Raw genomic sequence first — 288,358 nt, 5'->3', positions numbered from 1 at the left:
TAGACCCAGGAATACAGAGAGAATTCTCTACAGCCAAATCTAGCATATCCTGTGGTACAATATTAGAAGAAAAAGTACATATTGTTCTCAAGATCAGATTCTTTAAAGCTGATACACGATGATAATCTGATAATAAATATCAAAATGAAGCTGTACATTTTTTTGCATTATACAGATCATACAGCTATATTGTGCATTTTGAGATTAACATAACCAAATATATAATGATGTCAGCAACACTACAATATTAAACATACAAAAAATATTCTGGTTGCATTTACTCTCTATTTGGATATACAATGCTAGCATCAATTTTAAGACGCTATATTCTTTGTTACCAGAATACATCTCCACAAGCAGCCAGTGTTTAGACAATAAAGCATCATATCAGTGTGTGTGTGTATCATTATCTAAGTTAAACTCATATTTACTGATTTTGCAAAGGATTTTAAAATTATAATGACAATTTCTTAGATTATATGCATGCTGATTTTCCCCCTAGTATTCTTGTTCTCTAATCATATAAGTAGAGTTTTATGTGATGTACAATAAAATATGTGCTATAAAATCAGCAACAATTCTTACATCTTAATAATACCATAGTTTAACACAAAAATAATGCTTTCTTCCTTCTCCATTCCCTGAAAGCCAGAAAACTCTATTAGTTCTCTGAGCACATCTGCAGGAAGCAAGATAGGTAATTTTTAGAGGTATTCCAAATTGTAATGGCACAATTGGAGAGATTCTGTTTGAAAAACAGTAAGAAACTTAATTTCTGCAGGTAACTCTCTTGGACTCTCATTAAGCCAAAGCCTACACAGATTTGAAAATAAATAAATGAGTAAATGACCAGAGTAGCCGAGAAGTTTATAACTATCAACTTGGAGTCAGATAACCTGAATATGAGTTCTAGATGAAGAAGGGGTTCTGTACATTGATTGTGCTTGGCTCTATCCCAGGTGTTTGGTTTATCCTCACATCCTTATAGAATATGCATTACATGTTCCATTTAACAACTGTGCAAACAGAGACCCTGTGGTTTGATGTAACTTACTCCTAGTGACTGTGCTAGAACGAGCACCTGAATTTGCAAGCAAGGTCCATCCTCGATCCATTACAACATACATTCTCTGGCTCCATCACTTGCATTGAACTTCTTGCCTATTAGTTTCCTCATGTGTGGAAGGGAGAAAAGAATGCTCAATTACACATTTCCTAAGGTTTTCAAAGAATCAATTGCAATGTAAAACAATCTTTAAAACTATGTGGCCCTCTACAAACTTAAGGATTAAGAGTATAAAAAGCTAGGAGTTATTAGCAAGAAAAGCCAGAACCCACATTTCATCACAGTTCCTTTTTCCTTTTCTCCCTTTCCATTTATTCCTCTAACCCCTCTCTTCTGATTAATGTCTTCCTGCCACACTGAAAATTCTTGTTTCTGGCTGTTTAAAGTCGCCCAACAGGAGAACTGAGCTTAGATCCTAGGATATGTCCTCTTGTTTTCCTTCTATTTCATCTTCAACTCTCTGTAACAGGAGTTTGATTCAATTAGGAAAAGTGCATCTCTTCCTCTAAAGATGGCTACATGAGTGAAAATAGGTTGGTGTCTTTGTTCAGTCAACAGCTTGTACAACTATATTTGGCCAGTGAACAATGCGTTGGCAAAGTCACCAATGACCTTTTATTGGCAAAATCCAATGGACACTTTAAAACTTCATCTTGTTTAAATTCCTTGTGACATTTGACAATGCTGAGAATTCCTTCACAGAACAAATCTCCCCTCCTTAGTGAAGCTGATACCAATATCTCCTGATTCTCTTCCTAAAGTTCTGACAGTTTCTCTTAGTTTTCTTCACAGGCTCTTCTTCCTCTAGCTTCTTCTAGGGTCTATCTGTGTCGAGCGCTCTTTTTTCTCACTACATACCAATAATGAGCAACCCATAAATGACACTACATGAGGCTTGGGCTAAGACCTATAGCAGACTGAAATCTCTGGATGTGAGGAAAAACTCAAACCCAGCCCTTGGTGGAAGAGGTAGGATGCTCTGGGAGTGAGGCATTAGTGCTGCACTTGTTTTCTTGGTTCACCCGACTATGCACTACTCTATCCATACTGTCTGTCCTAGAGAAGCCATAGGGCTATAGTATGGAGACAGTTGGTGGTGACAAGGGGCATCTCATCCATGTTCATAACTAACACTTGTCACAAGGCCTGGTACACAATAGGTATTGGGGGACTATTTCATTGAATTGAATGAATGATGTTAACCATACCACTTTGAGGTGCTGAGTGACCTCAGAAAAGTTACTTCACACTCTCGGGACCTCAGATTCTCCATGTGTAAAACAGAGAAAATAATAATAACAATGCTTTCCTGGAAATTTAATTTTAAGGCTGAACAAATATTTTTGAACCCTGAGGTGTTATGCAGATGTCAAGGTTAAAAGATTAGGGAATTACCTCCATGTTACTAATAAATGTGCCTAGATATTACTAATTTGATGACTGAAAGAAAATGTTTGATTTTTTCATTTATAATTTTTTTATTCAATAAAGCAGATAACCTAAATGTAGAAATTCACTTTTTTTCCTAAAGAATTTAATTAAATTAGTTTAATCTTGAATTGAAAATTACACCCAATTAATAGTTCTCTGTTTCTGGAATTTAATCAGAAGTTGAAAAATGTGCCCACCTCTGTTTCATTGTTTCCCTGAGTGATACATGGAGCTCATGGCTTCAGCTCCTACTTCTTTGCAAATGACTATGAAACTATTGCAGTCTGACTTTTGTTCCCATAAATTCTCTGAACTATTCTTATCAAGATGACCAAAACCTCCTTTTTGCTAAATCCAGTAGACACTTTTAGCCCTCTCTTCCTTGACCATCTTAGCAGGATTTGACACAGTCAACCATCTCTCCTCATTGAAATGTTTGTGTAGCTTGGCATCTGTGACACTCTACTCTCCTGATTTTCCTTAACATTTAAAATTTTTCCCTCTCAGTTCTTTTTCTGCATTAATTGTTCTTTGGAGTTATGTTCTTGGCTTTTTCCCCATCTACATTTACTACTCAGGTAATCTCATGCACTCTTAGGCTTTTACTCATGATCTACATGTGGGTTATTCCCAAGTCTTTTCTCCAATTCAGGCCACTCTTCGAAGTTTCACACCCAAATATTGAGATGTCTTTTTTTTTGTTTTTGAAGAAAACAGCCAGATGTTCACAGACAATTTCAACTCAATGTGTTCAGCATTGAACCATCATCTTTCCCTTCCTCAGATATTCTTCCTGTTGTGTTGCTGGTTTAATGAACGAGTCCATGTAAAAGGGCTCATCCATGAAAGGTTGATGCATGAAAAAGAGAGCAGTCTAAGTGTCTTAAGTAGAAGGAATATAATTTAGGGCCTCTGCACATGATGTTCCTTCCATCTGAAGTCCTTCCCCCACTCCCCAACTCCTGCCATGCTGCTATCTTTGTTCAGTTAATTGTTACTAATCCTAAGGTTTCTGATTTAGGTGTAACCTAATCCTGGAAAATTCCTTGACCCTCAAAGTCTGAATAAAGGGCCCTTCTTATACATTTTGTCAGAAATCAGTCATAGATACTTTTCTATCACAGATGCTCATCATACATCATATTGTATTGTAATTGTAAGTTTGTCTGTCTCACACACTAGGCTTTAAGCTACATGAAGGCAGGAACCATATCTGTTGTACCTGTCTTTGTACTCACAACCCTTAATACAATGGCAGGCATAAGCCATTTCATGCGTCTACCTGCATGCTTGCTGTTTGAACTGTATCCCTTACCTTCCCAGTGGCATGCATTTTCTCAACATTCCTGAGTCAGCTCAGGTGTTACTTGCACTATACTTTTTTTCTTGACCTGAAAGGTAGAATGCATTCCTTTCTCCTTTAAAATCCATGCCCTTCTTGAAGATTGTTTACAAGTAGCAGAAATGGATTTCAACTATTTTCAGTGAAAGTGAGGCTTTATAATGCAGATATAAGCAGGTATGCTCAGATACAGCCATAGCATTGGCTAAAATCTTGAAACTTTTCCATAATAGTTGCTAAATAGCCACGACCTGTGTTCCTACAAGAGCCAGCCCAGCCACTGCAGCCACTCTCCCTGGATCTCTCTGTACAAACAGAAACTAACTACCAGGAGATCCCCAGTATCTGCTCCAGCACCATGGATAGTGGTCATGAGGCCCTGGAGCATGGAAATATCTCTATTAATCCAGAAATACATGGTCTCAGACCTCTTCTTCTCTCTGCATATCTGCTCATATTTTTTATTCTTTGCCCATAGACTTTTATGTATCTTTAAGTACAAGAAGGCAAATGTAGCTACCCCAACTTCCTATTCCTTCCCAACACCTACAGAGACTGACTAGCATCTGTGATTGTTAATTTTTTAAACATTTTTATTATATAATTTATTTTTTCCTTCCTTTATGACACGTTATTGAATTTTATCATACAGAGGCACAATATGAACTCCTAAGCCAGTGAGGGAAACTGTCTCGTAAACAGATCATTGCAGTTCAGTCTAAGTGGTACATGAAAATATGGACACAGTATCATGGGAACACAAATGAGGAATTAACTTTGCATGGAGGATTGAGTCCTGGATTAAAGATCTAGGCAGCATAGGGTTAGATTCAGGCCTGTTAGTGTAGGCCTGAACCCAAAACGCAATGACCAAGAGGGAAAGAGAGATCTAGTCAGTCTAAATCTCACGTATTCTGTGCCTCACTCTGTTATAGAAAGAACTTTTACTTTTCCGTGCTAGCCCATCTCTATAGGGGTGAAAGCAGTTACTAAGGTGTTTCGAATTTCTTTTAAGGTTAAAAGTCCTTCGATGTTAGCTTTGCCAACTGAGCAATGAGAACACATGGCAACACTCACTCATTCATTCCACAAACACATAATGAAGTCTCCTACGTGCCAGTCATGATGCCGGGAATTAGTGGTTTATGAACAAGTTAAAATTCAATGTGACTGCTAATTTAAATTCCTGGGAGAAAAAGTCTGGCTTAAAATGGGTGTCAATCCTGGACTATTCACCGGTGACCACAGAGCAGGGTCACACATTGCAGAAATAATTGCATGTGTCCAACTCTGTACCTGGAGTGGATAGTTCCCAGAGAAAGGGACATGGGCTAAGCTCCCACCAAAAGGCATCTTCTTTACTCCCCTGAACCCAGCCCAGGATGCTAAAGCAGCCTAAAGTACTCTTTTACACTTACTGCTATATATATATATATATATATGTGTGTGCGTATATATATATATTTGCATATATATATTTGTGTGCGTATATATATATTTGCATATATATATATTTGCATATATATATTTGGAGACAGAGTCTCATTCTGTTACCCAGGCTGGAGTGCAGTTGTGTGATCTCGGCTCACTGCAACCTCAGCTTCCCAGGCTCCAGCCATCCTCCCACCTTAGCCTCCCAAGTAGTGGGACTACAGGTGTGTGCCACCATGCTTGGCTAATTTTTGTATCCTTTTGTAGAGACCAGGTGTTTCCATGTTGCCCAGACTGATCTGGAACTCCTGAGCTCAAGTGATCTTCCTGCCTCGACCCCTCGAAGTATTGGTATTACATGTGTGAGCCATTGCTCCCGGCCATAGATTATTTTTCTAATAGACTGTAAGTAGCTTGAAGCGGGGACTATGACTTATACTTTAATATCCCCAGTGGCTAGAACAGCACCTCACACAAATAGGTGATCAGTAACTGTTCATTTAACACATAAATGAAAATGATAGAGGGGGAAAGCAACTAGAAACAATCATCTAGTCTATTTTTCTTGTATCTGTGTTCCAAACAGCACTAATACTGTAAGACACTCTACATCAGGAATAAGCAAATTTTTTCCATAAAGAGCCAGATAGTAAATATTTTTAGGTATTTCAGGCCACATATGGTCTTTGTTGCATATTCTTCTTTGTGTTATTTTTTACCCTTTTAAAATGTAGAAGTTATTTTTAGCTCATGGACTAGATAAAAACAGGCAACAGGTGGAATCTGGCTCATGGGCCATAGTTTACTGCAGGCTGCTTTACATCATAAAATAAGTTTGATGTGGTAGACAGAATAATGGCTCCCAAAGATGTCCATACCCTAATCCTGGGGACCAGAGAATATGTTACCTTTCATGGCAAAGGGGAGTTTACAAATCTTATTAAATTAAAGATCTTGAGGTTGCGGGGTGAGCCAGATGGCCCCAATGTAATCACAAGGGTTCTTATGAGAGGGAGACAGAAGGACTAGAGGCAGTCAGAGACAGATTTGAAGATGCTCCACTGCTGGCTTTGAAGATGAAACAAGGGCCCACTAGCCCAGGAATGCAGGCAGCTTCCATAAGCTGAAAAAAGCAAGGAAACAGATTCTCTCCCAAAGCCTCTAAAAGGGTTGTAGCCACGAATACCCATTGTGTACTTGTGAATTCCAAAACTGTAAGATAATAAATTTGTATGGTTTTAAGCCAGTAAATGTGTGGCAATTTGTTACAGCAGTAATTGAAAACTAATATATTTGGGAAGTATAGAAGAGTATATTCCTCTTCTTGGATATTCATTATGTATATTACAGGCTCTAAGAAATCCTGATAGAGAAAATTGTTTCTATTTATTTCACAGAGAATTTTTCAAAGTCATTCTCAGTGGATACTTGTTTTGGCTGTCCAGCGTAAGTTCTATCTGTATTCCAGTTATTTTTTATGGAACTCCTTCCTCCCCAATCTCACTGCATGTGGTTGGGAAGGAGCTGACCTCAGGTCTAGAAATAGGCATGTGATTTATATCAATAGCATGTGGTGGACACATGATCCATTTCTAGTGAATGGAAAGCAGGCCAAGAACGTTTCCAGGATTTACTAGGGAAGAAGCCTTTTCTTTCCAAAAATGCTATTAAGACAATGGGAAGGAGATTGAAACTGTTGGAAGCACCTGGCTTGTGAAAGGGGCTGACAAAGATGCAGAATCCGGAGATGAAAAGCACCAACTTGTATTAGTTTTCTGTTGCTGCTGTAACAAATTACCACAGACATAGTGGCTTAAAGCAACACAAATTTGTGATCCTACAGTTCTGGAAGTCAAAGTATGTTATAGGTCACTAGAGTAAAATCAAGGAGTGGGCAGGGCTGTGTTTCTTTCTGGAAGCACTAAAGGAGAATCTAATTTCTGCTTCTTCGGGTTGCTACTGTAGGACCAAGGCCCCATTTACTTTCTGCCTGTTCAATTGAGGGTTGTTCCCAAGTTTTAAAGGACACCACATTCCTTGGCTTGTGTCTCCTTTCCTTCATTTTCAAAGCCATCAACAGTGGCCTGAGGCCTTATCATGTCCATTTCTCTGACCAACCCTTATGTATTCCTCTTTCACTTTTAAGCACTTGTGTGATTAGATTGGGCCCAGGATAATCTCCTTAACCCTTAATCACATCTGCAAAGTCCCTTTTGCCATATAAGGTAGGATTTCACAGTTTCTAGTGTCAGGGCGTGAACACCTGTAGGGGAACATTATTCTTCCTGTGATACAGGTACCAATGATATTCAAGCCACAGAGTCACCTAGGCCAATGGCCCCCTCTACCCCTATACTTTTCAGCTATCTGAGAGGATAATCCCCATTTTTTGGTTAAGCTAGCTTGAGATAGGTATTTTATAATGTGTAGCTTTAGGAAACCCTAACTAAAACATAATTGGACTAGAAACTCTTGCATTAAAAAAAAAAAAGTCGGGCATGGTAGTTCATACGTATAATCCCAACAGTTTGGGAGGTTGAGGTGGGAGAACTGCTTGAGATCAGGAGTCTGAGACCTGCCTGGGCAACATGGTGAGACCCTGTCTTTACAAAAAATAAAAATAAAAAATTAGCTGGGCATGGTGCCATACACCTGTAGTCCCAGCTACTTGGGAAGCCAAGGCAGGAAGATCACTTAAACACAGGAGGTCAAGGCTTCAGTGAGCCATGTTCATGTCCCTGCACTCTAGATTGGGTGATAGAGTAAGATCTTCTCTCAAAACCAAACAAACAAAAAATTGTGTGTATTTCTCTCAAAGAGCTGGTGTTCCAAAGCATACTCTGGGGAGTACTTATTCCCCAGCTTTCTAATTTTATAAAAGAAGCCAAAACCTAAAAAAAGAAAAATAGTTTTCCTAAAGTCACAAAACTAGTTCATTTCAGAATCAGTCGTGAATATCCAAATTCCAAACTCCCACTACAATGTTTGTCAGTACATGAAAAGTTCTTATTTATTTATTTTTTTTGAGATGGAGTTTCACTCTTGTTGCCCAGGCTGGAGTGCAATGGCACTATCTCGGCTGACTCCAACCTCCACCTCCTGGGTTTAAGCTATTCTCCTGCCTCAGCCTCCCGAGTAGATGGGATTACAGGCATGCACCACCATGCCCAGCTAATTTTGTATTTTCAGTAGAGACAGGTTTCACCATGTTGGTCAAGCTGGTCTCGAACTCCTAACCTCAGGTCATCCACCCTCCTTGGCCTCCCAAAGTGCTGGGATTACAGGCGTGAGCCACCATGCCCAGCAAGTTTTTCTTTTATTATAAATGTCTAGTTTTTCCTACAGTAGCCAACATCAGCACCTCCTTCTATAAAGACATGCACAGTCCCCACTTGTGCCCAACAGGCTAACATCTGGATTTTATTTGCTATCAAAACTACTGCCTTTCTGCCTATCTAGAGTAAGTCAACTGACTACTTGTTTGGTGGACTAATCATTTATTTACTCATTCATTCATTAACAGAATTACTTAGCTGCACTAATAAACCAAATATCTCATAGTTGTTAAACATTCATTAAACTTTTACAAATTAGTATATCTTTTCTTTTTAAAGAAATGTTAGAAATGTTTAATAGAAATATTGCGTTCTTTATGCAGACAACTGTTTGTTACTGTTTTAGTTCCTGACAACCTGGGCCAAGGTGACCTTGTTCAGTTCCTAGTGGGAAAATGCATCCTTTTTCCTGGCAAGGGTGAAAGAATGTACATTGGAGAAGGATTTCTAATTTCTGGGACTGAGAACAGCTTAGTCTCATAAGTCACTCATGACTAGCTCAAGAGGTGTCTGTGGTGTTTGATTCTGTTCCCAGCTATCAGCAATGGATTAAAGAAATGAAGTAGCATTAGCATTAAATGACTTAAGATTTTTCAGTGTTAACTTTTGTGTAAAACAGTACGCTTACAAATTTCACTTTATATATTTGTTTAATCAGTTTTTGAAATGGCAGAAGTAAATATATGCTACTTTGTGTTTTTCTCTCCTCCTACCTTCTTTGCTCGGCACCATGTGAGCCTAACTGTATCCCTATGCTGGGCTCCTTTCCCACCTGGCAAACTCAGTACCCCAAGGCCTCCTTTTCATCTTCTCCAGTGTTGGTTGAAGTCTGGTCCAGGGTAAGGTCTGTGGGACCATCTGGTATGGAGAGAAAGAAGGGTTGCTCCCTTCAGATCTCTTCAAGAAATTGCTGTGATTTCCCCACTCAGGCCAGAATCCATTGTCAGAGTGCATTCACTTCTTTCCTTGTCTATTCAGAGCTACTGCCTCAATTATAGAAAGTATTTTTTTTAAATATTTCTAGATTTTTTCCATGAAATGGAGATGAAATGCACATGCTATTGCTGATATATGAGGCTTTGCTTTTCCCACTGTGGCTAAATTTTTTAAATAAGATAGGTGTAGTTTTATTTCCATTTTCATGTTAGTAGGGGTAAAATTGTGTGTGTGTGTGTGTGTGTAATCTATCTATCTACCAACTATCAAACATCTATTTGTCTATTTTCTCATGGTTAACAAAAACTAGGCTCCAGAGTCAAACTACCCAAATTTAAATATTTTAAATTCTTATTCTACTACCCACTAGCATCATAATTTTTGCCAGGTTATTCAACTTCTATATTCCTTATCTCTCTCATCTGTGTAATAGGGCTAACATAAAATGATTTACTCCTAGTAATGAAATGAAATAATGCACATGGAATGCTTCGACCAGCATCTGATATACAGTAAGCACTTTAAAAAGTGTTAGCTACTATTATTATTGAAGTACACTGTGTGTCTATGTGAACCAAGGAAAGAGAGAAATTCTAGGCAGAACCAAAGGGAAGGGTAAAGCGAAGAAAAGTAGATATATCTAGGTTACTAGGAAGAAAAGGAAGAAGCTTAAGAGTTCAATTTTTTCCCTCAATCAAACCACAAGAAGCTATAGCACATCCTTGCAGTAAGCCTCATCTTTAGGCTTTTCCATACAAGGGGATTATATTCCGTAGCTTGAAAATACTAGATTGAGGAATTCTCCTGGTTAAGAAGTTTTCCAAGGACTAATTTGGTTACTTTGCTATTATTTTTACCATTATTTCTATGGAGAAAAATATATTACAGATTACAAACAAACAAAAGTAGAATAACTTTTGAAATGAGCGCCGTCAGTAAACTTGGATAGCCTAGACAGCATATTTTTGGTTGATGAAAAGAAAGGAATGTAGGTGTCCCATTGATGATCATGTTCTTGTTACCATCAAGCTGTATGCTTTCTGAAAAAAAGAAAAATAAAAATGAATTTTACTTTAATCTTTAAACCTTTTTTTAGAGACAGAGTTTTGCTCTGTTGCCAGGCTGGAGTACAGTCATGCAACCATAGCTCACTGTAATCGCAAACTCCTGGCCTCAAGTGATCCTCCTGCCTCAGCCTCCAAAGTAGCTAGGACTACAGGCAAGTACCATCATGCCTGGTTATTTTTTTTTATTTTTGTAGAGATGGGGTCTCACTATGTTGTCCAAGGTTGATTGGTCTCAAACTCCTGGCCTCAAGAGATCCTCCTGTCTCAGCTTCCCAAAGTGCTGAGATTACAGGTTTGAGCCACTGTGCCTGGCCAAAAACGATTTTTAAATGTTAATTTAATTTCAAACATGGGTAGAAGTAATATCTTTACTAACAAATTGTAAATTAAATATTTCATTGTATTTGTCTTTCTTGTGGAATAATAAAAAACAAACTTTTCTTCAAATGAGAATTCTTACAAGTTTATAGTGAATCTGGCAAGAAATGTTTCAAATTTTAAACACATGAGAAATCCAGGGGGTGTTTATCAATCATGATACAAATATCTGAGGAAATAATTATTCCAAAAGTGTACAGTTACAGCTGATAGTAATTGCTACACAATGTAAATTGTTGTTTCCTTAAATTTTTAAAAAAGATTTTGCTTTCAGAAAAAATATAATTTAATTTTTTGGTTAATATATCTTGATATTTACACAATAGACAATAGTATCTTTAACAAAGAAGAACTTAATTGAAATGCCAAAAAGTTCAACCATTTAAATTATTTTCAATTTTATGCAAATAATAATGAAACTGTACAGAAAGTTAAAGTAGAAAATGTTTTTAATACAGTACCTCATAAAAAGTCTCAGTCATATTTTATACTATTGAACAGTGTTTATTTATTTTATCTCATTGGATAGATGCAGATGAGATGGGATGGATTGTGTTTCTAAAACAAGAACACTAAATCAGCAAACAGCAAAGCCATCATCGCGGTATCCCTTTGGAGTTGCAATCCCTGAGTTTCATCTTGACTAAGACTGTTCCACTGTGGTAGCCAGCCCCTGAGATGGCCTCCAGTGATCCTTGTCTCTTGGTATCCTATGTTGATTCTTTTCACATTGAATAGGGCTGACTTGTGCAACAAATAAGGTATTGTGGAAATGACAGAGTGTGACTTCTGAAGCTAGGTCATAAAAATCATTGAAACTTCTATCCTTTTCTCTTGTATCATTTGCTTTGGGAGGAAATAGCTATTGTGAGGACACTCAAGCACCCTATGGTGAGATCGATGTGGCAAGGAATCCTTTCAGACTTGAAAGACCCTGAGCCAGAACCACCCATCCAAGCCACTTCTGAATTCCTGACCATAAAATCACTAAGATAAAAAAAGTTTGTTTGTTTTAAGCTGTCAAGTTGGAGAAAGTTATTACATAGCAAGAGATAACTAACATCCTTATCTTCAAACACCTGGATTATGGCTCATCTTTGGCCATGGTTTCTTCCAGCTACTATTCATATAATTGTTGGTAACATCTCCCAGATTGCAGTGATGCTTGCCCTTCATAATGCCAAATGTCTTCCACCAATCTCTAATTTTTTATTAGCCTTCAGCCTGTATTTCCTCCTTCTTTTCTTGAAGTCTCACATTTTAATAACGTCTAGCCTGATATAAAATTTAGGTGAAACTTCCAGGACAGCCAGTTGTACATTCGGTCTCTTATTATTGCTCAAAATTACTGACCAGAGCAAAATTAATGAAAAAATCAAACAAACAACATAGCAAAGTGCCACTGAAGAAAACAAGAATGATACCTGAATGCTCACTGGCTGAAAGCTTAAAATGGTACTAATCGTATGTATTGGATGACTGGCTGTGAGAAAAAGCCATATTTATTTATATTATATTTGAAACAGTCAGGATAGGTTAGGTTGTGCTATAATATAAACAATCCCAAAATCTTAGAGATTTTATAGAACAAAGATTATTTCTTGCTCACACTACTTCTCCATGGCCTGACTTGGTATTTTGCTTCGTATCATTCTCATTTCACATCATCCTAACTTCAGTCTAACTGAGTAGCAGTTGGAGCATCTCCAGTTACCACCACAGAAGGGAAAGGTTATAACAATTTGTACTCAATTTTGCCCAAAATCCATTGACCAAACTAGTCACACTGCCATACCTAATTTCAAAAAAGGGGAGGAAATATAATACTATTGTGTGCACAAGGAGGAGAATATCTGGTGAACAACACATATGCCACAGTATGTATACAAATTTATCCAAAATATTTCTGAGTTGAATAGCACTACATAGGTGATACTATATAAGAAATGCTTATAGGGTGACTTTTTTTCAGGCATAGGTGGGATGGGGTGAGATGAAGATGAAATGAGGTGGAGAGAGTATAGAAGGACCAAAAATGTTGCAAGGACAATTAACTGCGCTTATTTGTTATTTTTGTGTGTTAAAGATCTAATGTCTCATGGCATGGGGAAGAGGAAATAATGAGAGTAACTAGATGTTTGAAGAATCAATAAGTTAATGGATAAACTAATGAAGCCTACACTTTTGAGTATCTCATTAGTGGTCTCAGGTGGCTCCAGGACTCTCAAAGTTAAACCAGTCCCTCTAGTAGTCTTTTTGATTAACTGATTGCCTTCCCTGGAATGCTCAGTACCTGTGCTAGGAGTGACCTAGGCTAGTCTGGAATAATTGAACCCATGGGAGATTGTGTTTTTTCAAATCTGGACCACAATGAACTTGAGGTCTTTCTTTGTAAGTTGTGGCATTTTCTTCCGTTACAGAATTTATGAATGTCCTAACATCACCCATGTGAGATATCTGTCATTAATTCATAAAGATAATTATAAGCATCAAGGTAATCAGAACTTTTCCTAAGAGACTTTGATCCTTAAATTCCCTTTCTCCCACATTTTGCAAAGTAAAAAACAAATTTACTGCTTTGACCAAATAACATGGTGAAAATTTTAAATAAATACAGTCATGCATTGCGTAATACTACATAACAACATTTCAGTCAACAGCAGTCAATGTGTAATATTATAATGGAGCTGAAAAATTCCTGTCACCTAGTGACATTGTAGCCATCCTAATGCCTAATGAAATGTTTGCATGTTTGTAGTGATGCTGGCATAAACAAACCTACTACATTGTCAGCCATATGAAGTATATCACATGCAACTATGTATAGTGCATAATATTCGATAATGATAATACTCTGTTGCTCATTTATGTATTTACCATAATATACTTTTAATCACTATTTTGTGTACTCGTTCTGCTTATAAAAAAGAGTTAACTTTAAAACAGCCTCAGGCAGGTGCTTCAGGAGGTATTCCAGAAGAAGGTGCTGCTATCATAGGAGATAGCAGCTCCACACATGTTATTGCTTCTGAAGAACTTCCAGTGGGACAAAATGTGGAGGTGGAAGACAGTGATATTGATGATCCTGACTCTGTGTAGGTCCAGGTTAATATATTCATCTGAGTCTTCATTTTTAACAAAAACGTTTAAAAAGTATATATATATAGAGAGAGAGAGAGAGGGAGAGAGAGAGAGAGAAAATTTATAGACTAGGATATGAGGAACATTTTTGTACAGCTGAACAATGTGTTTGTGTTTTAAGCTGTTATTACGAAAGTGTAAAAAGTTGTAAATAATTAAAAATCTGTAAAGCTACAGTAAGCTAAGGTAAATTTATTATTGAAGAGAGAAATTTTTAAAAACAAATTTAGTGTAATACAAATATATGTTGTTTATAAAATATACAGTAGTTTACAGTAATATCCTTGACCTTCACATTGCATTCACCAAGCTCCCTTCATGGTAGTGCCCTATATGGAGGTACCATTTTAAAAAATTTTTTTAAATTTTTGATTATTTTTGGTTTTTAAGGAGTGGAAAGTTTAATAGGCAAGAAAGAAGAAAGAAGAAAATGGCTCCCCCGTACAGAGGGAGGGGGGCTCCGAATGGACAAATCCCCATTTAAAAAATCTTTTGTACAATATTTTCACTGTACCTCTTCTATGTTTAGATATGTTTAGATACAAAAATACCATTGTGTTACAATTGCCTACAGTATTCAGCACAGTAACATACTGTACAGGCTTGTAGTCTAGAAGCAACAACCTATACCACATAGCCTAGGTGTGTAGTAGGCTATAACCTCTAGGTTTGTGTAAATACATTCTATGATATCTGCATGATAAAATTATCTAAAGACACATTTCTCAGAAACTGTTCATCATTAGGTGGCACAAGATTCTCATTGCCCACTATAAAATATTTTCCTCTTCAGCTGTTTAATAAACCTGTGTATAACCTTTGCAGTATTACTACTTAATAAGGTGTTTTGAGATTTTTAAATGAAGTGTAAAATATCAAATAGGTTTAAAATACGATTACCCTCTGAATAAATGTTATACTGTGTCAAACTATTTGGACCACCAAAAGGTAAAAATAGAAAGAAATGTGTAAGTACCTTGATTTTTTTCTTCCCAATATTTTCAAATCTCTCTGGGACCATTTAAAATAATTACTATTTCAAGATCTCAAATTTCAGCATTTCTTACCTATATCATATTTTCATTTAGTAACTGCTCTGCTAATGTCTTTGCTTGTCATCTTGCTTTGTACCCAAGATTAAAGTATTGCATGTATGTAAATACTGACTGCTCTATCACTTATTTTGTTACAAAAAGGCATTTCAATAGAATATTTAGAAACATTCTTAAGGTGTTTGTAAATTTAAACTGCTTTCTGATCACAGCTACCAGACTGAGACACTTTCAAAAGTAAGTTATTTATCTATAATTTAAGTTTCAAATAGAAGCAGTCTCACAGTTTTTAGCATTTTATAGTTATTAATATCGTTATGAAATATTTTGAGAACATATTCTAGAAATAAGCAAGTTTTCAGCTTAGGGAAATTATAACTTAAAGCATGACAGACAAGTAAGTACAGAACAATCTAAGGAATTACTAAGATGAGGAAGGGATGTTCCCAGAAGGAGAAAGCAATGGAAAGGCATCAAGTGAGGATATGAGAAAGATTTGCTAAGCTAGTTGCCACTGCTCTTTCAGGTGAAGACGTCATTTGAGTTTCACCAAGAAAAGCTGAGTCTCCCATATCAATAGTTGATCATTTTCCCTTATTCTTTGTCTGACTCAGGAAAGCAAACGAAAGCTGACTGGAAATGAAAAGGTACAGGTTCTAATGTTAAGTTTACCTTACTTGGTCAAGGCCCCTAAGTAAACTGTCACTCATTATTTTTTCATCTCTGAAAAAGAGATGAGACTAGTGGAATTATATAATTTTATAGTTTTAGCACATCACTACCACAATTAGTATTAAATGAGTCAAACAAAAGGAAAACTTAACCAAAATGAAATGAAGCCACTTTGAGATGAATAATGGCTTTCCATTTCTAATTAACCTAAGGCACTGCAAAATAACCAGATAATATTATCAGCACATAGCTAGTTCACCTGCTGTTCTAGAGTCTAGATTAAGCAAATCAAAATAGTCTCCGGGCTCTTAGGTCAGATTGCTTTAGATTTAACAACAAAGAGGAGTTTCAAATTTCAAGATGCTAAAGAAAGTGTTTGATATAATAAATGGCTGATTATGAGATTGGGGAAAAGAAAAGGCTTGCTCTGATGAGTAACTATTTCCACGCTTTGTATTTAATTTGTATCATAAATGTTGGTATTTTACAATCTTTTATTTATTTATATTTATTTATTTATTTTACTTTTTCAAGCTAGGAGTAAGACTTCAGTATTTTATAATCTTTTACCTAAAGTTTTGTTCCAAAGTTGTGATAAAAGACCAAAAAAGGTAAAGTCAGATAAGTATGTAAAAAAAGGGAAAAAAGAAGGTGACAAAAGATAAAAATACAGTCAATTTGAAAGGCAGTATTTCATCCATATGTTAATATGGTATGAGTTCAGGACTTAGGAAGCAAGATAACTAAATGGTGAGGTTCTACTCCAATTGCTCCAGAATATACAGACACAGTTACAATGAAGTGCAGAACTGAGATTTGGATACAGAGAGTTCTCAATCTTTTTCTCAGCATAGTATTAAGTGACTACCGGCTTGGGGATGCCCTCCCCTTCACCACTCACGTAGACACACACAAAGGAATACTTGGAAACAGAGCAGGGCTTCCAGTATCTCATAAATACAACGACAGATTTCCCAAGAATTATACTCTGGATTAGAGGAAACCAAGGATGGAAAATGTTCTTAAAAAGAAAATCCATAAAGAGATATCTGACCCTAACCTCAGCTACCAGAGCTACAGAGAAGAAAAACAAAGACTTTGTTATAAAGAAGACATTAAAACAAACACATGTACAACATTGATAAGCATTTTACTCAAAGGGAGAAAAGAACAGGAAGGGCTGAAAGTCTCCACACAAACCAATCTTTTTGATGAAAACATATTTCCTTTTTTCTTCTGGTCTCCTCTATAAGACAGTGCACAAAGTGCTCATTTATGTTTTCTTTGTTTTCATCCCAAAGCTAGAAGATCAAAGAGTTAATAAAACCTCCTAGCTATAGAAGGTCATTACAAAACTAAATGCAGCAATTCAAAGTGGAAAATAGAATGAATGCCAAGGAGATGTTTAACGAAGTAACAGTCTAGATGTATTCTTTGAAGAACATTTGCAGACTCGTTTGATTGCTTTAGAGCACACAGGGAGCAATGCGGCTGCATGGAGCTAACATTGACTGATGGTTGCATTCTGCCGAACCAAAGCCAGGCCGCTTAGAATCACAAGTATATTTGATATAGAACTACCTAATATAGTGGAAATATTCATGTGTATTTTGCATAGCAAAATAGTATTAAAAACTTCTACCTTTTTCCCCCTTGGGCCTAATTAAATGCCCAAACATAAGACACGAGTCTATTCATTGGAAAAATAATTTGAAGCACTATTTTTCCAAAATCTGACAAAGTTGGGTGGCAAGATAAGGGATTAGCTTAATGCTTCCCATTAGCTATTGAGATCCTCCTTCTTTTTCTTTTTTCTTCTTTTTTTGTTCTTTAGTGCTGACATCCTTATAATGGTAGCAAATACAGAATACAAAAGGGAGGCTTTGGAAATCATCAATATTGCCACATTGATTTATTCAAAAGAGACAGGCTGGTACACTGGTCTTGCATTACAATGTGACATGCTAGAGTTTGCCATTCACTGTATGCTGTCATCTAAATGTTTGTGTTCCCTCAAAATTCTTATGTTGAAACCTAATCCTCAATGCAATAGTATTGAGAGATAGGGCCTTTAAGAGGTGATTAGGTCATAAGGGCAGAGACCTCATGAATGAGATTAGCACCCTCATAAAAGAGGCCAAAAGAAGTTTGTTTGCCCCTTCCTCCGTGTGAGGACCCACCTAGAAGTCACCATCTATGAAGCAGAAAGCAGGCCCTCAGCAGACATGAAATCTGGTGCTTTGATTTGGACTTCCCAGCCTCTAGAACTGTGAGAAATAAATTTCTACTGTTTATTAATTGCCCAGTTGAAGGTATTTTTTTATAGCAGCTCAAATGGACTAAAACACTGTAGCCCTGGGATCTCAGCATTAGGACCCATGAAACAGGTTACTTCCTGGAAAAGAAACAGCAGAACATTGGAGAACATCAGAAGTGCCCATCCTGTTGGTAGGGCCATGGCTATGTGGCAACATGAAGGCCAAATGATAGAGGGTATTTAAGGTCTCCTACTGAAGTCTAATCAGATGATGTTTTTCCCACTATTTGAAAACTTGGGAAAAAATTGTTTTCATGTTGAGGTAAAAGGAGATCTTTCCTAGGGTAATTTGAGGGTGGATTGAAGACTGGCATAGCTAGTGATGATTTTATTCAGGCGAGTGTAATTTAAAAAAGCATAGAAATATTTAAATAGCTGAGATTAAGCTTTAATCAATTAAACTTTTTAATTATTTGGGGCAAATAATTAACGTTTCACTATCAAATGAATCTGTTTTGAAGTACCATTGAAAGTTGTGCTGATGCCAATAACAGTCTTTTTGTGTGTCTTTTTGCATCAGTGGTGCATGTCACCTTCCTGCAAGGCAACTAGTTTGCAGATATGGCCAGAGGGGAAATTACTGGACAACAAAATGAAAAGGGGGCATAAGTCAGCCAGCTCTCTCAATCCTAGGAAAGGAAACTTCCCTCCTGCTTATGAAAGAGGACGATTGTGCTCAGTACCACTTATCCAGTGCCAACAATCTGGTAAGCCCTCTATTCAGTGCTACACCAGGGCTACAGAAAGGTGACCTGGAGTTTGGGGCTGAGGTCAGGGAAAGGTCACTGCCTGAAAAATGAAACTAGTCAAAAGAAAAGAATCCTAGGAATGGGTGAGGTTACTCATCCACCAAAGTAACCCAATCTAAAAGATGGCATAGAAAGTATTTTTTTTTCTGGTAGTCTAGTGGTTGGGGAAAAAATAAAACAGAAAGAAAAGGGTTTTAAAAATATATATATTCAAAATTCCAAGCCTTTTAAATAATCCTGCTGGACCTTGCAAGCTTGTCCTAGCATGCTTTGAAGTGCAGCCATAAGAATCAGCATGTTGTCACTAACATGCCTACAGACTTTATTTTTTTACTTCTGCTTTTTAGGTTCATCAATTCCCCCCTCCCCTTGCTGATTTTCCTCCCCATCACCACCACTGCAATTTCAAAACTAAAAATCAGATGTTAGATATGAAGACACCATTACCCTGTCGTTTGAAACTTGCTCTGAACTAGCTGGTTGACCTTCCCCTCCTCAACATCTTCCTGGTACCTTTCTATAAAGGCAGCGTATCCAACACATGCCAGTATATGGACCTTAGTTGGTCATGGTATACCAGGAGTGCCTGTTTTAAATAACCCCTTTTAAGGTTAGAGGAACTTTAATTCTTGGCATATTTATTTGCCCTTTCATAGCTTTTATCTTTGAGATGTAGATGAGTGCTTACAGGGTGCCTGGAATGGAAAGAGGCTATAGGATGAAGGAGCATGGTCTCAGGGTTGCATATTTTCAGGCTTCCCCACCTCAAAAAAAAAAAAAAAATTCCGTGACATTTCTTTTCCTGGATGGCAAAATGAAAACATTTCATGAATAAATCTACAAATAAAATGATATCACTTTAAAGATGTGAAAAAAACTAGGTGTACTTTGAAAAAGATTTTCATTTTAAATAGGTAGCCAGAAGCAGATATGTGCAATTGAAATGTTTACTATTCATCTGATTTCTTTTTCTAAGAAACACAAAAATCGTGACATTAGAAAGAATTCAATTAACTCTCCTCAGTGTGTAGAAGGATGTAGAAGGAGTTTCAACTTCCTTTTGTTTTATATTTGTTGTCAAGAATTCATACAAGAAAGTCAATTTTATACAAAATAATTTTACAAAATTACTTTTAAGATAGTCAATTTCCGTAGATCAACTTCAGTAGGTCATATAACGTCTTTTAATATGAACTCCTTAGTTTTATTAGTGCATTAAAAATTATTTACCTTGCAAAACAATAAATTAAAAACAGAATTAGGATGTCTTTGGTTTATATAGCCACAGTATTAAGTTAAAATAGTATAATGCATGTTATACAAAGAGAAATGTAAATGCGGCCTAAAAGAACATTTTTAAGTCAGTTTCACATTAAACATTGAATAGAAAAGTTGACTTATCTTAAGTAAAGCAAGTCACTACATCACTCTGCTACAGCAAATGTTTCCTTGTAAATGAGGATGAACTGACAATGCTTGAAAGTATAGTTCATCAAAATCACAAGAAACCAAATATTATGAATGTGTAAAATTCCATGTTTATTTAATATCAGTCACACAGCCAGTTTATCGAAACCAATCTTTGTAAAGACAAATAACATGTCTGATGAACATAAACAATATCATACAGTTGAAATTCATCCTGTATTTTCACCTGAATAAAGATGTCATTACGCAAGAGTTTCAACAATAAAGACCCTGCCTTGAATTGGCATGGCATCTCTCAGAGCTTCAAGGCAGCACAGTCTTCCATCCAACTCTAGAGAGATTATCAGCTCTGCATCAGGGAACTTCAGTGATTAGTTTGTCCACACTTAGCTACCATGGAACCTTCCCCCAGTATCTGCATTGGCCTCCAGTGTGGTCGGTGACATGGGCATCTTCTCAGAGCACATATCCAGAACTCGAGATGGGTATTCCTAGGACAAAAAATATGCAGATAATGTAAAAAGGCTCATTCTAGTCACGGAGAAGTATGAGTGTTATACTACTTAATAATGATACCAATGAATATTAATTTTATTGTTATAGTTGCCCATATATATTAAAGTTTACTATGTACCAGGCACAGTGTTAAGCACTTTACACTCACTAGCTCATGAAATGGACATAAGAACCCTATAACTACTAAAATTATCTCTGCTCCAGAGGCCAAGAAACTTGAAAAAGTGATAGAAGCAGGGTACCTTTTGCATCATCAAACACAGCTCAGGTAAGACTAGTAGCTTCCTTCACTCAACATTGTAATGAACTAATAGTTTCTTCAAAGCCACTCACACCTTTTTTTCTGCCCTGCCTTTCTCTCTTTCTTTCAAATTTATTTTTTAAATTTATATATAAAATGTTATATATTTACTGTGTACATCGTGATGTTTGGAAGTATATATACATTGTGGAATAGTTAAACTTAGCTAATTAACAAATTTATTACCTCATGTATTTACCATTTTTGTGGTGAGAACACTTAACATCTACTCTCTTAGAATTTTCCAAGATACAATCTATCATCATTAACTATAGTTACCAGGCTGTACAATAGACCTCTTGAATTTATTCCTCCAATCTAACTATAAATATGTAGCCTTTAACTAACAACTTCCCCCCACCCTCAACCACCTAACCACTTAGCCTCTGGTAACTATCATTATACTCTCCACTTTTCTTTCTTTTTTTCTTTCTCTCTCTCCCTCCCTCCCTCCCTTCTTCCTTCCTTTCTTTCTTCCTTCCTTCCTTCTCTCTCTCTCTTTCTTTCTTTTCTTTTTCTTTTTTTTGTTTTGAGACAGAGATTCACTATTATTGCTCAGGCTGGAGTACCAAATGGCATGATCTCAGCTCACTGCAACCTTTGCCTTCTGGGCTCAAGCGATTCTCTCGCCTCAGCCTCCTAAGTAACTGGGATTACAGGCACCTGCCACCACTCCCAGCTAATTTTTTTTTGTATTTTTAGTAGAGACAGGGTTTCACCACATTGGCCAGGCTGGTCTCAAATTCCTGATCTCAGGTGATCCACACGCCACGGCCTCCCAAAGTGCTGGGATTACAGGTGTGAGCCACCATGCCCAGCCTTATACTCTCCACTTCTATGAAATCATCTTTTTTAGATTCCACGTGTAAAAGATCATGTAGTACTTGTCTTTCTGTGCCTGGCTTATTTTACTTAACGTAATGCCCTCCAAGTTAATCCATGTTGTCAGAAATGACAGGATTTCCTTTTTTTTTTAATGGCTGAATAGCATTCCACTGTTTGTATATATACCACATTTTCTTTATTCATTCCACTGTTGATGGACATTTAGATTGATTCCATATCTTGGCTATTGTGAATAGTGCTGCAATAAACATGGGAATGCAGCTGTATCGTCAACATATCAGTTTCCTTTTTCTTCGGATATATATTCAGTAGTGAGATTGCTGGATCATATTTTGAGGTTTTCGAGGAACTTCCTTATTGACTCTGTAATTGCTGTACTAATTTTAAATTCCATCAAAAGTGTGCAAGGGTTCTCTTGTCTCCACATCCTCACTAATATTTGTTATCTTGTTTTTTTTTTTTGATAATAGTCACCCTGAGAGGTGTGAGGTGATATCTGGTGGTTTTTTTCATTTGTGTTTCCTGTGTGATTAGTGATGTTGAATGTTTTTTTCATATGCAGTACCTGTTGGCCATTTGTATGTCTTCTACTAAAAAATGTCTATTCAGGCCTTTTGCCCACTTTTTAATCAGGTTATTTGTTTTCATGCTATTGAGTTGCTTTTATAGAGGCTGGAAAACTAAATTTCTTGATATTCTAGAAAGACTTCTTTCTGCCTTTCTGATAATATTTTTCTTTTTCTTACAATTTTTATATTCCAAACCACAACACAGCTCTCCTTGCAGCCAGGAGTGGCCATATGATGGATTCTGACCAACGAGATGCAAGCTGAAGTTGCTAACTGGGACTCCTAAAAACACTTTTAAAAAGTGATGGACTCATGATCTCTTCACCCTTCTTCTGCCTGTCTTGAATTGTCCATCCTCAGACTTCGTGATACACAAAAAATTTATTTTCGGCTAGGCCATGTTAATTTGGCTTTCCGCTACTTGCAGCTGACTGTATTGATTATCTAAAACTGCTTTATAAAGTTTTGTGACTAGGGGGTGGGAGCAATGATCACTAATATTCATTAAGTGAAAGGATAAATGATTGAATTGTGTATCTTAATTGTGGTATATTCTGTACAACATTTTTACAATAAATTAATGTTGAATGAGTTTATTTCTATTTGATACTAAACACTAGCACATCTGAAATAGTTGTCAGTTTTTCCCCTTGCTAAAAGTACAAAGATTAAAAAATAAGATAAGCCATCTGGGCCATGTGCACTGAAAGAATGGCTATAGCTCTTGCCCTGATTAGAGGGTTTCACAAACTAGCATTGAACTTACTGGGGGTTCAACAGAGAAGAAAAGGAGGAAATCCAGGAGATAAATTAAGGAATTTTTGGAGAAGGTGAGATACTTAAATTTTATAAATATTTTTCAATTAAATTGAATAAAACCCACTTTCTAATCTCCCCGTTAATGATTGAAATCCCATTTCCAACATTTATTGGGTATGTGATCTTAGACAAGGTTGTTTCACCTCTCTGAGGTTACTATATTTTTTTAGCCATAAAGTCAATATTCTACAATCCATCTCATAGTATTATTTTTAGGATTAACTAAAACAATGGATGTGAATTGCCTAGTACTGCACTTGACACAAAATATAAAGTTAGCAGACTTTCATTCCCTCTGCCTCCCTGCTACCTGATTCCCCATGGCTCATCTCCATTGACAGAAGAAGGATTTTAAAGACATCTGTCTAATCTCCGAAAGCATTTTTCCTTTTCTTACCTCACAGCCCAGTCACTATATAAAGACATCATTTCGTTGGACACAGATATTAGTGAAAACAATGCCTCCAACCAGGGTGTAAGTTTCTTGAAGGCAGTAACCATGACTTAAAATGTCTATGTCCCTTACAGAACTTGAGTTTCTAAAGAATTTCCAACTACACTATCTGAAAAGAAAAGAATTTTGAGCTATTTAATTTTTAAATAATTTTTATCAATCCAAATGACTCCTGTTTTTCAAGGTACAATCTTGTCAGCATTTATCACCCAATAAGCACAATGCTTGAGGACCTACAAAGTAGTTCTAAACATAGACAAACCCATATTTTTGATAATATGAAGGCATACCAAAAAGAAAAGAATCCCAATATAACTTATAATGGTTGTTTACTATGAACTATTCACTATGCTAAGCACCTTCATACTTTACCAATCATCCTTTCTAAAACTCTGCAAAGTAGGTGTTGCTAGCTCCATATTATGGAAAGGATAACCAAGGATACAAGACTTGACTAGCACTAACTGCTAAGTGAATCCAGAACACCTTAGCCAGAGTGTGAATTCAGATCTTTTATGTTCCAACGTTTGAGTTCTTTGTACTTCACACACTGCAGAGCAGAAGACATGCAGATTATGAATTTCTGGGGAAGAAAAGTCAAAAATGTCCACATAGTTTGATAGAAAGCAACATTTTGGGATCTTAATTATTCAGATCCATAGCATCAAAATTAATTGTTGTTTATAAAATAAACAATAAAATAACAAATATTTTTAAAGCAACATGCAAAGTTCTTATTTAATCTTTACAACATTTCTGTAAGGTAGATATTATTACCTCTTCATATGAATAGATGTTGAAATTCAGAGAAATAAATGACTTTTCTAGATAACAAACCTTGAACCCACACCCTGGCCTCAGGATAAGAGTTCTTTCCACCACACCACAATATTATACTTCCTGTGTTATTTTGCTTGAGTTTCAACGAAAAAAGGATAAAGAAATGGATGAAGGGTGTTATGGTTTGGCTCTGTGTCCCCACCCAAATCTCATCTCAAATTGTAATCCCCATGTGTCAAGGGAGGGACCTGGTAGGAGGTGATTGGATCACAGGGATGGTTTCCTCCATGCTGTTCTCATGATAGTGAGTGAGTTCTCAGAAGATCTGATGGTTTAAAACTGTGGCACCTCCTTCTTTGTTCTCTCTCTCCTGCCATCATGTAAGATATGCCTTGCTTCCCCTTCACCTTCTGCCATGATTGTAAGTTTCTTGAGGCCTCCCCCTCCCCAGCCATGCAGAACTGTGAGTCAATTAAATCTCTTTCATTTATAAATTACCCAGTCTCAGGTAGTTTTTTATAGTAGTATGAAAACAGACTAATACAGAAAATTGGTACCAGGAGAGAGGTATTGTCATAAAAATAACCTGAAAATGTGAAAGTGACTTTGGAACTGGGTAACAGAGGTTGGAACAGCTTAGAGGGCCCAGAAGAAGACAGGAAGATGTGCGAAAGTTTGGAACTTCCTAGAGACTTGTTGAATGGTTGTGACCAAAATGCTGATAGTGATATGGACATTGAAGTACAGGTTGAGGTGGTCTCCGATGGAGATGAGGAACTTATTGGGAACTGGAGCAAAGGCCACTCTTGTTGTGCTTTCACAAAGAGACTGGCAGAATTTTGTCCAGAGATCTGTGGAACTTTAAATTTGAGAAAGATGATTTAGGGTATCTGACAGAATAAATTTCTAAACATCAAAGCATGAAGATGTGACCTGGCTTTTTCTGAAAGCATACAGTCATATGTGCTCACAAAGAGATGGTTTGAAATTGGAACTTATGTTTAAAAGGGAAACAAAGCATAAAAGTTTGGAAAATTTGCAGCCTGACCACGTGGTAGAAAAGAAAATCCCATTTTCTGGGGAGAAATTCAAGCTGGCTGCAGAAATTTGCATAAGTAATGAGAAACCAAATGTTAATAGCTAAGACAATGGAGAAAATGTCTCCAGGCCATTTCAGAGAACTTCATGGCTTGGGAGGGAAAAATGGTTTCGTGGGCTGGTCCCAGGGCCCCGCTGCTCTGCGCAGCCTCGAGACATGGCACTCTGCATCCCAGTTGCTCCAGCTTCAGCTGTGGCTAAAAGAGGCCAATATATAGCTCAGGCCATTGCTTCAGAGGGTGCAAGTCCCAAGCCTTGGTGGCTTCCACATGGTGTTGGGCCTGTGTGTGTCCAGAAGACAAGAGTTGAGCTTTGGGATCCTCTGCCTAGATTTCATAGGATGTATGAAAATGCCTGGATGCCCAGGCAGAAATCTGCTGCAAGGGCAGAGCCCTCATGGAGCACCTCTGTACTAGGGCAGTGCAAAGGGGAAATGTGGGGTTGGAGCCCCCACACAGAGTCCCCACTAGGGCACTGCCTACTAGAGCTGTGAGAAGAGGGCCACCATCCTCCATACCCAAGAATGGTACATCCACCAACATGTTGCACTGTGTGCCTGGCAAAGCCACAGGCACTCAACATCAGCCTGTAAAAGCAGCTGCGGGGCCTGTACCATGCAGAGCCACAAGGGAAGAGCTACCCAAGGTTTTAGGAGCCCACCTCCTGCATCAGCATTACCTGAATTTGTCATGGAGTCAAAGGAGTTTATTTTGGAGCATTACAATTTAATGGCTGCCTTGCTGGATTTCACACTTGCATGGGGCCTGTGGCCCCTTTGTTTTGAACAATTTCTTCCTTTTGGAATGGGAACATTGCCTGTACCCCCATTGTATTGGAAGTAACTAACTTGTTTCTTTTTTTTATTTTACAGGCCCATAGGTGGAAGAGACTTGCCTTGCCTCAGATGGGACTTGCCTTGTCTCAGATGAGATTTGGACTTGGACTTTTAAGTTAATGCTGGAATGAGTTAAGACTTTGGGGGACTGTTAGAAGGCATGATTGATTTTGAAATGTGAAAAGGACATGAGATTTTGGAAGGACCAGGGGTAGAATTATACGTTTAGGCTCTGTACCCCACCCAAATCTTATCTTGAACTTTAATCCCCATATGTGGAAGGAGGGACTTGGTGAGAGGTGATTGGATCATGGGGGCAGTTTTCCCCAAGCAGTTCTCATGACAGTGTGTGAGTTCTCACAAGATCTGATGGTTTAAAAGTGTGGCACTTCCTTCTTTGCTCTCTCCTGCCACGATGTAAGATGTGCTCACTTCCTCTTTGCCTTCTGCCATGATTCTAAGTTTCCTGAGGTCTCCCCAACCATGCAGAACTGGGAGTCAATTAAGCCTCTTTCCTTTACAATTTGCCCAATCTCAGGTAATTCTTTATAGCAGTGTGAAAACAGACTAATACAAAGGCATGGACTAATCACCGTCTTTAGCCCTTCTTACTTCCATTATCTAAATTACTCTCTTCTGAACAAATACTTTTTTTCAACAGGTGTCTTCTGAGAAGTCATTTTGATACAGTATGAATTCAATAAGACAAGTCTTCCATTGAGCATGCTTGGGCAAGTAAATATTAAAGAGATTTTCTAAAGGTCTTCAGTTCATGCTTGGTGTTCAGCATGCCCTTTTTCTCCTCCTTAATGTTAGTTTTCAAATGAGCAGCAAAGAATAGCTTTAAGGGCTAGAATAGCTCTGGGGTATTTAACAGGTGCTGAAACTTATGTTTAGGTCACCAGTTCAGATCCCAAGATATATGGTTCTCTCTTCTGCCACTCATTATTTTAAGCAGGAAGACCAGACCAATACCTTTAAACTGGCATGACCTACCATAAAACTGTTCCTCCCTACCTTCATTGAAGGTACTGGTGAGGAATCACCTGGGGTTGTTACCATTGAGAACTAGCAGAACAGTAACCATCATTTGCTCCAATGACACACGGTGCATCTCTTATGATATTAGAAGCAGGACAGCATGATATAAGCAACCAGGTGAGGTGGGATAGCATATATTCCTTGAAAAAACTCTTCTTGAGTTTGGGAAAGGTGGGATTATGGTGAGCAGCAGAAAGAACAGAAAGGAGTAGGTGACAAAGAAGAAAGATGATGATCCAAGTTTGGACTAAATTAGGACAGAAAGAATGATCAAACGAGTCAATAGCTAAACATGTGAGAGAAAAGGGGTCAAATGATGTGTCAACTTTAAAGACCAGAGAACCCTAGATAATAAAGATGAAAGTCAAAGCAGTTTACTCCATTATTCTTAATTCGTCTTAGTTATCTTTTTATTATCTCTAACTGTTATAAACATTGTCTTCAGGTATTATTAAGAAATGATGCTGAATTAGGAAGACCCAATAATATTTGTAGTTAATATCCTGGTTCCTGCAGTGGATGTAACAATGTATGTCATAATTTAGGACCTGTAAGGCTCTTTTCCATTTGGCTGTGCCAGATAGTGCATATTTTTTATTTTTTTCCTTCTCAGACCTTCGTTGACTGTTGTGCAATACCTTACTACCAAGAGTGAACACTTTTATTTTACTGTTCTCTGTAACAAATCTTTACTAATTTAATCGTCAAAGCAAACTTGTGAGATCAAATTTATTATTATCCCCATTTTACAAATATGGAAATGAAGCAAGAGAAAGCCCTGGTGACTTTCCCAAGGTTGTGTAGTTAGTTAGTAAAGTTAGGGTTTAAACTCAGTTAGTCTTCTCCTCCAAATCCTTCTTCCTAAGCATCACACAATAATGTCTTGCTTAGATATTTCACGGAGTTAAAATATTTTAGTCTTCTAAGGATAAGAGTTCAGTACAAACAAAGTTATAGTTATGTTTCTAAGAATTTAGTGAACCCATCACTGACCTAAAAAGCCAAAATTGTTTTGTATTATAAATCTATGATTTAATTCCTAATCCATTTAGGTATGCAAATTATATTTTTTAGAAATAAAAGATTATAATATTCTTTTATCTACCTAATGACAATTATTATAGAAACATGAAAATTTCATGAAGAACTTAAAAATTATGATATTTAAATGGTTTTGTTCAAAAAGCTAAGCCAGAACTAAATAGGGCACCTCTTTGAGGAACGTCTAGTTGACAAATAATGAAAGAATCCTATATTCCTAACACCATTTCTGGGCACTATAAACATTGCTTGTATTGGTGAAAATGGTACTGCTGTTGGTGGCATTTCAAAAAAGGAAGCAGAAGCTGTACTTGGGAGCTGAACATAAATATAATCAGAAAAGATGATGAACTAAATCATATTTACAAAAGGATTTAAAATAATGGTTCATGAGTCCTGTAAAATATTTTCCCCTTTTTAACATAGAATCACATATAGTACCCTATTGGTTCATTTTTTTGGTGTCATTTATGCTATAAATCTCCTTGCTAGATAGGAAATCTAGGCCATACCACCATTCTTTAAATTAAGCTTACTGCTCTTGCTTGGTGATTGGATGAAATAAAACCTAAAGATTACTTAATTTGTTTCATTTCATTTTGAAATCAATTTAGATCAGTGGCAATTAAATAGGCAAACTCCTAAAATTTATGGCATGGTCAGGGAGCATATGCATGGGAGTCTGCGTGTGTGTGTATGTCTGTGTGTGTATGTGTCTGTGTGTAGTTTATGCATGTGCCCAACTGGAGACTATTGCAGTGATGACAAATATTTGGTAGTAGAAACTGGTTAAAAAGGGGAAAAATGAAAATTTAAAATGAGGTGAACTTTTTCTGTATTGCCTGTTTATCTACCAAAGTCATAGAAAACCCAGACTCATTTTAGGCTTCTTGAAAAGTAATCCAAAAACTGATTTAGCATCTCTTATAAGATGTGCACATATAGCTGGAATGCTAACATCACATTGAAAAAAAAAGCAACTTTCTACACTTTCCCCCTCAAAACCCTATTCTGATTGTATTCGTCTGCTTGGGCTGCCATAACGAAATACTATAGAGTGGGTGGCTTTAATAACAGAAATTTATTTTCTCACAGTTCTGGAGGCTGGGAAGTCTGAGATTTAAGTGTTGGCCCATTTGGTTTCTGCTGAGGGCTCTCTTCCTGGCTTGCAGACTGCCACCTTCTTGCTATGGCCTCACAGAGGGACAAAAACATTCAGTTCATAGCACTGACCAAAAATTATTTCCAGGCAATCCAGTGAGTAAAGTCTGACTATATTAGCCTGAGGCTTTTCTGAAGTATTCCTGTATCCACACAGCTCAAGTTTCCATCTCTGCTCTTACTAGAAGCATAAACTTTCTGTCTATATAACCCAGATATACACTATCTAAGAAAACACCAGAATAAAGTACAATAGAAAAGTGGTTCTCAAAATGAGATTCAAGAATTTCTGAAGTTCCGTGAAAATCCTATGTAGTCTATGGGTGATCCCTGTGTTATGTAAAATAATCAATTTTGAGTGGCAATGTCCATCCTTTTTGTTCTGGCATGAGCTAAGAATTTACTTATCAGATATAGTAGAATTATGTGTCAGCTCACTATTACATCATCAAGAAGAACACTAATTCTGATAAATTACTTTGACAGGTACAGCTGGAATAGAAAAGATAGACAGTGGATTCTTTGGCTTCATCCAAGTGGGCTGAGGATTGAAGTATTTTTCCAGTCATGTTCTTGAACACCTACTTTCATGGCATGCTGACATTTCCAGACTACTGAAGATGTGATGATTAACTGATCCTGCATTTGATGAAAAAAAAGTTTGCACATTCCAAAGGAGATAGGTTTCAAATGACTATATAGGGTACAATTTCCACTGAAGTGATTTCTCTTAATCTTAATCCTTAACCACTCTCATTGCTACAGTACCTTCCAAAAGTAAGCATAGTTCATAAAGTCTTCAGACTGCCTTTTAGCACATTAACATACTCTTCACAATCCCACAATAAAAGTACCTTAAGTGTAGGGATATTTTTCTTTATTTTCTTTCTTTCCTTCCCTCCCTCTTTCCTTCGTTTCTTCTTTCTTTCTTTCCTTCCTCCCTCCCTTCTCCCCTACCTCCCTCTCTCTCTCTTTCTTTTCTTTCTTATCCTCGGTGCCTAAGAATTTGTTCTATAGAAGTCTATTTGAATGAATGCATGGAGATACCTAAAGTGAGTGATTTTGAGGTACAGTGATACTTGATCACCTATATGTAAAATTACTATCATAAGGAAAGTGAGGCTGGGCATGGTGGCTCACACCTGTAATCCCAGCACTTTGGGAGGCCGAGGCGGGTGGATCACCTGAGGTCAGGTGTTCGAGACCAGCCTGGTCAACATGGTGAAACCCCGTCTCTACTAAAAATACAAAAATTAGCCGGGCGTGGTGGCACGCGCCTATAGTCCCAGCTACTCGGGAGGCTGAGGCAGGAGAATCACTTGAACCCGGGAGATGGAGGTTGCAGTGAGCCAAGACTGTGCCACTGCACTCCAGCCTGGGTGACAGAGTAAGACTCCATCTAAAAAAAATAATAATAAATTAAAAAAAAAGAAAATAAAAATAGGCTGTGGATATGGATGGGTAGTTCAAAAAAATAAAAATAAAAAAAGGGCTCATAAGGAAAGTGAAAAAACATTAAAATGTACAACCATGTCAAACCATGCCAAAATGTCTGCTGATATAAAAAGCCCTTCTCACTATCATATATAATCATTTACAACAGAACAATGGCCTCCAGTTTCATATCATCGCACCCCTGCCTAACATCTATGATTTCATGTGAATTTAAAAAGCTGCTTTCAATCCCAAGGTTTAGACTCACTAACTTTAGGCTTCAGTGCCCAATTCTATGAAATTTTAGAATAGCATCTACATTACAGTGCTCATGCATCTTACAACATGCTCTTTGATGAGAGTGTTTGGGGAAAAAGTGACCAGTCTCTGTCACCATTCAGATCTCCTAATTTCAGCTCACTTCTCTACTGGCATCTCTTTGGCCCACCAGAAATTTAAGAGAAAAAATATTGTGAAAAGACTATTTAAGTCTGGTCATTGAAGCAATTAGACAGTGCATCAGATTAAAATGACATCACTGTTATAACAAAGTAGATTTCTTACAGCACTGGAGAAAAGAAAATTTACTGATGAACTTTGGCTTCAAATTTTGTAAAACTCTAAGACCAGTTGTCATTTATCTTGAAATACTTTGAGATATTTACCTCCTGAACTTAAAATGTCCAACTTTCTTACTTCTGCCCTTCTCCATAATTCTTCCCTCTTTCAAGCAATAAACGGCAACTCAGTCTTCTGGGACCATATCCAATATGGTCTCTTCCATGAAATCTTTCCTAACTTCTTCACTAAAACATGTGCTTTGATTAATTTTTCTCAACATATTTCTCCTTGGTCCAAGTCCAAGGCCTGTGTCTTACTCATTTGCCTGTCCCTAACATTTAGTAGAGTATCTGATTAGTACATGTCAGGTACTCAGCAAATATATGTTAAATGTAAATAGTTAATGAGTGCAACCACCTTCCAGAGATTTCAACTTCTCCCTAAAGTGGAAGATAAACTGAAGTCATGGTAGAGGAAGCCATCTTAAAATTTGATATTCGTTATTATTATTAAAGGAGCCACTATTTAGGAAGGAGTAGAAGATAGACAATTTTCTCATTCGAACTTTCTCAGGGAGGGCATGTCCTTATATTGTCAGAGTGGGCAAAAATCAAACACATTATTATTAAGGCCAATTTAATTCTCATTGTCCTGGAGCCATTTAACATTCAACATAATTATCTGCTTGTACCATTAATAAGGAAGAGAAAAATATACACAACGTAAAGGTATCTACCTTGACAAAACCAGGTTTTAAACAATTCCACACTCTTCACTCTTTCCATGTTTATTATGTCTCTAAGGGGTCAATGTTATAACAGATTTTAAGTTTTTGGTCATTTCCTCAAGCAAATATTCTGAAACAAAGGATCCAATAACATTTTCCATTTATAATATCTCACTACAAATTTTTAATTTTTTTACAAATGAATTATTCAAGTTGCAATTGATAGAGGCTTCCTTTGAACATTATTTAAAGCTCTTTTTAAGTACCTAAAGGATAATAGAGAATAAGAAAATTCTTCTGTGATTGGTTAAAGAGCAGAGGTATGTGTGCTATTGACAATATGGAAAAATCTGCCAAGTGATTTTAATTAAGCCTAATAATGTGAACCCATACTTGATGAGTAGGAGAACTAAGCAGGAAGCCAGTTATAGAGGATGACATGAAAGATGGAAGATCATTGGGTCTGAAACTCTGGAAGCAAAGATAAATGACTTTTTTTTTTTTTTTAACCAAAAGGAATCAATACCTTTATGGCTAACTTATTTGGCTTTTCTTCCATCAACTAGGGTATATTCTTTCCTCTCCTTAAGACTGTTTCCTTTTCTGTAAAATGTGACCATTGTAATACCCTTCATAAATGACCAGGATAGGCAGACCTGAAATAACAGTCCTTCCTGATCTCAGTCAGATAGGGTAAAAGTTGAGATAGAGAATGCTACCGGGAATTACATTGCAAAAGAAACATCTGGTTGGACGCAGATGTAATCCTAACACTTCGGGAGGCCAAGGCGGATGGATGGCTTGAGCCTAGGAGTTTGAGACCAGCCTGGGCAATGTGGTGAAACCCCATCTCTACAAAAATTAGCCAGGTGTGTTGTGTATGTCTGTAGTCCCAGCCACTTGGGAGGCTGAGGTGGGAGGATCACCTGAGCCCTGGAAGGTTGAGGCTGCAGTGAGCTGAGATGGAGACACTGCACTCCAACCTGGGTGGTAGAGTGAGATCCTGTCCCAAAATAATAATAATGATGATGATGATAATAATAATAATAATAATAAATAAATAAATAAAAAGAAAGAAAAAGAAACATCCAAATGGGAGGCTGAGTATCAGGGTGTATTCCAATTATGACACAACTATGTGTGACTTGATGTTGATAAATAAGTAAATAGCTCTTTGTGTCAGATTCCTCCCTGATGAAACAAGGGAGATTTGCAATACACATAAAGCAGTTGACCCTGGGCAAAGTCCTGAAAATAATTTGTGGGTTACATAAATCAAATTAACTCACACTGACATGGATTCTTAAAGAAGCATTGTGGAATCCACACACAAACAGTGTTGCCTCTAGTCTACCCCACCATCCTCTTTTCAGAGGAGATTACAGGAGAGACATTTCTAAAGGTTGGACACTTAAACTCTCAAATCACCTTGGCCGGGCTACATGACATGATGCTACTAGATGAATGGCAGTCTCATGAGTAAATCAAGGAACTGTAAAGATGAATTTCAGGCCTTTGTGAAAATGGCTTACAAGTGATCCCCAATTTCAAATGATTGTCATTTCTGTTTCTGCTCAGACATTCTGCATCCGAAATAGATCTGCTCATGAATCCTTGCAAGAAAATCTAACAGAGTACAGCAGAGTGTTCCCTTTCCTGGTGAGCTAATGCCCAGGAATATCCATTCTAGAGTCCATGGTGTGCATGGAATGATATTTCTTGGAATTTCCCAGGGACTGAAACTTCTCCAATGACTATTCAGTTGGGCTCTCAGAATTAGGAATAAACATGTCAGAGCCGGAGGGTGGGGTCTGAAAATGGAAATCCTCAAGATGAGACAATATTAGTTAGTTGGAAAGGGTGATAACTTTTCTCTGTCCCTAGTTCACAACCTGGGAGTGATTTAGACATTAGGATACGCAGTGTAATTTCCCATTTCAACCCTTGGTTTTATACTTCACTAATTGCTGTTAGTTATTTCTTTAGATAACCCAATAACACAGAGGTCTATTGGTGTCATTATTTGAATAAAGAAAACTGAGGCAGAGAAAGGATAAAAAATTAGTTCCCATCTGGCTGGGATTTTAAAATGTGTTAAATGTCTTACTCTATTTTACCTCTTTCCATATACATTGATTTTAACATCCAATCAATGCATGAACCAGCTTGACTTTGCTGCCCACCTTTTCATTCCCTCCACTCCAACAAGAGACAGGCTTCAATAAATAGATAATAAGTAGACAAGGTGATAAGAGAAAAGTTTTCAATCTAATTTAATTTAATTTAATTTTTGAGGCAGGATCTCGCTTCATTGCCCAGGCTGGAGTGCAGTGGAACAATTATGGCTCATGGCAGCCTCAATCTCTTGGGCTTAAGAGATCCTCCTGCCTCAGCCTCTGGAGTATCTGGGACTACAGGCATCTGCCACCATGCTCAGCTAAATTTTTTTAATGTTTTGGCCAGACGCGGTGGCTCATGCCTGTAATCCCAGCACTTTGGGAGGCCAAGGCGGGCAGATCACTTGAGGTCAGGAGTTTGAGACCAACCTGACCAACATGGTGAAACCCTGTCTCTAATAAAAATACAAAAATTAGCTGGGTGTGCTGGTGCCTGCCTGTAATCCCAGCTACTCAGGAGGCTGAGCCAGGAGAATAGCTTGAACCCAGGAGGCGGAGGTTGCAGTGAGCCAAGATTGTACCACTGCCCTCCAGCCTGGGTGACACAGCAAGGTTCCAGCTCAAAAAAAAAAAAAAAAAGTAAAATGTTTTATGGAGACAGGGTCTCACTATGATGCCCAGGCTGGTCTTGAACCTCTGGCCTCAAGCGATCCTCCCACCTCAGCCTTCCAAAGTGCTGGGATTACAGGCGTGAACCACCACACCCAGCCAAATATGAAAGTTTTTAATTTTTTAAGTCAATTAAAGATTGACTTTAAAAAGTCCATTTTAATTCAGAAGTGACCATTCTGTCATTCTGAAATTTTGTTCTTTGTCCTTCGGAATGTTTGTTTACTTGGCTGGAGCATCAGTGTGGTTGGAGTCCCTGCACAGTAGGAGGAAATTGCTCCTGCATCCTTCTCAAACCTCACAGAAACACAAGGATTTCACAAAAATCTGTTGATTTCTTTCCTCAACTGCATTTAATTATGATATTTTTAAGACACAGAATTTCCTCTTAATTTAAAGCTTTCTTTTTCTAGGAGCATTTCAGTTTTTCATTTCTGTAAAAGCCTGTACTTTTAAAAAAAAAAAGATTCAAAGTTTGTCTTGCTATGTTTTCAAGAATTCGAGACTTGTAAACTTAAAACAAAACCCACTTTTACCTTTGCAAACCAGCCTCAAAAGAGAAAATAACCCTACTTTAGCTTTGAATTTAAAGTTAAATTTTATATTGAAGGAATTCTTTTCCATTCACCTTCTCACTAAGTCATGTCTCACAATTCTGGCTTCATTTTTCTAATATTTACAGTTTCTCTTCAATAACCTTGCCAAGTCAATCTTGTCATAATGTGGGGATGAAGAAATCAAGTTTTATTGTTTTTCAACTTCAAACTTAATGTATATTGTTCACAAAGTGATGGAAAAAAGGCCATTTTGAAAAAATGATTCAAGCTGTCAAATAAAGTGGTAACATCCATTTGGTAGGTGGCCTACGGATAGCAGTCCTGATTTTATGATTTTCTGACCTCTCTGGGATTTGGGTTTCACATCTGTCCAGTGAGGGAGTGTTGGTTGCCAACTCCCCAAGATATAGTCATTACCACAGCAGCCTCGTGCTTTTTACCGTGTCACTGACTACAGCCATTATGTAATATTTCCACTGCTATATTCACTGCACTAATTTTCACTTAATGTTTGTCTTTAAACTAACTCTATTTTTATTTTTAACTTTAAGCATGTTTTAAAAGGAAGCTTTGTGCATCTGCCATTTAAAAAAGTGTCATCCATATAGTTGGTAACCCAAAAAATTATATTTTTAATGAAAACCATACAGTATTATTAAATTCTGGCTCTACATAGTTATCTGCTAAAGACGCTGAGCCTGAGGCTTGTCTTCTGTTTCTCAAAAAGGAAGATAAAAGTGTTAGAGACTTCTTTGTTAGCACCAGACTGAGACTTTCTTCTTGATATAATTAGAAGTCTCAAAAAACCTGAAAGAGGCTAATTTTCTCATTGCATTATTCACTATCCATACGCCTCCTAAAACTATCCTGTACACATTAGAGATCCATATTCCTCATCCCAGAAAAAAACTGGGCTGAATGTTGCTCTTAACAGTTTATTATATTGCAGATCTGTAATTTCAGTTTACAGACACACAAAAGACACAGAGGAGAGGTACATTCCTCTTCTGGTGCTTCAAAAAGCTGAAACACAAGCATCTTGTAAAAAGAGCTGACTCCTCTCTATACTCCATGACTCTGGGTAACTTGTTCGGACACGAATAGGTAATAAGGAAGTGTGAATAAGAGCAGGAATTAGAATCTAACTGGTCAACTTGATTTGGTTGTTGTAAAATACCTTTATCTAACAATCAGATTGAAAAATGTCATTAAATAAATCAAAACTATTTTTGTCAGAGCTGAAAGGCAAATGCTGGGATCAACTTGACAAAGTCGTTGTATTTTAATAGAGAATTGGTGCAGTTTTGGTAATACTGCAAAATTACTCGACCATCTTTAACTTGTGATAACTACCAGTAGCCACTCATATAGTAAAAGTAAGTGTTTTAAAAGTAGAAATGAATAACTATGTCTGCTATATTTGTTCATAGTTTTGTTTGTATGTGGTTTTTTGTCGTAAGCTTGTATAGTTACACACAAAGTAAAACTTCAGTTCAAAAACTTTACTTTCCCCTTTGTTTCCCCTTTGCTGCTAGAGTTACACAAATGACCAAAGTTTATAATCTTTTCATTATCCAACACGAAGTAAAAATAGTAATTAAAGCAGACTCATATTGAAAATAACAATAGAAAATTAGTGGGATAATTCACTGCTTTTTTTTTTTTGGTTTTTACTTCTACTGCCAACATAAAACAGCATAATGGCAATTGAAATATCAATATTCTTAATACTCCATTTTACTTGGCAGTAACTGCAAGGAAACCTATCCATCTTGAGTCTTAAAGACAATTCCTAAGATTAAAGCTAGTGCTAGCCATTTCTGACACTCACTTCTGAGTAGGAGATGGGTGGTTCACCTTCACCAGAAGCAGTCTCAAAAAATCCCCATGGCATCTGCCACTGTGAGAGAATTTCAAGTTCATGTAAGCTTCAGTTGCTCCTTTATGCCTTCATCTACTTAATTCCTACTTTACCTTGTCTAGAAAAAAAATAAATGAACACAGTCTGGGTCCACAGACTGCAAGGCAAGTTCCTCACAGGATCTGCAAAATCAGACTCTGGGTGGGATCTTGAAATTCTGTGACTTGGTGTTGTGGAGAGCAGTGGCCTGGGAATCAGGAGCCCTGGGCTCCAGGCCCAGCTCTACCACTAATTGTGTGACACTGAGCAACTCTCCTGTATTTACTGGTCTTCAGTATTCCCATCTCTAAGGGAAAAGGCGAGAAGGGATCTAGATAGTCATTTGTTGCTCTAACGTTCCATGATTCTGTCTACTTCCTATAGTGTTACAGTAGTCGTCTAGTGTTAAAAAATAATGTTAAATAATCTCAGACTTCAGAGTAGCAACTCAGTCTGACTAAAAGTTTTTAAAAGACCAGGAAGCATGAACTCTCATCCAGCCATGCATTTTATTAAAGAATTAATAATAGACTCACACGAGATAGATATTGTGATTTTGATTGGCTGGTTAACTCATTGCCTCTGCTATGTATTGACTTTCAGGAAGTCAGAGAATAATATAGACCTAACCATTAGGCAGTTGATCTTCAAATCCACTTGCATTAATATTTTGTTAATTGCATTTTATTTTCATTGTAATGTGGCTAAAATTCCAGAGATAAATATCTTCCTTTATGTGAAGTCCTCAGGGAACAGTAGCACTGATACATTTATCATTAAAATAAATGCAGGCTATCTGCCCAACAATTATGTATAAAAATACGTTTGAGTGACTAGGCCAATAGAGGCCTTCATATTTTGTTAATTTTCTTTTGTTTTGTTTTTTAAAGAGACAAGTTCTTGCTCTGTCTCCCAGGCCAGAGTGCAGCGGAGTGATCATATTTCGCTGCAGCCTCAAACTCCTAGGCTCAAGGAATCCTCCTGCCTCAGCCCCCACATGCCACCACACCTGGCTAATCCTTAAACATTTTTTGCAGAGACAATGTTTTACTATGTTGCCTAGGCTGGTCTCAAACTCCTGGCTTCAAGTGATGTTTCCACCTTAGCAACCCGAGTAGCTGGGGTTACAAGCACAAGCCACTGCACCCAGCTTAATACAGGCCTTCATGTAAAATCAATGGCTGACATCAAGCTTCACAGGAAGGGCATGTTTCCACAGACAGGTGGAATATTCCCAAGCTGGAGGACTAGCTGAAAAAAGGCACCCAAACTTTATTCACTTAAAGTCTTTACTTTTCCATAACAACTCCATCAACAGTGCAAAACTGAAAACCAAAGACTATGTTTCCCAAATATTTTTTTCAAAAACAAAAGACTATCTTTATTTATTTTAAATTTCAGCGAAAATGTGATAACTTCTAATCACACAATGTTATTGTAATATTATTTTCTTTTTTTTTTTTTCAAGAGCAGTATTCTGACATTAAGAAATGTAGGCCGGACATGGTGGCTCACGCCTGTAATCCCAGCACTTTGGGAGGCTGAGGCAGGTGGATCACCTTTGGTCGGAAGTTAGAGACCAACCTGACCAACATGGAGAAACCCCGTCTCTACTAAAAATACAAAATTAGCTGGGCGTGGTAGCGCATGCCTGTAATCCCAGCTACTTGGGAGGCTGAGACAGGAGAATTGCTTGAACCCGGGAGGTGGAGGTTGCAGTGAGCCAAGATCGTGCCATTGCACTGTAGCCTGGGCAAACAAAAGTGAAACTCCATCTCAAAAAATAAAAATAAAAGAAAAAAAAGAAATGTAGCAGATAATATTAAGTTCCTAAGAGAGTCAGTCAACATCTGTTAAAATTCAGCCATTCTAAATAGGTAGCTGGTAAACTTTAGTGGGATTTTGTGCCTCAGCTTGTTATTAAAGTTACTCCTGAGAAATGATCTTCAGTTTGGTGAAGTTCCCTCCCTTTGTGCATTCAGCAAACTAATATTAAGGGCCTACTGTGTGTCAGACACACAGTAATTGCATATGTGTTCTTTAGCATACTCCTTTCTGAAGAAGATAGATAAAAACCATCCCATGGCTCAAGCTTGGAACCACATACTGGATGCCAAATGTCCACCCACTCCTACAAAAGAACAGAAAAGAGAGTCTGAGGCTAAAAACCATGAGAATGTGTTCTGTACCAGAGATCCCAAGATCTCTTTCAGCTCTTCTCTGACTCACTTTCCTGAATTATATACTTCACACCTGATTTCTTCATCAAGAGGAGGCAGCATAGCAAAGAATAATACTGCCTCCGTAGCCACACAAATTTGTTTCTGAATCCTCACTTCCCCACTTACTAGATGTGGAACTTGGGTGTGTTCTTAAAAACCTCTTTAAGCCTAAGTTTCTTCTTCTCTAAGTTGGAAATATGCTGCAGGGATAAAATGAGATAATGTGAGTAAAGCTCTTAGTACTGCGCCTGGCAAATGATAAGCACTCAGGAAAGTGTAGCTTCAATTTAATCTTGTCATTAGCTGAGCATAGAGATGACAAATGAACTAAGATTTATTAAGTTCCTAGTGATCCTTGGGCAAAAAGAGATTCTAGAAATTACCCTCTCCCCATTCTCTCTCCCCACCCCCACCCAAGTTTCTTCTTTATGGATTTGAGAGCTAATTCTCTAGCTTGTGTACCATGCTTTTCCTTAATATCCTCTTTCTAATTCCTCATGATTTACTTTGGAAATATCACCGTATATCAAGAAAACCATCAATAGAGAAAAAAAGAAAAAGAAAAATGGTAAAAATTTATATCATGACCTAAGAGATATTTATTAGTAGCTATTTCTATGTGGTAGAATTAATGATGATTATTATTCTTTTGTGCTTTTTTGTGTTTTCCAAATTTCTACATTAACAAGTATGGCTTTTCAAAGAACAAAAAAGGTATTTAAAAAGTGTGTGTGTGTATGAGAGTGTACGGCTAGAGGAAGTGACGTAATAAAATCAATAAAGATGTGGTTGTAGGAGACTGTGTGAAAGTAACTGAAACAGACATGACTACTGAAAGAAAATTATTTTAGTAAAAAGCCCAGGACTTAGAGCTAGAAGACACTGGGTTAAAGTCTAGTTCACTGATTTGGTAGTTGTAGGACCTTGGTCATTTAACCTTGCTAAGCCTCAGTCTTCTTATCAATAAAATGGGAGTAGTAAGATCATTCTCCTTGTAATTCCAAGTAATTCCTTGAAATTTAAGGGAGATTGCATGTAAAAAATGTATGACACATTGTGCAGAGTTAGTGCTCAGATTACAAGTTAGTTGAAAAACTCCTGTACTAATTAACATTATTTCATGCACTTGGATGTCTCATCCATACCTGATGTGTAACAAGGTAAAAACTGAATGTAATATATTTTTTCTCGTTTTCCCCACCAAAACCAGCTCCCTTTCTTGTATTTATTATACTGTTCATGAAAAGTTCCACTGTAGCGTATTTCCCTATGTTAATAATATAGATTTATTCCAACCCTTGATTTTGCAATATTCAATCTGTTCCTTATTCCAATTGAGGTTTTCTCTGAAATACTGGTTTAGTTCCACCCTTTGTCTATATTTCCATTGACAGTCCTGGCATATGCTGCTCTTTTCCCACTCCAAATGGATTTAAAAATTTTTTTTTTTTGAGATGGAGTCTCGCGCTGTCGCCCAGGTTGGAGTGCAGTGGCACGATCTCGGCTCACTGCAACCTCTACCTCCCGGGTTTAAGTCATTCTCCTGCCTCAGCCTCCCGTGCAGCTGGGATTACAGGTGTGCGCCGCAATGCCTGGCTAATTTTGGTATTTTTAGTACAGACAGGTTTTCACCATGTTGGCCAGGCTGGTGTTAAACTCCTGATGTCAGGTGATCCACCCGCCTCAGCCTACCACACCTGCTGGGATTACAGGCGTGAGCCACTGCGCCCGGCCCCACATGGATTTTTATGATGCCAGTGTCTCTTCTCCTGAACATATTCAAGTGGCCTACAAATCTTCAAACTTCATTCTCATCACATCACTCTTTTTCACTGAAGCCTTCAATCTCGTCTGAGTGTGGTGGCTCATGCCTGTAATCCCAGCACTTTCGGAGGCCAAGGTGGAAGGATCACTTGAGAACAGGAGCTTGAGACCAGCCTGGGCAACATAGTGAGATCCTGTCTCTACAAAAAAATTGAAAAATTAGCTGGGTGTGGTGGCAAGCCTGTATTCCCAGCTTCTCAGGAGGCTAAGGCAGGAGGATTGCTTGAGCCTAGGAGTTGGAGACTACTGTGAGCTGTGACTGCAACACCCACTCCAGCTGCCCTCCAGCCTGGGTGACACAGTCAGACCCTGTCTCTTAAAATAAATAAATAATACATAAAATAAAAATAAAGCCTTCAATCTAAATTCTTCATGTTACATTCAGGACTCTGCATGAAATTGTAACCAACTGCACCTCCATTCAACACTTTATTTCTCCAACATCAGTTCTGAATATCCTAAAGGCCCTAGCTTGGCCCTGTCCTGTATACAAATTTACTTCATCATTGTTCTCTACACAGAAAATGGCTTTGAACGTTATTCTCTTTCAGAGTTTGTGAGCCTCAGGACTATCAATATTTGGGCAGCATTATTCTTTGTTGTGAGGGACTGTCCTGTGCATTGTAGGATGTTCAGCAGCAGCCCTGACCTCTATTTTGTGACAACCAAAAATGTCCCCAAACATTGCCCACTCTCCCAGGGCAGGGGGCAAAATCATCCCGAATTTAGAACCACTCCTCTGCTATGTTTTTGCCCATATCCCATAACAACTGCACTCTCAGATTACACTATAGGTGCACATTATAGTACTAGGGACTTTTTAGAACATTTATCCCAAATTTAGCATTTGAATCTAAATCTGTTATAAGGATTCTCCATGTAATTTCCAGAGAGTTGTACAAGAGAATGCTGAACACATTGCATTCATTTTTCAAAAATCATCTGGATAGGGTGGTGCTTCATGTTTTCCTTCTTTAAAGGCGGCACGTATTATTAAATGAAACGATCTCCTTCACCATTAATCCTCAGGAAAGTAACAATTTTTTTAAAAAGTCCTCTTTTATTTTGTTATGTAAATTACATCAATATGTATTTTTTACATATTATATTATCTTCTTGTTTGTCTATACTAGAACACATGTTCTAATTGCAGTATAGGTGGAAAATGCAGTTCATATCTGAAGCTGTCTATAATTTACACAAATGTATCCAATAATGTGTTCATTAAATGTTAAATAATTAAGTATTAGGTGCTTTTTATAATGCATAAATTCTTAGTAGATTATTACATAAATGTTTAAGAGAGTTTTATTGATTATTGGAGAAATTGGGTTTTTACATGTACTAAGAATGCATTATTATTTTTCCCATTTACAATATAAATATTTGCTTCTGTTACACAAAAATTTGCCTTCTCGCATGTTTTCAGGAGTGGATTAGATTTAGATAATTAGAAATGGCTATAGTTACATTATTTGAGCACTTATGTAAAGCTTTGTGCTAAACATTTTGTATAGGTTTTTTCTTTAAAATAAACACCAGCAGACATACTTCGACAGGAAAAATAGAGAATAGATGTGGAAGAGAGGTAGAAGATCTCTCATTTTAAATTTTTTAGAAAATATGTAAGTAATTCTGGCTCTTAACTCTGACAGGAGACAAAAATCTGCTTGTTATCGTAAGGTAGGACATTTTGTTCCCTTACTTTCCAATTTATTTCTCCATCCACTGAATTCTAGCTTCTGCCCCCACCATATCACTAAAACTCCATTTGCCATATTCATCAATAGCCTCTTGTGGTGAATCCAATAGGTTTTATTCCTTATTGTATGTGATTCCTTGACTTTCTTTAACACTTTTAACCATTAGGTCCTTTTAAAAATACTCTATTCTCAAATGTTTATCCCAAGCCAAAATTCTTGCCTGATCTGCAGACGCAATGTTCAATTAAACACCAGGCATCACAACTTAGATGTCTTACAGACACACCTATGATTCAATTATGTGACTGAATTCATCACATCTTCCTCATCCCAAATCTGCTTTTCCTCCTCTGTTCACCACTTCAATAAATGGCTTCATATCACCTCAATGTTTTGAGCCAGAAATAAAGCATGATCCGTGAATTTCCCTGTCCTTTGCTCCTTTACCCAACCAGTCATCAAATCTGTTGATATTCTGTCTTTAACAGCTCTTAAACCTTTTATTTCTCCAGCCTCGCTGCTACCACCTTAGTTCTGAATCTCACAGTCTTTGACTACTTTATGCAGCAGTTTCCTAATTGGCCTCCCAGGTGGTCAGCTAAGTATAAAAATAAAGTGCTTATTTTCCTGAACTGACCAATCATGTATGCTAAAATAGATAAGACACCTGACACAGCTGTCAGACAATGCACAATGTGGAACTAGGTACAACAAGACTGCAGGAAGAAGGCAATGAGAGTACTACCAAAGAGCCAGGGGACCTTAGTTCAGGTGGGATATAAAAGGCAGCTAAATGTGACTACCGAGTGTCATAAGGAAAAAGCCAAATTCTAAGGCAAGGACAAGAACCAAGGATCAGCATCTACTGAAACCAACCAGAATTACAGACAGAAACCAGGGAGCAGCAGTAGAGGGATTTATAAGATTCTGCAGAATATCTTATTTTTATCCAGACCATTTTTAATAAACCAGGTGTACACTTGCAGGTTCTTATACAATGGCATTTTAGAAGATGTCATGTAGCATCTTCCTTGAGATACATGGTCTTAAGAAGTGGGGTAAAATATTTTAACTGTATCCACAGTTAGAGATGACTGTATTGAGTCACAAGTGGTCAGTAGGAGGGAATAATTGAGTAAACTATTCTGGAAAAAGATAAAATATATGTCTAATTATATGTCAATTTTAGCGCCTCTACTTCAACTTCATTCTAGGAGATCTTAAGGCAAAGAACTTTGCCTTTATGTCATATATAACTCTCTGTTTCTGCTTTGATATCTGCTTAGGCTACATTGGTCTCCCCCTTAGCATAATTTTGCTTATTTTGAAACAGGATTTTGTACAATTTGTTCTTGCTGCTTGCCATTGTATTAGACAAAGTGTTGACATGATACATTGTTCTTTAGGTAGTAAACAGTCTGTAAAAATAATTAGTTACAGATAAATAATGCGTATAGCAAAGGATGTCATTTTAGCTAAAGTAAATACATGGAAATTGGTAGATTCTGAACAATAAGTTTCTTTAGGCATAAATTAAAATAATGTTTTGAGATATATATACCTACTAGGTATCCACAAAAATAAAAAATAAAATAATAATAAAATAAAATAATGTTTTGTTTTCCAATCAATATCAAGTTCTTACAAATAATTCTTAGGCTTTGAAAACTACCTTCTCTTAGTTTTTGGTGAAAATGTTAATGAAAGTAGATAAAATTGTTCTTTGCCTATCCAAATGTTACAAACTTGTATAGATAAAAATGTCAAGTCACCACATCCCTTGCTTAGTTGATAAATACAAGAAATGTACACAATAGAATATGAAGATTGTATTCTGTTTTTTTCAATTTTTTTGTTGTTGTTGATGTTGGTTTTTGTTTTGTTTTGTTTTTATTTTTATTTATTTTTTTTTTTTGAGTCTTGCTCTTATGGCCCAGGCTGGAGTGTAATGGCTTGATCTTGGCTCACTACAATCTCTGCCTCCCAGGTTCAAGTGACTCTCCTGCCTCAGCTTCTCAAGTAGCTGGGATAACAGGCATGTGCCGCCACATCCGGCTAATTTTGTATTTTTAGTAGAGGCAGGGTTTCTCCATGTTGGTCAGGCTGGTCTTGAACTCCCGACCTCAGGTGATCTGCCTGCCTCAGCCTCCCAAAGTGCTGGGATTACAGGCGTGAGCCACCACGCTGGGCCTGCTTTTTTCAGTTTTAAGAAATTTAATCTGATACGGGCAAAATACACATAAAGATACGCAAGAATTATGGAACAGATTATATGAAATGCTGTACAGTTAAGAGTAATTAATAATGATTATGATAGCTATTAATTAATAAATTCATTGTTTGTAACTATTTATAATAGTGAAATAGAAAGTGACTTTATGTTAATGGATCATGAGAGAAAAAGAAAAGTTGTTTTTTTTTTTTTTTTTTGAGACAAGGTCTCATTCTGCCACCCAGGCTGGAGAGCAGTGGCATGATGATAGCTTACTGCAGCCTTGAACTCCTGAGCTCAAGGGATCTTCCTGCCTCAGCCCCCTAAGTAGCTGGGACTACAGGTATGCCACCACACCCAGATTTTTTTTTTTTTTTTTTTTTTTTTGAGACAGAGTTTTGCTCTTGTTACCGAGGCTGGAGTGCAATGGCGAAATCTCGGCTAACTGCAACCTCCGCCTCCTGGGTTCAAGCAATTCTCCTGCCTCAGCCTCTCGAGTAGCTGGGATTACAGGCATGTGCCACCATGCCCAGCTAATCTTGTATTTTTAGCAGAGACAGGGTTTCTTCATGTTGGTCAGGCTGGTCTCAAACCCCTGACCTCAGGTGATCCACCCGCCTCAGCTTCCCAAAGTGCTAGGATTACAGGTGTGAGCCACTGCGCCCAGCCAATTAATTTTTTAATTTTTTTGTAGAGACAGGGTATCTCTCTGTTGCCCAGGCTGGTCTCCGATCCCTATCCTCAAGCAATCCTTCTACCTCAGCCTCCCAAATTGCTGGAATTACAGGCAAGGGCAATTGCACCTAGCCAGAAAGTCTAGGTTTTGGGGAGAGTGGGTATGTGGAAATGTAGTAGAGGATAAAACCTGTTCAAGATATCATCTAAATGTCTTGACCATAGATACTTTTTTCACATTTCTTCTGAGAAGACAAGATTTTTAAAATTATAATATTCTCTACGTCCAAATGGTTCGGTGCTGACAATTATCCCAACATCACCTCCATATTAACATGGTGAAATGCCACAAGGAGCAACTCACTGATGCTACCTAATGATCTGATTCTCTGAGCTAAAAAAAAAAAAAAAAAAAAGTGTATTTGCACAAACAAGGTGATGTCAGGATCTATTAATAAAAGTATGAAGGGCCTGAATCAACAAATATGTACCTGGTTGATATTGCCACGTCACATCAGCTTCTAGTCTTCTGTTGTTTCCAGTGAAACTACCTTATATTTTTATCATACTGTATAGTTTGCAGAAAGATTTCACATAAATTATCACATTGGATCTGAAAGAGAATCCAGTGAGTTGAGTAGGGCAGATTTTTGTCAATGATATACTAATAAGAAATATAGACATCTAGAATGTGGCCATAACATATAATAAATACGATGCTGATTTATATCTCCCTTCAGATTAGGAGCCGGGGAGGGATGAGAAGTTAACTGAGCTGAGCATCTCAGGAACAGGAAGTCACAGCTGAACAGCGAGAGTTGATTCCACCAAGAAAAGAAATCAGCTTGGACAGAAATCTTCATCTCAATACCAAAAGGCCCTTTTGAGTTTTTCTAGCAAGAGTCCCCAGTTCCAGGAAGCCAAGCACAGGACAAACTCTCTGTGTAATGGCTTCCAGACTGCTTGGTTTTGGATCCCTTCTCACATAGTCTGAAGGGAAAGGAGGCATACTTATTTCATTAGATTATATGGAACATCAGAAATCAGGTGGGGTGGCAGTGGTGGAATCTCTTAAAAGTCTTTTGAATTCCTTAGTCACTGAACTGGTTCTAGTTAAAACTAAAATCCTGAGCAAAGAGATTAAACAAAAGAAAACAATATCACCGATACTGAACAAAAGGAAATAGTTCATGTATCTGAAGAGCTCTTTAATCCTAAGCATAGTCAAGAAATAGTTGAGGGGACTTGCCTAAATCAATTTCACTTCAGAATGAAGACAATATCTGGGTCACTGACCAACATTAATAGAAGAAAAAAAATCATTAGCTAAATAATGAAGTGACAGAAGTGAAGGAAGGTGAGAGGAAAGAACACACTAAAAAGGAAAACAGAAGACATGAGCAAAGTACAAAGGAAAAGTAAAAGAAGTTGAATTTTTCTCATTTTTTCCCACTTTGATAAAACATTCAAAACAAAGAGTATAACCATACCTACTGTATAAAGGTTTAACATGCAGGAATTAGTTACACATCAACATAAGACCAGTTAGAAGTTCATGTCCAAGGTCAATGATACATTTTTCTTATTGCAAATCTTATATTTGGAAACCTAACTATGAGGTATGAGGACTGACCCTGACAAAAAGACAAACATTTTACAAAACAAAAATACAACTAATTCTCTAAATAAAAATGTTTTCATCAACACATTTTAAATATTATATCTCTAAAATCAGGATAAGTTTAAGTCATAATATGATAATATGGAAAAATTTGCTTTTCAGGGAATGTAAAATACATGTATTTCTGCATTCACAAATACATTCCACTTGCTAAATAGATTTTGGTTTCGATTTTACTGACATATGCTTAATAAACCCAAAGTTCTAAGCATGTTCTTTTAGTAAAATGTCAATTTGCACATATATTCAATTTGCTTCCAGTCTTTTTTCCCATATGTTTATTGACTTTTAGCTTAGTCCCTGAGGTTCTTACAAATTATTTTCTCCTCCCTTAAGATGGTGACTGATGTAGCTCAAGCTATGCACCTAAAAACTTAGTTGTAAGTAAAAAATAGAACAATAAAAATAACAACCTGGAGTTATCTCAGTTATGTGCTCTGTACCAAACAAGACACTTTGTTAGGTAAATCAGTTATTAGTGCTTCATTTCAGAATAGTCTCAATAAGATGTTTTTGCACCTTATTGTGGATTTTAATAAATTTTTGGCTGAAACAAATTGAAATTTATCAGCCTACATAGTGATATCCACCATAGGCAAATACATTCAGGGAATTTCTGTTTGGCTAACAACATCCTCCAGTGAACACCCCCACTCCGTTTTTGTCACACATGTGGTGGTAAAGAAAGGGAAGAGAAAAATCTTTGGAGATATTGTGATAAAACACACAATTGTAAAGTCAAAATGCTTGGTGGAGAGATTCTATTTTCTCTAGAAAAAGGTATATTTCAATTTACCTCTGCCTCGAACAATTGTCTGGTCATATTCTGATAGTAGTTTAGTCGCTTGCCGTAAGTCACACAGTTTGCAGCATTGCTAGAGAAAGAATCTAAAACGTGATGCTCACCTCATTCAAGACTGTATTTTTTTTAACAGGAAAAAATGGAAAAAGTTTTAAGTTAAAACAGAGTTCATAAACATCAATGAGGGGTTGAAGAGGGCAGTCTGAATCCCACAATTTATTATTATTATTATTATACTTTAAGTTTTAGGGTACATGTGCTCAACGTGCAGGTTTGTTACATATGTATACATGTGCCATGTTGGTGTGCTGTACCCCTTAACTTTACACTCAACTATGCATGGTCCCAGATGCCCAGATAACTCAAACTTATGGTTTGAAGTTTTTGGTTACTGGCTAGCATCCATTCTGATTGGTTGCTATGATCCATTTTAAGTGGTCTATTTATATTTAACAGCTTTATTTACTTATTTTAGAAACAAAGTCTCACTCTGTCACCCAGGCTGGAGTGCAGTGACACAAACGTGGCTCACTGTAACCTTTGACTCCTGGGCTCAAGTGATCCTCCCACCTTAGCCTCCTAAGTAGGTAGGACTACAGGCATGTGTCACCATGCTTGGCTTTTTTTTTTTTTCCGAGATGGGGTCTTGCTATGTTGCCCAGGCTGGTCCCAAACTCTGGCCCTTAAGCAATTCTACCACCCTGGCTTCCCAAAATTCTGAGATTATGGATGTGCGCCACCATGCTGGGCCTTAACAGCTTTATTGAGGTAAAAATTGATATGTAACAAACTGCTCATATTTAACTATATAATTTAAATGTATCTCTATGTATTCACCTGTGAAGCCATTATCACAATCAAGATAACGAACACATCCATCACCCCCCACAAAGTTTCCTCATGCCTCTTTGTAATTCCTGCCTCCTAACCCTCCCCAATGATAACTGCTGATGTGCTTTTGTCCCTATATGTTAGTTTGAATTTCCTAGAATGTTACATAAATGATTTGTATTTATTTTTGTCTAGCACCTTTCACTCAGAATAATTATGTTGATTCTTCCATGTTGTAAAATGTATCAGTGGTTTATTCTTTTGTATTGTTGGGTAATATTTCATTGTTGGACTATACTATGATTTGTTTATCTATTCACTTGTCCATGGACTATTGTCTAAATTTTTAGGGTTATTAAGCTGTGCAGTATTGAGCTTTAGATGAGTGTACAACTATTATTCCATTTAGCCTATTTTTCTAACCCTACCTAGCAGTTCCTCATTATGTAATTCTTCGAAGGAATATTTCTATTTCACAAGACGTCAACATCTTAGGGTTTGCAAGCTATTGCACTTTTTCCCCTTTAATTTAGGCTGGATTGGTCCGCTTAGTCAGTCAACAGTGTTTGAGAGACCTGAATAGCCAAATTAGGAAAAAGTATTGAAAGTTTATCTTAGATCCTTGGGAATGAAGATAGTTTTCCACTGAGTTTCATTGATTCTTTTCTTACTTAATCTTTTGTTTCTGTTTGTTTGAAGAAACTATGTAAAACTTAGGTGTTACTAATTTTTTTAAACAAAAATTAATTACAGTCATATTTATAACTAAGCTAAGTGTAAAAGATATAGTTAGGGGGTAAACTCATTTTTATTTTCTAATTTCGAGAGGCATTTTTAAAACTAAGAGTTTTTTTTTTTGGAATTGAAAAAATCTATTGATGTTCTTCTTTTAACTGAAGGATATAAGACCAAGATGGGGCAGATTTCTAATTTTACTGATTGGCACTGTAGGAAAATGCTCATATTTCACAGGTATACCATTATTAATGCCCAATCCCGTAGTCCTTTTTCATGCAGAACTCCCACTGGGAGTACCACATGAGAAAGAAATGCAGGATGAGACCCGATTATTATAACTCACAAGACTAATTATGACTTTGAGTTTTCCTGGATAAGCTAATTCTTTCTGCACCCTGGGATCAGTAAGCACAAAAGTAGTCTCACTGCATTTAACATTATGTATATTTACAAATAAATTCGAGACACTAAACAGTATTTCAATTCTCCTCAATTTTCTTTGTAGTTTGTTTTTAAAATTAAAATTTTAATTTAAAAATCATGTTTTTAAAATTTAACATTTAAGACAATGTCACAGGTGTAGTTTTACTTTAAAAATAATAATAAAGCACACACCAGTCATTTATTTTTTGGCTTTGACTCATCTGTTTTAAATAGACTGTTTATTTTTATCAGCATCACTGGTGAGTTAAGACTAAGGAGGGACATGGGAAAGCAAGGATTAAAGAGAACTTGAAAGAAAAAAGAACGATAGACAAATAGGAGTTGGAAGGAAAAGACAGAAAGAGAACGACTGTTGTAGATAAAAGAAGACTGTGGCAGGAGGGGCTTAATTTTCATTTTTATTTGTGGAGAGCTTTGTGAATGACATAAAATGATTAGATATTCTTGAATGATTTAAAATCTGTGTCTGATTTTCTGGCTTGACAAATCTCACAATCAATGATTCCAGAGTTTTCTATGATGCCGCTATCAACAAATCCCTCCAACAGCCTTTTTTATTCAGTTACCCATTGTATCTCTATATGAGAGAAAGTCTTTTTGTGTACTAAGTAATTTCCATGTTGTGAGGTTTCTTGTCTTCAGATACCTCCAATTTTATGCTTTAGTCAGAAAACTCACATAGCATTCAAAAAGGAAAACTCAAAGCAATATAGACTTTTGTGCCCTTTACAAAGAATTAGAGCTGTGTGCCCCTACCAATATAGCAATATATTATATAAAGTCAATACTCCTTTTCACATGCCTCTAATACAGATACACTTTATGAGGTAGAACAGCAAACACTGAATCACTCTAGTAGAGATGCACAAAACAAGTAATTACAGTTAGTTGCAGAAAAATAATTATCCAGTTGTGTGATGAAAACCAGTTTTTAACTGGGAGGGGAAATTCTACCAAAAAAGCATTTGGAAAAGCTAAATGTTGTGATCTGGGAAACTTCCAAATGCAGCTGTATCACCAAAGAGAGGTACCACGCTTTTTTTTTCATAATAGCACATTGTACAATGGTACACTGAATGTAATACAGTATGCTCGTGTGCAAGGCACATATAATTACTGCTATTTTCTGTTGACTTTTCTGTCTAAATGACCATTTTCTCTATTACCAATTCATCTAATATTTTAGCTAGAATACCCTTTATTGTCACTTAATGCTTACCAGGTAGTCCTTGATTATGATTAAATAGACACCAAGGATCACTAACAGTTCTTATTTGGTGTCATCTATTACTATCATAAATGTTACCGCATATTACATGTGTTCAAGATATATAAGATAGCATTTAATATAGGAAAAAAAGCAAATGGGGCTTTATTCATAATGTGGCATATTTTTCTATACATTAGAGAGGACATCAATGAAATGTGTACATTTCCACAGAAGGTATTTATCTCAAATATCTAGTGTTCATTCTGCTTTTACATACTCCTAACCCTCATTGAAGCCAAGAGGATTTTGCTTCCTTACTGTTAAGCATGGCTGTTCTGGGCCTTTTAACTAAATCCACTACCATGAATGAAGTTACAGCAGAAACAGCAAGTACAGCTACATTTAGGCTTATATCAGCATTTCCGTTTAACACATTTTAAAACTACATTTAAGGAATGTGGAGGTTATGACATGAAATGACAAAACCCAAGCGTGTGAGCTGGATGAGACTATCTTTAGCCAGGCTTCCTGGGCCAACGGGAGTGAAGTATATGGCCTAAAGAAAGAGGCTCAGCTTTGCCTCAGAATTTTCAGGAGTGTGGAGGCTCTTTTTAAAGTCTTAATATTAAGCATATCTTATCTATATACCATAACGGCATCTGTGGCCAGCAAACAAGCCCGTGAAGCTCGAGGAAGTTTCCATCCTAATCCTTTCAATTGCTTCTTGCTACTTCCTCCTCCCTACAGCCATATACTGGACTCCATACCACTACAAAATGAAAAGAGCAAACAAATGAGACTACCTTTGGGGCAATTTCCATGGTTGCTTTCAAATGAAATGCAACTTTTCTGCGTTTCGTAATTTGAGTTACTAAACTCTAAAACTGGTTTAGTAATTTGGGTGTAGAAAAGAATTTGTCAAGATAGAACCTTTAAAAATCCATTTTATTATATGATGATCAATGTTAAAATAATGACAAATCTATCTATATTGCACATACCTGTATACATATATCTGTATACTCTTGTGAAATATAGAAACCTTGGTGTGCATACCAAAGGCTCTGTATTCATTTTTGCTTAGTTATTATCATTAACATCTTTGGGACATTTATCCATTGTAAATCTATCTTTATCTCCTCATTTTCTAATCAATTGTAGAGCTTGATAGTAAATACACATGTTAGTGTGACATATTACATTGCCATTAATAACAAATTATTATATACCATATTCTAAATGTTTTAGCAGACTAACATTTTCTCTTGGCAATTTTAATGATACAGCATAACTAAACATAAATTCTGAAATTGTATCTATTGAGATTTTGAATGGAAAAATATTATTAAATCTGTTGCTACTTTCCAAGCTATTTTATTTTTAAAAAGGTAATGTTTTCTTTTAAAACATGGAAAGATAAATATTTGTTGCTAATTTCATACATTTATTTTGGCATACAGCATAGTGATTATTAATAATTGTTCTCTTTAAAAAGTCGACTACTCATTAGGGGGATTGGGTTTTTAAATATAATGTTAAGATTAGTGTAATTAAGTACTTTGAATTCTTAAATACTCATTTAACCACTCCTAAAAAAAATCTAAGTTGAATGCTTTTAAAAGTTCTTCAAAAACCATTGTCAGTTTTATTTTGTAAAATCCTTTTCAAAAATTAGTCTACTACTGTGGAAGAAATGCTTTTAATAGAGAGATGAAAAAAAGCGGGGAGGAGGGATTCAGGAGGAGAAAAATGTCAAGTGAATCAATATGATTAATTAAATTAAATGTGGATTCATAAAGCTCATATTCACAGATTTATACAATATATTCACAGTGACATTTAAAATATGTTTGGAAATCCCTAAATAAAGTCCCACGTACATGAAGACATTTTTCATCTTTAAAAAATAAAAAAAGTATCTACGTAATAAAATCATATATCTTTACTGCTAACTACTATATATGTTAATAGTTCTTTGACAGAAAAACAGGAACAATTTTAAGATGTAAAACTTTTAAAGGAAAATATATCCAGTTTTGCTACTTTCTGAGAGGTTTATCCTTAAGCCTATCGATAATCTTGGCTACAAATATAACATAAATGCTTTTTCTTGTTTTTAATTCATATCAAGGTCGTTTTGGTGTTAAGCCATTAAATTTACAGCTCTATGCTGTTCTTCTACTGGGTCACTAAACTGTTAAAACTTAGCAGGTCAAAATTTATAAGAATAAATGTTAATTTTTACAAGTTGTGAAATATGATGTAGAGGAAAAGAACTGGTTCTTAAGTTTCTGAAATATATTTAAAAAAAGAACTCAGGCAACAACACAAAGACAAAAGTGATACCTTAAACCTACTTGTAGAATTAATATCTCTGAATGATAAAAATGACAACAGGGTCTTTAACACAACATAACACCTAAAATAAGAGATTTGGAGAGAATATCCAGGTTCTGACAGTACTTACTGGTGTGATTTTTATGTAAGTCAATTTAACTTAAGAAAATTAATAGTCTTTAGGTATTAATTCTGAGTTGTTTATGATTACTCTGTCACAAAAGTCTATTAATGTTAGTGGGTTTCTCCTCCAATCCTGTGTATTTCATATTAGTATAAAGCCTTTTATTCCTGCTTTCATGAAGAGTATATTATATTGCTTTCACAACAACTCAGTCATAGCTCAAGCTATTTTAACAAATGACAATTTTTCCCTGTAAAAAAGGTTCCAAGATAAAGATTTTACATCACAGAGAAAATGGAGGAAAATTGAGAGAATACTTTATTTCCTTTAGTAGCTTGCTATTGATGATGAAAAACAAGGAAACAAATATAATTGGTAAAACAAACTCCAAAGGAAGTTTCAAGTATCTCAAATAGGGGAATATTCTTAGTTGTAAATAGCTCAATTTTATTTCTAGAACCTAAAATATGTATCACTCTCCCCCCCAACCCCAATCCTGCTTCCAATTTCAATACTTCAGCCTTATCAAATAAACAAGCTATTGTTAGAATAGAAAACCCAGCTAAGGTTTGAGGGCTGCTGCCACGTCCCTCTCTTCCTAGCACAATTCGGTGCCAATAGCTTTTGGAAAAGGGAAGAAAGAAAGGTCTGCCACTGTGGTGTGTGGAAGTAAAGGGGCAGAGGGGCATCGCTTCAATCTCTTGGCTCTGGTTCTTTCTCACTCTCGCATCTCCAGGGAAAAGAGATGCTCTTCATTCACAAAACAAAACAAGAAAATCTCTATAATTATTTTTGGCTCAGCTCCATTGAAATTCATTCTCCTGGAAGCGTCTCTGTTTTAGATTAAAACAATGCTTAGAATATTCATTCTCTGCTCCCCTTTTCTTTCTTTCTCTCTCACTACCCCTGCATGCCACCCACCCCCAACCCACCCACCCACCACCATTTTCCTCTTGCTTTCTCTGTTTCTCAGTCTTGGTTTCTTTTGCCCTCTGCCCCTGCCTTTGGTTATATTTTTTCTTAATAGTACCAAAGTTAGGCCTCAGAGATTGCTAACACCAATGCCTACAAGTGCCTACTCAAGGTCTCCATGTTTAATGTCATTTGTTCAATCTCCTCCCCTCTTCCAGACAGTGAATTTCCCCAATCCTGTGTCACTGGTCATATTTTATGATTGTGGATTTGCTGATATAATGTTTCAAACCAAAAAATAGATCACTTCTTGTCTTACCCTGTTCAGTAAAATTGGGAATACAATTTACTTTATCTTTCCTACAGACCTCTCTTCAATATCCAGTCCTCAAAAGATGAATAAAATCTTCGTTGTCCATAGTAGATGGTAGTTATTAAATTTCAGCAGCAAAGCATACAAAATTATTATTTTAAAAATCTAAATTCCACCATTTAGTCAGACAAAATTTAATGCATGAAACAAGGATGTAACTGTACAAATTTTTTCTTATCACTTTTAACCTTGATTTTTTTTCTTTATGGTAAAACTTTTGCCTCTTCTCTTTACTAAGGGAAAACAATTTCAGCAAATGGAAAGTAGAATTCCTTTTCCAAACAAAGTTTGTGTGTACATATTAAGAAAACTTATTTGTGCTATGAAATGTGGGATCCAGTTTCCTGAAACAGTGGATTCATTTTGGATCCTACTACAAGACAATAATTTTATTTATAATGACTTACATCCTGTGGAATTCCAATTTCTCATACCTTTCAATTTTTGGTGACTGTAGACAAAAGTTGCTGATAAACTTTTACAGAAAGAGGCGGATCTGATACCTACATTCATTAACATTAATGCATTATTCTATTTCTCACTTTCTAATTGGAATAATGAATTTGAGTTCGTTTCAAATTCTTGGTTGTTAGCAAAGGCATCCAACCTTAGTACCCATCACCCGTGGAGTGCGCTTCCTATTTAGGGGTGCATTTCTGCTCCTTTGAACAACGAATGTTTTATGTGGATACTGTATTCATATATAAGTAAGCCCTACCCTTCCTGCACATCTTGACAAACAAAACAAAATCCTGACAGTTGCCCAGATCTGAGATGTCTCTAGGATTTCCTATATGCTGAACAACACAAAAGCAATTGTGTAAGTGTGTATTTAAAAGAGCTTGAAAATCCATTTCTAAGACTTCACAAGAACTGATTACTGAACTCCATTTGGTTTACCAAATAAAAAAGGGAAAGAAAAAAAAAGAAAACCACACACACTGCCATTAATTACACTGTAAACATTAAATAAATATTCTTTCTTTCTATCCTTTGCCCTTTTCAAAAGGAAAGGTGGTAATTTACATGTAGTGTGCTTCTTTCTTCTCATTGTTTTAATTCCTTTCTTTCTGGCTTCTTTTTACTTGTATAGAAAAGAGGTGGACATGTTTAAGAAGATAGAAATGTTTACCTAGTATATTTGTACATTTTTTTCATATAAAGAAAGAGCCTAGGCACCTTCTACTTTGTCTTATGACCTTTGTTAAGCCACTAATCTGGAAGCTGCATTTTAATTACAAAATATTATAAAGGGAATATAGTAGGAATACACAACCTTTGATTCCTAGCCAAATGAGAGGAAGTTTAATAGCAGTGTGTGGTTGCAGGAATGGTTATGCTTGGGATCCATATGCATGTTCAACTCACACATTCAGGCAGTGCAATAAAGCAGGGAAAAAACAGCTGATACACAAAAGGGACCGTCTAGACAGTACCCCATCAGTCTGGCTAAATTTGGTGCTGGCATTCCCAACGGGATTGTAATATAATTGTTCTGGTGTCTGCGTTCATTCTCCCTGTCAAACACCATTCCAAATATACATCCTTCTCCCCCCAACCCTTCTTGTTCCACAAATATGAAGCCCAAACTGTGCCATGTTGGAGAGGGTGTTAGATGGCTCAAGCCAAAGAAAATGTTATAATTTAGCAAAATCACATTGTTTAATTCCTTGGGAAAAAAAAAACCCTGTTACATCTTAGCTTCAAATAGAATTAGTTTCAGTCAAATTTTAATAATTTAAATTAAGAACATGGAAAAGATTTCAATGCAAATAAAAATAACCTGAAAATATTGAGCACCTTAGATGAAACCAAATAGGCCTTTTTACTCTTTTATATTTATTAGCCTCTGTCAGAAAATTTAACAGAAATCAGAAATGTGAAAGTGTAATGATCGACATGGATCATAAATTCTAATGAGGAAAAAACCTAATGAAAAAAATGTTAAGCAAAAGCATTGAAAAAATGCAAATTGTGTATTTTTTCTTTCTTGGGCTTAAAGCCATGATTTTTTTACTCTAAGCACCTTCTGAAAGTTGAATTTGTGATATTTATATATGAACAACTTCATATTTTTGGCTTTTAATAAAAGAAACCAGCCATATTTACCCATCAATTTATAATAACTATCAATTAATATTTTTAAAATATTTTGGTTTAAAACACTGAGAAAATGAAAATCACTACTTACAAAATACAATAAACCAAAAAGCACATCATTAACATGAATAATACACAGATTATTGGCAAAAACATTTATAATCTAAAAACTTCCACGACGTTGAAATTAAAACTGTCAGATTCCTTTTTTTTTTTTTTAAAGGAAAATGCAGTCTTTAGGATTACCATATAATATAACCACCAGATACATTTATTTTATTTTCTGTTTTAACATGTCAACTCTGGGCATTGTTTAGATATTAAAATTGGGCAGTAAACCTATTTCTTAATCTTTTTTTAATTCCAAAAAAAAATTATTTTGGGAAAGAAGCTAGGCTGTTTGTTTTGTCTTGTTTTATTAAGTGTAAATCTATGTTTGTACTTCTGATTTTGGAGGTTTAATAATCCTTTCCTTGATGCTGTAAATAGAAATTGGTCTCCCACCTCCCAGCAGTTTTCAGATTCTAGATTAGGAACCCAAGTGAGTGAAGAAATCTCCCAACCCCCATCAGGGACTACTCTAACTAGAGAAAAATCAAAGAAAATACTTCAGGCACTACATCCTGCCTTTATCCAACTTCAGGAGGCTGAGAGACAAACACACTAACCAAAACGGGGCACAAGCGAGAAATGGCTGTTCCAGAAAGAAGCAACACACAGAGCCTCAACTCGCACAAAGACAGAGCACCAATTACACAGACAACCACCACCAAAGGAACCCAGAAACACTCAGACATGCTTTAGAGATGCCTTAAAATGCTCACGTGGAAAAGAAAGAGAAAATAAGTTTAAGAGATTGTATCCTTTTATTTTTAATTTTTAAAAATGTAATTAGTGACTTCATACTTTTTCCTTCTTTGTATAAAATTGCTATTCTGATGTGCACATGGGTACTAGAAACAGTCATTAAAAAGATAATAATATTTGAGCATAGTGCCTGCCTGAAGCTGGGTATTTTGCCTGTGATTGTTTTTTTTATTCGGTTTTATTTTACTTTTTTAGAATACATACATGGTATAAAGTGAAAGAAAGGCATACTGTAGGCCTCTGTGAGATGAAACAGCGTAGCAAAATCTGAATTTTATACTTAGTTTTCAAACTATTGAATAATATCCTATGAGACCTCTTAGGTCTTAACTGGATTAAAATGAATATATTTGTGCTCCGGCTCTTTTCAGCTAACTAATGTGCATGTGAATTGATAGTGTGCGAGGGAGCAGGCGAGAGCAAGTGTATATGACACCGGGAGTTGATGCAGGGGCCAGGCCGAGTGTGACTGTGTGAAGGAGCGTGCAGGACGGTGTGGGCTGCCTGGACAGAGTGAGAAATGAAAATTAACAGGCCTTGGGGTCTGGTGCGTTTTGTCCAGAAACACAAGAGAAGCTTAGTTGGGATAAGGGGGGAGGGGAAGGGTGTTGGTGAAGGGAGGGTGGAGAAGGAGGTGTGGCGTGTGTGCGTGTGTGTGCGTGTGTGTGTGTGTGTGTGTGTGTGTGTGTGTGTGACTCTGAGGTTTCAGTTATGGCTGAGCCTTGGGTTTTTGTTTTGGCGGTTCCCAGCATAAATAGGCTGAAGTTTCAGGTTCCGGGTGGAGTGCATGCCAGGGGATGGGATCGTCGTTCTGAGTTTCTCTTTCTGGCCCTTCTCTATGGTTGCTGCTCAGAACATTGCTGCTGTGAAGGAGTGGGGGGAGAAGCAAGGGATGGGGGTCTGTCTGCAGCTGCCCCTCTCACACTTGAATAAAAGAACTTTTTTTTTCAGGGGTAGGGAAGCTGTGAATACCTTTCCCAATAAGAGATGAGGCATATTGAAAACTATATTAAATTACCCTGATTAACAATTTAGCCACGAACAGGGGAGCTTTGGGAGATCTCTATAGGCAGGACTGGGGGCTATTCATGCCAGCAGCTAAGAGGTCGAAAGGTTTCTGAAGTTCACAGGCTCAGAGCCTTTGTTATGCTAACAGACAATCTCAAATCAGCTGCCTAGTGGAGTGTGAAATATAAATGATTCCTTGAGAACTTCCAATAAGTTGTCACTCTTGCTCTCCAAATACCAGGACAGGCTGCTAATTTCTAGCGGGCCCTTTTGCAACATTGCTAGCCCTAAATGAATGCCTTTGTAGTTCAAATAATCTTTTCAAGGGAGCTGTCCTATCATCATAGCCCAAATGCATCTTGGTTTTGACTATTAAATGAAAATCAGGGCTCAACTGTGCTTGACTTTTCCAAGCGCCCGATGTTTGGGAAGGATGGTGGCAGCTCTCATGCACAACAAGTTAGCACCCACCGCAGGAGGGCCAGGGCATTAATAACAGCCCACAGCCCCGAGCTACCCCAACTCTCACCCCCACTCCCTACTGGGAACAAAGCTCCAGGAGAGATTTACGTGACTTCCCTTGGGCTGGACTACCTTCCTCCTTCAACCACACCAACATTTCTTTAATTTATGGACCCTCTATCCAAGAGGATAGCCAGCTGACCTGCTAGCATCTGACTGGTCACTTCGAAGCATCAACTTTGGGGATGGATCTATTCATTCTTCAAGGCAGACAAGGCCAAGGGGAAGAGGGCAAGGTGTGTGTCCAGGCCATGCCCCTAGTATCAGATGCCTGTGGATATTATTTTATCATTTTCCCATAAGAAGGATGTGAACATGGCTTATGATCTTGAGTGTGACCTTTGAGCAGGTCCCGATGGATAGAAAACCAGTCCTGGCTCTCGGAGTCTAAATTGCAAAGCTTTTAAAATAAGGAAAAGCACCCCCATTCTAAACCTCAAACAAGCTGAGGGGAGTGAGAATGAGAATCTATCAGGGAGAGTGTGCTCAAACATTCTTATAGAAAGGACAATGCAATTTATACAAATAAAGAAAACACACAGACAAGAGGACAGAAATCAAAGGAAATTAGAAATCCATCTGCATCAGCCTTCACAAAGGAAAGGATAAAACCTTACAGCTTGGGTCCTGAAAATTTTGATATTTATGACTCCATGACCTCCACTTCCTTGCTGAAATATAAAAAGGTCCATGATATCACAGAAGCCTCAGCTTTTTCCAAACAGAGCAGGTTTGATTTTTGAGGCCAGGAATGGGAAGAAATCAAATGGACTACATTTCTTAGTATATAATTAGGGTAAGTTTACATTCATATAAACAATATTTTAAAATACATCGTTAAGTAACTTTATGAAGCTGGATGATACAGCCATACAAAAAACCCAAGGGCCTTGATTTCTTATCATCTTATTGTTCTTCTAATTACAATGATTTTAAATAATTACATCAAAAATATTCTGGGGGAGTTAGTTTCTACTGGTATAGAAACTGGTTTAAGTAAACACTTCTTTGTACTCTAGGTATACTAAAACTTATGACTATTAAAACATGAATTAGATATAAGTAAGAATGGTGGCATAACTTTCATCAGTTTTGAAATCATCTAGCTTACATTTTAAAATCTTTTTTAAAAAGCCAGGGTACACAGTACAATTGTAAAGGACTCTGGGATTCAACTCAGAGAATTTGATCCTTAGATAGGAGCCAGTGTTTAAGAACCAGGTCATCTTTGTCTTTCAAATTCTTATTTGTTTCACTCAGTAAAACAATCTGCAAATAATATTGCCTAGGAAAATTCGTTCAGATTACTGACATTACAGGAGTAAAAGTTTATGGTTTCTTCTGCCAAATGTCAAAATTAGACAATAATGTATTATTGATCCACTCACACCCTTCTCAGGGGGACTTAGCATCCTTGTTATCCTTATTTTATAGATAATAAAGTGACTGGCTTTGGATGCACTTCTAATTATACAAAACAGAAGGCAACATTGATAGCTAAAAGTTCGGCATATGAGAGACAATGTGCCTAAATTTAACTTTTCATCTCTTTTCCATTTTTAAAAATTTAATTAATATTAAATGGTAGAGTATCAACACGTTATTGACATATTCTGGACATTCAAAAGAGAAATACATTCCCTGTGCTTTCCAAATACTTATTTTACCACTTCGAAGTGTCCTCTCTCTTTCCGTCTTTAACACATCAAAACAGGGAAGAAAGCGCTTTTGTGTTATAACTACAGAGAAAACATTTGAGAATGTGTCAATGCACTGAATACCAGCACCAGTTTGGGGGTTGGTTTGTTTTTTCCCCCTGCCGTGGTATTTCTTTTCCCTCTGCTTTTGCAGTCTTTAAACTCTGACCACTTTGAGAAAAGCAATGGTTGAAATGAAAAGTTAGGACAAATTGCATCAAACCTGTGTGTTGCCAGAATATGAGCATGATGAAAGCAGGGTTGGGACATTATGGAGCCATAGCAGCTCTCCACACACAGAAAATTAAAATAAAATAAAACGTAAAAGCTGTTTTTGTTTCTCTCTCTCTCTTTCTTAAATACCTATGACCTAAGAGAAAGGGAATTCCTGTTTAAAAAAAAGTTTCCAGGGTTGCCATTTCTCCATAGTGGGGGTGTCTGAATGCGCGTGTTTATGTGCGTGCATGGGAGTGTGTGTTTGGGGAGAAAAGAAAGAATGGGGAGGAGGAAGGGCAGATAACTTTACTGACATATTAATTCTTTAGATAGCAGTAAATGAATGGTCCAAATAGACATTTGTTTCCCTTAATAAGTTTTGTACAGGTCTCTTACAAGCTGTGGCATATGCTTCATTTTTATGTATATTTATTTAGAAGGTTAGAGAATAATAGGTGTAGCTTGGCTATAGTAGCAGTTATTATTTAAAGTCCAAGAGGTTACAACTTTCCTTCTATTCTAAACGTGAATACAAAGGTCTCTTGTATATGCCTCTTGCTTTATGTTGAGGGCCAATTAAAAATAAAGATAATATTCTAACTGTCGAGCCTTAGGAGGCGAAAGAATGAGGCTAAAAGGCAAAACGACTCCAAGATGGCTGCCTCTTCCTTCTTCCCCCTCCTTACTGCCTGTTTTCCACATGAAAATTAATGTAATATTTTGTTTAGAAATCACATTGTAGGTCATTTGCAAATGAGGCAGGCTCTGAGGCACCCACATCTGCCCAGAATACCCTCATGATGCCATCGAGGTATGGAAAGAGATTAAAATGCAAACATTCAAATGTATTTAGGTTTGTACATAGTGACTAGACTCACACACATACACACTTGAATGTGTGAACAACACACACAGCTGTAAATGGAATAAAAGGCCAAAATCCTTCTTAATTCTTAGAACAGAAGGGCAAAGGAAGGCGCCAGGCCACCACCTTTCTCCCCAAAGGTTAGAAAATGCACTGTTCATGGTCTGGATTCGATGTTTTAAAAAAGATATATCTTACTGATGACTCTCTCATTAGCCAGCCTTCTGAAGTCTGGGGAGACAAGATTTCCATAAATTATCTCTCTAACTCATCTCATGCTGGTGCAAAATGCAGAGCTAAATTTTTTTTAAATTTTTAATATTTTTTTTAAAAAGAGAAAATACTAAGCTAACCAGCTTCCTGACAAACATGTTAAAAGATTAAGCTCACCAGTAATTAATACTATTAATTATAATAAATATATTTTTATCATAAAATTCCATCCATAAAGCTAAACTAAAAATAATGTAGGAAATAAATAAAAGCATATTTGGCTCTTTCTAATAGATTTATAGCAGGTTACTGAGCAGATTTGACTGCACTAGGCAAAGAACAAAGCAAATGGTTTAGTTCCTATAGGAAATATATTAAAAAGAAAAAAAAGGAAAAACCCCACAACTCTTTATCTAAAAGCCATCAGGGACAAGCACTCAATACAAGTTAACAAGCAGGAATTGATAAGATAACATTTATATGAGGTCAGAAGTCAAATGCCAGTCAAAGGCTTTTAACCTCTTGGGTCATAAACAGGAATAGTTAAAAGTGAGAGGTAGTTATTTATCGGACTTTAAGGGTACCTGATCATTGCCAGAGAATCACCGATGATGAAACTAATTGGGATTTACAGAAAAAGAACTTTGTAGCTGTTCAAAGAAAATTAACCTACAAACCCACAATTCTTCAATTGGTAGGGAGAAAAACAAACAAAAAACCCCTCTTTTGGGAGAGAAATAAATCTGGCAATTTAAACAGTAACAAAATCTCTCTCAAAATCAATAATTTATGACTAATGTACATATCGATTAATATATAGTAAATGATTTTAAAAATAAATTCTGTATTAACAATGAAACAACAAAAATAAGCATTACATAAGGTATTTCCAAGTTTTGTTCTTTTTCTTTGTTCCTTTTCAGACCCTCTAAATTAGACAGAATATAACTCCATATCAGAATATTTCTTGCCCTCAGAATGCCATCATTTATAAATTTAAATATATATATTCTAATAGCAATTATTTTTAAACATTGGAATATTGAAACTGCTTAATTAAATTTGTATCTTAATCTATCCAGAGAAACAGATGTTTCTTTTATTTGCTGTCAGAATATTTTTTCTTTGTTTTGATTTTTGTCCTTTTTGTCTCTTTTTAGGTTTATATTCCAAACTCCCAAACGTTCCTGGTCTCTGCATCCATGCTGGTTCATATTTTCAAAGCATACCCACCCCTCTTTTTTCTTTTGTAATAAAAGAAAGCAGATCTAGATATTTCTTTCTAGAGAGAGGTAGAGGGATTGTTGTTAGGCCTGCTAAGGCCCACTGTTTCTTTAAACAGAGTCCATAATACCCTAGGCGAACATTGTGGATTTAAAATGCTTTTAAATATTTATCACTAGTATTTTATCATCATATTCAAATGACACCTGGAGTGCACTCACCTTTATTGACAATCTCTGTTCTGAAAGTCCATTTGCTTCCTTAAAGCCCCCCAAGCAGAACAAGGACTACCCGTTTTCATTCAGTTAATGTTTAGTAAAAAACCAAGCAACCTTAATCAGCATGCTGATTGCATCGTCAACTAACAAATAATTTACTACTCTGAGCATTGCATTCCATTAAAAGCTCATTAAATTTTCTGTTCTCCAATGGGAGGTTTAGCTTTTGAACTGCATGCTTTTGCTTCGAATGATCATTTATTCAATCTTTGCAAAATGTTGTGGTTTGTTTTTTCCTAAAGTATAGGTGAGCATTTCAATACCTATAGATTGCAAACATATGGAAACACCGCCCAGAGTTGGAGAATGTTCAATTTGATTTATAAACTCTGTTTAATAAAAATTCAACACAATCTCTTGTACTTTTAGTAAATTCTGAAACATTTGAGTATATCTGTGGTTATGTGTGACCCAAACATAATCTCAGAAATATTAGTATATAATCTAAAATATCAGATCCTTTCTTTAATGCTTAAATTTTTCTTTTCTGCCTATTATAGCTATAATTATTTTTATCTTTGTAAATAGTTGTTTTCTACTGATTGAAAAAGGGGCATGATACCACAAAGCTCTTACCCTATTTGATGCCAGACTTAATACTTCAGCGGGGGGCGGGGGGGGGGGGTGGGCAGTGGCTAGTTGCCCAAAGAAATCCACATTTTCTGGGGTTTGCACGTTTTTTTACAAACTCATAATCCCCTGAATTGTTTTCATGCCCAGACTTGTCTAGGAAAGAGTGTATTTATTATTTTTAATTTAGAGAAATGTAAGAAAATATCAGGCACCCAAATTAACATGCATCTTTGGATTGCTAATTGTGCTCATTGCAAATTTGGGTCATTTTGCATGAGTGACTCTAATGTAGGGCTGAGATTGCCACGCAGCCAGCGCAGTGGATTCCTGATTCCCCGTGCTAATCCTGAACTCGGTGATTGTGTCAGGTGCAGTTCTGTATGCTCTAGCAGCTGGCTCATCCTCATCAATGCAAATAAGGCAACTCCTACAATCAGAGCCTCGCGAGTGTGAGGCCTGATTGCTGAGGGCAGGCTAAAACACTACACAGACTCTCACTTTCAAATCCCGCTAAGTGAGAAGACAACTGCAATGTCCCTCCAGTTCAAAATCAACCTTTCGAAAACAAAACAAGAAGAAAGGGATGGCTACAAAGAGGAGGAAAACCCCAATGTTTGGGAAGTGGACTTGTTTAGATGGGTTTTATTTAGATACAGAGATAATGTAAAGTGCATTTCAACAAATAATTATTTAGCTCCTATTCTGTGCAAGATACTTTGCTTTAAGAGCTGCAGGGGATACAAAGTTGAGGAAGAACACACTTCCGGCTTCCAAGGAACCCTATCACTTGATTGCAGAAGATGGTAAACATTAAGATAATAGTGGAACTGTTATTAAGGAGCAGTCACCAAAATCATAAATGAAAACCAAAAAACATACTTTTAAGGGAAGCATTTAGAGATGGCATATTTGTGGCATAGACGTTAAGAGCAAGGCTTTGGAAGCTTGGGGTTCAAATCCCAGCTTTGCCACTTACTTGCTCAAGTTACTTTGCCTTTCTAAACTGTAATGTCATCATCTGCAAAATGGTGGCAACACAAGCACCTAGCTCAGAGATCTTGAAGAATGAAATGAGATTATGTAAATAACAACTTACCACAGTGCTTGGCACATAGTAAGTGCTCAATGTCAGCTATGATTATTATTATTCCCTTCTTAACACACAAAGAAGGAGGGGATCCAAAAATAACAGTGTGCCACAGTTTGAAAGGCATTTATTTGATCTTGTCTCTAAATTTCCATTTTACATGTAGCACTTACCCGGTGGAAGTGAAAATACAGTGAACGCTAAAAAGCCCTGTGTCTCTCGGTGGTGTCTGGACAACCCTGGCAACTCGGAACATGAAGGAGAGAACAAGAATTCCCTGTGCTTTTCCTTTTCTTCTTTTCCAAACACGTGTGCAGACTTCCCCTGCATTTCAGCCCCACCCTCTTTATTTTACTGCCTAATCTATAAAGGAGGATTAACAGCAGCACGCTGCTTTGGCATAGAGCAGATTCTGGGTGAGGACCTGTAGGTAGAGTTTAATGAATACAATTTTCTAGGACTGTGAGTGCATATTTTTAGCTCCATGCTGGGCTTCAGCGTTGGCTCTTGAGACAGATGAACAGACTCTTTGATCAGACTTGGGTGTTGCTCCAAGAAGAACCTTTTCTCAGAAAGTCGTTAGGAAAAAAAATTGTCTTCTGTTGCCCTTATTCCTAATGTGCACTCTATAGATTCAGATTCCAGATAACTTGTCCTGATCTCAGTAAATTAATTGCATTGCAACATTGAGTTACACCATTGTGGAAAGAAAAAGTACTTCTGGGCAGGAACAGATCCACTTTCTCACGAAAGAGAATGGCTGGTGTTCAAGTGTGTGGTTGCCATCCGTTCCCTTTTGAGAGTAGGGTAGAGGTAGTTAACCTTCCTGGGGGAGGTTTGGCCTAGACAACATCATAGACACTATATCCCCCCTGGAGTTACCAAACAATAAAACTGCTTCCTTTGCCAAACACAAAGAATGGTCTGGAGTTGGATATTAGCAAACAGCAAACCACATAAAGAAGACAAAAAAAAAAAAAAAAAGGGAGAGAGGGAGAAGGAAGAAAAGAATAGGAAGAAGGATGGAAGAAAGGAAGCAAAATTACATGAAGAGGAAAGCATAAAATAAGATCGCTTTTCTGCTTTAGCTTGCCAGAGAAAGAGGGCAGCCATCCACTTTTGTCATGATTTTAGCTAGTGCCAGGCAAGGATGGGAAGGTGGAGAAGAATGGATTTTGATGTAATGCCAAGCAGGTCAGGGATGAGGCACCGGGTCTTTGGAAATAGCTGAAACTTTAATACCTTGGCACTGGGAGAGTGTGCACAAGATGGGGAAGGATTTGATCTTTTGCATTCCTGCTCAGGACCCTCTCCTACTCTATCTAATAGGATTAACAGATATTTTCCTAAGCAGAAATCAAAATGTGTCAAATCATCTGAGGCAGTCAATTTGTTCACAATGCCCACGTTCTTACAGTACAGATGCAGCACTATTCAAAAACAGTTTCATTTCAAGAGATACAATGCAGCAGAGATGTAAACATTTATCTTCATAATCTTACCCTCCTTTCAGACTGCTTAATTTTTCCCAGTGATTTTCCCCTCCTCTTTCACTCTCCCCGCCTCACCCCCCGCCCCAGCTCAAGCTTCAAAACATCTAAAAAAGACATGACTTCCCCAGAGGATTCGGGTCTCAGTGATCCTGATGATGCAATGTGTGCTCTCCATTATCCTGGGAGCTCACTGGATATGTTCCTGTATCCCGCCTCACAGCTTCAGTTGTCCTTATTTTTGCATCCCTTACAAATCCTCCTTAAACACCTGCAAAGGTTACCTCCACCTCTTCCTCCCACCTCATTCCAAGTTATCAGGACTCCTTCCCCACCCTTGCCACCCCACCTCTACACTCTTTTTTATTTTTATTATTGCTATTATTATCCTCTCCACCAGCACAGCCCATGTGGTTTCTCCTTAGGGAGGCATTAAGTTGCCGTCCCTTGGGCTATCTTAAAACTGCTTTTCCTCTTCCAGCTCCTTTTGAACACAACAGACCACCGTCACCTTTGGAAGAATGAATGAAAGTAGTTAGAGTAGGATTCCAACTTCACATTGTTGGCATTCCTGAAAATCTCATGCATTTTCATTGCCTCCTCCCCACTTCCCTTCTTTCTCATTGAGACCCCATAGCAGCAATTAGAAGCTCTGAAATGAATAGAAACAATAGCTACCAGTGTGTGTAATTCTTAAAACTTGAATAGTAGACATTTAGCAAGCAGAATAAAGGCCGATTTTATTCCTCTTTCTTATCACTTGTATATTCAGTATACATGTATAGTTTTTTTTAAAAGTAGATTACTCGCTGGGTGCGGTGGCTCACGCCTGTAATACCAGCACTTTGGGAGGCTGAGGCGGGTGGATCATGCGGTCAAGAGATCAAGACCATGCTGGCCAACATGGTAAAGCACCGTCTCTACTAAAAATACAAAAATTAGCTGGGCATGGTGGTGCACGCCTGTAGTCCCAGCTACTCGGGAGGCTGAAGCAGGAGAATGGCTTGAATCCAGGAGGCGGAGGTTGCAGTGAGCAGAGATCATGCCGCTGCTCTCCAGCCTGGGCGACAGAGCGAGACTCCATCTCAAAAAAAAAAAAAAAAAAATGGATTACTGACTATAATCTCCATAACAACATATTTTTCACTGATATATTTTGGGTGTCTATTTCACCATAATTCTCTATGTGATTGTGGTGTCAAAATATGATGAATTGGTCCATTCGCCTTAGAAAGTCCTCTCCACCATTTTTCCTTCCCACCTGTTAAAACCCTACCCATTCTGTGGGATCCAACTTACACCACATCTCTTCTAGGAAATTTTCCCAGATCCTCCCAGAAGAGTTATTCTCTCTCCCGCAGGGATCCTAGTGAGGATGTTTATGTCTTTCCTCTCTCACCCACTGGAGTTAGTTTTGTATTCTAGCCACTGTTGACGTCTGTCTGCACCCAGACCAGGAGGCCTGGAGCACAAAGAACTTATCTGTCCTTTCTGATTTCTCTATCACTCCTACAAGAGGACCTGGCACAGCAGAGCGACTCTATCAACTGAAGATGACATACGTATGGATGATAGCTCAGCCTTCTGAGCCTGAGAAAAGGCCACCAGTACCTGTTTTGAGCATGTCTGGATGAGGGAGATGTCAAGCCACTCCTGGCCTGCTTCTCCCACCTCATTCCCACTTATACATGACAATGATTTTGAGGCTTCCTCACATTAGAATTTTTAATATTTTTTTCATCTAAATGCTCATCTTTAGTAAATATGTAACTAGATGAATTGTGAAGTGAGAGAATTAAAAAGTGCTATCTTACATCTGAATGAATAAATCATTTATATTAGCTCTTCTGTTTCCTGGCTAGTCTGGAATTGGCAACAAATACCTAAGCATCAGTACTCTTTGACATAGTGTATTCATTTATTTTTATTTTTTAAGCAGTCTGACAAGTTATTTACTGTGTCAATTAGCATTGGCCTGAAAAGGAGTTGTTGTGCTATGTGTGTTTATGTTCAGCTTTTGAGTTGTCCTGATAGTTTTGGCTTTTATTTGTACAGGTATTTATCTTGAAAGGATCACCACCACCACCACAAAAACCTTACCTCATAGTTTAACATTTTCTTAAAACCATACCTTGTTTGCAACCCCATCATTTCAGTATTAAATTTTTTCTCCCAATAAGGCAAATGACACTTTAGCCTTAGTTAATGTAAAAACAGGAAGGTGTTAATCTCATTTCCAACATGTCAGCTCTTCCAGGTAGGGTATTAATACGCAAGATCCCCTGCTGGCAGCCTCAACAGAATCTTTCCAGCTGTGAAGTGAAGTCCAAACCTGGTAATTTTTGCTTTCTTTTATTGTGTGTGCTCAGGTCTGCTTCATTCATTGAAAAAGGTATAGCAGTAGCTAAATGCATATAAAGAAACAAAGGGATGTTTCCAAACTATTGACTTAACTCTGTACTCAGACACTATGCTAGGTTTGTTTTAAAATATTCACACACTACAAACATTTGGGTATGTTTGATGATAAATAGCAACTAGGTAAGACATATTTGAAATATCTCCTGAGATCTATAATTTTGCATCAGAGAACTCCAGTCCATTGTCACCAATAGCTTTGTTTAATTTGCTTTCTTTAAAACAATAGTCTGGACTAAACAAAGAACAGTAGGGGCTATGTTGTAGGAAGTATTTTGGGATCCTTATCTAACAGAAAAAATTATATTCTTGAAGTAATGTGGGAACCAAACTTTTAATTTTTATTTTTTCTTCACATTGTAGAGATGAAAGGAAAAAAAATGTTTTCATAGTACTGAGTTGGTGTGGACAGTGTGAACGAAATACGTTTCCTACAGAAATTTTTAGGAGTTTGGGCAACTGGTTCTACTTATCCTACTCTATGTCTATAAACACTAAAGGTGTTTTTTTAGGGGCAATTTCAAAAGAGGGCAGTTAGAGCAAAGAGGAAATCAGTAACTATAGTGAATATATAAGAACATTAAAATCAAGTTTTCCTATTTGTAAATGTGATTAGTAAGAAAGCTTAATTTTAAAAAATATGATGTAAATATGATTAATAGGTTTTAAAGAAAATTTCACATAGTTCCAATTTAAGAAAGAATTAGAATAGCCATTTTAATTTCACACAGGAATGGAATTATACGTGGCTTTAAAAAATTATTGATAAATAGACTGTAAATACTGATAAGCTATTAGTTCATTTGAACTAAAAACAGGAGAGAAATAGAAAAAATAAAATGGGATGGCAGCACAGACAAAATAATATTTACGGGTGGGCAAGTAAGAGGATGTGGCCTAGAAAAGTATGAAAAGACATGGGCCCTGGAGGCATGCAACTAGTCTTATACCTAGTTGAGGAGAGATTTGAGAGGAGAGATAGTGATGACGCCACTGAAGAGGTTAATTTTTGCACATGTCCTCCCACTTGCTAGCCACATGTTCTTGTTTCATAGTTGAGACAGGTATTATTATGCCCACTATACAGATAAAGAGACACAAATGCAGAGAAGTTGAGGATCCTCTGACAAAGAGTTACATGCCAGCTCCAGCCCTGTGATTCTTTTTTATTTTTAATTTTTATTTTTTAAGTTAGGATGAGAGCTTAAAAACTGCGAAAGGGAGGGAAAAAAGATGAACTAAAAATACGTGAAATTTTTAAAAAGAGTCACTGAGGAATTCTGAGCTGTCAAGTATATCCAGAAAAATAAAGCAGGGAAAAAGTGAGATGATAGGGTTTTTAAAAATTCCTGTTCAAGTTCGTAACAGGCACAGTGCCTCTTTGTATTCATCTCCTGCCTGTACATATTTTCCCACACACCATTCTGTAGTGATAGAATTCATTCCCTTGCCCACTGGGTCAGTATTTTATTACTTTACCGGTTTCTTTTTGTAATAGCTTTTTATACTCCTTGCCAGTAAAAGTATACCCCCAGAAGAAGAAGATGACCAAAGGAAGGAGAACGTGGGCAGGAAAGGCCTGGCAAGCAAGGTCACTGTTAGAGCCACGTCTCGATTGTTCCATTTCCCCAGTGGGCACTATTACACATTTCCCCTTAAGCATGAGGCCATGTTATTTTCTGTGTTTAGCTTTTACCTAGAACATGGATGAGCTCATCAGAAAATATAACAAAATTAAATTCTATCATTGCTCATTGCAACCACGTAGCTGATATTTTATGTATTGCATCTTAAATCTCCTTCTGGAAGTGTAACAGTTATAGCCTGTATAATTTGTACCATTGTTGACATTTTTATCTTCTTGAAAAACAATTTAGTACTACTTTAATTGAAGATCTTAAGCCTCACAGGTTAGTGGGCTTGGAGCAGGATGCGGAAATAATGGGAGAAAACCACTCATCAAAGTAGTTAAATGACTTGAACTCGATCACACAATTGGCTGAGTCTGGATTGAGAACATGGAGTTTTATTTTAGGCTCTGGATCTTACCACATTGCCTTTCAAATTCATTTCAGCTGGACGCGGTGTCTCATGACTGTAATCTCAGCACTTTGGGAGGCCAAGCTGCGAGGATTACCTGAGGTCAGGAGTTCTAGACCAGCCTGGCCAACATGGTGAAACCCCGTCTCTACTTACAATACAAAAATTAGCTGAGCATGGTGGCAGGTGCCTGTAATCCCATCTACTCAGGAGACTGAGGCAGGAGAATCACCTGAACCTGGGAGGTGGAGGTTGCAGTGAGCCAAGATCACACCACTGCACTCCAGCCTGGGCAAAAGAGTGAGACTCTCACAAAAAAAAAAAAAAAAAAAATCATTTCAGCCAGTGTTTATTGATCACTTGCCATGTGTTAAATGCTATAGAGAATTGCATTAGAATTCTCCACTCGTGAGCTTATTCTTTTATTAGGGTATGTCCAAACAGGTCTAGAAGAAAAATTTTAAAACATCTTTTGCAGGAAGAGAAATTTCTAAGTCAAAACATTCATTCCCCCAAAAAGCAAAACCCTAACATATATTTATAATTATGCAACAACATAGATGAGGGAAATCTTTAGCTATAAGTAGTGAAAACAATCAACACTACAAAACTATTGGCCTTATTTGTATGTCTGCCAAAATAAGTAAAAACATAGGCAGTGAAAGAAAAACTTGACTACTAAGATACCTTCCTTACTCAAAGCTACCATCTCCAAATATTCTCCGAGTCAACCAACAAATATCAAGTATTCATTTCCTGTCAGGCACTGGATTAGAGATCTGAGAAGGAACAAAACAGATGTAATTCCTACCATATTGAATGAAATAATTTGAATATCTTTTCTACTTTCAAAATATAAGCTAATATACTTTCTGGCCATTCATATTTTAGTAAGAATTACTTTAAATGAATAATCAATTTTCTTGGCTCTCTGTTATGGGAGGATATTAGTTAGTGACAGCTCAGTTTTATTGTTCATGGTGAGGTTGCAGGGCAGAAAACAGAGAAAGAACAATAAAAAAGCGAGAGGTCATTTTAGAACATGAAGAATGTGGGGAGGGTGTCCCAGAATGCAATGCCAACAAATATCGAGTACTCATTTACTGTCAGGCACTAGATTAGAGACCTGAGAATTCCATGGAATGATGCCACCATGAAAAGCTCATGGTTACCTTAGGGGTTTGGGTGTCTAGAGAAAGGTAGGAGAGGAGTGACCAAGGAAACATTGCTTTCTTATTGCATAAGGATCTTGGTGTCAAATTCATTGACTCAGGAATCTGTGAACTTAGAAACCTTATTAAAGAATTTGGATTTTTTTTCCCCACAAATAGAACTCTTTTTTTTATGGATAGGATTTATTGGTTGGCATTAGGAGATGGCCACACAGTGGAAGCCTTCATGAGTACAGAGCTTGTCATTTGTCCAGAGGGTCACAATTGGGGATGTATTTGACTCCACAGTCATCTGGGATGAGCTACTTCTCAGCCACCATGTCTCCAACTTCATTCAAATTGAACTTGATAAAGCACCACTTCTTTGAGATGTGGATCTTCTGGCAGCCAGGAACTTGAACTTGGCACTGTGTAGGGCCTCAATCACATGCTCCTTGTTCTGCTTGGTGCAGATGGACCTGATGACTTGGCCAATATGAACCCAGGCTATGATACTCTGAAACTTTCCAAAGGTACCTTGCACACCTGTCTACAGCCTACACTGGGACAGCATAAGGTCAGAGACACGAACATACACTGGAAAGGGCTGCCTTCAAGGTCCCTTAGAGGCAACCCATACAAGAAGCAGGCTGCATACACTACCAAGGAATCTGCTGTTTGCAGCCATTGCACACCAAGCCCCCATGAGGAAAAGAGCTCTGTCAACTTAATTGGCTGCAGACAAATAGGCTTTTTTATTTGCCACTATTAAAACCAAACTTTAAACAGATTCTTGGACTTGTGGCTCATATCCATCAGCTCATTCAACGTTAGCACCTGTCTTGTCCCCAGTAGCTTTTCCAGAACAACTAACTTCATCATGAAACTCTATTAGTTTTCCCAATTCAAACTTGGGCTTCTTCAGCATTTTTACTTTTCTAATGAATACATCATGAAGAGGATAAATAGATTGGCAAGCATTTTCTATGTCTTTTCCAATGTTGTCTGGAATCAATTTATTCAACACTTTTTTGAAGTCGTTTGTCTGCATTTCTGTGTTTATGATTTCCATCATCTCCTTCTGAATTTGACAGACCTGTTGGTGCTGAGCATAAGAGGTCTTCTGTATCTGATTGTTGCATTTTCTATAAAATTAATACAGAACTGACCAAGCAAATAACCATCGGTAGTCTTGACATTCACATGAGCTTCAGTCATGGTCTACCATTTTTTGACCATGGAACACATTTTGTCATGGGTAAGATCCATGCCATGGAAGTTAGTCAGGCAGTTTTTGCCCTGAACATCTTCAGTAATCAGCTAGTTTATTCTAAATGCAACTTCATTATTCTGCAGATCAGCAAGACCCACTTCAAACACATGACCCTTAAGGTCATCAGGTGCAATTCTTGTTCCTTGAATCCTAGTGTCTTTCCAATATTCCTTATATTGAACATAGCAGGTGCTTTCACGTGATACCAATCTTTCTTAGAAAATGGATCAACCCCTTTCTTCTTGGCTTCCTTTTAGCCACCTTTCATAAGACGCTTATTCTTGCCAGCCACCATGGTGCTGTTCAGAGACCCAAAAGGCAAGAATTTGGATTTTATCAACCTTGAATAAGGTCTGCAAAATATCACTTCTTAGTAATCTTTCATGAGTGATCATTCTAGCCCCAGAAAGATAGAAAGACTGTTATATGTTCCTATATGTACTGGCTCATGATATGGTCTGACATAGGACAGTCTTTCTGTCTGTTCTATGTCAGACCATATCATGAGCCAGATAGCTGATATTTTAGGTAGGTTTAGAACAGTTTTTTTAAAAAACATTTTCTACCAAAGCATCCCTAACTGGTAGTACAGGAGAAAGTTTTGAGTGGCAAAACTCCAACAACAGAATTATACCAGTGATGGTAGGGAACAAGAGAACTGTTGAGGGTAAGTCAAGGCAGGAAGTTTGAAATGCCTTTAAAATCTTGTGGTTGTTTTCCTTAAAAATTTAAGCAATTATTATATACTACCCCATAACAGGTTCATGTTTTTTATTGTTTTCATTTTTGTTTTCAGACAGGGTCTCGCTCTGTCGCCCAGGCTGGAGTGCAGTGGTGCCATTAGGAATCACTGCAGCCTCAACCTCCCAGCTCAAGCATCCTCCCACCTCAGCCTCCCAAGTAGCTGGGACTACAGGCACTCACCACCATGCCAGGTTAATTTTTTTTTTTGTATTTATTGTACAGACAAGGTTTCTCCATGTTGTCCAGGCTGGTCTTGAACTCCTGGCCTTGAGTGATCCATAAACCTCAGCCTCCCCAGGTGCTAGGATTACAGATATGAGCCACTGCACCTGACCTCATGTTTGTCTTACATTTAAGCAATGCCCTTTAAAATACTTGCTAGTATTCAAATTGAATTTCTGGGAAGAGATGCCATGATAACTGTGTGGTCTCAGTCCACCCACACACTTCGGCACATGCACGAGGATGTTTTACAGGGTTTTGTTGGGGAATATACTGAATACACATGTTCAGTTGTCTGAGCAGTCACAGTGCCATGGTTTAGTTGAATTGAGAGTACCTTGAATTGGTTTGTAAGAGTGTGATTGGTCTGTCTCAGATTCCCATTCATTACTGGGACCCCCAAGTTTCCAAGGATTTTTCTATGATCTACATCTGCCTGCCAATGATATGGGCTTGGATGGCCAGGACAAGTAGAAAATATGAGACCCAGCATTCCAGGTCAAAATGATCCTGGGTGAAGCATCCCTGCCAGCCATTCCCCATATGGGCTGTTGTTGGGGTGATCAGACCCAACACCAGGTCATGGGGGTGAAGAAGTCCAGCAGAATCAAAGGATTGAGAAAAACACAGTTTGAGAGAGAAAGTGGGACCAGGGGGCCATGGCAAGTGGGAAGGCTGCAAAGGCCTCAAGCTCTGGGAGCCCACGCTATTTATTGGTGCTCAAACAAACAGGTGGTCAGGATGTGGGGGTTGAAAGGAAACAGTGTATCAAGTGAATGAGAAACATATGGCTGCTTGAGATAACAGGAGTGCTAGAAGCAAGGAACCAGCAAGTCTAGCAGACATGCAAGCCCTGCCTCAGCTTCTCTCCCAACACTCATCTTTTCTCCCAACAAGCTGTTAATAGAATTTTGCCTTTTAAACATCCCCCTCTACTACCAGACTTGGCCCCAGAGAAGTCCGACTGAGTGTAAGGCACAGAGAGCACAGAGAAGCTGATGCAACTTTGCTATTATCTAGGTTCCTTCATCCCATCAGTATTTATTGAGTGTGTGGCAGGCATCATTTGAGAATGGGGATAAAACAGTGAAGACAGAAAAGGTTACAGTGGTAGGCAGAATCCTGACTCCCGAAGATGTCTGTGCACTATTCTCTCAGAACCTGAGAATAGTCACCTTAAATGGCCAGAGTCTTTAGCTGGCCACAGTGGCACACACTTGTAGTCCCAGTTGAGGTGAAAGGATCACTTGAGTTCAGGAGTTTGAGACAAACCTGGACAACATAGAAAGACCCCTGTCTTTAAAAATAAAAGTAGGCTGGGCGTGGTGGCTCACACCTGTAATCCTAGTATTTTCGGAGGTTGAGGTTGGCGGATCACTCGAGGCCAGGAGTTTGAAACCAGCATGACCAATATGGCAAAATCCCATCTCTAATAAAAATACTAAAATTAGCCGTCCATGGTGGGGCATGCCTGTAATTCTAGCTACTCACAAGGCTGAGTCACAAGAATTGCTTGAACCCAGGACAGGGAGCTTGCAGGGAGCCTAGATTGCGCCACTGCACTCCAGCCTGAGGAAAAGAGTGAGACTCTGTCTCAAAAAATAAAATAAAATAAAATAAAATAAAATAAAATAAAATAAAATAAAATAAAATAAAGGCTTTGCAGATGTGAGGGTATGGACTTTCAGACGGGAAAATTATCGTGGATTAGGTGGGCCTAATCTAATCGTATGAGTCCTTAAAATCTGAACCTTTTTCATGCTGGGAGAAAGATGAAATAAAAGAAAGATAGATTCAAAATGTGAGGCCAGGCATGGTGGCTCACACCTGTAATCCCAGCACTTTGGGAGGCCGAGGCATGTGGATCACCTGAGCTCAGGAGTTCAAGACCAGCCTGGTCAACATGGTGGAACCCCATCTCTACTAAAAATACAAAAATAAGCTGGGTGTGGTGGCGTATGCCTGTAATCCCAGCTACTTGGGAGGCTGAGGCTAGAAGATTGCTTGAACCCAGGAGGTGGAGGTTGCAGTGAGCTGAGATCACGCCACTGCACTCCAGCCTGGGTGACAGAGTGAGACTCTGTCTACATTTAAAAAAAAAAAATGTGAGGGATTCAACCCGCTGTTGCTGGCTTTGAAGTGGAAGGAGCGGCAATAAGACAAGGAACACAGCCTTGACAACATCTTGCTTTTGTCCCAGTGAGACCTGTGTCAAATTTCTGATCTCCAGAACTATAAGATGATAGGTTTTGTGTTATTTCAAGGTACTCAATTTGTGGTAACTTATCACAACAGCCAATAGGAAACTAATAAAATTCCCATCCTCTTTGTGCTTGTATTCTAGTGAAAATAAAAATAAATATAAATAACAGGGCATTTAAATATTCTAATAAGAGGTAGGAAGGAAATGAATGAAGTGATGTGAATGGGACTATAACGGACTCATCTGTCAACTTTTTAATGCTTTAAGAATGCTCCAATGCACGAATTTTGGTGTTAGGCAAAGATTAGCTCCCCCATAGGAGTTATTTATGTATCTCTTTTCCAGCTAGAGACAGGCATTTTACTTAGGCTCCACTAATAATACAGCCATGCTAGAATTTAAATTAGAGGCTACTGATGCAAAAGGGAAGGATAGTTCAGGTAATTTCTCTTTCTCCCTCCCTCCCTTCCTCTTTCTTTCCCTTCCTCCAGCACTCTTTCCCACTATCTCCTTCTCACTCTCTATCTCCCTCCCTCCTGTAATAGTAGCTGGGGCTACAAGATAATATAGGGCACAAAACAGCCAACCTGCCTTTGGTAGCCAGAATTACTCCTTCATCAGATAAGTTCTGCTTCTGCAATATAGCTTTAGATGCTGTTCTGGAAGCTGAGCCCAAGCCTAGCTCTCCAGCCCTCTCAACAATTCTGTAAACCACAAAACATCTTTTTATCACTCTCTTTCTGCTTAATCAACTGAAGTCACCTTTGATCTCTTGCAACTGAAGGTCCTGAAGGAAATAGATAGTCATTAGACTTTGGACACTGTGGTTAAAGAGGTCTCTCTGAGAAGGTAAACTGGGGCAGGAAGAATGTGAAGGAGCAAGTAATATGAACAGCTGGGGAAGCAGTCAGGCTGAAGAAATGTAAAGACTACGGTACTGGAGCTGGGGTGCAGAGAAAGCAGGACAAACAACGCCCTTGCCTTTGTGGAGTTTACCTCTGGTAGGGGGTATCTAGACAGTTAAAGGGAGGCAAATGATAGGCAACATAATTTCAGATACGTGTTATAAAGGAAGCGAAAGAGAGAACTGTAGGCTTCAGGCCAGGAAATATTTTGGATAGGATGGGCAGGAAAGGCCTCTCGGAAGGAAGTGACATTACACAGAGACATAGGAGATTTATGACTTGGAGCATGTCCCTCAAATATAATATTGGGACTCTTTGCTCAGGGAGGTGAATTTCCTAAGAGTTCTTCAAGCAAAAACATAAACAAATATTGCAGAGTCATCTCTACCAAGGTTAGGAATATTGGGAAAATTCAACAGATGTTTAAAATGCTCCTAGAGACATACATTTTTCAATAGCAGTTGTGATCATCTTTTTGATGATGTTCTCAACTTTGAACTTGCCAAATACAATTATAACATTTTTAGGGAATAATGCCTTACATTATGAACATTTGTTCACATCTACAAATTAGCTTGAATTTTGTCTTGGATACTTTCTATGTGAATAAGTACTAAAAAAAAAATAAGACAGACGCAATGTTGGTTCTTCATCACTTTTGTCAGAGGCTCTTCTAGTTTGACGGACTAGGCTGTCAACATTGGAATGAAGCCAGTGCTAACAGAAAGAAATGTCAGCTTCAGGCAACAGTCTTCCAAAATAATCTGTTTTCAGGTGGAAGTTGCTGGTTTTATGTGAGCACGAAAAATTAATTATCAATGAAAGGGTATTTACTTCTTTCAAAGTCCATATATTTACTGACAATTTTTTAAAAATCTTCCCAGAGAAAAGAACTGTTTTCTAAAATTGATTAATCAACTTACTGTCCTGAGTCAAAGCTTTGATGAAAAACAAAATGAATGTACTTTCTTATATAAATCCCAGAAAACATAGGGCAGGTGGGTTTTTGTTTTTATCTAAAGCAGTTATCTGAAGTATCTTTTCCTCTGAAAAATCAGAAAATTATTCAAGTAAAACATTAACAGATTTACTGGTAAATATGGCAAATTGAACATACACATCTACTTTTACTTTCTTCTGAAACCCCACATCTTAGATGGTGCAGGGGCGAGGCAGAGGCGCTCCTCACTTCCCAGACAGGGCGGCCGGGCAGAGGTGCTTCTCTCTTCCTAGTCAGTTGGGCGGCCGGGCAGAGGCGCTCCACACTTCCCAGACGGTGGCCTTTGCCCACTTTTTGATGGAGTTGTTTGTTTTTTTCTTGTAAATTAAGTTATTTGTAGATTCTGGATATTAGCCCTTTGTCAGATGGGTAGATTGCAAAAATTTTCTCCCATTCTGTAGGTTGCCTGTTCACTCTGATGATAGTTTCTTTTGCTGTGCAGAAGCTCTTTAGTTTAGTTAGATCCCATTTGTCAAACTTGGCTTTTGTTGCCATTGCTTTTGGTGTTTTAGTCATGAAGTCTTTGCCCATGCCTACGTCCTGAATGGTATTGCCTAGGTTTTCTTCTAGGGTTTTTATGGTTTTAGGTCTTACGCTTAAGTTTTTAATCCATCTTGAATTAATTTTTGTATAAAGTGTAAGGAAGGGGTCCAGTTTCAGTTTTCTGCATAAGGCTAGCCAGTTTTCCAACCTCCAGTGATGATACCTTTGCCATATTCTATTGGTTAGAAGTTCAAACTTCCACTTATACTCAAGGAGAGGAGTTTCTATAAAGGCAGAAATCATGGGGGTAATCTTAGAATTCTGCTATCAGAGGAGGGGAGGGGATCATTAAACAAACAGTACAAGACAACTATTCAGACCTGAAACATAAGATTTTCCAGATTGAAATAACTCATTAAAATGCCAGCATACATGATGAAAATAGATCCACACCAGACTTTGAGAAAACTGTTGGCTACAGGAAACTCTGATGAGAGGGTTCATGTCACAAAACAGATTAGAGATGGAAATGACATTATATTTTTAAATAGCAATACTTCAATGTCAAGGGCAATGGAACAATGTGTTTAAAATTATAAAGCAAAAATGATGTCTACCCTTGAATTCTATACTTAGAAAACTTACCTATCTAATTTCAGGATAAATAAAGACATTTTCAGACATGTACAATCTCAATTATTGCCCATGTACCTTTTCTCAGAAGAATGCCTGAGGATTTGCTCCATTAAAAAGATGAGAAAACAAAACCAAAGAATAGTACAAAGTTTTGTCATCCATTAAAAAGATGAGAAAACAAAACCAAAGAATAAACCAAAGGATAATCAGCATAAGAATAAGGCAAAGGGAATCCCAAGATGATGGTAAAGGAGGATCCCAAACTATCATCGTGCAGGGTTGACAAAGCAACACACCCGGAAAGATTTCTTCCATAAGATGAAATTGAGAATAAGAGAAGAAATTGATAGAATATGTACTGCATCTTAATATACTTGAGAGAAAGTTAGACAGTTGACAGAGTGTGGGCTTGCATTAGTGATAAACAAGTCAGGGAAAACCAAGAAAACAAACAATAATATAAAATAATTAATCCAAAAAGTTGTGCAGGAAAGGAAAAGAAATACTTGTTGACTACATGGCACAGCTATTTACTAGATGACATAGGCAGAAACGTGGCACATGAATAATATTTACTGTGGTCATAATAATGTAAACACTAAATTGGGGTATAAATATACGTACAGAATGAAGAAATGGAAAAGTTGTGTATGTGTTGTAGGGACATAGGGAGGGGAAGTAAGCTAGATCTTCAACTTCTATTGTAATAGATCTGTAGATAACACCTAAAGCTGTGAAAAAAAAAACCAAGAGGCTATGCAAGCATCCTATTTGGAGACATGAAGGTAAATATCAAAATATCAGTCAAAAATGATAGAAGTGCTTCTGGGGAAGAGAAAATAGAACAGGGAAAGAGAAGGCAGGAACCTCCATTTTTCTATAGCAAGGTTTATAAATGTATTTTACATTTTACATTGTGCATATATAACTCTGTTGCAAAATACAAAAGAAACAAGTCCAAGCAGAAGTGATCAAATAAAGCAATTATTTAGATAACTGCTTCACTTTTTTATGCTAGGTACATTGACTAATTACTCACATAAGTTCACTGTAATGTTCATTTTGTTATGTTTAAAATAAAGTTTACCAAAACTTAAACATCAAATGAATGTTTTCCTTCAGAGCTTTTACCTTAAGAAGTAAGGCACTTAGCTCAAAGTTGTTGCAACTACTCAAAATATTTTTGGAGCTGTCTTTATAATTTCAAAGCCTATGACAAATTTCTTTAAATAACTTCAGAAGTGTCAATTCATGGATTTAATATTTTATAAGAACCAGAAATCACATGGCAGGAACATGTGATACGCCTGCTCCTGCTTTGCCTCCCTCCATGATTGTAAGCTTCTTTTGGCCTACACAGAAGCCAAGCAGATGCCAGCTCTGTGCTTCCTGTAAAGCCTGCAGAAGCCTCTCTAACTAGTTCCTATGTCTCTTTGACATATGCCCATTGTGGTTTTCTGTTTTTGTTTCTTGAGCACTTCCTTACTTTCTGGAACTACCAGATACTCCACACTTATCTTGTATATTTTCTACCTCAATTCTAGAATCAGCCATCTCCCCAAGGAGCCCTAGTTCCCTTCATTGGAGAATGGTATTACAAAACACAATCTGGGTACTAGGTGTGCTAGTTTCTTCTGGGGCTTCCTTGCCTCTAGGCTGTTTGATAAAAGGGAAGGTGAAATGAGGAAATATGTGTGTGTATACTAACTCACATATATATGCACATACCTCTAATTTTTTTCCTTTATTCATCTGTGTCTATGTTAAGCTAAACATGATTTCATATTGAAATCTCCAACTCTAATTCATTACCATATGGATCATTCTAGCCTGTTACACTTGCTGATGTGTAAGCTCCCACTCCAATGGGTGAGAAACCTGGCTTCCACCATCCATCATTGTCTTAGTCCCATTTTGTGTTACTATAACAAAATACCACCAACTGGGTAATTTACAAACAATGGAAGTTTATTTGCCTCATTGTTCTGGAGGCTGGGAAGTCCAGGATCAAAGGGCCACATCTGGTGAGGGCTTTCTTACTATGTTGTATGATAGAAGTCACCACATGGCCAGGAAGCATGTGTGGGAGAAGGCAAGAGGGGGCCAAACTCACTTTTTTAAGGAACCCACGCCCATGGCAACTAACCCACTCACATGATAACAGGATTAATCCATTTATGAAGACAGAGCTCTCACGATCTAATCACCTCTTGAAGGTCCCATATCTCAACACTGTTGCGTTTGGGGTTAAATTTCCAACACATGAACTTTAGGGGACATATTCAAACCATAGCGATCATCCATTTACTTAACTGTTCAATTCCAGTATACATGTATGCTGTGTATATGTATTCATACCCCCATGGGAAAATTTACTTGATCAACTATAATAAGGTGCTTATGTACAGTTGCTTTTGCCATTAGTCTTACAGATTCCACTCATTTTCAAATTCCTTAGGTCAGCAACTGATTCTTCAACTACGTTTAGTGAGACTATTTCATATAATTGCAGTACAATTAGATTCTTATGTCACTGTTGCATTTCATTCTGGGATCCTCCAATTTCTGAAATATCTTTAAATTTGCATATATTGTTTTATTCTTTTTGCCATAACATTAGTTCTATGGGTTTTAACAAAGGCATGGCATTATGTAGCCACCATTATAGTAACATATAAAAGAAGCTCACCACTTTAAAACATTCCCCTGTGCTTCTCCTAATCAACATCCCAAACCATTACCACCCAAAGCCCTTGGCAACAACTAATCTTTTTTTAATGTCTCTATAGTTTTGCCTTTTCTAGAATGTTATATAAATGGAATCATAGCTTTCTAGAATGATCTCTTTCACTTTGCAATATGCATTTAAGATTCTTCCTTGTCTTTGCATAGCTTAATGGTTTATTCCTTTTTATTACTAAATAGTTTTCCATTGTATGGATGTACAACAGTTTGTTTATCCACTTGTCTTTTAAAGGACATCTTGATTGCTTCCAATTTTTTGGAATTATGAATAAACATTCATATACAAGTGTTTGTGTGGACATAAGTTTTCAAATCAGTTGAAATACCTAGGAGCATGGTTGCTGGATTGTATGGTAAGACTATGCTAACTTTATAAGAAACTATTAAACTGTTTTCCAAAGTAGCTATGCCATTTTGCATCCCATCAGCAATGAATGAGAGTTCCTGTTGTTTGGTATCCTTGCCAGCAATTGGTATTAACAGTTTTTTGGATTTTAGCCATTTTAATAGATGTATAGTGGTATCTCATTGCTATTTTAATTTCTATTTCTCTAATGACAAATGATGTTGAACATCTTTTTAAATGCTTATTTGCCATCTATATATCTTCTTAGGCATATTTCTTTTTATATTTTTATATATATTATATAATAGATATAGATATATATCTATATATATATTATATAATAGATATAGATATACATATCTATATATATCTACAGATACATATCTATATATATCTACAGATATAGATATACATATCTATATATATCTACAGATATAGATATACATATCTATATATATCTACAGATATAGATATAATATGCCTATATATCTTCTTAGGCATATTTCACCCTAAGTTTTTCCTTAAGGGTGAAATGTGGTCGGCTGGATTTCACACTTTTTAATTGGTCATATTCTTGTCCTAATTTATCCTGATTGGTGTTTTAATAATTCTCCAAATCTCTGCCTCACTTTTAGACTCAGTATCTTGGATTACTTCCAAGGGCCTAATCTCTTTCTTTAACTGTAAATTTTTATTAGTTTAAAGCTCAGAAGGATTCCAAATTCTTAATGTGAGGAAGAAGGACATGACTTCATTATTGCTTCATTAAGTTCTATACTAAGTATTTTTTCTCTTTAAAAAAAATCATCGTATTTAACTGTAGCCATACCTCAAATATTTTCAAACTGCTTAACCTACTTCATAGGTTTCTTTTTATTATCCCAATATTTTCCTTTAAGCTTTTGTTTAGTGTAGTGGTTCCCCAACTTACGTGTATATCAGAATCTGAGAGAGCCAGAAAAGAAAACTGACCTGGGCTCATTAAATTAGGATGGGGCATGGACTTTTGTATTTTTATCAAGATCCCCAGGTGTTTTTGATATCAACCAAAGTTTGAGAACCACTGGTTTGGTGTTTGGAGAAAAGTGAAAGTGAGGCAGTCCTCTCCAGCTGAGGGCCAATCTAACCCTGAATAGAGAACTCAGCCTGTCTAGACACCAATAATAGCTTCAGAAGCCAGTGCTGTTATCTCACTAAGTTCTCAACCTAATACTTTACTGAGGTTTGTGTGCAAGATTTTTGTCTAGAGTTGAAATTGAACATCAGTAGAATATTTTTACAGAATAAGATACTATAAAAAACTGGGTTTATTCTGCAGAGTTCACCAAAGGAACATTTTAAGTCATCTGGACACATCGTACTAGGTTAAATTAAAACTGTTAAAAGATGTGCCTCCAGAATTTGCATTTTAAGAGCTACAGGGCAACATACAGGGCAGACAATCCATACTTCTTTTCATATTACTGGTTCACTACTCTTCTATGCAATAAAAATTAAATGGCATTTTTTTATAACAAAGTATTAAGCTAAATTGAGAAGACCAGATTCAACAACACAGCATGTTTTATAACTAGAAAGCAACTATTTCTCAGATATTTTTTCTTTAAAAACTCAGTCTTCATGTGCTTTGTGTCCTAAGCTATGGCTAATATTCAGTATAACCTAAGAGGGAACAGTTCCATTCCAAAGAAAAACTTCATCTCATCAAAACATTATTTGCATATTCATAAGATTTCACCTTCAGGCAGAGACATGAGCTCTTTTTCTTGCAAGCTATTACATCAATAGAAATATACAAATAAGCATCAAGAAAAATGCGAATAAGGATATTAAATGAAAAAATGTTCACTCACCAGTGCACAGTTTAATATTAGGTAAAGAGTATGCTTGCTTGATTACAAGTAAATTTTAAAGGTAAATAATTGCACTCATTGTTCATATAAATATTTAGTTGCCATTATTACTAATAATTGCTAATACTGATGAGTGTACTTCTAAGCAATTGTTTGAATTTGCTAGAAAATATGCTGACATGACTTTCTTGGAAAAATATCTAAATTTTACTTGAGGGGCTATTTTTTAAATCAAAATGACACACCAAGGCATGGATGAAAGCACTTTGCTTTTTCAAAAATCTCTCCAAACTCAATTGTAATCCAGAAATGAGTATTTTCCCATGAAAATACAAAATATCAAATGCTTGAGCATCTCTTGCCAGAAACTGGATTATGCTATTCATTTTACCAGTAGCTAATGATCACTCTTATGAGTTATTATATTTCCTCAAATTTTTGCTGTGAGGGTAACTTTGAAATCATTATCAGGCAAACATAAATGCTTTCGTTTTTTAAGAAACTTAAAACTCTTCCTCTTAATCTCATTTTCAGCATATTTGGATGTGTCTAAACCGTGTCTTTAGTTTGTCCATATCAGATCATTTCAGTCTTTCCTCCAAGTTAAAAGGGATCTTATTTATTTCATTTAATACTAATCCTAGAAAGCAAGAAATACACGAAAACCACAGATCCTTAATGGCTTTGATTTATTAATCACTGACAAATACTTCTGTTTGACCATCACAGTGTTGCATAAGCAAAGCATTTTGAACAGCAGTGGGACACAAATCCTATTAGTGAGGGAGACCCTTCCTAAATAACTTTTTATCAATACTTAGAATTATTAATTTACTGATTAGAAACAAAAGATGTCCCCCATAGTTAAACAAAAAAGTTGACTTCCTTAAACATAATCATGCTATTCCAGTTTAACAACTCTAAAAAGTAGTCTGAGGTGAGGTGATCACAGTTTCCATGAACTAAGCCTGCCTCAAGTTTTAGCTGGCTTAAGAAACCAAAGACAGCCTGCTGCAGTTGGCAAAAATGCTGATTTATGAGGCTCAGGTCATTATTTATTGGTGTCTAGACTTAGAACTTCTTTAACCTTACACTTTAACCTCGGGGGCCCCAAACCAGTTTCAGGGTCAGCAAAGTCCTTTGGTTGTATTTTCGTGAGAATTGAGGATCAGTAGGTGGAGAAGCCATGCTCTAGCCTTGGAATACATTAGAGAGTGGGCTGAGAGCACTTCTGCACAGCTTTTGAAGGTGGTTGCCTTCAGGTTGTTAGCTCACTCCCCAGCCTCAGAGCACATCTGATGACTTTATTCTTTATATGGTTTTCTTCTGAAGCAGTGGAGTGGTTTTAAAATTCCATTTCTGACCCACAAGACCCTCAGTGATCCTGTTCTTGCACCCCACATAAGCTACTTTCCTTCATTCATGCACTGCAGGTACAAGTCTATTGTTCACATCTATTAACTAGACATATTGAAAAGGCCTTTACATTTTCTTCAGTGCAAATCTAGAACACTTTTCTCAATTTTAAGTTCTAATAATCATGCTAAGACTTTGATACATGCAGGCCACAAGTGAGAAAATAGACTACATTTAACTTAATTAAATCCTTCTTGTCATTCTGAAACACCGATTTTTAAGGAATTGAAATGTACCTGAACTGTAAATATTTTTTAAATAAGTCACTCAAATATATGTGAAGAAGAAAATATCGAAATCTCTCATATGTATTTCAAAAGAAATAAAATCCTCTAATGAGAGTTATTGTTGAAACTGAATTAGTGTTTAGTAGTTAAACCAAGTCATAATACACTGCAGGTCTTTCCTGAATGTCCTACATTTCTCAGCAAGAATCCACTTTTTGCTCAACAACTTTATTCTTAATTCACAAAAGAAAAATAGTTTCACCACTGATAAGTAAATTAAAAGTTAGTGTTAGAGGAATAGTAATCATTTTATAAATGAAATAGACAGAGTAATTTTCATACTTGGATGTCAAAAGAGAAATCCCAAGTCTGCCATTTGCTTGCCTAAAATGCATGACATGACTTTATGAATATTCATATATGACCTTATTACAATACTAGAAACTGGGTTTATTACCCACTAGATTTGAAAAAACAACAACTTGTTTGGGATCACATAAGAGGGTTTTTGGTGTTTTGGTGCCCAAAGAAGAATGATATATTGAAGAAAGAAGATGATTTCTGAAAAAAATTTAAATGTATGTTTACGTTTGTGTGTGTGTGTGTATGTGTGTGTGTGTATGAATGCACATATGTAATTATCTGTTACAAAAAAAATTCTGCTGACATTGATTACTATCCTCACATGCAGATGTGGCTGAAAAGACTATTTCGTAACAAATAACATATGTAGAAGTATAGATGAATGAAGTTTGGTTTGGGGCTACAGGTCTGTTGTAGGTCCCGCTGCGGTCTTCCCCTCCTAGACCCTGTCTAGACACTAAGAACAGCGAGTCTTGACCACCAACACTAACATCCATGCATCATCTCTAGGGTGGACAGACTGTCAGAGATCCAGATATATTCTTCATTGTAATTAATCTGCTGTATAGACAAACTGAGCTAATTAGTTTGGTCAAAAGTTTTGGTCCAAACTGTTCTTAGAATGTTCTCTGACATTATACATGATGAAGCTATTTGTAATTTGTAAATTAAAGAACTAGATGACTAAATCAGTTAATTTTGCCAGGAATAAAAGAATTTCAGAGCATTAGTCACTGAAAATATATTCCTAGGCTTCCTGGGAGACAGTAGAGCAGGGAAGAATGTATGGGATTTGATTTGACTAATCTAACATGGTTAGCCATTACCTGCCATGTTCCAACTTAAGCAAATATGCAAACCAATGAAAAACCTTTATGCTGTGAATGAAGAAGGAAGAGCTGAACCAGAAAATGATGAGATATCTGAAAAGTTCTTTGGAAACACATCTTCTACTTAGGACCCTTTATTGATGTACTGTGTTTAATTTCTGAAATTGTCTAATTCCAAACGGGAAACAAAATATATGGGTATGTTTTACACAGTTTTACTCTCTAATCTTTAAAGATGTTATTTGTTTTTTTTAAATAATAATGTAATAAGCATCTGCAAAAGCACCACACAAGACAAAAGTCAGGACCATGGCGGAAACCTGTAACTAACCTTGTGGTTTGTATCAACTGGAAAGAGCCATCATTCAGCATCCTATTTCATAATTCCAGTGCTTTTCTTTGTATGTAGTCTTTGGGAATTTATAAACAGTAGTTGAAGAATTGTGTTTTTAACTTTATATAAAGAGCATCATACTATATGTACTCCCCTCTATTTTTCACACCAAATTGTGTTAGGCAATGAGCTCTCTTGCGCCTTTTTGTGAAGTTAAGTGGTGTAAGGAATGTTTAAAATATCGTTGCGTCTTGGGACTTCGGTTGTACTACCATGGTTCCTTCAGATGCCATGATCTTTTCCAGCACAGTCAACAATTGTGAGTAAATACACATATGACCGCACACACAGTCACAAACATAGACAATTAGGGAAGAAATTTGCACATGGGTTGCAGCTTGCCTAGTCGGTTTACAGATTTTTGATTGGAGCAGTTGATCTGGATGTCTATCAATAACAATGCCTGATAGGAACATTCAAGAGGATGATAAAACTACGCAGTTACCTTTAATATGATTATATATCATTTAGAATGCTTTATATTGCAAGCACTGAAAATCCAACTGAAACTAGCTTAAACAATAAAGAGGATTTACTGGTTCAACAGATTGTTAAGTAGTACAGTATAAGCTTCAGGACAAATTTGATTCAATGACTTAAAGACATCAAAATAAAATTGATTTATTTTGTTTTTTCTTGTTTTGTTGGTCTCTCTTCTCTGCCTTGTACATCATCATCTTCATTCTAAAATTGGTTTCTCTTGTCCTGGTAAAACGACTGTAGAGAGGTCTAGCCTAGGCAATGAAGCAAGACTGTGTCTCTAGAAAATTAAATTAAATTAAAGGGAAAAAAAGAAAGAGAGGACTAGCTTTTGAAAGATACCACAGAAAATGGAGGAATCTGCTTTCCTAGAAGCCCCCAGAAAAGTTAATCTCATGCTGCACTAGTTTGAATTAGTAAAAAGTCTCTATAATACTTGACTTCCTCCAATATGCTCTTCAAAACGCTGTTATTAATTACTTATTATCCCTAAATAGCTTCACTGATTTACGTAACTCTGGAATTTGTTGTCTCTAAAAAGTGTACCCAATGATGTATCAATATTGGTCCATTGGTAGTAATAAGGGTACTACACCAATGCAAGATGTTAATAAGAGGAAAACAGTTTGGGGGTGGGGAGAGCATGGGGGGAAGGAGTGTAATTCATTTACAATCTTTCTGTAAACTTCATATAGCTCTAAAAATAGTCTATTTTTTCTTCTTTTTCTTTCTTTCTTTTTTTTTTTTAAATAAAGCAATCCTCTGGCCAGCTACCTTCTTTTTCTGCACACAATGACATTCCAGAATTGTCTTTCCACTGTGTCCTTTGACATTGTTACCAGAAAAGGGGGTATTGATCCAGACCCCAAGAGAGGGTTCTTGGATCTTACACAGAAAGGAATTCAAGGAGTCCCAGAGTTTAGCGGGAAGAGATAGTTTATTGAGAGCTAGTCTGTTACAGAGGAGGGCATCTTTAGAAAGCAAGGGGAGGAATGCACTGCCTTTGTTTTAAGTTGTTCTTATATAAAAAAGAAAAATGTAAAGACTAAACTAAGCTGTGCCTACGTGCGGGTGGGCTGACAGCATGACAAAATTTATTATTCTATTGATTTAAAGAAAACTATATCCTTGACATTTTAGTGTGTAAGGACATCAAAGCATAACTATAATTATCTTGAAAGCATATATTGTCATGGGTATTGGAACATCTGGACTTTCTGTTGTAGGAGCTTATCCTTGCAAGCATTACTAAGCTGCTTCCTCAGCTATAAACATCTTAGTACCATGGGTTGTAACTGGCAAGGAATGTGCCTTGCTAGTTTTAAGATGGGGTTTTACTTAAAATGGCATTACTTCAGCTTTCCTAAGCTCCTGCTTCCCTAAAAGCATGCAACTCCAAATTTATTCCTAGATGATTCCTCCACCCATCTTTGGACAGAAACATGAATATCATGACACTTCCTATGCAGCAACATCAAATATCTTCCCAAGATATGCCAATACAGGGAAAAATATGTTATTCCTTCAATCCCGCCATCAATAATATCCAAATTTACTTTTAAGTGAAACTGGACAAATATACAATCTAATAAGGAATGTGTTCAAGTTTTATCGCCTCTTACATCTTCTGAATATAATGATTGGTCAAAAATTAAAGACTTTTGGAAAAAATGAAGAATATATTCAAAATGTTTATAAATAATTCTTTGATTGTTATTTTTCCTTTGTTTTCTCTTTGCATACTCAAAAGAATGTGACATTTATATTTATTTTTAGTTGTACTTTTTGATTAAGTAGCAGAATATCAATATCCTGGGGTATAAATAGCTCTAGCTGAGAGCAAACAAAGGCTTCTGGGTGCTGTGTAGTACAGAGCCAACACAGTTATCATAAATTTCACTTCTAACAAAAGACATCAGGGTTAACAAAATTGTTTAATTTGCTTAGGCAGGATGAACCTTGTGCCTCTGCAAATTATTTCATGAGCTTTATGTTGAATAATGCTCTGGAGAGATACTTTTTTCTCCATTTATACCTGAGTAGGAGTTAGCGTCTAGTTTATTTCAAGTACATAATATATGTGAAAAAGCGCTTGCAAATTAGAGGAATTATTGTAACACAAGTCTGCCTTAAGACATACAGGCTCTCAAGTTAAACAGGAATTACATTCTTTAGCTAACAGATTTATGGAATGTAATGAAATTTTGCTACCGGGTAGTAAGAATAGACTGTAGTCTTTTTCAATGGAGAATCAGATAAAGTAAGTTGGAGACAGTGTCAAGAAAGAACAATGGAGTCGGTGTTAGAAGCTCCATATGACCTTGAGCTGCTTGACTTCTCTGAACTTTAGTTTCTTTATCTGTAAGGTAGTAATTCTAGGACCTATTATTATTAGGATCAAATTATGTAACAGATATGAATGTTTTATGCCTTTCAAAGAGCTAACTATATTAATTTACCATGTTATTATAAAAGAGGTAAGGGGACTATCCTAAGGCACATGAAATAGGGTGAGAGGAATATTCTGTGATATACAGGGTAAGCTGTATTAATGAAGAAAGTCTTTGCTAAAAGTCTCTATAAACCCAGGTAAGTGTTCTGAGAACTAAGGGAAAGTGTGTAAAGCAGAGCTTCCCAACCACAGTACCCATGAGAAGCACCCAAATCTGGCACAAAAACAAAAACAAAAACAAAAAAAACTCCAGGATCTCACCTAGCATGTGTATTTAAAATAACAAATGAAGTGAACAAATGATTTTGAGGGACACACTCATTTAAGAATTACTGGTCTAGTCCAGGAATAAGCAAATTTTTTCTGAAAGAAGCAGCTGGTAAATATCTTCTTTTCTGCAGGCCACATAAGGTGTCTGTCTTACCTTCTTTGTTGTTTTTTTAAAAAGCCCTTAAAAATGCAATGAACATTCTTAGCTCCCCAGCTGTGCAAAAACAAGCCACAGTGGAATCTGACTTTAGATAATGAAAGGGCTCACATCATGGTTTTTAATTTAGTGCATAATACATACACAATATATTACAACTATGTGGATGCTTCTCTTTTTCATTTTTGTGAAATATTTGAATATAGAGTCTCAACTTACTCATTTTTATATTCCTGAAACCTAGCACATTTCCTGGCACATCACAGTTACTCAATAACTTTTGGATAGATGGATGGAAGAGAGAAAGTCTATTAAGAAAGTTTAATCTTAGCAGCCATAACATTTGCAAAACCTATTCAATGGTAAGAGAGATGACGGTTTCCCAGTTAATTTCATTATTGTAAACAGTAAAAAAAAAAAAAAAAAACTACTGGTTTAATATTAATACTTGTTGACATTAACTATGTTAAACAGATATTGACAAAAATCTATTTTACTTGTTGTTTTGAAAAAACATAGTATTGATTTTGTGGTACTTTAAGGAAGATGGAAGCTCATATCTTGGATGCAATATTTAGAAAAATTTCTCTAAAAACTGTGTCTGAGGATGAGAATGGCGGTATTGAGAAAACTATCAAATTGTATGTAAAGAAGAAATTTGTCAGGGAGATATTTGATCTCTACCAGTTATGTACTTAAAGCTCTGGATTAGTGCTGAGTATACTTTGTTAATTCTTTAAATGTGACTGGTTATAAGAATGCGTTCCCTAATTTAAAGCTATTGATAGTAACAGTATGAACATGATTGTGAAGTATGACATCACAGTGCAGTCATAGTCCTCTAATTGGCTTAAAATATGTCTGCTTCATGTGGTCTCGCTTCTTGGCCTTTTGGATATCAAGATCTGATATCTGGTCACAGATCAAACTGAGTGCCCAATTTCTTGATCTGATTACTGCTTTCACTGCTTTCTCAACTGAAGTAAGCCTCTTCAGTAGTTTTATGGCTCACTTTTTGCCTAGGTTTCTCTTTAAGACAGCTTGACTCCATCTCACAGGACAACACTGAGCTGGGTGTTTGACTACCACTCCTTGATTCAAGTGAACGTTTCTTTCGAAATTGCTGCATTAGCCTGCTAACAGTCTCCTACTTCTGAGATCAACTGCACCAATTCCTCATGTTTCTCGATTTTGCCCTGTTTATCCTACCTCATGGATATTTGTCCTATCCCATGGCTGTTTATCTTATCCCTGATTTGCCTAATAACATTTTAGATATTAACAATATGGAACTTTCCCTATCTCTGAGCTATTGGGAAATAGCTGCAACAGATAATTAATACTCCCTCACCCCCTGAGCATACTTTTGTGTTCCAGGACAAGGCTTACTGCAAAGAAACAGCCTAACATGCTCATCATCACTGGCCATCAGAGAAATGCAAATCAAAACCACAATGAGGGATCTAGAACTAGAAATACCATTTGACCCAGCCATCCTATTACTGGGTATATACTCAAAGGATTATAAATCATGCTGCTATAAAGACACATGCACACGTATGTTTACTGCGGCACTATTCACAATAGCAAAGACTTGGAACCAACCCAAATGTCCATCAATGGTAGACTGGATTAAGAAAATGTGGCACATATACACCATGGAATACTATGCAGCCATAAAAGAGGATGAGTTCATGTCCTTTGTAGGGACATGGATGAAGCTGGAAACCAGCATTCTCAGCAAACTATCACAAAGACAAAAAACCAAACACCGCATGTTCTCACTCATAGGTGGGAATTGAACAATGAGAACACTTGGACACAGGAAGGAGAACATCACACACCAGGGCCTGTCATGGGGTGGGGGGGGGGAGGGGGGAGGGATAGCATTAGGAGATATACCTAATGTAAATGACGAGTTAATGGGTGCAGCACACCAACATGGTGCATGTATACATATGTAACAAACCTGCACGTTGTGCACATGTACCCTAGAACTTGAAGTATAAAAAAAAACAACTCACTGAGGTCCTTCTTGTTTACCTTTGACAAGACCTGCCACAGACCCTCCAATTCTCATTTTTTGCCTCATAATAATTACCTAAGCTGTCTACATTGACCAATCTGGACAAAATACTGAACTTGACCAAAATGTCAGGCTTCTCTCTCACCCCCAAACTCCTGAACTTTGCCCCATTTTTGAGTATTGGAACACAGAACAGTCCCTCCTGAGCAGCCTTTCCAGATAATCAGCAGATATAAGAAAAGACATTCCCCGATCAACTGTCTGATTATGCCACCTGCTCATCCCACTCCCCCATACCTGATTCCTTCTAGCCTTTTTCTACCTCCCTGTAAAAGAAAAATTCCTTTCTGCATGACCTTTTAGGTGTTTGCAGATCTTACAGTCAAAGCACTCTTCCTATTGCAATAGTCCCCTTTCCCATATTGCAATAACTCTTTTGAATAAAATCTCTTCTTATCTAAGCAGATTTGTGTTTCTTTCACAATATCATTACTCCAGCAAGTCTTGGGTTAGATAACTCTTCTAGGAGTATCTATTGCGTTAGATACTCCTCTGAGGGATTTCATAATGTCATGTGATTATCCCAATCAGAGGACTGAGAGGGCTGATCACATTGGGGAACAGGGTTGTGCTCCTGCCTGAATTCCTCATTAGAATGTGAACTTCTGAGGGCAGGCTCTGGGCTCTCTTTACCTCATAACCCTGATCCCTCATAGAGTTCTGAGACAATTGAGAGTCTAATTAAGGGTAACTATTTAATTTTTTAATTAAATTAACAGCCAACCTTTTCCCCTGTGAAGATGGACAACTGGCCTGAGAAACCGTTTCTGACTTCTGTGAGTAAATGGACTAGGGGTGAGGAAGGGGACATCACATGGGGATTATTTCTTTCCTTCTGCATAGGAATGACATTTGAGCACAGAAGGGGCAATTTTGATTAGACAAAGGTCTGGCAGCAAGCACTGCCACCCTTCACTGTCCCTTATCAAACTATGTAGGAAAGCAATTTTGATTATTGTTGTAGAGGCCATCAGTTCTAGAAAAATATCCCAGAAGAAAATAGGATTTTTTATTCCTTCTGGCTCAAAATAGTGGCTTATACACTTCTGGAGATGGAAGGAATACCAGCTTCAATTTATCAAACACATAAAATGTTAACTGTGTCATTTTATTGAACCTTTATGACATACATCACCAAAATATGATTTATACTGCATCAGGAATGCTGCTTCCACACTCTCTACTCCAGCCAAGGGATCCAGTCTCACCTCAAGGACTCCAGCTGAAAGCCTCAGTGTAGGTAATACAGGAGACTGGTTTCTATGTTCAGAAATAGTTTCTGACCTGAGTCAAAGTCTTTAGAATAGTAACTTTTTTTTTTTCCCTCAGGAGTGTTCTAATCTTATTATTCAGATTCTTGCCTAAATTCTTGACTCACTATTAATCTCCTTATCTAGTTAGATCTCCAACTTTCTTATACTCAAACCTTTTGCCTAGGAACTATCTCTGCCCAATCTAATTTGGTGTTTTGTGGCATCTTGGTCTATCTCACTTCTCTGTCTGGGCCCTTGGACACAACCCATCAATGTCTAATCCACCCAAGCACCTCTAATCCATAGCTACTCTTGAGCCTGATGATGGTTTGCATCCAGCTCATACTGACATCCCATTGGCTGCTCTGCTTCTCCCTGGGTACATGCCCCACCATGCTCACTACGACTCTTTGTTGGCTACTTGTCTTACACTTTTGCATGCTGCTGTCCACAGTTCTAGGAGTATACCATGTAGTTCAGAAATAAAGCATCTGAAAAACTCCAACATATTTTCATTAGTTTTAATGAAAGTAATACATTTATATAATTTAAAAGTCAATGGAGAGTACAGTCTGGAAAAGGTGGGTGTGGGTGTAGGAGACAGTAACTTTACAGTGCAGAAATCTGTCAAACACTACCACAGACAGATTATCAAGTCCAGTATTAACAGTGATAAACCATGTTGACAGTATGTACCCTTGATATAATATGATGAAAATGACACTTTACCTCTAAGGTCTTCCTCTCAGAAACCTATAACCCCAACATAATCATGAGAAAAACATCAGACAAACTCCAATAGAGAGCCATCTTACAAAATACCTGACGAGTATTTCTTACAACAATAATGTTAAGATTATTAAAAACAAAAATGTCTGGGCAGCTGTCCCAGCCACGAGGAGCCTAAAGAGACAAGACAAATAAATATAATGTGGTGTCTTGGATAGGATTCTATAACACAAAAGGAACACTGGGTAAAAACTTAAAATTTCAGCCAGCTGCAATGGCTCACGCCTGTAATTCCAGCATTTTGGGATGCCAAAGCAGGCGGATTACCTGAGGTCAGGAGTTTAAGATTAGCCAGGTCAACATGGCAAAACCCCATCTCTACTAAAAATACAAAAATTAGCCAGAGGTGGTGGCATGTCCTGTAAGTCCAGCTACTCAGGAGGCTGAGACATGAGAATCACTTGAACCTAGGAGGTGGAGGCTGCAGTGAGCTGAGATTGAGCCACTGCACTCCAGCCTAGGTGATGGAGTGAGATTCTGTCAAAAAAAAAAAAAATAACCTTTAAAAATTTGAATAAAGTATGGACTCTGGTTGATAATAACTTACTAATGTTTGTTCATTAATTGTAAGGAATGTATCATTCCTGAAGTAAGATGTCAATAGTAAGGGAAATTGTTACGGGCTATATGGAAACTTTGTATTATCTTCTCAAGTTTCCTGTGAATTTAAACTGTTCTAAAAAATAGTATTTTTTAAGAAAGAAAAATGGTATAAATAAATTAGATGACTGGGAAAAAATCAGTCTAACTATAATACTTAAAATGATAAGCAGCAGGTCCATGATTACCATAAGTCCTTTGTCCTAGTGGCAACTATTTTCAATTCATTGAATTGTTTCTTATGGCTTTAATGTATATTTCTAAATAATAGCTTTTGTGGCAGTTTTTTTCATTTATTCATACTAGACATTATCCATTGACTTCCTGTGACGGCAGATGAGGACTTAGCTCTCTTCCATCATGTCCCTTCTGCTCATTGCCCATTATATTTTCACAACTTTTGGTTAATCCACATTCAGTGTTCAATTTACTGTAATTATGTAATCTTATGTACTGTTAAGCTACATTGTGTTCTGATTACTTTTCCTTTATGAACACCATTTGCTTTTACTGAAATTAATAACTGCTTCTTTTCAACATTTGTTTGGTTCTCTATGTACATATAGCTAATTCTTCCCAAACATTCTAAAAACTACATGGTTAAACCCTCTGGACTTTATTTTTCAAAATAACAGACATCAGAAAATTTATCCATTTCATTTTGTCCTGGCCCTTTTTCATGCAAGCCTTCTCTCTCTCTCTCTCTCTCTCTCTCTCTCTCTCTCCTCTAGATTATGCCTTAGGTATCATTCCAAAACTTCTCTTTGTCACCCTTCTGATGAATCCTATGTTTTTTTGGATTAGATTTCTTCTTTCTCAGCATACTTTCTCATTTAGATGTAGGACATTCTTTAGTATCTTTTTTTACTCCTTTCCATCTTTTTTAAAAAACCCATCTTTTATTTTTATCAACATTATTCATGTACTCAGTTGAAAAGAAAAATCGTTTTATAGGTATGTGCAGAAAAATCACAATATCCTTGTTTGGGGTCCCTAGAAAACTGGGTTCAAAGCAGAAGTTTATGTTTTACATATATTTTTTGTGGTGCAATCCCAGGAACACAGTAGTGAGGGAAAAATAAAGTAAGAAAGGAAAAGAAGGGGAAGAAATAACAGGGTATGCATTGATTATCTAGTCTCAACTTTGCAGTAAGTGTAGCAGATTGGTCTTGTGAGATGTCTTCAACAAGGTCATTTAAAATAGAGAAAAAATTATCTAACAGTTCATGTCTCCCTTTTGTCGAAGTCTGCTCCACTAAACATCAACTTCCCAATGTTTCCAGACTGTCTAACATATCCAGGCAGGTGCTGAGGAAGCCTTAGTCCAGGAATGCAGTGGTGACATCTGAGGTTTAAGCCACAGTGCACACAGACAGTGAGTGGGTCTATGTTAATGGCAACCTCTACCTGTTCACCAGCAAACTGCATCCATGTGAGCCCTGCCAAAGAGTAACTTCTGAGGGAACATGGGTGCTAAATAGATCCAGTGGCCTTTTGTACTTCATTGGTTACAGAGATGAGTTGAGGGGAAGGAGAAGAGAGGCTCCTTTCCTATGACATGAGTCAAGGAACTTTTAGGTTGCTCCTATGAGCAACATAAGGAACCAGGAGGAGATACTGCATCAGCCCTGACCAGCACAGAAGGCAGAATGCCGTAATGACACAATCCTTGCCATGGAGTTCAACAAACCTTCCACCCACCATGGTAAAAATCTTTTCTCTGTGGCCTGTGAGAATGCAATTCATGTCAGGTGATCTAACTGAAGAGTCATCAGAAGCATTAAGCAGATTGCTGGTTGTGATGGTTAATATTATGTGTCACTTGGACTGGACTAAGGGATGCCCAGATAGCTGGTAAAACATTATTTCTGGGTGTCTCTATGAGGATGTTTCTGGAAGAGATTAGCATTTAAATCCATAGACTGAGTAAAGAAGATTGCTCTCACCAATGTGGTTGGGTATCACCCAATCAATTGAGGCCTGAATTGAACAAAAAGGCAGAGGATGGATGAATTTTATCTCTCTGCTTGAGCTGACACCATCTTTTTCTGCCCTGGTTCTCAGACCTTCAGACTTGAATCTAGACTTACACCATCTCCATCCTCCTTCCTGTACCCCCCAGTTTTCAGGCCTTCAGAGTTAAACTCGGTTGTACAGTGTTGACTCCTCTGATTCTCAGGGCTTTGGGTTCAGATTGGGACGCGATTACCGACTTTCCTGTGCCTCTAGCCTATAAATGCCAAGGGTTTTAAGGGCTCAGGCCTTTGTCCCTGGCTTTGGGCCTGAGCTCTTAAAACTCTTGGAATTTCCTGAGTGATAGAAATGCCTTTTATCATTAATGAGCCCCTTTTTAACACATGTGAGTTTATGCTATGAGGTGGGGCACCTAGAGAGTCTCAGGATAGAGCTGGTCACCAGAAAGACCAAGTGATTTCAGAGTTCGAGTTCCTAGAAGATAACATAGGAGGAAAGCTAGATGACCTTGTTTTAGTGATGACTTTTTAAATACAAAATCAAAGGCATGGTTCATGAAAGAAAGAATTGATAAGCTGGGTTTTATTAAAATTAAACATCCTTGCTCTGCAACAGACACTGTCAAAAGAGTTAAAAGATAAGCTATAGACTGAAAGAAAATATTTGCAAAAGACAGTCTGATGAAGGATTGTTATCTGAAACACACAAACAACTCTTAAAACTCAACAATAAGAGAATAAAAAAATCTGATTAAAAAATGGACCAAAGATCTTAACAGTCATTTTCCTGAAGGAGATATACAGATAGCAGATAAGCATATGAAAAGGTGCTCCATGTCATATGTCAGGAAGGATGTGCAAATTAAAACAATGAGATACCACTACACATCTATAAGAATGGTCAGAATCCAGAAGAATGACAATGCCAAATGCTGGTGAGGATGTGAAGCAACAAGAAGTCTCATTCATAGCTGGTAGGGATGTAAAATGATAGAACCACTTTGGAAGACAGTCTAGCTGTGTCTTACCAAACTAAGCATGTCTTTATTATATGATCCACCAATATTACTCCTTGGTATTTACCGAAATGAGTTGAAAACTTAGGTCTACACAAAAAACCTGCACATAGACATTTAGAGCAGATTTATTCAGGATTGCCAAAACTTAGAAACAACCAGTATGTTCTTCAGCAGGTGAATTATTAAATAAACTGGTACATCAGGCAACGGAATATTACTCAGAGCAAAAAAGAATAAACTATCAAGCCATAAAAAGGCATGGAGGAAGGCCAGGCATGGTGACACATGCCTGTAATCCCAGCACTTTAGGAGGTTGAGGCAGTTGGATTGCTTGAGGCCAGGACTTTGAGATCAGCCTGGCCAACATGGTGAAATCCCATCTCTACTAAAAACACAAAAATTAGCCAAGGGTGGTGGTGCATGCCTGTAGTCGCAGCTACTTGGGAGGCTGAGATGTATGAATCACTTGAACCCGGGATGCTCTGGGAGGTGGAGGTTGCAGTGAGCCCAGATCATGCCGCTGCACTCCAGCCTGGGCAACAGAGGAAGACTCTGTCTCAAACAAAAACAAAAACAAAAAAGGCATGGAGGCTTAAATGCATATTACAGTGTGAAAAATCCAATCTGAAAAGCCTATACACTATATAATTCCAATTATTGCCATTCTAGAAAAGGCAAAACTATGGAGACAGTAAAAAGATCAGTGGCTGACAGGAGTTGGGGAGATAAAAGGGATGAATAGAGAGAGAACAGAGGATAATTTTAAGGCAGTAAAAATACTGTATGATATAATAATGGTGGATAGACGTCATTACAAACTTCTTCAAATCTATAGAATATAGAATACAAAGAAGGAATACTAATGTAAACTGAGGACTCTGGGTAATAATCATGTGTCAGTGTAGGTCCATCAACTGTGAGAAATTTTTTACTCTGGTGGGAGATGTTGACGATGAGGAAGGCTGTGCATGTGTGGGGCAGGGAGACTATGGGAAATCTCTGTACCTTCCACTAAAATTTGCTGTGAACCTAAAACTGCTCTAAAAACATTACCTATTGAAAAAATTCCATCCCCAGAGAATTGTCACTTTCTGACATATCTGGAAATTCCTGGAAAATCTTTATTGGCAGGGCTTGTCATTATTTGACTTGTCTCAGATCTTGCTCAGTGAAAAAAGCCCTATCCCCAGAGTGTTTTTCAAAAACAATCAGAGGAAATTGTTTCGCATTGCAGTTTCCTGAGCTAGTGATACCAGTAGTGGCAAACAGAGGAAGACCAAAAGACTTAAAAAGAATATGTAGAAAATAAAATCTCCATGAGGGATTTGAAAAATCCAACATATTCCTGAGAATCCAGAAGGCAGAACAATGTGCTTGTCCAGAAAAAACACCTGAGAACACCCTTATATTTCAACTGTGGCTGATGCTGAGGCCCTGTGAAATCAGGACGTGAGGCTAAAGCAAGGATATAAACTACTGGAGCCCCACTATACATATGGAGACCTTAGGTGAAGAGTAGAAGACTTATTGTTTTAAGGCGCTTAAGGAAATCTATGTCCAATCATTACCTGACTACAAAGTTAATCAAGGATAAACATCAGCAGCTAAATACAAGGAATACAGACTTCACAGAATCAATCCAGACAAGTCACTGAACAAAACAAGTAGTGAAAAAGAACAATAACAAACAGCAACAACAATAAACTCTGGGGAGTAGATACCTGATTTCCAGAATTGCCACAATCCATCTTTTACAATGTCTACCTTTCAATTAAAATTATGAGACATGGGAAAAACCCAGAAAAGTATGGTCCATACAGAAGGGAAAAATAATAGTTCACAGAAACTGTCCTTAAGGAAGCCCAAATATTGGACTAGTAGACAGAAACTTTAAATCAGCTTTTATAAATATGCTGAAAGAACTAAAATCACATCTAAAGCATTAAAAGAAGGTCTGAGAATGTTTTGTCAAATAGAAAATAACAATGAAGAGATAGAAATTATAAAATAATTTGAATAGAAATTTTAGAGTTCAGAAGTATAATAACTAGAATGAGAAATTTATTAGAGAGGCTCAACAACAGGTAAGAGTTAGCAGAAGACAAAAAGCACTGAACTTGAAGATAAATTGGCCAGGCATGGTGGCCCATGCCTGTAATCTCAGCACTTTGGGAGGCTGAGGTGGGTGAATTACCTGAGGTCAGGAGTTCAAGACCAGCCTGGCTAACATGGCGAAACCCTGTCTCTACTAAAAATAAAAAATTAGCCAGTCATGGTGGCACATGCCTGTAGTCCTGGCTACTCAGGAGGCTGAGGCAGGAGAATAATTTGAACCCAAGAGGTACAGGTTGCAGTGAGGCAAGATCATGCCACTGCACTCCAGCCTGGGTGACAGAGTGAGACTCCCTCTCAAAAAAAAAAAAAAAAAAAAAAAAGAAGATGAATTAATTGAAATTATTCAGTCTGAGGAACAGAAAGAAAAAAAAATAAAGAAGAAAAAGGAATAGAGCCTAAGATATCTGTGGGACACCATCAAACATCTAACATATGCATAATGGAAGGCCCAGAAGGAGAGGAGGGAGATAAAGAGGTGGAGAGAATATCTGTAGAAGTAATGACCAAAAATATTCCCAATTTGATGAAAATCATTAATCTACACATCCCAAAAGCTCAACAAATTCCAAGTAAAATAATTGAAATTATTGCACACTTAGACATATCATAGTCCAAATTGTCAAAAGCCAAAGAAAAAAAGATAATCTTTTTTATTTATTTATTTATTTTGAGACCCAGTCTCGCTCTGTCACCCAGGCTGTAGTGCAGTGATGCGATCTCGGCTCACTGCAAGCTCGGCCTCCTGGTTCACGCCATTCTCCTGCCTCAGATTCCCGAGTAGCTGGGACTACAGGCACCTGCCACCACGCCCGGCTAATTTTTTGTATTTTTAGTAGAGATGGGGTTTCACTGTGTTAGCCAGGATGGTCTCGATCTCCTGACCTCGTGATCCGCCCGCCTCGGCCTCCCAAAGTGCTGGGATAGCAGGCGTGAGTCACTGTGCCTGGTCCAAAAAAGATAATCTTGAAATAAAAATGACTCATCATTTCAAGGGATTGTCATCCAAGAATTCTATGTTCATCAAAACTATCCTTAAAAATCAAAGGGAAACTAAGATGTTCTCAGATAAACAACTGCAAGAGTTTATGACTGAAAGACATGTACTACAAGAAATATAAAGAGAGTACTTCAGGCTGAAGTGAAACAACACTAGATAGTAACTTGAAACCACACAAATAAATAAAGAACTCACATAAAGGTAACTATATAAGTAAATATGAAAGACCAGTATAAATTTATATTTGTTGCTATCTCTTTTTGTCTCCTATCTGACTTAAAAGACAACTGCATAAAGCAATAATTATAAAACTGCTTATGGGTTAAAGTTGCAGTTTATATGATAATAACAGCATAAAGGAGGGGAAGGAAACAGAGCTAAACTGAAGAAAAGTTTTGGCATTAATCCAAACTAAGAAATAACTCGAAAAAAGTAAAAGAAATGACAAGTGAATTAAAATGGTATACTAGAAAATATCTATTAACATACAAAAAGGCAGTAATGGAGGAATAGCAGAACAAATAAAGACATAAAAACAAATATTCAAATGACAGCAATAAATTCTATTAAATGTAAATAGATTAAACACTCTAATCAAAAGGCAGACATTGACAGAATGGATTTGAAAAACATAATCCAACTATGAGCTGTATACAAGAGATACACTTCACAAAGACAAATAAGTTGAAAGTAAAAAGATGGAAAAAAAGATACACTGTGGAAATAGTTACCAAAAGAGAGCTGGGGTGCCTATACTAATATAAACACTAGTCTCAACTGGGCCAGGAAGGAAATCATTGCTCTTCCTTTATGACTTAACTTCTATCTGTCTAGAATTTAATAATTATCTTTTCTTATTTGCTTAGTTTTCCAAGTATTTATTTGATTCCATGCAAATTCCTCACAATCATCTAAATCTCCTTTCAAAATGTTCAAACAAATCAGGTATTCCAATTTTATGTTCCTAATGGTGTTTCTCATAGTGTCTTCTGCCATGCTACAATATGTATGGGTTACCCTCTATGCCTGCATTTTTCATCCTAGTATCTCCTTTCATAACATCATGGTTATTACTTTCATCTCGTCTTGGATTGAAAATACTGCTTCTGGTTTGCCAGGCCTTCCTCTTTCTTGGTTTGTTCCCTCATTTTGGTAGAACTCAGCCTCCAAGAGCTTCCTGAGAGAAGGAATAAGGAAAAAATTTTTTTACAAATTTCCTGCCAACAACGTATTTATTGTATTCTGAAACTTGCTTAAAATTTGGCTTGGTATAAAATGTTTGGTTGCAAGTCATTTTCTCTCAGAATTTTAAAGGCATGTTTCCAATGACCTTGAACTTCCTGTACTCCAGTGTGAAATATTCAACAATTTTGATTTTTAATTCTTTTTATGTGACCTATTTTTTCTCTCTGAAACACTATCTCCACTGTACTAAAATTTTACAATGACGTGTCTTGGTATGAGTCTATTTCATCTGTTTTCTGGGACACTCTGTGGGTTCTTTTTTCTTCCTTCCTATGGATATTTAAAGATCTAGCTTACATATAAAATTTGGTGATCAGTGAAAGGCATACAGGTATAAAATACAATCAGAAAAAGCCAAGAGGCTCCTAATCACAGATCTAGAGACACCCTAATACAGGTGAGTTCTGGCTAACTCAAGGAAGAGGAGGGAAATATGTTTAAAGAGAAAGAATGGATTAGTTGTTTTAACAAGTATTCAACCTCAATTGTAGTGACTAGGGCAGAAAAACAGAGAGACTGGCAAAATAAAGTTTTTCTGTGGAAGGTTAGTAGTTCTGGGTCATTCTGAGGACAGTTTTCCTCTCAATAAAATATAATATACATTATAGTCTTAATCAAATGTTTTAATGTAAGGTAGTCTTTCAGACTCAGAATGCCTTTTATTTTTTATCATGTCTACAAACCTCTGGGCTTTTAAATATTTTTTAAATTTTTATACTTTAAGTTCTAGGCTACACGTGCACAACGTGCAGGTTTGATACATAGGTATACATGTACCATGTTGGTTTGCTGCACCCATCAACTCATCATTTACACTAGGCATTTCTCCTAATACTATCTCTCCCCCAGACCCCCACCCCTCAACAGGCTCCGGTGTGTGATGTTCCCCTCCCTGTGTCCAAGTGAACTTATTGTTCAATTCCCACCTATAAGTGAGAAAATGCAGTGTTTGGTTTTCTGTCCCTGTGATAGTTTGCTGAGAATGATGGTTTCCAGCTTCATCCATGTCCCTACAAAGGACATGAACTCATCCTTTTTTATGGCTGCATAGTATTCCATGGTGTATATGTGCCACATTTTCTTAATCCAGTCTACCATTGATGGACATTTGGGTTGGTTCCAAGTCTTTGCTATTGTGAATAGTGCCACAATAAACATATGTGTGCATGTGTCTTTATAGTAGCATGATTTACAATCCTTTGGGTATAAATCCAGTAACGGGATGGCTGGGTTAAATGGTAATTCTAGTTCAAGATCCTTGAGGAATCACCATACTGTCTTCCACAATGGTTGAACCAATTTACACTCCCACCAAAAGTGTAAAAGTGTTCCTATTTTATCACATCCTCTCCAGCATCTGTTTTTTCCTGACTTTTTAATGATTGCCATTCTAACTGGTGTGAGATGGTATCTCATTGTGGTTTTGATTTGCATTTCTCTGATGACCGATGATGAGCATTTTTTCAGGTGTCTGTTGGCTGCATAGATGTCTTCTTTTGAGAAGTGTCTGTTCATATTCTTTGCCCACTTTTTGATGGGGTTGTTTGTTTTTTTTCTTGTAAATTTGTTTGAGTTCTTTGTAGATTCTGGATATTAGCCCTTTGACAGATGAGTAGATTGCAAAAATTTTCTCCCATTCTGTAGGTTGCCTGTTCATTCTGATGGTAGTTTCTTTTGCTGCGCAGAAGCTCTTTAGTTTAATTAGATCCCATTTGTCTATTTTGACTTTTGTTGCCATTGCTTTTGGTGTTTTAGTCATGAAGTCCTTGCCCATGCCTATGTCCTCAATGGTATTGCCTAGGTTTTCTTCTAGGGTTTTTATGGTTTTAGGTCTAACATTTAAGTCTTTAATCCATCTTGAATTAATTTTTGTATAAGGTGTAAGGAAGGGATCCGATTTCAGCTTTCTACATATGGCTAGCCAGTTTTCCTAGCACCATTTATTAAATAGGGAATCCTTTCCCCATTCCTTGTTTTTGTGAGGTTTGTCAAGGCTCAGATGGTTGTAGCTATGTGGCATTTTTTCTGAGGCCTCTGTTCTGTTCCATTGGTCTATCTCTCTGTTTTGGTACCGGTACCATGCTGTTTTGGTACTGGTACCATGCTGTTTTGGTTATTATAGCCTTGTAGTATAGTTTGAAGTCAGGTAGCATGATGCCTCCAGCTTTCTTCTTTTGGCTTAGGATTGTCTTGGCAATGTGGGCTCTTTTTTGGTTCCATATTAACTTTAAAGCAGTTTTTTCCAATTCTGTGAAGAAAGTCATTGGTAGCTTGATGGGGGTGGCACTGGATATTATCCAGGAGAACTCCCCCAACCTCGCAAGGTAGGCCAACATTCAAATTCAGGAAATACAGAGAACGCCACAAAGATACTCCTTGAGAAGAGCAACCCTAAGACACATAATTGTCAGATTCACCAAAGTTGAAATGAAGGAAAAAGTGTTAAGGGCAGCCAGAGAGAAAGGTCAAGTTACCCACAAAGGGAAGCCCAACAGACTAACAGCAGATCTCTCAGCAGAAACCCTACAAGCCAGAAGACAGTGGGTGCTGAAATTCAACATTCTTAAAGAAAATAATTTTCAACCCAGAATTTCATATCCAGTCAAACTAAGCTTCTTAAGTGAAGGAGAAATAAAATCCTTTACAGACAAGGAAATGCTGAGAGTGAGAGACTTTGTCACCACCAGGCCTGCCTTACAAGAGCTCCTGAAGGAAGCACTAAATGTGAAGAAACAACCGGTACCAGTCACTGCAAAAACATGCCAATTAGTAAAGACCATTGATGCTATGAAGAAACCGCATCAATTAATGGGCAAAATAACCAGTGAACATCATAATGACAGGATCAAATTCACACATAACAATATTAACCTTAAATGTAAATGGGATAAATGCCCCTGCTAAGAGACACAGACTGGCAAATTGGATAAAGAGTCAAGACCCACCAGTGTGCTGTATTCAGGAGACCCATCTCATGTGCAAAGACACACATCGGCTCAAAATAAAGGGATGGAGGAAGATCTACCAAGCAAATGGAAAGAAAAGAAAGCAGAGGTTGCAATCCTAGTCTCTGATGAAACAGACTTTAAACCAACAAAGATCAAAAGAGACAAAGAAGGCCAGTACATAATGGTAAAGGGATCAATGCAACAAGAAGAGCTAACTATCCTAAATATATATGCACCCAATATAGGAGCACCCAGATTCATAAAGCAAGTCCTTAGAGGCCTATTAGACTCCCACACAATAATAATGGGAGATTATTAGACACATCAACGAGACAGAAGGTTAACAAGGATATCCAGGACTTGAACTCAGCTCTGCAACAAGCAGACCTAATAGACATCTACAGAACTCTCCACTCCAAATCAACAGAATATACATTCTTCTCAGCACCACATCACACTTATTCTAAAATTGACCACATAATTGGAAGTAAAGCACTCCTTAGCAAATGTAAAAGAATAGAAATCACAACAAATTGTCTCTCAGACCACAGTACAATCAAATTAGAACTCAGGATTAAGAACCTCTGCCATTTTTTGCCTGAAACATATATTTTTTGAAGTGTAAGTCTTTTATAAAATGTTGTTAATTCTAAATAGGATTGGAATGAAATTTAAGAAAATATGTTCTACTATCAAAATTCTAGTGCTCAATTCTTTTCTTTTCTTTTTTTCCTTTGAAGCTGAAATCAAAACATTTAACTTAAGGTGTACTACCATGAGTACATAAAACAGTATTCTTTAGATGATATACTGTTAAAGCAGAAAAGGAGTTTAGGAAGGATGGGAAGGGATAGGGTTAACTAGAAAATGTGGCAAATATTTTGATTGGATATTATTTTATTTGCAGTATCTTATCTCTATTTAAATCCTGTGACATAAAGATAAATAAATTATATGTGGTCCGTACAATATTTAATATCAGCTTTTCCAACGTACACTTTTCTTTTTTTCCAATCTGTGAAGACTGACAAAGGGAATTTAACAAAGAACTTTTATTCTTTCTTTCTTATCTCATCTTGGGAGATGAACTTAGTAGACACACCAATACTTAACTATTCTATTCCCAAGTTATTTTAATTATTAGGATAAAAAATTTTTGTTCCAATGAGAACACTTGGACATAGGAAGGGGAACATCACACACTGGGGCCTGTCATGGGGTAGGGGGAGGTGAGAGGGATAGCATTAGGAGATATACCTAATGTAAATGATGAGTTAATGGATGCAGCACACCAAGATGGCACATGTATACATATGTAACAAACCTGTACATTGTGCACATGTGCCCTGGAACTTAAAGTATAATTTAAAAAAAATTTGTTCCTCGAGGCAGTAATACTGCAACAGTTCATTGGACTTTACCAGAGGGAAAACACTTCTAAGGATGTGATTCATTAGGTCTGAGCTCTTAAACATTGAATGTAGACATTTATCTAAAAACTAGACGAATGACACCAAGCAAAAAATAAAACTTAGAAGTGAGAAATTTAACCTGTCCATGGATCAACTTTTATTATCTGGACATTATTAGTTAAAGCAATGACTAATAAAAGCTGAATGAGCCTTGTAAACCTAATTTTTAAAATTATATACCCTGAGAATAATTTTTGGTTGCAAGATTTAAGATGATCATGTTTCTAGATTCTCAAAAGATATTCTTGATCCCTCTCTTATTCAACCACGTAAAAACTGTTAATTGTACAGTGAGGCTTATTGGTCAAAACAGAAAGGAAAAAAATGCAAGATTTTAAAAAATGTGGTAAATACCACAGAAATTTGAGGAGAAGGAGGCAGAAACTATCAAAAATTTGAGAAGTGCATTTTAACAATGACAAAGTAAAGGAACACATATGAAACTAGAAGTCCAACTGGAAAATATGTATTTACCTGAATCACTACTAGTAACAATGTGTTATTTTGAATTGAGAGGGTGCTCACCTGTTAATATTTCTCCATAGCATTACTGTTTATTCTCATATCTAAAATTTTTAAAAAGTCAAGTTGCCCTGTTCTTTTGGGTTTAGCACTAAAATCCTGAATTACCACCAAAGGGTACATATTATTCTGAGCAGGATAGTCCTACAGATTGAAGATTTTAATTATATCTAAAAGTAGAGCTCTGGCACTTTTCTTCCCACTTGTCCCCAACAACAGTATACCGTAGTTTGCAAAGACTAGCTGAGTGATGAATCAGACAGAACCTAAATTAACTCTGTGAGCCTTTTAATGTTGACTTCTGACTCACAAAAGTACACTATCATATGAGAGGATTATACCACCAGGCTTCAAATAACCACATGAATAACTTCTATTATAGAGATTGTATTAAAGTGTGTAAGTGGTTTGAATGGACACATGCTCTTGAAGTCCAGACCCCATGAGCATAAATTAGTTAAAAAATAAGTCTCCAAGGTGCCGCCAGGAGTGATGTTCCAAACCATTAAAAAGCACACAATTCTTCCGGTTAGTATTCACCATGGAAGTTGTTCTCATTATGATGAATGCCAAAGTCATCCATGAAATGCCTTCCCTTCACAAATGCAGAGCAAAGACAGCAGAATGAGATAGTATTCAAATTAATGAAATTCTCACAGTGTAATTTTTGAAACTTCTTATGAAAGTCTTTAAACCTGCAGAAAAATTTAAAAACAGCATATTTATGTTTGTTTTAAAACAGCACTTTTGATATCATTTTAATTCAATGATTATGAGATTTCATGTATCCAAGTATTTGAGTGCTTGTTTTTGCTTAATCTTCTGTTATTAATTTTAAATTGTATTGTTTTATAGTGAAGAATAAGGTCTCCTTAATTTTTATTTTTAAAAATGATCAGGGTTTTCTTTGTAGTCTATTTATGATCACCTTGTCCATGGATTCCTGAACAACAATTTGTCCTTTGTTCACGGGGCACATATATACAGTGCGTGTGTATAAAAAATTTTCTGCTGGGTGCGGTGGCTCACGCCAGTGATCCCAGCACTTTGGCAGGCCAAGGCAGGTGGATCACAAGGACAGGAGTTCAAGACCAGCCTGGCCAAGATGGTGAAATCCCGTCTCTACTAAAAATACAAAAATTAGCTGGGCATGATGGTGGGCACCTGTAATCCCATCTACTCGGGAGCTGAGGCAGAGAATTGCTTGAACCCGTGAGGCGGAGGTTGCAGTGAGCTGAGATGGTGCCACTGCACTCCAGCCTGGGCGACAGAGCGAGACTCCATCTCAAAAAATAAAAAATAAAATGAAAAACTTTCCAAGTTGATCCAGACTTTCATTTAGTTAGGACCTTGTTTTAAAATTTCCAATTGAAACTTTAATCTAATAGAATACTAGTTTCCAAATTGGTACAAAACAAACCTATGGGGCTTTGGTAAAGTGTGAAAATGACAAATTATAATATTGCCATATAAAAATAGCTACAATAATGCCATATAAAAAATAGGCAGGAGATTTCTACTTCTTGGAAAATGGAGTGGAAATACTTTCCCCTATTTCTCCTAATAAGTACAAATAAAATCCATAAATATGACAGATGAGAAAAATATAAGAGGATTTTGGAAGGTGGAGAGAAGAAGGCAGACTGACTAGAAATGACAGGACCTGAGGAATGCCACAGTGGTTAAGTCCCTGGGTTTTCTTCTTGCCTCATATATTCCATTCTTAGAGCTGAAGAACCTGAAAACTTGAAAATGTTAATAGGCACAGACAAAAAAAAATTATCCAACAAAACTTGCTATCTCTAACCAAAGAACCAGAAAAGGAATAACTTAGCAAGACTAAAAACTTACATAAGTAATAATCACTCTACTCTAGCTGAACCCCACAAAAAACTGTGGTCCCGCCCCCCACCTCCATCAGTAAAGGCCAAGTGGGGAGCCTAGATTTTCACTCTTGTAAGGTTGTAATAAGGATCCCTAACATTCCCACCTGGATGATACTAGAAAAGGAAAGGAAGGAGCTAGCTATTATCCCACCAGTTAGGTGATGAGCATATCCATCCCCATCCTGTCAGTAGAGACAAAATGGAGAGCCTGGATTTTCACCCCCACCTGCCAGTAGTGACTTATTCCTTCCCCTCTATGCTGGGACTACACCAGAGGAAATCTAATGGAGAGCCAAACTTTCATTATTATCCCCGGTAATGAAACTATCACCATAAGGGTGTCAGTGGAGGCCACCTTGGGGAGCTGGAACTCCCACCTTTGCCCATCAGTGACAAGGAGTCTCTCCTGCTCAGGTGTCAACAGAGGTTGGGTGGAGGACTTTTCTTTTCTTTCTTTCTTTTTCTTTTCTTTTCTTTCTTTCTTTTTTTTTCTTTCTTTTTTTTTTTTTGAGAGGGTCTTGCTCTGTTGCCCAAGCCAAAGTGCAATGGTACAATCATAGCTCACTGCAGCCTCCCACTCTTGGGCTCAAGCTTTCCACCTACCTAAGCCTCCCAAGTAGCTGAGACTACAGGCATGAATGACCATGCCCAGCTAATTAAAAAAGATTTTATGTAGAGTTAGGGGTCTCATTACATTGCCCAAGTTGGTCTCAATCTTTTGGGCTCAAGTGATTCTCCTACCTTGGCCTCATAAAGTGCTAGGATTACAGGCGTGAGCTACTATGCCCAGCTTGAGTGGAGAACTTGACCTTTTACCTCCAGCTGGAAGTAGTGAGGTGATGCCCTCACTTTCCCTGCCAGAGTACTATAAAAAAATTAAGCCAGCTAAAACAAAAAGTTTACAGAATATCCAGAGTTTCATAACATAATATATAAATGTTCAGGCTGCAATTAAAAATTATTCATGCTAAGAGCAAGGAAGATCTCAAACAGAATAAAAAAGACAACCAGTAAATGCCAATACCAAGATGACAGAAATGTTAGAATTTTCTTACAAAGATTTAAAAAATGCATTGAATGAAAATGAAATTATAACACATCAGATTTGTGGAACACAGCTAAAGCAGGACTTAGAGGGAAATTTATGCAGTAAATGTATAACTTAAAAAAGGAGGCCAGGTGCCGTGGCTCATGCCTGTAATCCCAACACTTTGGGAGGCCTAGGCAGGTGGATCACTTGAGGTCAGGAGTTTGAAACCAGCCTGGCCAACACAATGAAACCCCATCTCTAATAAAAACACAAAAAATTAGCCAGGCATGGTGGCAGGCACCTGTAATCCCATCTACTCAGGAGGCTGAGGCAGGAGAATCCCTTGAACCCGGGGGGCGAAGGTTGCAGTGAGCCGAGATCACGCCACTGTATTCCAGCCTGGGTGACAACAGCGAAATTCCATCTCAAAAAAAAGAAAAAGGAAATGGCAAATCAACAGTGGAAGCTCTCACTTCAATAACTAAAAAGCCAAGAGCAAAATAATTTCAAAGCAAGCAGAAAGAAGTAAAGAATAAGGATAATAGCAGAAACCAATGAAGTTGAAAACAGAAAAACAACAGAGAAAATCAATGAAGCAAATCACTGGTTCTGTGAAAAGATCAATAAAATATACAAATGTCTAGCAAGACTGACAAAGAAAAAAGAAGAGAAGACACAAATGACAAATATCAGAAATGAAACAGGGGATATCACTACAGAAGAAGATATCAAAATGATAATAAGGGAACACAACACACATAAATTTGACAATTCCTTGATAAACACAAACTATCACAACTCACCCAATATTAAATAAATGTGAATAGGCCTGTAACTATTCAGGACATTGATAACTTAGAACTCCTGAAAAAGTATCCTCCAGGCTCAAATGGTTTTACTAGAGAATAGTACCAAACATTTAAAGAAGAATTAACACTAATTTTATATAATCTGTTCCAGGAAAATAGAAAAGAATATTTCCCAATTCATTTTATGATATCAAAACTAGACAAAGATAGTACAAACAATAACAGCAACAACAAACTACAGACCAAAATTGTTGATGAATATTGATGAAAAAAACCTTAACAAAATATTAGTAAATAAATTTTAACAACATACAAAATACATTATCCACCATGATCTAACAGAGTTTATTAATGGATGCAAAGATGGTTCAATTTTTATTTTATTTTACTTTTTTAATTTTTTGACTGGGTCTTACTCTGTCTCCCAGGTCGGAGTGCAGTCGTGCAATTCGGCTAACCACAACCTCCACCTGCCGGGTTCAAGCAATTCTCCTGTCTCAGCCTCCCAAGTAGCTGGGATTATAGGCGCTTGCCACCATGCCCAGCTAATTTTTTGTATTTTTAGTAGTGACATGGTTTCACCATGTTGGCCAGGCTGGTCTTAAACTCTTGACCTCAAGTAATCCACCCACCTTGGCCTCCCAAAGTGCTGGGATTACAGGCATGAGCCACCATGCCCAGGTGATGGTTCAATATTTAAAAATCAATATTCAAAATCAGTCAAATCAATGCTATTAAACAGACTAAAGAAGAAAATCACAAGATCATATCAATTGACAAAGAAAAGGCTTTTGGCAAAATTCAACTCCCATTCACATTCACAGAGAGAGAGAAAAAAATATCAGAAAAGTAGGAATAGAAGGGAATCTCCTTAACTTGATAAAGAGCAACTACCAAAAACTTACAATAATATACTTAATGATGAAAGAATGACTGCTTCCCCTCTAAGATTAGGAAAAAGGCAAGGATGTCCACTCTTACCATTCTTATTCAACCTGGAACTTAAAGCTCTAGCCTGTGCAATAAAAAAAGTAAAGGAAATTAAATTATACAGATTGAAAAGGAAGAAATAAACTGTCCATATTTGCAGATGGCATGATGATCCACATAGGAAATCCCAAATAATTTATAAAATACTCTTAGAACTAATAAGTGAGTTCAGCAAGTTTGCAGAATATATGATAAACATACAAAAATCAATTGCATTTATTTTTCTTTTTCCTGTCTTTTTAAAATATAAAATATTTTTACTTTTAATTTTTGTGGGTACATGGTAGGTGTATATATTTATGGGATACATGAGATACTTTGATATAGGCATACAATGCATAATAATCACATCAGGGTAAATGGGATACGAATTACCTCAGGCGTTTATTTCTTATTTGTGTTAAAAACAATCCAATTATTTTCTTTTAGTTACATTTAAAATGTACAATAAATTATTATTGACTGTAGTCACTCTGTTGTACTATCAAATACTAGATCTTATTCATTCTAACTGTTGTTTTGTATCCATTAGCCGTCCTCCCTTTCCTCTATCCCCTAACTACCCTTCTCAACTTATGGTAACTATTATTCTACTTTCCATCTCCACGAGTTCCATTGTTTTAATTTTTAGCTCCCACAAATAAGTAAGAACAATTAAAGTTTTTCTTTCTTTGACTGTCATATTTCACTTAACAGGATGTATTACAGTTCCATCCATGTTGTTACAAATGATAGCAACTCATTCTTTTTTATGGTTGAACAGTACTCCATTGTGTATATATACCACATTTGCTTTATTCATTCATCTATTGATGGACACAGGTTGATTCCAAATCTTGGCTATTGTAAATACTGCTACAACAAACAGGGGAATGAAGAAATCTTTTTGACACACTGATTTTCTTTCTTTTGGATATACACCAAGTAGTGCAATTGCTGGATCATATGGTAGCTCCATTTTCAGTTCTTTAAAGAATCTCCAAACTGTTCTCCTTAGAGGTTGTACTAATACATTAATACATTCCCACCAACAGTGTACAGGAGTTTCCTTTTCTCCATTTCCTCACCAACATTTGTTATTGCATGCCTTTTGGATAAAAGTCATTCTAACTGGGATGAGATAACATCTCATTGTAGTTTTGATTTGTATTTCTTTGATGATCAATGACGTTAACCATCTTTTTATATACTTGTTTGTCATTTTTATGTCTTCTTTTGTGAAATGTCTACTCAGATGCTTTGCCCATTTTTAAATATGATTCTTGGATTTTTTTCCTGTAGAATTGTTTGAGATACTTATATAATCTGGTTATTAATCCCTTATCAGATGGATAGTTTGGGTCCCATTCTGTGGGACGTCATTTGGGTCCCAAATATTCTCTCCCATTCTGTGGGATGTCTCTTCACTTTTTCTTTTATTGTTTCCTTTGCTGGGAAGAAGCTTTTTAACTCAATGTGATACCATTTAACTACTTTTGCTTTAGTTGCTTGTGCTTGAGGGGCATTAATCAAGAAATTTTTGCCTACTCCAATTTCCTGAAGAATTTTGCCAATGTTTTCTTTTAGTAGTTTCATAGTTTGACATCTTAGATTTAAGTCTTTAATCTGTTATGATTTGATTTTTGCGCATGATGAGAAGTAGGGGTCTAGCTCCATTCTTCTGCCTATAGATATGTAGTTTTCCAGTACAATTTATTGAAGGTACTGTTCTTTCCCCAATGTATGTTCTTGGCACCTTTGTCAAAAATGAATTCACTGTAGAAGTATGGATTTGTTTCTGGGTTCTGTATTCTGTTCCACTGGTCTATTTGTTTTTATGCTAGTACTATGTTGTTCTGATTACTATCACTCTGTAGTATAATTTGAAGTCAGGTAATGTGATTCCTCCAGTTTTATTCTTTTTGCTGAAGATAGCTTTGTCTATTCTGGGTCTTTTGTGGCTCCATACAAATTTTAGGATTTTTTTTCTATTTTTGTGAAGAATGTCCTTGGTATTTTTATAAGGATTGCATTGAATCTGTAGATTGCTTTGGGAAGTATGGACATTTTAACAATAATGTTTATTCCAATCCATGAACATGGAATATCTTTCCATTTTTTGGTGTCATCTTCAATTAGTTTCATCGGTGTTTTATAGTTTTTATTGTAGAGATTGCTCACTTTTTTCGTTAATTGCTAGGTATTTAATTTTATTTGTAGCTATTGTAAATGGGATTACTTTTTAAATTTCGTTTTTCAGATTATTCACTGTTGGCATATAAAAATGCTACAGATTTTTGTATGTTGATTTTTTTATCATGCGATTTTACTGAATTTGTTTTTCAGTTATAACAGTTTTCTTATGGAGTCTTTGGTTTTTTCCAGATACAAGATCATATCATCTGCAATCAAGGATAATTTGACTTCCTCCTTTCCAATTTAGATGTCCATTATTTTTTCTCTTGTCTGATTGCTCTAGCTAGGATTTCCAGTACTATGTAGAATAACAGTGTTGAAAGTGGGCATCCTTGTCATATTCCAGGTCTTGGAGGAAAGGCTTTCAGCTTTTCCCCATTAAGTATGATACTAGCTGTGGGTCTGTCATATATGGCTTTTATTATGTTGAGGTATGTTTCTTCTATACTCAGCTTTTTGAGGAGTTTTATCATCAAGAGTTGTTGAATTTTACCAAATGCTTTTTCAGTATCATTGAAATAATCATATGGTTTTTGTCCTCCATTCTGTTGATAAAATGTATCACACAGATCGATTTGCATAAGTAAACCAACCTTGCATCCCTGGGATAAATCCCAATTGATCATGATGAATGATCTTTTTAATATGTTGTTGAATTTGGTTTGCTAGTAGTTTGTTGAGGATTTTTGCATTAATGTTCGTCAGAGATATTGGCCTGTAGTTTTCTCTTTTGATGTCTCTTTGTCTAGTTTTGGTATCAGGGTATTATCCTGACTTTTAATGGCAAAAACCTCAATTACTTTTTAATAATACTGGCCTTGTAGAATAAGTTTGGAACTATTCCCCCTTCCTCTATTTTATAACATTTTTTGAGTAGGATTGGTATTAGGTATTCTTTAAATGTTTGGTAAAATTCCAGTGAAGCCATTGAGTACTGGACTTTTCTTTGCTGGGAGACATTTTATTATAGCTTCAATTTTGTTGCTTATTATTGGTCTCTTCAGGTTTTGGATTTCTTCATGGTTTAATCTTGGTTGTATGTGTCTAGGAATGTATCCATTTCTTCTAGGTTTTCCAGTTTATTGGCATGTAGTTGCCCATGGTAGCCTCTAATGATCATTTGAATTGCTGCAGTATTGGTTGTAATGTGTGCTTTTTCATCTCTAATTTTATTTATTTGAGACTTCTCTTTTTTCTTAGTTTGGCTAAAGGCTAGTCAATTTCATTTATCTTTACAAAGAACCAACTTTTCATTGTCTTGATCTTTCTTTGTTTTCTTTATTTCACTTTCATTTATTTTTACTCTAGTCTATTTTTTTCTATTAATTTGGGGTTTGATTTGCTCTTGCTTTTCTAGTTATTTAAGATGCATTATTAGGTTGTTTATTTGAAGTTTCTCTATGTTTTTATGTAGGCTCCTATAGCTATAGACTTCCCTCTTGGTAGTGCTTTTGCTATATCCCATAGGTTTTGATATGTTGCGTTTCCATTATCATTTGCTTCAAGAAATTTTTCAATTTCCTTCTTAATTCTTAATTCATTGACCCACTGGTCATTCAGAAACATGTTATTTAATTTCCATGTGTTTGTATAGTTTCCAAAATTCCTCTTGTTATTAATTTTTAGTTTTATTACACTGCGATTAGAGAAGATACTTGATATTATTTCCTTTTTTTATGTTTTAAACTTGTTTTGTGCTGAGAATAATAATAATGTGTATTCTGCAGCCATTGGATAAAATGTTCTATAATTATCTATTAGGTCCATTTGGTCTATAGTGCACATTCAGCCCAGTGTTCCTTTGTTGGTCTTCTGTCTGGTTGATCTGCTTAATGCTGAAAGTGAGGTGTATAATTCACCAGCTATGATTATATTGAGGTCTATCTCTCACTTTAGCTTTAATAACATTTGCTTTATATATCTGGGTGCTCCAGTGTTGGATGTATATATATTTATAGTTGTTATATCCTTTTGCTGAATTGACCCATTTTCATTACATAATGACCATTTTCATCTGTTTTTATAGTTTTTGTCTTGAAATCTATTTTGTCTGATATAAATATAGCTACTCCTGCTTTTGTTTTGTTTCCATTTGCACAGAATACCTTTTTTCATCCCTTTATTTTTGGTCTGTGTGTGTCTTTGTAGGTGAGGTGTGTTTCTTGTAGGCAACAGATCCCAGGTCTTTTTTTTTTTAAATCTATTCAGCCACTCTATGTCTTCTGATAGGAGAGTTTAGTCTGTTTAAATTCAATGTTACTATTAATAAGTAAGGACTTACTCTTGCCATTTTGTAATTTGTATTCTGGTGTTTTGTGGTCCTCTCTTCCTTCTTCCTTCCTGTCTTCGTTTTAGTTAAAGTGATTTTCTCTGGTGGTATCTTTTAATTTCCTGCTTTTTATTTTTTGTGTATCTATTGGATGTGTTTTTATTTGAGGCTACCATGAGGCTTGCAAACAATTTGTTATAATCCATGACTTTAAACCGATGACAGCTTAATACTGATTGCATAAACAAACAAGGAAAGAAAAAACTAATAAAAACTCCACACTTTAAGTTTGTCCTATCACTTTTTAACTTTCTGTTGTTTCTATCTATATCTTATTGTATTATCTGTGTCTTGAAAAGTTGGTGTAGTCATTATTTTGATTGGTTCCTCTTTTAATCTTTGTACTAAACATATGAGTAGTTTATACACCACAATTGTTGTTATAAGATTCTGTGTTTTTCTGTGTATTTACTATTACCGGTGAGTTCTGTACCTTCAGAAGATTTATTATTACCAATTAATGTCCTTTTTTTTTCAGATTGAAAACCTCCCCTTAGCATTTCTTCTAGGACAGATCTAGTATTGACGAAATCCTTCAGCTTTTGTTTAGAAAATCTTTATTTCTCCTTCATGTTTGAAGGATATTTTCACTGGATATACTATTCTGGGGTAAAAGTTTTTTTCTTAGAACTTTAAGTATGTCATGCCACTCTCTCCTGGCCTGTAAAGCTTTCACTGAAAAGTCTGCTGCCAGAAATACTAGAGCTCCACTGTATGCTATTTGTTTCTTTTCTCTTGATACTTTTAGGATCCTTCCTTTATTCTTGACCTTTGGAAGTGTGAATATTAAATGTTTTGAGGTGTCTTCTTTGGGCTAAATCTGCTTGGTCTTCCACAGCGTTCTTGTACTTGAATATTGATATCTTTCTCTAGGTTTGGAACGTTCTCTACTATTATCCTTTTGAGTGAACTTTCCAGCCTTATCTCTCTCTACCTCCTCTTTAAGGCCAATAACTGTTAGATTTGTCCACTTAAGACTATTTTCTAGATCTTGTAGGCATGTGTTATTGTTTTTTATTCTTTTTTCTTTTGTCTCCTCTGACTGCATATTTTCAAATAGCCTGTCTTAAAGCTCACGAATTCTTTCTTCTGCTTGATCAGTTCTACTGTTAAGAGATTCTGATGCTGGATATTAGCCCTTTGTCAGATGAGTAGGTTGCGAAAATTTTCTCCCATTCTGTAGGTTGCCTGTTCACTCTGATGGTAGTTTCTTTTGCTGTGCAGAAGCTCTTTAGTTTAATTAGATCCCATTTGTCAATTTTGGCTTTTGTTGCCATTGCTTTTGGTGTTTTAGACATGAAGTCCTTGCCCATGCCTATGTCCTGAATGGTAATGCCTAGGTTTTCTTCTAGGGTTTTTATGGTTTTAGGTCTAACGTTTAAGTCTTTAATCCATCTTGAATTGATTTTTGTATAAGGTGTAAGGAAGGGATGCAGTTTCAGCTTTCTACATATGGCTAGCCAGTTTCCCAGCACCATTTATTAAATATGGAATCCTTTACCCATTGCTTGTTTTTCTCAGGTTTGTCAAAGATCAGATAACTCAAACAAATTTACAAGAAAAAAACAAACAACCCCATCAAAAAGTGGGCGAAGGACATGAACAGACACTTTTCGAAAGAAGACATTTATGCAGCCAAAAAACACATGAAAAAATGCTCATCATCACTGGCCATCAGAGAAATGCAAATCAAAACCACAATGAGATACCATCTCACACCAGTTAGAATGGCAATCATTAAAAAGTCAGGAAACAACAGGTGCTGGAGAGGATGTGGAGAAATAGGAACACTTTTACACTGTTGGTGGGACTGTAAACTAGTTCAACCATTGTGGAAGTCAGTGTGGCGATTCCTCAGGGATCTAGAACTAGAAATGCCATTTGACCCAGCCATCCCATTACTGGGTATGTACGCAAAGGCCTATAAATCATGCTGCTATAAAGACACATGCACATGTATGTTTATTGCCGCATTATTCACAATAGCAAAGACTTGGAACCAACCCAAATGTCCAACAATGATAGACTGGATTAAGAAAATGTGGCACATATACACCATGGAATACTATGCAGCCATAAAAAATGATGAGTTCATGTCCTTTGTAGGGACATGGATGAAATTGGAAATCATCATTCTCAGTAAACTATCGCAAGAACAAAAAACCAAACACTGCATATTCTCACTCATAGGTGGGAATTGAACAATGAGATCACATGGACACAGGAAGGGGAATATCACACTCTGGGGACTGTTGTGGGGTCGGGGGAGGGGGGAGGTATAGCATTGGGAGATATACCTAATGCTAGATGACGAGTTAGTGGGTGCAGCGCACCAGCATGGCACATGTATACGTATGTAACTAACCTGCACAATGTGCACATGTACCCTAAAACTTAAAGTATAATAAAAAAAAAGAAAGAAAAAAAAGACTTAAAAAAAAAAAAGAGATTCTGATGTATGCTTCAGTATGTGAATTGCATTTTTCAACTCTAGAATTTCTGCTTGATTCTTTTTAATTATTTCAATCTCTTTGTTAAATTTATCTGATAGGATTCTGAATTCATTCTCTGTGTTATCTTGAATTTCACTGAGTCTCCTGAAAACAGCTATCTGTCAGACAAATAGCTGTTTTAAGGAGACTCAGTGAAATTCAAGATAACACATGAATTATCTGTCTGAATGGTCACATATCTTTGTCTCTCTGGGATTGTTTATCAAAATCCCAGCAAGGTTTTCTGTGGCTATAGATGAGATTATTCTAAAATGTATATACAAACTAACAAAACAAAACAAAACAAAAAAACGCAAAAGAAACTAGAAAGCTAAAATGATTTTGAAAGAAAGTAATGTGGGAAGAATCAAATAAGCTTTGATTTCCAAGCTTATTATATAGCTACAGAAATTAAGACTATGTGGTATTGGTGGAGAGACAGTCTTATAGATCAATGAAGCAGAACCTGAAACCCAGAAATAGACCCATACAAATACGCCCAACTGATTTTTGTCAAAGGTGCAAAATAAATTAAATGAAGGAAAAAAAGCCCTTAAGGCTGGAGCAATTGAAAACCCATAGGCAACCCCCTCCTCCCAAAAAGAACAAATTTTAAAAACCAACCTGAATTTATGTCTCATATATTATACAAAAAGTAATTCAAAATGGATCACAAAATTAAATGTAAAACATAAGACTATAAAGCTTTTAGAAAAAAAAAAAAACATAGGAGAAAGTCTCTGGAACCTAAGGGCAAGGCAAAGGATTCTTAGACTCAACACCAAAGCATGATCCGTAAAAGAAAAAAGTTGCTAAATCAATTTGATTAAAATTTAAAACTTTGGTGAGCAAAATACCCTATTTAGAAAATATTTGAAACCATGTACCTGACAAAATGTGGATCTAGAATGTATAAAACCCTTAAAATTCAATGGTAAAAAAGCCAAGAATCTGGCCAGGTATGGTGGAACACACCTGTAAACCCAGATCTTTGGAAGAATGAGGTGGAAGGATTTCTTTTTTTATTTTATTTTATTTTATTATTATTATACTTTAAGTTTTAGGGTACATGTGCACAATGTGCAGGTTAGTTACATATGTATACATGTGCCATGCTGGTGTGCTGCACACATTAACTCGTCATTTGGCATTAGGTATATCTCCCAGTGCTATCCCTCCCCCTCCCCCCACCCCACAACAGTCCCTGGTGTGTGATGTTCCCCTTCCTGTGTCCATGAGTTCTCATTGTTCAATTCCCACCTATGAGTGAGAATATGCAGTGCTTGGTTTTTTGTCCTTGCGATAGTTTACTGAGAATGATGGTTTCCAGCTTCATCCATGTCCCTACAAAGGACATGAACTCATCCTTTTTTATGGCTGCATAGTATTCCATGGTGTATATGTGCCACATTTTCTTAATCCAGTCTATCATTGTTGGACATTTGGGTTGGTTCCAAGTCTTTGCTATTGTGAATAGTGCCACAATAAACATACGTGTGCATGTGTCTTTATAGCAGCAATGATTTATAGTCCTTTGGGTATATACCCAGTAATGGGATGGCTGGGTCAAATGGTATTTCTAGTTCTAGACCCCTGAGGAATCGCCACACTGACTTCCACAATGGTTGAACTAGTTTACAGTCCCACCAACAGTGTAAAAGTGTTCCTATTTCTCCACATCCTCTCCAGCACCTGTTGTTTCCTGACTTTTTAATGATCGCCATTCTAACTGGTGTGAGATAGTATCTCATTGTGGTTTTGATTTGCACTTCTCTGATGGCCACTGATGGTGAGCATCTTTTCATGTGTTTTTTGGCTGCATAAATGTCTTCTTTTGAGAAGTGCCTGTTCATGTCCTTCGCCCACTTTTTGATGGGGTTGTTTGTTTTTTTCTTGTAAATTTGTTTGAGTTCATTGTAGATTCTGGATATTAGCCCTTTGTCAGATGAGTAGGTTGTGAAAATTTTCTCCCATTTTGTAGGTTGCCTGTTCACTCTGATGGTACGCAAATCAATAAATGTAATCCAGCATATAAACAGAACCAAAGACAAAAACCACATGATTATCTCAATAGATGCAGAAAAGGCCTTTGACAAAATTCAACAACCCTTCAGGCTAAAAACTCTCAATGAATTAGGTATTGATGGGATGTATCTCAAAATAATAAGAGCTATCTATGACAAACCCACAGCCAATATCATACTGAATGGGCAAAAACTGGAAGCATTCCCTTTGAAAACTGGCACAAGACAGGGACACCCTCTCTCACCACTCCTATTCAACATAGTGTTGGAAGTTCTGGCCAGGGCAATTAGGTAGGAGAAGGAAATAAAGGGTATTCAATTAGGAAAAGAGGAAGTCAAACTGTCCCTGTTTGCAGATGACATGATTGTATATCTAGAAAACTCCATTGTCTCAGCCCAAAATCTCCTTAAGCTGATAAGCAACTTCAGCAAAGTCTCAGGATACAAAATCAGTGTACAAAAATCACAAGCATTCTTATACACCAATAACAGACAAACAGAGAGCCAAATCATGAGTGAACTCCCATTCACAATTGCTTCAAAGAGAATAAAATACCTAGGAATCCAACTTACAAGGGACGTGAAGGACCTCTTCAAGGAGAACTACAAACCACTGCTCAATGAAATAAAAGAGGATACAAACAAATGGAAGAACATTCCATGCTCATGGGTAGGAAGAATCAATATTGTGAAAATGGCCATACTGCCCAAGGTAATTTATAGATTCAATGCCATCCCCATCAAGCTACCAATGACTTTCTTCACAGAATTGGAAAAAACTACTTTAAAGTTCATATGGAACCAAAAAAGAGCCCACATCGCCGAGTCAATCCTAAGCCAAAAGAACAAAGCTGGAGGCATCATGCTACCTGACTTCAAACTATACTACAAGGCTACAGTAACCAAAACAGCATGGTACTGGTACCAAAACAGAGATATAGATCAATGGAACAGAACAGAGCCCTCAGAAATAACACCGCATATCTACAACTATCTGATTTTTGACAAACCTGACAAAAACAAGAAATGAGGAAAGGATTCCCTATTTAATAAATGGTGCTGGGAAAACTGGCTAGCCATATGTAGAAAGCTGAAACTGGATCCCTTCCTTACACCTTATACAAAAATTAATTCAAGATGGATTAAAGACTTAAATGTTAGACCTAAAACCATAAAAACCCTAGAAGAAAACCTAGACATTACCATTCAGGACATAGGCATGGGCAAGGGCTTCATGTCTAAAACACCAAAAGCAATGGCAACAAAAGCCAAAATTGACAAATGGGATCTAATTAAACTAAAGAGCTTCTGCACAGCAAAAGAGGTGGAAGGATTTCTTAACCCCTGGAGTTTGAGACCAGCCTGGGCAACATGACAAGACCCCATCTCTATTTTAAAAATAAAAATGTTAAAAAAATTTTTAAAGCAAGGAATCCAATTAAAATATGGGATAGGCAAAAATTATGAAGAGACATTTCACCAAAGAAGATATACAGATGGGCAGATAAAAATAAGATGCTCAACATCATTAGTCATTAGAGAAATGCCAAAAATCACAATGAGCTAACACTAAGCACCTAACAGAATGACTTAAGAGAAAATAGTGACAACACCAAATGTTGGCAAGAATGAGGAGGAATTGTATCACTCATACATCATTGGTGGGAATTAAAAATGGTACAGCTACTCTGGAAATAGTTTAACAGTTTCTTTAAAAACTAAACATGCAAACACTTTCCAGCCCAACAATTTCACTCTTGGGCATTTATTCTAGAGAAATGAAGACATGAGTTTACACAAAAACTTGTACTTTGATATTTTTGGTAGCTTTGTTTCTAATAGCCAAAAACTGGAAATAACCCAGATATCCTTCAACAGGTCTATGTGGTAAAAACAAACTGGTACATCCATACCATGAAATATTACTCAGAAATAAAAAGAAAGTATTGATACACACAACCTACTGTAATCACCACAGAATTGTACTGAGTGGAAAAAAATGCCAAAAATTTACACATTGTTTATTACATTTATATAACTTTTTTTTTTTTATTGAGACAGAGTTTCACTCTGTCACCCAGGGTGGAGTGTTGGGGTGCAGTGGCACAATCTCAGCGCACTGCAACCTCCACCTCCCAGGTTCAAGCGATTCTCCTGCATCAGTCTCTCCAGTAGCAGGGACTACAGGTGCTTGCCACTACATCCAGCTAGTTTTTGTATTTTTAGTAGAGATGGGGTTTTGCCATGTAGGCCAGGTTGGTCTCAAACTCCTGACTTCAGGTAATCCACCTGCCTCGGTCTCCTAAACTGTTGGGATTACAGGCGTGAGCCACGGCGCCCGGCCATTTATATAACATTCTTAAAAAGACAAAATTATAAAACTAGAGAAGAGATTAGTGGTTGCCAGGGCTTGAGGAAGGGGTTAATGGGAGAGAAGTAAGGGTGGCTATAAAAGGGCAAACAGAGGGATCTTTGTGTTTATGGAAGTGTTCTGTATCTTGATTGTATCAATGTCTATATCCTGGTTATGATATTGTTCTATATTGTATTCCTAAGATGCTACCACTGAGGGGAACTGGGTAGGTAAAGGGTATACTGGAATCTCTTTAATATTTCTTACTCCATGTGAATCTACAGCCATGTCACAACAAAAGGTTTAATTTTAAGACACAATTTTTAAAAACAGGCAAGATATTTGGACATTTACCAAGAAACCGTGAGAGTGACGGAACAGAAATATTATATGGCAGACCTGGGGAGGGAGCAATAAAATATAAGGAAGAAAGTGAAGCTTCCAAAAATCAAGAAACCCCTATGGGCAATATTGATGTTTACATTAATGTATATATGAACTACAGCCAACTACTTGCTGAGGTAAAATTAACTGACTGAGATCCACTAGTTGTGACCTACTAAAAGATTTCATCTTGAGAGAAGGAAGGATAGAAAGTGAATCTTAAATTGATAAGCACTCTTTCTCCACAATATGGTTTACATACTTCAATATAAGACATTTAGAGTAAGACCCTATCTGAACCTTCTTGTTTAACTTGACTGCAATATCCTGTGATTTTTCTCAAAGATCATTTATTCTGCAGTTCTAAATATGTGAACTGAAAATTGATGGTAGTTGGGAATCCTGCCTTTTTGTCTCTTATTTGGGTGGTGTTAACTGCAACAAAGCAGAATTTTCTGCAGTTGTTCATGTAACTTAATGGACAAATTGATGACTTTTTCTCTAGTCACTACTATTGACTCTCTACATTTCACATTATTTAATGCTTACTCCACCATTAAATTGCTACAGTCCTAATGTGATACTGATGGCTAATTTTTACTGAGTACTTACTGCATGCCAGACACATACTAGGCACTATTATTTATAAACTATTTATACATTTATTAATTCCTTAATAAGTATCATTTAATATTTATTAACATTTATTAACTTCCTAACAACCCTATGGGTTAGATTTTGTTATTATCATAATTTTACAAATGAGATACAGAAAGGTGCATTAGTTTACTCTAGGTAATCCCAGTGCTACTAAATATTATAGTGAAGCCAGTACACAAATTTCAGTGATTTTAACTCTAGAGCGCATGCTGTTAGCCACTGTGCTTTTTAATTTTGTTATTATTTTTTATTGCTCTATAGGCCTGCTCTATTGCCCAGGCTGGTGTGCAGTGATGCAATCATGGTTCACTGCAACCTCAACTTCCTTGGCTCAAGAGATCCTCCCACCTCAGCTTCCTGAGTAGTTGGGACTACAGGTGCACACCACCAGGCCCAGCTAATTTTTAACTTGTTTTAAGGAGAGGAAGTCTCGCTATGTTGCCCAGGTTGATCTTGAGCTGCTGGCCTCAAGCAATTCTCCTGCCTTGGCCTCCCAAAGCACTGGCATCACAGGTGTGAGCCACCATGCCTTGCCTTAACCACTGTGCTTTATGGCCTTTCATGAAATTGCATTATGTAGTAACATATATGAGAGGTCTCTAAAAGCTGTGTGATACAAATATAAGACATGATGGATTCTAACTAGTTTTGCCTTGCATTTTGGTACAGCCAGGTGACTGAATTTGGGTTAATGGTAGGTGGGCAAAATGATACACGTCACTTTCAGGGCTAACCCATAAAGCCTTCCTACCATGATCTCCCATTTGCTTCTGTATCCTTTAACTGAATAGAAAGAACTTCAAGGACGTAGAGGAGGGCAGAACTACAAGGTAGAAGGAATCTGAATCCCTGCATTGCTGCTGAGAGAAGAGCTACCTAGCCAGGAACATCCACATTGGACTGTTGCTTGAATAAGAAATATACTTTCATTATTTTAAACCATTTAAATTTGGCATTGTTTATCATTAGCCAACCTTGAGTAAACACAAGATGTTAGTAGTATTATTGTTGTCTGAGTTATCTTCTGTCTTTTGCTCTTTTTCTTTTCTCATATAAAGCCAAGTCCTTAATTCTCCAAGATTTTGTTTACAGCCCTCTTTATTTCCTTTACTCAATCATCTGCTAAGCAATTTTATGTTCGGTGATCTGTTCCATGTGAGTAAATCCGAAGTTTCTTCTCTCTTCCTCTCTCTTATTTATTTTTAATTTTAAAATACTGTTATTGTGTATATTTGAGGTTTGCAACATGATGTTGTGGAACACATATAGATAACTATAGAAACATAGATAATGCAATGGCTATTACAGTGAAGCAGATTAACGTATCTATAATCTCACATAGTTACTTCTTTTTGTGACAAGAACAGCTAAAATCTAGTTATTTAACAAAAATCCCTAACACAATACAATTTTATTAACTTGGTCCTTAGGTTGTACCTTAGATCTCTTATTCCTCTTTCAGAGGGATAGTATTTTCCTGTCATTTGGTCACCTCTATCTAGGTGTCCTTTTCCTCACCCTTCAGACCAGTTATGAGTAAATCTACCTTGTCTTTACTAATCTGGACCCTGACATCTCTACTTCTGTGCGCCCAGACTGGAAACGTAACCTTGAATTTATCTTTGATTCTTTTCTGTCCTCCCTTTCTCTCCTCACAATTCAATCAACTGTCGTAATATTCTCCCTCTACAGCCCTTCTCTTTTCTGTCCTCTCTTTTTCTTTTCTATTGTCATCGTTATTTCCACATTGCATAACCCCTCCTGAACTCTGTAACATCTTCCTAACTGGAATTTGAATTCAGATCGGCTTCACTTCAGTCTCTTTCTTTCCCCCATAATCAAAGCTCTAATCAAGTCAAGCTAGTCACTGATGGCTAGGCTATTAACTGCTGTAATAATTTTAAATGTCACAATTTAACATCCAATATCATCAAACAACAATAATAAAAATAATTCTTAGCTCCATTTCATTCTCCTATACCTCAATAGATGCTTTATGTGCCAGCTAAGCATCACAGCATTAAACATGACCTAGGCCTAGGCCGTTTTCAACTACACATCTACCTGGACTTTTTTTTTCTTGCTTTCTTTCTTTTTAAGAGACAAAATCTCGCTGTGTTGGCCAAGTTGTTCTTGAACTCCTGGCCTCAAGCAATCCTCTTACCTTGGCCTCCCAAAGTGCTAGGATTGCAGACATGAGCCACCATGCCTGGCCTCTTTTTTTCTTTTCCTTTCTTAAAGTGTTGAACATTTTATTAACATTACATTTTAAAAGCTTTACATTTGTGATACGTAAGATATAGGACTACTGCTTGTTATAGAAGTTACCTCGGCTTATCAAAAGAGTGCTCTTTTGTCAAGGTCTATCTCAAATGCCACTTCTTTCATGAAGCCCCTTTTAAGAAACATTTTCTATTATGAAAAAATTAAATATATAAAGACATGAACAAAATTGCACAATGAACCCCCATGTGCCCATTATATAACTTCAGTAATGATGAACTCATATCAAGTCTTGATTCACCCCTACTCACTGCCTTCTCCTTTATCAGGTGCCAAGGTGAACACAACCACTCCCTTCTCTTTGCACCTCTCTTGCAGCACTAGCATTGCTATATGCATTTTATACCTATTTCCATACATTTTGTACTCTCTCCTAGATGTAAAGTCCCTTGAAGGTAAAGTCTCTATGTTATTGCCTTCAGCACCTATCCAGCACTGAGTCTAATAGACAAAAAACAACACATTTTTTGAATTTGAATTGAAATACCTAATGCTATTTTAAAAGGAGTTATTTTTCCTAAAGTTAATAATCAGATCTTTTGAAAAAAATTATCTCTATGCAAAGCCAACATGAGCACCAATCATATTTTTAAATTTTCTGAGAAGGAGATCCATGTGCTTCTTTAGTAATCCAATGCCCTGTTTGGATTATCTCAATAATCACTCAATTCTATGCTGAGCGTTAGCTCGGGGTGACATTGGATAAATCATGTGGAATTAGCATAGTGAATATATTCTCTTTGCCTGTTTCCTTATTAGCAAACTACATATTCCCATTCTAGCTCACAAAAGAATTATGAGATTAAATAGCACAGTCACCTATTGATTACACAGGTTATGAACCATTGAGAGTTTATTTTGTGCCCTATCTAGATCTGTTGTCCAATTTTGTGTTTTTATTATTTACTAATTGTCCTCTCAGAAGATGATGCAAAGGGATGAAGAGGACACAAAGCTTAAATTATGTAGCAGTGAGGGTCAGCAAAAAATTTGGCTGTGTAGAAAATTAAATCAATTAACTAAAATGAAGATCATCTGTCCTTGATTAATATGAATGATAAAGAATCATCTGTGAAGCATGTTGAGTTCCTTAGAGAAAATCTTTATTTGTGGTTGTTAGTGTCTGCATATCTGCATGTCTGTTTTTGTGTGTATGTGTGTGTGTGTGCATGCGTGCGTGCATGTGCTCGCTTTATCATGGACAGCCTTTTTCTTCAAATTTAATATTTTATTGATTCAAGAATTTCATCAAAAATTAAGAATTTATCAAACCTTAAAAGAACATAAAGAATTGAAAATATGAACTTTGTGAAACCATTTACCATGTTTCCATGATAATTTCTACTGTTGGGAATAAAATTGTGGATTGTTTGGTTTCTATTATGCTTATGTGCACTTTGAAGTGAAATACTAAATCCAGCATTAAACCAAAAATGAGATTACAGAAAAGACTATGCAAAAGACTCTGTCTAATATATGGTCAACTAATCTTTGACAAAGACTCCAAGAATACACAATGATGAGAAAGAATAGTCTCGTTAATAAATGGTATTAGGAAAACTGGATATGCTGATGCAAAAACAAGAAAATCAATCAATCAGATCCTTATCTTACACCATACACAAAATCAACTCAAGATGGATTAAAGATTTAAATATAAGATCTGAAACTATTAAGACTCCTAGAAGAAAACACAGGGGAAAAGCTCCATGACATTGGACTTAACAATGATTTCTTGGATATGCCACCTGAAGCACAGGCAACAAAAGCAAAAATAAATGAATGGGATTACATCAAACTAGAGAGTTTCTGCACAGCATAGGAAACAATCAACAAAATGAAAAAGGAACCTATGGAATGGGAGAAAATATTTGCAAGCCACATAGCCATAAAAAGAATTAATATCCAAAACATATGAGGAACTCACACAACTTAATAGCAGAAAAAACAAAGAACATGAGTTAAAAATGGGCAGAGTGTCTCATGCCCATAATGCAACACTTTAGGGGGCTGAGGAGGGAGGATTGCTTGAGGCTAAGAGTTCAAAACCAGCCTGGGCAACATAGTGGGATCCTGTATCTACCAAAAGTTAAAAAAATTATCTGGGCATGGTGCTATGTGCCTGTAGTCTTAGCTACTCAGGAGGCTGAGGCAGGCAGATTGCTTGAGCCCAGGCATTTGAAGTTGCAGTGACACACCACAACACTAAAGCCTGGCTGACAGACAAGACCCTCTCAAAAAAAAAAAAACAAACAAGCTAAAAATTAAAAATAAAATTAAAATGGGCAAAAGATCTGAATGTACATTTTTCCAAAGAAGACATAAAAATGACCAAGAGGTATATGAAAAGGTGCTCAATATCTTAAATTATCAGGCAAATGCAAATCAAAACCACAATGAGATACCACCTCGCACCTGTTATGATGACTATTAGCAAAAAATTGAAAGATAACAAGTGTTGGTTAGGGTGTAGAGAAAAGAAAAGTCTCATACACAGTTAGTGGAAATGTAATTAGTACAGCTATTATGGAAAACAGTATGGAGGTTTTTCAAAAAATTAAAAATAGAACTATTGTATGATCCAGCAATCTCACTACTGAATATATATATCCAAAGAAAAATAAAATTGATATGTTGAAGATATAGCTGCACTACCACATTCACTGCAGAACTATTCACAATAGCAAGGATATGGAATCAATCTAAGTGTCCATCAACTGATCAATTAATAAAGAAAATGTGATCCACACACACACACACAAAACACACACACACACAATGGATATTATTTACCCTTTAAAAAAAGGAAATTCTGACATTTATGACAGCATTGAGGAACCTGGAAGACATTATGGTAAGCCACACACGGAAAGACAAGCACTGCATGATCTCACTTATATGTGAAATCTAAAAAAGTCACATTCATGGAAACAGAGAGTAGAAGGGTGGTTACCAGTGGTTAGGGGAAAGGAGAAATGGGAAGATGTTGGTTAAAGAGTATAAACTTGCAGCTATAAGATTAGCAAGTTCTGGAGCCCTAATGTATGGCACGGTGACTATAATTAATAATAATGCATTGTATACTTAAAATTTGCTAAGAGAGAAGATCTCAAGTATTTGCATCGTACACACAAAGAGATAACGGTGACGCAATAGATATTTTTATTAGGTTGATTATGGTAACCTTTTTACAATATATACATATATCACAACATCATATTATACACCCTTAATATATGCAATTTCTACTTGCCAACTATACCTCAGTAAAGCTGGGAAAAATTTATTTATTGAACCAAAAAAATCCGTGAATTAAAAAAAGACTATCTAAACAGTTACATTATTATGCAAGGTTGATGTGAAGGTAAAAGTATTGTAGGTAACAAGTGAGCCTAAAGAATTACCTAGCATTACCATTTCATGATGTTTTTGTAGTATTTGACTAATAGTATGTGTAGTTGCTCTGATAAAATTATAATATGCTATATTAGAGTAGTGGAGAATAATTATATACTTAGGTGGTATTGAGTAATTTGGAAATTTGCAAAGACCTAAGGATGCATCTTTGAAAAGGCCAGCCTGGTTTATCATTGACAAGGGAATATGGAGTACCGGGAGAAGTCATCTTTTTAGCCCTCATTACTTGAGTTGGGCAGTGCCCTAAAGTTATGCAGAGAAATTAGCCGGGTGTGATGGCACATGCCTATAGTCCCAGCTACTCGGGAGTCTGAGGCGGGAGAATTGCTTGAGCCCATGAGTTCCAGGTTGCAGTGAGCTATGATCATGTCTCTGCACTCCAGCCTTGGTGACAGATTGAGGCCTGGTCTCCTTAAAAAAACACAAACAAACAAACAAACAAAAATGCAGAGAAGCCAAAGCTGTGGGGCCATACTGAAACTTGTTGGGTGCCCTTGTCTCTATGAGAAGCACCCAGTGAGATGTTTCTCACTGGTCTTAACAAGATATTGCATATATTCATTTCTTTTTTATTGTTATTTTTTAATTTAAATACTTACTATTAAAATAAAAATGTTTGAAAACTACTGACCAGGTTTCCCGCAACCTCAGCTTTCCTCTACGTAAGATTTTACTTGCATCTAAAAAATCTCTGACATACCTGTTAGGATCCCATTTGTGAGGTCCTTTATCGATTACATGATTATTAGTCCATGTCTGAGTTAGACGCTGTCTTTCAAAGCCTTCATTTCAAATTCATTTAGTTACCAGTTTTTCACACTAGATAAATTATTTGGATTCTTTCATTAGAATTTATTTTCCTAAGCATAAGCCCCTCTTTTCCCTATAATTTTCATTTGTTCTTCACTGCTTACCAAATTATGGGCAATCTCTGTATCCTGGCATTTTAAATCTTCGATCACATGGCACCAGAACTGTCTACCACTGCATGCCTACATGTGCCTTAGAGTGCAGTAGAGCTGAGGGCCAGGACAATATCTCACACATGCTGTGTTAACTCTTACAGAAACAACATCAAACAACTAAATCTGCCATTGTCGCTGTTATGCTTCCCATTGTCAGCCCCAAGTCACTAATTATTTTATTTTATTTTTTTTTGAGACGGAGTCTCACTCTATCGCCAAGTTGGAGTGCAGTGGTGCGATCTCAGCTCACTGCAGCCTCCACCTCCCGGGTTCAAGCGTTTCTCCTGCCTCAGCCTCCCAAGTAGGGATTACAAGCACGCACCACCATGAACAGCTAATTTTTGTATTTTTAGTAGAGACAGGGTTTCACCATGTTGGCCAGGATGGTCTTGATCTCCTGACCTCGTGATCCACCCGCCTCGGCCTCCCAAAGTGCTGGGATTACAGGCGTGAACCACCACACCCGGCCACTAATTTTTTTTTTTTTTAACTCTGATTGAAGGAGAAAAATGTTTTGTTCTGTTTTGTTTTGTTTTCTCTCCCTCTCTGAAAAAAAATGCTTACATTTTATGGCAAGTTGTCTCAGTTTGTTTTGTGTTGCTATGACAGAGTCCCACACCTCCCATAACACCTCCCATTAGGTCCCATCTCCCAACACTGTTGCATCAGGTACTAAGTTTCCACCACATGCTTTTTGGGGTATATATTAAAATCCTAGTAGAACTGAACATTTATATTTTTTAGTTTTGTATTTCTTCTGTTTTTCAAGAAATAGCCTATTTCTTTCCATTTAGAATATATTTTTCAAATTTTCACAACACATAAGCAATATATTTAATATTAAATCTGTAACATGACAATAAGGTTAATAAATGCTTAATAAAACCACCAGTTTGTTTACTTTCTGAAAGTATATAAGAAAATAAAAATGATTGATTACTTTATTTGGTAAATTTAGTGCTTCTAAAAGATGTCAAATGAAAGACTGAAATCCCTCATTTATTGCCAGACAAATATAACAATGAAACACAGCTTTATCACAGTTATTTATGTAATTAAGCATTCTGTTTTATTTTAGGAATTCTTCGGAGGAGGTACTCTTCACATTTAAAACAAAAATTTTGTTTAATATCTTAAATCAAAGGTTTGAAAACCACATGGTACATTTTTAATTTAATATTAACTAAAAATATGCAAGCAACTAATCTTAGTTGTTTTCTGTTTACTTCTATTCCTGGAAGATTTCTAACATAGTCTCAAGCCCAATTTTCTAGAGATAGCTTGCAGCTTATCAGCTTGCTTCCATTTAGTAATAATTAGGGTATTTGGATGCACTAAATAAAATATGATATATCGCAGATTTTGGCAATGCATATAAGTTACCTTAAATATTTTCTGCTGATTGCCCAGTGACTATATTTATGCATATTATATTTATATATCTTATATATAAAAACACATACATGAATTCCTGAAAATGCGTTATAGATTGAGTGACGTTTGTCTTCAATTATAGTACGTGTTTTTCTTTTTCCTTGAATGGCTCTTTCCAGTTTATTCTGTGACTCAGCTACACTAACCACAGTTCAACTTAAACACTGAAATTGCTTTTACGTTGCTTATCCAGGTTGGGGGAGAGGATGGAAGAGGAGGGTGCAGAGGTTTGGGGACCATGGAGAATGATGAGAAAGCTCAGTGGCTGGGTCCGACAGTTTCTTTAGAAAATGTAATTCAATCTACTTCTCCTTGGCTTTGTATTTGCAACTATTTGAAGTTATGTAAATATTTTCATCTGTTTAACATCTTAGCTTTTCTTTCCCATGCTCATGTCCTCATAATGAATACATTGTTATCAAAAGAAATTTATATTAAAAAAGAATGAATTTCCTGCTACTAATTCCTCTGGAGTATATACCTAGAGTTACCCAAGTGGGAAGCAGTCAATTCAAATTAACTGCCACTTGGAGTCCCTGACCCTCAGAAACCACTGCTTGTTTATTCCCTTCCATTGTGTCTTGTAACTTATGGCACGCCTCTTCTAAGAGTAGTCATACATGTTGTGCTTTAGTTTCAGCTGCCCTGAGGGATTATTTGCATTTTGGAATCTTTAGTTTCAGTCAGACCATAATAAACATAACGTCAAATTTTGTTAAAATTAGTCCTGAACTTTTCACATGATGTGATAATAAAAAAATAGAATACACTCTACACAATATGCATTCTACAATGGAGTTAAAGGCACATATAGGCTGGGTGCAGTGGTAATGCCTATAATCCCAGAGCTTTGGGAGGCTGAGTTGGGTTGATCGTTTGAGCTCAGGAGTTCGAGACCAGCCTGGGCAACATGGTGAAACTCCATCTCTACCAAAAATACAAAAAATTAGCTGGGTGTGGTGGTGGGCACCTGTGGTCCCAGCTACTTGTGAAGCTGAGGTGGAAGGATGGCTTGAGCCAGGGTGGCGGAGGTTGCAGTAAGCCAAGAATGTGCCACTGCACTCCAGCCTGGGTGACAGAGCGAGACCCTGTCTCAAAAAAAAAAAAAAAAAAGGTGCACATATGATAGGAGAAAATAAGGTAGACAAGCCTTTATCAGCAAACTTAAATGCTGTGCTGTTTATCACAAACTGGAAATATTTTACTTATGTTACATTATTTTATTCATTTTACATTATTTATTCCTTGGCACAACCCTATGAGAAAGATATTCTTATTATTCCCATTTTATACACAAGGAAACTGAAACTTAGATTAGTAATTAGGTCAAGGCCACACAGATAAGAGAGGCTAAGAATTACACTCAGCTCTAATAGCCTTCAGAGTTGAGGCCTGTAAGCATTGCATATGCGTACAACCTTGGAGGTACTGAAGATAAAATTAAGAGAGAAAAAACAAAAATGAGAGAATATGGAACAATTAGTAAATAATTATATCACATTGCATAAAACAGTTACATGGTAATAACTAGACTTTTCAGCTCATAATCCAGACTATTATTTTAAAAAATTATATATACAGGGGGAGTAGGACACATCTAATAACACTTTTAAGAAAAGAAAATCCTTGTAACCTCAAAATGGGGGTTTTCTCTGTAACTGAAGAATTAAAAGTTACCTACAGGCTAATAATAAATTTTAAATGCTATTTTTGAGTTTACTCCCCTATATTCATTGACCCTTGCTCTCTATCTCCCCCAGGGGATCTTCTTTCTCCTCTTAGCCTCACCTCTTTAGGTACCGCCCATCACTGAGATCTTAGCACTTGATCTCTTTTAATTCTTCAGAGTTCGTTCATTCAGCTCTCATTACTATTCAGAGAAATCCTACAGTAGACCCAATGTGAATGACTTCAAGAGAGATAAGAGTTCCTTCTTTATTAAACAAGATGTTGAGGTTACTACCCTTTCTACGTTTCTTAGTTTTTTCTCTTTTCTTTTATTTTTCATCTTAAACTAACCCTGGATAAACTCGTTGAACTTTGCCATTCTAAAATCCAGAGATTATATAATCTAGAGAAGGTTATCTGGAGAGAATCCAGGTCCAATACAAGAGTCCATACCCTTATGCCTTCAGACAGCATCTGGCAATTGCCCAGTCCACTTTTCTTGATTGCATTCAGTCAGTTCTGGAACTAGACTTTGAATGCCTTTCCTTGACCATTCTTCAAGGTGCCATCTCAGACTACTGCAAGGCCATCAGGCTCTCTGTCACTTATCTTTCCCCTAACTCTACCAGCTTAGTTTCCTCTGTACTCTTGTGTTCTTTGCTTAGTTACATTTTAAGTCAAGGAATCATGCTCTATTTTACTTCTGTTCAGAATCTAACACTATGTTGCAGAGAGTTGCACCTGGATTCTATCTAATGAGACCCTCCAAGGGAACTGCAGTTCTAACTTTAGAGAGAACTGCTTGTTTTCAATTTTGATTATCAACTTTATAGCTTTGTATGGATTTAGCCACTGAAGGGGAAAAGAGAGATATTTTGAAGCAATGGTCCTATTTTTACAAAAGACATTATTTTATAATTTTCAGGGTAGGCAAAGTTACTCAAATAAAATTAAGAACTAAAGAGTATACACCAAGTGTCCTGCTTCTTTTTTACTTTTAGGCAAATATCCCAATTGTTAGTTTTTATTCATTCTGACATCATATCTGGAGAATAAGTTTTTATTTGTGCATACTGAACATGACGTAGTGACATATGATTAAAGCAAGCTTTTATACATAGAACTGTAAAATTTGCAGCAAAAATAAGGCATCAGGCTTTGCTACTTTAAATATATACCCACTTAAAACTACTATTTTAGGAAAGACGATTAAAGTAAGGAACAATCAAAAATGAAAAGATAGCAGCACCTCCCTTTGAAGTGGAAAAAGTCCCTTGGTCTAACTAGGGAATGCTGACTTGGAAAAATTGGTAGTTTGACACCGTGGAAGAAATAAAATTGTCATGAACAAAGGTGAAGAGGGACTATATTTGTCAAGAAGAGACTCCTTCTGGATGAACTGTCTGAGGGCTGTGGCATGTCACATCTTGTCTTGGAAAGTTAATGACTGGTAATGTTGGAGGAATAGGTCTTTTGTCAGATCATTATAGCAGCCTAGTTCCAACTGCCTTAAGATGTAATGACTGGTTCAGATAAGGGGCCAAAATACTTCAGGTGAAACATGACTCTATCCAATCACCTTTTCCCTGATTAGCGGAGGGAAGCCAAGGCAGTTTTACCTAGAAGGCACTAAGGGTGAGCCCTAGGGCAAGAACACAGAAGCTGCTTTTGGTCCCCAGAAAATGAGGGCTGAAGAGTTTGCTTGGCCCCTGACACTGTGCACGTAGTCAGCAATGCTTTGCTCAGCCTTGCTCTAGTACGAACAGAGCGGGTTTTGGAATTTACTCTTCTTATTTTAAGCATCCTGGAAGAATGGAAAGCAAAAATTAACCTAGAAAATTGAATGAGGCTGGATGAAAGGTGTTCTTGTATTAAATGAAATATTTTATTGCTCTTTACAAAAAAGGATGAGATCCCATGCAGTTTAGGTACATATCAGGAAGTCAGTAGGAAAACTGTCCCTTTCCAGGAGTGCTAGGGATCAAATTTAATGCCTGGGTACAGTGAAAGAGCATTGGTTTTTCCTCACCTATTACTGCATCCCAGTTTTGATGTGTGTTTAGATCTCATCTAATGTGAAAAATGAGATGACAAGAAAGGCTCCTATTGAAGAAAAACACCAAGAAGCATTATTAGGATGGCAAATACTCTTTTAAACTTCACCTTAACTGTTAATTTTAAAGATAATTTTCTCTTGTTTAAAAAAAAAATTCATGCCAGGTGCAGTGGCTTGTGTCTATAATCCCAGCACTTTGGGAGGCCGAGGATCACTTGAGCCCAGTTGAGACCAGCCTGGGCAACATGGTGAAACCCCATCTCTACTAAAAATACAAAAATTGGCCAGGCATGGTGGTGCATGCCTGTAGTTCTAGCTACTTGGGAGGCTGAGGAGGGAGGATGGCTTGAGCCTAGGAGGTGGAGTTTGCAGTGAGCTGAGGTCATGCCATTGCACTCCAGCTTAGGCAACAGAGTGAGACAGACTCCATCACAGGAAAAAAAAAAAAAAAGAATAAAAAAGAAAAACATTAGCCAGGTGTGGTGATGTGTGCCTATAGTCCCAGCTACTCAGGAGGCTGAGGTTGGAGGACGTTTGAACCCAGGAGGTCAAGACTGCACTGAGCTCAGATCATGCTGCTGCACTCCAGCCTGGGTGACAAAGTGAGACCCTGTCTCAGAAAAACAAAAAAACAGACAAAAAGGTACATACTTAACATGCTGCTTATTACTACCCCAAGTGATCTACGGATTTAATATCAAAATGCCAATGATGTTCTTCACAGGATTAGAAGAAATTCTTTTTCTTTTTTTTCTTTCTTCCTTCTTCTCCTTCTATTCCTCCTCCTCCTCCTTCTTCTTCTTTTTGTAGAGACAGGGTCTCACTATGTTGCTCAAGCTGGTATTGAATTCCAGGACTCAACCGATCCTCCCACGCTGGCCTCCTAAAGTGCTGGGATTGATTACAGGTGTGAGCAGCTATGCCTGGCTGAACAAATAAGCCTTAAAATTTGTATGGAACCACAAAAGACTCTGAAGAGCCAAAGCAATCCTGAGCAAAAAGAATAAAAATATACTACAAAGCTGTAGTAGCAAAACAGCATGGTACTGGCATAAAAACAGACACATAGACCAATGTAACAGAATAGAGAACCCAGATATTAATCCTCACATTTACAGCCAACTGATTTTTGACAAAGACACCAAGAACATACATTAGGGGAAGGATAGTCTCTATAATAAATGGTGCTGGGGAAACTGGATGTCCATATGCAGAAGAATGAAACTAAACCCCCACCTCTCACTCTATTAAAAAAATCAATTCAAAATGGACCCAAGACCTAAATGTAAGATCCAAAACTATAAACTACTAGAAAAAAAAAAAAGGAAACACTTTAGGACGTTGGTGTGGGAAAAGATTTTGTGAATAAGACCTCAAAAACATAGGCCACGAAAGCAAAAATAAACAAATGGGGTTATATCAAACCAAAGAGCTTCTGCACAGCCAAGGAAGCAATCAACAGATTGAAAAGATAACCTACAGAATGAGAGAAAATATTTGCAAACTATTCATCTGACAGGGGATTAATATCCAGGATATACAATGAACTCAAATATCTCAACCGTAGGAAGCAATCTCATTATAAAATGGATAGGTGATCTGAACAGACATTTCTCACTTGATCTCAGCCAAAAGGCCTACAAGCAATGAACAAACATTTTTCAAAAGAAGACATACAAATCTCCAATAAATGTATGAAAAAAAACTCAACATCATTAATCACTAGGGAAATGCAAATCAAAACGACAATGAGGTATTATCTCATCCCAGTAAGGATGGTGATTATCAAAAAGGTGAAAAATAGCAAATGCTGATGAAGATGTGGAGAAAAGGAAACTCTTATACACTGCTTATGGGAATGTAAACTAGTACAGCTACTATGGGAACGGTATGTAGATTCCTAAAAACACTCCAAATAGAACTGCCATTTGATCTAGCATTCCCACTACTGGGCACCTACCCAAAGGAAAGGGAATTGGTATATCAAAGAGACATCTGCACCCTCATGTTTATTGCAACACTATTTGCAATAACCAAAACATAAAATCAACCTAGGTGTCCAACAACAGGTGAATGCATAAAGAAAATATGTTATATAAACACAATAGAATACTATTCTACCATAAAAAAAGAATGAAATACTGTTATTTGCGGCAATATGGATGAACGAAAGGACATTATGTTACATGAAATAAGCCAGTAACAGAAAATTAAATAAACATCGCATGCTCTCATTCATATGTGGAAGTGTAAAATAGTTGATTTTGGGTTGGTGCAAACCTAATAAAACAGGTTTTGCACCAACCTAATAGAATGGAGGCTGTTAGAGGCTGGGAAAGATGGGAAGGAGGAGATAGGGAGAGATTTATTAAAGGATACAAAATTACAGTTAGATAGGAGGAATAACTTCTAGCGTTCTATACTACTCCTGAGCCCAAAATATCTGAGACAGGTCTCAGTCAATTTAGAAAGTTTATTTTGCCATGGTTAAGAATGTAGCCTCAGGAGATCCTGGTGACATGTGCCCAAGGTGGTCAGGGTACAGCATGCTTTTTTTTTTTCTTTGAGATGGAATCTTGCTCTGTCTCCCAGGCTGGAGTGCAGTGGCGCGATCTCAGCTCACTGCAGCCTTTGCTTCCAGGTTCAAGTGATTCTCCTGCCTCAGCCTCCTGAGTAGCTGGGTTTATAGGTGTGCACAACCACGCCCAGCTAATTTTTGTGTTTTTAGTAGAGACGGGGTTTCACTGTGTTGGCCAGGCTGGTCTCAAATTCCTGACCTCAGGTGATCCACCTGCCTCAGCCTCCTAAAGTGCTGGGATTACAGGTGTGACCCACTACGCCTGGCCACAGCTTGCTTTTATATATATTTAGGGATACATAATACATTAATTAATACATGTAAGATTTACATTGGTTCAATAGGGAAGAGCAGGACAACTGGAGGTAGCAAGGGGTGGGATGGGAGGGCTTCCAGGTCATAGATAGATTTAAACATATTTTTATTGGTTGAAAGAGCGATTATCACTAGAAAGGAATCTCTGGGTTAACATAAGCTCCTGATTCGATCATGATTGAACTGTGTAACCCTTGCCAACCCCTCATTCAGGGCCCAAATCTTGTCTCTTGAATCACTAATTCCTCATCACGTGGTAGATTTCCCAGAACCAAGATTCTTCCCCCTGTCCTGATGAAAAATGACCACACTGGAGATTTCCATTGCTGCAATTCACCTATCAACTGATTGAGGTCTCTTGAGGCAAAACATCACCTTGAGTTTGCTAAGCCCTATGATTCAAATGGTGCCACCGCCTTTGAGGCCAGTCCTTACAGCTAAGATTATTTCTGAGATCCTTCTGCCATTTCCGAGCTTTCTTTCTGACAGTTGTTGAGTTTCCTGCATGCCTCGCAAGTGAGCCTGCACAATATTTTGCAGAGGCACAGAATTAGTATTTATTTAGAGCTGTGTTTTGTAGGGGGATTTGGGTAAACTGAATCACTTCTCTGAGTCTCATTTTAAAATCTGTAACATGAGGAAGTTAAAGAGTCTCTGAGCCCTAAAGTTTAACATGTTAAAAATTATCCTAACCAATGATTTAAATATGCTGACAAAGATCAAGATGAGCTCATCAATCTGCTTATCTCTTCAGAAAAAAATATTCCTCAGAAAAAATTAAAAACAAAATGAATCTCATAACTTTACTTAAATCAGAATAGGTACTATTGGCAGACTAGAATTTTAAGGAATCTATAAAAGCACAAAAGATAGAAGCCAGACAGGATCAGACTGATACTCGAAAAAGAATTCCTGCAAAGTTCAGAGTAGACTTGGAGTTTTTCATTCACTCATTCATTCATTCATTCACTCATTCATATATGTATTGATTTAGATATTAAGTAAAAAGTGCCTACTAGGTGCCAGGCACTGTTTTTAGCACTAAGGATAACATAGTGAACAAAACAGAGTCCCTACCTTCATGAAGATTTCAATCTTGTAAGGAAAACAGACGAGAAGTAAGCAAATAAACAATAAGTGATACATACTTGATAATGATGATAAGTACTATGAAGAATAAAATAAAGCAGTGTAAGGAATTAGAGTGTAAAGTGGGGCCAGAGGATGCAATTTTGAACAGGTTGTCAGCAAAAGCCTCTCTGAGGAGGTGACATTTGAACAAAGACCTGAAAGAAGTATGTGAGCATGCCAAGTGCTCATCTGAGGGAAGAACATTTCAGGCAGAGTGAACAGTAAGTATAAAGACCCTAATCCAGGAGTGTGTTTGGTGAATTGAGGACTGAGAAGGTCCCAGTGGCCAAAGCAGAGTGAACACCAAAGGCAGAGGGGACAGATCATTAAAGCCTTCTAGGAAGGCAGGGTAAGGACTTAGGAACACAGGATTTTGTTCTAAATGCGATGACATGCCAAAAGAGAGTTTTAAGGCACAATATGACTTGTAGGTTTTTTTTTTTTTTGTTATAAGAGACAGGGTCTCGATGTGTTGCCCAGGCTAGAGTGCAGTGGATTATCTACAGGGGTGATCATAGTACACTACAGCCTCCAACTCTTGAGTTCAAACAATGCTCTTGCTTCAGCCTCCAGAGTAGCTGGGGTTACAGGGCTGTGCTACCACAATTTGCATTTTTTAAAAAAGGATAACTCTTGCTTTTATGTGGCAAATAACATGAGGGAGGGGGTACAGAAGGAAAGAACTGAAGTAGGCAAGCCAGTCAGAGGTTACAGGGAAGGGCCAAGCAGAGATGGTGATGATTTGTTCTAGGGCAGTAGCCGCAGAGGTTATGTGGAAAAAAAAAAAAAAAATCAGAAATACCTACAACTAATTCTAAACAATGATTTGAACTGGAAATAAAATTAATAAAGTAAATTCCAGATTATTATCACCTGGAATGATACAATATGGCAGTAGTAGGAGAAAGAGGACCAATGGGAGTGAAATTGATCAAGGGCAAGACACAGATGCTGCTTAATTATAGGAGGTGAAGAATAATACATGTAAAATGGTGGTTAAAATTGAAATATTTGTGAGCAGAAGAAAAATCAGAGGTATAATTTCTATGCTACTAAAATAAAGAAGAAAGCAACTTAATTTCACAAATGGCAAAAAAGAAAAAAGTTGTAAATCATATAAAATGGCAGGAATAAATAAAATCACAATTAATATAAATAAATTAAATCCTTCTAATGAAATAAAGCCCATATATAATTGGGCTTTAAAAATCCAGCTATAGGGTGGAGCCAAGATGGCCGAATAGGAACAGCTCCAGTCTACAACTCCCAGTGTGAGCAATGCAGAAGACGGGTGATTTTGGCATTTCCAACTGAGGTACCCGGGTTCATCTCACTAGGGAGTGCTGGACAGTGGGTGCAGGACAGTGGGTGCAGTGCACCATGCATGAGCCGAAGCAGGGTGAGGCATTGCCTCACCTGGGAAGTGCAAGGGGTCAGGGAATTCTCTTTCCTAGTCAAACAAAGGGGTGACAGACGGCACCTGGAAAATTGGGTCACTCCCACCCTAATACTGCACTTTTCCAACAGGCTTAACAAACGGCACACCAGGAGATTATATTCCACACATGGCTTGGAGGGTCCTATGCCCCCGGAGCCTCTCTCATTGCTAGCACAGCAGTCTGAGATCAAACTGCAAGGTGGCAGCGAGGCTGGGGGAGGGGCGCCCACCATTGCCAAGGCTTGAGTAGGTAAACAAAGCGGCCGGGAAGCTCGAACTGGGTGGAGCCCACCACAGCTCAAGGAGGCCTGCCTGCCTCTGTAGGCTCCACCTCTGGGGGCAGGGCACAGACAAACAAAAAGACCATAGTAACCTCTGCAGACTTAAATGTCCCTGTCTGACAGCTTTGAAGAGAGTAGTGGTTCTCCCCGCACGCAGCTTGAGATCTGAGAACGGGCAGACTGCCTCCTCAAGTGGGTACCTGACCCCCGAGTAGCCTAACTGGGAGGCACCCCCCAGTAGGGGCGGACTGACACCTCACACACCCGGGTACTCCTCTGAGACAAAACTTCCAGAGGAACGATCAGGCAGCAACATTTGCGGTTCACCAATATCCGCTGTTCTGCACCCACCGCTGCTGATACCCAGGCAAACAGGGTCTGGAGTGGACCTCCAGAAAACTCCAACAGACCTGCATCTGAGGGTCCTAACTCTTAGAAGAAAAACTAACACACAGAAAGGACATCCACACCAAAAACCCATCTGTACGTCACCATCATCAAAGACCAAAGGTAGATAAAACCACAAAGATGGGGAAAAAACAGAGCAGAAATACCAGAAACTCTAAAAATCAGAGTGCCTCTCCTCCTCCAAAGGAATGCAGCTCCTCACCAGCAACAGAACAAAGCTGGAATGACTTTGACGATTTGAGAGAAGAAGGCTTCAGAAGATCAAACTACTCCAAGCTAAAGGAGGAAGTTCGAACCAATGGCAAAGAAGTTAAAAACTTGAAAAAAAAATTAGATGAATGGATAACTAGAATAACCAATGCAGACAAGTCCTTAAAGGACCTGATGGACCTGAAAACCATGCCAGGAGAACTACGTGACGAATGCATAAGCCTCAGTAGCTGATGTAATCAACTGGAAGAAAGGGTATCAGTGAAGGAAGACGAAATGAATGAAATGAAGCAAGAAGAGAAGTTTAGAGAAAAAACAATAAAAAGAAATGAACAAAGCTTCCAAGAAATATGGGACTATGTGAAAAGACCAAATCTACATTTGATTGGTGTACCTGAAAGTGATGGGGAGAATGGAACCAAGTTGGAAAACCCTCTGCAGGATATTATCCAGGAGAACTTCCCCAACCTAGCAAGGCAGGTCAACATTCAAATTCAGGAAATACAGAGAACACCACAAAGATACTCCTCGAGAAGAGCAACCCGAAGACACATAATTGTCAGATTCAACAAAGTTGAAATGAAGGAAAAAATGTTAAGGGCAGCCAGAGAGAAAGGTCGGGTTATCCTCAAAGGGAAGCCCATCAGACTAAGAGCTGATCTCTCGGCAGAAACCCTACAAGCCAGAAGACAGTGGGGGCCAATATTCAACATTCTTAAAGAAATGAATTTTTGACCCAGAATCTCAAATCCAGCCAAACTAAGCTTCATTAGTGAAGGAGAAATAAAATCCTTTACAGACAAGCAAATGCTGAGAGATTTTGTCACCACCAGGCCTGCCCTGCAAGAGCTCCTGAAGGAAGCACTAAACATGGAAAGGAACAACTGGTACCAGCCACTGCAAAAACATGCCAAATTTTAAAGACCATCAAGGCTAGGAAGAAACTGCAACAACTAAGGAGCAAAATAACCAGCTAACATCATAATGACAGGATCAAATTCACACATAACAATATTAACCTTAAATGTAAATGGGATAAATATTCCAATTAAAAGACACAGACTGGCAAATTGGATAAAGAGTCAAGACCCATCAGTTTGCTGTATTCAGGAAACCCATCTCACATGCAGAGACACACATAGGCTCAAAATAAAGGGATGGAGGAAGATCTACCAAGCAAATGGAAAACAAAAAAAGGCAGGAGTTGCAATCCTAGTCTCTGATAAAACAGACTTTAAACCAACAAAGATCAAAAGAGACAAAGAAGGCCATTACATAATGGTAAAGGGATCAATTCAACAAGAAGAGCTAACTATCCTAAATATATATGCACCCAATACAGGAGCACCCAGATTCATAAAGCAAGTCCTCAGTGACCTACAAAGAGACTTAGACTCCCACACAATAATAATGGGAGACTTTAACACCCCACTGTCAACATTAGACAGATCAACGAGACAGAAAGTTAACAAGGATATCCAAGAATTGAACTCAGCTCTGCACCAAGCGGACCTGATAGACATCTACAGAACTCCCCACCCAAAATCAACAGAATATACATTCTTTTCTGCACCACACCACACCTATTCCAAAATTGACCACATAGTTGGAAGTAAAGCACTCCTCAGCAAATGTAAAAGAACAGAAATTATAACAAACTGTCTCTCAGACCACAGTGCAGTCAAACTAGAACTCAGAATTAAGAAACTCACTCAAAACTGCTCAACTACATGGAAACTGAACAACCTGCTCCTGAATGAATACTGGGTACATAATGAAATGAAGGCAGAAATAAAGATGTTCTTTGAAACCAGTGAGAACAAAGACACAACATACCAGAATCTCTGGGACACATTCAAAGCAGTGTGTAGAGGGAAATTTACAGCACTAAATGCCCACAAGAGAAGGCAGGAAAGATCTAAAATTGACACCCTAACATCACAATTAAAAGAACTAGAGAAGCAAGAGCAAACACATTCAAAAGCTAGCAGAAGGCAAGAAATAACTAAAATCAGAGCAGAACTGAAGGAAATAGAGACACAAAAAACCCTTCAAAAAATCAATGAATCCAGGAGCTGGTTTTTTGAAAATATCCACAAAATTGATAGACTGCTAGCAAGACTAATAAGGAAGAAAAGAGAGAAGAATCAAATAGACACAATAAAAAATGACAAAGGGGATATCACCAACGATGTCACAGAAATACAAACTACCATCAGAAAATACTATAAACTCCTCTACGCAAATAAACTAGAAAATCTAGAAGAAATGGATAAATTCCTCAACATATACACCCTCCCAAGACTAAACCAGGAAGAAGTTGAATCTCTGAATAGACCAATAACAGGCTCTGAAATTGAGGCAATAATTAATAGCTTACCAATGAAAAAATGTCCAGGACCAGATGGATTCACAGTCGAATTCTACCAGAGGTACAAGGAGGAGCTGGTACCATTCCTTCTGAAACTATTCCAATCAATAGAAAAAGAAGGAATCCTCCCGAATTCATTTTATGAGGCCAGCATCATCCTGATACCAAAGCCTGGCAGAGACACAACAAAAAAGAGAATTTTAGACCAACATCCTTGATGAACATTGATTTAGGATTGTCTTGGCAATGTGGGCTCTTTTTTTGGTTCCATATGAACTTGAAAGTAGTTTTTTCCAATTCTGTGAAGAAAGTCATTGGTAACTTGGTGGGGATGGCATTGAATCTATAAATTACTTTGGGCAGTATGGCCATTTTCATGATATTGATTCTTCCTATCCATGAGCACGGAATATTCTTCTATTTGTTTGTGTCCTCTTTTATTTCGTTGGGGAGTGGTTCGTAGTTCTCCTTGAAGAGGTCCTTCACATCCCTTGTAAGTTGGATTCCTAGGTATTTTATTCTCTTTGTAGCAATTGTGAATGGGAGTTCACTCATGATTTGGCTCTGTTTGCCTGTTAATGGTGTATAGGAATGCTTGTGATTTTTGCACATTGATTTTGTATCCTGAGATTTTGCTGAAGTTGCTTATTAGCTTAAGGAGATTTTGAGCCGAGATGACGGGGTTTTCAAAATACACAATCATGTCATCTGCAAACAGGGACAATTTGACTTTCTTATTTCCTAGTTGAATACCCTTTATTTCTTTTACCTGATTGCCCTGGCCAGAACTTCCAACACTACGTTGAACAGGAGTGGTGAGAGAGGACACCCTTGTCTTGTGCTGGTTTTCAAAGGGAATGCTTCCAGTTTTTGCCCATTCAGTATGATATTGGCTGTGGGTTTGTCATAAATAGCTCTTATTATTTTGAGATACATGCCATCAAAACCTAGTTTATTGAGAGTTTTTAGTATGACGGGCTGTTGAATTTTGTCAAAGGCCTTTTCTGCATCTATTGAGATAATCATGTGGTTTTTGTCATTGGTTCTGTGTATGTGATGGATTACATTTATTGATTTGCATATGTTGAACCAGTCTTGCATCCCAGTGATGAAGCGGACTTGATCGTGATGGATAAGCTTTTTGATGTGCTGCTGGATTCAGTTTGCCAATATTTTATTGAGAATTTTTGCATCGATGTTCATCAGGGATATTGGTCAAAAATTCTCTTTTTTTGTTGTTTCTCTGCCAGGCTTTGGTATTAGAATAATGTTGGTGTCATAAAATGAGCTAGGGAGCATTCCCTTCTTTACTATTGATTGGAATAGCTGCAGAAGTAATGGTACCAGATCCTCTTTGTACCTCGGGTAGAATTCAGTTGTGAATCCTTCTGGTCCTGGACTTCTTTTGGTTGGTAGGCTATTAATTATTGCCTCAATTTCAGAGCCTGTTATTGGTCTATTCAGAGATTGAACTTCTTCCTGGTTTAGTCTTGGGAGAGTGTATGTGTCCAGGAATTTATCCATTTCTTCTAGGTTTTCTAGTTTATTTTCATAGAGGTGTTTATAGTATTCTCTGATGGTAGTTTTCATTTCTGTGGGATCAGTGGTGATATCCCCTTTATCATTTTTTATTGCATCTATTTGATTCTTCTCTCTTTTCTTCTTTACCAGTCTTGCTAGTGGTCTATCAATTTTGTTGATCTTTTCAAAAAAACAGCTCCTGGATTCATTAATTTTTTGAAGGGTTTTTTGTGTCTCTATCTCTTTCAGTTCTGCTCTGATTTTAGTTATTTCTTGCCTTCTGCTAGCTTTTGAATTTGTTTGCTCTTGCTTCTCTAGTTTTTTCAATTGACATGTTAGTGTGTCGATTTTAGATCTTTCTTGCTTTCTCTTGTGGGCATTTAGTGCTATAAATTTCCCTCTACACACTGCTTTAAATGTGTCCCAGAGATTCTGGTATGTTGTGTCTTTGTTCTCATTGGTTTCCAAGAACATCTTTATATCTGCCTTCATTTCATTATTTACCTAGTAGTCATTCAGGAGCAAGTTGTTCAGTTTCCATGTAGTTGTGTGGTTTTGAGTGTGTTTCTTAATCCGGAGTTCTAATTTGATTGCACTGTCGTCTGACAGTTTGTTGTGATTTCTGTTCTTTTACATTTGTTGAGGAGTGCTTTACTTCCAATTATGTGGTCAATTTTAGGATAAGTGCAATGTGGTGCTGAGAAGAATGTAAATTCTGTTGATTTGGGATGGAGAGTTCTGTAGATGTCTATTAGGTCCACTTGCTGCAGAGCTGAGTTCAAGTCCTGGATATCCTTGCTAACCTTCTGTCTCATTGATCTGTCTAATATTGACAGGGGGATGTTAAAGTCTACCATTATTATTGTATGAGAGTCTAGGTCTCTTTGTAGGTCTCTAAGGACTTGTTTTATGAAGGTGGGTGCTCCTGTATTGGGTGCCTATATATTTAGGATAGTTAGCTCTTCTTGTTGAATTGTCCCTTTACCATTGTGTAATGGCCTTCTTTGTCACTTTTGATCTTTGTTGGTTGAAAGTCTGTTTTATCAGAGACTAGAATTGCAACCCCTGCTTTCTTTTTCTTTCCATTTGCTTGGTAGATCTTCCTCTGTCCCTTTATTTTGAGCCTACGTGTGTTTTCGCACATGAGATGTGTCTCCTGAATACAGCACACTGATGGGTCTTGACTCTTTATCCAATTTGCCAGTCTGTGTCTTCTAATTGGGTCATTTAGCCCATTTACATTTAAGGTTAATATTGTTATGTGTGAATTTGATCCTGTCATGATGATGTTCACTGGTTGTTTTGCCCATTAATTGATGCAGTTTCTTCATAGCATCGATGGTCTTTACAAATTGGCATGTTTTTGCAGTGGCTGGTACTGGTTGTTCCTTTCCATGTTTAGTGCCTTCCTTCACGAGCTCTTGCAGGGCAGGCCTGGTGGTGACAAAATCTCTCAGCATTTGCTTGTCTGTAAAGGATTTTATTTCTCCTTCACTGATGGAGCTTAGTTTGGCTGGATATGAAATCTGGGTTGAAAATTATTTTCTTTAAGAATGTTGATTATTGGCCCCCACTCTCTTCTGGCTTGTAGGGTTTCTGCCAAGAGATCTGCTGTTAGTCTGATGGGCTTCCCTTTGTGGGTAACTCAACCTTTCTCTCTGGCTGCCCTTAACGTTTTTTCCTTCATTTCAACCTTGGTGAATCTGACAATTATGTGTCTCAGAGTTGCTCTTCTCGAGGAGTATCTTTGTGGTGTTCTCTGTATTTCCTGAGTTTGAATGTTGGCCTGCCTTGCAAGGTTGGGGAAGTTCTCCTGGATAATATCCTGCAGAGGGTTTTCCAACTTGGTTCCATTCTCCCTGTCACTTTCAGGTACACCAATCAAATGTAGATTTGGTCTTTTCACATAGTCCCATATTTCTTGGAGGCTTTGTTTGTTTCTTTTTACTGTTTTTTCTCTAATCTTTTCTTCTCACTTTTTTTCATGAATTTGATCTTCAATCACTGATACCCTTTCTTCCACTTGATGAAATCAGCTATTGAAGCTTGTGCATGTATCACGAAGTTCTCATGCCATGATTTTCAGCTCCATCAGGTCATTTAAGGTCTTCTCTACACTGTTTATTCTAGTTAGCCATTCATCTAATGTTTTTTCAAGGTTTTTAGCTTCCTTGTGATGGTTTCAAACATCCTCCTTTAGCTCAGAGTGTGTTACTATCAACCTTCTGAAGCCTACTTCTGTCAACTTGTCAAAATCATTGTGTCCAGCTTTGTTCTGTTGGTGGCGAGGAGCTGTGACCCTTTGAAGGAGAAGACGTGCTCTGATTTTTAGAATTTTCAGCTTTTCTGCTCTGGTTTCTCCCCATCTTTGTGGTTTTATCTACCTTTGGTCTTTGATGTTGGTGACCTACAGATGGAGTTTTGGTGTAGATGACCTTTTTGTTGATGTTGATGCTATTCCTTTCTGTTTGTTAGTTTTCATTCTAACAGTCAGGTCCCTCAGCAGCAGGTCTGCTGGAGTTTGTTGGAGTTCCACTCCAGACCCTGTTTGCCTGGTTATCACCAGCGGAGGATGCAGAATAGCAAATACTGCAGAACAGCAAATATTGCTGCCTAATCCTTCCTCTGGAAGCTTCATCCCAGAGGGGCAGCTGCCTATATGAGGTAAGCCCCTACTGGGAGGTGTCTCCCAGTTAGGCTACACAGGGGTCAGGGATCCACTTGAGGAAGCAGTCTGTCGGTTCTCAGAGCTCATATGCCGTGCTGGAAGAACCACTGCTCTCTTCAGGGCTGTCAGACAGGGACATTTAAGCCTACAGAAGTTGTCTGCTGCCTTTTGTTCAGCTATGCCCTGCCCACAGAGGTGGAGTCTAGAGGCAGTAGGCCTTGCTGCGGTGGGTTCCAACCAGTTCGAGCTTCCCAGCCACTTTGTTTACCTACTCAAGCCTCAGCAATGGCAGGCGCCCCTCCCCCAGCCAGGCTGCTACCTCACAGATTGATCTCAGACTGCTGCGCTAGCAGTGAGCAAGACTCCATGGGCATGGGACCCACTGAGCCAGGCACAGGAGAGAATCACCTTGTCTGCTGGTTGCTAAGACCTTGGGAAAAGTGCAGTATTTGGGCGGAGAGTATCCCATTTTTCCAGGTAGTCTGTCATGGCTTCCCTTGGCTAGGAAAGAGAAATTCCCCGACCCCTTGCACTTCCCAGGTGAGGTGATGCCCTGTCCTGCTTCAGCTCACTCTCCATGGGCTGCACCCACTGTCCAACCAGTCCCAATGAGATGAACCAGATACCTCAGTATAGAAATGCAGAAATCACTTGTCTTCTGCGTCAATCACGCTGGGAGCTGCAGACTAGAGCTGTTCCTATTTGGCCATCTTGGAATACCCCCTGGCAATGTTTTCTTAAATACAAAAAGCACTAACCATGAAAGAAGAGTTTGATCAAATAGACTTCATTAAAATTAAAAACTTCTGTTCATTGAAACATATCATTAAGAGAGTGAGCAATAATCTACAGATTAGGAGAAGAAAAATGTGATTTGTATATACTAATCACTTTATAAATAGGAATGAATTTGGCATAATAATAATCAGACAAAAACTAAAGACCAGAATATTTAGGGAAGTGAAGTTGTTCTCACATTCTAGGTATGAAAAGATAATGACCCTCCAATCTTGTCTGAGTGTCCCTTCACTTTATCTCAGCAGAGGTAACATGTTTCCTTTCTTCTATTACAGACGTCCAGAACAGCAAATTAAAAAAAAATCCACTTCTTTTTCTCTTTTTCCTCATAGTCTTTACACATTGAAATCACTGTTTTCCATGGCCAGAGATTTCCTGCTAGCCTCTCTTCAAAAGCAGTCTGTGCTCTTCCAACCTTTTCTCTCCACAGCACCCCTACAGTCAAATCCGAACTTCAGGAGCCAGTGTTACCTCTTAGTCTTAGTGCTTTCAGGAAATTCACTTTCAGGAAAAGGATTTGATAGAGAATTCACTTTTTTCCACAGGTGACTGCTTTAAGGAATTATCTTTTAAAATCTTTTAAATTATGTTTTAAAATGAATTTCTGATGGTGGAATATTAAAGTCTGACAAACTAGTAGAGGGATGGTGGTTGGATTTTTAGGTTAGTAACCTTCCCTCTAACCTTCCCTCTGCCCCTTATAGCTACAACAGTAGATCTCTTTTCCAGTAAAGCTAGTTCTGTTTTCAACAGACTACAAAGTATAGCTATGTGATCTGCCCTTAGTCCCATGTAACTTTGATCTATTTTCTTTCAGAGGTATCTCCTTCTCAAAAAGCCAGGAGGAACTGGCAAAGAGTTGAAAAGAGTTCTTTTTTTTCACCCAGACTGAAATGACCTAAGTTGCAAGGACTGGGTGATCTCAGTTTCTTTGCAAAGTACAAAGTGTTGTTTTGCGTGGTTAGTAGTAAACAAAGAACAGAATGCATCACTGGTAACACTTAACCAAAACCAACTCTTCAGTTTATGACCTATTGCCTAAATCAATGGCAGCTTACAATGGACATGTCTGTAAGTGGAGACCCTGAATATAATAAAATGCTAACATTCACGACTTCTGTAAAAAGCATTAGTAACTAAATAAATCCAACCATTGCTGCCTTTGCACTGAGCATGAAGAACATTTCTACTGTTTAATAAGAAGGAACATCATCTCAATAGTTTCTAACATATAATATTCAAAAGTTATAAACCTATTGCTTTAGCATTTTAAAGTCAGGGCCTTAGTGTGGAAGGTCTATAGCCCAAAGAGAGCAATAGCATTTTATATGATGTTAATATTTTACCATTGTTTGAGGCTCAAATAAAGATTAATAAGGGAATCCCAAAAATTAATAGCCAAAGCAAAAACTTATGGAGAGATGGCGGACTCAACTCTTTGCAATGCATTACTAAAAGGTAGGTATAGAACTCTTTGAGGCTCTCCCTCATTAAATACAAAACCTGCTCCTTTGGTCTCTTTGTATAAATAGTAAATATCAAATAAATATCAGTGATGTGGGGCTAACATTAGCATCCCTATACCTAAGTCAAAATTGCACCACCTAATAATAATTATATGCTTCCACCCTCAATTTTTGTCTTTGACATAGCTTCTTGTTTCTTACACAGACAGTTGAAATTTGGCATCTACAAGCAAAGAATGAATTTACCCAGGGAACTGGTGGCCGTGGCCTAAGGAACTAGTATTACAGATTGACTAAGGATGTTAATAATCATACTTGTAGCTATCATATATGCATAAAGTACTTGCTGTGTTAAGGACTGCTTTAAGTCTTTAATGTATACTAGCTCATTTAATCCTTTCAAAACTCTATAAGGTAATTATTATTCCCAATTTACAGAGAACAAATCGAAGGAAAAATGAGATAAAATCGTCCCTAACATTGCAGTTAAGAACTGTCAAAATTTGAAACTAGGCACTCTCACTCTGAAGCGACATTAGTAGCCACCTGAACTCATTAAATTAGTCAATCAGTTATTCACATATTCATCAAATATTTATCAAACATGCACCACATTTTCAGCACCGTGGTAGACCCCAAGGCATACATGAGTGAGTGATATCAGATATGGTACCTACTTTCATAGAATGTACTAGCAGTCAACATGAATATTAATCAAATAGTTACACAAACAAATGTAAAATTGCAATGTTCCTGGCACACAAAGGAGGGATGTATGATGCTATGAGAATCAATCAGGGGGATTAGGGAAAGTTTTGCTGAGGGACTCACATATGCACTAGATATGAAAGATAGGCAGCCTTAAACTAGACAAAGAGGAAACAGAAGAGATTTCAAGGCAGAAGAAACGCCGTGTACAAATTCTCTGTGGTAAGTGGGAATAGAAAGAGTACTAGTAATTGAAAAAAGGCCAGTGTGAGGTGGGGTCACAGAGTGTAAGAGAAAGAAGAGTGCAAGACAAGGATGGAAAGGTTTTATAGGTCATGTTAACTTATGTCTTTGCCTTATTTTTTCAAGCACTGAAAGATTTTATATTATTTTATTATTTTTACTCTTAATTTTTTAGAGACAGAATCTCACTCTGTCACCCAGGTTGGAGTGTAGTGGCATGATCATGGCTCACTGCAGCTTCAAACTACTGGGCTCAAGCAATCCTTCCACCTCAACCTCCCTAGTAGCTAGGGCTGTGCCACCACACTCAGCTAAATCTTTTATTTTTTAGAGATGAGATCAGTCACTGTGTTGCCCAGGCTGGTCTCAAACTCCTGGGCTCAGGTGATCCTCCTGCCTTAGCCTCCCAAAGTGCTGGGATTACAGGTGTGAGCCACCATGACCAGCCCGAGCACTGAAAGATTTTAAATGGGGGAAATTACATAAATAGCCTTGTATTTTTAAAAGCCTACTCTAACTTTAATGTTGACGATGGGATGGAAAAAGACCAATGAATATGCATAAATGAGTTAAAAGGTTATTGTAATAGACCAAGTGACAGATGACTGGACTGGAGTGAACAGGGTGATAAAGAGAAGTGGATTGAATCAAGCTATCATAGGCTTGATTTTTTTATCATAGAAAAATTAATATGGCTCTCTTGCAAAATGATCTAAGCAAGTTTGGTCACACACAACTATTTAGTTCTTTTTGACAGATAAAGGTAGTCACCAACTGTTGAGTGAAAGGGTTGGCTACTAAGCTACAATAAAGCAAGTCTTGGGCCAAATTCTGTTGTACACACAAACATTAAAAAACTATGGCTGAATGTGGTGGCTCATGCCTATAATCCCAGCACTTTGGGAGGCTGAGGTGGGAAGATCACTTGAGGCTAGGAGTTCAAGACCAGCCTGGCCAACATGACAAAACCCTGTCTCTGAAAAAACACAAAAATTAGCTGGACGTCCTGGGACACACCTGTAATTCCAGCTACTCAGGAGGCTGAGGCAGAGAATCGCTTGAACCTGCGAGGCGGAGGCTGCAGTGAGCCAAGATCATGCCACTGCACTCCAGCCTGGGAGACAGAGTGAGACTCCATCTCAAAAAATTAAAATAAACAGTTATTGACAGGGAGTCATACACACAACAATTCATATAATCTCTTCAATAAACTCAATTAACATCCAATTCTCTCTTTCATGTATTAGTTATCCGTGATGCACCACAAATTACCCCAAAATTTAGTGACTTGAAACAACAATAAATATTTATTATATCAGAGTTTCTGTAGGTCAGGGATTTGAGAGTAGGTTGGCTGGATAGTTTTGGTTCAGGGTCTCTCATGAATCAAGATGTTGGCCAGGGCTGTTGTTACCTAAGGCTTAACTGGGACTGGATGGTCTGCTTCCAAGATGGCTCACTCACATTACTGACAAATTAATCTTCACGTTTCCAGAATATCTTATTGGTTACACAGACCAGCTCTATTTGATATGGGAAGAGACTATAAAAAGAGATGAACACTAAGGATCATTGGTGTCAGGTCATTGAGGGCCAACTTGGAGGCTGGCTATCATATATGACTACCACATGTATGAAAGTTCATTTAAGGCAAACGCGGCAATATTGAGGCAGGATTTAGGCAACCAGAATCCATGGAATCAATAGCTAGATACGGGACATTTTAGAAATCAAACCTTGGATGCCATTCCTAAGGATAAAGATTATGATGCTTACTAGATTTTTACAACCCATTTTGCAAAGGCAGAATGTCTAAAATATATTAGCCAATGCACACACTTTGAACAACACTAATTTCACCAGTGAAAACACATTGCCACATTGCTTATATTCAATATACTAATTAGAAAAATTATAGTGTTGTTCAAGATAAGTATGACTTGAGCACTTGACATAGCTTCCTCTGGAGTGCGGCCTTTTGATTAAATACTTTCTGACCATACGTGGGAATGTGACTTCTTAATTATGGCAAACAAGTGCACTTATAGCCTAAATTAACACACATAATATCACACACACACATATATCCACACAGTATCATATTATCTGTGATCATTTATTTGAAAGTAAATTACAGACATCATAATACCATCCATTATTTAGAAGATGCAACCCATGAGCAAAAGTAACTATCTTGGCCAATGACTACCACCAAATGGGGCTGTTCATGATGGATAAAATAACATACAATGGAAATTACTGAATGGTCATTAGTAAAGCATTCTGGATTGGAATGTGTTACAGAAAAAGCACTTATATTGATTTTTATTTTTGAGGACAAAGCATTTAAGATTATATTATAGGGTTAACATGAGAATTACACAAGTTAATATATTATTTCGAAGCACTTAGGACAAGTGCCTGGCACATACTAAAGTTATCAGTGTAAATGTGATGATGATGACAATGATGATGGTGGTGGTGGTGGTGTTGGTGATCATCTAACAACTTCAGATAGATACATGTCCCTTTATGATTATCAGTTGTATTGAACACAGCTATACTACCCAGATTCCTTTTCAGGGCTGAAAGAATTCTTTGCTCAGCTTCTGGGAATGACGTTGGCTGACAGCTCTCAAAATATCAGCTCCATACAGGAATTGCTCTCAGCCTTACTCAAGGTCACACTCATCTCCAGGAGTCAGCCATTAGATAAATGAGTGGCCATTGATGTACATACAGAGGTTCAACCCTCTGCCTTCATTTGGGATGCCTCTAAAGTGCCACTCTAGCTTTAGAGCCATCCTAGGGTCAGCTTAGGCTTTATTGTAAGTACATCACAGCGAACTTCTCCCTCTACTCAATCCTGCATTTCACCAGTGTTGATTCTAAGAGCATTCTCGAATAAATATTCCTGCATGCAAATCTCCATCTCAGGGTCTGTTTTCCAGGGAATATGATCAAGCACATCAACGTTATTTAGTAAATTAGAAGGCTGTATAGCTGGGCATGATGGCTCGTGCTGTAATCCCAGTAGTTTTGGAGGCTGAGGCAAAAGAATCGCTTGAGGCCAGAAGTTCGAGACCAGCCTGGGAAACATAGCGAAACCTTGCCTCTACAAAATATTTTTTAAAATAATATTTTTTAAAAAATTTAAAAAGAAGACTGCATACACAAATGTACCTGGCCCAGCACAGTGGCTCACGCCTGTAATCCCAGCACTTTGGGAGGCTGAGGTGGATGAATCACCTGAGGTCAGGAGTTCGAGACCAGCCTGGCCAACATGGTGAAACCCCATCTCTACTAAAAATACAAAAATTAGCCAGGCGTGGTGGTGCGTGCCTGTAATCCCAGCTACTTGGGAGGCTGAGATGGGAGAATCGCTTGAACACAGGAGGTGGAGGTTTCAGTGAGCTGAGATCGTGGCATTGTGCTCCAGCCTGGGTGACAAGAATGAAACTCCATCTCAAAACAACAACAACAATAACAACAACAACAACAAAAATGTACCCTTTCTATTGTTTGGTAATGATTAACACAGGGTATAAGTATGAGATAAACTTATATATGTAATGAAAAGTATTGTTCATTTAGATTAGAAATTTGACATCTTAAGTTGGTACTAGAGACTAATAGAGCAAATTATTAATTGAAATGTTTATCATATTAAATACTTCCTTACTGGAAAATTTGAAAATGTATATACAACTGTTCATCTAATGTATGGGAGCACAAAAGGCCATGAAAACTTTTAACACGACAAACCAAGTTAGCGTACAGATTCTGTTTGTCAGGATAGGCTAGGGAACAATGCTGATAGTTATAAACTAAACAAAAATCTGAGAGTCCTATCACATGACAGTTTCTTACTCAGGCAAATCTGCCAAGAGTGCAGGAGTTTCTCCATGTCAGCCCTTCACATAGTGACTCAACATTCCAGATTGCTCCCTTTTTCTGGTGTCTCCATTTCAATGTGATATCTCAGGGCTCTTTGTTCCAGAAAAGACAGTATGGATGGGCAAATCATACACTGACTCTTACATGCTTTGGCATGGAAGTGATACATATCACCTTTGGTCACTGTCCATTGGTAGAATTAGTCACATGGCCCTGCTCAACTTGCAGAACTAAGAAATGTAGAATTTTACATATCCAGAAAAGACAGGAAGACTGAAAATATTGGCAAATATTGGTAATCTCATTGACAGGGGAAGTTATACTGCCCAAAGAAAGCTAATATTTTAGTATCCATAAGGATTATCTTATTAAAAATCCACTTTTTATGTTATTTTTGACATAGGGTCTCACTCTGTCACCCAAACTGGAGTGCAGCAGTATGATCACAGATCACTACAACCTCGACCTCCTGAGCTCAAGCAATCTTCCCACCTCAGCCTCCCTTGTAGCTGGGACTACAGGTGCATGCCACCACACATATCTACATGGAGCTGGGACTCCATGTAGATATGGAGTCTCACAATGTTGCCTAGGCTGATCTTGAACACCTGGGCTCAAGTGAGCCTCCCACCTCAGGCTCCCAAAGTGCTGGGATTACAGACGTGTGCCACCCAGCAAAAATTCCTCTGAGACAAACTTCCTGCATAGATTTTATCCTAGAAAAGTAATTGTAAGCTCCTATGTTTATTATGTAATTTGAATGACAGTAAATTTATTAAGTATATAGACAGACTCAGCAGCTAAAGTAGAATTTAGCAAGGCATGGATAGTCTCTTCAGTTGTAAGATAAACAGTAAAAATAGACCACTTTGAGTGGGCAGTGAAAATTTTGGTATAATTTTTTTTTTCCAGAGGTTTCCTTGAAAAGATAATGTAAAATTTAAAAATAAGAATAAAACACAGTCACATGTTGCTTAACAGACAAGAATAAGTTCTGAAAAATGCATCATTAGGTGATTTTGTTGTATGAAAATCATAGAATATACTTACACAAGCCTAGATGGTATTGCCAACTACACACCTAGACTGTACAGTATAGCTGATTACTCTTAGATTATAAACATAGCATGTTACTGTACTGAATGCTCTAAGCAATTGTAACACAATGGGAAGTACTTTGGTATCTAAACATAGAAAAGATACAGTAAAAATACAGTATAAAAGATTAAAAATGGTACACCTGTCTAGGGCACTTCCATGAACAGAGCTTGCAGTACTGGAAGTTGTTCTGGGTGAGTCAGTGAGTGAGTGGTGAGTGAATGTGAAGGCTGAGGACATTACTGTCTAGTACTGTAGACTTTATAAACACTGTACACTTAGGCTACCCCAAATGTATTTTTAAAAATATTTCTTAAATAATGAATTAATCTTAGCTTACTATAAATTTTTCATGGTTTTGTTCCTTTTTAACTTTTAAAAAACTATTGATATCTAATAAATATACATATTTCTGGGGTACATGCATACAGTGTGTAAGGATCAAATCAATGTATTTAGGATATCCATTACCTCAAACATTTATTATTTCTTTGTGTTGTGAACATTTCAAATATTCTCTTGCAGCTATTTTTAAATATACAATAAATTATTGTTAACTATAGCCATCCTACATGCTATTAAACATTAGAACTTATCCCTTCTTTCTGTGTTTCTACCCTTTAACCAACCTCACTTTACTCACTCCACCACACCCTTCCTAATCTCAACTTTTTTTCTACTCTCTACCTCCATGAGATCAACTTTCTTAGCTCCCACATGAGTGAGATCATGCAATATTTGTCTTTCTGTACCTGGCTAATCGCACTTAACATAATGACCTCCAGTTCTGTCCATATTGCTACAAATGATAGGATTTTATTCCCTTTTTGTTGCAGAATAGTATTCCATTGTGTATATATAGCACATTTTCTTTATCCATCTGTTGAGGGATGCTTAGTTTGATTTCATACCTTGACTATTGTGAATAGCGCTGCAATAAACAATGGGGTGAAGATGTCTCTTTGATATACTGATTTCCCTTCTGGGGAGATAAATACCCAGTAGTGGGATTGCTGGATCATACGGAAGTTGTATTTTCAGTTTTTGAGAAACCTCCATACTGTTTTCCATAATGGCTGTATTAATTGTTTTTGTTGTTGTTTGTTTTTTTGTGTGTGTATGTGTGTGTGTGTGTGTGTGTGTGTGTTTTGAGATGGAGTCTCACTCTATCACCCAGGCTGGAGTGCAGAGGCATGATCTCGGCTCACTGCAATCTCCACCTCTCAAGCTCAGATGATTCTCCCATGTCAGCCTCCCAAGTAGCTGGGATTACAGGTGTGTCCCACCATGCCTGGCTAATTTTTGTATTTTTAGTAGAGATGGCCAGGCAAGTCTTGAACTCCTGGCCTCAAGTGATCTGCCCACCTTGGCCTCCCAAAGTGCTGGGATTACAGGCATGAGCCACTGCACCTGGCCAATAGCTGTACTAATTTACATTCTCACCAATAGCGTATGTTTCTTTTTCTCTGAATCCTGGCCAGCATTTATTTCTTGTCTTCTTAAAAATGTTTAATTATTAGTATTTTTTTAGAGATGGGTTCTCATTATGTTGCCCAGGCTAGAGTGCAGTGATCACAGGTGTGATCATAGCGCACTGCAGCTTAAATTCCTGGCCCCAACCTCCTGAGTAGCTGGGATCACAGACACATGCCACCACACCTATTTTTTGCCTTTTTGATAATAGCCATTCTAACTGGGGTGAGATGATATCTCACTGTGGTTTTGATCTGCATTTCCCTGATGATTAGTGATGTTGGGCATTTTTTCATGTATTTGTTGGCCGTTTGCTTGTTTTCTTTCGAGAAATATCTATTCAGATCCTTCGCCCACTTTTTAATGGGATTTTTTTTTCCTGTTGAGTTTCTTGTATATTCTGGATATTAGTCCCTTATCAGATTAATATTTTGCAAATACTTTCTGTCACTCTACAAGTCATCTCTTCACTCTGTTGATTGTTTCCTTTGCTGTGCAGAAGTTTTTTAGTTTAATATAATCCCATTTATTTATTTATTTTTGTTTCTGTTGCCTATGCTTTTGAAGTCTTAGACGTAAAATCTTTGGCTAGACCAATGTAGACCAATGTCCTGAAGTGTTTCTTCTGTGTTTTCTTTTGGTAGTTTTACAGTTTGGAGTCTCATATTTAAGTTTTTAAATTCATTTTGAATTGATATTTGTATATGGTGAGAGATAGGAGTTTAGTGTCATTCTTCTGTATACGGATATCCAATTTTCCCAACATGATTTATTAAAGAGACTATCCTTTCCCCAATGTATATTCTTGGCATGTTCACAAAAAATCAGTTGGCTATAAATAGATAGATTATTCTTGGGTTCTCTATTCTGTTCCATTGGTATATGTGTCTGTTTTTATACTAGTAACATGTTGTTTGGGTTACTTAGCTTAGTAGTATATTTTGAAGTCTGGTTGGGCAATGCCTCTCACTTTATAATTTTTGCTCAGGAATGCTTTGGCTACTTAGGGCCTTTGTTGTTCCATACAAATTTTAGGATTTTTTTTTTCTATTTCTGTGAGTAATTTTACTGGTGTTTTGATAGGGATTGCATTGAATCTGTAGATTACTTTCAGTAGTATGGTCATTTTAACAATATTAATTATTTCTATCCATGAACATGGGATATCTTTCTATTTTCTATTTGTTTGTGTCCTTTTCAATTTCTTTCATCAATGTTCTGTCGTTTATGGCATAGAGGTCTTTTACTGCCTTGGTTACATTTATTTCTAAGTTCTTTTTTTGTAGCTATTGTAAATGGAATTGCTTTCTTAATGTATTTTTCAGCTTGTTTGTTATTGGCGTATAGAAACACTACTAATTTTTGCATGTTGGTTTTGGATCCTGAAACTTTACTGAATTTGTTTATCAATTCTAAGAGCTTTTTGGTGGAGTCTGTTTTGTCTTAGTTTTGTTTATTAACAGTGTCTTGCACTGTCACAACCCAGGCTACAGTGCAGTGGCATGATCATTGCTCACTGCAGCCTTGAACTCCAGGGCTCAAGTGATCCTCCCACCCCAGGCTCACAAGCAGCTAATACAACAGGCATGTGCCACCACACCTGGCTAAAGTTTTTAACTTTTTTTAGAGATTGGGGTCTCACTATGTTGTCCAGGCTGGTCTTGAACCCCTGGGCTCAAGTGATCCTCCTGCCTCAGCCTCTCAAAGTGCTGAGATTACAGGCATGAGTCACCATGCTCAGCCTTTTTGGTGGAGTCTTCAGGTTTTTCTAGATTTAAGATTACGTTGTCTGCAAAGAGAAAATATATGACCTCCTTTTTTCCAACTGGATGTCTTTTAATTCTTTCTCTTGCCTGATTGCTCTGGCTAGGACTTCCAGTACCATGTTGAATAAGAGTGGTGAAAGTGGTCATCCTTGTCTTGTTCCAGTTCTTTGCAGAAAGGCTTTCAGCTTTTGCCTGTTCAGTATGATTTTAGCTCTGGGTTAACCATATATGGCCCTTAATATGCTGAGGTATGTTCCTTCTATGCCTAATTTGTTGAGAGTTTTTATCATGAAGGAATTTAAATTTTATCAAATGCTTTTCTGTATCTGTTAAGATGATCATAAAGCTTTTGTCCTTCATTCTGTTGATATCACTTATTAATTTGCATATGTTGAACTATGCTTGCATCCCTGGGATAAAGCCCACTTGATCATGGTGTATTATCTTTTGATGTGTTGTAAGTTTTTTACTTTATAAACTTTTTATTTTTAAAAACTTTGTAACTCTTGCATAATAACACAGTTTAAAACACAAATACATTGTGCAGCTGGATAAAAATACTTTTTCGTTATATCCTTATGCTATAGGCTTTTTTCTATTTAAAAAATTTTTAATTTAAAAAAATGTTTTAAATACTGTAATCCCAGCACTTTGGGAGGCCGAGGCGGGTGGATCACGAGGTCAGGAGGTCAAGACCATCCTGGCTAACATGGTGAAACCCCATCTCTACTAAAAGTACAAAAAATTAGTCGGGTGTAGTGGTGGGCACCTGTAGTCCCAGCTACTCGGGAGGCTGAGGCAGGAGAATGGCATCAACCCAGGAGGCGGAGCTTGCAGTGAGCCAAGATCGCGCCACTGCACTCCAGCCTGGGCAACAGTGCAAGACCCCATCTCAAAAAAAAAAAAAAAAAAGAACGAAGACACAAACACATGAGCCTAAGCCTACACAGGGTCAAGATCATCAATATCACTGTCTTTCACCACCATATCTTGTCCCACTGGAAGTTCTTCAGGGGCAACAACACACAGGGAGCTGTCACCTCCTATGATAACAATGCCTTCTTCTGGAATGCCTCCTTCTGGAATGCCTCCTGAAAGACCTGCCTAAGGCTGCTTAATATACTCTAAATATACTCCAAAATAATGATAAAAAGTAAAGTATAGCAAATATATAAGCCAGTGACAGTTGTTTATTATCATTATCAAGTACTATATACTGTGGATAACTGTGTGTGCTAGACTTTTATACTAGACTGGCAATGCAGTCGGTTTGTTTACACCAGCATCACTACAAACACGTGCGATAGGTTGTGCTACATTACAATTACTACAATGTTACTAGGCAATAGAAAATTTTCAGCTTCATTATAATCGTACAGGACAACCATTGTATATAAGGTCAGACATTGGTCAAAATATTGTTATGAGGTACATGGCTGAAGTTGTTTTATGTATAAATAAAAGTGAGCTTTGCCTAAATTTAATTCCATGTTTGAGCATTCACTTTAAAAAGGACTCTCAGGGCACTGTAGCTCATACCTGTAATCCCAGAACTTTGGGAGGCCAAGGAGAAGGATCGTTTGAGTCCCGGGGTTCAAGACCAGCCTGGACAACACAGCAGGACTCCGTCTTAAAAATAAATAAGTAAATAAAATAAAAGGAGTAAAATTCCCCTGTCAAGTTAGTATACCTCACACCCTTATTTCTATGGCATTCTTCAATAAGAAAAACATTCGTATGAGAAACATTCCATATTATAGATTATAAAACAACTCATACCATGAAAAGTTCAAACATGAAAAGAGTCCATGAAAACAAAAGTGAATGAAGATACAAATTTCCATGCTTTCCAGACCTTAAAAATAAACATATTAATTTATTTTTGGCATACAGTCCTATAGAATTTTATCACATGCAATTGTTTAATATAATGATCACCATAATCAAGATATAAAACTATTCCGTCACTCCAAAGAAATTCTCTTACGCTGCCCATTCATGCTCACACTCTCCCCACAACCCTAACCCCTGGCACTACTGATCAGTTCTTCATTGCTGTGATTTTGCCATTTTAAGAATGTTATATAAACAGAATCACATAATACATAACCTTTTGAGATTAGCTTTTATTTCAGTCAGCATAACAGCCTTGAAATGCACTCAAGTTGTTGTATGTATCAACAGTGCTTTCCTTTTTATTGCTCAGTAGGATTCCGTGATAGGGTTATACCAGTTATCAATTGGAGGACATCTGATTGTTTCATTTTGTGCTATTGCAAATAAAGCTGATATGAACATTTATGTACATGTTTTTGGGTGTAAATTTTGATCTCCCTAGAATGAATATCCAGTAGTTGTATTACTGGGTTGTATAGTAAGTGCATGTTTAACTTTATAAGAAACGGCCAAACTGTTTTCTAGAGTGGTGATATCATTTTACATTAGCATCAGCAATGTATGAGAGATCGAGTTACTCTGCATTTTATCAGCACTTAATATCATCAGTACTTTTTATTGTAACCATTCTAACAGGTGTCTGGTGATATATCTCATTGAGGTGTTAATTTGCATTTTTCTAATGGTCAATTATGTTGATATATAATAATGCTTTACACTTACATCATGCCTTGCATTTTTTCAAATAATGTTTTAAACATCTCAGTTAATCTTCACAAGTACAGTGTGGCTTATTTATTTTATGTATTTATTTTTTTCGAGACAATCTGTTGCCCAGACTGGAGGGCAGTGGCTTGGTTTCGACTCACTGCAACCTCCACCTCCCAGGTTCAAGGAATTCTTGTGCCTCAGCCTCCTGAGTAGCTGGGATTGCAAGTGCCTGCCACAACGCCGGGCTAATTTTTGTATTTTTTAGTAGAGATGCGGTTTCACCATGTTGGTCAGGCTGGCCTTGAACTCCTGAACTCAAGTGATCTACCTGCCTCCCAAAGTGCTGGGATTACAGGTGTGAGCCACTGCACCTGGCCCAGGGTGGTTTATTTCAACTGATAAAAAGCTGATATATAAATCTGGAAGAGAGAAAAATGTTGTTACTCCAAAGCAGAATCAAAAGAGTTTAAAACTCAAAAAGAGATAGAGGTACTTTAGTCAAACGTCCCCATTTTACGGAGAACTAAGTTCCAGGGGGATTAAATGGCTTCTCGTACAGCTGGAATCACACCCAAAAACCACACTTCCGATGCTTGAATCTCTTCCATAATGTCCTATCAAGGAAGTGATAATTTATGCTTGAATCTTTCGAGTGACTGGGAAACCACTCATTTTTTGCCCTGTTCTTTTTGGATGTGTTTCCTGACATTGAACTGAAATGACATATAAGCAAGTGACTAAGTCTGCAAGTATTTTGACACCGAGTTGAAATGGCTTGCTATAGCTCCTGCCAATGGGTCTAGTTCCATCCTCTGAGACCTTCCAGTGGAAGCGTGATCACTTTTTCACATGGCAGGATGTCAGATGCTTGAAGACAGTCATCATGATCTCATATATATATATTCCGGGCTAAACATTTACATTTTCATTCAATCGTTCTTAAGGTGAGTTTCTTCATCATTCTGCTTGCTTTTATGTAAACCAGTCCTAGATTTCTTAGGGTGCAAAATACTGAAGAAAATATTCCTAGTAATACAGCCAGGTAATACATTTTCCAATTATTCATAACTGCTGCAAGAAATAATGTAATGTCCTTGCCTTTCACTTAGTATATCATGAGTATTTCTTTATATCATTAAAAACTATCTGTAAGTGTATTTTTAAAATTTTAAGTTGAATCCTTTATTTTAAAATTGTGTTTATTTTTTGAATGTGTTACACGCACATGGCACAAAATTCAAAACATTCAAGAGGTTTTACAGTAAAAAAATCATTTTTTCCCAGACTTCTAGTTGACTATAACATGCTATTCTATAATGTGACATAATATTTCAGACACCTGTTTTTTAGAGACAACTGTTTATGATTATGACACTATCATATGGCTATACTATCTTTTTAATCATTCATGTTAAACTTTTTTGCCGTTATAAATAATTTGATTATGAACTTCCTTATATATATATAACATTATGAATATATTTTAGATTATTTTTAAAGTAGATTCTTAGAAGGAAATTGCTGCATTAAATAGTATGGCTTGTACATAATAATTTTCCACAAAATTACTATTTTATGTTTGCACCAGTAGTATATGTTTATGGTAAATATTATTTTTTCCAGCTTATTAAATGTCTAAAGGTGTTTTACACATGCCAGTCCCTGTCCATATCATACAATTAAATTAAATGTAGTTTTTATTTTTTACTAAATATAATGCTAAATAATGCCTTACAATTAATATTTGTTATATTTTGTGTTTACAAGTTTGTTTTATTCACCAGATTTTAAACTCCTGCAGTACAACATACCTTATTCATATTCTAAAGCCTAACATAGACATTTACACAGAGTTGATATTCTAGAAATTTGTGACATCTAAATGAGTGAATAAACTTAAAAATCCTACTAGTTTGTTGGACTCTGCCTATATTGTTATAGACTCTCAAAATTTTATTGATTCTAATTATGCCCATACAGAATTTAGTCCAGAGTCAACATCAAGCTGTTCCAAAGTTTGGAAAAAATACTATCCTTCCTGATTTTGAATCAGGTAAAAATTTGATAAATATGGATTCTATGTTTTCTTTTAAGTCAATGAAACACAGAAGACCGAGGACTGTAATTCTACACTAAAAACCTCTGGAGAGGCTGACTGCCATCTAGGAGTCAGTACCCTTTGGATGCTAAGTCCTTGTCTGACAGTACTACCATCTAGCCTCCCCAACCCCTCCAACTTACTCACAAGGATATGATAAAAAAAAAAAAAGTCAGTAATACCTCATGGGCCCAGAAAAATATTACCTACTGCATTTTATTGGTTGACTAGCCTAGTAACACTATCAGAAAGAAAATTAAATTAGACTGAAATAAATTATTATAGATAAACCCGTGCTGTACTCGATTGATTACTGCTTTCTCTTATAGATGCTCCCAGAGCATCCTTTAATTATTCCTTTTAGATTGTTGCCTAGGATCAGCACGGTCCTGGCTGGTTATCAGGGGTGTTGGAGAATCTCAGTTGAATGAATAAAGTCCTAGTCAAATAAAGATTATTTATGTGGGAGGGTTTCCATGTGATATGGATTATCATTTTATATCACTGGCACTCCCGTAGATGTCCATAATCTTTTCTGTATTTCTTAGGGTTTGTGACTACTTAGACTACTGAAAAAGTACTTTTTCCTATTAATAGTTTGGATAGGGTCGAGTAAAGTACCTGCATACAGACAGCTGTGACTCCTGCTACACGTGAAGGGGATGGGAAGTGGGAGGCAGTTGTCAATTAAACAGAGACTCTTCCTGATCACATGAAATACTCTTTGGGTGATCTTTGGATATTAGCTTGGCTGCCACATGACTTCCCGGTTCTGGTAACCTGCAGTAACCCTATCAGGTCTATTTCAAACTCTGGCAATCTCTGTCAGAGCAGAGACTGTGGGGTCTGTAATTTGCTCATTCCATTCTGGTTCACATAGTCCTGCCAAGAAGTCCCTCAGACCTCCTCTACCCTCCAGCACCCGTTTCATTGTCTCCCATTCCCTCCAACCCAGGAAAACCTAATTGTGATGGTTAATTTTATGTGTCAACTTGGCTGTGTTAAGGGCTATCCAGATAGATGATAAAACAATATTTCTGTGTGCCTCTGTGAAGAAATTAGCATTTGAATCAAGACTGACTAAAGATCTGCTCTACCAGTGTGGGTGGGCATCATCCAATTCACTGGAGGCCTGCCCAAATAGAACAAAAAGGGCAAAGAAAAGGTGAATTTGCTTTATTCTTGATTTGGGACCTCCATCTTCTCCTACCCTTGGACATCAGAGCTCCTGGTTCTGCAGTAGTCAGACTCTAGGACTTATACTAGCATCCCTACCCCACATTCTCAGGCCTTATTACATTGGGTATTAAGTTATTGATTCTCCTGGTTCTCAGCCCTTTGAACTTGATTACACCACTGGCTTTCCTGGTTCTCCAGTTTGCAGACGGCAGATCTTGGGTCTCTGTGATTGAGCCAATTCCCATAATAAATAATCTATCTATCTATCTATTATCTATCTATCTATCTATCTATCTATCTATCTATCTATCTATCTATCATATATCATCTATCTCTCTAAAAAAGATAAGCTGAGATACAATAAAATTTTAAAGAGTTTATTTGAGCAAACAGTGATTCACAAATCGGGCAACTCTAAACCAGAAGTGGTTTCAGAGCTCTGCTGAGCACAGCTCAGCAGTGGGGAGGCTTTTATAGGAGGAACAGGAAAGCAAAGCAAATATTTATTTGGTTATAGTTATATCATTTCCTTCTTTGGTCACCTCTTGGAAAGTCCCTAGCTACATAATTATAAAGCTGCTTCTGACTGATTGAGCTTAAGTTGTGTTATATTCATTTACCGGAAATAGCTCCAGTTAACTTTTAGATTATGTTTGCAAATCAGGCAAGGTTAACTTATGAGGCCTAACTGGGTTTGTCTGCACAGAGATTCTTCAGGCATGGTCTCCATTTTAATTTGCTTTAACAACATGTATCATTCTATTGGCTTTGCTTCTCTGGAGAATCCTGACTAATACACAAGTCTTTTAGAGATATTACCGGATTCTCTTTGAACTCTGTGTATTAACTTTACAGGGCTTCTGTAACAAACTACCACAAACTGATAGCTTAAAACAATAGAAATTTATTCTCTTACAGTTCTGAGGCCAGAAGTCCAAAATCAATGCATTAGCAGGGCTGTACCTCTACGGGAGGACTGAATATCTGTCCTTGGCCTTCTCCAGCTTTAGTGGCTGTCAGCATTCCTTGATTTATGATCACATTACTCCATTCTCTGCCTCCACGGTCACAACTACTCCCTCCTCCATGTCTTCTTTCTGTCATATATGAATACATGTCATTGACTTTACAGTCCACCAGATAATCCAGGATGATCTCCTCATCTCAAGGTTCTTACATCTGCAAAGACCTTCTTATCCAAATAAGGTACCATCCACGATTCTAGGATTAGGAGGAAGGCTTACCTTTTGCAGGGGCCACCATTCTACCCCTACATCTTACCTAAGAATAAAATTTTTTCTTCTTTCAAGCTTTGCCTCTTGAAGCTCTGAAGAAATTTAAGACCTGTTCTTTTCTCATCACCTTAGCTTTGAAGACTTAGGTCTCCATTTAAGCACTCCTTTGGCAAATTCAGTCTATTCTTTTGTTTCAGTTGATTTTTTTTTTTTTTTTGAATTTCTTCTTCTTTTGGTTAAATGACACCAATGGGCAAAAAAGTTACTGAGTAAAAAAAAAAAAAAAAATCAGGGATTGAGATTTCCACTTTTCAACCTGAAGGCCAATGTTTTCCCATGTTTAGTGTTCTATTACGTTTTCCATAATTCCTCAAAGATGAGTACCACTGTTCTCAGATCTCATTTGTACTTTCCCCCCCAAAGGCTGTAATGTAAAATACTCAGAGCAAATGTTATAATCTAAATTCAAACTGTTAGGTACTCTCTTAGAATTTCTTCCCCTAATTAGGAACAGTATTGCTTTCTGTCAATATCTATAATATGCTTCTGAGTAATATTAACAAGTTGCTCATTGGTGTGAGCCTGGCTCAGTGTTTTGAATGTATTACTTCTATTAATGAGAAAAATCCTATGGGAAAGATATCGCTATGTCCATTTTACAGATGGGGAAAAGGATACCCAGAATAATATAGCTAGTAATGTTGTCAAAGACAAAATTTCAACAAATGTAAAGATCTAATTGGCTTTTATTAGTGATTCCAGAATTGGGCAGCATCTCATTCTATAAAATGGAATACTGCTTCAGTAAGTTGAGCAGAGGAAGTGGGCTTTATAGGCAGAAAGGGGCTAAACAAAGCAGAACTAAGGAATAAAAAGTGTATTGATCATTTCAAAAAGTTACTTTCTTTATAGGGTTAAAAAAGAGAGGACTTCCTTATCACGCCGATTAAAATTGGCCTGTTTGGAGATTTGGTTGTTTTCTCCCTCCTGATTTCTTGGAAGGTCAGATAAACAACTTAGTTTTGGTTCAGTGACCTGGAGTTTTAGTATGAGTGACTCCATTTTGGTCTGGTCCGGAGGGGTCTGGTGCAGGAGCCCAATCCAAAACAATAGCCTCCCATAAATTTTGTTAAACAGTGTTGAAACAGAATTAAACCCAGGTTTGCCTGGCCCCACGAACACATGTTCTTTCTATTATGTCAACCCACTTCTCTAGTTTCCTTTGTAGAGAATGAAGCAAATAGTAGTTAAGGAGTTCTTTCTCCGTCAGCTCTAACCTTACAGTAGAAGCTGCTAGTGGGCATTTCCCTTTCTTGATCATCTTCTGGTTCTGAACAGAATTTTAAAAGGCCTGTTCTTTGTCCTTCCTTAGCATTTTTTGCAAGTCTCACCTCATTTGGGGGTTTCAGGTTTCTTGACACTATCCTTTAGGGCCCATGTTACCTTCTTATAATTATCCTTGGTATGCGGTTGCTTTCTCCCAAGGTTTCTGTCACTTCCAATTAGCCAAACAATTCCTCCTTGTTGGTCAGAATTAGGTTCCCAGTTGCTCTGCTGGGACATTAAATCATGAGAAAGGCAAGTCAAAAACTTGTCAGATGTTTTTGATTTTAGCCCAATAAAACTTTTAATGTGGTCCAGCTATTTAAATTTTCTTTTTTGTTTGTTGCATTGTTATAGGTATTGACAAATAGTATACTGAGGGCATTGTTATCAACAATTAATTCCTTTATGGAGAATTCCAATGTAGCAATATATTTGAAACCAGTTTTTGTTGTTTTTGGAAACAGGGTCTCACTCTGTTGCCCAAGCTGGAGTGCAGTGGCATGATCATGGCTCATTAAAGCCTCAACCTCCTAGGCTCAAGCCATCCTCCTGTCTCAGCCTTCCAAGTAGCTGGTACCACAGGTGCGAGCCACCATGCCTGGTTAATTTTGTAATTTTTTTGTACAGATGGGGGGAGGGTCTCACTATGTTGCCCAGGCTGGTCTTGAACTCCTGGCCTCAAGCAGTCCTCTCACTTTAGCCTCCCAAAGTGCTGGGATTACAGGCCCGAGCCACAGTGCCCAGCTGAAATTACTTTTAAGTCTTTTGTATAAAATGCTAAAGCAGTTCCAAGCTTCCCATTGTCTGTATGTACACATGGCTATTTTAGCACATTCTGATTTGTTAGCCTCCACTAAAGTTCGCCATGTGGAAAAATATTTTCTTTCTAATAAACTAATCTATTTGTATATAACATCTTGAGTGTAATCCCAAACCAGAAGATAGGAAATGGGATGGGGAATATGACCTCTTTGAAGCAAAACATGTCAGAAAGCCTATGAAATAAGACCATAAAGTAGAGGGCCATGAATTGGGGTGGGAAAAATATTATAATTCTTGCTAACTTCGAAGATTTAGGATTTCTTTCCATTGTGAACATATGCAAAAAACCACAGTGTTATTACAAGTATTTTGGTGACTTTTTCACTTATAAAAATCACAAACATTTTCCTATCACATTACTATATTTGTAGATATCTCAAGATACAATTAGTATTATTATTTCAAAATTATTCATTAGACCTGCTAGATTTTATTATTTATTTAATGCATTAATAAAAAGTACAGGTATAGTATACATTTGTTGAATATTTTGATTACCATATTTTAGTATAATTGATTTTATTTATAATCCTGTGCATTATATTTGATGTACAAAAAACATTACTCTAAAAAGGGCTCTATAGGCTTCACCAGACTGTCAAAGGGATCTGTGGCATAAAAAAGGTTAAGAAAATCTGTTATGGACTCTGGCATGGTAGTTAAGAGCATGTAGTCTGATGTCACACTGCTTGGGTTCAAATTCTGCACTGTCACATATAATATGACTTTGGTTAAATTATGTATAATCTTTGTGTCTTAGATTCTTCATGTGTAAAATGGAGATAATAATGCCTACCTAAATGTCTTGCTATGAATATGAAGTAATATCAGTAACAAGCTTAATACAATGCCAGGCATATAGTATGTTATTTATCCCTGTATCCACCCAGATGAAAAGAGTTTCATTTGGATCCTATTTATATTTATTTATCTTACAAATTTTTTTTTTTTTACTGTGTTGTCACTAACACAGTGACTAACACTGACTAAAGTTTTAAATTATATTTTAAAATACTGACTAGTTTTAAATTATATTTTAAAAATACATGTATAAGGAAGAATGACAAAGACCCACATGCCCTCCATCCAGTTTAAGGAGAAAAAAGTTACTTTTACTCTAAAAAGGATGCATATAATTCATTATCCAAACAGTGACAACTTGGGGAGTGACAGTGCTATTAATCATTACACCAGGCAATCAGCAAACCAGAACTGTGCTAGGTAAACCAGGACTGTTTGGCCAAACCAACACATATAATTATCATATTTTTAAGCTCCTTGTTCACCTTTTCCTTACTTCATTCCCTTCCCTCTGTAGCTAGAGGAAATCACTGCCTTGAATTTGTGCCTATCATTCTTTTGCTTTAATTTATAGATTTACTTATGTTTGTACCCTTAAGCTATTTACTTTCATTGGTTCTTTATATAAATGGAATCCTACTGTAAAATTCTTTTGTGAATTTTTTTTTGCTCAACATTTTGTTAGAGATTTATCTATGTCCATGAACTTGTAATTTATTTTTTCCACCACTATATTCTGCTGTATGAGCATATACAATGTATTTAATCACTCTACTGTTGATGGACAGTGGATTTTCTTGCACGTTTTACTGTTATAAATGCCATTATGAATTTTCTTGCTCATGTCTCCTGCTATACATTTTTCCTGGGTCACGGAAGATGTGCATCTTCAGCTACTAGATAATACCATATTGTTTCCCAAATTGATTATATCAATTCATACTCCAACCAGCAATGTATAAGAATTGTAATATTGCCAGACTTTTACATTTTTGTTCATCTGGTGGGTGTGAAATGGTATTTCCTTGTGGTTGGGTATCTTTTCAGGTTTTCTCCTGTATGAATTGCCTGTTTGGGGTGAAAAGCATTATCTTCATTTTCATTGAATTGTAGTGGTTCTTTACACAGTGTGAATACTAATCCTTTCGATAGTCATATGTGTTGCAAAGATCTTTTCCCAGTTTGTGACTTGTCTTTTATTTTCTTATGGTGTCTTCTTCAACTTTTTATTATGGAAAATGAAAACATACCATAGTATCCCTTTATCTATGGTTTTGCTTTCCATGGTTTTAGTTACCTGCAGTCACCTCATGTCCAAAAATATTAACTGAAAAATTCCAGAAATAATTCATTAGTTTTAAATTGCACATCATTTTGAGCAGCATGATGAACTCTGCCATTCTGCTCCATCTTGCCCAGGATGTGAGTCCTCCCTTTGTCCAGTGTATCTATGCTGTATATGCTACCCACCTGTTAGTCACTTAGTAGACTTCTTGGTTATCAGATCAAGTGTAGCAGTATCACAGTGTTTGTGTTCTTTACTTAATAATGGCTTGCAGTGCAAGAGCGGTGATGCTGGCAATTTGGATATGCCAAAGAGAAGCTGTAAAGTCCTTCCTTTAAGTGAAAACATAAAAGTTCTCAATAAGGAAAGAAAAAACACAGTATATACAGGGTCCAGTACTATTCTCAGTTTCAGGCATCCACTGGGGGTCTTGGAACACATTCCCTGCAGATAAGTGGGGATTTACTGCATGTAAAAGTATGCAGAACAGAATACTTAGTCCCCATATACCTATTACTCAAAAATTCTCAACTCATAACCAATCTTGATTTATACTACCACCCACTTTCTGCAACTCTTATCTTGAAGCATACCCCAGACATTATATCACTACATCTCTAAATATTTCAATATGTATTTCTAAAAGGAATCTTTAAAATTTACTATTACACAAAAATGGTTTAATTCCCTAATATCATCAAATATTAAGCATTCATATTTCTATAAATGTGCCCTTACAAAATTTTTCAAAAATGAAATTTGAATAATGATACAGATAAAATCCTGTGGTAGACAACCTCCAAAATGGCACCCAATAATCCCTTCTCATACTGTACTTGGTTGGTGTGTGTGTCTGTGTTAGTCTGTTCTGCATTGCTATAAAACAACACCTGACGCTGGGCAATTTATAAAGGAAAGAACTTTATTTGGCTCACAGTTCTGCAGGCTGTAGAAGCACGGCACCAGCATCTGCTTCTGGTGAAGGCCTCAGGAAGCTTTTCGCCATGGCAGAAGAGAAGGGGAGCAGCATATCACATGGTGAGAAAGGGAGCAAAAGAGATGACAGGCTCTTTTAAACAACCAGCTCTTGTGTGAACTCAGATAGTGAGAACTCACTCATTGCCACAAAGACAGTACCAAGCCATTCATAAGGGATCTACCCTCATGAACCAAACACCTATCACCAGCCCCACTTCCAACATTGAGAATCACATTTCAACATGAGATTTGGAGGGGACACACATCCAAACCGTATCAGTGACCCACAGGTTGGCTACATATCTGTGTAATAATATGTCACTTTGGGGGCTAGGTCAACAACGGCATAAAAAACCATGGTGGCTTCTGCTTCTCTCTTGGATTACTTGTTTTAGAGGAAGCCAGGAAGCTCTATGAAGAGGTACATGTGGTGAGGAAGTGCGGTATTCTGCTAAACAGCTAGTGAAGAACTAAAGTGTCCTGCCAATAGCATGTGAAAATGTATCCTCTAGTACTAGTTAAAACATCAGATGATTACAGTCTCAGCTGATGGTTTGACTGATAACTTCACAAGAGACAATGAATCGGAACCACTCAGCTATGCTGCTTCCGGATTTTTGACCTTCAGACACTACATGAGATAATGAATATTTATTGATTTACATGTTGTATTTTGGGGCAGTTTATTATGCAGCAATAGAAAATCAGTATACATTTTGGTACTCAGAAGTGGGGTGTTAGCAAAAACCTAAAATGTAAGTGTGGTTTTAAAACTGGCAGTGAACAGAAGGTAGAACTTGGAGGAGAGTGTTAATGAAAGTTTGAAGAGCTTTGAAGAAATTTTTTATAGAAGCATAATAGATAACCTTTGAGGAGGCTGCAGGTGACATCTTAACAGATTAGAAAACTCTTCTTGGAAACTAGAGGGAAGGAGATCCTTGTTACATAATGGCAGAAAGTTTAGCAAATTTGTTATCCACAGATATGTACAAAGTAGAAAAAATGCCTAATTAACTCATTGATCTAGCAAAGGAGATTGCCGGCCAAGTGTTAAATATTTCATGTGTATTTTTTATTGTTGCTTATAGTAAAATGTGTGAGAAGAGAGACCGTCAAAGGAAGGACTGTTAAACAAAAAGGAGCCATGGCTGGGCATGGTGGCTTATACCTAAAATCCCAGAACTTTGGGAGGCTGAGGTGGGAGGAATGCTTGAAGCCAGGAGTCCAAGATCACCTGGCCAACACAGCAAAAAACAGACTCTATTACAAACAAACAAACAAAAAACAAGTCAAAACTTGCTGGATTTGAAGATTCCCAGCCTGTGCAGATGACAAATGTGCTAAAATTGGGGAATATCTCTGAGCAAAAAGCAAATCTAGGGCACTGCCAGTGAAACATAAAGTTGAGGCTGTAGTTATAAAGTTCTTTAATACCTCAGAAAGATCTTAAGTTGTGCCTCAGAGTATTTTCATCAGACAAACGATGTGTCTCAGAAAATCTCTGAATAACATCACAGGTTTTTAAAAAGTTTAAGGGTATTTTCATCAGCAAAAGCTTGAGGCAGAGTTTATGTGGGAAGAGATGTGTGGTTGTTGCTTTTGTCTGATGGAGTGAACTCAAAATTCACAAGTGAGCCACAAAGTTTTTAAGAGAAGTCTATTAGCAGAAACATGGCCAGCCTGGACTGAAAGGCACAGAGAGAACCAAATGGAAAGAAGCTTGTGGGACATCCAAGCTTCTATAGGCAGAAAGCAGGCAGAAGTGTAAACAAGAAAAAGAAAGGGTGACTCAGTGAGTAGATCCAAGATCCCAGAAGGCAGAGCTAAGAGAATTCTAGGCCTTGAAACTTGACCAAGCAACTGCCAATCTGTGCCCAGGTGGGTTTCAGAATTTCTGTGAACCTATGTACCTCCAATATTCCCTCTTTTTAAATATACATGTCCACATTTATTATCCTATTCATTTTCTATTACATGTGGAAGCAGAGACTGTGTCTTTAGTGTATGAGTCTTCAGATCAAAAAGAACTCTTCTTGAGGAGCTGTACTTAAGTACACCTATGAGTGTCATCCACAATTGGAACTGATTTAGATTTCTAGACCTTGAACTAATGGTGTCACAGGATAAGAGCTTTGGAGAGCTTTTGGAGGGGATGAATATATTTTGCAAATCAAGAACTACCAATCATTGGGGCCAAATTGTGACAGCTAGCTTCCCAGTATTCATGCTCTTGTGTAATCTCCTCCCACATATTGTCAGGGAAATGTCTGTGTGACTAACATTATATAGTAGAAGTAATGTTACATCACTTTGAATGATCATGGTTTCTGTCTCTCTCTTGGATCACCTGTTCTAGAGAAAGCCAGTTGCCATGTTGTGAGAAAACACAGGCAGCTCTACGAATGAGCCCTCTAGGAAGTGGATCCTCTAACACCAGTCAAACTTTCAGACTACAGCCCAGCCAACATCTTGACTGCAAATTCATGAGACCTTGGGCCAGAACATCTAGCTAAACCACCTGTGGATCCTAAGAAAGTGTATAAATATTTTTAGATTTAAGCTAGGGTGATTTGTTATACAGTAAGATAACTAATCCAAGTTCACAGGTTGCTTCATATTGAACTAAGTCTCTTGTAATCTACGGTTTTCTCCACTTGTCCTTCTCGTCTCCTTTTCTCCTCCAACATATTTGTTGAAATTAATTTGTCCCAATATTCTCCAAAATTGGATTTTTCATTTATATTTTCCATTACAAAATATTAGGTTGTGGTAGGTTTCATTGGCTTAAGGTTTTAATGGTGTTTATATTTTCTGCAAATTGGATGGATCTAAAGACCTGATTAGTATCAGGGTGAAATTTTTGATAAGATTTTAACATCAGTAGTGGTGTTTTTCCATTAAGAAACATATGTTTTCTTGTCTGTCATGTTAGCAGCTGTTGAAATGCAATAAATAAGTCCATTTGTTCATTAGGAATTTCAAAACGGCAATTTTCTATCATTCCTCCATTTATTAGCTAGAATACATGTACAAAGAGAACCCTCTCCTCATCTACTATGTGGTTACTTACAGTTCACATACAAAAGGCAGGACAAATGCCTCATTACTTTAAAAACAAAACAAAACTGATTTTTAAAATAATGAATTGATGCAACAGCATCTTCTACTGTTGACCAACTAAATGCTGTTTTACAATCATTATGTACTGAGATTTAAAGACACTTGATATGTTCCAATCAATTGCATTTACTGTCCTTATTGACACTCAAATGGTCTCATCTATGGCCAGAAGGATGCTTTTCAGTAGTCTCCTGAGTCCATTTGATATGACACCCTCGTAGTCTCTAATAGCTTCCTTGCTATCTTGCACAAGGTATTCCAGGCTCATCTTGTATGTTTCCTGGGCATGACTGAAATTAACCGTTATTCTGAGGGTTTATGGAGTCTTTGGAACAGAGGTTTTTAACTTTAACATATTGGACATACACATTTTCCTTTATACATATTACATTTCCCTACCATAAGATCATAAAAATATTTTGCAATCTTTCTTTTGAAGGTTTACTATGTTTTCCTTTCACACTTACATCTTAAAGTCATCTGAAACTACTTTTTCTGTATGGTGTTAGGTAGGGAGGACCAATTTCATTTTTCCCCCATATGAATATCCAGCGTCATCTATTGAAATGCTCTAGCTTTCCCTGCTGGTATGCAATGCCATCTCTGCCATAAGTCATGATTCCTTACAATCAGGATTCCTTATAAATCAATTTTCCCATCTCTAAGCCAGTATTACAATATCCTAATTACTACAGTTTTAACAGATTTATTGAGGTACAATTCACATACCAATTTACTCATTTAAATGCACAACTGAATTGATTTTAGTATATCTACAGAAACGTGCAACTATACATTTTAGAACTTTATTGCCTCAAAAAGAAACTGCACCCTTTAGCTGTCACTACCTTGGGCCCCCATCACCCCAAACTTTGTAAGCCCTAAACAACCACAATCTATTGTCTCAATACATTTTCTACTTTATACATTTTGTTTAAATGGAATCCTAAGTGGTCTTTTGTGACTGGCTTCATTTCAGCATGCTTTCAAGGTTTATCCACATTATAGCAGGTATTAGCAGTTCACTCCTTTTTGCAGCCAAATATATCCCATTATATAAATGTGTCACTTTTTGAGTATCTTTTCATGGATAAACATTTTATCTTTTGATGGATATTTGAGTTGTTTTTATTTTTTTGCTGTTACGAATATCTACAAGTCAATTCTATCTTAAATCTGCTTCTGGAGTATCCTGAATTCTGCTTTTTGTCATACAGACTTTAGAATCAGTTTGTCAAGCTCCTTGAAAAACTCATTTGGGATTTGTATTGCAATTACCTTCATTGTGTAGTGGAGAATTGCCATCTTAACTCGAGTCTTTTAATAATTGAACATGGCAATTTTAAAATTAGACATTTTTAAATGCCTGTCCATAAAGTTTTGTAATTTTCTACAGAGGTCTTCTGTACCTTTTGTTAAGTTACCCAATTTATATTTTTAAAGGAATATAGTAAATGGTATGTTACAAAAATCATTTTCTAACAGTTCATTTCTGCTGGAGAGAAATGCAATTCACTTTTGTATATTGATAGTCACATTATCTGTTTTCACATTGCTATAAATACTGGAGACTCAGTAATTTATAAAGAAAAGGGGTTTAATTGGCTTATGGTTCTGCAAGCTGTACAGGAAGCATAGTGGCTTCTGCTTCTGAGGCAGCTTCAGGAAACTTCCAATCATGGTGGAAGGCAAAGGGGGAGCAGGAGCAAGAGAGGGGGAGAAGTACCACACAATTCTAAATTACCAGATCTCCTAAGAACTATTTCAAGGACAGTACCAAGAGGATGGTACTAAACCACGAATGAGAAACCCATTCCCATGATCCAATCTCCCATCAGGCCTCACCTCCAACATTGGGGATTATAATTCAACATGAGATTTGGGTAGGGACACAGATCCAAACCATATCAATAGTATATTCAGAATCCTTGCAAAGCTCTTCAATAATTTATCTGTAGACTAAGTTATGTTTATTTCCAATTTTTAATCTTTTGTTTTTCTTGCCTTATAATGCTGGCTAGGATCTCCAACATAGTACTTGTTCCTGATTCTAATGGACTGCTTCAAATACTTCATCTTAAAATATTGTTGTTCTAGGTTTTATTGGCTCAAGGAAGTTCTACACAATTCTAATTTGCCCAAAGGTTTATCCATGTCTGTTAATTTTTTCAAATAGTTTTCTTTTCCTGCATCTGTTCAGATAGCCAGATAGTTTTTCTAATCTCTTAATATAATAAAATACATTCCTCGGTTAAATTCAACCTGATCATGTTTTATTATCTTTTCTTAAAAACACATTTTCTGAGGTCTGTTTTATTTAGGATTTTTGTCTTTGCGAATATGACAGGGCTGTAATTCTTACTGCCCTTATCAAATCATTACTGCCCTAATAAAATCAGGGCAGTAATATTAAGCTTCTGTAACCTTGATGTTAAATTTGATAAGGGCAGTAAGGGCCAATTCCACAGTATATAAGTGGAATATACTGTGGAATGGTTTGTGTAAAATTGTAACGATCTGTCCTTTGAAGGTGTGGCAAAAGTCTCTGGGCATCATGATTTCTTACATCAACATCCCACCATTTATATTTTCCATTACATGGCTTTTGAAAAGTTACATTTTTCTGGAACTGCCTACTTCATTTATATTTTCCCATTTATTATAAAGTTGTTCATAATTTCTCATCAATCTCTACAGCATTTGTAACAACATCCCCATTTTCACTTCTAATAATATTTATTTATTTATTTATTTTCCCAAGAGACAAAGGTCTTGTTATGTTGCCTAGGCTAGTCTCAAATTCCTGGCCTCAAGGGATGGTCCCGCCTTGGCCTCCCAAGGTGCTGAAATTACAGACGTGAGCCACCACACTCAGCTTGGACAAAATATAAAACAAACATCTGACAGCATTAGAGACAATGAAATATTCAGAAGGAAAAAACAGATTTGTTGAATCCAGCATTTACATTAGCTTTTCCTCTGGAGTATCTTCTGATTCCTGAGGTGATGGCTGAAAAGTTGAACAGAGTTTCTAACCCACAGAATTAAAAAGACAAAAACTGAAGTTTAGGGCCTGATCTGGTAAACTCTGCATGCTTGAGTTGGGACTTCAGAGGTCTACACTGTGAAAGTATGAACAGGAAATAGACCTGCCTATATTCTAATTGTCTCTATGACTAACCGGATTAAGAAGATCTTGGATTACTAGTGTCCAAAGGTCTTGCCAGGAGACACAAATTCTTTCTTTAGAAAATACCATCATATTGGACTTCAAAGTATAGTCTCCTCATATACAATTCAATCAAAACAATTCTGACATTCAATTAAAACATAACCTAAGCCAAGTTTTATATATTTATAATGTTTATAAAATAAATAATACAAAATAACATAAAAATAAGGGACATAAAAGCAAGACAATGTGATAACAGCAAGAAACAAGAAAAGTGTCAGATAATAGCAGACACCACAGTTATTAGATACAGGTTTTAAAGTAATTATGATTAGCATGTTTGAGGAAATAAAAGATTGAGATATTGGGTAAACAACTGCAAACAATAAAACAGAATCAAGTAGAAATGTTTGAACTGATAACCAAAAATATAACTAAAATAAATGCTTCAAGAGAGATTTAACAAATTTGAGACTACTAAGAGCAAAGAGTGAACTGAAAGTTAAGAAGAAATATTCAGGATGAAACAGGAAAATAAATGGAAAATACAAGGGACAAAGTGAATTGTCAAATACACATGTAAGTGGAGTATCAAAAGAAGAGGAGAAAGGAGAGTGAAAGCAGAAGCAATGTCTGATCAAACAGAGCTAAGAATTTTCTCAAACAGCCTAAGGACATCACAGCCAGATTCAAGAAACATTATCAATCTTGAAGAGGAAAAAAAACACACACACAAAAAAACAAACACAAAACACATGTGGGCACACCAAACTTAAGACAAACCTCTTAAAAGTAGCCATCCAAAAAAAGATTACCTTTGAAGAGAAAAAAACAAAATGGACATTATGTCTTAGAGGACATAATGGAAGCCAGAAGGAATAAAATATATCTTCAAAATGATAAAATAGCTGCTAATTCAGCAAAAAGGTTCTTAGAAAATGAAAGTAAAATAAGACAGTGTCAGGACAGAAAATCTGAATGAATTGTTACCAGTAGATATTCAAAGAACTATTAAAGTATGTCCTTCAAGAAGAAATAAGGTCTTAGATGGAAGCTCAGATTCCAGGAACCACGAAACACAATAGAAAAAGTAAATGTTTTATACAATATGAAATGTAAATTCATATTGTATAAAAAATGTCTTGAGAATTTAGGAAATACATATTAAGAATATACAATGTATATAACATGAGGTGTGGCAGTAAATGAAGTTGATGTGTTCGCAGGTCCTTACATTGTCCTGGAAGAAGTATAATACCAAATTATCTTAAAGATGATAAACCAAGGTTCCATGTTTTAATACCTCAGGTGAACAGTAAAAAGATACTAAAAGACATCTGTCAAGCTTATGAGGTAGAAAAAATGGAATAATTAAAAATAATCTAAAAGGTCTATAGCCATACCACCCTGAATATGCCTGTTCTCATCTGATCTGGGAAGCTAAGCAGGGCTGGGGCTGATTGGCACTTGGATGAGAGTCTGCCTGGGAATATCAGGTGCTATGGCCTAATTAAGAAAAAAAAAAAAATCAAAAAGGCAAAAGAAGACAAAATGAACACGTAAGAGGTGGGACAAATAAAATAAGAATAATGACAAATTTAAATCCAAGTATGTTAGTAATTATGTTACATGAAAGCTGACTCTTTATGCCAATTAACAAATTACCAAAGTGGATTTTAAAAATATATTATCTTATATTACTCTTTGGATTAAAATGCTCTAATTTTTTTTTCCATTGCACATAGAATAAAATCTAAACTCTTTCCTGTCTTTCAAAGGTAACATGATCTAGCCCTTTCCTATCCCTCCAAAGTTACAGCATTTGCCTCTTAAGTCACTATTCTCTAACCATGAAGGCCTTCTTTTGGCTCCTGAAATATTCCAGGCTAGATCATGCCTTAGATTTTGCAGCTGTCCCTTCTGCAAGCAAAGGTTTCCCCAATTTTTACAAAGCTGGATTCTCTTGTCATTTACACAGCAGCTTAAATGGTATTTTAGTTTCTTTAATCACCTAACCTAAAATGGTCATGTTTGAATTTCATGCCTAGTACTTACCACTGTCTTCTGTTTTTGTTAATTTATGGCTTATTACTACTAAAATGTAAATTTCCTGATAGTAGGGACAATATCTCCTTTATTTACCACTATTTCCTCAGAGTGTAGAAGAGTGAATGATACAGTTTGATATTCAATAAATATTTAATGGATGGATAAAGCTAATTAAAGTTTTAAACAGATAGGTACTTTCAGACAGTTTTGTCTTTTTACTGCTATTGGTGGTACTGATTGTTTAAAGACTTTCTTGATACCAAAAAATATCAGATGGATGTATGTGAGTGGTCCTTGAAAATGTGCATTGTACAACCTGTGTAAAATTGCAAGGGTTATTTCACCAATTAATCAGCTATGTGATATATTCCTAGATACAACTGTGGTAAGCTACATGAAAATAAAAATTCAGAAGTCTATTGAATTGTTAAAGGTTGCAATATACTTCAGAATAACATTTAAAACATTTTTTTTCCAGCCTAGAAAGATGAGAGTAATATAGTGGATGTTAAAAAGCATGTTGAAAACAAAAAAAATCCTCATCCTTTTTTTTTTCTGAGATAGTCTCGCTCTGTCACACAGGCTGGAGTGCAGTGGTGCCATCACAGCTCTCTGCAACCTCTGCTACACAGGCCCAAGCGATCCTCCCACCTCAGCCTTCCAAGTAGCTGGGGCTACAGGGGTGTGCCACCATGCCTGGTTAATTTTTATATTTTTGTAAAGAGGGGGTTTTGCTATGTTGGCCAGGCTGGTCTTGCATTCCTGGCCTCAAGTGATCTGCCCAACTTGGCCTCCCAAAGTGCTGGGATTATAGGCATGAGCCACTATGGTCAGCAAAAAAAATAAATAAATAAATAAATAAAATCCCCCAACATACAAAGTTTGTTTTAGAGTGTTAACGCCAGCAGTGGGGATTGATATATTTTGGTTACTTTTTGCAATTTGTGCTTAAAATTTGTTTCATGTCAAAGCAATCATACTGGCCACAATTTTGCATCCTGCTGTCTTAATATGGGCAACTATAACCAAACTACCATAAACTGGGTGACTTAAACAACAGAAATTTATTTCTCACAGTTCTGGAGGCTGGGAAGTTAGAGAAGAGTGCCAGCATGGTTGGCACAAATTAGGCCCTCTTCCTGATTTGTAGTTGTCTGTTTTCTTGCTGTGTCCTCACACGGTGAAGAGCAAAGAAAGAGCGGAAGCAAGCTGTCTAGGGTCTCTTGTTGTAAAGGCACTAATCCCATGCAGGGCTTCACCCTTATTATTTAATCACCCCCCAAAGGCCCCACCTACTAATATCATGTCATTGGAGATTAAGGCTTCAACATATGAATTCTGGTGCGGAGGGAGGGGGGACACAAACATGCAGTCTATAAAATGCTTTTTAATTTTTTGAGACAGGATCTTGCTCTGTTGCCCAGGCTGCAGTGCAGTGGCATGTTCTTGGTTTACTGCAACATCTACCTCTTGGACCCAAGTGATCCTCCCACCTCAGTCTCCTGAGTAGCTGGAACTACGGGCACACCCCATCACACTCAGCTAATTTTTAAATTTTTTTGTAGAGAAGAGGTCTCACTATATTGCCTAGGCTAGTCTCCAACTCTTGTGCTCTAGTGATCCTCCCACCTCAGCCTCCCAAAGTGCTGCAATAACAGGAGTGAGCCACTGTGCCTGGCCTAAAATGCTGTTTTAACTTAGACAATAAACATTTTCCATTAGAAAGACTAGTCTAATGGCTCTTTAGAACAGCTAGATAAAATTCCACTAAGCATATATAACAATTGATCAATCTTATCGTATGTAAGACTGCAACAAACTTTTTACCATTATAGGTATTACTACAAATAACGTCGTCATAAAGCATTTTAAGGTCAATTTAAATGAAGTAACTGTTTACAACATTCACTTAAATGATATTTCTTATGGGGAAGGTGAGAAAACAAAACAAGGTCCCAGCTGTGGAGGAAGTTATAGTCTAATTAGGAAAACAGTATATGTTAGGGGAAAAAAAACTACAATGAAAGCATACGACACTTATCCTTGTTCAGAAACAGTAATTTCTTAGCAGAAAAACTAAGCAGAACATTTTGCAAAAAATATGGACTGAACTGCGAAAAAGTGATATATCTTAATAGTTTAAAGAGTTCCAGGTCAGTGTGGGTATCGTAACTTTTTGTTGGTCTTGAAAGCGTTTGAGAACAGTTCTCATTCAGGACATTTCAACTCATCACAAAGCCCGAATGGTAAGCAACCAAGACTTTTCTCAAAGATTATGCTCCTAATTCCCTTGCTGAAACTACTGAATTTCTTTTCATCTCCATCTATCTTTTCTTCCCTTTCATAACTGTCCCCTTTCTTTGTATCTTCGTCAAAGACACTCACCTATTTTAAATAATGGAAACAGAGAAATTACTGTACTTCAAGGCAGGCAACCAATAGATAATAATATTATTCTACCAAATAAAAAAGACTGGGTGGCACTACCTTAAAACATATATCCATTTTAATCATTAAATAGCATTACTTATATAACAGATTTTTCACATGTAATTGAGAGAACTGTGTGAAACAGAACATTAAAGGATATTAATCAAGAGCTATTCATCAACTTGCCATACACCAAATAAGGAACACTGCACTCTGTGATCTATTAAAAATGATAAGCAGATAATCAAAACTGCGATATCTTTTCATGGTTTTACTCTGGCAGGAATGGATTCCATTCTGATAGTAATTCCAGTTTTACTGTCACATAGAAGGAGATACTTTGCGAACCTCAATGACTGCGAGGTTTAGGACAGATATTAAGAACCACAGTGTCAGAAATGAAAAGAGTACAACTTCACAGAATGTGTTGTCTCTGACAGGTTGATAGCCACTTACCTTCTCCATCTTTTCTTCCTCAAGGATAGCAGCTGCTTCCCACAGATACACCAACAGGCAATTCCAGCCCCTCTCTACCACACTTACCATTTGCAGGTGCCTGTGGCTTGTCTATTTACAACCTTGTCCCTACACAGCAGAAGCGGAACCCTTCAGGAAGTTCTGGATTCATCCTCAGCAGGATCTGTTTCACAAACTATTCTCCAGTCCCACCTTCCCTCCAGGTATTCTGTCAGTACTTACGATTCCTAGATCTTCTTTAATTGTCACGCTGTTCGTCCCCTCACAAAATCAAGTTTAAACTACAAAAAAAAAAAAAAACCAAAAAAAAACCCTCATACACTCGGTCTGTGTCCCCTTTCCTGACATAAAGTAACTGGCCCTGTGCATGCTTCTTTTGGATGGCTGAGAATCCCGATTCCTTTGGGCCATTTACAGCTTGGATACCATACCTTCCAGGTACTTTGATAAGCAGGGTGAAATTTAATATCTATAACAACGCCTGCCTACTCAACCTTCTTAACTTCTCCCAAAACTTCCTAGTTTCCCTTCCCAATTCCAACTTCATAACAAAACATCACACTATGGCACAAAGTGAATTCATGGATGAAATTACTAACAGCTACAACTTAAGTAAGGACCCCAAGTCGTGAGACAAATTTCTGGGTTGAAAGTGCTCTGTATATCCATTTCAAGCCTGCCTCCAGTACAATGTCTCATTATAATCAAATAAAAAGGCAGAAAAAGTTGAATGGAATAGAGTTTGGAAAAAACACAAAATTAAAAGGTGTATGAGAGTTTCACTTATTTGCATCTGATATGAATATCTATACATCTATAGAAAAAAAAAAAACCCTCATACACTCAGTCTGTGTCCCTTTTCCTGACATAAAGCAACTGGCCCTGTGCAAGCTTCTTTGGGATGGCTGAGAACCCCGATATATCGATATATTTATAGATAGACGTCTACATATCTATCCAAACATCTATATCTATCCATATATCTACCTATCTGTATCTATCTATATATATATCTATATCTATCGATCGATATCTATCTATATCTATCTATCTAGACTTCCCTGGTGAGGGAGTGAACCGCTGCCTGACGGGGGCCAAGACTGGCAGAGCAGAGACGCGGTTTGTACATGAGGGGAGGTGGTGGCCAGAGCAAAAGTGAACCGCAGGCTAGGAAAAGACCACAGCACACAGCCATACAGGTGTCCAGGACTATCAGATCCCAGAGCATCTATCTATATAGATAGGTATCTATATGGAAAACGTCCATATTGGAACGTATTAAAGAGGCAGAATTTTCTTCCTGGGTTCTCTGCTCTTGGTAGATGTTCTTCCGGCTTCAATTGCCACCTGTGAATAGTGAAGAAACTTCTCACTGTGAGATTCCATTGCCCGGAAGGAGGGTAGAGCTACGGTACCCACTAAGGCAGGGAACAGAAGCAACAGACGGAGAGGTCTGTGGAAATGAGGATATGCTAATAAGGGACCGAGTCAGGAAAACTAGAGGGTAACAAGAGGGCGTCAGTTAAGCTGAGACAAAATGACGGCCAAAGGTGGTCTTTACTCTCTCTAAATCACCTGGGTCTGGAGTCGACTCCCATCGTGCACCCTCACTCCCACCCCTGGCCCCCTCCCGCCCCCCTCCCTCTCCCCTCCCGCTCCCCACACCAACGTGTGCCTCCGTCACCTCTCAGACAGTGGATGCGTTCCTGCTGAAACCACCCAACCTACCTCAGGGTCCTCGCAAGCGCAGCCACCACGATCCTCCCGCCCACGTACCTGTGCTGCGCCTGCGCCTCCTCCGCTCTCTCAAGGTCAGCACCGCCCCCAGCCCATAACCTGGCACCCACGGAAGTTGCTTTAGAGGACGTCCTGCGTATCTTCACCTCTGCGTGGCGTGGGGTCGACGGCGCTCTGGAGAAGGGAGGAACTTCCTGTCCCGCGCGCGCACAACTTCCGGCAGAGCCGGAAGACCCTGTCTTTCGCTGTTTGAGAGTCTCTCGGCTCAAGGACCGGGAGGTAAGAGGTTTGGGACTGCCCCGGCGACTCCAGGGTGTCTGGTCCACGACCTATCCTAGGCGCCATGGTGAGTTCTTCTGTGAGGGCAGGAGTGACAACGGTGGGGCGAAAAGGGCGGGGAGGTCAGTACTGTGAAAAGAGCCATCAGGTGCTCTGCTCAGAATGGAGTTGAGACGTTGGGATGAGCTGCTGGATAGGACCCACCACCTATCTCAGGGTGTCTGAGCCCCTGAGGAAGCAGCATTACGCCTACCTGTCTGGGAGACTAGCGGGCCGGAGGCAGGGGCGTATCTGTCAGGGAGTATGGACTGGGTAGCCTGCCTGTTCATGGCCCATTTACTGTGTATGGCCTGTGGCGCCAGGTGATCCCAGAGTTGACCTTGCCGGGTCAGTCACCTCTTCTGCGCCCCCTTCTCCAGCCGCGGAACAGTGGCCAAGAACTTAAGATCTTAGAAATGCTTTTAGCCTCTCCAGGTGGACACAACGGGTCTCCTTGTATAAGATCAACACCTGTCATTTAAAGAAACGGCAGTCCCCCTATTCTTTACACTTAGCCATTTCATAATTGAAAAAGGTGTCAAATAAAAAACCCGAGTTTAGTAAGGACAGACTTTATTCGAAAGGAATATTGCAGGGGTGTGGAGGAAGGTTGAAGGAACAGTTGCAGTAGGGAGAATGACCGTAAGATTTGCATGCACCTTAAAGGTTAGGCAGAAAGGGTTTGTCTTTTGTTGGTAGGGGTAAATAAGATGTCAGGAATTGGGATGAAAATGTGGGTATGATCCGGCAGTAACCAGATAATCTTTTACCCTGAGCCCATGTTTTCTGAGGAGGAGCTGTTAAGAGAGGTTTGTATATGTTGTTTCAGACTGAGGGAAGGACAAAATTCAGGAACCCGAGAGAAGAGAATCTTAAAGTTTGGTTAATAAGTATTTTGTTCCGATTGATCTGGGGGACAGGTACTTCAGCAAGTCGTTTACGAAGCAAAGGATGGGAATTAGAAGGGTCTAGTTATGGCCTTGTTATAGGTAAACAAGGGGTAGGGGGGTATGGATCAACCCTTAGTCTTATCTAAGTTCTACAGGAAAGATGATTCTTTGCAGTAAGCCAATTTCTCAGAACACAAACGGGGGCAAGGGGTTTCTTAACCTTTGCTGTTTTTCAAGATCACGGGGCTCTGGTGAAGTTCATTATTGTCAGTTTCTTCACTGTATACAAGATTTCAAACCCTCACTTGCAGAGGCTTCTGTCCTGGAATTTAGCTTCAGTTTGTCTTATATTTTCAGGGTCAAATATTGCCAACATTCAGTTAATGTGTGTGGTGATTGGCTTTTGAATGACTTTTAGAAACTTAGCTGAATGTAGAACAAAGACCTTCAAAATAATGTAGTTCCTGGTGCACTTTACCAGATAACCTATCTCTTTAAAGTTTTTTTTTTAACCTCAGTGAATAATATGGTTTGTATTAAGAAAGTTGTTTTTCTTTTGTATCAGTGAAATTAGACAAGGATAGGGAAAACAGAACTGGGAGAAACCAAAGCCTAGTAATCACTCTTCCATCCCCATTTTTACAGAAGAAAGAATCTGGGGTCTAGAAATTGACAGTGATTTATCTAAAGTAACAGTAGTTTGGCAGTCTGGACTAAAACTAATATTTTCATTTTTTTAATTTAAGATTAATTTTTGACTTTTTGGTCTGAAAAGTTGAAGGTAAAGTATAATTAAAATACTTAAATTTATCATAGTCACAGAAAAGCTGAACATGAACTTGTTCTCAGTGTTTTGGAATACTAGAAGTAGAATCCTGCTTATCCTGTCGGTTCAAAAGAGGTAGTTAATGTTTGGAACTAATGTAATCTTACGCTGTTTTTCTGAATGTCATTTTGGAACTAACTAGTTGGCTCTTTTCCTTCTGGAAGTGCTTATATTTCTGAGCTAATTATCTTGGCTGAGTTTTATCTTTCCCAGCTATGAAATTGATAATGTCTGTATTTGCAAGTGTGGTTAATGCTTGGAATTTTTCAAAGGGAAGAGTTTAACCATTAAATGAAGTGAACATGGGCTGAATTTATTGTGGATTCAGCTTGTTGAAATCAGAACTTGTTTTGCATTGCTGGGGCCTAATGATATTATGAAAAGAACATTAGTATTGACCCCAGAGGACCCAGATTCTGCCCATTGTTAGTTATATGGATTTGGAAAAGTCACTCAATTTTGATAAGAGTTCCGAATTCCTCCTGGGTAAGAGAAGTGGGACTTGATGGGTATTAAAGCACCTTCTTAAATTTATGATTCCATGACTACTCAACATTTTTCAGGGTAGTTACATGTTTCAGATTAAATAAAAGTTAGTCTGATTTCCACTGTTTTGTTTCCATGCCATTTTGGCTTAAGTTTGATTTCTTTTATCATTCTCTTTTTCATTTTTTTCATAAGTCACATAGATAGTACTTGGAATCTTTGTATATTTGGCCAAGTCTTTCACTACTGTCTTAAATACTGCTCCAGAATGGAACGCAACTCTTGGAATATTTTGATTTAATTCTTGTTTTAATCAATGATAAACTAATTCTTTGCTCTCATTCTCTGATACATTATGTATACCAATACTCAGTAGATACGTGTGCCTATAACAAGGTTTTTGTATTATGAATGAAGGAGAATAGGATTATGATCCAGACTGAAAATACTGAACTCACGCTTAATTTTTATGCTTTCAAGTTGTTGTGAAGACAAGTCTATAGGAAATTTACTAATGGAATAAAGCCATTTGCTCTATTGCACTTTCCTTTTTGAAAATTACAGACCAACTTTGATCAAATATAAATCTTTCTACCATTCAAGCTAATTTGTGGAAGATAGGTAGATTAGAGCTAGCTCCTGGAATTGCAGATATCACGGCTTGCATCTGTGTATCATCCTGTAGTAACTTATTGCTGGAATTGAACAATGGTTTGTGGGCAGGTGTGGGAGAGTAGGCCATGGGGAGGTTATAAACCTTTGCCATAATCAATTGGATTTGATGAAAAGTTTTCTTTTTGAGGGAAGTGAAGGGGAGTGTTGGGAAGAGTGTGTAAATGCTATAAGAGAAACACATATAGTAGGCTCAAAGAGTACAGTGGAAAGAAATTATTTCTAACTGAGAGCAGGTTGGGTCACGTAGTAGGTCACAGGTTCCCAACCCCTGGGACTGTGGACTTGTACTTGTCCATGGCCTGTTAGGAACTGGGCTGCACATCAGGAGGTGAGTGGTGGGCAAGCGAGTATTAATGCCTGAGGTCCACCTTCTGTCAGATCAGTGGTGGCATTATATTCTCATAGGAGCGCAAACCCTGTTGTGAACTGTGCATGTGAGGGACCTGAGTTAGGTGACCCTTAAATGACAGTCTAATGCCTGATGATCTGAGGTGGAACAATTTCATCCCGAAACCATCCTTCCTCCACACTGCCTCCACAATGTGTGAAAAAATTGTCTTCCATGAAACCAGTCCCTGGGGCCAAAAAGGTTGGGGACTGCTGTAGTAGGTGACTTCAACTGAGTTTTGAAAAGTGGGTTAATATACTAGTTTTCAAGCTTGAGTTTGCATAGGAATCACCTGTGATACTTGATAAAAAACACTTCTCTGTGCTGGTAATTTGGGGTAGCATGAAGTTTTAGAATTGTATTTTTAAATTTTTTTTCAAATTTTACTTTAAGTTCTGGGATACATGTACGGAACATACAGGTTTGTTACATAGGTATACATGTGCCATGGTGGTTTTGCTGCATTTATCAACCCATCATCTATGTTTTAAACTCTGTGTGTATTAGGTATTTGTCCTAATGCTCTCCCTCCCCTTGCCCCCCACCCCCTGACAGGCCGCAGTGTGTGATGTTACCCCCTCTGTGTCCATGTGTTCTCATTGTTTAACTCCCACTTATGAGTGAGAACATGGTTTGGTTTTCTGTTCCTGTGTTACTTTGCTGAGAATGATGACTTCCAGCTTCATCCATGTCCCTGCAAAGGACATGAACTCATTCTTTTTTATGGCTGCATAGTATTCCATGGTGTATATGTGCCACATTTTTGTGATCCAGTCTATCATTGATGTGTATTTGGGTTGGTTCCAAGTCTTTGCTATTGTAAATAGTGCTGCAATAAACATACGTGTGTGTGCATGTATCTTTAGAGTAGAATGATTTATAGTCCTTTGGGTATATACCCAGTAATGGGATTGCTGGGTCAAATGGTATTTCTGGTTCTAGATCCTTGAGGAATCACCACACTGTCTTCCACAATGATTGAACTAATTTACCTTCCCACCAGCAGTGTAAAAGCATTCCTATTTCTCCACAGCCTCGCCAGCATCTGTTGTTTGCTGACTTTTTTAATAATTGTCATTCTAACTGGCATGAGATGGTATCTTATCGTGGTTTTGATTTGTATTTCTCTAATGACCAATGACGATGAGCTTTTTTTCATGTTTGTTGGCCACATAAATGTCTTCTTTTGAGAAGTGTCTGTTCATATCCTTCGCCTACTTTTTGATGGTGTTGTTTTTTTCTTGTAAATTTGTTTAAGTTCCTTGTAGATTCTGGATATTAGAATTGCATTTTTAATAAGTTCCGCAATTAAGTTTTGTTTTTTTTTTTTTTAAATCCTTACTCTAGCACTGGATGCAGTTAAGAGTTAAATTGGTGGACCTTAAACCCCTACTAGAGAGAAATGCAAGTATAAGAGACTTTGATGGAGATACTGGAGGTCCTTTTGCCAGCTGAGTGGTAATTTGACATGTTCAGTTTGAAGGATGGATTCGGTCATGTATTAGCAGTTAACCACTGAGGTTAACTTTTAGAAGAAACATTCAGGTTTCTTCTCAGTTCTCTGACATTATTTTCTTCTGACTGCTTTCCTTCACTGCTTTCTTACTACAGAGGCCTAGTTGAAAAAATGTTATAGACTGACTTTTCTCTTGGTTAATATTTGGTTGGTTCAAGGTTGGTTTTTAAGATTAATTGATACTTTGGGCTTTGATCCACTTAAAAAAAATTGGTTCTTTTGTTTTCTCCGCAACAAAAGCTTAAAGTGCATTAAGTTGATTTCAGAAAATCAGAAGATATTCTAAAGTGTTCATTTCTAAGAGAGAAGTTATTATTTTCTGACTGTTGTTAACATGGTTTTGCCCATGTTAGTAAGAATGAGTACAGCTTGTCTCAAAGGAACTTTTTAGAAATAAACTTAAGTGTAAACTGCCTTTCTACTCTTTGTATACCACTTACTCTTGAGTTATAGAAAAAAAGAAATCCTTACAGTCATGGTGAAATGAATATTCTTTTGGCTTTGAAATGACTGTACCTTTTGTTTCACCAAACTTTAAAAAAAGTTCTTAAATCATTCATTTGTTTTTATTCACCATCTGTATGCCAGGTACTGTTCTTGGCAACAGGGATATAACTGCTTAAAAACAGAGACAATCTCGGCCCTCATTTATTGGGTGAGGCTGATGATCTCATGATGAAATGGGCATGTAATATGTCAGTTGTGATACATTTAACAAAGAGAGAGTAAGGGGATGGAAAATGCCTGTTTTAGATAGGGCATGTAGGGAAAGCTTCAATGAGGAGGTGACATTGTAGCAAATTTGGATGCATAGATATTCAGCCCACGTGCCTGGTACCCATATTTATTAACTGCTCCTGTAAAATTATTGTAGTACAGTGTATCTAAAAAGCAAGCAAAGAGCTCATACTGTTTTTAATTATATAAATCTTTCCATAAATTTATTTACTGTCAACTTTCCAAACAGTAAACAGAAAAATAATAGAAATGTGTTTTTTTAAAGATAGTAATCGATTATATGAAATTTCATGTAATAGATTTTATTTTTGTGTTGCATTAAAATTTTTTTGCAGACTTTTTAAAGAGTAGTTTTAGGTTCACAGCAATCTTAAGAAGAAGATACAAGAGATTTCCTAGATATTCCCTGCTCCCACACATGCATGTCCTCTACTATTATCAACATCCTTCACCAGAGTGGTAAATTTCTTACAATTGATGAATCTACATTGACACACCATAATTGCCCAAAGTCCATAGTGTACTTTGGGGTTCATTCTTGGTGTTGTACATTCTATGGGTTTGGATATAGTTGGAATCTTACAGTATGTAGACTTCTCAGATTGACTTCTTTCACTTAAGAATATGCATTTAAGGTTCATCTCTGTCTTTTCATAGCTTAATAGACCATTTCTTTATAGGGTTTAATAATATTCCATTGTCTGATGTACCACAGTTTATCTATTCACCTACTGAGGGATATCTTGGTTGCTTCCAGATTTTGGCAATTATGAACAAAGGTGATATAAACTGTATGTACAGTTTTTTGTGTGGACGAAGGTTTTCAGTTCCTTTAGGTAAAAACCAGCAAGTGCAATTGCTGGATCATATGGTAAGACTGTAAGAAACCACAAACTGTCTTCCAAAGAGGCTATATCATTTTGCATTCCTACCAGCAATGAATCAGAGTTCCCATTGCTCTACATTCTTGCCAGCATTCAGTGTTGTCAGTGTTCTGCATTTTGGCCATTCTAATAGGTGTATAATGGTATTTCCTTATTTTAATTTGTATTTTCCTAATGACATGATGTGGAACATCTTTTCATATTCTTATTTGCTGTCTGTATGTCTTTGGTGAGGTGTCTTTTAAGGTCTTTGATGCATTTTTAAAATCAGGTTGTTTTCTTGTTGAGTTTTAATTAAGAGTTTGTTATATTTTGTATAACAATCCTTATCAGATATGTCTTTTGCAGATATTTTCCCCTGGTCTGGTTTGTTTTCTCATTTCCTTGACATTGTCTTTTACAGAGCAGATTTTAATTGTAATGAAGTCCAGCTTATCAGCTCTTTCTTTCATGGATCATGCCTTTGGTTTTGTGTCTAAAAAGTTGTTGCCTTGTCCACAGCCATCTATGTTATCTAACAGGACTTTTATAACTTTGTGTTTTACATTTAGGTCTATGTTCTATTTGAGTTAACTTTTGTGAAGAGTGTAAGGTGTGTGTCTAGAGTCTTTTTTTTTTTTTTTTTGCACATGAATGTCTAGTTGTTTCAGTACCATTTGGTGAAATTTTTTTTTTCTCCATTGTATTGCCTGTGCCCTTTTGTCAAAGATCATTTGACTATATGTGGGTCTATTTCTGGCCCCTCTATTCTATTCTGTTGATCTGTTTATTTCTTCTTTCATCAATAACACAGTCTTGATTATTCTAGCTTTCTAGTGAATCTTGAAGTTGGTTAATGTCAGTCCTCCAACTTTGTTCTTCAGTATTGTGTTGGCTCTTCTGGGTCTTTTGCCTCTTCAAATTAACCTTAGAACGTTTCTTTCTTTTCTTTTCTTTTCTTTTTTTTTTGATACCCTTAAAATAACTTGCTTGGATTTTGATTGTAATTGCATTGAATCTGTAGATTAAGTTGAGAAGGACTGCCTCCTTGGTAATGTCCTTTTCATGAACATGGAATATCTCTCCATTTATTTATTCTTTGAATTCAGTCATCAGAGTTTTGTAGTTTTCTTCATACAGGTCTTGGCATATTTTATTAGATTTATACCTAAGTATTCATTTTTTTCTGGGTGCTAATGTAAATAGTATTTTTAATTTCAAATTTCACTTGTTCATTGCTGGTATATAGGAAAGTGATTGACTTGTATATTAACTTTGTATCCTGCAACCTTGCTGTAATTGCTTATTGGTTCCAGGATATGCCACCTATTTTTAGTCTTTTAAGTTATTGCAGTTCTTAGAGAATACAATTACAACTCACTTACCCAATGATTTTTATGTTCACATCTTTTAATTATGTAAAACAGACGTAGTAGTTCTGTTGTTAAAGTAGGTTAAATATCTTTTGTGTTTTGGCTATAAACTATAAGATTTAGAAAACCTGAAACAATTTAAACTTTTGCTACTTTGAGACTTGGGATCTCAGTATCTTATTTTAATTAAAAAAATTCTTAATCATTATGAAAATCGATGTGCTTGTATGCTGCTATTTCTAAAAATGACTTTATGAAAAGTGGCCTGGCATGGTGGCTCATGGAAGGCTAAGGCAGGAGGGTCACTTGAGGCCAGGAGTTTGAGACCAATCTGGACAACATAGTGAGACCTCTTCTTTACAAAAGGTTTTAAAAATTAGTGAGGCGTGCTGGCAAGCATCTGTAGTTCCAGCTACTTGGGAGGCTTAGGTGGGTAGATCACTTGAGCCCAGGAGTTTGAGATTGCAGTGAGTTGTCATCAGGCTGCTGTGCTCCAGCCAAGGAAACAGAGTGAGACCCTGACTCTTATAAAACACAAAAATAAAAACTAAAAATGACTATTTGAAAAGTAAAAATAAATACATGGCATTGAAAGTGTGCTTGAACTAGAATTCTATGATTTTTATAGTTTGATTCAAGTTTCTGTGATTCTGATTATGTAAATTTGGAAATACTGTTGAACATTTAGCTGAATGTACCTTATGGAATACAAAGAGAGGAATATTCAGTTTCTATGGAATTCAAGAAGGGTTTCATAAAGAAAGGTTTGGATTAGATTTTTGAGGGTAAGTAGAAGTATGTCCGTTGGGTAAGAAATTGAATTTTACTTTTCCTCAATAACGATAACAGCTGCATTTATTTTGCATTTAATATTTACCAGGTATTATTCTACATTCCACTTATATTGACTCATTTAAATCTTTATGAAGTAGTTAAATTCTGTTTTTTTAAACCTCTGTCTTACAGATGTAGAAATGGAGGCTCAGCAAGATTGGAGTAACTTCTCCAAAATCACACAGCTAGTGATGACAGAATTTGACTTTTAACCCAGGCTTCTTGTCCCTTGTGCTGTTGTGCCAGTCTGTTGTTTGTCTTGAGTAAGATTCACTTATGAAAAAATTGAATTTCACAAGTTCAATCTAGTGTTTGAAATTCAAAAACATTTTCCTATAGAAATCATAATTAGTAACGATATTTTTAGAAAATGTTTCCCAAACCTAGTTAATACCTAATATATCTCTATAGTATTCAAGCAATTAATCATTACTATCCGGCATAGCAGTACTGATTGACATTTTTAGCTAGGTGTCAAACACATCTGCCACTGCTGCAGTAAGTCATAAGATTCTTTCATATTTCTTCTACCTTAACTGCATCCACTGAAGGCACTGCTTTACACCAAAGCCTTAGTTTCTCTTAGGCCTGAAGATGCACTTCTAGTAACACTGATGAGTTGAAGAGCAATTTGAGAAATTGGGAATGAGTTGTGCTGAACTTGAATTTCTTATCAGTGTAAGCACTTAGTGAGTTACACTTGTTCCAAGCCTATCTCATGGTTATCCCAGTTCTTTTCCTGAGGACTCTTCTTTCCACTTGGGCTATTTTCAATTAGAACTTTGTTTCTTCTTCAGGTTGCAAAGAAGAATGTAATCTTGTAGAGTACCTTGCCTCCCCTTCCATACATTCAGCAGACATAGTTCCTTTAAGGGATTTTACTGCTAGGAGAATTTCATAGGTCATATTCCCATGTTACTGCTTCACAGGTATTTACTTATTTACTTACTTAACACAGAAATCCTTTAGGGGAAAGAGACAATAATGATGGGCTATTGTAAATTTTTGGAAGTAGAGAGGTTCGGATTGTGAAGAGGAGATGAGATAAATAGTAAGTGGCACTGCAGAGAGAAAGGGAGATTTTTCTCTACTAGTAGAAGTGGCTTATGAAGAAGGAACTTCAACAAGCTGTTCTGCTCCATTTTATAAATGTATGATTATAGATTGCCAATAGTTAATGCCATGAGTACTTGATACTGTAAGGCTATGGCTGTTTTTAAAGTAAGATTAATACTTTTATCTTTGTGATAAGTAATTAGAAGCCCTTTGAAATACTAATCTAAATTATTTGTTTATATAGCTATCTTATGTCTGCCCTTTACACAGCGCTTAGCTGATTTTTGTTATCTTTTACCTGGTGATTGCCACCATTTGCCCCAATGTGCTGAACCACTTAGAAAAAGCAATGCCATAGTTTCCTGCTTTCTTTTTCTAAAAGAAAAAGTCATACAGCAAGATTCTGTTACTGAAGCCAAAACTTCATTAACTTGATTATTATTGAGTATTTTTGTTATTTCTGGAGATTTTGGGCCTTTTTACAATGAATATAAATGATCAAATTCTTATGGTTTATGGGGATATGTATTTAAGTATTTGTGTTCCATAACTAGAACCATTTGTTTCTGCATTCGCCCTTGGTCAAGAGAGAAAGCATGACATTTTTTTCTTGAAAGGTTTGTTTTTATTGATGGTTAAATTTATTACTAGAATTTTATTTATGTTTAAATTAATGCATACTTACTCCTTCCTCCCTTCCTCTGTGAGATTAATTAACATCAGGACAATGAAGCTTCATTGTATCAGTTATTACTAGACAGTTTAGTTGTTTGGGTAGGATATTGCGTGTCGAATATAGCAGTCTTTTCTTATCACAATCTTTACAAAAAAGTAGAAAAGAGCCTGGATAACTGGAATTAGAAATAATTGCCAACAAAATATGTTTTCTAGTCAATAGGGACAGATAAGCACGCTTTAAAAACATTCATTGTACTGCAGGTCATAACTTTAATTGAGACATTTAGTTCTTGATGATTAAAACTATTTTCTAATTTGATTTCAACTAGCATTTACTGAATGCTTATTCTTGATTTTAATAGAGAGCTTCCCACTTAATCATTCTTATCAGAAGTGTTTAATGTCATCATAGTTCTTTCTCTTGATAGCCACTGAAAAGAAAATGTTCAAATTATAAAGAAAATGAATCATTTAAAAAGAGAGAATTGGCCACGTATCTGAGAGATAGATCTTTTTTAAAACTATGGAACTGTTGGCATTCACAAGTCTTTCTTAAGAGAAATTCCCACAAACTACTAATTGAGGTGAATATGATGAGTGGTAGGCTAGGTTTACTCCTTTAATTTGGAACTCTGATTTCCTTTCAGGTCTTATAAATATTAGCTTATTTAATCTTTATGAGAATGGATTATTATTCATTGCCATTAGCAATAATTACACAGGCTTTGATGGTGGTTTAGAACTGTTAAATCTGTGAAAGCCAATGATTAATTGTGTATTTAGCTAAAATATTGCAATCATAGACAACATGATCTGTTTGGTATTTTGGAGATCATTTGCCAGCTCTTGTCATTTTGTAGATAAGGAAAGAATCCCAGGGAGAGCTTTTCTAATTGCTGTGTAGCTAGTTAGTGACAGAACTACTTCGATCCTAGTGTGTTTAATTATTTAATGCATTAAAAATATTCACAATGAATGCATTTACCTAACTGTTAACAAATTTTCTTGGCTTTTGTTTATGGCTTAAAATTTAATTAAGCTGAAATTTTTATATTAAATTTATTTAATGAAGCTTTCTCAGTGCACTTTGAGCAAAGTTTTGATTTTTAGTTTGTTAAAAGGAAAGGTGTTTTTGTTTTGTTTTGTTTTGTTTTGTTTTTGTTTTTGAGACAAATTCTTGCTCTGTTGCCCAGGCTGGAGAGCAGTGAGTGGTGTGATCTCAGCTCACTGCAACCTCCGCCTCCCAGTCTTGCGATTCTCGTGCCTCAGCCTCCCAAGTAGCTGGGATTACAGGCTGTCGCTGCCACTCCTGGCTAATTTTTGTATTTTTACTAGTGACGAGGTTTCACCATGTTGGCCAGTCTGGTCTGGAATTCCTGACCTCGAGTGATCTGCCTGCCTCAGGCTTCCAAAGCCCTGAGATTACAGGCTTTAGCCACTGCACCTGGTCTTAAAAGGAAAGTATTTGTAACACAAAGCTATCTCATTAAAATGAGAAGATTGTCTTGTAAAAACAGATACACTCCTTCCTTTGAGAAAGGAGAAAGCACAATATATTGTCTTTTACTCTTAAAGTGAATAATTTTCTTTATGCTAAAGTTTAGTGTGTGACACACAGTAGGAACCTGAATGCAATGAAGAACAGTGGGAAAAATTTATGCTTTATCCATTTATTTTATCAAAAGGTAAAGATTTATTCAACTTGTGTTTAATATCTGCCATCTCCCACCCTCCTGGGAATGGAGGCTGAAGAAATGAGATGAATGCCATTTTCGAGGGGGAGAGACCCTTAAGTTAGTGGTCACAATTGAGCATGATACAGGTTATTTTGGAGTTACGCATATGTTCTTTAGTAGAAGTTGGAAAGTCAATGAACGTTTTATAGTGCACATGAATGTTGAAGACTCAGTAGCAGTTGGTCTAAACAAGCTGATTTACACATGTCAAACATGTCTTTTCATTAATTGATTTTGGCTAATGACTTCTTTGAATATGTACCTGTAGAGATATTTTCTATAATGTCAGAAAATACTCTTAAGGAAAAGTGGCAGAATTTAGGAAGCTTTCTTCCATTGAACCTTTTATTTGTTACTTTTTAGTACTATAATGAAACATTTATGCATGTCTTGGCTAGAGATTAAGTGGCTTGTTAATATGTTTAAGAATATTTTGTTCCTTGTCAACACTTTAATGACTATGGCATTGCTTTATATGAGATATTACATTATTTATTCAACCTCTTTTAACTGTGGAAAGTTATCTTTTAAAATAAACAACTGTTAATTTGAACACCAATATGTTAAAATGGTGTGTGACTTGTGTTTAATTAGAATGTTTTCTATTGTTATGAAAAAGTATCTTTTTCCTTTCCCTCTTTGTTGTTGGTCTTCCATTTGCCTTATCATTTATACTGCGGAAAATGTCTTTTTATTTCTAAATTTAATCAAAATCTGATAAATGACTTTATATCATCATCTTTATCCGAAAGTCTGGAGCTGGTATTTTTTAAGATAGTTACATCAAATTCACACATTCTACTGTTGTAGTTCTAATCTTTAAAAAATTTAGAATGTATCTAGGCATTGAGGATTTATGCTTTTTGACCTTTGGAAGGACATTAAATTTCTTGTTTTTCTGATTTAGAAAATGGCAAAAAAATTATGCTTTCTCTTTTTAAGGAAATTAAAAATGTATTTTATGCTGTAAAACGTTAGTGCTGACAAACCCAATTAATTCTGTAAACAATTAAATTTGGAAATAGATAAATCTGAGTTCAAATTATAGTTGTTGACAATTATGTTTTATAATTCTATTTGTAATATTAAGATGAACTATATGAAATTGCCATTTTGTAGGTCAAGACAAGTATTAGCAATTTCATAGGATTCAACCAATAAATGTACATTAGATATCAATAGGTGTTCTTATTCTTTAGCTGCTTTTCTACCAAATTCTTCTGTTCTTTCGTTTCATATTTAGTATAGGCCCCCATTTTTTACTTCCAGTCCAGTTTACTGTGTCTGTAAGGGCTGCAGGTATGTTAGAAAACCAGTGAAGGCCACGGTAGTGGGATACCAGAGTTGCTCTATGGGAAGGAAGTCTGCTGGTCTCTTCATGATTGTTTTATGCTGCTTTTATCAGCTTTGGCATTATATGGGAGAATTTCTCTTCTGGATTAGACAGTCCTCAGACCTACTAAAGAACCTATTGGAAATAACCATCTTCAAAAACCCAGTTTGGGTCCATCAGTTCCACATACATAGTTTCATCACACTTTTCTTCTCAAGTTTCTAGACCTCTTAGTCACATTGCCAGAGTGGTAATTCTGGTTTTTATCTTATGACATGACATTTTTTTCCTCCTTTGAAGACCCTGATCTTGGTGTGGTTATTCTTCAAATTTTTCTTTCAAACCTTGTCCATTTTGGTGCTTTCTTTGGTTCTTTTGATTACCCACTTAATCATCCTGGATTTTCCTATTCTTGTAACCTGTATAAGGTCCCATGATGATCAATCTTTTTTTTTTTTTTTCCTTAGAATTTTTTTTACAGATACAGAGGGTCTCACTTTGTCAGGCCAGAGTACAGTGGTGCACTCATGGCTCACTGCAATCTCAACCTACTGGGCTAAAGTGATTCTCTCACCTCAGCCTTCTGAATAGCTGGGATTACAAGCACATGCCACCATACTCAGCTAATTTTTTTGTTTTTATTTTTGGTAGAAGGGTGTCTCGCTATGTTGCCCAGGCTGGTCTTGAACTTCTTGCCTCAAGTAATCCTCCTGCCTTGGCCTCCCAAAGTGTTGAGATTATGGACATGAGCCACCACATCCTGCTAAATCAATCATTTTTCTGATGTTTTTACCTAATATGCTGAATCATGCAGATTTGCAGGTGCTTGGCAATCATTCAGTCAATTCTATGTTCCTCTTTTGTCAAAATTTTCACAAATTTTAGCTGTCCCTTCTTCCTCTCCTTTCTTTTACAGCTCAACTCCTTACCCCATTGTGGTTCTTAGGAAATCATCTGAGAATTTTGAATTTTGAAATAATCTACAATAAGTTCTTCAAATAACTCTATCTACTGGAAGGTAGGACATCTAGAACCTTGACCTAGTTTTTCAACTACCCTGATCAAATTCATATAAACTGTGAGACCTCTGTTTTCAGAATTAATACATCTCCATACCTATTTGTGCTTTCAATTCAGTAGGATATATGAGATCTTGTAATAGATAAACTTTTTTATGTTTTTGATCTCATCTATTTCTGACCCTTAAGCAATTAAATTCCCACATTTAACTCTTCAGCACCTCCCTAATGTTGGTTCCTTCCCTTTTGCTTCAAGCATGTATATTTCTCTCTTATAATAAATATATTTTATATATATATATGTATTCTAGTAACCGTCAGATTTTTCTTTTATTGCTTAGTTTATCCAATGATTATGCCCATTATTTACATTTTATCTTTACATAATCACCTAAGTCTTATCTTACGGAAACTTACAGAGATAATTACTAATCTCATGCCTAATTTATTTTTTCTCTAAAAGTTTTAATTTTAAAAATTTTGCTTTTGATTTAAAAGCTGTTTTGCTTCAAGCTTTTATGGTATTGCTTGGACTATTTCAGTGGATTTCTAATATAGTTCCTTGCTTCCAATTACTTTTACCCCTTCAATTTATTTTTCCCATTATAGTTGCAGAGTCATTTCTCCAAACATATTTGATTTGGTTACTTCCAGGCTTTATATCCTGGGATTATTTCCAAGTACTTGCAGAAGAATCCATTGTGTGCAACCCATACTAAAGTCTAGCCATGTGGAACTTCACATTATTTCTGGATTGTGCCATTTGTTCTCCTTGTCTTTGTACGGATAGGTATAACTGCCTGACCTTCTCTTCCTTTCCTGTTCTGATAGTGGAATACTCTTTTTAACCTTGTCAAACTAGTTCGGATGTCACCTCTGTGAACCAGTATTTCGCAGACTTCCCTTGTATATTTAATCACTCTATTGGAGTGTTCCCATAACACTGGAGATTGATCTCTACCATACCACTTATATTTTATTTGTAGGTGGCAGTGAGGAGTGATTAACACTTAAAGTGTTTGATAAAATCCACATACGATGAAAGAAATAAGTTAAGTATTCCCTCCAGGACCCATGGTAGACTAGATTGTAGCCAAATTAATGGTATTTACATATCCAAAGAGAGTAATTTTTAGATAGGTTTTATCTAAAGAAAGAGTGTATCAATATATATAGCTAGAATTGAATGTAATTTACCCAAAATTATTTGGGGGTTGAGAGTATTCTACACTCTAGAGTGGTATTTTGTATACTTCATCAGACTTTCATCACTCCTTGAATGAAATATGCTTTAATGATATTTGCTGCTTTCTGCCCTAAATCACTACTCACCAAGCATCCTGTTTCTAATTTGGCTTCCAGTATATCATTAAGACAGTAATCGAATGGAACACTTAGTAAACCTAAATATCTGATCCACTTCATAGTTTGTTTCACTGTATGTTAAGTGACAAAACTCTTACAAACTTATTACAACCAGTCTCTCAATACATAAAGATTGATCATCCTTTATGTATTAGCAAAAGCCTATTTGCCGTGTGTTCGGAAAAGCTGAGGATGCACCCAAGGTGCTTTCCTTGGGAGGCCTATCTGAAGCTTGTCAGCCTTCTTCGTGAGTTTCTTTCAGTCTACAACTTTTCCCGTCAGTGGTTCTAGTATTCTACCAATCATCCAAACTAAAACATCTTGAAATAACCTTTGAAACATTCCTCAGTTTTATTCTACAGTTGTTATACTTTATGTTCAGTCACATTCAGAGTTTGATTTTCTTCTGAAGTAGATTTTTGTTCTTTCCTTTTGTTTCAACGACATTTATCTTATTCTTAGTTTTTATCTTTAATTGATTAATATATCGCTATATCTAATTTTCATTATGTGTTACTTGAATTATTTCAGCTCCCTGCCCCTGCCTGTTTAGAAGTCCTAGGTAATCTTTCTATTAAACATTTCAGCTAAATACCTTCTCTTGGTTTTAAAGACTCAACGAGCTAAAATTCAGTCTTCATCCTATTTTCCACAGTTCCTTTTTATTTAGTAAGTTTGCTTTGGTTGAGCTAGGCGTTTTGCTGTTGCAAATACCTTCTGTGTTCACACTTGTCATTTAGCCTGAAATTCCCTTCTCTTTACTTTTCTGTGATTTTAGTTTCTGTCTTTAGGTTTCATCTACCCTATGAAACTTTATCCAATTTAAAAAAATTCTACAACCCATATTCATAGTACCGTGCAATTTTGTGCTCAAATATTATTTTAATATGTATATTTATTGTTATGTAATATGTTAATCTTGGGTTTTAAGCTCTGTTAAGACAAATTCTTTTATAGTAGCCCTGTTCATTCATTCAACAAGTAATCAAGTGCGCTACTATAAGCCATCAACTATTCTAAATGACATTGCTCTAAGTGTTTGGGATATAACAGTGAACACAAACATCTTTGTGCCAAGTGCCTGATGATAGCCAGGAAGATACTGGATGTATATTAGATAGACAGCATGTTCTTGTTAGTTGAATTTTCATATGCTTTTTCTATTTATAGATATAATTTCTGTGGCGACGTAATTTGGATTTACAGTGATTTTTAACATTGTTTAAGATCATAAATCATTTGTTATATTGATATATAGTTCTTTTTGAAACTACCTTTGCAAAATTATGACAGCAAGAGAAATCTGACATAGTTGACTACATCTTGCTTCTAACCTCCAGGCTGTCCTGGGTCATTTTTGGGCATTGGCCAGGCTAACCTTGGGAGGCATTTATTTTATAGTTTAACTTTGAAGCTAGGATGATAATAGTTCCTTCCTAAAACTAATCCCTCCTGTTGAAACCATCTGAAACTGCCTTTTAAGACTAGTGAAAGACCGCAAGATTAGAATTGTGGGAGGAGCTTGAGTTCTGTTAAGATGTAGGTGTAGTTTTTATAATCCCTTATTGCTCAGGAGTCATGTGGCCAGAAGTCACAAGATTTGTGACTTCCCCAATTACTCCTATAGATAACATCACTATTGTAATACCTAAGATTGGTTTTTTTGAGATGTTTTTCAGACTGACCACATGCAGACCCATGATTCATGACTCATCTGGTCCTGTGGCCCAGTTGAGTATATGAGGCAGACTCAGTATATGAGGACCATTTTCTTTACCCCTATGATTTCATCCCCAACTAAGCAGCAGTCTCCATTCCCTAGCCCACCTGTCCACCAAATTGTCCACAAAAGCTTTAGCCTCTGACACTTTGGGCAGTGATCAGTCTCACTCAAATCAGTCGCTTCTCACTCAAATCAGTCTCACTCAGTCAGTTGAGCCATTTCTTCCATGTGGTTGGCCTTGCATTAATTAAACTCTTCATTGCAGTGCCGTGATCTCTGTAAGTTGATTTTGTCTATGCAGCAGTCAGGAAGAGCCCATCAGGCAATTACACATTTAGGGGCTTGTCCGAGATCTGCCCTTCTGGGTGCCTGTCTGCTATCTGTCAGCCTTCCACTGGTACAATGGAACTGGGAGTGAGCTCGGGCATTTCTTATTTGTCTCGAACTGAGGGCCATCTCTGATACGGTCTCTGCCGATGAGACGCGGTCAACCCATAGTGCTTGGGCCTAATTGCAGTGAAGAAACAGTTACTGGAAGATGTCTTTAAACTAGGCTGGTGAGTGTACAAAGCACTACCAACATCCTCTTCCTTCTCCTGTTCTGGTTGGCACCTTTTGGGCCAACCTAGCTCTCCCTAGATTGTACAGAGAGTCTTGGTTTAGGGAGATTTCTCTCCACTTGGATGGAGAACAGGGGCTTGTTTGGAAAAACACTCTTCTGGTCAGGATTCTGGCTCTGAGAGGCCTCTTGTCTGTCTTTGTCTGTGTTCTTATATGTATATCACTCTGGCTGGAATGGGAAATATTAATGATAGGCTTTTTATAGTTCTATGAAATGGAAAAAGGATGATTTTTCTTTTGTAACACGTCTTGGCCCCCACAGCTATAGCACAGCATGCAGGGTCACCAAAGCCACTCAGGAAGAGGGAACCCAGAAACCTGGCAAGCTAACAAAAGAGTAAGAATTTCTTACCAGCCAGGCTGCTGGTCTCGGTCTCTCTCTCTCTCTCTCTCTCTCTCTTTCTCTCTTTCTCTCTCTTTCTCTCTCTTTCTCTCTCTCTGTGCAAACTGGCAGAGTGATCTCTCTCTTTCTCTCTCTTTCTCTCTGTGCAAACTGGCAGAGTGAATGGTAAAAATCACTGTTTGTCTCCTTTGCAAGATTTTGATTAATGGGAAAAAAGATTTATGAGTCTAGTCTTAGGCTGTAATGAATCTGGTGTCTTTCTGTGTTGTTCTATTATGGTGAAAGATACCATAGGATAGAACATAGATATAGGACCCCTGCAAGCCTGCTGGTCCAGCTGGCCCTGCAGATCGGTTAGTTAAAACTTTGTTGTGGGTTCCTGAGGCAAAAATGGGATGAGGTTTCCCTCTTGTCTTCTTCTGTGTCCTTGGAGCTTGACTTTGTGACCACGTGGGGATACTCCCTTGGTCTCTGCCATCTGGAGGTGGGAGTTTTGGGGTTCATGTGAAACAGCTGATCTGAAAGGACTGGAAGTCTGATAAAGGCCAGCACACTTTCGGCCCCGGTGTATCCAGTCCTTCAGTGAGTTTTGTCTTAAAAGGTCACATCCCTATGGGCCTTTTATTGTCTTTTGCTATCTTAAGCCCATTCTTTCTGAGAGAGAATTATTGGGGATAATAATTCTGGGGAGTAGGGATGCTTCCTCTACTCCTTCTCTGGAAATACCTCTTGCTTATATGGTAAAAACCTGGAAAATTACGATCTGAGTTTTAAAAAAAGTTTTTGGGTTGAGTTGCCATTGGAACTAAGTGCACGATTGAAAGAAAAAAAGATTTTAGAAATCTTGTATTCCAAACAATTGAAAAGAGGTTAAATAACAGTGTCATGACTAGCCTTGAGAATCCCCTTGTGCAGTTAGAAATGCTTTGCAAGCTCAAAAATGACTGTGCTAGACTCCTTCTGGGAAGAGTAATGGTGACTGCCCAGCACTGAAGCTCAGTAGCTAAGGCTTTTACCTTTTGTGATGATGGCCTGGATTCAATACCTGGCTTAGGGACTGAGTCCTTTCTGGTTTGACATTTATGAGACATTTTGCCTCTTATTGACCCTTTTCCCTCCCATGGACAGCTTTCCATTTCCTGCTTTCTTTCTGTGGAGGGCATACAGGGCTTTGAGGCCTTTGTATGTAGATGGTTAGCTGGGAAACTGAGACTCTGGAGAATGTGGCCAGACCGAAATGTGAGTTATACCCAGTTTGCGTGGCAAAACTTTCCTTTCTTTGTGCTACTTTTGCCATTTGTAAAACCACTTTCCATTTCTTTGGAAATACCTAGTGTGTCAGTGGTTAAGTCATAATCTTAGTTAAGGCTTACTGGGGAAAAAAAAAGAAGGCTTAAAAGCCAGAGGTGTCATCTGTTTGTCCTGGCTAGAGTGTGGTAAACAGAGATTTAAAAGGATTTCCTTAAAAGAGCTCTATGGTTAAAAGTCAGGTTAATTAAAAGCTGGTAGGTAAGCTATACATATATTTAAAAGGCCTTTATAAGCTTTTTTGTCTTCTTGGATCTTGTTTTTTTGAGGAAAAGTTGTTTTTTTTTTTTTCTCAGTCGACTGAATTGTTTCTCCATTTGCTTCTGTCTGTCCTCTTACTACCCGTGATGCCCACATGAGATAACCTAAGGCAATTTCTAGCAGCCTGGGTCTCCTTGGGAAAAACAGAGGTACCACAATTTTGGAAGAAACCTCTGTTTTCCTCATGGAACCGCAAGAATTGTAAGCAGAGCGATCCCTCTCAGAATCAAAGTTGCTGCTCTGTTTTGTGTAGTGTTATCTGACTTTTTTTACTTTTGGGGACATCAGAAATTACTTGGCATTATGAGAGAACTTTTAGCTTGGTGTGTAATAGCTAGGTAGGAGATATACTTTTAGGGATGGCTAATGGCAGTTACGTAGGGGATATTCAGGTTTTTGCATGTTTAGATAAGAAAAGCATGCTTTTGACCACCTGGAAGATATGGAAACATCCTACCTCCCGCTGAGAAGTAAGACTCCTGTGGGAAGAATGGGCTGATTGGCTTGGGGCTGGCCACCAGCCTTGGAAAAATGTCCTTGCAGTGAAATTCACTATTTTGTTCTGTAGTGTTTCTGTCTTTTGGGGACCCAGGATTTGGTGTAAAAATGGGATCCTTGATTTTTATCTGGATCTTTCCATGTGAGGCAGATATCACCGATGATTCTCAAAACTTCAGTCCACTGTGTCTTGACTCATGCATTACCTTCCAAAATGCCCTTTTACACCTTTTTGCTCTCAATAATTTCTCATAGAATCCTCTTCCTGTCTTATTACATTGTATTGTAAGCAATTACAGTTGCAGTGCCATTACAATTGTATTGTAATGTGTGCTTTTGCCCCATTGTTAGTGGTCCAGTGCCCCACACATGTAGTTTGTTGTTCAATAAATGTTCATTGAATACACCAAATAGACCGGTGAAAAAAGCATTAAGTTGGAAATTGTCTGGGTGCCAGATACATCAGTAACCGGGTAGTTGAGTGATGTTTGTTGTTTGGACCCTGTTTTCCTTATGCATAAATTGTTCAAAGATGGTTTGTTTAAATACATCTAGTGTGAATTCTGAGTTTTATGTGAACTTGGGTTGAAATGGCAGTTTACGTCTTCGTTTGGAGTATAAATTATATGAGCATCCCTAAGAAGTCTGTCTCAACATATCTTGCTGTCACTAAAACATGTAAACAGTCAAGAAACAAATGAATAGGAAGGTCATTGGGATATAATATCCTCTTTTTTATTTTCTCTTTTCTAACATATTTAGGGAGATAACTGAAACTATTTGGGGTGGTCTGAGTCCCAAGTATATATGCAGATATGCCTTTCAATAGTAAACAATGTATGCTTTGTTTCGATCTGTCAGCAGGAGAGCTAGTTTAATGAAACATAAATGTCAACTCTTGAGGTTGACACAGTACTCGAAGTTTGAATTTATAAATTGCAGCACGTTTGTATTTAAGTTTTTAGAGTTTTATTTTCAGTATTAATAAAGCAAGACAAAATACTGTTATTTGGTACATTTTATTTCTTGGAGAATTGTTTAATTTTTCTTGTTAAGAATTTTTGTAACCTTCCAAGAAACTATTACTGGCAACAATTGTAAGGATCATTCTTTTAGAGACTAAAGGCAGATAAGTTTTTCTTGCTCTTCATGGCCTAAGGTTAATAGATGTGGAAAGGTTGAAACCTAAGTTACCCCAATGTTTCAATGTTTCACCCTTCTTGGGTGCTTATGAGCTATTTTTTAAATGGCTTTCCCCAGTTCCAGTTATCAAGAGAATCAGTGCCTAGAGGCATTGAATCCAGACAGAAACCATCTCTTTGGTCAGTTATTGTTTTGAAGCGTTAATAAAACCATTAATGCTACTTGAATCAATGACCCATATGGTTGTGTGTTTGAGACCTCAGCCATGATAGACTTGGTATTTTCATTGCATCTCTGCTCATTTGACCAGTTTTCTATTGTGAAATTTATGTTTAAGATTATGGATAAATTTATTTAAGCATTCTCCTTTAATTAAAAATTATGAAGAATATTCAGGATATTTGATTTTTGAACATTTCAAAGTTCTGCTTTTGTATAAACTTATACAGTGACACTAAATTGGTTGGTGAAGACAGGTTATTAGAATGGTTTGTTTTTGAATTTTAAATGATTGTGTTTCTTAGTTAATGAACTGGGTACTTTATACATTAATACATTAATCCCTGGCATGTACACTGTAATTGTCAATTGCATAGTAATATCTTAAAAATTGATTTTAAGTTCAACATTAATAATATATTAAATTGATAATACATATAATTCTCAAATGATTGCTATTTTGAAAGTATATTCTGAGGATTCGTTTTTAAATTTACATGAAAAAGGAGCAACTGGTGAAATATTTTCCACATAATTTAAAAATTATCTCTCCAAAAACTTATGTAGATTAGATTCCTGTATTGGTATAAAAGTTACTTTTTTTTTTCAGTAGCACATATTTAGTCACCTAAGAGCAGATACATTGTAGGATAGATCTGTTGACTTATATAGAAGAATATAATAATATATTTATTTAGCATAGTATTCAGATGATGTTTTGGGACATTATTTTCAGCCTCATTTAAGAAGAGGGAAATGGCATAGTAAAGAGATAGAGTGAGGTTACATTTTTGTATTGAACATTATTTTAGTCAAACATTAACACTGAGAATGTACTATGATGTTTGCCTTTCTTAGGGTCATTCTCTTTAATTTCTTCTTTGCTTTTATGTTTGATCAGTCTCTGAGTTCTTCAACAATGTCTCTAAAATGTATTTCTCTTCTGGGTACTGAAGATACCACTGTAATTTAAAGTTTCATAATTTCTTGTCTGGATTATTACAGAAAGCTAATTGGTATTTCCTAATTCTAGTCAATCCAGCTCACTGATTTTTGCTTGTTTGTTTTTGCCTTAACATAAATTTACATCTTTAAAGGTATATCTGTCAACAGTATCTCATCATGTTTGGTGATTTGGAGGAAGGGGAGAGTTGGGCAAGATGCCCTCTTCCCCAGTTTATATACTGCCTCATATGTATCTTCCAGGTCAGTCTTTCTGAAATACCATTTAACAGTTATAACTAGTAGTTGTGACTGAGACATAATTTTTGCTGTTAAGGAGCAGAAATCATATACTTTTAATAAATTATTATATAGGTTTGTGAGAGATTTTACTGAATTATGACCTTAAAGATTCCGTGTAATGCTGTTAGTTCTTTCAAAGCTAGGTTAATGTTCCCATTGTTTACAAAACTTCCCATGACTACAAAATGATCTCTTGCTTTTAAGTCTGTAATCTCAGGTAGACCAACCTTCTGGCATACTTACTAATGTATTTCTTGGTCTTGTTCTGCCTGAAAGAGTTCTTTGTAATGGCATTCATTGTATGGAGATTGTAGAACTTCTATCAGAAACTCACAGAAAATAGGATAGTAAATTCAAATGATAGGAAATGTGAAAGAAAAGGGTAAAAAATGCAACCTTTGATGTTTGGTCAGTAGAAAAATGAACTGAACTTTAACCTAGTTGATAGAGTTTAAGACATTAAAATATCCACAAATAAAACCATAGTTGAGTCAGGTTTGGTAGACATTTTAAAAACAGTTGGGTAACATGGTACCTCTAGTTTTGTTCTTTTTATTCCTGTTTGCAAATGACATGATTCCATATCTAGAAAACCCCATAGTCTGTGCCCAAAAGCTCCTTAATCTGACACACAACTTGAGCAAAGTTTCAGAACACAAAATCAATGTATAAAAATCAGTAGCATTCCTATACATCAACTCCAAGTTGAGAGCCAGGTCACGAATGCAATCTGACTCACAATAGCCACAAAAAGAGTAAAATTCCTAGGATTACAGCTAACTAAGGAAGTGAAAGACCTGTATAACCGGAGTTACAAAATACTGCTCAAAGAAATCAGAGATAACATAAACAAATGGAAAAGAATTCCATGCTCATGGATAGGAAGAATTAATATTGTCCAAATGGCCATACTGCCCAAAGCAATGTGCAGATTCAGTGCTATTCCTATCAAAACTGCCAATGACATTCTTCACAGAATTAGAAAAAACTATTTTAAAATTCATATGGAACCAAAAAAGCTCAAATAGCTATGGCACTCCTAAGCAAAAAAAAAAAAAACAAAGCTGGAGGCATCACATTACTCGACTTCAAATTATACCACAAGGCTATAGTAACCAAAACGTTGTGGTAGTGGTACAAAAATAGACACATAGGCCAATGGAGCAGCATAGGGAACTCAGAAATAATGCCACACACCTACAACCATGTGATCTTTGACAAAATCAACAAAAACAAGCAATGGGGAAAGATTTCCTGCGCAGTAAATCGTACTGGGATAACTGGCAAGCCATATGCAGATGATTAAAGCTAGACCCCTTCCTTACACCATGTACAAAAATCAACTTAAGATGGATTAAAAACTTAAACCTAAAATCAAAAACCAATAAAAACCCTGGAAGATAACCTAGGAAATACTATCCTGGACATAAGACCTGGGAAAGACTTCCTGACAAAGATGGCAAAAGCAGTTGCAGCAATAACAAAAATTGGCAGATGGGACCTAGTTATACTCTTTAAAGAGCTTCTGCACAGTAAAGGAAACTATCAACAAACAACAGACAACCTGCAGAATGAGAGAAAATATTTGCAAACTATGGATCTGGCAAAGGTGTAATATTCTGAATGTATAAGGAACTTAAACAAATTTACAAGCAAAAACCAGACAACCCAATCAAAAAGTGGGCAAAGGACATGAACAGATACCTTTCAAAAAAAGTGGGCAAGGAACACAAACAGACACCTTTCAAACGGAGACATTTATGTGGCCAACAAACATATGAAAAAATGCTAAACATCACTAATCATTAGAGAAATGTAAATCAAAACCACAGTGAGATACCATCTCACACCAGTCAAGGTGGCTGTTAATAAAAAGTCAAAAATAGCAGATGCTGGTGAGGTTATGGAGATAAGGAATCACTTATGCTCTGCTGATGGGAATGCAAATTAGTTCAGCCATTGTGCAAAGCAGTTTGGCGACTTCTCAAATAACTTAAAACAGATTACCATTTGACCCAGTAATCCCATTATTGGATATACATTCGAAGGACTATAAATCATTCTACTGTAAACACACATGCATGTGTATGTTCATTGCAGCACTCTTCACAATAGCAAAGATGTGGAATCAACCTAAATGCCCATCAGTGGTAGACTGGATAAAGAAAATGTGGTATTAAATACATATATACCATGGAATACTATCCAGCCATTAAAAGAATGGGATCATTTCCTTTGAAGCAACATGGATGGAGTTTGAGGCCTTTATCCTAAGCAAACTTATGAAGGAACAGAAAACCAAATACCGCATGTTTTCATTTATAAGTGAGAGCTAAACACTGAGTACACATTAACACAAAGAAGGGAACAACATACACTAGGGCCTACTTGAGGATGGAAGGTAGGAGGAGGGTGATGATTGAAAAACTACCTATCAGGTACTATGCTCATTACCTAGGTGATGAAATAATTTGTACCCCAGACCACTGTGACATGCAATTTACCTATATAACAAACCTGCACACGTATCCCTGAACCTAAAATAAAAGTTAAATAAATAAATAAAATGGTCCTGTTTAAGAACCATTTTTAATTTCTTTTTTGAGAACTATCTGTACATATTTTTTTTAAATTAGGCAATTGATCTTTTACTAATTAATTTATAATCTCTATAATATCAAATAAGTAAATTAGCTCTTTTTGGTGAGTTATACTTTTCCCCAGTTAATCTTTTTACATTGTTTATACTATAGTTTCTTCATGCAGAAATTTTATTTTATTTTTTTCAACTTGTTTTGGTCTTCTTTTATCATTTAGGAGACTGCTGTCTCTTTTTGAAAGTCTTTATTCTTGACATCATAAGAAAAATTGTGTCTTCTAGTAGTGATAATAACAATGACAATAAAAACAAATAGTACTAACATAACTCTGTACCAGGCACAATTTCTAATCACAGCTTGATGAAGTAGATGGAATTTCTAACTCAATTTTATAGAAGGGGAACTAGACTTGCAGAATGTTTGATTAAATAACATGTCCAAAGTCATGTAGCTAGTAGGTGATGGAGACCAGCTTCTAACTCACGCAGTTTGGGTTCAGAATCCATTCTCTTAAACCAATAGGCATACTGTTTTTTCTTCTTAAATTTTTTAACATTTTTAAGTGCTTTTTTGGTATGGAAGGTTTGAGGTAGGAATTCAACTTTATTTTTGGAGTACTTGGCTAGAGGAAGAGCCAGCAAATGGGAGGATAAAGGATTGATCATCAATGTAGTAATAAAGCAAGGAATATGGTGTATCATGTAGGATACTGCTGAGATTTAAGTTGAGGAAAAATAATTTGTCAAGATGGAGTGAATCTTCCTTTATGGTATATGTTTCAGTGGAATATGCTGAAGTAGAAATCAGATGGATACTGTGTGGGAGATATGAGAAAATGGAAACAGTGAGAACAAGTCTTGAAAAGTGGCTGTGAATATGAGGTTGAGAGAAGGCTGTCGAACGGGGAAATTACTGTTATTCTCTAGAAAAAATGAAAGAGACTTACAGGTATTACACAATGCTGATAGGAAGGATTCAAAATAGAAAAGAGATTAAAGAAGATAGAGGAAGACTATTCAATGGCGTAAGTTCCTGAAAATCAAAGAGAGTGGGCTCTAAAGCACAGATAGAGAGATTTGCTTTCTATAGAAGATGCTCTGTTATTTCTGGGGTATAAGAAAAGACAGATGTAGATATAAGTGACTTTGTGAGCTTATTGGTGGGAAGTGAGAGGGTTCCCATTTGATTGTATCTATTTTTCCTGTAAAGTAGATGTCCTCTACCGAGTGGAGAGTTAGACGTTTGAAGGGGGTTGGAGATGTGAAGAGAGGAAAGAAGGTTTGAATTAGCCATCATGGAGAATATGGGAAGGATTGATGAGAGTAAACTAAGAGGATTGTTGGACATTAAGACCCATTCACTGGAAGTGGGTGGTAACAGCATGAGTTCAGTTTTCTTTTTATTAGTGACTTTCAGGCCAGTTCTGCCATCACACTTCGTATAGTTAATGGTTTGTGATCACTACCACCTAGGATTAAAACCAGGCATATTACTTTTAAAGCTTGTCAAGCTAATCTTTTTAGTGTGTAGAGTAAATTGGAGAAGGATGAAGAAATCACTTTCCACTTCATTTTGATATCCTTAATTTATGCAGAACATTTCTTGAGAATAGATTATAGATGTGTATACTAATTCATTTTGTTTATATTAGACTATGTGATCTTGAATATCTAATTGCCAGAATTTAACAGTTGTCCCTCAGTATCCACACAGGGGATTTGTCCCAGGACCACCCCATACCAAAATCTGAGGATGCTCAAGTCCCTTATATAAAATGACATAGTATTTGCATATAACCTATGCACATCCTCCTATATACTTGAAATCATCTCTAGATTACTTATAATACCTAATACAATGTAAATGCTATGTTAATAGTTATACTCTATTTTTAAAATTTGTAGTATATTTTTAATTGTATTATTTTTTACTGTATTTTTTTCCTGCATATTTTTGATCTGCAGTTGTGGAGCCTGCAGATATGGAGGGCTGAGAGTAATGTATTTTAATAGTAAACTCATTTTTCTTAAAATGTAATTTTCAAAATGTACAGAAAGTTTTCCAGCAATGTCCCCAAATCCAAATTCATTCATTATTAAATTTGTTTGTCTTTTTTACACAGGGTGTGATAGGTATACAGCTGGTTGTTACCATGGTGATGGCCAGTGTCATGCAGAAGATTATACCTCACTATTCTCTTGCTCGATGGCTACTCTGTAATGGCAGGTAAGGCAAGGATAGGCTGATTTCAACTGACACTTTCAATCTCTAGTTTACCAAACTGATTAAATTCCTAGTTACTGTTTCTAAAACTTTAACAAAGGGAAGTCATAAGAAAAATCTAGCTTTCTTATTTCTCTTAAAAAATTAATTTTTTTTTTTGGAGACAAGACCTTGCTATGTTGCCCAGGCTATTCTTCAACTCCTGGCCTCAAGCAAATCCTCCCACCTCGGCTTCCCAAAGTTCTGGGATTGCCTCATTATAGCTTCCTTATTACTCTTAGTTTGAGATATTAGTAGTTTATCTGTTTAGCACAAAGGTAATAGGGTCATGGACAAGAATTCAGTCCTCCCACCCCTACCTTCTTTTTCGGTCTGTGGGCACTGAAAACACCACATATTTTTCTAATTACCTTTAAAAAATTTGATCAACAAGGGGGTGAGAAATTGTAAATCCAAGTGCTTAAGTATTTTTGCTATTGTTCGAAGAAAATACTGAAAGCATATATTCTATTGGTGGCTCAGTCCAGAATTTATTATAATACAGATATTAGGAGTTCATAGTTTTACTGCAAAGAATTTTAAACTGTTTAATTTAGCAAGGAGGGGGATAAAGTTATGTTGTGGGATTTTAATTTTGTCTACTACACCATAAGCTCACAATCCCTACTCCTTCCACAAAGGAGCTAAGTAGGCTTGCTGAAACATGTACCTCCCACCCCCCAACAAAATTAGATTAAAAAAGTATAGGTATAGATACAGTGGGGAGAAATCAAGGAAAGTCTGCACACAGAAAAACATGCCAAAATCCTGTGTAGTTGTGAAAGGTAAGTGATAAATTTGGTACCATGACTATTTATTTCAATTGTTCATTTCAGTTAAATAACCAAATTTTGTTACTGCTTTCTTTTGGTTAGGCCTATTGAAGTTAGAAAAACAATGGATACCTGTCCTAGTAATGATTTCATGTTCTACAAGACAAATACGCTTTTCATTCAGGGTCATCCCATTTACAAAGCTTAAATTTCCTTCACATAATTTATTTGCTATTTTAAATTATTTGTATTCTTCTCTATGCTTTCTACTTTTTCCATATTGATATTTAATATTGAAAAATATTATTCAGACTGCTTTAAAATTTTTTTGGAACAATGTGACACACAGGTGTGTGTGTGTGTATACTGAATGTGTGAGAGAGCTGTTCACAAATGCACATTTTGAGGAGCAAAATAAATAATGGCTAAAGTTTTGGTAAAGTGTAAAATAAGTGAAAATAATCTTTAACTATTTTTTTACTGTGTAGGCTTAATATGCCTGTGCAATCTTGTTTACTGATTTAGCTTAGCAAAACCATTTTCGAAGATCAGGAAAAGATAAACATGAGCTGAGCAAATTATCATTAATTTGAAGTAAAAAGGGTCTCAGTAAACTACGTAACATACATTAAGGCAGCTTACTTTCTTCTGAGAATTGCGTGTTTCTAAACTATGTTTATGATGTAATGTCACTTCCTTATCTCCTTTGTCTGTAAAGACCTTGACAATCTTGTCCCATTTTAGTGTACATGCATTTTCATCTTGTTACATATTCTGTTTTCCATCTATTTCTATAAAATTTATACTCACTAGTGAAAACTAAAGCCTGAGAGATCAAAAAGCTGATTATCTTTATTAATATTGGAAGATTTATATTTAAAATCTTTTTCTGATCAGAATGTGTCATAAGTATACATAGATAATTTGAGAGTAAGCTCAGCCTTTCAAAAGAAACACGAAATTGGTTTTCTTTGTGATCTTGACTTGCTTTTGTAAATGGATTAACTTTTGTGTTAATTAATGCTGCCTGTAATGCCATATCAGGTTCTAAGGATATCGAGAAAGTCTAGTAGTGGTTACTTTTCTGCTATAGGTAGTTTCATTTCCTCTCAATTTTGTTTTGTTTTGTTTTTAAGATTATCTATCTGTTTTAATGTTAAGTCCTGAAATTTTGAGGTCATGTTGTCATTTATCTCAATCGAATAAGATTATTGATTTTATCCTTTTGGCATAATTATTGTTTTATGAGCCTTTTGTAATATATAATGATTCTGTTTTAATAGAAAAAAACCTAAAATTATAAATGGCCTATGTAAAAATATTACTGATCAGAAATGACAGTTTGCATTTTAAATCATATGATGCAGTTGGGTTGAAGAGAGAAATCCGAGGGCATTCTTTAGGGTCTATAAAGTGCTTAAAGGAATTTAAGGAGAGGATCATGAATTTTTTTTTACAACTATGAATAGTGTAGGATGGCTTGGGAGTGACTATATTGAATAGAACTATTTAAAAGAACTATTCAAGTAAATAGATGTGTAGATAACATGAGAGATTAATCATGAGTATGACAGAAGAAATTTGTTTCTGTATATATCATGTTAATATTCATTTATTCCATTGGTATCCTAAATTGTAAATAAATGTTCTTTTTTTTTGTTATGGTTTCTCTTTTGGTGTCAGTTAATCTGTCCTGTCTCTCATTGACCTCTTTCCCTTTGAAATGGAGAGTTTGAAGTTGCAGCTGATTGTAGTGCAGTTCGCCCTCCATATTTCTGGATTCAGCCAATCATGGATCAAAAATACTCAGAAAAAAAATACAAATTTAAGTTAAAAAAATACACTATAAAAGCTATATAGCATCTATGTTGTATTAGGTATTATGAGAAACCTAGAGATTATTTAATATATAAAGGAGAATGTGCGTAGTTTTTATGCAAATAAAAACTTTTGTATAAGGAGTTTTAGCATCTTTGGATTTTGGTATCCTGGAAGGGGTGTTGGGGGTATTGGATGGTCCCCCACCTACCCCCAGTTTCCCTCAGATACCTGGGGACAATTGTATGTCGACTTAATGAGTAAGCCATTTTCCTGAAAGAGTTAATACCTTGACAAAATAAGCAATTATACTTGAAGGAATAAGCAGCTTTTACTTACAAATTAGCAGTTTGTTGATTTTTAATATTAAAAAATTGACTAATTTTGTAGCTCTTGTTAAATAACACATATTGCTATTAGTATTTTTTTTTAGACTGTTCTTTTAAACTTTTTTTTTAAAAGAAACTGTATAGTAGTCTGGTTTAACTCTATTAATATTACCCTTATAATTGTTTAAAATTTTATACTGATATAATTTTTTAAATGTTTTGTTTCATTTAGATCTGTTCATTGAGCTAGGGAGGTGTGGTGGAATGTTACAACTTCCAAAATCTCAGTGTTATAAAATTAATGGAAGTTTCTCAGTTTCTTCAGATAGGAAGCAGGGTCAAATGGGGAATCAGAAAGGGATTGGGCAGCTCTCCAGGTAGGTCCCTCACAAAATGATGACTCAAGGGCTCAGCTATCCTCTGAGCTATCCTTCTTCCCTTAGGACTCCTCTGTTCCCCCTGCTACCTTGGAGTCCCCTGCTAGATTGCTGTGCCAGTTGGTGAGTGAAGAGAGAGTGAGCTGTGGATCTTTCAGGAGATTCTTAAGTGTCAAACTTCGAAGTAGATACATCATTTTTGCCCACATTACGTAGGCTGGGGCCTTGTGACTAGTTCTGGCCAAAGTGCAGGGGAGGCTGGGAAATAATACTTATGATATAAAAAACAAGATTGGTGAGTACCTAGTTACTTTCTGCCATAGGTGATATTATCTCCATTTTTACAAATGACAAAACAAGTTTTAAATGATTTACTCAGTTTCACACACTGATAAATGAAACAGATCCAGACCTCTTATCCTGAAAGTCTGATTCACAGTCTAGTATTTATGTGATTTATGGCTGCTCATCAGTTCCACATCTTGTCCTGGAACTGTCATACTTGAATAGAGTTTTAAATTTGGTTGGGGAGACAAATACAACTTTTCTACAATCACTGTGACTTTTGTTGGCAGTTTACGGAGTAATTTATTTAAATTATTTTCCTTTTCTATTTTGTTTTTCAAGCCATACTTCATCTTTTAGAATATATCCTATAGGTTATAAGTAGTATGCAGTTCACTTGCTATGTTCTTCTGGATTCTCCATGACAACATAATCAGCTTTTATTTTAAATTAAATTAAAAGGCACATCAGCATTTGATTACCAAAAGCATGCTAAGTATTAAGTAGAGTTTAAGAATCTAATGCCCTCACACTGTCTCTTTCTCTTTCCTTCCTAAAAGGGAAGAAAAATCCTTAGAAGTTGCTTCTCTGTTGTGAACTGCTTTCCCTCATATAAGGAACACTTGTTCTAACAGTTGGTCATATCAGTTAAAGACGTTCTTATCATGTCCCACATACCACTGATTTGTAGCCAAAGTATTCACTACTTTGTATTGTAATAAAAGTTCCTTTTTGTTTTGAAGTTTGCTTGGCCCCTCTTTTCTTGGAGAGGTAAGTGTTAGGTTATATTCTTTGTACATTTGAATAGTGGGTTTTGCATGAGGAGTAGGATACTGCTTTTTCTCCGTGATAGCTTCCTTGCTGAACCTGCTTTCTGTTTTTTCTAATTGCTCAGTTCAAACCTCATGCATTTTTCTCTACCCCTTTATCTTCTGAAGTCTAGTTTGGTCTGCTGCTTCCCTTCATAAGTCCCTCACTGAAAATATATTATGGTCAGATTTATTCTGATTTTTGTCTCATCCCATATCGGTTAAAGAGGGTGTTATAACACCTTGATATCCAATTGCTCTAATTCTTTTTGCCTGTTCTTTATTGCATGTTGCCTGATCCAGTAATCTGCAAGTTCCCTTTGATGAGAGAAACCTACCATTCAGATGCACAGTAGGTGGGACCTATGACCTAAGGGAAAAGTTTAAACCTTCAGCTATCCTTAACGGAATGCCTGAGTCCTTGCTCTCCTCGCCTTAGCTTTTTTAACTTCCAGTTCCAGAATGTTCATGATATTCTATCAAAATTTCTAACAAGTGTATATAATGTGTATAACAAATAGTATTTTAGCTACTTGTGCTGAAAGATTGTCTAGGTTTTAAGTGGTATTTGTTTTTGCTTAAGCCTCCCCTCCACTGGTCAAAATTATAGATTTAGAATGGAGACTAAAACTGTCATTAGTGACTGTTTTAGTAGGTTAGGGCTGCTATTACAAAGTACCATAGACTGGGTGGCTTCTCAACAGCAGAAATGTATTTCTCAGTTCTGGGGGCTGGAAGTCTGAGGTCAGCATGCTAGTATGGTCAGGTTCTGGTAAGGACCCTCTCTCAGGTTGCAGACTGCTTACTTCTTGTATCACCACCTGGTGGAAAGAGAACAAGCTAGTTCTCTGACCTCCTTTTAAAAGGGCAGTAATCCTATTAATGAGGGCTCCACTCTCACGAACTAGAAACTCCTGAAAGTTCCCACCTCCAGATACCATCACACTGGGGATTAGATTTCAACACAAGAATTTGAGGGGGATGGGGACCATAAACATGCAGTCTATAGCAGTGACCTATGTTGTATATCATGAAATAGAGTTTTATATGATTATGTATTAAAGCTTATTTAGCTTGTGCTGTTAAAACTGTGCTTTTCTGTGTTTGCTCACATTTAGGTTTCTATTTTAAATTTCTAAAAGTTTTATTTCTTAAAATTTCTAAAGCACTATAAATGCTACTTAAATTTTAAAAATAAAGTCTAGGTCAGGACATTCTATATTTTCTGCTACATATTTTTTCAGTGTTGAACTGTTTTAGTAAGAGTTGTAGTTGTCTGATAATATTTTATATTAGAGGTTTATGTAAGAATGATCATTGAGAAATTAATTTAGTAGAGTACAGTATCAGATTGGCTTTATTATCAGAGTCACTGCAGATAATCTGAGCATAAGTGAAAAAAGCCACCAAGTAGCCAAAGTAAAAGCTATGTACTGAAAGTTGTATATTTAACTTAAATATGAAAGGCTTATTTATTTATCTTAGAGACAGGATCTTGCTATGTTGCCCAGGCTGGTTTCAAACTCCTAGGCTCAAGCAATCCTCCTGCCTTAGCCTCCCAACGTGTTGGGATTACAGGTGTGAGCCACCACACCCAACTGAGTTTTTAAGTGAGATTCTGTTAATACTTACTCTCAATTTTCTAAGAAATATATTTTTTCCCATTTCAAAAAGAGTACATTCTACATGCTACATTCTAATGACTTTTATATCTGTATCTGTCTTCTAAGCCCATATTAGAAAGGCAAGCATAGTGCAGCAGTTGCAAGCAGGCCGTCATTTTACTGAGATAGACATACCACTTAATACCAAAGGAAAAGACTGGAAATTGAGACCAGAATACAAAATGTAGTAGCTGGGAACCATACTATGTGGAATCAAACTGTATATGCAACACTGACTGCTAAAGAAAATTGTGAAACTGTACTTGTAGGTTTTACTTGGAATCTATGATCACAGACCTTAGATGGCTGCTTTATACTGCCTGGCAGAGTTTGTATGCTGTACTTCTCAGACAACTTTTTCAACCTAAATCCTTTCTCTCCAAAACTTAAGCATCCGTACCTCAGCCTCACCCTAAGCTCTTGAAACCAGCGCCCATCACTCTCATCTGTATACTACCAAACCACAACTCTGGTTAAATGTGCAGCCCCTCTTCTTTATCTTTAAATTTGTAAAATGTATTTTATCACCTACTCCATTTCAGTTGGATTATTCCTGTTACCACACACACTTTTTTTTAAACTTCTCCTATTTAAAGTAACAACAACGAATAAAGAAGTCACAGCCCTACCTCTCTTCCCCTTAAAAAACAAAGCCCCTCCATATCCATTTCTTAGTTTTTGGCCATTCCTCTATTTCCCTCTATAGCCAAATTTGTTGAAATGTTGTCCACATAAACTTTACTTTTTCACTTTCTCATTAACTAGTGTTATACTATCTTTTAGTTCCTTTTTAGTTGGTTTTATTAATCCCTATGGATTTAGGTACCACAATTATGTAATCACCTCAAATTATCTCTGAACTGCAGATTCTAATATGTAGTTGCCCTGTCACTTTTACTTGATGTCTCATGGGTACTTAAAACTCAGCATTTTTAAGTTCTTGATTTCTTCCTGATCTCTTCCATATCAGAAAAGGTACCATCATCTTCAAATCAGAAATGTAGATATTATCCTTTATTGCTTACTTTTGTTCACTCTCTACCTTTAGTCCATCAGCAAGACCTGTTGATTCACTGCCCTTGTCTCCCTCTAATTCACAGAACAACCAAAGGGATCTTAAAATGTGAATCAAATTATTTATCTACATTGCTTTGAGACCATTATTTAGCATAAAATCTGAAGTCCATACTATGACCTATTAGCCTTTGCATGATCTGTTCCCTTCTTACCTCTTCAGCCCCCTCTTATGTTTCTCCTTGAAGCTCTTGCCTCATTGCCTTTTAGTTACTGTAATGTCCTATGTTCTTTCATGCCTCTGTGTTTTTGGACTTGGTGTTCTCTGCCTGAAATGCTCTTCTTCTGTTTTCTCATTCTTTAGGTTGCTGGTTAAATGTCTCAGAGAAGTTTTTCCTCACCTAATATCTAAGGCTGTCTCTCACATTTTCACCACTTGTTTCATTCTTTCATGTGGTATGACAATTTATTTTTCACTATTTAATTGGTTAAATTTAACCCAACTGGAATATAACCATCAAAAAGGCAAAGGCTTTGGCTTTAATTGGTTGTGATTATATCTCCTCTGCCTAGCAGAGTATCTGAATACAGAAGGTTCTCCCTAAGTGACTGATAAATGAATGAATGGGTAGGTGAATAACAGACTAGAAGTGACCCTAAAAGTATCGAGCATCCTTAGATTCCAACTTTGAACAATAATTCTCACTAATAAAGACAACCCTGAGTTATCCCATAGGAAATATAATAAATCTAAGCCATTTTAGAGAAATGAGTTTACAAAATAAGATTTAACAAATATGAGTATATTTAAAAAGAAAATGTGTCTTAAGGCCAGGCGCGGTGGCTCACGCCTGTAATCGCAGCACTTTGGGAAGCCAAGGCGGGCAGATCACGAGGTCAGGAGGTGGAGACCATCCTGGCTAACATGGTGAAACCCCATTTCTACTAAAAAATACAAAAAGTTATCTGGACGTGGTGGCGGGCGCTGGTAGTCCCAGGTACTCGGGAGGCTGAGGCAGGAGAATGGCATGAACCCGGGAGGCAGAGCTTGCAGTCAGCCAAGATCATGCTACCGCACTCCAGCCTGGGTGACAGAGTGAGACTCTGTCTCAGAAAAAAAAATAAGAAAATGTGTCTTAAAATATTTCATTACTATAGGGCTCTAAATAAAATCTAATTTTTCCTATACTGAGAGTTATTTCACTAATTATTATTTCTCAGAGCTGAACAACTAATTTTAGTCTTTATACATGAGTTATTCTGGATCATGTTCTTTTATATGAGTTATTTCTTATAAGTGTTCTTCTAAATGTTATGCACTCATCTTCATTATTTGCGGATTTTGTTTTGTGATTTGCCTACTTGCTAAAATTTATTTGTAATTCCAAAATCAGTGCTTTTATGGTCATTCATGGACATAGACAGGGACGAAAAATTTGAGTGGTCCATACGTGCATGTTCCTGGTTGAGGTCTAACAAGGCAACAGTCTGCCTTATTGTTTCGGCTGTCATACTGTAAACAAATCTCCTTTTTATGATCGTTTAGGGCCACATTTTTTTACAATTTTGCTTTTCGTTGGTGATCTTGCTGTTTAAAATGGCCCCCAAGCATAGTGCTGAAGGTAGTGTCTAGTATTCGTAAGCACAAGAAGGCTGCCTTATGGAAAAAAATTGCTGGAATGACACACAGAACTAAAAAAAAATGCTATACTTAATGATTACTGGTATTAGGTAAGCTTTGCTCAGGGATGAGTTATGCTTTTGGCTGTGAATTCAATGTTAGTGAATCAATGATATATATTAAATAAGATATCTTTAAACAGAAACACACATAAAAGAAGCTTGGGTATTGATCAGTTTATGAAAATGTTATGACCAGAGGCTCGCAGGAACCTAACCCTGTATTTCCCCTAGGAGCAATGGTTCAGTGTTCGTGGCAACTTTATAAAACCTAACTACCGCGAATAACGAGAATCAATTCTGTAAGTTAAAATTCTGGACTTCAGTATAAATTTAGGAAGTGCCTCCTTACCTGTTTATTGTAATTTAGGGACTTTTAGATTGGGATATATATATTTTTTATCTTAAATTCATTAGGCAAAGAACTGAATTCCGTTTGGTTCAGTTACTCTTTTTGAGCACTTGCTATATGCCAGTAACTGTACTAGCTTTGAAGTATACAAAAAGCAAGAAAGCCATAAAATCTTTTCTCCAAGAATGTTTCACTTAGGGTAACATTCCATTTTAATCCAACTTATCTGAAACCAACTGGGTATACTGCACTTGTATTCTGACAGTAATTACCTGGAGTTAGTACAGACCCCACAGGTTAAAGGCGAAGTTCTCCGTAAGACTGTCCCCACTTCAGATACCAGTTTCAAGTTTTCAGAGTACCCAGGCCACCTGCACTTCTCACTTATTAATAGGCTACAAATTTGAGGATTCCCATGATCCCCTCAGATCCAGTAATCTGCTAGAATGATTCATAGTACTTAGGAAACTGCTTTATCTATTATTACAGTATTATTTAAAGGAAGCACATAGGGTAAGTTCTGGGAAAGAGCAGAGTTTCCAAGCCCTTTCGCTCTGGAGTCAGGATTTCACCCTCTGGGCACATCAATGTGTTAACCAACAGGAATTTTCTCTGAGCTTTGAAGTCCAGAGTTTTTTTGAGTTTCATTATATAGGTATAATTTTAAGTCATTGATACAAAATTGATTTCAGTGATCCAACTCAATTTCCAGGCCCCTCCCATCGCTGGAGGTCAAGTTCCTGAAAGTCCTGACCCTCTAATCATGTGCTTGGTGTTTCTGATAATCAGCTCCATCCTGCAGCTATCTGGGGCCCACCTTGACCTACCTCATTAGCATAACAAAGATACTTCTACACTCTTGTTTTCATAAGGACTTTTAAAACTCTGTGCCAAGAACTGGGGACAAAGAGCAGATATATTTTTTATTATACCACAAGAAGACTGCTTGTAAACAATAAGAGATAAGAGTTTGCCAAGTAGGGGCATAGGTGTTCACAAGTAGAGAAGAATATATGCAAAAAACACCAAGGGATGAAAGAATTTGTGAGGAAGAAAATGTCACTTAGTCAAGCCAGAAAGTGTCACCTTCAAATGGGAATGGTTGAAGGTGAATATGGAGAAGTAGGCATTGGTCAGATCATGAAAGGCTGTAGAAGCAAGAGATAATGCATGACCCCCATACACATGTGGGCCTTGAAATATGCGTTTTAATGGGAATTTTCAAGTATACAAGGAGTAGATAGACTTATGAATTCCTGTGTACTCATCACAATTAATAGCTGATGGCCAAACTTGTTTCATCTGTACTTCCCCTAGCGTACATTTCAGTATGTATATCAAAAATAATGAGATTTTTAAAAATTACCACAATCTCATTATCATACCTAAAATTTTTAATATAATCAAATATTCAGTGGGTACTCAGATTGCCAATTCTACAGTTGTTGCAGTTTTTTTGTTTGTTTGTTTTGTTTTGTTTTTGAGATAGGGTCTTACTTTGTTGCCCAGAGTGGAATGCGGGGGCACAATGATGGCTCATTACAGCCTTGACTCCTCAGGCTCAAGCAGTCCTCCCACCTCACCCTCTCCCCCGACCACAGGTGCATGCCACCAGGCCTGGCTAGTTTTTTAATGTTTTGTAGAGATAGGGTCTCACTGTGTTGCCCAGGTTGGTCTCAAACTCCTGGCTTCAGACAATCCTGCAGCCTTCTAAAGTTCTGGGATTACTGGTATGAGCCGCCATACCTGGCCTGCAGTGTTTTTAAAACAGCAAATCAAAGAGACTGTGCACCATGGCTAATGCTTATAATCCCAGCATTTTGGAAAGCTGAGGAGGGAGGATCCTTTGAAGCCAGGAGTTCGAGACTACCCTGGGCAACCAAGTGAGCCCCTGTCTCTATTTTGAGGACGGGGGGAACAGCAATTGGGAAATTTCAAATTTAAAAAATCTAGATTTTTGTAATTGAAGAATTGGGGGGTCTAGCATACTAGATATGCATTTCTTCCTTTATAATAATGGGGCCTTTGTCAACGTTTTGGCTTAGCTGCCTTATTCATTGCTTTTCCCTGTGAGGAGCCTTGGAAATGATTTAAGCAGGCATGGGTCTTGATAAGATTTGTATTACGGAAAAATAAGTAAAGGTGGTCCACCTTTCTGTAAGATAAAAAAAAAAAACCAATAACTAGAGGTAAGCTCAGATGGATTTGATGAGTAATGTGTCCACAGGAAGGCAGGGAGGATACCAGTGAGAGAATTTTGCAGTAGTCAGATGTTCAGAGGAAGATACACTGAACTAAGGTCTGAACTAAGGTCTCTGCAGTAGGGCAGAGTTTAGAATTTTAAGAGTTGAGAAACAGAATTAATAATAGCATGTGGAGAGGGCACATTGAAAATAAGATATGAATATCAAATTTAAGTGATTTGTAGATAGTTGGGATGACTAGGCAAGCCATGAAATTCAGGATGAGCCACTTGGTGCTTGGGAGGGAATAATTGATTAATTTGGATCATGAGTATTTCTTCACCTCAGATTTAAGTATTTTGACTGTGGTAGAGAGGGATACAACCAGTTGTTGGATCCTTACCTGAGGAAGGTTAGATATAGCTAAAAGTGAAGTGTTTTTTAATACAATGATTTTCTGTAATTATTCTACACACAAAGTTTGAGAATTCTCGAACTAAATTAAAAAAGGGAAAGAAAGGAAAGACTACCTGTAAATGTGAGAATTCATTCAAACAACTCTGTTTTTAAGATAACTCTCAATTCCTTCAAATGAGGGATTAGTAGAGAATTAATGTGCTCCTGCCCACTTGGCTACAGACTTCACTTTATTTACTTTTAATAATAAGCCTGTATAATCTTAATATGTATTAATACATTGTCAGTTGTAAGAAATATACATACAAATGGCATTGTAGGACCTGGCATCTAGTAAGTGGTTGGTAAGTGTCTGCTGGATGTTTATCTAAACCCTTCTAAAGTTTAAGAGTTAGTATTTGTTTCAGACTACAGTTTTCACCTGATATTTCTCGACAGTGTCTTCACAAATATGAAACTTAATAAATATTTATAGATAAAGAATAATTCTGGTGATTTTAAGCGCTTTATTTAAAAGAATTCTTTTTTTGCTTAGTTTGAGGTGGTATCAACATCCTACAGAAGAAGAATTAAGAATTCTTGCAGGGAAACAACAAAAAGGGAAAACCAAAAAAGATAGGTAAGTTTTATTGAGCTTGTAAAGTAATAAATATTTAACACAATTTATATAAATACATTTTTATGCTTTGATTAAAGAAACATGTACCAATTATGTTGTAAGTAGTTGATAAATTTGAGATCAAAACCCATGAAAATCTAATCTGTAGTAATATATACACACAAAATAGTGATTATTTTACTCAAGAACTTTATTCTTTGTTTAAATCATGAAAACAATATAGCCATCATACTAAAGAAAATGTAATTGGGGGTTGACTGGGGAGAGACTTATAACCCATATCTTTATCCTACAACTCATTAAAGATGTCAGTTGGTTTGGGTTATTTTCCAGTTTTTGCTGCTACTGTGTATTGTGGCATTGGGGAAATTAACCTGCTCTTGGCCTCAGTTTCCTCATTTTATAATTAAAAGGGAGGGACAATATAACTGTGTAGGTCCCATCAGCTCCTGAATGTTCTTTTCATGTTTAAAGTTTATGAAGAGAACTGCCTACTAATTGACCTCACAGAACAGACCATAGTAGCCTCATCTGTGACTTGGACAGAGTAAACAAAACAATGTTTTGAATAATCCTTCCAGCTTTAAAATTTTATATCTCTATTTAAATAGAATTCTTAGGGAAAGTGTATGTTAATTACCTCTCTGAATGGACTGTAGTTTTCTCAACTGGGGATCTAGGAGGACTTCTTAGGTCCCCTGTGACTCTGAAATCATGATTGATTGACAACAAATTATAACCATATTTCTCATGTATATCATAAAAATGCTAACCTAGCCTAATACATTTATAGAAGCTAAAAAATTATTAAACATTAATGATTATTTGGCATCAAATTGGAAATTTGAAAAGACTGTCTTTTTTGATCTTACTACCATCCTTTTTCACTTATCATTACAAATACACCTGGAAGCTCATTGGACTATTAATAGTAAACCTTCCTTCTTTTTATTCCAGTAGTTAAGTTCTTTAATAAAATAGTCCTGCCTAGCATTATAGTTTCCAGAGCACTTTTATACACAGTTCTACTTAATCCACAAAACAACCATGTTAGCTAATAATTTAATTTACACTTTACTAATGAGAAGCTAGGATCAGAGATGTTAAATGAGTTGCCCAAGTTTACATAACTAGTAAGGTTACGTACTGGTAAACCAGGATTTGAATCTAGGTTAGTTTTTAGTTTCTGTTTCTTTTTAACTATTCCCCTTCCACCCATTTATAGCTACTATGTTCACCATTTGTAAAATTTAGTTATGTAGAAAGAGTCTCACTCTGTCACTCAGGCTGAAGTGCAGTGGCACAATTCTGGCTCACTGTGGCTTCAACCTCCTTAGGCTCAAATGATCTTCCCACCTCAGCCTCCCGAGTAGGTGAGACCAGATGCATGCAACACCATGCCCAGATGATCTTCCCACCTCAGCCTCCCGAGTAGCTGGGACCAGATGCATGCAACACCATACCCAGCTAGTTTAAAAAAAAAAAAAATTGTAGAGACAGGGTCTCCCGGTGTTACCCAGGCTGGTCTCTCCTGAGATTAAGCAATCCTACCGCCTCGATCTTCCTGGCCTCTCAAAGTGTTGGAATTACAGGTGCGAGCCACTGCACCTGGCCTGAATCCTTATTATAATGCCTTGTAATGAATAATTCTGTTCTGCAGTAATTTTTAATAGGTTGAACATGCCTTATAGTTACAAAAAGATACATTAACATTGCTGCCTTGTTCCTAGTGACAAGAATTATTGTTTGGTTTATTAACATGAAATTATTTTTTACTGAGGCTTTCCAGTTTTTTATTCAAGGATAAATGCAAAGTTGTTTTTCAGTATTGAAATTAATATTATTAAAACTTAGTTGAAGCTGGCCATGGGGGTGTGTACCTGTAGTCCCAGCTACTCAGAGGCTGAAGCAGGAAAATTGTTTGAGCCCAGGAATTTGAGTCCAGCCTGGGCAACTGTGTGTCTAAATAAATACATAAAGTAATAAATTGAAACCTTAGTTTATTGCTTTCTATATGTTTGTCTTTAAAAATTAAATTTGGGAATCATACAGATTCACCGGAAGAATTTGTTTTCCTTCATCTGTGATTTTTAGTAAAAACTATTCCAAGTTAGTCTTTCATGTTTCTGAATTTCTCATACACATAAATCTTTCTTCAACTCTGACTTGCATATGGTTCTGCGTCTGTTTATATGTATGTGTGTGTGTGTGTGTTTATACACATCACTTCAAGGAGAAGTGCACTTTGTCTTCATTTGCATTTACTCTTGTGCCTAAAGAGAAAAGAGAGTAGGAGAAATGGGTGTGAAATGCTAAGCTAGAAAAAAAAAGATTTTGTTGCAGTAACTAATTTAGGTAATTATTTCCCTGGTAATCTGTATATTCACATGATAATTTACATTCAGATTTTATAGTACCCCTTTAAAAACTACCTTTGAGTACTTTACCTCCTTATTGATGAAATATTAGAAATTCTGCCTTTTCACTGTGAAATTTAAAACTTCATCTGTAATTAGTTTGAAACAAGCACTTGGATAACAGTGTAGGTAACTTGTTTTTTGTGTCACTTGTCTGATTTTTATAGGAAATATAATGGTCACATTGAAAGTAAGCCATTAACCATTCCAAAGGATATTGACCTTCACCTAGAAACAAAGTCAGTTACAGAAGTGGATACTTTAGGTAAGGGAAATCTTGGTAAAATGTTCTATAAATCTCAGTTTTATATTATAGTAGTGAAAGTATTTTCATTTTAATCATTAAGTCCATTATACAGAATATGGAATCTTTCTAAGAACTTAGAAGCTCAAATGACTTCATTTGAATTAAATTTATTTTTTTGTTCACCTAACTTGTATTATTTTTTCTATTTTTGGAAGAGGCTAACCTAACTTACACAAGTTTATTACACAGTTTCTGTTTATTAGATTGAGGTCACAGTCAATTTTTATTATCTAGAATTCTAGACTTCCTTTTACTGTTTATTTCAGTCTGCCCTTTTCTAATGTGGCTTGCAAAACTGCATTTGAAATGTCTGGCCTGGAGCAGCCCAGGGGTTGGGGTGCCTACTTTTATGCAGTTGAAAAATCGAGTATGACTTTTTACCCCCCATAACCTAACTACTAATAGCCTACTGCTAACCAGAAGACTTACCAATAACATAAAAAATCAACACATATTTTGGCTGGGCGCGGTGGCTCATGCCTGTAATCCCAGCACTTTGGGAGGCCGAGGTGGGCGGTTCATGAGGTCAGGAGATCGAGACCATCCTGGCTAACGTGGTGAAACCTCGTCTCTACTAAAAATACAAAAAATTAGCCAGGCGTGGTGGCGGGCGCCTGTAGTCCCAGCTACTCAGGGAGCTGAGGCAGGAGAATGACGTGAACCCGGGAGGCGGAGGTTGCAGTGAGCCGAGATCGCACCACCGCACTCCAGCCTGGGCGACAGAGCGAGACTCTGTCTCAAAAAAAAAAAAAAAAATCAACACATATTTTGTGTGTTATGTGTATTATATACTGTGTTATAACAATAAAGTAAGCTAGAGAAAAGAAAATGTTATTAAGAAAATCGCAAGGGAGAAAAAATATATTTCCTATTAAGTGGAAGTGGATCATCATAAAAGTCTTCAACACTGTGATATTCACTTTCAGTAGGCTGAGGAGGAGAAGGAAGAAGAGGGGTTGGTCTTGCTGGTCGGGGTGGCAGAGGTGGAAGAGAATCTGCATATAAGTAGACACGCACAGTTCAAATTGTATTGTTCAAGGATCAACTGCATTTCTATTGAATTACCCATATTTAGAGTAATTCAGTTTTATTCTCACATATAGTAGAAAGGAAAATGGTTTTAGAATACTGAACTGGATTACAAATCAGAAAAATTTACTTATTCAGGATTTACTTTCATCCATTTATTTCCAAATAGGTCATTTAGTTTTCCTCCTATATATTATAGAAATGTAGTATCTCAATTTTTGTAATTATATAATGACAATGATTCTAGTTTAAAATAATATTAATATGAAATTATTTGAATCCTAGAAGGGAAAGGCATCTAAGTTGATACAATTTAAAACACTGGTTTTTAAACTTGGGGATATATCAGAACCACTTGATGAGTTCTTTGAAATAGATTCCCTACTCGCATCCTTGAAGATTCAGTAAATCTAGAGTAGGTTTTAGGATTTGTATTTTTAAAAGTGCTCCAAGTGATTTTGATTTTTGACTAGGTTTGAGAACCACTGGTTTATGTGATAAATGAAATGATGCGTGTTTTTAAAAAATAATTTTGATAATGTCATATAAGGTGTCATTATGTAATTTGACCCTTCTTGGGTTAAATCATACCACCATCAAAAAATCTTAAGAGGTCCAGCATCTCAAATAGGATTATTTTGTGATACAAAGTGGCTTCGAAATACGTGAAAGTTTATTATTACATCTGTAAAGGTTGTATGTATATGTAAAGCATGTCCTAGAACTAAAAAATATCAGTGAAGAACAATATAAATCACTTGTCTAATATCATTTAGACTGTTTTTTTTTTATTTTTTTTGAGATGGAGTCTCGCTCTGTCACCCAGGCTGGAGTGCAGTGGTGCTATCTTGGCTCACTGCAAGCTCCACCTCCCAGGTTCACGCCATTCTCCTGCCTCAGCCTCCTGAGTAGCTAGGACTACAGGCGCCTGCCACCACGCCTGGCTAATTTTTTTGTATTTTTTAGTGGAGACGGGGTTTCACTGTGTTAGCCAGGATGGTCTCAATCTCCTGACCTCCTGATCTGCCCGCCTCGGCCTCCCAAAGTGCTGGGATTACAGGCATGAGCCACTGCACCTGGCCCATTTAGACTTTTAAGACTGGTTATGTCTTCATCTTTTTTCTTTTTAACTATTTTACATTCAACATTTAAAACATTTAAAGGCACTTTGACTTTTTGATTAGTAGTTGTCACATTTGTTTCACTACTCCTATATGCGCTTACTTGTATAAAATGTTCATAGACGTGTATAAATACAAGAATATATAAACATTCTTCCTGATTTTTAGTAGTTTTGACATTTTTACTAATAATGTTTATTGAGTAATTTGTCAGCTAATTAATAAGATCTTAAAATTATTGAGTATCAGACATTGTTATAATATTTTACTTGTATTACCCCATCTGCACAATTCTGAAGTGGGTAACTGTTACCAGTTTTTTTTTTTTTCTTAACTCATTAGAAAGAAGAGTTGAATAACATGGACAGGGTTACACACTGAATGTGGTACAGCCACTCAGTGAGAACTAGGCTAGGGACTCATGTAACGTCCCTATGAGTATGGCTAGGTTTGGAGAATTAGAATGCTTATTTCAATTATTGATAATAAAATTGAAAACTTTAAATGGATTTTGGTCTGTCCTTTCCATCCACTTCCCTGACCTCCTTCCAGATGAAAGCCCAGTATGGGTGATTTTTTTTTTCTTAGCAGGGGGAAGGGATTGAGGGTAAGCATCCTGTAACCACATCAGTATCTTTCAGGGTTATGTTCAGAAACTGTAGGTCAATCACAATAGAAAACCTAAAGCAGGGCTGGGGGCAGTGGCTCATGTCTGTAATCCCACCTCTTTTGGAGGCTGAGGCAGGAGGATGGCTTGAGCCCAGGAGTTTGAGACCAGCCTGGGCAATATAGTGAAACCACGTCTGTACAAAAAATTAAAAAAATTACCCGAGTGTGGTGGTGTGCATCTGTAGTCCCAGTTACTAGGAAAGCTGAGGTGGGAAGATTGTTTGAGCCCGAGAAGCTGAGGCTGCAGTGAGCTATGATCACACCGCTGCACTCTCAGAAAACCTAAAGCAGTTAACCTAAAAGTTAAAGTATGTTGAAGCAGATTGAGTGTTAAAATAACTTTATGCAAATTTAAAAATTAATCATAATAGGATTTTGAATTATTAAAATGTTATGATCATCTTATAGAAATGGTATAAAATTTGGTTAGTTTGTTTTGATACTACTTTTAATAGGTCTTACTGTATGTGATATTTTCAAAATACTTTTTCTATAAGAATATTGTATCTTCAAGTGTAATTGCATTATATTTTATGACTAAAAATTGTCCAAAGCAATGCAGCTCATTTTATTATGTGCCATAAGAACATCTGAATTGATGGTTATGTACATGATTTACTTCCACATTTTTAGGAGGCCTTCTAAAAAATGATGTTGATGTTTTGGACTACACTCTGGTAGAAGTAAACCAGAATACCTATGCCAACTGAGATGCAAAGGGTGATGGAATTATATTTACTTTCAAAGAATGTTAATTTCAATGTAAACTCTTAAGAATGGAATAGTTTGTTGAAGGGGTATGGTTTTATAGAAAATCAACAGACATTTTATAAACTTTTTTGCAGAACAAAATAGGGTATAAGAGGTATATTTAGTTTATTATTTTATTTTTCTTCAGATGGAGTCTCTCTCTGTCACTCAGGTTGGAGTGCCATGGTGTGAACTCAGCTCACTGCAACCTCTGCCTCCCAGGTTCAAGCTATTCTCCTGCCTCGGCCTCCCAAGTAGCTGGGACTACAGGCACCTGCCACAATGCCCGGCTAATTTTTATACTTTTAGTAGAAGCAGGGTTTTGCCATGTTGGCCAGGCTAGTCTTGAACTCCTGACCTCAAGTGATCCGCCCACCTTGGCCTCCCAAAGTGCTGGGATTACAGGCGTGAGCCACCGTGTCCATTCTTGTTTATTATTTTAATCTGTAGTATCTCACAGAATTACTAGTTTACAATTAGTACAGCCATAATTGTAACATAAAGTTAAACTCTTAACTTCACAAAAGTGAACAGTATAACTAAATTGTTGTGTTCCATACTAAGTTGTTTTCTGAAGTTAAGGTATCATAGCTAGATATTTAAAAGAAAACATTTACTAATAATTTCTGTAAAAAGTAGCTAATCAGTTAAGACAATACCAGTAAATTTGCAATCATACTTTACCAACAACTTAAATAACTTTTGGTAATCTTTTAACGTTTATTTTAATTTGTGAGGTATTAAAATTTAGTTTGGGATGCTAACATCCTCAGTCTATTTCTTGCATTTTTAGATTCATATATTTGTAAATCTTACATTGCAAATGAACAAATAAAGTCTAGCGTATTTTAATTATAAATAAATCCTCATAAGTTATTTATGAAAATGTAAGTGAAACTTTTTTTTTTGACCTTTTTTTTTTTTTTTTTCAGCATTGCATTACTTTCCAGAATACCAGTGGCTGGTGGATTTCACAGTGGCTGCTACAGTTGTGTATCTAGTAACTGAAGTCTACTACAATTTTATGAAGCCTACACAGGAAATGAATATCAGCTTAGTCTGGTGCCTGCTTGTTTTGTCTTTTGCAATGTATCCTTCAAAACATCATTAATATTAATTTATTTTGCAGATAACACCATTAGGTCTCATCTCTGATTTGAGAAAGATTTTATGTCATTAGATAACTTTTCTTTATTGAAATCTTTTTTATGTAATTGAAAATATTTTTCAAAGTAATAGAGGTAAATAATTTAAAAAGCTAAATATAAGAAAAATGCCAGTGCCCTGCTTTTTCTTATCCAAGTCTAATGTCACAGAGACAGCCACATTCACCTCTTTTAGGCATTTCTTTTGGGAATTCCTTCCTTGTGTTTAAATATTTTGTGATAATGTTACTATTTATATATTATTGCACCTTTCTCCCTCTTCCCTTTTCTTCCCTTCTTTCATTCTCCCAAAATAGTTAGAGATAACATTTTATTAAATTTATAGTCACTTTTACCATGTTGTGCCTATGAAAATATTATTTACAGCCAGGCATTATGGTGTATGATTACCTTCCTTAAATAATTTTTTATTTTTATAATTGTGGAAACTGTAAACTTCCACAGAATTGGTAGAACCTCAATAGTTCAGATACTTCATTTCTGGTTTTTTTTTCCCCGTGGAAATATCCTCCTGGAGCCCTCAGTTTTCTAAACTTCCAGCATAGCTAATATCCTGTGACTTTCTTTACTGTCTTCCAAGAATTCCCTCTACCCCTGTCTGGATCTCATGATTTCCTCTTCCTTGGTTTATTCTTTTTTTTTTTTTTTTTGCAGAGTGCAGAGTACATTCTCCTATGGTGTCCTTAGAAAGGGTGCTAAATTGTTTTTTGAAATCTTGCTTGCCTGGAATTATCTTTATTTTTTCCCTCATACTTGATAGATAGGTTGGCTCAGTAGAAAATTCTAAGAAAGAAATAGGTTTTCCTCAGAATTTTGAAGTCTCTTGAGAAATTGGATATCCTTTTGCTTTTCATGTATACCTGTCCTTCGCCTTGTACATAAACCCTCTGGAAGCTTTTTTCTTTTTATTATTCTGGTTTCTGACATTTTATCATTGTGCTAAGTTCTAGATTTACCCTTTAAATCTGAAAACTCATGTCTTTTACTACTGGGAGATATTTTTGTTTTCTTATTTTTATTAAAATTATATATGTTCCCTACTGTTTTCTCTATTTCCGTCTCTCCAGAGGCAACTTCTTCTTGCTCTTCTCTGTTTCATGCTTACTTTTATATTTCTATGTACTTTCAAGGCCATTCCTTGATTTTAGTTTTAAGCTTTAACTATTGCCATTTCACTTTGGAAATAAGGATTAAGCACGTATCTTTGGGCTGCCAGTTAACCACTGATCATTTTCTGTTCATTTCATCTTCCACATATAGTGATGTCATGTTTTTAGAACAGTATTCAGTGTTTATGTTATGATCATATAAACACCATTCACAGATGAATACTTGCCTTAATATATTCAGAAGTATCAAGTAATATGTCAATTTCATCTTGAGTAGAGTTTTCCTCCTGGAACCCTCAGATAAGCCCCAGTCTAGATTGGTTGACCTTCCCACCTGATGTGCATCTATGCCCCTGGTATCACTCATTATCATCTTCTTAGAGATTCTCTTTGCATCTCCCTCAAATTGGAGCTCTTTTTAAAGATATTCTATGTCTGCCTCCTACTTGGTTTACTTTCCGATTTTTGTGGAGCATATTCTCCAGTATCATCTTCAAAAAGGTTGCATGGGAACTACATTTTTTGTGACCTTGCGCTTTTGAACATATTTTAAATTTACCCTAAGAATTTATTTTTCCTTTGGCTGAGAATAGAATTCCAGGCCGAAAATTATGTTTTTGTCTTTGAAGTTCCATTCTTACTCTTAAGAACTGCAGCTGCCAATCCAATTTCTGATTTATTTTCTTTTTCTTTTGAGACAGGGTCTCACTCTGTTGCCTAGGCTGGAGTGCAGTGGTGCAATCACATCTCTCTTTATTTTCTGTAGAGACAGGGTCTCCCCAGCTTGCCCAGGCTGGTGTCAGCTCCTGGCCTACAGGCTCCTCTTGCCTTGGCCTTCCAGAGTGCTGAGATTACAGGTGTGAGCCATTGCGCCCAGCCATCTGATTTTTTTTAAAGTTCTGTTTTTTTCTCTGCATTATCATTACCATCTTTTTTTAGCTAGCCACCTAGTGTGTTGAAATTTTATGATGATGTGCCTTATTTAGGGTCTGTTTTCATCCCGTGTTGGGACTTTACCAGTCTGTGAACTCATGTTCTTGAGTTCTAGAAAATTGTTTTGAATTATTTTATTCGTGTCTACAGCCATACCACTCTGGACACACCGAATCTCATCTGAATTATTTTATTGGTGATTTTTCCCTTCTCTATTTTCTCTCTTTCTGGAATGCTTATTATTCAGATATTCGATCTCCTAAACTGGTTTCCCAAGAATGTCATCCTCTTTCTTGCATGCATATGTTTATATTTTTATATTATTTGGTTTTCTGGGAAATTTTCTTAAGTTTCTTAATCTTTTATTGAGTTTATTATTTTGAATTTCTGATATACTTTTTAATTTTCACAACCTCTTTTTCTTCTGTTCACCTGCCCCTTTGATGGAATTCTGCTCATTTTATGATTACATTATCTTCCCGTGTCTGTTTAAGATATTAATGATAGATTTTGTTAAGGTTTTTTTTTTTTTTTCTGCCTAGTATCTTTTTACTCTGAGTTGCTTTTGTCTGGTTGCTGTCTTTCACATCAAAGGCTTTTCTTAGAGAGCTCTAGTGATTGGTGTTTGCCTGTCCGTAATTAAGCGTGAGACATTAAAAAGCTGAATGGAAGCTTTGAGCACAAGGTGAGGTAAGTTGCTGAATCATATGGGTGGGCCAGAGATTATCTTTTTACCCTCTCCAAAGCATAAATCTCCATACTTGCTTCAGATGTGGGCAGATTGAACTGGTTACTTTTAAAAAGTACTAATTTCATTAGTACTTATTTCTAATACCTCCTATTATTACCCCCACCACCCCGTTGCCCACCGCTGCCGCCACCACCACACACACATTCAGTAACCAGCACTTTCACCCTAGTGTAGAGAATTATTTGTCATCTAACCAATTCCTTATCCTTTTGGCGAGTTTTGCAGTAAAAAGTCTAATTTCTTCTCAGCTGTCCAATTGAGGTTCCTCATTCTGTTGAGTCTGCTTTCTAGCTCCCACAATTTTATTGCTTTTTCTCTTACTTCATTTATGTTTCTTAAAGCCAGATTCCTTTACCATCATTTTGGTGGGATTTAGGAAGAGATAAAAAGTAACTGATTTGCTTAATCTGTCTTTAAAAAAACTTTTTTTAGAGACAGGGTCTTGCTCTGTTGCCCAGGCTGTAGTGCAGTGGTGTGATCATAGTTCACTGCAGCCTCTAAGTCCTGAGCTCAAATGTTTCTCCCACCCCAGCCCTCCGAGTAGCTGAGAGTTACAGGCATGTGCCACCACAACTGGCTAGATCTGGGAAGTCTTAATAACTGCAGTACAGACTTTTAATCTTATTTTATCCATTCATCAACCCTGTATTTGAAGGTACCTCATGTCTACAGTACTTTTCCCAGGTTTCTGATGAATGAATTGGCTTTCTTCTTACTGAGTTCCTCCCCTTGCAGATCAAGTATAGCAGAAAAAGCTGAAACCTAATTGCTTTTCTATCCACTTAACATCTTCCAAAATTTTGTGGATATTTATTTATTTACTTACTTACTAATTGTTGTCTCTTTTTCTATTATCTGTTCTTGAGGTTTTTGACTTTTTTATGTGCCTTAGTCAGATTGTGAGAATGAGCAGAGGAAATGCATGTCTTACATCTTAATATTTAACCGGAGACTGTGGCACCATCTTTTAAACCTGTTAAGTGGATACCATTTAAAATATATGATATAATTTGACAGTTCATCACCAGTGTACTACCTTTCCGTTGCCTCTTTTGGATTGATTTAGGTATAGTTTAGACTAGAAGAGCCAGAACAAAGTCTTAAGAGTCAATATCCTCACAAAGTATGTAGTGTACTGGGTAGAAATACTAATCGTGTGTCAGCTGAGAAACATCTTAGATATCCAGTGTTGCACTAACTCCAAGAGCAGATTTTAAATTCAAGCACATAAAATATTCCTGTTTAATTCTGTAGTATTAAATATGTGAAAATACCATTCAATCAGAATAAAGACCTATCCCTAGACATCAAGTCATATAAAACACATCAAAAATATTTTCCTGTGATAATTAGCATGAGCTGATTATATGTCATGTTACTTTTTTTATATTTCAGTGAGTTCTCATGTTCTCCAAAATATTGCCTTTTCTTTTTTTTCCCCAGAGACAAGGTCTCACTCTGTCGCCCAAGCTGTGGTGCAGTTGCACAGTCCTAACTCACCGTATCCTTAAGCTCCTGGGCTCAAGTGATCCTCCTGCCTCAGCCTCTAGAGCAGCTAGGACTGCAGTTTCACCCAGCTAATTTTTAATTTTTATAGAGATGGGGTCTCACTATGCTGTCCAGGCTAATCTTAAACTCCTGGCCTCAAGCCATCCTTCTGTCTTGGCTTCCCAAAACACTAGGATTACAGGCATGAGTCTCTGTGCCCTGCCAGTATTGCTTATTATTGAATATTCTTTTCCTCACTTTCTTCATGGTTTACACATATGTGGGAATGCGTATACTTGATATGCAGTTTTATTTTAATGTGATTGAGCCCTTGATACATATGTACCAGAGAAATTAGAAAAATATACTTTTTAATAGCTATTCATATTGTTTATGTGAGTAAATTTTATCTTTCATTTTACTCTGTAATGCCTAATAATGTGGGAGCAAAGGTCCCACACAGCCTTTAGCACTGAACTGACTTTGCTTCGTTTTAAGTAATCCATTCCTGAAAGGCATCAAACAGTAACATCTCTGCAGGAATCCTGTAGCTTGCTGGCTGTCTCCCTATCCCAGAGAGGACAGAAAGTTCTGAAGAGCTTACAGGCCAAGCTACTTTCTGCCAGCTTTGATTCTCCAAAGAGGGTGGGGAAGAAGGCAGTAAAATTGTGTGTATGCTTGAGTATGTGATTTGTTTTTTGTTCAAACCTGTAGCATGTGATAAAGTTACCTACCACCTTTAAAGGCATATAGGAGACCAGAATTAAATTCCAGATATCCAGTTTAACACCAGAGAGAAATAAGTTTACATCCTATCTTTTATCTTCAGTTATAACATAACCTGTTTTTCCTTTCATACCCTATGATTGGAATACAGCAGAAGTAACTCCTGTCTGGCTTCTCTTTGTTTTCTTATTGTATGTGCCTACTTAGTAGTCAAACACGTGTCTGCATTGATTACACAGGACAATAGCTTTGCTTGATTCCATAGTCATACATACCTCAGTTAATTCAGAAATTCTCTGCAGTTGTTACTGATGAAATGTTCTTTGTTAAAATGGTCCCCAAATTAGACACATAAAACTTTAAAAATCAGTTCACTTAAAAGGAAGCAAAGTATTTAATTTCCATGGTCATTTTGTTTTCTTTCCCCCATCACTTATATGTGACATACATAAGACAGCAAATTATGCTTTCTACAGAATCTTAAAAGTTCTAAAAGCACAGGAATGACTTTTTAAAATTTGTGACACTAAAACCTTGAACCCTGAAACCTAGAACTGAGTCTTCTCTTGTCATCAGCTCTGCTTTCTGCTTCACCTGAGTTGTTCATGCATCTCAGCCATCACAGCTGCTTTCAATCTCACTCCTAAACCCAAACTAATTCTCAGCTCTACTCTCCTTTCTTTCTCATTTGTAATTCTAACCATCTTCTCTGACCAAGTCTGTGTGTTCCACTTCCATTTATGCCAAGTTACATGTTATGGGGAAGGAGAAAGGTAAAGAAACCCTTGCAATGAGGATGGAGTATTTCTAGTAAATGTCTTTCCTGTATGATGGCCCATGAAGTCTTAGAGTCGCTGTAGGAGTGTGTACTGGTTTTATGGATATGAAGTGTATCATTTTTGCTTATGAAAAAATGAAAAGTAAAAAGGTAAAAATGTTGCTTGCAAAGCCAGAGGTCCTTTGGTGGAAGTAAAACTTTAAAAAATGAAAATATTTTACAATGTATAAGTTTTTTTTTCCCCAAGAATCTTTCTTAGAAATAAGCTGTAGCACAGAGAGTAATACTGAGTCAATTATGTGAATTTGAGTGAGAAGAAAGCTATTCTACAAAGAGTGATAAAGCTTCTCAGTAGTCCTATTATATTTGGTTAAAGGCCTGGATCATTAGTCACATTTCCACAGTGCTTGTATTTTACAATGTGGAGGTTTAAGGTACAAAACCCTATTATGTATGTTTTCATGGCTGTGTTAAAATTTTAATTTTCTTTCGTTGCCAGGCATACAAATTTTATACAAAGCTAAAAGCTGTGACTAGTTTAAGTTAAAATAAATTTTAAGGTTTTCTGGTTTAATAATCAGTTCTATATGTAGATTTGTTTATTAAAAGTCTACAAATGTTGCTTTTATTTGCTGTGGGAAATAAACAACTACAACAAACTAGTACAACTTAGTCACCATTTCTAAATTCCTTCAAAGGCTCTAACTTACTATATTCTTTTATTTACAAAAATGTTCTGCTTTAGATTAATAAGGAAAAACAAAACATTATACCCTGAAGTAAACTGCATAAGATTTCAGTTCTAGTGAGAAAAGGAATGAAACTCAGAGTTATTGAATCTGAGCCAAGGTACTTGTTTTATCTTGAAAAGCTGTATATGTCATGTTATGTCAACGCTTGTTTGTTGTATGAACATGGAGATTTTTTTGTGACATTAATGCTGTCATATTACTCAGATTTCAAGACAAAAATCTAGAGTTAAATAGAGATTTGGGGTAATAGGACATTATTTCTGTTTATTAATTTATAATTGAGTCTGACTTTGCTCTTTTAGCTGCAAAGTGATAATTTTTTTTTCTGAAACTGAAATTTTGTTCTGAAAATAAAAATTTTTCTGAAAATAAAAGATAGTTTTCTTTTGTATTTTAAATAAAGGTTGTATATTATGCTTTCAGAAATTTTTGGCTATTCTCTTCACAGTCTGGTTAGGTTGACGCTGGCTGTAAGCTTTTTTTTGTGGAATGGCGTTTTAAACAGGCACGATAGTTTTTTGCTTATATCTAAGGGAATTTTAGGTTCTTTTTCTCTGTAATTAAAGTAATGGAAACTGCATATCTAAGAAAGTATGAACAATATTTTAGTTTAAAATTATTTTTGTTAAAAAAATTTTTTTAACATTGGAAGATAGGATCAGATTATTTTTAAGACTTTTACTTAATAGGTCATTAGGATTAATGTACTTATTTTTAGTTTTCAGTGTATATCTGTAATAAGTTCTTGGTATAGTTTCTAGGTTTCTTTGCAATGTAGAATGTGAAGTATAATGTATTTTGAGTATTTTAGTTGCCTTTTCTTATGGAAAAACAGAGGTGGAAGATTTAATTATTTGAATAGAAAAACATTAGGGATTTTATTTAGTAGCAGTGATCAGAAAAACAATTGAATCTTTTTCACAGAATAGAAAAACTCAGTTTATATAAAAATCACTTAGTTGAGTGGAAATGTGTTCTATTTTGAAGAGATAATCATAAATTTGTGAAAGTTTTTTGAGAAATCTCTGTGTTTATTCCTTAGGATACTATTTATCATACTTGTGTATTAGCAACAAAATATTTCTTCTTGGAATATGGTCTATTTCTTCTCAAAAGAGCATTGAGATAATCTCGCTCCATCGCCCAGGCTGGAGTGAAGTCATGATCTTGACTCGTTGCAGCCTCAGCCTCCTGGATTCAAGTGATTCTTGTGCCTCAGCCACCTGAGTAGCTGGGACTATAGGCACGTGCCACCAAGCCTGGCTAATTTTTTGTATTTTTGGTAGAGATGGTGTTTCACCATGTTGCCCAGGCTGGTCATGAATTCCTGAGCTCAGGCAATTTGCTCACCTTGACCTCACAAGGTGCGAGGATTACAGGTGTGAGCCACTGGACCCAGCCCATAATAGTACTTTTGTAAGTGTATGTTATTTAATTAAGTTGTTATTCTAAATCTGAGAGAAATTTGCCATTTTAGACCTAAAACTTGAACCTGTTCATCATTTGGAAGCTTATCTTCAGGTTGAAGGTAAAAATATTTAAAATACTTCCTCCTGAGGAAATTGTCCTACTTGTCCTTGACTTTCTTTCCTATTAGAATTTAGTGTCTTTCTTTCTTGATTTGTCAAAATGTTTTGGTGGCGCTTTCTGCTAAAGCATGAATGTGGGGTAGGTAACTATTTTTAGACTTTGCAGTTTTGAAAGTGTTTTAATTTTATACTCATTCTGTTGGCATTTGGTTGGTTATAGAATTCTAGGTTATCCATATTTTTCTTCATAATTTTGAAGGCATTGCTCCATTGTCCTCAACCTTGAAAATTGCTATTAAGAATTACTTATCATGGTGATATTTAATCTTTTGCATATACCTAGTTTTGCTTTATTTTTCTTCTGAGGAAACTTTTACAGTTGTCTCTTGATTTGTCTTGTTTCTGAAAGTTCATGCTCATGTACCTCATGAGGATCTTTTTTACTTCCTTGTGGTGGGCTTTTGGTAGGCTCTTTAATTTGGAAACATCAAGTTTAGAAAATTTCTTTGATTATGTCTTTGAGAATTTCTTCCCTCTGTCCCTCCACTCCCATTTTCTTTCTCTGTCTCACTTTCGTTAGTCAGATATTGTATGTTCTGGATTAACCTCTCATCAGTTTTTGTCTTACTTTTTTTTTTTTTGGATGGAGTTTTGCTCTGTTACCAGGCTGGCATGCAGTGGTGTGATCTCGGCTCACTGCAACCTCCATCTCCTGGATTCAAGCAATTCTCCTTCCTCAGCTTCCCGAGTTAGCTGGGATTACAGGCGCCCGCCACCACACCCGGCTAATTTTTGTATTTTCAGTAGAGACGGGATTTTGCCATGTTGGCCAGGCTGGTCTCAAACTCCTGACCTCAGGTGATCTGCCCACCTCAGTCTCCCAAAGTGCTGGGATTACAGGTGTGAGCCACCATGCCCGGTCTTGTCTTACTTTTCATTTTGTCTTTTTGTTCTGCTTGATGGAACTTTTGACTTTTTTTTTTCTTATTTTTCTTGTCCTGTTTCTCGTTGATGTCTAACCATTCATTTTTCATAGCATCCTGATCTTATTTCAAAGATGCATTCATCTTTGTCTAGCTTTATGAAATATACATATCCTATGTTTATAAATATCTCTAAAAATATGTGTGTATGTTTCTGTATATATAGTTATATACCTAAACTTCATTCTGCTGTGTCTGTCATCTCTTTTTTTCTTGAAGTTACTTTTTTTCTGTTGCTGATTTTAGCTCGTGTTTTTTTTTTATAAGATGTGATGCTCTAATACATCTTATTAGATGTATTAGATACATCTAATAATAGTTGCCTAACTATGGCTTGCAGTATCTGGGTTGCAGCCTGTTTTTGTACAGCTCTTGAGCTAAGATGGCTTTTTAACATTGTTAAAGGATTAGAGGAACAAAGTAGGCAGAAGAATATGCTACGGAGACTGCATATGGACCACAAAGCCTGAAGTATTTACTATCTGGTCTTTCATAGAAAATGTTTTCCGATTCCTTTTTTAATGTCTGAGGATTCCTTTCATTTTTAAGAGATGGCCTCTAAAAGCTGATTGGAAGCTCTGTATGTAATTAGGGCTTGGTTAGTTTCACTAAAGAATAGCTTGGTAATACTAAAACCAGCTTTATTTTAGGTAGCCCATAGTGTCATTGTTTATTGGTCTTTTCCTTGAGGCCTTTCAGTTTCTCTAGAGGAGAATCTCTTAATCTCCTGCCTGGAGTGTACAAACCTGCTACACATGTTTCCAAGGTGAGTACTACCTTTGAATGTGTAGACTTTCACCTAATCATCCTGTTTTTGATGCAGTTGACTAAATCTAAACTCTTCTGTACCTCAGGTTCAGTTTCTTCAGAGGCAAAAATCTTAGTCTTCTGCTGGAGTCAGAGTGGCCTGGCTGCATAGAAAGGCAATCAGAGTGGAGAGTTGTGAGTCTAGTTGCCACCTACATAGAAGTCAGTGCACAGCACATCACTGCCTGTATACTTCTTAATCTTGTACCTCTTAAAATAAATTATCATAGAATTTTAAAGATTTAAACACAATCAGGAATGGTATTATCTGTTTGTATTGTATTGATCCATATGTTTTTGTATACATTCCCATATTTTTGGTATTGCATGTTAAATATTTAATTCAGTTGTCTAGAAAACATTAAGTTGTTGCTGAGAACTAGGAAGACTTAATCTTTGCTTTTCAAAATAGCCCTGTGAGGTTGTGGACTGGCGGCATTTTACAAATGAAGAAACTAAGACACAGAGAAATTAATTTTCAAGTGGAAGATCACATAGTTTAGTAAGAGTAGAACCAGGATTAAGCCAGACACTCTAGGTCTAGAGAATGCTTTCTTTACAACTTTGTCACACTATAGTTTAAGATAGTATATGATTACATGGCAAGTGAATTATATTAGTAAGTGATACAATAAGTTCAAAAGAGGAAAAGAATGGCCTCACCTGGGAAGGTAATGTTAAGTATCATGAAAGATATGGAGCTTTTGTTGAGTCTTGGATTGGGTAGGAGGAGGGAAGAGGGCAGTTCAGATGATAGATTATGATCCAAGACAGTGTAGTGATGACACTCAGGAGATGGCAAGTACACTATTCTGATTGAGGTGGCGATTTGGGGACTATTGAATGAAAGCTTGAACGTGTGAGTGTGGCCAGATCATAGTATTACATATGGGTTATTGGGAGATGGTGTTCTAATGTGGAACTCAATAAATAATTAGGTTTTTAAGATTTATCCAGTATGCAATATGAAGTGAGGATGCAGTGATTATACCATTTTAGGCATTTGTGGTGTGGGACTGTAAAGTATTAGTGATAAGTGCAAGATCATGCTTCATGTCTGGATCAGATTGCATGTAATTTTGTTTTCCTTTAGTGTTGACATATTTTGTAATTTCATTATTCTAGGATAACAAAGTGTGGTGGTAGGTGTAATTTTTGGGAAATTTTATTCTGATGATTTGGTACCACTTTTGGCCAAAGATACTATTTTGTTTTTCAGTGTAAGAAAAGAAGTTGGAAATTGTCTCCTTACAGATTCTAGTAAACATTTTCAGTAAAAATAAAGCAGTGTTTTTCAAACCTGAGTTTAAGGCATTTAGGCTATGAGAGATCATAGCTGTATCTTAAAAGCAGTTCAGTTGTAGTTTTGCAGTTTGACTATATTCATCTTTCTTTGTCCTCCTCTAATATGTAAGCTCTTCCTTATAATGCCAAGAAAGAGATGGATGGACCTGTATTGTTTGATACAGGTTGAGCATTACAATCCAAAATCCGAAATGCTCCAAAATCCGAAACTTTTCAAGTACTGACATAACACCAGAAGTAGAAGACTTTACACTGGGCCTCATGTGAGAGATTGCGGTTAAAATGCAGTCAAAATTTTTTTCATGCACAAAATTATTAAATATGTTGTATAAAATTACCTTCAGACTATGTGTGTGAGATATATATGAAAGGATTCTTCTGATTATGAGAATGTTTTAATTCTTTACTTCTGTCAGGGCAGTTCTGTTTTGAAAAGATTTTCTGTTACTGCTAAAAGTACCACATTGACTTAGGTGCTATGTACAGTGTTTTAGAGGCAATATAATCAATTGTTACGTGCACAGATTCTAGATCCAGACTGTCTAGTTTTAAATCTCAACTTTCTCTAATCTAGCTGTGATTTTGATATTTTTACTTTTACCTCTCTGCCACAGTTGTTTTTTTGTTGCTGTTGTTGTTTGTTTTTTGTTTTTTGTTTTCCTGAGACGGAGTTTCACTCTTGTTGCCCAGACTGGAGTGCAGTGGTGCTATCTCGGCTCACTGCAACCTCCGCCTCCCAGGTTCAAGCGATTCTCCTCCTCAGCCTCCCGAGTACCTGGGATTGTAGGCGTGTGCCACCATACCCGGCTAATTTTTTTTTTTTGGAGACGGAGTCTCACTGTGTCACCCAGGCTGGAGTGCAGTGGCGCGACCTCAGCTCACTGCAAGCTCCGCCTCCCGGGTTCACGCCATTCTCCTGCCTCAGCCTCCCTAGTAGCTGTGACTACAGGCGCCCGCCCCCATGCCCAGCTAATTTTTGTGTTTTTAGTAGAGACGGGGTTTCATCGTGTTAGCCAGCATGGTCTCAATCTCCTGACCTCGTGATCCAGCCGCCTCGGCCTCCCAAAGTGCTGGGATCACAGGCGTGAGCCACCACGCCCGGCAATTTTTGTATTTTAAGTAGAGACGGGGTTTCGCCGTGTTGGCCAGGCTGGTCTCATACTCCTGACTTCAGGTGATCCGCCCGCTTAGACCTCCCAAAGTGCTGGGATTACAGGCGTGAGCCACTGCGCCCGGCCCACAGTTGTTTTTTGTTTGTTTGTTTAAGTTTTTTAAAATGTCTGTAAAGTAGCAATAATAATGTGGTTAATGTGAGAATTAAAAGTTAATTGGTAATGCCCGGCATATGGCAAGTACTAAATGATAGCTGTTATTTTCCATGCTTGACATAAACTTTACGTAAAGGTTGCTTTTCTAGGTTTGTTTGCCAAGCACCTTAGTTTGTTTTGCGATTTGAAGAAGAACAATTTGGTGTATAATGGAGATCTGAGTTCTATCTTTGGGCCATGCACTGATTTAACCTTGATTAAATCAATTTGTGTGTGTTGGGGTGGTTCAGATAAGATAATCTCTTCAGCCTATTTTAACAGGTGAACATGTTGAAACTTTTGCTGTTTTTGAATACTCAGATGGAACTTGTTTTCTCTAAAGATTTTTTCTTATTACTAACGTGAAGTGGTGACCCCAGACACTTAGTTTTCATACCACAGATCAACAATAGCTACTAGTAAAATTCTCAAATTTTAACTTGTTGAATTATTACGGAGGATTCCTGTGTTATGTGTTTAATTATAAATGTAAACTGGTTTAACAGACATGCCTAATAAAGACAGTTCTCTAGAATAACCTCTACCCTGGCTTTTCGTGTCACTGAGAACATACTGCATAAAAATCTTGAAATAACCTTCTAGTAAAATTTGAGTGAGATAAACTAGAAATACATTCCATAGCTACAACTTAGTATATGGGTGCTCTTTTCCTTAATTTAAAAGTGTTATAAACTCCACTTAGAAATAAATGTTGTAGTCAAATTTTATTGCAATCAAGTCCTATAAAGATCATTGTGTATAGCTCCTATAAATTTATTGTGGTTTTTCCTGAACTTTTCCTTCTGCAGCAAAGTTCTATTTTCATTAACTACACACTATTTTAAAGTAGAAGATGGTGGTGAAAGATCTGTTTGTGTCACCTTTGGATTTTTTTTCTTTGTCAAAGCAATGGCAGTGTTGATTGTAACAGAAAATTATCTGGAATTTGGACTTGAAACAGGTAATAGTTTCATACAACTTTAAAAATCAATTTTGCTTTATCTAGTGTTAATATTTTTGACTTCAGTATTTAAGTTTTATGTCTGATAAATATTTAAAATTAAATTTAAAGTGTATACTCTGTAATGTTCAAAATAATTAACCTTTATTATTAAGATCTTCATTTTTTGCTTTTGTTTTAGCTAAGTTTTTAATTAATGTTTTTTCCAAAAATACTGTCTCATTTTTTTCCTTACGGTTAAATAAGTTTCTGTAATGCTAAAGTTTACTCTCATAGTTGAAGAATTAATGCAAATTTTATGCACACTCATGGAATGTACAAATATCAAAGGGACGTTTTCAAAGACTGTTCCTGCTAATAACCAAATTTTATTGCATTATGGCATACTAATTAACACATGAAAGAGCTAAGCTAGTCACTTCAAAATTTAAGATGCTCTGTTTTCCAGCATTTTATTTCCATGGAAAGATTCTGTATTTCACATTTGTGATAAGAGTAATCTGTTGTTTTTTTTTTTTTTCTACAGGGTTTACAAATTTTTCAGACAGTGCGATGCAGTTTCTTGAAAAGCAAGGTTTAGAATCTCAGTAAGTTTTTGAAAAATTAAGCATTATTTAAATTTAACCTTTTCTATTTTTAATAAAGCAGTATTTACTATAAATAGCTGTTTTAAATTAGTAAAGAGTTTTAAGTTGGACTGTCACTTCTAGAAACATCCTTACTCATAATTTTTACGACTATATAAAGTTAGTATCTTTTATAGAATTCTTATGTAAATTTGCATTTCTTAAATTCCTCTCCCTCAAGAGATTAAATTTATATCCAAGTTATATGTCAATTCCCTGTTGAATGTGTAGGTTAGGTTGCTGTGACTATGACTAAAGAGTTGCCTCATTTAGTTTACAGTTCACCAGAATCCATTATAGGTACTTGAATAATAGCAATCTTTTTGTAGAAATTTGCTTTGTTTTACTGTTATTGTTATTTGTAAGATAATTGATTAGAAGAAAAGAAATTCTTCAAAAGCTAATTATAAAAATTTATCAGCTTTTTAAAAAATTTTATTTTTAGGAGTCCTGTTTCAAAACTTACTTTCAAATTTTTCCTGGCTATTTTCTGTTCACTCATTGGGGCTTTTTTGACATTTCCTGGATTACGACTGGCTCAAATGCATCTGGATGCCCTGAATTTGGCAACAGAAAAAATTACACAGTAAGCGGAAAATGTACATAAGCACATGCAGATAAATATATGTTTTCCATCTTAATGAAGGTATAATATTGTAATGTAATCATAAATTATTGTATTGAAAATTAATAACCATTTCATGTCACACTACTTCCTCTTTCAACTATAAGCACGTTTCTTTTATTTGCTTCTAAATTTTGATCTTGTATTTAAAAAGATACATCATCGATTACTAAATTTGTCTTACCTGTTAAAATGAAAATCTCAAAATTTGTGTTCTTTCTAATTCAGGGGCTTATGTTGCAATCTCTACAACTAAACTGAGGATCCATAGAAATTTCCCTTAAAAAATAAGATCATTTTACTTTAAAATATTGTTTTAAATTTTCATATAAATCTATTTAAATTAACTTTTTAATGTAAAATTTTATTTAAAAACATTTTAAAACTTAAAGTTGTATGTAAGAGGTATTTGTTTTCCTTAAGTTACTGACCTGCTTATTAGACTCTTATTAAAATAATACATTATTTTGGGATTGTTAGTACTCTGCAATGTTATATGTTGTACATTACTTCTAACTACCAAATTCTATTTTAGTTCTGAAATTATATGTTAGTTTGGACAAGTCATATTTCATCTTCATATGTAGTTCAAAGCCCATTTACTATATTCTTTGTGCTTGTCACAGATTTTTTTTTTGTTGATGTAGACATCTTGGCAGAAAGATAGGCTTATATCTACTTCAAATCATATTCAGATCAAAGTTCCTGTCTCATCGTTTTGTTTTGCAGTAGAAGCCCAACTTGAGAATATTTCATTTTGATATGTGTATTTATAACCATTAAGTTTATCTGGGTGATCTTATTTCCTAACATTTCTATTCTTTAAAACCTATTTTTAATGATGCGGATTATTTAGTCTTTTCACATTCTTGTCTCTCTTACCTGTCATTTCCCTTTAATTTAATTTTGACTGTCTTTTTTTTTAACCTCGCTTCCATTTTTCTACATAAGCTTTGTACGTGTGTTTACTTACTATCACCTCCCACTACACACTCCTTCATCCCTCTTTTTTTTTTTTTTCTCCTTTTACTCAGTGTGCTTTTGGCTGCATCCCGTCTTTCTCCCACCACCCGTCTCCCTAATGGCTTCTTTTAAGACAAAACCTGGTTCTCCCCCTCCTCTCTGCACACACACTTCAGTCCACTAACCCCAGTATTATGATTTAAATAAGCTGAAAAGGGTGGGTGGAGGGGAGCCCTTCACAAGCTACTGAAACCGCTGTGGGCTGCTCCTTGATACTAGAGTGTTCCCTAGCAACACTGCATACCTAATACTGCTTCTTTCTTCCCCACATCCGATGGTTTACCCAGGCTGTGGGATGAAAGAATCACTTTATAAAAACATTTAAAGCATTTGGTGGTGGTTGGAGGTGGAGTGCACATTTTAGTGTTCTTTTTAGTAAAATGTGCCTTCATTTTAAGATTTTTTTCCCTTGGGGGATTTGGGGTTTTATTTTATTTTCAGTTTATTGCAGCCCCTCATTGTGTTGTAGCACTCTGCCTTGATGCAAGGGTGTGGGCAAGCTAGTTCTGTTGTGAGAGTAACATGACTGGCACAAAGAGCAGCATTCTCTTCACCCCCATGGCTAGGCACTAGGATGTGTTTTTATATCAGAGGTTAGAGTGGGAGTTCTGCCTTTCCCTGTCAGGTGTTTGTGGCTTCCTGACCCAGCCCTGTTCACTCACACAGATCACTGTCTGCCTGTGTAGTGATACTTTAAAATGTGGTGTTTGTGTGTATTTTGAACCCTCCAGTTTAGCTCTTAAGTGTGGTTGATAATGAAAGCAGTTTATGGTAATAAAATGGGTGAAGAATTTGGGTTTTTTCTAAAATAAGAAAAATTTTTATCAGCCATCTGTCTCTGTAGGATACAAACTTGGACAATTAACAATGAAGTTATAGCACATACCTGAAACCTTTGCTGTATTAGGTATATTGCCTTGTCAGGAGTAATGCAAATTTTACATATATATATATGTAGGATAGGGAAATTATTTCAAGTGTGTTCATACTCATTCAAAAAGAAATTAAAATGTGGAATCACTTACGATTGTTAACAATGGAAGTTAAAAATTATAAATGATCATTACACGTTAAAAGGTTCCTCAGTTGCGGGTTGTTGCAGTAGGTTCCATCTGCCATATGCCTTCTAGTAATATGGACCTGGCTAACCACTATCATTTACTTGTAGATAATGAGGAGACACTTTGTTTCAGTTGCCCTAGAAAGTATCAGACGACTCTTCTGTACTGAAAATCCATTAGATTCATTGACTATATAAAGTTAGAATCATTAAATACCTGCTTATTAAATCAGGAATAAAGTATGGGATTATTAAAGAATACTAGAATAGAAGTGAACAAATCTGAATTTTAGTCCTATATTTACATTAACTGTTATTGCCAAGAGCAAGTCATTTAACTTTTCTGTATCTAAATGTTCTCATTTGAAAAATTAAGATAATGATATAATTTCTCACAGGCTCAAATCAGTGTTAAATCATAATGATAAATATAAAATGATGGTGACAGTAGTATCGTAAGTAGTAGAATACTGCAAATAAGCTCCTACCTCCATTTTAGTAAGACCCCAGCTTCTGTAGTTTATTAGCACGTGCTGTTTCTGAATTTTTATATTTATTTCTTACGTACTTTCAGAACTTTACTTCATATCAACTTCTTGGCACCTTTATTTATGGTTCTGCTCTGGGTAAAACCAATCACCAAAGACTACATTATGAACCCACCACTGGGTAAAGAAAGTATCCCTTTGTAAGTATGGGCATTTGAGGGCTGATTTTTATCATCAAAACTGCTTTACTAAATGTTATTTACTGTATTTGGTTTTCAGTGATAAAATCAGGACACTGTATTTTTCAGACATTAATAGGAATGCTAAAAGATGTGTTAGAAAATTGAAACTACAGACCATCATTTAACATTTTTGTGATCTTTATTAGTTAATGTTAATGATTATTACCTTGCACTAATATTACCTTATACACTATTTTTTTCCTCCTCTTTACGTCCAGTCGTCATCATTTTTCTGTTGTCATTGTGGCTATTGTTCAGATACCTTCTGGAGTTCTTTTGTTTTAATTTTGAAAATTATGGAGAAAAAAAGTAGTATAAATGGAAACTCATATACTCAACACCTATGTTTGACAGTTGTTAACATTTTCCATATTTGCTTCATCCATTTTTTGTTTTGTTTTTTGATGAAGCATTTTTGAAGTAAATTAGAGACATAACAGTTTTATCCCTTAGTACTTTCTTTAGTTTGCACCTCTAAAAAAAATAAGGATGTGTTCCTATATAACAATAACATCATCGTACCTAACAATTATCTAATACTAATACCTTAACATTATTATCTAATACTAGTTTATATTTCTACAGTTAGGCAACTGTATTTTAGCAGAAGAAGATGGTGAGGAAACAGTTTATTAATAGGCATTAATAACTAGACTTGATCTGTTAGCCTTGTAGAACTGTTAGAGTTATAGAAAGTTTCAGACAGAACTGGTTCAAACTCCAGCTCTCCTCCTCACTAAAATCTTCATTTGAGGCAGATTATTTAACTTCACTGAGCCTCTGTTTCCCCATCTGGAAGATGAAGATAATAGTATCTAACTCACAAGGTTATCATTGGAATAAATGAAAGAACACATGTAATGCAACCAGCTGGAATTAAGTGCTTAATAAATGTTCTTTTCACTGCTTTGCCTCATCAGAATTAAAATAGAAATACTTGACTAGTCATTGACTCTGCAGTGTACCTTTTATATTGTGTACTTCTTTTAGATCCTGGTACCAGTTTGTCTTGGAATATATATAAAATCAGTGATGACCATGATAATTTCTCTTTTTAGAGTTAATCCTATTGAACCCAGGAAATAGCCACTGAAAAAGTAATGCTTCCCCGCCACCGACACACACTAATTACCTTAATGGTAATTTAACTTGACAGATTCCCTAAGTATTGAAAAGTAATTCTAAGGATCTAAGGTTCTAGAAAAGTCTCAGAGAAACTACTAATTCGTATCTTTGATACTGAAAGCATTCCCAATCCTTCCTTGAGATTTGGTCATGGAAACTGGATTTCATACTCCTGTAACTATGTTCCCTGATTTTTATATTTGCCTTAGTTAAATTGAGAAAATAAGGAAACTAGCATTTATAAAACACTTATATACCAGTTATTATGTGAGATATTGATACTTTACATATTGTATCTTCTTATGGTAATTGTCCATTTGTTGCTGTTGTCATCCTATTTTATACATGAAATAACAGGCTCAGAGGTTAAATAATTTGACTAAGGTTATTCAGCCAGATCGCGTGTACATAAAACACTTGGTAGTTATACCAACATTCACTTCCCACTTCCAGTCTGATTAAACTTCATGTGGATTTATTAGTAGTGAATACTTTATTTAATAGAAATGGGAATAAGGAACTTTTCTCTTGTGTGTATATTAAATTATAGGAAAAATGTTGTTTGTATATAAAGACCTGAGGTTCTCTTTCTATAGCTTTTTCCCCCTTTGTCCCATCCCCATTTCTGACCTGTTTCATAAGCATTCCAAGCAAAATTATGGTTTTACCTCTGCTCTCTTTTATTCTTCTTTAATTTGAATTCATGGTTAAGTTATTAGAGGCAGTTTTTAATTTTTGTTAAAAATCTAAAATGCATGTGATAGATTGTGAAAAAATGGCTGCCCATCAAAAAGGGTAGGATGAAGGAAAAATGAAGTGACAGGTTCTTCTTCTGTCACAGACAAATTGATTTGTGGAAAGGTCTTTGTAATCAGAAGCAAAAATATGGTATAATGTAGTTTCAACCCAGAAATGTATTTGAGTCCATCATGTGTTCTGATAAAGCATTGAAAAAAATAAAATATGGTTAACAGCGTCCATGTGTGCTCATAATCTCCTAAGAAGAACACAGCATATACAGGAAAGCTCAGAATGGCATCAGGAATTTAGGGTGGTTTCTTCTACCTGTTCTTTCCCTATATACTTTAAGCTCCTCCTCATGCTCCTTCTTGAGATACTCTATCAGATCAACTTATCAGATATTTATGATGATATTGAATAATCTAATTAGAAAGTACTATTTAATGACTATTATCCTAAATCCTCAACTCATAAACTGAACAAATAATTTTCTAGTTCACTACCTTATTCTGTTCCTTTCATTCACGTTGCCTGTTATCCTCAAAGGCTGTGAAATAGCTGTCTTCAGGCTGCTCCCAGTTAGTTGTCCTTGTTGCACAACTGGAGGGAGCACAGTATTGTTTATAGGTCCCCAGGAAAGGGTCAAGGCTGTGGGTAGGCTTGTGTCTTATGTACTGTTACTCTCACGTGATGGCTCGTTAATCTCATTGTTCATTGTAGTGGAAACATGTTGATAAAATGTTATGCCTGTATCTTTCTTAGCCAACATTGCTTTTCCATTGAAATTTTATGTCCATGTCCCCTCATGACTTAATAAAAAGAAATGAGAGAGTATATGTAGTAAAGCCTTTGTCCCATCCCCATTTCTTACCTCCATTTCATAAACAGTTCGAGCAAAATTTTACACTTCAAATTTTCCTATATTGTAGTTTTAGTTATGAGGGGTTTTTTTAAATCTTTTCTCATTTGTTCTTTATATGCATCCATTCTACTGTCATGTTAAGAATTTCAGGGAGACCCTTCTGAGTTCCAGGTTTTATCTGGCAAATGAGTCTGTGCATTACAATAGTCATTTTAAGTGCCTGATAGGTACTAGATATAAGACTAGATGCCAAGGGTGGTCTAGTCACTACATTCAAATTACTTGCAATGTAGTTCTTCATCAGAGCAGAAATCCGTGGTCTTTTAAAAACATTAAACACCAAAAGGACATCAGAAGTTATCTCGTCTTTCTAAAAATTCTTTAAGCAGCCCTCATCAGTGGTCTGGTTTCTGAAACGGTGTCCTTCCATTATGTATTTTCACCTGGAATCCTAACCTTAACCTTGAGGAATTGCTCAGAACCGAGCCAGCTTCAATGCATAGCAAGTTAAATGAATTGTTGTAGAGGAATCTCAGGCATCTGATTTCTTCATGATATATCAGAATTTTTGATTTTCCAGTGGTCCCAAGTAAAAGCTCAGCAGAGTGAAAGATCCCATCCAAGTAGGTATATGATCAGGCAAAGCTGTAACCAGTGATGCTGGGTAATTGACTTGATTAGCCCCACAGGCAATCCCTGCAGTTTTCTTTCTTTCCCCAACTTGTCTTTTCATGTCACAGCCAGTTTTTATCCATGGAGGAGGGTATATAGAGAAAAGGATCTCATGTATTGCTCTACTTTTTTCTTCTAGATACCTGTTAACTTCTTACGCTTTCATGATACATTTATCTAGTTCTGTTATTCAAGTTAAAGTATTATACAGATAAGTCTATGGCAGAGTCAGATTCTTTTATGTGTCTAACTGTTGCGAAGTATAGACTTCTTATATCTTATATGGTGACCATTAACATATAACGAGCATGCTAGCATATTGTTGTCTTTGAGAGCACCGTATCAACTTTTTGATCTGTAGAATGACAGAAGCCACATTCGATACTCTGCGACTCTGGTTAATAATCCTGCTGTGTGCTTTGCGGTTGGCCATGATGCGTAGTCACCTGCAAGCTTATTTAAATTTAGCCCAAAAATGTGTGGATCAGATGAAGAAAGAAGCGGGGCGAATAAGCACGGTTGAGCTACAGAAAATGGTAAGTTTTATACCCTAGTCAAAATGAAAAATAGCAAAAACCGCACTGTAAAAAAAAAAAAAAAAAAATTGGTTTCCTTTAGTAGATAGTATTTCAACCCATCATATTCTTATTATAAATAAACAGAACAATCTTAAGTTGACAGATATCAAAGAGACCTTGATCTGATTTTGGTGCCAAGTGAAGGAAGAGGTCTTAATTCCTCTTCCTGCCTTAAGTGCTTGGTGTCATACAGTGGGTGGTACAAAGCTGTTTTATGCCTAATATTGCTAAATGGGACCCTTCTAATTGATTTGAAAGACATTATAACATATTGTCCAGACTTTAAGACTTAAAAAGTAGGAAATACTACTTTTAGTGGCTAAATTTATTCATTTTAATATTACTCAATTTACTTGAACATGAAATGTAAGTATTTAATTTATTTGAGGCTTCCAGAGAATAAAAGGACAAGGAATCCATCTGCCACTATAGTGGACCAATAACTTGATTCTTTTTTTAAGAGAGGTGGTTTTTAGCTACCTTGCTTTATTATTATTATTGTTATTTTATTTTTTGTAGAGACAGGGTCTCTCTGTGTAGCCCAGGCTTGTCTTGAACTCCTGGGCTCAAGTAATCCTCCTGCATCACCTCCCAAAGTATTGGCATTACAGGCGTGAGTCACCACGCCCAACCAGCTTCAGTTTTTGATTCACCTCCATAGTTAGGGGCATTTATTAAGATTTAAACAACTTTTTTCTGTTTTACCTTTTATATATTTTTATATTTTCCATAGTTTGACTTCAAATATGTTCATGTAGAATGGGGACTTAATGTTTTTATTTATGAGGGATTTATGCTCATATGTGGCTCTGCCTACTATTGTTATTTAGTTGGATATTTTAGGTAGATGCCCTTACATTGTGTTTTATCTTTGAAATATAAGTAAATGTATACCATTTGAATCTTAGTCATTATTTTCTCCAATACATATACATCATTTAAGAATTATTTTTAAGGAATCTATTTTAATATTCTCACGTTCTAAAAACTTGTCTTCAAATTGAGCCTTTCCAAAGTCATTTTGAGGACATTTATCATGCAGCACAACTTATTGACATTTAGCTTCCTTCTTGTGAAAGGATTATCTCTTAAGCATTTTGGTATGGCAATTATATGAAAGTTTAATTCACTCCTAACATGTCAGTTGCATTAGACACTTAAGAATGTTGTTGGTTGCAGGTGGCTCGAGTCTTTTATTATCTTTGTGTCATTGCACTGCAGTATGTGGCGCCTCTGGTAATGCTGCTTCACACAACTCTGCTTTTGAAAACACTAGGTAGGCATGCCCTGGCAACTAGGAAGCATCTTTTACTTTCTACCTATAATTAATAAAGCTTTTTGTCACCAACAAAGAAATGCAACTCTTAAAATTGTTTCTCTTTTTAAAAGTTGTAAAAAGAACCATGGGAAAGTTTTAGCTGTGGAAGGTGATTTATCATCTTCATTTTGAAAACTCAGGCCCATGGTTTTATAACTTTATGCTTCGTCTTCAAGAATTGTTTACTAAAGGTTAAGTCTCAGATTTACTCAGTAACTTTAGTAAGCACTGTTGATCTTAGTTACTTTCGTGTTATAAGAGGATGATTTAAGGTTTTGTTATTGCCTAACATTTAAATTATTACAAGGCAATTATAAACTTACATAAATTACAGAATGCTATGGTAAGTTCTAGTTTAGATAACTTACATCAAAAGGGTGAAGATTTCTTAGTACAAAATTCTACAAGTCTCTTCACTAAGCTATCAAGTCCCCATGTGGTGTTGTTATTCAAGAGGTATCTATTATTGCATTGATCATTTCCCCTTTCTTAGATCAGGCAATCAGCCACTGTTAGGGTTTAAGAAACCCGAAAGAACTAAAACTATTATTTGGCTTCATGGACCTAGTAGGTGTCATAGACTTGATGATAGGTATAGGTGCCCTGTAAGAATCTACGGAATGTAAAGGGATAGGTAGTTCAATTGTAAATTAAGTGGCTCGTATCCTATCCACTGTAGGAAAGTATATGATGAAATAAATTTTTGGAAGCTATTAATAGGTTTCCACATTGGAATCATAGTTAGTTTCTGAGAAAGGAATTTATTTTGATATTCTAGAAGTAGAGAAGATTTCTCAGAAGTTATTGAATCTGTCCTGGTCACTCCAGTAGAGTTAGCTGATTAATTTCTTATACAATGAGGAAATTGTTTTGTTATTTTACCAATTTTTAGTGCAGTTAATTAAAAATATATCAGACTTTTTGCTTTAATGTGTACCTTTACTGATGAGGCCAGATAGTCTCTAGTCAGGTTAATTTTTTACGGATCTAGAAGGATTATTATTTTACTTTATTTTCAACATAAAATGATGTACTGTGCCACAAAACATATTGTTAATTTCAAATATAGAAAGATTTTTTTTTTAACAAAAAGCTTTGTAATTAGTTACTCTTCAAATTGTATTTGTGTCTTTGATTTTCTAGGTAATCATTCCTGGGGTATTTATCCAGAATCTATCTCTACCTTACCAGTGGATAATAGTCTACTGTCCAATTCTGTTTACTCTGAATTACCATCAGCTGAAGGGAAAATGAAGGTAACTGTTACACAAATAACAGTGGCACTGAGCAGCTTAAAAAATATTTTTACTCCTCTTCTTTTTCGAGGACTTCTGTCTTTTCTGACCTGGTGGATTGCTGCTTGCCTCTTTTCTACAAGCCTTTTTGGGCTTTTCTATCACCAGTATCTGACTGTGGCATGAATCTCAGTTAACAAAAAAGCATATCCAAATCACCCTTTAAATTAAAATATTTGTGCCCTTAAAGGGCTGATGAAAACCAGAAGAAAGCAAATACAATGGGAAAAAAAAAAAAACATATCAGAATGTCTTGTATTAAATGTTTCCTCTGTATTCTCAGGGTGAATTAATGTAGTAATATTTAAAATTACAAAATAGATTGTTAACTGTTACACTGTGGCATTGGAATTTTAACTCTTTGTATTTACTGGTATGAGAGGGCTATCTACAAGGGTAATATTTCTGATTACCCTGGTTTACAGAAACCTCCAGCAGTCTTTGAAACATCTCACATGACTCTAGTTATTGATTGCTTTTAATGGTTTTATGGTACTGTTGATAGTCATAGTGGCTGCCTATAGAACAATCTTCAAACTGAGCCATGCTTTAGGGGAGGGAAAGGGGCTAAAGTCTCTTCTGTTGGTAATATATTAGTTACTCTTGAAACAATAAAATCCAACAGAAAGGAAGAGATAGCTACTGTATATTACAGTAAAGAAAGCTGCATAGTTATTTTAAATTTAATGGAGATGAATATGGTTAAAATATATAACTACTGCTGCTTGAGAATAGCAAGAGTATTGTTTTAAAACATATTCCACCCAACTTGAGAGTTCTTTTAAAATGATTGGCCATATGAACATTTGTAATCTTGCCATTAGGTTTGGACCTGCCATATTTTGTTTTATTCTATGATCCTAACTAGTTCCTTTTAATAGGCTAAAAATATTTATCAATACTGATCAGACTTTAAAGAAATTACTTTGTAAACCTGCTGACTACCTGTATGTATTGTATATATATTATATATTAAACATATAATATATTGAGATTATAAAAGATGAAAATATTGAATCCTTATAATATTTTAAGTTGCAGAATGTATGTTAAAAAGTGACTTGAATGAGATGTATTTGTATCTAGAAATTTTATTTCTTTTTGGAATGAGATTAAAATACATTTTGAAAGTTCAGCAGAGTAAGCAATTTATTTGTGTTGCCTATGTGTGAGTGTATTTAAAGTTTTATGGACGCTTAATGATTTCTCCCAAATTAAAATTCTTTTTCTGTCATTTCCAAAAATCAGAATCTTTCCCTCTCAAATCAGGTCTACAGGTATCATGTATGCCTTTGTTAAATAGGACTTGTTTTAAATTTGTAGTTTCTAGAATCAGAAATATTTTTGTTTTACTGGCCAAAACAGATAATTTGAATGAAACATTCAAGGGAAATGAAAAAAAGTAAAACTCTTTTTGATGCCTTTTACATCTAAAGTTCAAAATGAAGGGTCAAGATTGTAAAATGTGTAAGAGATAAAGGTAGTTTTTTTTGTCTTTTCAAATAAATGAATACATGCTTTTCCATATAACTCTTAGGAGGCGGTCTTTATGTTTCAGTGCTGTTACCACTGTTGAAAGCAAGTTTGAAACTCTTCTTTTGGAATAACTTTCAGGGCTTTTAAGGTTCACAGTCATCTGAAAATTTTAATATAGCAAATTCCTGTCTTTGGGTGTAGATTTAAATATTTTGGAAATAGTCATGTTTTAAAAGGAAAGGAATGCTTATACACTGCTGAGGATGTAAATTACTTCCACTCCTATGGAAAACAGTATGGAGATTCCTCAAAGAACTAAAAATAGAACTACCACTTGACTGAGCAGTTTCATCATTAGGTATCAATCTAAATGAAAGGCAATCATTTTATCAAAAAGAGACCTGCACATATCTGTTATTGAAGCAGTATTCACAGTGGCAAAGTCATGGGGTCAACCTAAGTGGCCATCAGTGGTTGATTGGATAAAGAAAATGTGGTATGTGTACACCATAGAATACCATGCAGCCGTAAAAAAAGAATGAAACTATGTTCTTTGAAGCAACATGGATGAAACTGGAGGCCATTATCCTAAGTGAACTAACTCAGAAACAGAAAATGAAATACCAGATGTTCTTTTATAAGCGGGAGCTGAACAGTGAGTACTCATGGAAATAAAAATGGAAACAGTAGACACTAGGGATTCCAAAAGAGGGGAAGTGGGAAGGAAATGAGGGTTGAAACACTACCTGTTGCATACTATGTTCACTATTTGATTGATGGGTTCACTAGAAGTCCAAACCTCAGCATTGTGCAATACACCCATATAGCAAACCGGCACATGTACGCCCTGAAACTAAAATAAAACATGTAAAAAATTGAGTAGTAGGTACTTAAACTGGATAAAACTCTGACTGAAATGAATTGTGAATATATCCTAATGACGCTTCATGTGTATTTCCAAAGGAAGCATTTCAAATATATTTTGAGATATATCAGCATCATCAAAATGTGTTTGTTTTATAATAAGATGATACCAAAATTTGACATTTGTTTTGTATCTGAAAATTCTCACATGTTGGACTAGGGAAGAATCTCACCTGGTATTTATAATCATTCTTACCAAAGAGCTACATTTTAAAAAGTAAAATTGAAGTTATTATTTTAAGTTTCAAAGATTGTACAGTGCAGTAATATGGTGTAAAAGACATAGAATTCATTATTGGATGGAATAATGTGTATTCCTAAAGTTCTGTTAATTCATTCTTTTTAAACTTAAACTCTAAGTATACTCTGGCTTGAGCAAACCAAGTATTTTAAGTAACAGGTTTGGTTTAGTTTTTTTAGCCTTTCAAAGCAAATTTGAACTAATTGGTTTATTTATGCATTTTGTCTTTGAACCAAGAGTTATGTTCTTTAAATACAAAAGGGTTTGTACTTTATGTAAACCAAGTAATATTTTAATATCCCCAAATTAGACCAGTACAATTCTTTTATTTTGTATGTTATACTTTAGTCAATATAATATGCTTCAAAGCATATATTAAGTTATTTTTATTGTATGTGTTTGCCCTTATAATCTTGGTTTTGTATGATTAGTAGGATTGTGACAATTTATTGGTTCCTGTCTTTCCGACTCCCCCACTTGCTAGCCATTGCACTATAAAATCAGAGCTGTATTCTTCCTCCTACCCCCATTGATTTGTCTGAAATGATAAGCATATAATTTTATCTTAATGTCCATGTGCATTTTTATTATATCAGTATTTCTCCCAGAATCCCAATTGATGTACGTAAAATGACCAATGCATGCAAGCAGAATGGGCTCATTGTCTTATTGTTTCTGATATAAATATCATTGGTAAAATAGTGGCATTTCTTCCTCAGTTATGATTCAGAAGAGATATTCATCCATTAATGGAATTGACAGGTCCAGGAAGCAATAAATAGAATTCATTATGAAATCTATAATTGGAACTTCACTGGATAGACATTATTCTTTCAAATGAAAGATTAAATTCTCAGTATTTTGAAGCCTAAGGTCTCAACATTCTCTAAATTCATATACAGTTTCTGAGCCATCACTTAATCGAAGATGTTCTATCAAGGTATATGGCTTTATTCAACAAAATAAAACCAAGTGATTTTTAAATGCAGATCATCCTGTGCCTTTGCAAAGATTTAGGTGTCTTAAGGAATCAGATTTAAACACACTAGTGATACTAGAGCTTGAACTCAGTGTCTCGAATAGTTGTACCATCTCATCTTTTAACTCCTATCCATCTTATTATGTTCATACCTTGGGTTTAGAGCTGAGCTCATTATGTGCCATGAAGACTCTGACATGGACACCAAGGATGGTCAAAAAGCTAGTGTCTTGCTTGACGATATCTTGGGATTAAAATAAAAGCTAATGTCAACCTTTTCCTTTTTTAAAGTGGTAAACATTTTCACATGTTTTTGTTTTCTTCCTAAGGTGGGGAACAAAAACAGGTAGAGCCTTTTTACATATATGTCTTCTGTTACCATGGGACTCCTTTTTTAGCTATGAACTATTCATGATGGACAGGCCTATTTTTAATGGATCAGAGTGTGTATTTTTCCATCCTATTGTTTTTTGTTTTGTTTTCTTTTGTTTTCCTCCCACCACTCCCTGCATGTGGTTACTGTTCTTTCTCCCGTTTGGGAAAAGACAATTTATTTTCTTAAATAAAGTAGTAGCATAGTTTTGTAGGCAGAATGCTAATCTAAGAATCAGAAAACATCTCATCCCATTTCTGTCTATAGTTTTTTTTTTTTTTTTTGCATCTTTAAAATGAATTTACATTAAATGTGTGGCTATATATATATATATATTTTTTTTTTTTTTTTTTGAGACGGAGTCTCGCTCTGTTGCCCAGGCTGGAGTGCAGTGGCGCGGTCTTGGCTCACTGCAAGCTCCGCCTCCCAGGTTCACGCCGTTATCCTGCCTCAGCCTCCTGAGTTACTGGGACTACAGGCGCCCGCCACCATGACCAGCTAATTTTTCGTATTTTTAGTAGAGACGGGGTTTCACAGTGTTAGCCAGGATGGTCTCGATCTCCTGACCTCGTGATCCACCTGCCTCGGCCTCCCAAAGTGCTGGGATTACAGGCGTGGGCCACCGCGCCTGGCCGGCTATGTATTTCTAAATCTGATAACTGATTTCTCTGTGTTATGAGTAAAACATACAGCTATGTTTGATTTTAGGAATGGTTACAGATCATGTTGGAGGGCATTCGTTTATTGTTATTTGAAAATGACTTCACAAAGAGTGTTTTCTCTGGAATAATTTGGTTTGTACCCATTTAGTTATTTTTCAATAAATACGTGTTGAGTGCCTGTAATGTGCCACAGGCTGTTCCACACACCCTAGCTACAGCAATGAACAAAACAGCAAAATCTCTTCCCTCCAAGAGCTTAGCATCTAGTGGAGAGAATGCAGACAATAAATTAAGATGAGGAGTCTAATATAGGATATCTGGATGTGTATTGTTGTTGAGCTGGTGTCCCTGTTGGGGGCAGGAGGGTCTAGGACTTCCTCTTCTGCTATCTTGCTGACATCATTTTCCGTTTGGAATTACATCTTTAATATGTTAAAAGAAAATAGCTACTAATGTAGGATTCCATGGCTTTTAATAGAAAGACTTTAAAAAGAAAAACTAAGGAGATTTGTGGTCAGGATGAAGGGCAATAATCATAGATGAAGACATGGAAATGGACAAGGAAGACATTATAAATATTTAAACAAATGGACAAAAAACAATTATTGAATGCCTGTGTTATTTTAAAATTCAGTATATTTAAAGTTCACAATAACAATGGAAAAGGAAAGGATAAATGAGGTTAAAATAATATGTTTTTAGCAGTATCATGAAAGTGTGAATGTAATTTGTATTGTAATAAAAGAATAATGTACACTGTAATCTCTAAGATAATCCATAAAAGAATCTATAACAAGTAAATAAAAGAAGGAAATGGAATAATATTTATTTAAAAGATGAAAACAAACCAGATGGGACTGAAATCAGAAGTAGTGGAAATGAATGCAACTATATCAGAAATTAGATTAAACGTAAACGGAAAAGACATAAAATATCAACAAGAAATCTTGCAATTAGAAGCAGTATGGAAACTCCACAAGGTGGCAGTTATGCATTGCAAAGGACACCAGCGAGCTTCCACCTTGGTGGGTTTGGGGAATTCCCGCACTGACTCAGAGTCTCCAAAAGCAGCATCTGCCCCTTTCCGGGCATCAGTCACAGCCCGTCTGCTCCCTCAAGCACCTGATCTTGTACCTACTTATTCTAAAGAAGAAAAGGACTTTCTCCAGGTAGAGGGAGGACAAGTGATGGAGGAAGGATGGATTCGGTTACCAGATGGGAGAGTAGCTGTGCCACAGTTGCTAGGAACTGCAGTTGTACTGGCTGTGCATGAAACCACCCATCTAGGTCAGGAGTCACTTGGAAAGTTGTTAGGCCGGTATGTCTACATCTCGCATTTGTCAGCCCTTGCCAAAACTGACACAGCGGTGTATTACCTGCCGACAGCATAATGCAAGGCAAGGCCCAGCCGTTCCACCCGGCATGCAAGCTTATGGAGCAGCCCCCTTTGAAGATCTCCAGGTAGACTTCACAGAGATGCCAAAGTGTGGAGGTAACAAGTATTTACTAGTTCTTGTGTGTACCTTCTCTGGGTGGGTGGAGGCTTATCCAACACGAACTGAGAAAGCTTGTGAAATAACCCATGTGCTTCTTTGAGATCTTATTCCTAGATTTGGACTGCCCTTATGGATCGGCTCAGATAATGGGCTGGCGTTTGTGGCTGACTTGGTACAGAAGACGGCAAAGGTATTGGGGATCACATGGAAACTGCATGCTGCCTACCGGCCTCAGAGTTCCGGAAAGGTGGAGCGGATGAATCAGACTATCAAAAATAGTTTAGGGAAAGTATGTCAGGAAAAAGGATTAAAATGGATACAGGCTATCCCTATGGTATTATTTAAAATTAGATGTACCCCTTCTAAAAGAACAGGATATTCCCCTTATAAAATACTATATCATAGGCCCCCTCCCATATTGCGGGGACTTCCAGGCACTCCCCAAGAGTTAGGTGAAATTGAGTTACAGCGACAGCTACAGGCTTTAGGAAAAATTACACAATCTCAGCCTGGGTAAATGAGAGATGCCCTGTTAGCTTATTCTCCCGAGTTCACCCTTTCTCCCCAGGTGATTGAGTGTGGATCAAGGACTGGAACGTAGCCTCTTTGTGCCCACAGTGGAAAGGACCCCAGATTGTCGTCCTGACCACTCCCACCACTGTGAAGGTAGAGGGAATCCCAGCCTGGATCCACCACAGCCATGTAAAACCTGCAGCGCCTGAAACCTGGGAGGCAAGACCAAGCCTGGACAACCCTTGCAGAGTGACCCTGAAGAAGACAAGCCCTGCTCCAGTCACACCTGGAAGCTGACTGGTCCACTCATGGCCGAAGCATGAGGAAGTTCATCGTGGAACTCATTTTTTTAAATTTTGGACTTGTACAGTAAGGACTTCAACTGACCTTCCTCAGACTGAGGTAGGGTTAAAAAAAAAAAAAAGTTAAAATAGTCTTTTTGTTTGAAAGGGACTTGTGTGTATAATGCCACCCAGTACAAGGTATGCAGCCCAGGAAGTGACCAGACTGATGTGTGCTATAACCCATTAGAACTACTTAATCCCTGTTGGAAAACAGGAGAGTATGTAACTCTAGGAGTCAATGGAACTGGACTGGCAGGAAGACCTGGGTAGTGTAGATGAGAGTGAGAACTCCCACTAGTGAGTGAGGTTCTCAAAGGGGGGAATGAGGAGAGAAGCCATTTCTCTTACTGTCTCCTGTCTCTGAAGAGGAGGGGGAAGTAAAAGTTGAAAAACAAGAAGAAGGAAGTCAGTGGCAAGACCAGCCGGTGCCACTGATGACCCGGCCTGAGGTTAAAAGATTAACCACCCCCCCCAACTCTAACCACATGTGCTCTCAATCCATCAGACCCTTTCACATGGAACCCCTTAGAGCTGTAAGCCATTAAAAGGGTCAGGAGCTCTGTCTTTGGGGAGCTCAGCTCTTAAGATGCGAGTCTGCTGACGCTCCCAGCTGGATAAAAAACCTATTCCTTCTTTAATCCAGTGTCTGAGGAGTTTTCTCTGCGGCTCGTCCTGCTACAATTCCACTTTCTTCTGCCTGCTTTATTTTATCCTTTATACTTTTTGTATCCTCAGTCCAATCAAGTTGACACTCAATATTAACCATCACAACCACATTCTGGGCCATTCAAATAAAAAATAGATTAAGAAATGTAAAAATACTGAAATTATTTGTAATGTTTTTCTGATCACCATGGAATTAAGCTAGAAATGATCAAAAAGACGGCCAGGCACACTGGCTCATTCTTGCAATCGCAGCACTTTGGGAGGCTGAGACGGGTGGATCATCTGAGGTCAGGAGTTTGAAATCAGCCTGGCCAACATGGTGAAACCCTGTCCCTACTTAAAAAAAAAAAAAATACAAAAATTAGCTGGACATGGTGGTGCACACCTGTAATCCCAGATACTCAGGAGGCTGAGGCAGGAGAATCGCTTGAACCCCTGGGAGGCAGAGGTTGCAGTGAGCTGAGATCATGCCGCTCTACTCCAGCCTGGGCAACAAGACTGAAACCGTGTCTCCAAAAAAAAGTAAAAATACTGAAATCATTTGTAATGTTTTCTGACCACCATGGAATTAAGCTAGAAATGATAAAGAGAACAAAATTTCAACTGCCTTAAGTTTAAGCATTCTATTTCTATACAGTTCATTGTTTAAAGAGCAAATGAAAAGAAACTATGAAGTATTTTGAAACGTAAAGAACATGACATCAAATTTTGATGCTATTTAACCCATTGTAGAACAAAATTTAAAGTTTCCCATTCAAGAAGCTATAAGAGATCATCAAACCTAAGGAAAGTAGAATTAAAGGAATAATTCAGCAAAAAACAATGAAATACTACACAAATGTATAATAGAGAAAATTAATAAAGCTAAAAATGATTGTTCCAAAAGATTAATGAAGTTGATTATATTCTTACCAAAATTGGTTCAAGGAGAAATAAAGTTAAAAACAGTAACCCATATCAATGCCAATTAAAAAACAGTAATCAAAATATGAGATGACTACAGACATTTAAAAAGTAAGAATACAAGCAATGAACACTTGAAAAATTAGTAATTCTTGTTACAGTAGTGTCAAAAAGCAAGTTAGAAGTAGCTTTTTACCAACATGTATAAGACGTGTACACTGAAATCTACAAAATGTTAAGAGAAATTCAAGTAGACATAAGTAAATGATATGTTTCACATGAATGTATTGGAAGACTCAATGTTGTATAAATGTTATATAAATTAACACAAATGTTATATAAATTCAACACAATCCAAATAATAGTTTCACCAAATTCAAATAAAAATTTTCTATCTGATCTTAAATTTATATGGAAATGTGAAGTACTTAGATTGTCCAAAGTATTTTGCAATGGAAAAAGTTAGGATTTGAAGATTTACTATAAAGCGACGTTGTGGTTCTGCCATAAAGACAGACAAATGGATCAATGAAAGAGAGAGCTGAGAAATAGTCTCATACTTACACACTCATTTAATTTTTGACAAAGGTGTCAAAGCAGTACAATGGGGAAAGGAGAGTCATTGCAACAACTGGTGCTAGAATAATTGGATGTCCACATTTTAAAAAAATGAACCTCAATCCCCACCTCATACTGTACACAAGAATCAATTCAAGAGCCAAATGTAAAAGCTACAACATAGTTTGGCAATTAGTGGTGGATATAGATTTCTTAGGACACAAAGTATTAACCATAAAATTGGTTTTTTGTTGTTGTTGTTGTTTGAGACAGAGTCTCACTTTGTTGCCCAGGCTGGAGTGCAGTGGCACAATCTCAGCTCACTGCAACCTCTGCCTCCTGGGTTCAAGCAATTCTCCTGCCTTAGCCTCCTGAGTACAAGCGTGTGGCTAATTTTTTTTTTCAGTAGAGACGTTTCACCATTTTGGCCAGGCCTCGAACTCCTGACCTCAGCTAATCCACCTGCCTTGGCCTCCCAAATTGCTGGGATTACAGGTGTGAGCCACCGCACTTGGCCCCCATAAAATTGTTTTTAATAATAAAAGATTTCATAGAAATTAAAAACTTATGCTCATCAAAAAAAGGAAATAGACATGTTACAACTTGGAATAAAATACTTGCAAAACGAGACAAAAGACTGGAATCAGGATATATAAAGAATTTAAAAAGATTAGGAAATGGGTGAGACATTTGAATAGGCACTTCACAGTTGACCATTAAGCACATGAAAAAGTGTTCAACCTCTAGCAATTCGATTATGATGATCCTTGGTATCGTTTTATGTTTCTTATTACTTGGGTTCATTCAGGTTCTTTGATCATTGGCTTTTTATTTCAGGCCATGTTAAAGGCTGACTAGTTTTTCCTCCTGAGGAAAGAGGAGAAATTTGATTGCAATGCATCGTTGGATTTTACAATTTTCTTGACATCTGTTTCTGCAAAAGAATGTGTTTAAAGGGTGTTATATTCTTAAAAGTGCCTAGGATGGCTACATAAAATGTTTAGTAAAAGCACTGCCTGTATAAAAACATGTAAGACCTTTCAGTTACATACTCAGACATGTGGAGTAAACTTGATACTATTAATAGTTTTCTTTGACTCTTTATAGGTGTCGATTTTGCTTGAGAATATTGAAGGTCTTGACAGAAGTTGTGGATTTCAGTTTTAACAAATGCGTTTTAAGTGGAAGAGCATTTTCCTGGTCTTGTCCCTCCAATTTGAGAATTAGAAGTGCCATGTTTATGATTATTCAGCTGTATTTGTTGCTAACTTGTAAAGCAATACAAACATTTTTTGGTCTGTTTGACTGAATTTGTCCCACAACTCCTTGTTGCTCTGTTCATTTTTTTCCAGGTTTCTTTTTCTTTCTGTGTTTTATTTTGGATAGTTTTTATTGCTATGCTATGTTTTCAATTTGTCTTTTTATTTTTGGCAGCATCCTGTCTGGTACTTAACTAATTCAGTGAAATTTTCAATCTCAGACATTTTAAAAAACCTTTAGAACTAAGTTCAAATTGAGTCTTTAAAAATACGTTTATGCTTTCCTCTACTTTCTTGAACATATAAAATATAGTTATAATAGCAGATTCAATGTTCTTGTCTACTAATTTTATCTTGTGTCTATTGAATGATTTTTCTTTTCATTGTGGGTCATGTTTTCCTGCTTCTTTACATCACTGAAAATCGTTGACTGGATTCCAGACATTATGAGTTTTGCCTGTTGAGTACGAGGTATTTTTTTCCTTAAATAGAGTCATGTACTACATAATAACTTTTTGGTCAACAATGAACTGGGTATATAACAGTGGTCCCATAGGATTATAATGGAGTTGAAAAATTTCTATCACCTAGTGATGTCGTAGCCATCATAACATTGTAGTGCACTGCATTGCTCATGTTTGTGGTGATGCTGGCGTAAACAAACCTGCTGCACTGGCAGTCATATAAAAGCCTAGCACACAATTATACACAGCACATTATACTTAATAACAATAATAAGCTACTATGTTACTGGTTCATGTATTTGTTATACTTTTTATTATTATTTTAGAGTATAGTCCTACTTATTAGAAGAAAAAAGCAGGTCATTTAGAAGGTATTCCAGAAGAAGACATTGTTATCATGGGAGATGACAGTGCCATGCTTGTTACTGCCCCTGAAGACCTTCCAGTGGTATAAGATCTGTAGAGGGTAAGACAGGGATATTGAGGATTCTGATGCTGTGCAGGCCTAGGCTAATGCAGGTGTGTCTTGTTTTCTAACAAAAAGTTTAAAAAATAAAAATAAAAAGCTTTGAAAATAGTAAAAAGCATATAGAATAAGCATATAAAGGAAGTAAATATTTTTGTACAGCTCTGTGTATTTGTGTTTTAAGCTAAGCTATTACAAGAACCCAAAATTGAAAAATAAAAAGTTTATAAAGTAAAAAGTGACAGTAAGCTAAGTTTAATTAATTATTGAAGAAAGACAATATCTTTGTAAATTTAGTGTAGCCTATGTATACAGTGTTTGTAAGTCCACAGTAGTGTACAGTAATGTCCTAGGCCTTCACTTTCCTTCATCACTCACTGATTTATCCAAAGAAACTTCCAGTCCTACAAGTTCCATTTATGGTAAGTACCCTAGACAGGTATACTATTTTTAATCTTTTATACTGTATTTTTACTATACTTTTTCTGTTTAGCTATGGTGAGATACACAAATACTTAAAATTGTGTCACAATTGCCTGCAGTATTCAGGACAGTAACAAACTGCACAGGTTTGTAGCCTAGGAACAATAGGCTATACCATATAACATAGATGTGTAGTAGGCTGCACCATCTTGGTTTGTGTAAGTCCACCCTATGATGTTTGCACAATGATTAAATTGCCTAATGACACATTTCTCAAAACCTATCTCCATCGTTAACCAGTGCATAATTGTATTCTTGAGCTTTGTGCTGGGAACCAACTAAGTCAATAGGAAACCAAGGAGGCAGTTTTGATTCTTTTGAGGCTTGTATTTAAGGTGAGATTAGACTTTAATTTCATGCTAATTTTTACCCATACTGAGGCAATACCCTTTTGAATACTCTACCAATGCCCCATATATTAAAAGGTTTTCCTACTTTGGCTAATGGGAACAGGAATTACACTATTCCTATCCATGTATGAATCCAGAGGATTATTCTGCCTGTCCTTTTTGGTGATTCTTTCCCCAACACTTAGAAATTTCCTCAAATGCATGCATTGGTCAGAACTTGGCTGAAGATGTGAGGGAACCTTCAACCTCTATAGATAGAGCTTCCTCACCCCGCACCCTTCCTTTCTGGTACTCTTTTCTGTCCATTGTAGTTCCCTTAGTCTTACCAGATTCTCAACTCAGGAAGACCACTGGGCTTTGTTTAGTTTTTCCCCTGTGCTGTGACTGGACAATCAAGTCAGTAAGCTGGAACAATCAAGGTTTCAAGTAGAATTTCTTTAGTTATTTAGTTTTGTAAAATAGAGGAGTGAATCTGCTCCCTATTAATTTCACCTTAATTGGAAGAGGAAGTCCCCACCTTCTGATTTTAATTTCTTCTTAGAGAATTTTTATTCCCCCAGTAATATTCCTTTCAGAGACAGGCTTCCATTCACATACAATTTTAAAAGATGTGTAACTCAACATTATTAGTCATCAGGGATATGCTAATTAAAATCAAAATGAAATACCACTATACCAAATGTAGACAAGGATATGATGCAACTGGAGCTCTGATACTTTGTGGTACAACTACTATGAAAATGACACGGCTACTTTACAAAAAAGTTGTAATAGTTTCTTATAAAACTAAATTTATACCTATCCTGTGACCCAGCAATTTTACATTTATGTGTTTACTCAAGAGAAAAACACATCTACAAAAAGGTCAAGAATGTTCATAGCAGCGTTATTCAAAGTAGTCCCAGACTAAAAAAAGCCCAGGTGTCTATCAGTAGTAGAATATATACACACACTGGTATAAATATACAATGGAATAATAGCAGTGAAAAAAGTACAAACTGATGATTTATGCAAAACCTGGATGAATCTTTAGTATGCTGAAATAAGTCTTATAAAATAGTGCATACTGTAAATTCAATTTATATAAATTTCTAGAATAAACTAATGTACGGTGGAAAATATCAGAAGAATGGTTGACTTTCAGGAAGGGTAGAGGTAGGGATTGACTGGGAAGAGGCATAAGGAAACTTTCTGGAATGAGAATGTTTTATATCTTGTAGGATTTGGGTTAAATTGGTATATGCCTCTGTCAAAATTCAATGGATGTCCACTTAAAATTTGTGCATTTCATCTAATGTAAATTTTGCCCAAAAAGGAAAAAACTATGAGGAAAAAAACTAAACATATTGAACTCAAATAATATGCAAAGAATATTTAGGGGGAACTATATCTGTAATTTACTTAAAAAGTCCCACCGAAATAAGATAAATTGCTAGAACTATGAGTGATGAGTTGATAGATACATTTTAAAACATAAAATATGTAGCATCCAAGTGAAGCATACATGTGTGTTCATTGTAAAATTCAACCTTCCAAGAATATTACTTGAAATATTATAATGAAATTTTGAAAACTGAAGAGTATATAGGTTGAGCATCCTAAGTTTGATAATATGAGATCTGAAATGCTCCAAAATCCAAAACTTTTTGAGTGCCCACATGATGCTCAAAGGAGGTACTAATTGGAGCATTTTGGATTTCAGACTTTTGGATTTGGAATGCTTAACTGGTAAGTATAATGCAAAAATATTCCAAAACCAGAAAAAACCCAAAATCTGAAACACTTCTGGTTGCAAGCATTTTGGATAAGAGATAATCTATATTATGAACAGCCTTACATCAATAAATTTGACAAATGAAGCGAAACATTTATTGGAAAAGGCAATTACCAAAGCAGCAAAAGAAGAAATAGAAAAATCTTATATTAAGTAAAGGAAATCCATATTTAAAAATTTCTGTACAAAGAAAATTCACAGCCCAGATGGTTTTATCTGCAAATTTTGCCCAAATTTTTGGCAAACTCTTCCAGAGTGAATGGTTCCTTACTCTTTTTATAAGGCAAGGTAATATTAACTGCAGAATCTGACAGGCATATTACAAGAAAGGAACAAATTAAAAACCAATCTCTGTCATAATTATAGATGTAAATACCCTTAGTAAAAATATTAGCTAATCCAATTTAGTGATATATGCATCAAACCAAGTGAGATTTAATCCAGGTTCACTTTACATCTAAAAGCCAGTTAACATAATTTATCAGATTGAGAGGAAAAAATGCAAACAGCTAAACTAAATCTTATGATTCAGGAAAAGCATTTGACAAAATGTAATAGCCATTCACAATAAAGCTTTTCAGAAAATTAGGATGAGAGAGAAGCACCCTTAATTGGAAGAAGATTATCTACTAAAAACCAACAGCAAACATTAATCATGAAGCATGTTATTGAAGACTTTTCTCTTGTGCTCAGAAATGAGACAAGGATTCCTACTATGACCATTTCCATTTAGTCTTGTACTGGAGGTCCTAGGCAGTAAAGTAATGCAAGATCAAAACAAACAAACATTAAGATTAGAAGGGTCAAAACTGTCATTATTCACTATTCAATATGATTGTGTATGTGTACCTAAAATATGTATTTAAAATTCCTCATCAAAATATAAAAACTAAACTGTATTTGCAAGGTTGCTGTACACAGGTCAATATTTAAAAAATTAGTTGTGTTTTCACATACCAGCAACTGACTGAAAACAATATTTTTAAATGTTGCCATTGACCGTAACATCAAAAGCCCCCAAATACATAAGACTAAATCTAATAAAAGATGTGCCAAGACCTCCTCACTGAAAAATTACAAAACATTTTTGTAAGTGAAGAATTTCTAAATAAATGGAGAGATATATAAAGTATTATTGCACAGATGTCAATCCCTCAAATCTACAATTTCAGTACAGTCTCAATAAAAAGCCCAGCAGCTATCTTTGTGGAAACTAGTAAGTTGATTTAAAAATTCATATGGAGTACAAAAAAACAAGATTCGTTGATGCAATTTTGAAAAAGAAGAACCCAGAGAAAATGATACATTCTAAAGTTCTTCTAATAAAGTGGATATGCTATTGCTAAGTGGTTTTAGAAAAATATGACCAATAAAACAGATCAGAAATTCCAGGAACTGACCCATACATACACAAACACCTACTTTAATTTTCTTTAAACTTTCAATTTTTGTGGCACATAGTAGGTGTATACATGAGATATTTTGATACAGGCATGCAATGCATAATCACATCAGAGTAAATGGGGTACCCATCACCTCAAGCATTTATCCTTTGTTACAAGTCATACTGCAAATAAGTACAAGAAGTGATCTTTTCATTTAATGATGATGAATCAGTTGCATATCTATACAGAATAAAAGTGTATGTTGACCCTTTTCTCAGACCATACAAAAAATTACAGACAGATTGCAGGTTTAACCTACATATGATTTTTGACTAGGCAAAACTGGGAAAACTGGACCAAAAAAAAACCTGCTAATAAAGAAAATTGGTTAAATGGACTATATTAAAATTTTAAAAACTCTGTTCACAAGAGAAAAATACCATCAGGAGGGTAAAATAAGACCTTATAATGAGATTTTAAAAAACTTTCCAAAACACCTCATACCCAGAATCTACAAAGTATACTTACAATCAATTATATTTATATATTTTTAAAAGACACCAAAAAAAAAGAAAATGGATGTCACAAATGAGGATATCCGAGTGGTCAATAACATGAAAACATGCATGACTTCATTAATCATCAGGAAAATTAAAGTACAGTGTGGTACTACTATACATCTAACAAAAGGGCTAAGTTTGAAAAGGTGGAAAATATCTTCAACCTCATTCTTGTTGGTAAAATAAGAAACAAAAGATGGAAAATAACAAGCATTGGCAGGAATGTGAAGAACTTTCACAGCGTAAATGAGGATTTAAATTGCTGTACATTCTAAGCAATTGCTATATATTGCTATGTATCCTAATTGCTATACATGTTAAACTGAAATACTTAATCATTTTCTTCTAAGGCTGATCATGTTTCCTTGTGACAATTTCACTGGTAAGTATTTACCCCCCAAATTCCATACATGTTATTAAATGACATGTACTACACCATAGATAATAGCACTTTAGTCCCAAATGGGGAAATATTAAAATGTCCTTCAACATTAGAATGAATAGATAAATTGTGGTACATTCACAATGAGTGACATCAAAATAGATAAATCCTGGTAGAGTCACAATGAAATACACAATATCCATCAAAATGGATAAATTGTGGTAGAGTCACAATGAAATAGTAGATGTAGTGTATAGCAATGGGAAGAAATAGTCTATATGCAACAATGTAGATGAATCTCACAAACATTGATACTAAGAAAACATGCAACAAAAGACACTTTGCAATTCCATTTATGCAAAGTACTAAAACACAAAACAAACATGCTGTTGGAAATCTGGGTGGTGTAATGATTGCAAAGTAGCTTGAAGGGGGCTTCTGAGGTGCTGGAACTATCTTGCTTCTGAATCTAGGTGCTAGCTACAGAGTTGTGTTCCATTTGTGAAAATTCAAGCTATGGAGTTATAATATGTGCAGTTTCCTATATGACTGTGATGCTTCTGAGAAACAGCTAAAATTAGTGATGCTACTGATAAGTATATGATAGGCTGTTAAAATAGTGGAGCTCCCCCCACCCAGCAAACATTATGAAATCATACATAAAAATATATTTATTTTAAAATCTTAATTTTACTCCTGTCCACTCCTGAAAGAAAAAAACAAAGCTAATCTGATATCCTATTTGCTGAATATGAAAGCCTAAAATGGCTACAATAAAACTTTTTATAATTTTAGTAATAGTATTTTAGTATTTAAAATCTTAATCATACTGATTGGGATTACCAAATAGATATTGAAGAATGGACTTGTACAAACTGATGTTTCAATCAGCATTTTTAAGAATTGTTTTCAACATTGTTAAATTAATCAGTTTAAACTTTGAAAATTATCTTGCTTGCTCTTGAATGTGGTGATAACTCTTATATGTTTGATAACTTTGGTTTTAAGTGATGCCAACTAAATATACAGCAACTGTAAGATCAAAGGTCAATAATTATTTTAACTTTCAGTTGGGTGGTTGCTCACATTATTTCTCTAAATACCACACAACCTGGTTCTTCTTAGCTCCTGCATATCATGAACCGAAAGGAACATCATGTAATCCTTTAAAGCATAGCACCCAATCCTTGATTGATTACTTGATAACTGGGAAGTGTGTATGCTATTTTTAATAATAAAGAAGACAAATAGATTCTAAGCAGCTATTATTAGGTTCCTATTTATACCAATGTCTAATTATAGGATTTGTTATTATTTGGCATTTGGCATTCATTTTTGGATCAGACTTTTAATAGTTTTAAATAGTATGTGAATATAAATAATATATGTATAAAAGTTAAATATTCAGACTTATTATGTTGCTCTTGGACAAATTAAGAATTTTCAGTTCTTATATGTATCTAGACAGTGTAAAAGCTGTCTATTACTCTGGGTCAGAGTCCTACTGCCTTAACATATAAGCTTTTCTAGAGGAGTCAGGAGTTGGGAAAGAGTAGTAGTCTAAGGCTGCCTCTGTTAATGTACTATGATGTTATTACATGTAATGATTCATTTATTCACTGAATCATATATTTATAAATAAAATACATATATGTGTATATATAATATAGCAATGAGCCATCACTACATTACCAATTGGAATGGCTAATATCCAAAAACCCAACAATACCAATTGCTGGCAAGGATGTGAAAAAAGAACTCTCATTTGTTCCTGGTGGAAATGTAAAATGGTACAATCACTTTGGAAGACAATTTAGCAGTGTCTTATAAAGAAAAGTTTTTCACATATGAAAAAAAGCTCAACATCACTGACTGTTAGGAAATGCAAGTCAAAACCACAATGAGATACCATCTCAAACCAGTCAGAATGGCTATTATTAAAAAGTCAAAAAACAACAGATGCTGGTGAGGTTGTGGAGAAAAAGGAAGGCTTCTACACTGTTGATGGGAGTGTAAATTAGTTCAACCATTGTGGAAGACAATGTGGTGATTCCTCAAAGACCTAGAGGCAGAAATACTATTCGACTCAGCAATCCCATTACTGGGCATATACCCAAAGGAATAAAAATTGTTCTGTTATGGCAACCCCCTTTGGGTCTCCTGCTTTTGTTTGGGAGCTCTGTTTTCACTCTATTTCACTCTATTAAATTTTGCAACTGCATTCTTCTCGTCCATGTTTGTTACGGCTCGAGCTGAGCTTTTCTCTCGCTGTCCACCACTGCTGTTTGCCGCTGTAGCAGACCCGCCCCTGACTCCCATCCCTCCAGATCCGGCAGGGTGTCCACTGTGCTTCTGATCCAGCGAGACTCCCATTGCCACTCCCGATCGTGCTAAAGGCTTGCCATTGTTCCTGCACGGCTAAGTGCCTGGGTTCATCCTAATTGAGCTGAACACTAGTCACTGGGTTCCACAGTTCTCTTCCATGACCCACAGCTTCTAATAGAGCTATAACACTCACCGCATGGCCCAAGATTCCATTCCTTGGAATCCGTGAGGCCCAGAACCCCAGGTCAGAGAACACAAAGCTTGTTACCATCTTGGAAGTAGCCCACCACCATCTTGGGAGCTCTGTGAGCAAGGACCCCTGGTAACATTTTGGCAACCAAGAAGGGACCTCCAAAACGAATTGAAACTGTAAAACTACAAATGGTTCTTCAAATGGAGCCCCAGATGCAGTCCATGACTAAGATCCACCATGGACTCCTGGACCGGCCTGCTAGCCCATGCTCTGATGTTAATGACATTGAAGGCACTCCTCCCAAGGAAATCTCAACTGCACAACTCCTACTATGCCCCAGTTCAGCAGGAAGCAGTTAGAGCCGTCATCGGCCAACTTCCTCAACAGCATTTGGGTTTTCCTGTTGAGAGGGGGGACTGAGAGACAGGACTAGCTGGATTTCCCAGTCCCTAAGCCTAGCTGGGAAGGTGACCACATCCACCTTTAAACATGGGGCTTGCAACTTAGCTCACACCCAACTTATCAGAGAGCTCACTAAAATGCTAATTAGGCAAAAACAGGAGGTAAAGAAATAGCCAATCATCTATTGCCTGAGAGCACAGCAGGAGGGACAAGGATCGGGATATAAACCCAGGCATTCGAGCCGGCAACGGCAACCCACTTTGGGTCCCCTCCCTTTGTATGGGAGCTCTGTTTTCACTCTATTTCACTCTATTAAATCTTGCAACTGCAAAAAAAAGAAAATAAAAAGAAATTGTTTTATTATTATTATTATTATTTTGAGAAAGGGTCTGGCTATGTCACCGAGGCTTGAGTGCAGTGGCATGATTTTGGCTTGCTGCAACCTCGGCCTCCCAGGCTGAAGCAATCCTCCCACCTCAGCCTCCCAAGTAGCTGAGACTATAGGCGTGTGTCTCCACATCTGGCTAATTTTTGTATTTTTTTGTAAAGATGGGATTTTGTCATGTTGCACAGGCTGGTCTCAAACTCCTGAGCTCAAGCAATACACCCGTGTTGGCCTCCCAAAGTGCTGAGATTACAAGCATGAGCCCCCATGCTGGGCCTAAATCATTCTATTAATATTATAAAGATACCTGCCTGCATATATTTATTGCAGCGCTATCCACAATAGCAAAGACATGGTATCAACCTCAATACCCATCAATGGTAGGCTGGATAAACAAAATGTGGTACATATACACACCATGGAATATTATGCAGCCATAAAAAGGAATTAGATCATAACCTTTGCAGGGACATGGATGGGGCTGGTGGCCATTATCCTTTGCAAACTAATGCAGGAACAGAAAACCAAAACCAAATACCACATATTCTCACTTATAAGTAGGAGCTAAATGATGAGAACACATGGACACATCGGGAGAAACAACACACACTGGGGCCTATTAGAGGGTGGGGCATGGGAGGAGGGAGAGCATTAGGAAGAATAGCTAATGGATGCTGGACTTAGTACCTGAGTGATGGGATAATCTATGTAGCAAACCACCATGGCACATGTTTACCTATGTAACAAACCTGCACATCCTGCACATGTACCTCTGAACTTAAAAGTTGGAAATAAAAAAAAGAAACGTTCTTCCATACCATCCAGCAACCACACTCCTAAGGTATTTATTCAACTCCTTTGAAAACTTATGTCAGTACAAACCCCTACACACAAGTGTTTATATCAGCTTTATTCATAATCACCAAAAACTGGGAGTAACCAAGATGTTCTTCAGTAGGTGAATGAATAAACAAACTATGGTACATCCATGCAATGGAGTTCTACTCAGCAATGAAAAAGAATAAATTATGAAGTCACACAAAGACTTAGATGAATCTTAATTGCATATCGCTAAGTGAAAGAAGCCAATCTGAAAAAGCTACACAGTGCATTATTCCTGGCACCCATATCTTGGTTTCTTTTATTTTTTGTGGGGGTAGGGGGCATGGGGTCTGGCTCTGCCTGGCTAGAGTGCAGTTGTGCGATCTCAGCTCGCTGCAACCTCCACCATATCTTGGTTTCTAATACCATTAGTCAACAAATGAACCAGGGCTCTTTGAAGAAATGGCCGATTCTAGAATTGGGGCAGTAAATATACAAGATGAGCATGGAACATCTTGTGCCAGAATGTACAAGAAGTACTCAAAACAAAACAAACAAAAACCACCACCGCTACCACCAACAGAAAAGCCAGAACCAAAGTCAAACCCAACAAAAAAATAGGAAAAAAAAATAATAAGACTATGTCAAACGGACACAGGAGCCAACTGAAAAGTGCTCCCAATGTTCAAACTGGAAAAATTTGAGCAGCACAGTAAAGTGGTATTAAGTTATAACCCGAAGCATAACGTGAACATCCATGAGTCCATACTGATGGAAATAAATGGTTGAATAAATCAATAAATGGGGTAGAACAGATAAATCTCCAATGCAGATCAGTTCCAAATAATTTGCATACATCTTCCACCCTCAAGGAGGGTGAGCATAACTGCTCATTTCTTTTTTCTTTTTTTTTAGCCAGAGTTTTGCTCTTATTGCCCAGGCTAGAGTGCAGTGGCATAATCTCGGCTCACTGCAACCTCCACCTTCCAGTTTCAAGCAATTCTCCTGCCTCAGCCTCCCAAGTTGCTGGGATTACAGGTGCCTGCCACCACGCTCAGCTAATTTTTTTATATTTTTAGTAGAGACGAGGTTTCACAATGTTGGTCAGGCTGGTGTTGAACTGCTGACCTCATGGTCCACCCACCTCGGCCTCCCAAAATGCTGGGATTACAGGCATGAGTCACCACACCCAGCCCAACTCCTCATTTCTTAAATGTGGGAAATGCAAAGTGACTTTCCTAGGAAAAGTACAGTATGAAAAGGAGAAAAAGAATAACTTTATAATGAAGAAACCTGAAAAACATCACCTTAGCCAAGTGATAAAGGTTAGCAACAGCAATGATAAGTTATGTTAATAGTTTGTACTGTTGATATGATGGGATGAGAATGGCATTTTGCTTCTGTGGTGTTTCTCCCACAAACCCATAATACCAGTCGAATCATGAAAGAAATATCAGAAAAATCCCAACTGAGGAACATTTTACAAAATACCTGACCAGTACTAGTCAGAAATTTCAAGAATACCCAAAACGAGGAAATTCAGAGAAACTTAAAAACAAGAAGTGACTAAGGAGACATGACAACTAAATGTAATGTGGTGTACTATATAAGATCCTGGAACAGAAAAGGGACGTTAGATAAAAACTAAGGAAATGTGAATGAGGTATGGACTTCAGGTAATGTATCAAAAGTGGTTTATTAGTTATAATAAATGTACCATACTAATATAAGATGTTGATAATATGGGTACCTGGGTTTAGGGGATGTGGAGCTCTCTGTACTATCTTTGCTATTTTTCTGTATGATAGCTCTCCCTTATCTGCAGTTTTGCTTTCTGTGATTTCAGTGATCAACCTATGATCAACCATTGAAAATATTAAATGAAAAATTCCAGAAATACACAATTTACAAGTTTTAAATTGCCACTATTCTGAGCAGCAGGATGAAATCTCTTGCTGTCCCACTCCAAAACATAAATCATCCCTTTGTCCAGTGTATCCATGCTGTATATGCTACCCACTCAATGGTCACTTAGTAGTCGCCTTGGTTATCAGATTGACAGATCACAAGAAGAAGGGTGAGTACAGTACAATAAGCTATTTTGAGAGAAAGAGAGAGAGACCACATTCACATAACTTTTATTAGTATGGTGTTATAATGTTTTCATTTTATTGTTAATCTCTTACTGTGCCTAATTTATAAATTAGATCTTATTATATGTATAGGAAAAAAACATAGTATGTATAGGGTTTGGTACTATCTGTGGTTTCAGGCATCCACTGGGGTTTTAGAACATACTCCCAGAGGGTTGCCGGCAAGATGGCTGAATAGGAACAGCTCTGGTCTGCAGCTCCCAGAAAGATCGACGCAGAAGGCGGGTGATTTTTGCATTTCCAACTGAGGTACACAGTTCATCTCGCTGGGACTGGTTAAACAGTGGGTGCAGCCCAAGGAGGGTGAGCCAAAGCAGGGTGGGGCGTTGCCTCACCCGGGAAGCACAAGGGGTCAGGGAACTCCCTCTCCCAGCCAAGGGAAGCCATTAGGGACTGCACCGTGCACTCCAGCCCAGATACTGCTCTTTCCCCACAGTCATTGCAACCCGTAGACCAGGAGATTCTTTCCAGTGCCTACATCACCAGGACCCTGGGTGGCCTGGGTGGCCTTTTGGGCAGACACCAAGCTAGCCGCAGGAGTTTTTTTTCATACCGCAGTGGTGCCTGGAACGTCAGCTAGACAGAACCCTTCACTCCCCTGAAAAGGGGGCTGAAGCCAGGGAGCGAAGTAGTCTGGCTCGGCTGGTCCCACCTCCAGGGAGCCCAGCAAACTAAGATCCCCTGGTTTGAAATTCTCGCTGCCAGCACAGTAGCAGTCTGAGCTTGATCTGGGACACTGGAACTTGGTGGGGGGAGGGACATCTGCCATTGCTGAGGCTTAAGTAGGCGGTTTCACCCTCACAATGTAAACAAAGCCTCCAGGAAGTTCGAACTGGGCGGAGCCCACCCCAGCTCAGCAAGGCCACTGAGGCCAGACTGTCTCCTCTCTGGGCAGGGCATCTCTGAAAAAAAGGCAGCAGCCCTACCTTATAGATATAACCCCCACCTCCCTGGGACAGAGCACCAAGGGGAAGGGGAGGTTGTGGGAGCAGCTTCAGCAGACTTAAATGTCCCTACCTGGCAGCTCTGAAGAGAGCAGTGGATCTACCCGCACAGCATTTGAGCTCTAATAAGAGACAGACTGCCTCCTCAGGTGGGTCCCTGACCCCTGTGCCTTCTGACTGGGAGACACCTCCCAGCAGGGGTTGACAGACACCTCATACAGGAGAGCTCTGGTTGGCATCTGGCAAGAGACCCTCTGGGACAAAGCTTCCAGACAAAGGAACAGGCAGCAATCTTTGCTGGTCTGCAGCCTCCACCAGTGACACCCAGGCAAACAGCGTCTGGAGTGGACCTCCAGCAAACTCCAGCAGACCTGCAACAGAAGGGCCTGTTAGAAGGAAAACTAACAAACAGAAAGGAATAGTTTCAACGTCAACAAAAAGGATGTCCACTCAGAGACCCCACTGAAGGTCACCAACTTCAAAGGCAAAAGATGGATAAATCCACGAAGATGGGGAGAAACCAGTGCAAAAAGGCTGAAAACTCAAAAAACCAGAATGCCTCTTCTCCTCCAAAGGACCACAACACCTCGCCAGCAAGGGAACAAAACTGGATGGAGAATGAGGTTGACGAATTGACAGAAGTAGGCTTCAGAAAGTGGGTAATAATAAACTCCTTCAAGCTAAAGGAGCATGTCCCAACACAATGCAAGGAAGCTAAGAACCTTGAAAAAAGGTTAGACAAATTGCTAACTAGAATAACCAGTTTAGAGAAGAACATAAGAGACCTGACGGAGCTGCAAAACAGCACGAGAATTTCGTGATGCATACACAAGTATCAATAGCCGAATCAATCAACTGGAAGAAAGGATATCAAAGATTGAAGATCAACTGAATGAAATAAAGTGAGAAAACAAGATTAGAGAAAAAAAGAGTGAAAAGAAATGAACAAGCCTCCAAGAAGTACAGGACTATGTGAAAAGACCAAATCTATGTTTGATTGGTGTACCTGAATGTGACGGGGAGAATGGAACCAAGTTGGAAAACACTCTTCAGGATATTATCCAGGAGAACTACCCCAACCTAGCAAGGCAGGCTAACACTCAAATTCAGGAAATACAGAGAACATCACAAAAACACTCCTAGAGAAGAGCAACCCCAAGACACACAATCATTATTATTAGACAGATCAATGAGACATAGAATTAACAAGGATATCCAGGACTTGAACTCAGCTCTGGACCAAGCGGACCTAATAGACGTCTACAGAACTCTCCACCCGAGATCAACAGAATACACATTCTTCTCAGCACCACATAGCACTTATTCTAAAATTGACCACATAATTGGAAGTAAAACACTCCTCAGCAAATGCGAAAGAATGGAAATTAAAACAAACAGTCTGTCAGACCACAGTGCAATCAAATTAGAACTCAGGATTAAGAAACTCACTCAAAACCGCACAACTACATGGAAACTGAACAACCTGCTCCTGAATGTCTACCGGGTAAATAAACAAATAAAGGCAGAAATAAAGATGTTCTTTGAAACCAATGATAACAAAGACACAACATACCAGAATCTCTCAGACACAGCTAAAGTAGTGTGTAGAGGGAAATTTGTAGCACTAAATGCCCACAAGAGAAAGCAGGAAAGATCTAAAATCGACACCCTAACATCACAATTAAAAGAACTAGAGAAGTAAGAACAAATAAATTCAAAAGCTAGCAGAAGACAAGAAATAACTAAGATGAGAGCAGAACTGAAGGAGATAGAGAAAGGGAAAACCCTTCAAAAAAATCAATGAATCCAGGAGCTGGTTTTTTGAAAAGATGAACAAAATAGGTAGACCACTAGCCAGACTAATAAAGAAGAAACGAGAGAAGAATCAAGTAAATGCAATAAAAAATGATAAAAGGGATATCACCACCGATCCCACAGAAATACAAACTACAACCAGAGAATACTATAAACACCTCTATGCAAATAAACTAGAAAATCTAGAAGAACGGATAAATTCCTGGACACAGACACCCTCCCAAGACTAAACCAGGAAGAAGTTGAAACCCTGAATAGACCAATAACAAGTTCGGAAATTGAGGCAGCAATTAATAGCCTACCAACCAAAAAAAAAGTCCAGGACCAGATGGATTAACAGCTGAATAATACCAGAGGTACAAAGAGGAGCTGGTACCATTCTTTCTGAAACTATCCAAACAATAGAAAAAGAAGGACTCCTTCCTAAGTCATTTTATGAGGGCAGCATAATCCTGATACAAAAACCTGGCAGAGACATGACAAAAAAAGAAAATTTCAGGCCAATATCCCTGATGAACATTGATGCAAAAATCCTCAATAAAATACTGACAAACCGAATCCAACAGCACAACAAAAAGCTTATCCACCATGATCAAGTTGGCTTCATCCCTGGGATGCAAGGCTGGTTCAACATACGCAAATCAATAAACATAATCCATCACATAAACAGAACCAATGACAAAAACCACATGATTATCTCAATAGATGCAGAAAAGGCCTTTGACAAAATTCAACAGCTCTTCATGCTAAAAAGTCTCAATAAACAAGGCATTGATGGAACGTATCTCAAAATCATAAGAGCTATTTATGACAAACCCACAGCCAATATCATACTGAATGGGCAAAACTTGGAAGCATTGCCTTTGAAAACCAGCACAAGACAAGGATGACCTCTCTCACCACTCCTATTCAACATAGTATTGGAAGTTCAGACCACGGCAATCGGGCAAGAGAAAGAAATAAAGGGTATTCAAGTAGAAAAAGAGGAAGTCAAATTGTCTCTGTTTGCAGATGACATGATTGTATATTTAGAAAACCCCATCGTCTCAGCCCAAAATCTCCTTAAGCTGATAAGCAACTTCAGCAAAGTCTCAGGATGCAAGATCAGTATTCAAAAATCATAAGCAGTCCTATACACCAATAATAGATAAAAGGAGAGCCAAATTATGACTGAACTCCCATTCACAATTGCTACAAAGAGAATGAAATACCTAGGAATACAACTTACAAGGGATGTGAAAGACCTCTTCAAGGAGAACTACAAACCACTGCTCAAGGAAATAAGAGAGGACACAAAGAAATGGAAAAACATTCCATGCTCATGGATAGGAAGAATTAATATCTTGAAAATGGCCATAATGCCCTAGATTTGATGCTGTCCCCATCAAGCTACATTGACTTTCTTCACAGAATTGGAAAAAACTACTTTAAACTTCATATGGAACCAAAAAAGAGCCTGCATAGCCAAGACAATCCTAAGCAGAAAGAACAAAGCTGGAGGCATCACGCTACCTGACTTCAAACTATACTTCAAGGCTACAGTAACCAAAACAGCATGGTACTGGTACAAAAACAGATATACAGAACAATGGAACAGAACAGTGGCCTCAGAAATAACGCCACACATCTACAACCATCTGATCTTTGACAAACCTGACAAAAAGAAGCAATGGGGAAAGGATTCCTTATTTAATAAATGGTTTTGGGAAAATGCTAGCCATATGCAGAAAACTGAAACTGGATCCCTTCCTTAAACCTTATACAAAAATTAACTCAAGATGGATTAAAGACTTAAACTTAAGACCTAAAACCATAAAAACTCTAGAAGAAAACCTAGGCAATACCATTCATGACATAGTTATGGGCAAAGACTTCATGACTAAAACACCAAAAGCAATGGCAACAAAAGTCAAAATTGACAAATGGGATCTGATTAAATTAAAAAGCTTCTGCACAGCAAAAGAAACTCTCATCAGAGTGAACAGGCAGCCTACAGAATGGGAGAAAATTTTTGCAATCTATCCATCTGACAAAGGGCTAATATCCAGAATCTACAAAGAACTTAAATAGATTTACAAGAAAAAAACAAGCAACTTCATCAAAAAGTGGGCAAAGGATATGAACAGACACTTCTCAAAAGAAGTCATTTATACAGCCAACAAACATGAAAAAAAGTTCATCATCACTGGTTATTAGAGAAATGCAAATCAAAACCACAATGAGATACCATCTCACGCAAATTAGAATGGCAGTCATTAAAAAGTCAGGAAGCAACAGATACTGGAGAGGATGTGGAGAAATAGGAACACTTTTACACTGTTGATGGGAGTATAAATTAGTTCCACCATTGTGGAAGACTTTGTGATTCCTCAAGGATCTAAAATTAGAATTACCATTTGACCCAGCAATCCCATTACTGGGTATATACCCAAAGGATTATAAATCATTCTACTATAAAGACACATGCACCTGTATGTTTACTGTGGCACTGTTCACAATAGCAAAGACTTGGAACCAACCCAAATACCCATCAATGATAGACTGGATAAAGAAAATGTGGCAAATATACACAATCGAATGCTATGCAGCCATAAAATATGGTGAGTTCATGTCT

General features: G+C 36.8%; 1 protein-coding gene, 2 long non-coding RNA genes, 1 other non-coding gene and 1 pseudogene across 25 annotated transcripts; 2 read left to right on the top strand and 3 right to left on the bottom strand.

Moving 5' to 3' along the window:
* The first annotated feature begins 17,940 nt into the window (after window positions 1–17,940).
* Window positions 17,941–23,370, top strand: LOC129533680 (uncharacterized). The gene is made up of 4 exons (XR_008680005.2): window positions 17,941–18,120; window positions 18,689–18,875; window positions 21,066–21,129; window positions 22,783–23,370. It is a non-coding gene; the product is annotated as an uncharacterized lncRNA (long non-coding RNA).
* Window positions 23,371–68,706: 45,336 nt separating this feature from the next.
* Window positions 68,707–188,453, bottom strand: LOC109027022 (uncharacterized). 14 transcript variants are annotated; one of them, XR_010133888.1, is made up of 9 exons: window positions 188,259–188,450; window positions 186,753–186,811; window positions 175,240–175,299; window positions 174,490–174,636; window positions 171,514–171,624; window positions 169,752–170,335; window positions 164,731–165,977; window positions 164,491–164,580; window positions 68,707–69,083 (listed from the first exon to the last, which is right to left on the bottom strand). It is a non-coding gene; the product is annotated as an uncharacterized lncRNA (long non-coding RNA). The 14 variants fall into 14 exon arrangements; XR_010133885.1 differs by lacking the exon at window positions 68,707–69,083 and having other exon boundaries at window positions 156,818–164,580; window positions 169,799–169,932; window positions 170,117–170,335; window positions 188,307–188,453; XR_010133887.1 differs by lacking the exon at window positions 68,707–69,083 and adding an exon at window positions 156,818–158,157.
* LOC115934825 (small nucleolar RNA SNORA70) lies at window positions 74,214–74,349 on the bottom strand. The gene has a single exon (XR_004070568.2). It is a non-coding gene; the product is annotated as a small nucleolar RNA SNORA70 (small nucleolar RNA).
* Window positions 74,390–75,245, bottom strand: LOC101136367 (small ribosomal subunit protein eS1-like; annotated as a pseudogene).
* Window positions 188,454–188,467: 14 nt separating the features above from the next.
* Window positions 188,468–271,167, top strand: TMEM161B (transmembrane protein 161B). Of its 9 annotated transcripts, XM_055387481.2 has the most exons (15): window positions 211,537–211,683; window positions 216,445–216,548; window positions 228,821–228,904; window positions 231,489–231,586; window positions 236,130–236,286; window positions 249,641–249,792; window positions 250,319–250,379; window positions 250,864–251,004; window positions 253,701–253,814; window positions 257,618–257,792; window positions 259,014–259,110; window positions 260,296–260,408; window positions 266,489–266,594; window positions 266,700–266,788; window positions 267,217–271,167. In XM_055387481.2, exons 1-15 carry the CDS (start codon window positions 211,600–211,602, stop codon window positions 267,406–267,408), a joined length of 1,767 nt encoding a protein of 588 aa, XP_055243456.2. In that variant the 5' UTR covers window positions 211,537–211,599; the 3' UTR covers window positions 267,409–271,167. The 9 variants fall into 9 exon arrangements, with proteins under 9 accessions (XP_030867015.2, XP_063562729.1, XP_055243450.1 ...); XM_031011155.3 differs by lacking the exons at window positions 211,537–211,683; window positions 266,489–266,594; window positions 266,700–266,788; window positions 267,217–271,167 and adding an exon at window positions 188,468–188,613 and having other exon boundaries at window positions 260,296–261,582; XM_055387475.2 differs by lacking the exons at window positions 211,537–211,683; window positions 266,489–266,594; window positions 266,700–266,788; window positions 267,217–271,167 and adding an exon at window positions 188,485–188,546 and having other exon boundaries at window positions 260,296–261,582.
* The last annotated feature ends 17,191 nt before the right edge of the window (window positions 271,168–288,358 follow it).

Source organism: Gorilla gorilla, chromosome 4 (assembly GCF_029281585.2).
Source record: "Gorilla gorilla gorilla isolate KB3781 chromosome 4, NHGRI_mGorGor1-v2.1_pri, whole genome shotgun sequence".
Lineage (NCBI taxonomy): Eukaryota > Metazoa > Chordata > Mammalia > Primates > Hominidae > Gorilla > Gorilla gorilla.
Note: the sequence above shows the minus strand (reverse complement) of the source record. Positions and strands in the feature narration are given on the sequence as shown.

Excerpts from the sequence above, each read along its gene's own strand:
- TMEM161B (XM_055387481.2), top strand. The coding sequence starts at position 211,600 with ATGTTTGGTGATTTGGAGGAAGGGGAGAGTTGGGCAAGATGCCCTCTT. Across the intron at positions 253,815-257,617 it reads GGTAAAGAAAGTATCCCTTT|AATGACAGAAGCCACATTCG; the intron begins GTAAGTATGGGC and ends TTTGATCTGTAG. Across the intron at positions 260,409-266,488 it reads CAGCTGAAGGGAAAATGAAG|CATAATGCAAGGCAAGGCCC; the intron begins GTAACTGTTACA and ends ACCTGCCGACAG.